Raw genomic sequence first — 288,358 nt, forward strand, 5'->3', positions numbered from 1 at the left:
GTACTTCCTGTCTAAACACCCACCTCATTTACATAATTAAATATCCCGCTGCACCTGTGGTATTATTCTTTATCACCTCACATAATAAACTTTTAACCCCTTTGTTACCAAATTATATGGTCCCAAATAAAACCCCACTGACACCACACTTACCCCATGTGACACATTTAGTTTGTCAACATTTTAAGATAGGCTATGTCTCATAGTAAATAAATAATCTTCCCATGATCCCATCTGGTCCCTAACCTCTCTAGTTAACACCACGCTAAGCAAGAAAGGTAAGCTTCAAGACTAATTAGCTCATGAATAATTTGCGCTAATTCAACTGGCGACTGCAAACAAAGTTTACTCCAAAACTACCCAGCGAGACAAAAAAAAAAGAAAATCACACCGCAAAAACAAGGCCAGCCAAATGTAGGGCAGTGCTCTTTCTTCACCTCCCTCGCCTCCTCGGGTGACTGAGACAGGACTACAAGAAGCAGACATATGCGTCCTGCTACAGGGCCAAGCTTAAGGGAACATGCTGTGTAATGTACACCACCTGTGTGCGTCCCCGGCTGCGGTATTACTGTGGCTACAGTCACTGCGACAGGCTCAGCAGAGGTCATTTGCATACTTTATGACTCTAGGTAAAAGGAGATAGCAACCATAAGAGGGAGGCAGGGACTGTTTGTGTGTGTGTGTGTGTGTGTGTGTGCACGTGTGCGTGACAGAGAGAGAGAGAGAGAGAGAGAGAGGAGGAAGAGATTGTTAAAGCTCACTGTTTTGCCTGACTCATAAAGGCTGCGAGTTAAAACTGTCCCAATCCATCTTTAGGCCTGACGATGTGCTGATGGGTGAGGAGCAAACATCTCAGAGGTAGGTTGTTTTTTGACAGTCATCGGTAGTTTCCTCCGAAAGGACATGTGTTTTTGTAGCCAGGCCTGCTGTGATGCTGTCTTTCTTCTTCTTCTGTTGTTGTTGTTGTTATTGTTGTAGCTTGCTCCATACTCCCAGGGCTAACTCAGGCCCTGGACCTGCCTTGGGTATCCACACACTAGTCTCTTGTTTTCCTCTGTCTAGTCAGACGGATTTAAAAAAATAAAAAAAGAGCAGCCTAAAAACGGCTTCTCTTATTTGGAAGTGTTTAATGAATTAGTCTCTGGAAATAAAATAGCTGATAAGGAAAAATACGACTTTAATGGACACCTTTTTTTTTTACATAATAACAGAGGAAAATTAAAAACTTGTTTGTTTGGTTTCTGTCTATAGTTATTGATCAGGAAGTTTGAACGCTCATATTCTCCCGGCTTGTTTGTTGAGTCAGAGTGGAAAGGCTGAACTTTAGCCTCTGTGCAGCAACATTTTCCCCAAAGCTAATGATTACCTTTTTACAAGTCTGTGTCTCACGTGGCTTCCCTCTGTACTGTATACTGTATGTGAGAAGAAAAAAAAAAGTTTCTTCTTGAATGACATGTCTTAATGACTGATTAAGTGCGAGCAATTTGGCCTATCTTTTTTTTTTTTTTTTTACTATCATTTTCATTTGTTTCTAATGAATGAGTAATTAGCTGCTAAAAAAGATTGACAGGTTGCCCCAGGAAGCACTGAAACAAGAGGCTGAGAAATATCGCTTCTCTAAAACTAATTACCTGTAATGACCGACTTAATATATGTGATATCTCTCTGACAGGTGCCAATATCACAGGTTTAAAGCCTCTGAGATGTAAAGAAGTATTTAAAACTCTCACACAGTAGAAACACAGATTTTTAAGAACATAAAGTACCCATGAAATCTCCTTTTTTATTTCCATTTTTGTTTTATATGCCTTGCACTTGCTGTCTTTTATTTGCTTGTTTCTTACCTAGTGAAGATATAAATGTTTTTTTTTTTTAAAGGTGTTTAAAAGAATATTTTAGAATTGACTTCCTGACACACTTTGGTAACAAATATTATGCCACCCTAAATGTCAAACAGGCCCAGCCTCCCAGCAGCTATGGTCACTGTATTGGTTTTTAAATGTTCTCACATCGTGCTGGTGGCTGCGTTAAACGGCAAACATTATTTCTTTGCTTTCTTTTAAATTTGACGTATTCATTTTTGCTGGATTAAATAGCACAGCCGTTTCAAGAGAAATTCAAATGCTTGCCTTGCTAATTTAGGACTATCTGACTTTAATCAGGTTTTAGGTCTGTGCTACAGTATATGGCCTTTATTGCATAAACACTCTCATACTAAGTGCACATTTAAGGCTTTAAATCACACAAGTAACTTCCATTTGTGATAAAGCTTTTGGGACCAATCAACCTGATGAATCTTCATGTTATAGACTCATTATTATTCAAATGATATTCTATCATAAAGCAACACAGATTCTGAACGCAAACTGCCTAAATTGAATCCTTCATTGTTATCCATAAAACTGACACCACTGCAACAAGTGCAGGTGCCGCTGACACCGCAGTGATGCAGCATAATCTAGTTGAACAGCCAAATAAGTACCTTTAGTTGTACTGCGCTGTCAGGGTAGCAGGTAAATAAGTCTGAGCAAACGAGAAACAAGAAAACAAGAAGAAAGTCTGAAGAAGGCTGAGGTATGAAATGAACTTCCTCTTAAGACTCAGGAGTGTAGTCCAGAGAAACTTAATGTACTTAAATTGCCGAGAATTCAGTGTGAGAGGGTCTAAAAAGATAATCAAGATCCGTCTTTGGGTCAATAAACTCTTTCCTATCAGCTTGGCAGAGCTGGCACAGGGACAGGCCAGAAAGGGGGCCCCAGGGAGAGCAGGGTGCTGATAGCCAGAATAAGTCAGCTGTACGCCACAGTACCAATGGCTGTAGATAGTGCAGTGGATGCTGTAGAAAGCCTGCAGATGTTGTGACTATGAAACCCAGCAGATTGTGGCTGGAACTTGCGAAAAAGCTGCAACTGAATTTGTGGCTGCATTGCTTCAACTGTAGCAGCCAATGGAAATGTAAGCAATGCAAAAAAAAAAAAAAACAATGCAGTGGCAATGCACTGATACAGGTGTGCTAAACAAAACTGTAGATCACCAGTCTTGAATTGAAGAAACAGATGCACAGATTTGCATGTTCAGAGCCAGTGCGCTGTGATTCACTCGCTCACATTAGCAGAAGCTGTGCATTGAGCTACATTTCAGAAATGTTTTTTTTTGTGGTGGAACATATCAAGTGAACACACAGAGGAATTGGATTATTGAGGGGTCTGAAAAGTTTCTATGGCTGTTTACATATTTTCTTCAGCCATGAAAGTAGGTCAGCATTTGTAACCTCCTTAAATGTAACCTCCAGTCCTCTGTAAAGAGGTAAGCCAGGAGCAGACAACTTTTCAAAGACAGCTTTAAAACCTGTTGGGCTGAGTTTGTCATATTTAACGCATATTTTTTGATAGGACGTGTTATTAAAAGAGAAATGCATTCTTAATCACTGTGAAAATATATTCTTTATATAGGTACAGATAAAGCGTATTATTTGACAGCATTTGTTTGAAGTTTGCATTCTTCTGATTTACTGTATTTAATTGCAGGGCCTCAAGTTCAGCACAGGATTGATGGAATTGCGCACAAAATATTCAGTTCCTGCAAGTCTGTCTCTCACAATAGTGGGAAAATCCTGCATGAATTCATACATTTACAATTCAGTTTATAGTGCATTTGTATGTCAAACAGGTTGCACAGTTGAGCACAAGACAGACTGGTCAGAAATGCCGCATCAGGCTGGATCATTTATGTACCAGCGCTCGTAAATACACAAATGCACATTGGCAGGTGTGCAGTGAATACCGGAGGCGATGGACTGCATTGTGTCTACCTCACAGACTAAAAGTCTGTCGCTCACTGTGAATCTTTTCTGTCAAAATTGTAAAATCTTAGTCTGACATTGATCCATTGGCAGTCATGACAATGATTAAAATACAAATACAGAAATAATCAACATCCGATAGTCTCGTTTGCATTTGTCGGTCACATAGAGGCATCAGTATTCATTTCAGTCTGTTTCCTCACCAGATGAAACTTATCAAAGTAAGTTTAAGTGTCAGAAAAAAAGGCAAATCTCTTAAGTTAAAACATCTCCTCCTATGTGAAGGATTAAGTGGAGGATTTCCCCCCCCGAGACAAAAATGGACCTAAGGCCCTGAAATGTATTAATACACTAACTTTGTCCTTTTGAATTCAATAGTAGAAGTGGCTGCAGCAGTGAGATAGGGAGCAGCTGTTCAACAAAGTTTGACTGATCACGGGAACTTTTCTAACTTCTATGCATGTTGCAAATTGCACAACAATTAAATAAGAAAAATGGGCATGCAGAAGATAACTAAAATTACCATCCATTGTGGATTGTGTTTAGCTTCGTCATAACGTCCTACCTGTAATTAAAACAAAGATAGCAATAGATAAGCACGGCCTTGAGCCTATATTCTCCCAGTCTGTGGTAGGAGCTCCTGCTGCAGCCAGGCTTAAGGGGAGCTCATAATAGAGATTGAGTTGGAAAGACAGATTGGATGAAGGAGCACAGGGACCATTATACCCTTCAGAGGGCTGTAGTGCCCCCCCCTCCTCTTAACAGATATCGCCAGCATTCTCTGTCGTCCTGTGCTCCCATGCTCCATGACAAATATCTGTTTACTCTTTCGATCATCCAAGCGGCCGAAATAATGCACTCTGCTCTCACTGGTCCCTGAGTCCACAGCATGCATCAACTCTTATATTCTCTCAATACTTTCCTTTTTTCTACATTTTCTCCCTTCCTCTGTGCTCTCATGGGACTTTCATTGCAACTAATGACACAATGAAATGCTGATGCCAGTGCCTAGTGGCCACAGTCTTGAGAAAAACAATCCCAAAAAGTTGCAAAAAAAAAAAAAAACAACAACCAAAAAAACCGATTTGAATTATTCTCTGTGCTTCTACTAGTCATAGATTAAAATGATGATCTGGAAAACAGTCTTCACACTGCATGTTTGTTTTTTTTTTCTCTCTGGAGGACTGCGGCTGCAATGCAAATCACAATCATACCCTCTCTCTTGTTACTTGTTATCACTTCTTTTGATGTTGAATTGAAAAAGAGTCCTCGAGATGGGCTTTTCCACAAAACTCGCCCACACACACATACACACACACACTATCTTTAAGCATACACATCTCTTTTGTACGCACAACTTCTCGCGTACATTTCAGACGTATGGCTTGAGCACTTTCTAGGAGATGTTGTTTACCCTTCATGCTTGATGGGATTTCAGAGTGGAGGTGGTACCAAGCTGTCCTTCTTTTTTTTTACGCATTACATTTTTCAAAAGACGAGACTTGAGAGCCGTGCAAGTGAATGAAGTACATACTCAATTATACAAGCACTGATGGAGCCGAGTGGTCATGCGTACACAAGGCCTCTATTTGTGCTCTGCCCGGGTCATTTTACGATTGTACACTCCCATAACCACCATCTCCTCCCAAGTTTTTACTAAGAAAGTCAGGGGATGAAAGCTAGAGTAAGTAATGAGTGAAGTACCCTTCAGGCAGTAGCTCAGTCTGTAGGGACTTGGGTTGGGAACCAGAGGGTCGCATGTTCAAGTCCTGGCACAGACCAAGTCTGGAAATTGGCCTGGTAGCTGCAGAGGTGCCTGACCACTGCCGAGACGCCCTTGAGCATGGCACTGAACACCAAAACTGCTCTGGAGCGCTCGCTGTTGGCAGCCCACTCACTCTGACATCTCTCCATTAATGTGTTTCTGCATGTATGTGTATTTCAGCCTATGTGTGTTTTTATGTTCATTAAACAGAGTATAAAACCGATTAATAAAGTATAAATTATTATTAAGAAAGACCATTGGAGAGTAGGTCCAGGAGTAGGTGAGGTATAGGGATTGCATTGCTCAAAAGTAAAATAACTAAGATAGCTGTATAGAGTGTGATTTGACTGTTCATATTAGCTATAACTCAGTTTCTGTGCCTATATGCTCTTCTTCATGTTTTACACAATGAAGGGCAACGTATCCCTCCTGAATCCAAAACAAATTCAAGAACATTTTTATGTTCTTCACCAGTAAGTTGGTACCAATAAATCCGAGGGTAACACAACGCTAGCTTGAGCTTCATCTGACGCCATTAAAACGGTTTTAAAAAGTTTGGCCATCATGCCCAGGCCTACAGCCAAAGGTTAAAATTACACATTCATTCGACACATTGGGATGCGTGTAAAGTGAATTTAATGTATTGTGATCATGATGAAATTGCAATTTATTGTGAACCTCAATCAACGAGGAGATGAGATGATTGTACGCCTCACATCCTGTGCCAACCTGTGTTCTATTTAACAAAACATAGTACATTTTGATTATTTTGACAACAGCAGTTGTTGCATTATTCAATATTATTGGTATTGCAAAAAAAACAAACCAGTGGTCTTATTCATCCAAACCAATATAGTGCTATAGATTAGAGTGCTTATTTAGCCATTTGTTAGCATGGGAGACTCAACTTTCCCATGGCAGTAAATAAAACATCCATGAAGTAAGCAGTAAATAATGTAAACACACAGAGGGAAGATGGAACCAGTACAGAAAGAGGAAATGGAGCGTTAATAGGTGGCACATTTGTCAGGACTAGCCTTGGGCTAAAAAGCCCATCTCTATCCTCACCTGCCCCGCCTTGTTCACCTCCTGTAATCTCTGGATTCTCTGCAGAATATCAGTGGGCATGCTTTACAACATGTTTTAAACACAGCTAGGTTACACTGCTTGTTGCATTCCTGTATTGACAGCTAGTTTATTTTTTGAATGCTTTGTAGCCTTTAAAAGCCCTTAAAGTATTTAATTAACATTTCTAACTTTGTTGTAGTAATGAATAGAGGCATGGAATGAACTATCATCAAAAGAGAGACTGTCAGTTGTGCAGTCTTTAATAAAGGTCACACTTGTAGCAGGGTAAGAATGCCATTCAGAGCCACTTCTTTATCATCTGTGTAATCAGTGTTCAGTGGTTGATAGAACTTCCGATAAATATTTTACAGCAATCTTTGGTGCATAAAAAGGTGAAGCAGTTGCCTGTTAAGTTTTTGTCTTTGGCATTACCCTGCTCCAAAAAAAAAGGGATTCATTAATTGGTGGAGAATTTGTAGCACAGTGGTGGTTAATGAGACAAGGAGCACAGTTTACATTGCCTCATCCCCCTTTCAGAGGAAAGAAAAGAGATTTTGGCTTGTGCTAATAGCTTTATATGCAGTACATTAAGTAAAACAACCACATGAATAAAGATTCTACCTCTGGATCCGAGCTGCGTAACCTCCCCGTGCTCACACATTGCCCCATCCTGAGATGTGCTGAGTGCAGGTGATAATAATTCTTAGAACAGGTGCTGCACCATAAGCCCCAAGGCCGGGGGAAGTGAATGATTAGTGGCACTCCCCCAAGATGCATTGCTCCTCTGTATTAAAACCAAACTCTGCCTTTTATTCCCTCCAGGGTTTATTAAGTGGGCCAGTTGCCATAGCTACGCTTTGGCAGGATATTGCCAGGATAAGCTGTAATGGGTCTCCTGACGCAGTTCACTCTGCTCCTGTGGAAGAACTTCACTCTCCGGAAGAGACAAAAGGTACACTTGTGCTCACGAACCCCTCCTCTCACAAATCAGCGTAGATCTGCCCAAATTGGTCAGCAAAGGAGAGAAAACGAGGATATGGTCCCAGGGTTGTTTTATCAAGGGCAAGTAAGTTATTCATGGTGTGGGGGGGGGGTGTAGATAATAGGAGGGATTTACAATGAAAACCGTCTCCTATAGAAATACCGGTGAGCTGCTCTCAACTCTCCCACTAGAGAACAAGAACAATCTTAGCTTAATGCTGACCAATTTGAAGTGTCACCTTCAATTTTTAGAGATCTATCTCTTGTGCACTTTTTGTCACATTGCCTGTATTTTACTTCTAACAAAGGCAGTCTGCGGCCTAATAGAAGGGGATAGGGAGTGACGAATGTTGAATGCTTTGTCTGAAGGGCAAACGCTCTTTCTGGCTCTTCTTACAAACTTGCTATCACTTCCTGTCCTCGGCAGTGCTTCACAAAACTTTGAGTGCAGTCCACAAAAGTTAGAAATTCTTAACCATCCAACTTAAACAACAAATACATCAATTTACGTCAAACTTTTTTTTTAAGTGCGCTTAAGCGATCTTTGCCCCTAGACTACTGTCAAGAGTTAGACTTAAGCTGATGCTCCACCTGCTTTCAAACAGTTGGACTGCGTTCAGTGCTTACACTTATGATGTTATTCAAGTGACACTACCTTCACACAAACTTACAATTCAATTCATTTAAAAAAAAAAAAAAAAAAAAAAAATGCTTTGAGAAGTTAGTTTCCTGACATATCTGAATTGTTTGTTACCTGTAGAAATAAACACAAATTATCTCAATGGGAAACTCTTCATTTGTGCACATGAAGACATTGGAAATCCCGTTGGCAACCTACATGTGACGGATATATCCCCATAGTATGTGACATTAGTCGAAGGCAAAAAAAGCCCAAATTTAAATCTTTTTATATTTCAAAATTTAGTGTGTGCAAACCACATAAAACAACATCGATTTAGAAAACCTGTTTTAACATTTTAACTGCTGTGGAGGCTAAAGTCCCTCAGCCAGTGGCCCTTTGCTCTCATTACGTTCTCATTCTTATAACAGACAAAAGCCTGAACATGATTGGCCAATGACATATATGATGGAATTTATAACTTGTTGTGGCCATGAGGTCACGTGCCGCAGGGAAGATAACAGTTCCACCCTGTGTTGCGACGGCATCTCAAGGGTCAGAACGAACTGTCATGGAATCTAGTTAGCCATATGAGTCATTTCAGAGACAGATATAGATGTAACAAAGGACTGCAGTGTGTTTCCTCTGATGTATACCCTCACAGTGATAATAGCAGCCACATCCACCCACTTGTTTTTTTTAGGGGTTCCAGAAACAGCAGTGTCTCTGTTGCGTGAGTAGAACAAAAGAGATCCTTGCAAAAAAAAAAAAAAACAGCTTTCATCAAAGTTCATACTTCCCTGGAATAACTCAAGGCAAAGTAATTTGCAGTTGTTCAAATTTGAATCTTAGAAACATTCCCGTTCTTAATTTGATCAACCAGCAGAAGGATCAGAGTGGTATCTGTTTGTGTGAGGAAAAAATATTGGCCCCGCTTGTTCCCTGGAATATGCAAGTGGACAGTGGCAGTTTTGTGCGTGGAATGTGTGATATTTGGTGAAAGTCAACATGAAATATCGTTATTAGACAAAACCGGTGGGAGTTAGCAAGGACAATGGTGCTTCTGGAGGGCTTGTGGAGGTTAATGACCAATTATACGAATGCCTCACCAAGCATTTTAAGGTTTTATAACAGGCATGAAACTGATTTTATGGTCCAGTATTTCACATAATTTCATAGGAGGAGATTATCTGTTCACAAAGACGGCAGTGTCCGATGGCGAACGCCTGGGGAGCCAGACATCGAGAAAGTCCCCGTGATCTCTGTGTTCCACTCTCTATGCCTTTTTTTCTGTGGAATACATTATGATAATTCATCCTCTCAGCAGAGCTACATCCTCACTGACGCGCACACTGGAGGGAATTAAGGAACAGAATTCTAAATTCTATCTGGTTTCTTTGAAATAAATGCAATGGGATTTTTTTTGAAAAAATTATAAAACTAAAAAACCAGTCTCTGCATATATACCCAACTGAATCAAATAAGATGTGCTTTACCCTTGTGACATATTTTTTCTTGCTATTATTGTATTAACTTCGCCTCTGCCTGCCCTCTAGGTTAATTATGAAGACAACGACTTCAGTATTAATGTCTTCTCTTATTATTTCAGTTAATATGAGCCATAAGATACTCTGTCTGAACATATCTGTGGCTGCTCTAAACAGGGCGCTCCCCCACACATGTTTGGAGGGATGAGTGTGCAGGCGGACGGGGTCAGCTGAGGTTAGCAGAGAGGGCTCGTGGGGTTGTTGAGCGATGGTGTGCCAAGGGATGCGTAAAATCCTACATGGCATAAAGTGTGGGGTTGGAAGAGTCAAAGGAGAATGAGCTGCAGCATTGTAATATCTCACTGTAAGCTACCGTTGGTGGATAAAACTTCCTCCACTTCAAGGATGATGAAGTCTCCTGTTGAACAAATGTTACTAGTCCTTCTGCTTTCAGAGGTGCACTTTCCTGTGAATTATACATAACGACACTGCACATATGTTGAAAGCAGTAGTAAAAATAAGCTTGTAGGTGTGTTTCTTGAACCTGCTGTAACCTTAGGTGATTCAGAAATAACCTCCAAACCCCAAGGTCCTGATACTTTGTCTCTAGAACATCCCTCACGGCACACTGACAGGGGAAGAATATGAGAACATTCCTTGTGAACAAGGAAAGCCTTGAGGTGATCCATTTGTGCTCCGTACGTTTCTCTCTGCACCCATTCCCTGAGGTTAAAATAAAAGGCAGGCATGTCACAAGGGGTGCTTCTTGCTGTCAGGTAATAAAGTAGTTGTATATTAAAGCGAAGAAGGTGGTTGGTGCTCTTCATCCAGAAGGGGATTAAACGTGGTGAGAAGGGATAAGGAGTATGTGATGGCTTTGGCTAGGAAGTCTCAAATAGAGGTTGATATTCCACTCCTGTGAGAGCCAGACTAGTAGTAAGTCTAAAAAGAAAATGTGGACTATTGCATGATCTACACACACACACACACACACACACACAGAGAAACACAGATCTATTAGGTTCTTTAGTCCATCATAAACAGTATCACAACAGGAACACCTCAGAGGTTTCTGTTTGAGATGGTGATAAATCTACCTACAAGTCAGATCTTTGACTAGATATACATTTCATACGTGAAACACCATGCAAATTATGAAAGTAATACACATGTATTCCACAAACAAATTATTAAAATAAACCTGATTTATCCCCTGTGCAGGTGCGTCTGGTCGTTGAAGTGATATGGCCTCTGTTTCTCTTCTTCATTCTGGTGTGGGTGCGCACCACCAACAACCCAATTTACAAAGGCCAATGTAAGTACAAGCTAGGGTTGTCAGGATTTTAAACCTAAATATCATACTTGTCAAAATCAAATAATATTAAGACCTGTTTTGATACACATTTAAAAGTCCTGGGTAATACTGGGTCATTTCTTGTTTTTAATGAATAGAAATGGCCTGCAGAGTCCTGCACAATGTCTAAATGGCAATAATACATGAGCAACGTTTCAGTACAGAAAAGTTGCCAATGTATTTTTGCAGTTTGGACAGTGCTCTCTCTAAAATATGACTTAAGAGCGGTAGGTTTTTTTTTTAAAGCTTCATTGCTTTTTGATACCTTTTAAAAAAGTATTCAGTAGCATTTGGCAGAAAGTATGGATGCATCAAAACATTTTGACAACCTTTTTGGAATTCATTTCAAACACCTGTAGAACAACTGCTAAGGTGTAATGTGTTCTGTCATTCCTCAAGGCTTATCTTTCTGTCAAAATGTTGAGGAAGTGTAACGATTCGGCAAGTTGCTAACCTCTGCTGTGCATCTATACCTCCAAACAACAATGTGTTAGCACTGCAGCCAAGTAAAAACAAACTGTATGCGCTCATCCCTATTCCTTCAGGCCACTACCCAAATAAAGCCATGCCATCGGCTGGCGTGCTGCCCTGGCTTCAAGGGATGATATGTAACATCAACAATCCCTGTTTGAACTATCCAACGCCCGGGGAGACACCGGGCCAAGTCAACAACTTCCACAACTCCATGTGAGTACTGGGATGTTTCCTCCACTGTCTTCTAAGGTTATACATGGGAATGTAACTGAATATCTTCATGGAATTTACATTTTAAAAGGAATAATGAGCTTCTTTTTTTTTTTGTCTTTTTGGTGAACCAGAGTTGCAGGGATGTTAATAGAGCTGCAAACCCTCGTGGTGAACGGGTCGATTCTCAGTAAGGCTCAGCTGCTGGCGGATGACATTGAACAGTGGTCTTCAGTCCTGTCACAGTCCGACCCTGGCAATGGTTAGAGAATACAAACACCTCAATTTTGAGACACTTACCTCAAACAGCCCTTTATTTTCCATGTCATTTTCACACACAATCCCTGTAAAGCAACAAGGTCAAACTACAGATCTGTCTTTTTTGAAGGAAATGTGTGACTGCTTCTGAGTAATGGCTCCAGATATAATTGGTATATGCAATAGTGATCCTCAACAACAATCCCTCTGCTATGTCTTTATTAAGTACTCTCCATCAAGGAAAGTATCCCCTTCATGTGGATGACAACTTGGAGGATTTGTTATTCCCCTTTATCCCTCAAAAACAATGGCGCCATTATTTATGATGCAATTTGCCATGCAGTGTGACAGATCGTTTGTCTTGATAACTTGCTGCTTTGCATTAGGCTCATTTAGCCTGATGATATTCAGATTTTCATACGCCACCTAATTTGCAAAAAGACAAAGGGGGAAGAGGAGGGGGGGGGTTCTTCATGTTGGTCCATTTGCATTTTGGGGTCGCTGGCTTGTAAAGTACAAGATTAAATCCATCAATGATCTAAGCCCGGGCATAATTAACGGCATTCTCTGTCAGAGAAGAGAACGCGAAAGGTCATTGACAAGAATGGGGAATGGAGTGGTATCAAAAGACTGGGATGGCAAAGGCGATTGTGTTGTCCCTTTTTTGTTATTACCCAGAGTTGATTAAAAGACTCCGATGGTCACTTCAATCAGAAAGGCGAAAGTGTTCTACAAGCAACATGTTCTACACCCCTGTAATATGACCACATCCGACCCCCTTGATCGTCCTGCAAAAGAGAGGAATAAAAACATGTTTTTAGGAGGAATCAGTGTTTGAGCTCTGCATCAAGTTGCACATTTGACTCAAAGACCAGGAATACATGATGCATGTATTCGTTAAGATGCAAGATAAAAAAATTTGCGATCCATATCTGCTTTTGGCCTCTCTTGTCTGACTTCATCAAGTCCCTTACGTCAGCAGCTAAATAGACGTACGAACACGGCAGCCCATTCATTGTGTATTGCAAGCTGATTGCCCAACATTGCGAAATAATCATGAAGAGCCCACGGTGTTTATATCACATCGTTTTGTATAGGATCGCATTGTGTTCGCGAGTTGGATGTATTGTTACATCCCTTAGGAATAATTCATAATTACCAAACATTTATCTTAAGTGATTCTTGGTTAACTCAGCATATGTCATTCCATCCTCTCATCCCCTTAATCGACCTACTTGCATGTATTGCATTCATTGAAGGCCTAAATGCTCTAATTAAATTGCATAACCCCCTTCATCTTCTCACAAGCACACGACACAGTATGTGAGGATCCAGCGATGTCAATTGGTTTTTAAAGATGTCCCTTTTAAAAAGCAGACTGACTGTGGGCAGCTAAATATGTGAATATGGTTGTTTAATAATCTGCTACATGTTTAGCAAACAAATATTCCCCTCTCACGCACACACACACACACACACACATGCAACTCAAGTGTTCAACCCTCATTTGCATCATTAAAGGATTTAATTGCGGCTGTCATCTAAAAGGGATAATTTACACTCACATTAAAAACCGAATCAACAAGTCTGCATTTCATGTTTCTGGTTGAAAAGTGAAAAAAACAAGGAAGGAAAGGGTTTATTTTGACATCAGCAGCTGCACAACAGTGATCTTGAAGACAGGGACTTCATCTTTAACGTTGTCCTTTCAACAACAGAATAAATTCTCTGGTGCTTCGTTAGACCAACAGCAGAAGAGCTGCTGTCCTATTAGTTACACGACAGGCTCTCTCCGTGGTCGGCGTAGGTGTCCACTAGGCCAAACGACCCTACTTCTCACATGTTTTTCTCCATGCACCCATTCCTCATTTGTGAACAGGAGGGTAGAAATGCAGGAGGATAGACAAAGAATGGGGACAGGGAAAGAAAGGCTTGAGATTTGGCTGCAAAATGTGAAATGCATGCATAGAGCAAGTAAGGAAGCTTAAACTTAACTCAAGTTAAGACTTGAGTTTTCTGTTTGCAGGAGAAAACTGCTATACACTGCATTTCATGTTGTCAGGTTGGCTGTCTTTGCTTTGCACTAATTTCCGATCTTTATGTTTAAGCTCAACCAATGATCCTGAGGACTATCCTCAGAGACAAGGAGACTTTCTCCAATCACCTGGACGAGAATTTGTCCGTGCCGCCAGAAGTGGTCAGAAGCCTCATGAATGCACAGATAAAACTAAACCAAGTGAGTATCATTTCTCAACACCGCTTGCATTTTAAAAGCTGCAAAAACAGTCTCTGCCTGCTTTGCCACCTTCTCCTATAAATGAATGGAATTGAAATGTTTAATTTAATTTCAAAGAGTGTTGTCCTTGAACATTTAAGAATAAAATGTCCTGGCCAAGACGTGCCTGTGGGACTCTTTGTCTTGACAGTGTTAATCAAAGCAAACCAAAGTATTTGAGCTGTTTGAAGCTGTCTTCAGCAGGTAATTTGGAAGTAAATGAACTTGCAATAAGGCTGTCTTGTCTCTGAATGTTTCCCCACTGATACTGCTGTATGTACCGAGTGATATCAGATGAGCTGCGAGATGATAATTATGCTTCACTGACATTGACAAGGATGCTTAAATACAATGTGCACTGATTAAAAGATCCCCACAGTGTCTGAGGCGTTCTAATGGTTGCACACTCAGCTCTGTGCCCTGAAAGTAAGTTTCCTAAAAAAAAGGAAGTTATGAGCCATTCTACTGCCTCTGCTACTGCTACTGCCATTCATACCGCACGGTATTACTGCTGAGACAAGTGACACTGTCAGTGTTTTTGCATATTAACAGCACTGTGTGTCAGAAAAATAATTTTGATGAAAACTTCTGATTTTGAAATGTGATTTTTGCATAACATCTGCCTGCACGACAACACAGACGACACAGTACATGAATAAATCAATGCAAAGTTCTCTTGTTCGTCTACTTCTACCAGAGTTGTTGTTGTTTTTTTTTTTTTTTTCTTTTTTCAGATGACGGGAATCCCACGGCCAGGCAGCCTGAGGAGCATCCTGTGTGAGGGGACAGATCTGGATCAGTATGTCCAATTTAGCAGCCAAGCTGAAAAGGAGGCATTTCAAAATGTCAGCTGCTCCCTCACTCCACAGCAGCTGATTAACACCCAGCAAGTTCTCCTTTGGAACCTGGACGAGAGGAAAGTGCTTTCAGAGGTGAGCTTTCCCCGCAGCCGCCCAATGACGATCACAGCTTCTCTGATTTGAGTTTAATGACAGCTGAAGGAAATAAGCATCATGAAGATGATGAGGACACAATCGGACTAATTTGATGCAAAATAAAGAGAGCATGCATTTGGAAACTGTGTTTTCACTAATTGTCCTAATGAGGACACTGCGCTGTTAATACAGGACATAATGTCTGAGTCTGATAAAGCCCAAATTCCTACACAGCAAGGTCACCTCATCCAGCATCCTTACAAATCACACAGTCCGGGCTAAGAGAGCATGCATTAAACATGACAGTTTGAAACTCTTGAGATGCCTCTGCTTCGGCTGATGCAACAGGAGAATATCTCACGGTGCATTTTCACTAGGTCTTTCAAATGATTCATATTTTTTTTTTACATTTATAATGTTTGGGGCATTTTTTTTTTAAGAACATCTCAGATTCAGGTTTCTTTGTGGGCCTTTCCAATGACTAGTGCTTGGATAATGGCAAGTTTGTTTGAGTAGGGCGCACTGCCTTTCTCCATTTTGAATTAACTCCAGAGACCGCTATGGCTATATACATGAACATCAATATTTCCCACAATAACATAGATAGTTATTTTGCTCTGCTGAACACTTGTTATTTCCTGTTTGCTGACCCAAAATGGTTTCTTAAAGATCTTTTAAGGCTCGTTAGTGAGGGGGTTAGATGTGTGCTTCTGTCAAGCTCAGTGAACCATTGAGGGAGAACTTTCAGCTGCCCTGTTTTAAGTGAAGTTGATGCAAAAGTTGTTAATATTCTGGTGCCATATTGTGAAATTTACTCCCGAGAAAAAATACATTTCTAAGGTATTGCAGGGGTTTTGTGGCGTTCCAAAAAGCCAAGTTGTATCTAGAATCTTCTGTGTTAGAGTCATGAAAGGTAATCACCTAAAATTGAGTCATGTGGAATAAACAGCGCTCTTAAAGCTCCTGTGAGGAACTTTCACTTTGTTTCGATTGCGGCGCCCCTTGTGGACATTTGTCCTGTTTATGTCTAAGATGTTGGGTTTTTTTTTCGGCTTTAAGCCTTTTATCGATAGGACAGTGGATTGAGTCGGAAACTGGGGGAGAGAGTGGGCAACAGCAGACTGGAAATGAGCCACAGGCTGGACTTAAACCCGGGTTGCCCGCCTGGAGACAAGCCTCTGTACGCTGGATGCAACCTAACAGCTAGGCCATCTGCGCCCCAATCATCCTGTTTTTTCTGTTTTTGACTATGTATGCCTTTTATTCAGAGATAGGACAGTGGGTATATATATAGGTCGGCTCCTAACCTGGGCTGCTCGCTCGCTAAGACTTAAGCCTCAGTACATGGTGTGCACACTAACTCTAGCCCCTCTGCTCACCAATCCTCTTGTTTTTTAACAGTGTATCACTCATCGAGAATCTTTGTTATGGTAAATTAAATGATAAGGATGCAGTGTGCAGTTAATCACTTGTAATGACCCCTACGCTGTGATGTCAGACATTAAAACAACTTCATGAAATAATTTTCTTCAGCTTCATACTGATGGTCTCGGAGGCGTCACTATTCATTTCAGTTTTATTACCAGATAAAATCTCCTTAGATGAGCTTGATTACAGCTTAAAAGGTATTGTAGGTGCACGCTCTGTTACCTAACTTTAAATCCTTCATGGCTTGTAGTGAATTGAATTCAAAAACACAGTTAACCTCAATTGGCTCTGCTAGAAAATTGAGGTTAACCATTTAAAAATTAAATTTTCTGCTTGTCTGGCTCCTTGACGTACAGAGAAGAAGAAGTATCTTTGAAAGTAAAAAAAAAAAAATGCTAACCACTTTAAGGCCGAACCTTACCACAATACTTCATTCCTTCCCCATTATCTCAATGTGTTTTTGTTTCATCCATTTGAAGTGAGAAGTCATTTTCTCTCCCACACTGTCTGAGCTTTTAAAAATTGTCACGCTCATGTGCACCTCCGTGTCTTCAAGTGATTTTACTCGAATGCACGCAATCAGGTGGGAATTATTTATTAGAACCAATGTTTTCCTGAATTCTTTTAAATCTCTGAGTTTCCTTTGGGATGATGAAAGCCCGCACTTCTCTTCCAGTTTATCTTTGAGGGGAAATATACGGGACAGCAAATCCAATAAATAAGTGATAAGGCAGGAAGTTCGTCGGCGGGAGCATTTGAACAATTAAAGCCCACAGGCATTTTCAGACAGAGGGGGGGGGGGGAAGAAAAGAGAAGCCAGACAAGATAGGAGGGAGAAACTCTTGAGTGCCGTGAGCAAATGGATGGAAGACAACATCAAGCCTTCACACTTACAGCTTGACGAAGCTGAATGATCGTGATAAGAACAACAACATAAAGACAGGGACAAGGGAGGACGTCAGGGTTTATCACTGAGTAACATTTAGACATCGACTCCGAAAAACATCGTGTTTGTGTTCCTGGATATGATTTGAGAATCCATAGAAAGGCAGTTCATTTAAACCGATGTGGAGCTCAACAAGTCATTCCAAAGTAACGCTGTCTGCTCAGTCTTTTACAGAAACATCTTAATTGCAGTTCACACTTTTACATCATTAGAGCTGCAGTACGCTAATGTAATTATGAACGACTACTTTTCTCAATCAGCTTACCTTGTTAGAGAAGAAGAAACACAAACAGCACTTTGAGGCCTCAGTTACAAAGAGCTGTGTGATTTGAGTTAAGCGAACAGATCTAAGGGAAACTGCTTTGGTTCTTACTTGTCCCTTTGCATTCCTCTCTTAGCCTTCTTTTCTCCCTCATTATTGTCTTTCTGCACCTGTAACTCCCATACATTTTTCAACTTTGTCGTTCGTCAGGCACTCCTTATAAAGCCTCTGCTTGACACTCGATGCAAGTTTACACAATGTATTTCTTATGTTATTATTATGTTATGTTTTGGTCATTCATGTTAAAGCTGAAACCCCCTTTTTTCATGCTCTTCTTCAGCTTCCGGCATCATTGGATCTTAATGCAATAGACACAGCAGCACTGTTGAGGAAAACTACACAAGATGCACAACCAGTGTTTGAGGAGGTACATTTACCTATTTGTCTTTTACAGTAATTGAGGTTTTGGTTGTTTTTCTGTTCTTTCTGTTTCTCTCCCAATACTTGACGTATACTTTCCTTCCTCTAGGTGGCCAGGCTGCAGAACTCTATGATATTTAAGGCTGCTAGTTCATTGGATTTCCAAAATAACATGATGGGCAGTATGAATATGCTTCTGTGTGAGAAGCAGTCCGATTTCAATTCCACCAACATGTACGTCAGTTCACGCTCATCTGGCCTGATGGAAAACATCAATTTACTGTCCACAATGGGCAACAGTTCAGGTCAGTGCAACAGTATTTGTCAATTGAGTTCTGTTTGTAGTTATGACTAGGAAATGGACAAAATGAATGATATGTTTGGAAACCAGTGAGCATTACTTGGTAATGTTGCAGACATGTTGCAGGTTTGATCGCTATGTGATGCAGATGATGGCATTTATGATAACTCATCAAATCAGAATTGTGTTATTTTGACGAATATATATAGAGAACAGTGTGAAACCTATGAACCTCTTGCTAGTGTGGCATAAAGAAAAAGTCCAGAAAAGCTCAGGGAACATATTTCTAGGTTAGATGTGTTGCAATTGTTCAAAAATTACGAGTAAATATGTTCCTGCAAAGACACATTTAATGCAAAACCCAGTTTTTCTCAACAAGCATTGAGATGAGAAAAATAGAACAATTATCCCCAATTTCACAAATTAATGGTGCATGGTACACAGTGTAGGGAACAGTGCAGGGTTCACAGGATGTGCCTACGTGTGCACATGCAGGAAACCTGCACCTGTGGCACAGTTGGCAACGCTGCCTGAGCTGGAAACTGGGTTTGATTAGGAATTCATTATCGGCGGCTGTGTTTGGGGCTGGCATCAATCGAATCAAATCAGCCAATCAAATCAGCTTTTCTCTCTGTGCACTCCCCACCCCAACATAATATTGTTTTCTTAATGGAGAATAAAAGTCCAGAACAACTTCTCCCAAGTGGGAAGCTGATGCTGTTGTCTGGATTTTGCAGAGTCACAAGGCGAGAATGTATTACATCCTAAATATGAACATATGGCAGCCCAAACTTCTCACAGAGGACAGATGGTGTCACTGAAACACTTTTTTTTTGTCTTCTAAACTGGTATTTTGTGCTAATCAGTTCGAGAATACCACCCGGGCAGCCATATTGTCAGCATTTGTAGCCAAATTCCCCAATGTGGTATTGATTTCAAAGAACCAGGCACAGATTTTTGAGAAAAGGCAGCACTGATGGTGTTCAGTCTTGCATTTAAAACTTTCTAAAGCTGTCTAAATCGCTAGGTCAAATAAATCCCAGGATGTCATTGTCTCCTGTGCTTCTAATGATATGCAGGGAACATCCACAGTGACCTGATACAGTGTCCTGCAGAGTGGTATGCTCTGTTGTATCCTTGTTGAACTAATGAAAGATGTATTCCAGGTGGCTTAATTAAAAGAAAGCGTGGTATATTCACACTGCACTGAAATTATGAACAGAACCACCCACATTCAGTATGGTTGTAGGTGAAAAAGCCTCCTCATTGCTTCAAGGATTAAACTGATAAAAGAGGAAATATAAATTCTAAAAGATTTGTGGATAAAAGAAATAAAGGATCGCCGATATGAATCTTTGATCCTACCCAGTGCACTCTGCTTTTCTTGCATTACTGCATCAAAGTGTGATTCAAACGAATATGAGTCTGTCTCATGGGCGAGGACTTTATATCAAAGTAAAGTACGCACTTTGTACATACATAAAACATGGTTGTAATTTAAATCAGTCAGTTCTAAGAACAGAGGAAAGATTACTCATGGCCCTGTAACTTTATGGGGTCAGGAACAGTACATCCATGCTTAAGACTGCTTATTCTTGAGCAATCTTTTGTCGCCTTTCCACCAAATGTTCCTGGGGATTTTAGTGCTAGGTCCTAAAGTGTTCCTCCAGCCCCCTAATGTCTGTATATTCAACAAGGTCACAAGACCCATGAAGAATTGGAAAATGAGCTTGTTGATGTTTTACAAAGCCAAACCTGTACACCATCAATCAGCAATGTTCAGCAATGCAAGGCCCAATCCAAGTCCAGGTACTTTTTCAGAAGTTCTGCCTATGCACAGGAGACTCAAAAAGTATTTTAAGTTTTGTTTTACGTTTTATTATCAGAATGATCAATCGTGCGATTAGAAATCAAGTGCAATGAAAAGAAAAATTGAAAGTAGGCACATTAGCTATAACTCGTAGAGTCAATGTTTTTTCTTATTGTGTTACAATAAGAAAAAACATAGACTCAGACTTTTTCGATGTCTTTATTTGGAATATTCCTGTTGTGTCAATGAGGAAATTGGATTGTTTTGCATACCTATAGTTCTACCCCAGATCAGGTACATTTTTTGCGTTTAAAACTAAGCCCCTGGAACTTTTTTAAAATCCTGGTTCCAGCAGAAAAGTGCTAAGTTCCACCAAAAGTTCATGTGCTGTTAATAGTGTCCTGGTAAGGCCAAAAGCGGTAGTGTGAAATATAGTATGATGCTTTTACAACGGTGAAGTCTGACATTCTCAAAGGAAATATTTCGCTACCTAACATGGTCCAGAATGCACTGCTGTACTGGTGTTATTCTTCACCCAAGTGTTGTCCTGTGAAGTGTTCCTCGCTGTCGTTCAGGTGATATTTGAGTTACACTTGACTCATGCTTTCACAGTATCATTTCAGAGAGCCGACTCTGAATCATTTCGTTCTACCCTGGACTTGCTGGAAGAACCTTTTCGAGCGTTTTGAAGTAAATCGATGAAAGACGATGACCTTATCCTAACAGAATGGCAGCAGTCTGAAAGTCTCTTCACTTGTAGAATGTCAGTTTTTTATATTTTCATCTAAGGGACTTGAGGAGACCACAGGGGGAAAACTGGTTATGGATTACTATCAAGCACCTGAATGTTTAGACCTGATCTTGTGAATGGTTTTGATGAATGGGTTTGACCCTCAAAAGTTAAACGTTTTATCATTTGCACCTGTTACCGTATACTTAGTTTTATATTAAATCAATAAAGGTGGGGTAGCTTTCCACACATGGGGAAAAACTTTTGTTATAACTGATTTTTAAAGTTTGTGGCTGAATATTTTTTTACACATTTAGTTTTCACAAGATTCCTTAAATGTGTCTGCTGAAATGGATATAAATGAAACCCTAACACACATATAGAATTATAAATATATTTATCTTATGTACAGTTTTATTTATAAATGTACCTGCATTTTTTTATTTGGTTTTTACACTGTAAAACATCCCGACACTGTACTGGACTATTAATGAAATGTACAGAAATCATACTTGGGGAACATAAAGACACGCAACAATAATTCAGGGAAGAATACATTACGATACAATGCACATGAACATTTGAACATCGCTCAATATGTTTGTGCCAAGAAATCCTCGTGAATGATCTCTTCAGCTTCACTTCATGCAGGCTGATGCTCGTAAGAGACCTCACACTCCGGTTTCATTAAATGTCTTTTCTTCAGAGACAACCGCACAGAATTAGATTTTAATAAGAAGACCTCAATTCCCTGGAAATAAAGTTGCACTGCAAAGTGGAATTGCATGCAAGTGCCAGAGCAAATGAGCTTAAACATTGTATCATCCATAAAAAAAATAAAAAGCACCAACATCTCCGTTAGCATGCTAATGGCTTTTTTGGATTCGCCTTGGCATTTCAATGGATCGCTCTATGTACACTTAAGTGAATGTGGAAGATGCAGAGTGTCTGCGTAATGGCCAATTACAACTGTTTTGTAAATGAGAAAGAACACTCAAAGGAATAGTGGAATAACACTAATAAAGGCTAACGCTGATGTTTTCTTTAACGGCTCTGAAACATTCCCTTCCTAATTAATCATTGACTGAAAAAGGAAAATTTCCGAGTCACCACACGGAATAGCTTGAGTGGTAACTGTTCTTCCATGATGGTAAATTAACTTGTTACCGCTAAATTTGCCCAAGCAGATTGGCAGAAATGGGAAGTGATTACATCACGCAGCATGTCAGTTATACTCTGTTGGATAAATGTGGTTAAAGATATTTTATAATTGATTTTGGAACCCTTTCTAGTCAGCTTATTGTACTGAGTTTCCCTCATTGTCGCTATTCTGTACCATATGGAGGATTTAAGAGAGTTGGCTCTCTTTTCCCTGCAGATAGAACAGTCGAAGTGCCATGAGCCAAAGCTGAAAAGCTGCTGATTATACTTGACCTAAAGCCATACCAAAAAATCTGTACTCAAATCAACCCTTCCAATAATCACATCTCGTGGTCATTTAAAAACAACCTTCCCTGTTTTATTTAGAATGTCTCGTTTGCTTTGCTGTGATTTTCTCTGACATTGCTCCCAATGTTTCTTGGGACAATTTTCTCAAGACCCATTTTATTCTCTCCTGAGTAATTGGGTTATCTAAACTGATATATGCTAGAGCTGTATTGGTCAGAATATGTGTCCGTCTTCACTCTCCTCCAACTATTGAATGTCAGCGCAGCCTCTTTCTCTTTCTTACGAGAGACTTCAGTGATGTTTATTCACGCTTATTTGACTCTGTTGGATTTCTGTAAGACGGCACTTAATTTATCCTGCTTGCTCGATATAAATGTTGCTTTTTCGATGCATGGGGTAGTCCACTTCAGCCTGGTGTGTCAAATTAGGTGAATAAACATGAGGTATGTGTGCATCTGTCTGTCTGAGTGCATTGCATGAATTGGTATGAAACATGGATAATAAGAATCTCGAGTAATATCCTTCTCAGTGTGCAAGTCTGCACATGTAGTTGCGAGACACTGTGTGTGTGTGTGTGTGTGTGTGTGTGTGTGTGTGTGTGTGTGTGTGTGTGTGTGTGTGTGTGTGTGTGTGTGTGTGTGTGTGTGTGTGTGTGTGTGTGTGTGTGTGTGTGTGTGTGTGTGTGTGTGTGTGTGTGTGTGTGTGTGTGTGTGTGTAGAACCAGCATGTGCTGTGTGTTGACTGCACTGTCCCACTGTATAGACCAAATTGAGCCCATCTCCAGGGTGCAACTCAAATTGATTAAATTTGCCAGGTAAGTTGAGGGGCCAACTTGAGGCTCCAAGCAATTATTTGACTGTGGCTAAACCTGTTGTAGAGAACAGATTCTCTTGTTCTTTCATATCGCTGCTTTGTAATAAAGTAAAGATCTGTTGTCGGAGAGAACCGCACAGCTCACACCTCTCGAGAATGTGCAACCCCTGTAATCTGATGCTCTCTTTAGCACACAGAACATCAAAATCAGATCTATCTTCCCCTTGATACACAGATACCCGGTGTGTAAGTGGTATCCATTTGACCCCGCCATTTCTATTCATACTCTATAGTTGACTAGTTGACTAGAATTCTTGATTCTTTGTGTTTGTAATTGGCACCAGCATGCAAGTTTTTTTTTTTTTGCTGTCTATTTTCATAATCTCCTCAACATGTGGAAGGATTCAATGTGACGGAAACACAAAAGTATATATAATGCCCAGGTTCACCGAAACCAGGTTTACAGTGGCTGCTCAATCAAGATTACTGTATTATAATAGAAAGCATGCCTGCAACAGGTTTTAGCATGAAGGAAATACAATAAACAGAGGCTGCTTTATGCACAGAATCCACAACCACACCGCTGAAAAGGTCCTTTATCACAGCGCCCTCATATTGCTGTCCCAGTGTGATATTTGTCAAAGTGCAGAAACGGCGTTTCTTGTAAAAAAAAAATAAAACAAGTAAAAATAGAAAAAGCAAAAGTTTCACATACACAACACAAGGGCTGTACCATCCTGTCTCTGTTACACCGTTGTTACTTCCCTAACACCATTCTGTCGTTTTACTTTTTTTTTTTTTTTACACAGACAGTGAGGTTTAAAACTCATGCTTTAAACAGCCTGTGTTAGGAAAAAAAAAAAAGGCTTTGATGTTCTTACGTGTGTGAACATTTCACCTGTGGTCAAAAAGCAACGGTCAAACAAAAGAGTAACTTTTCCTTTTCATTTCTTTTAGAATGATTTTAGGACGCCTAGAAAGTTGAGAAAGTCTAGTATTTTACACAAAAACTCAATAACGTTTAATAGAAATATTCAGATACTTAATACAGATCATTTGCATTTGTAATACATAATAGAAAAGTTTCTGTTTTTTTTGTCAGATATTAGAAATCGCTTTTCTAACTGACCCTTAATTAATTTCCACAATTTCCCAGTTTGGGATCAATGAAGTAATTCTATTCTATTCTGTTCTATAATCGCAGAGAACTACTGAACCATTGCGCGCACACATCCTGTCTTTTAAGCGTTATATTTGCAGGAAGTGGCATCTGTGCAGTCTGTGGAGGGAACAGCTGGTCAGACTCAGACTAAGGAGTAGCCATTAGCTGCCCCGCTCACACACCTCCCAGGAGCACCTGGGAAAGATGGCCAGCAGGCAGAAAGGCTAACATTTAATTGCACTGAAAATGGCCGCTAAAATCTCCCTGATGGGAGAAAGGGTCGCCCTGGTGAGATGAGAGGGAGAGCTGGACGGAGGGAGGTTTTCTTGCTTGTCTTGACAGAGGAGACGTAAAGGAAAGGACAGGAGACGGCACTAATGCAATGACACGTGTCCAATAAAGGGGCCGTTATCTCCAAATCAAAAAGGCAGACGGTCATATTGACTCGCAGGAGACACACTGGACTGATCAATTGTCTGATTAACTGCCACACAGCAGGAATCACATATTTTCAGTCATAACAAAGCCAGAACAATCCAAGCATGAGGTTGCATGCAGCGCGGGTCCTCACGTAACCTATTCATCACTCTCCCAACCTGGCAATATCCACGTTGGCAGATACGTTAAATTAGTAATGATCGTACCGCCGCTGAGCATCTTGACTTTTTTTTTTTTCTCCTCTGCTCCACACAAACTTGTCCTTATGTACTCAGGTCTGAACTCTTGGCTTGTGTTTTTCTTCTGCTTGTGCATTTTTACTTTCAAACTTTTTATAGATACATTCACTCTGAAACTCTCTTGGTTGGTTATGCATAATAATGTCCCAGTAACTGGCCATGATTTGCTTCCTCATAAATAAGAAAATCTTTGAGTTTTCTTTTAATGAACTCAGGTAGGATATTCTCAGGAACATTACTTCTTTGTTAAGGAACAAGCAGCTTTGATATGTGTCAATAGATACATTAGAAAGCAAGCTCTCGTAACAACGGCAAACTGAAAGAAGAAAAATCATTCTTACAAAAAAGTAATTGCAATTTTCGACCCTTTTAGTTGGGCTTTTTGAATTCTTTTGTGTTCAAACTACTTTGCTCAATACTGACAGTTACTGAATAGAGTGGAACTTAACCTTGTAACTATGATTTATACTTCTGTGTGGAATCTAGGCTGTAGTTTCCAGAGCCCTGTACCTTATCAGAAGACAACGTGCGTAGCCTGTCCAGCACATCTAAACGTTGTTCTTTGTATGATGAACCTCTGTGTGCTTACTGTGGGCTGACTAGTCGTCTGACCTAACGATGCTTTCCAGTTGAACATTCCATCCATTCCATTCCAATCCCGTACATTCCATCTCCTCATCTCCTCTGAGTTCTCCTTTCTTTCCTTTTCCTCTTTGAAATAACTGCAGTGTAACCAACTTGCTGCTCAATGTGTTTCATCTCTAACTCCAACATGATATGCTCGGTTTCAGTCGCCATGGTTTCCTGTATACAAACAAAGTGGAGAATGTGGCGGAGGCAGAAAATTGCAATACAACTAGCATGGAAAATGGCAGTGCCATCTACTGTTTGTAGGCGGAGTAGTACAGAGCTACAGAAAACACACCAGTTTGTAGTTTGTAGTCCTCCTCACTTCAAAAAATGAATCCCTAAACAGGACACTACAACAGGGATGGGGCAACTTTGGTCACAGCAAGGGCCACATTGATTTAACTCTCACTGCCAGAGGGCCAAATTGTAGTATACAAAAATGGTTACAGTCAATTATGTCTCAAATTTAACTCAACATATACCAGTGATGAAATATTATTATGGACATGTTTCTAGTTTTCATGATTTCATGGCAGATTTTGTCATGTTTTCTTCATGTTTCCAATTAATTGATATATCAAAATTGACCTGAGGGCCACGTTGAGTGCCACCAGTTGACCCCCCCCCCACAATATGAGTGGTTGCAGTAGCGGAGCGAGTGTTGGGGCAGAAGGTGCAGCCGCCCCGGGCCCACTGTTGTCTCAAGGGGCCCACTTTGAGCCAAATTCAACATGCATTTTGTTATTTAGTTGAATTTTCAAATAAAGTTAGTTTGACGAGGTCTGAGTCTCTCTTTTCTTTTGCCGCAATCAAGACACACAATGTATTTTGTAGAGCAGAGAGGGGCGCCCCCTCCACTGCCAAGGGGGTTCTCAACTTCGGCAGCAAACAGCACCAGCGGGGTGCTTGTGTGGCCTGTTTGTAATGTCATTGATTCCACCTCTTAGCACCCCCTTTGCTGGGCCCCCCACTGCTGTCTGGAGTTTAAAAAACCTAGTCGTCTGTCTGCTTTATTTCTGTTTACCTCGCAGTTTTTCGTAACATTAAAAGTGTAAAAAAAACTAAATAAAAAATGTTTTCTCATTGACAACTCGACCTGACAAGTCTCCTTCCGTTGCTCGCTCCACTAACGTAAACACTACTAACCAAGCAAATAAACATGTTAGAGAGGAGCACCCAGCTGGCTGCAGGAAAGCAACAGTGCTGATGAAAACTTCATTGCTAAATTGTTTCATCATTATTTGTGATTACGCTTAGATGCTGGTCTTTTGTTTGTGGGTGTGTTGTAGACCGCCGTGTGTCTGCTTGGTTATCGTACTGTATGAACGGCAGGCCATCGCTGTCACGCTGTTTACAAAGTTTGTTGTCGTGCGTGGGTTGATAATGTGTGGTTTTATTGTATTGTCTGTTTGGCTGGATGAGCGTCCAACTTCACTGAATGTCAAACTGTAGTTGCCTTCTATCTTTGGTTTCCCGTCCGGATAATGAAGTCTGCTTTACTTGTTTAATCGGTGGAATATGCACACAGACATATCAGCACTTGTTCTGCTTAAACATCAGCAGGTCACTCACTGATAAGTCCCTGTCACTGTAATAGCACCCTTTGTAATCTGCAGCGGCATTTCTCTTCGTCCCGCCCCGTCTTGTATCTCCATACAGCTGATACTAAACCATAAATACTACACTATATTACTATTTAGGCTACAGCATATGCTATATAGCCTATAGACAGTTTAAGGGCCCCGCCCCCTCTGCAATGACCCATAGGCTCCACGCCTGAGTGGTTGGATTCGTCTATAAATACTAGCTCTAAATTCTGAAGTGTAGTGTTTACATCAATATTTTTTCGGGGTCTAAACTGGATGAGCTATGTTCTAATCAGCACCTTTATTCCTTTTTTTCTTGCCTTATATTTGCAACATGCATGATAAACGTTTTATCCTGCAGCTTTTGGGATCATTGTTGCTTGTGACTTGAGCTGGATTCAGACACTTCAATTTGTATTCCGTTTATTGCCTGACTGTGCCATTTAGGCCCGTGGTTTCTCTTATATGTTAGATGTTTCTGTAAAGTGAAGTTATGAATATAATTTCACAGGTAATAATGTATGCTTTGTGCTCCTACTATCTTTATATTTTCTCATACCGGCCTGACATTGATTTCTATGGTAGCCGCATATAAATTTCAAGCTCATGTGCAATATTTATCATGTTTTCTTCTTCCCTGTTGGAAATTCAATGATTTCTTACAGGTATTACCACGCTTTACTCCACTTTAACTTTCCTGTGAAAGAGCATACGTAAAGGAAAGACCCACAACATGCAGAATTCCAGTGCTGTTCTCTTGCTCCTGCCTTGACATTTCCCGTCTTCTCCCCTCTGTTCGTCTCTCCTACAGATGATTTTTGTCAGACTCTGGTCGACACCCTGGAGGGCACACCTGGTCTGCGCGTGATTTGGAGCACCTTCAGGCCGTTATTGCAGGGGAAGGTCCTCTACGCTCCCGATACACCTGCTGCTCGCCTCATTGTGAAGGAGGCAAGTCTAGGTTGAAAAAATGCAATATATTTGGCGTGCACACAAGGACTTCTCTTGTTCCTGAGATGTAGCAGATATGGCTAAGTCTTAACTGATATCTCCTCTTGTTGGAGTAATGTTTGAATATCCTGTATGCTCAGGGTCATGCCTGTAACAGTAATTGAATCAGTAACTGTGTGAAATGGGAAGAAGCCCTCAGTGGAGGAAAGAAAAACAACTGATGTCACACAGAATTACCACCTGGGGAAGAAAATGAAAATAATACAATCGTTTGTCAGGAGGCTGCAGCGAGTCTGATCTATTTTCATGACAAGACATTTCTCCAAGATATTAGCATCATTTGGATAACTCCATAAACAAAGCAAACATCAGGCAGGCAGGGAGGTTTTTGCAACGCGAATACATAATGAGTTCACAGCAAGAGGCCCGGTGCTGGCGGAGGAGTACCCCTGTTTCACTCCAGACATCGTCGGATTGTTTACAAGTCAGTGTTCGGGGGTAAATAACCCCATTTACATTAGTCACCACAGGGGGGGTGGCGGTGTTGCAATGTGATGAGTCCCTCCAGGGATTAGCTGAAATGTGCAGATGTGAAGTGCTTTCATGTCTGGATTTGCTCAGAGCGAAACAGAAGCTGCTCAGTGAATATTCTCTCAGTCAGGGGAAGGTAAAGTAACTGTTTAAAGCTCCTGTGAGGAACTTTCTGTTTGTTTTGTTTTTGGCGCCCCCTGTGGACAGAGCAGTATCTCTTATAATTCATACTGAACTTGTCCTGTAAATGCAGTAGAAGTATTCCTCAACAAAAAAAAAAAAAAAGTCATTCTTGCATTCTTTATACGGTCACGTTTGTCTCTCATTGAGATCATTTGCAGTGGAAAATGTAGAATCAAGCAGTGTCTGCAGTGTGCACTGACCCTTCAGTGGTGTTTTCAGGCATTTCAAATAAAAAAAAATATAGAAATTGTCCCTCTTCATGCTGATGGTCTCCTTTGCTTTTGTAGTTCATAAAAACAACACCGAAAATAATTTCAGCCTGTTTCCTAACAGTTACATGAAACTCCCACGCAAGCTTTCAATGTTTGTTGTTGTTGTTGTTGTTTTTTTTTTCCAGGCGAACAGCACATTCAACGCCTTGGCCATGCTAAAAGAACTGGCAGATTCCTGGGATGAGCTCGGGCCACGTGTCTGGGACTTCCTTCAAAACAGCACTCAAGTCAATGCAGTGCGGGTAAGGCTGAGACAAACAACTTTTGAATTGGATAAAAAAAAAACTAAAAATCCTTCAATCCAATCCAGTTCTGAAGAGAAAATCAGTAAAAAGAGAATGATGAGACTTATATTTAGTGCAAGTAAGAATATATGCTACGTGTACATCAATTTGTTGCACCGTCTGTTAGAAATGGAAACCGAGGGAGGTAAGTAATTATGGATAAGTGCAGGATAATTTTCATCCTGGCAGAAAGGATTATCTATAGAAGGTAGAGGACAGAGACTCTTCCCTCCCTCTCTCCTTCCCTTCCTCTTTGCCTCTCGCTGTATTTCCTTGACACTGACATTACTCCAGTGTCACTCCAAATGAGCTTATAGGCAGCTGGAGGGAAGCAGACATCGGGAGCTCCATATAGCCAGGGTATTCATTACCCTAGCCCTAACCTTTACACAAATGGGCCGGCAATCCTCCTTTGTCTTCATTTTCTCCCAGCCCGCCGCTTTCCCTCTCCGCCCCACACTACGAAGCTGGTGGCTGCGGAGGTTTGTCATCTTCAGAGGTCCTTCAAGGTCGCAGACACATTTTACACTCATGGACCAATTACCGTCACCACCACGGCTACATCTGAGATAGCTCCCAATGTGGAGCTGAAAAGATGTACACACTGTTAACGAAATGTCTTTAAAGATACAGCTTTTTTTTTCTTTTTCTTTTTTTTTTTTTTTACATATTTTAGATGTCAAATCTAAATATTTCAGTCCTGGTCAAATCTGCGACAGCCTCGGTTGCCATGGTAACAGCAACAGCAGTTTAATACTACATGACCCAGAATTCTGGAGCTGCTTGTTTCTTCATAACTACAAGAGAAACGGATGTGGCGTATCCACTTCTAATCGGCGTTATTCAATCGTTTAAGGTTGCTGTCAGATTTCAAGCTGGACAGTTTTGCAGGGGAACGCTACCTTTCTGAGAGACATCACTTCAATGTTACTCTACTAATGTTGAGCAGAATATCATCGCAAGTGTTGACACTGAAATCCCAATTGAGTACACTGGCCTCTACTTCCCCAACATTGTGCATTCAATTACTGGTATGATTGGTTTTCCACATTTAGAGGATATGTTTTCATTTGTCCCTTTTCTGGTTAGGACGTGATGAGTTAATTAACTTCTCTTAGCGGGTTAAGTTTCCTTTTCAGCATTCCTTTGTGTACTCAACAGGCTTTTAATCAGTTCATTTTAAGTTTATGGAGTTGCACTGTCATTACAGGAACATTCAGTGTTATGTTAATAATTGGGGGTGAATTTCCCAGCAGCTTAAAATGATAGAATTTCTGGGTGGGAGTGAGGGGAACAATTAAATAAAGGGCAACACATTTAATCAAACAGGTGGGAGTAAAATAACCTTATTATGCAAGCGCTACTGTGTTAAGAGCTCAGAACTATTTATTCCACTCCACAATAATACATATACATATTCATGTAATGCTTATTCAATATGGACTATGGGGATTCAGCCGGGTTATATTTGCTCCCACATCAGCATATTGATTTCATTTAGCGCATGATTAGAGAAATTGCAGTTTGATTCATGACCTGAGGTGATTGACCGAGGCCTGAGTATGTTTCAAACGTTTGTCATATAAACAAAAGAAATCAGATAAAGAAATTAGCATTTGTTTTTGTTCCCCTTGGTTTTGTGTGTTTGTTTTGTTCCGTGTATTTACATGAATGTTTTTGTAGAGGCAGGATTTTGTGTTGTATTTACTTTCATACTTCACTTCTACTTCAACCAACAACAACAACATCAATAAATAAAACAGATTCATATTACGAAACCAGTAATTATGGGGAAAATACATGTAGTATTATCAGTAACAATGATCAGTCTCCTCATCAGTCAATTCTGGTACCATGATAAGCCTCGTAATCAGGGATGTTACCTGCCCGTTTCCTGACCCTGGACTTGTATAAGTCCTGCATGGAGGGCAGGTTGATACAGATTTTTTTCTGCAGACATGTCTGTTCTGTTTGGTGGCATATCCAAACCACTCCTGTAGTCCACGGTCATCTCCACAGTCTTGAGAGGTTCAGCTCCAGATGGTTTTAAATACACCAGAGGGCTTGGTGTCTGCATGTGGATTCATCACCTTCCCGGCTGAGGCGGATGACAGTGACGCTGTCTGCAAACTACAGGAGTTAAACAGAAGGCTCTCCGGAGGTGGGTGCACACCTCTGGGGGGTGCTAATGCTGATTTGTCAGGGTGCTGGATGTGATACTCCCCAGCCTCACCTGCTTCCTCCTCTCAGTCTTTACATAGATCCCTGATGAGTCAAGGTGATGCCGGCTTTATTGCAGCCCCATGTTGACGTCATCATTCACCAACCTGTTTGTCCGATAGGCAAATTGCAGGGGTCCATCAGGGGGCTTGAGATGTCCATGTGGTGGCTCAACACCAGCCTCTCAATGGACTTCATGGCCAAATATATGATTCTGTCCTGTGATTGAGGAATCAGAATCAGTAATACTTTATTTTTCCTTCAAGGGAAAATGTGTGCTTTGCAATAGCTTTTATGCAGAGTAAAATCATGAGGAAATATAGGAAATAATAAAAGAAGTATACAACCCAATATACAGACATTATATAGGGATACAATAAGAATTATAAGCAATACATTTAAGTTGATTTAAAATAGTATTAATAAAAGTTATTTGAATCTGACCACCCATACTTCCTAGATAATACAATCTTTTTGCGTTTTCTGTTGTATTCAGGCTTTGCTGGCCAATCCAGTGTTTGCCATTGCCCTCAACCAGGGTCTAGGCGGCACAGCATGGACTGCTGAGCAATTGGAAAACTTCCTGTACAACGGGCCCCCAGAGGACCGTCCACCCGGCATGCCGCCCCAAGACTGGCGGGATTTGTACAACACCACAACCGAAATGCTGAAGCTTCTCTCCAAGTTCCTCGGTGTAAGTAACTCTTTTGTTTTCTGCGTTTGCAAAGCACCTTGTGAACCTGGCTTCTTGCCCACTCATGCACCGTAGTGTTCTGTGACCTCTTCAACATAGTGAGAAATTGGATTACTTAAAAAACAACAACTGGCTGTTCTTTGACATTTGAGATTTTCTAAAGCAAAACTCTCTCTGCTGAGGAAATTGGTAATTCATTATTTTCTCTGCCCTCCCGCCTCTGTTCTCTTTTAGCTTCTCACTTCTTTGTTATTTGTCTGATTCACCTGATAATACCCATGTGCTTTCTTTGGTTAGAGATGGCGTTAGAACAAGAACTGCATGACCTTTAAAATACTCAAAGAAAGCTATCTATCTTTGAAAATAAGTTGAGCAATTCTGATATTATTAGATATATTTTCATAGTTTTGGGCTTTTTTTTTAAGGCTCCTGCGACAATGTTTTCACTGCTCATGAAACAGACCGAAATTAAAAAAAAGATGCCTACGACCTTCAAAAGCAAACGAGACCATCAGAAAAAGATTGATTACTTCTTTAATGTTACTGGTAATGCCTGTAACCACTGCTGGGTGTAAGTGTCAAACAAGAAGATTGATGACAAGCTAAGAAACAGGCCTTTATTTATGTTTTTTTTAATTTAAAAAATGTTCCATGGCCACAGTGAGTGATACTGCTAAGTGAAAACAGGAGGAGTCTTTTTTTTTTTGTCAGTACGAGACCAGCAAGAGGTAGGAGGTACCACTTTCTCCACAGGGGGCGCCAAAAAATTACACTAAACCAAAAGTTCCTAACCGGAGCTGTAAGAAATGATCCTCATGAGTCAACTTGATCCATTCTGAAAAACTCCAGTAGCATGTTATACATAAAAACAAGAGATTACCATTTATTTTTCAGAGCGACTGAAATAGTAGTTTCTGTCTGTAAAAAAACAGCAATTGAAGTGTTCAGTTACCACACATACTTGAACGTAAAGATTGAAGAAAGCCATTCAGCAGACGATTTGTATCCTTTGCATAATTGCTGCTCCTTCATTTGTTCCTTTATCTTTGTGATCGGGACTTTGACACAACTCACAACAGGGTGCTGCAGCATGTAAGCATGGTGCTTTGCTTCTAACGCACACTGTATCCAATGTTAGGCACAGCGCTTTTTTGTTGCTGTATCTGTGCTTTACTGATGTTTAAACCAAAATCAAGACTTCTCCCCATGTCATCTATATATTTTTTTGTACCTCGCTCACTCTGTCAGCCGTTATCCTTTTTTACAGAACAAGCAAGAAACAGCTCTGCTCTTTATTCATTAAACTTTAATATCCTTGACTTTGCAAACTGTCAAACACACAGGGAGATCTGTCACTGCATTGCTTCCACGATAATCATACAAAAAAAAAACAACCCAAAAACATTGTTACAGGCTTGACAACAGTGGATGTGTGCAGGCATCAAACACAGTGGTGTCTCTAAGTAGGAAACACACCGTTGACATTGATATATTGATCTGTGGCACAGTTTGCAGCGAAAACCCTCTTTCTCTGTGCGGTGTGATCAAACACATGTACAAAGCCCACCCACTGCCCCTGCCATGCTTTCATACACACAAACCCAAACACACACGTACACATACCATCAATCCACAGGCAGGTAAGATGGCAGGTGGACCCTTGGGGTTAGCCCTACACGGCCAATGAAATTCCAACGTAATGTAATCTATTTTCAGCCCTAATGGAAATTGCTATGCTCGGGATGGATACCAAGAAAGGGACGGTCATAGACAACCTTTATGATGGAGCCATTTTATATAGTTGTATGCGTCTGTAGGATAATAGTGAGTCTCTATATGTCAAGGCCTGAAGAGTGAATGCTTTCACCATGAACTTAGAGCAGATATGTGAGCAGACACGTTACCTCAAAGGCAAAGAAATGCAATGAAATAACAAACCAGGCTTATTTTTTATACATTTAATTATCTTCTTTTTTGACTCAGAAGAAAATAATAATTAGAGCGTACTATTATTAGGAGAATTTGTTTATTTAATCTTTACTGACTAGGAAAGGTTCGTTGAGATTAGAAATATCTTCAGCATCATGTCCTGGCCAGCTCAGATGGCAGAACAGTCAAAAAACATTTTTTTTTACGACCAACAATGATCAGCTATTTATGCGGATGTTAACAAGTCGCTCAAAACAAGCTTTTTTTTTTCTCTCCTGTTTATTTCCCGAAGTTGTCCCAACTTTTGAATGAACTTACCAGTCCCCTGCCGCGATACCCTCACTGCACTGAACTTAAGTCGTTACTGTGATAGCTCGGTTTCCAAACCGTAGCCCGATATAGACTAAAGACCAGACGATCCTGTGGGGAGAAATGAGAAAACCACTGCGGCGCCGAGATGTGTGGACAGCTGTCAGGTGTGACTGCCTCCCAGGATGGCTAGCTCATTATCGTCTCATGAAACAGGGGGACAAAGCCACAGAACAGGGAGTGCTAGCAATACTGAATCTCATTTACTTGTCTTAAGCCCAAAATATTTCGCCAACCCCTGACAGCTCCACATCATTTGGAACCAGACTCTACATAGTTGGTTTATAGCTGGGTGTCACTTTTTTCTCTCTAAATATTCATCTGCCATTTGCCAGTGAGTTCATGCCCTCCCTTGTTTTATTCCCATTATGTGGATACTATAGATCTAAATAAAACAGTAACACATTATGGTTATATCCTCTGTGTTTGTCGACAGTGTTTGGACCTGAATAAGTTTGAGGCAGCCTCAGATGAAGGTCTTCTGGTGACCAAAGCCCTGGAGCTCCTGGAGAATGACACCTTCTGGGCTGGCATCGTCTTTGAAAACCTCCAACCGGATTCCAGCCAGCCCCCTCCTTATGTCAAATACAAAATCCGCATGGACGTCGACGAGGTGGAGCAGACCGTCATACTGAAAGAGATGTAGGTGACATAGCTAGTTGCCATGTGTAGAAAGAGAAGATTGATACCAGAGCAAACAAAAAAAAAAAAGTCTTAGTTAGCTGATGTGATATTGACTTAGTGTGCAGGCTGGTCTTCTTTTTCTTGCTGATGTTTTTAATTTTACTCCTCATAAGTGATGTACATAATCATCATCCTCCATCAAGATTGATAACACACTCCTATGTGTGGGATCATTTTGAAGCTAGAAAAAAAAAAAAAAGCCAAATGGTTAGCTTTGCATGAAGACAGAAAAATGGAGGAAACCGCGGTCTTTGTCCGAATGTTTCAATTAACAAAGAAACCAAATAAATAAGACATTTTCATTTGTAAGATGTTAAAGGTGTGTGTAGGTCGTGTTAAATTGGCAGTGTCTGCCTCTGAGGTCAGAAACACTGAAAAATACAGTGAATAAATAGATCCCAAAAATAGAAAAGGTAGCAACAGGTGTGTGCCGCCCAGCTGGAACTAGATCTGCAAGCGAACTGTGATGAGTTTTAAGTTTTTGTGGCACACGAGTACTAAAGGGGTGAGGGCTCGTATAAACACAGATCAGACACACATTTATTAAAGGGCTTTTTCATTTCATATTGTTCATGACACGCAATGGTAAAAAAATGTATTTCAACAAAATTTAAACCAAATAAAGTTGCTTACATTGCTTTAAGCTCCACTAACCTGCTAGGCTTTATCTAGTATGAAACATAATGCATTAGAGTGATGTCAGACTTGACTTCAAACTTACAGCAAAGGGAGTTGATGAGCATATTTTCCCAAAATGTCAACGTGTTCCTTAAAGTTTTTTAAGATTCTAGAAGATGCTGAATTGTACTGTCCTGGGTGTTAAACAGATCAGATCTCTTTTTTTTTTTTTTTTTTTTTTTACAGTTTACTGTCAAACATATAAACCTCGGAGAACAGTCGTGATGTTGTGACAGTATTTCTCAACATTCTGGTTATAGCTTACTTGCCCTTCGCTAAGACAAATCATTGTGTGTCTGCTTTTAATAAGGTCTTGGTCTCCCGGGGCCCGAGACAACTCCTTTAATGACCTGCGCTATATATGGGGAGGCTTCGCTTACCTGCAGGACATGATGGACCACGGCATTATACGAGCGCAGACGTCAAAGACCCAACCCCTCGGTGTTTTCGCACAGCAAATGCCGTATCCTTGCTATGTGGATGACGGGTAAGTACAAATGCCTTTATCTGTCAGCCTTGTGATTAGTGGAAGAGAAAGGAGGTATTACAGCAATAAAAGTATACTCACTCTGGGGAGTTGCCACACACTGACGCCACACAGTTAAGTTATGGTCTTATCAGTCACTCCGACTCTTAAGATTTCTCTGTGGAAGCTTCACTATGCTTTCAGTATGTTCCCTCGTATTTGTCTTGCTTAGCCTTTCTGTGATGTCTCTGTCTCTTCTGAAAGTGTCTTATGCGGAACACAAATCACCTGATTATAGGACTAAGACGTGGAACTCCTCTAATGATGTCTCAGGGGTAAAAAGTGGGACGCTCTTTGGAATAAATTGAACCAACCGTCCAGGGTCAGCAACAAGAAAAGACATAAATGAAGACAACAAGAGGGAAAGAGTGGGCAAAAAGTATCGATTTTAGGGAAACCACAGGAAATTCCTGAATAGTTGATGAACACTGAATTATTTAAGCAACCACCATGAGTCCCCCCCCCCGCCCCCCCCATCCTTGTGTTTCCAAAGCTTTTTATTCTTAACATACCCGACCCCAGCTCTCATATAGCTTAATCATGTGCTAAAGATTGACATCAGGCACCATGTGTGTTGTGTATGTATCCACTGATAGCACCTAATGTAGCTCATTCACCAAGGGACAGAAATGATGCGCTACCACTCTTAATCTTCCACATCCAAGATTTCCTCGGAGTCTGGGAAAATGACTCCCATCCACACAACATTATGATCTCCATTATTAAAGGGAAAAGCCCAGCGATGCCATCAAGAGAGAAGATAATTACCAGGGAGATTTAAGTCCAACAACACAATACGCCCAGTATGTACACCACCAGTAGGCGCAAAAGTATTTGCACCCTGTGGAAAAAGCACAGTGCCAGAGATTAGTGGATCCAATTTAGAAATACTGTGTGCTTCAGATGGCGCAGAATTTACAGTAAGGCATCCTTCAGCAGGCGTTTGGATCAACATATTTAAAGAGGCTAAAGAAGAAGAAGCATGGCAATTACAACTTCATACTGAAGATGCATTGGGTACAATACATAATTGGAAACATGGTGCTGTGTTTTATTGCTGTGTGCAATAAATGTATCATGAAGACGTGGAATTAGAGGACATCAGCTAAGCATTCTTCATCTGTTTTTACTTCTTACTTGGTTCTTTATCAACTGCCTGTTTCCTTTTGTTTTTATATTCACATTCTGGCTTCATGACTAAACGTAGCTTCGCTTATATGCACTTTATTTTCTAGCTGCTGCATTAAAACAGGTTTAAGACACACATTTTATATTTTTATTTTACTAGCTTAACGGGTGAACTTGGTTTTGCGTGCAAAAGGGTAATAGTTTGAGAAGTCCTTCTTGGATAAATGCACTGCTGAACTGAATATTGTGCCCAGAGGAGAGATTCATCTGAGAGGAATTTTGGCATTTTCCACTAACTAAAGCATAGAATCATCCACCTTGTTTACTGTACATTCGTAGGTAGATACACTGCACGCTAAAGAAGACTGACATCCGATCTGCAGCCTTTTATTCGTTTTTGTACGTTATACTGTATGTTATTTTTCTTAACAGCAACATGTTAAACTTAGCACCAGATTATTTTATTTCCCTCTAATGCACAGCACTTTAAAAGGCAATTGGTTCCATTTTCAATTCACCGCAGTGACGTTGTAGCTTATTTGCCATCGCCAGCCCCATTGCCTCTGTTTCATCATCCAAAAATAAAAGATTAATAATTACAGAAGATAAATGGAAGCCATAAAGTGCAGCAGCATCCTCGGTCCCTCCACCATTTACTCGTTCGCCTGCCTCGCCATTTGGGCATTTCTATAAATTATTAAAACATGAAAACTGCTATTTCATCCATAAATAATTGAGAGTGAAATCACACAAAGGAAGACACTCTAGGAGACACAGAGAGAGGCCTGATGGGGACGGACCTCTGTGGGAATCATTTTAATTTTCCACATTGTGCTGTTACCTTCTTAAGGAAGGAAAGAACATTGTGCAGTCAGATGGACATGTTGGTCTAATGTGACTTCAAGATGCCATTAAAGACCCCGCACTTTAAATCTCCTAGATGTCCTCTTCAGAATAGTAAAAAGCTCTTCACTGGGTTAGTTTGAGTAAAACAGAAAACATGTTTACATTGTTCAATAGAAGCTTTTACTAAAGTGCTACAGTACGAGGGTACAGTTGTAGTTTTACTTGAAAATGAAAAAAGGTTTATCAAAAAAAAGAATTCTCATGGAAATTGGAGTGTAATCCATCCATACCTTTGAGATGATTTATTTTTTGGCTTTCTTTTTGTTCCTCTTCGTTTGGCTGTAACACGCCCGTTAACAATCTGCCCCCGCTTCAGCCAAAGCTCACCCTGTTGGCATTTCCAAATTGAGATAACCAAACTGTTTTAGCTCCCACTGTTTTCCTTCACATTGTGCGCAGACCTGCGGTGACGGTGTGGGATAAAGCTTGACCCTTGCAGGTCCCGGTAGCTCATAAACTGGTTCTTTTATCAGCGGTGCCTGCACCACGGCATGCTTCTGGATCAGAGGCATCTCTTGTTGTAATACAAAGGCTGCGCTCCCTATCAAAAGGGCTCTCACTCTCACACAGGCTTGACATTAGATCTAAAGCGGCTTTTAGTGTAACAGAACATGGTGATGCTTTGGATGTGAGGAATATTCAAATCAAGGATGTGTGAAATATGCTTTTGTCCATCTTCAGTGGTTTATTAACCTAATGTGCTCGCTTAGTACTTAAAGTGGACAGATAGTTCAGCATATTAAGGACATCTGAAGCTCATTGAAGAATAATTCAGCTTTTAGTTTTTTTCACATTTCTAGTGCCTCTTAGTCATGCAAAAGTGACGTACAATATTAACACCATTAGAAAAATCACATCTTTTATCCAACATTGCAGATGATCTCCATGAAGCCACTGCTAAAAAAAAAAAAAACATCTATCAGTTAATACAGGGTTAGGGTTGCACCAGAGGAGTAAATCAGGGCCGATACTGATTCTGATGTAATAAAAAAAAAAACAATGCTGCCGATAACTGATCCCAATACTAATGTTTTTCATGAATTAATTGTTGTTACACTGAACATTGTGAGTCATTTATTGAGGGGGGGGGCGGTGGGCTGTGGCTCAGTGGCACAGTAGGTTGTCTCTCAACCGGATGGTCGAGGGGTTCCCCAGTTCCTGCAGCCACATATCGATACTGTTGCTCCCGCTGCTTGGTCAGTGGCGTATAAACGCGTGTGAATGTAATTACTTCTGATGGTCACTGTACGTAGCAGCCTCTGCCATCATTGTGAGAGTAGTTGTGAATGGGTAGGTGTGACCTTCAGTGTTTTGGCACTTTGAGTAGTGAGAAGACTAGAAACACACTATGCATGCTCAACTCCATTCACCATTCAGGCCTTAACACTTTTTGGATGAGCACAAATCATTTGTACATATTTACAAACAAACTGTAATCGCTTTCAAATGAAAGTGTTCTTTAAAAAGTAGTACAAAGTCTTAATCTAGACACTGTGATGTTAGTTATATTGAATGCTGAAATTGATTCTAAAGGCCAAAATAAAACCGTTATATTAGGCTACATCATGATACATACTAGCTTTTCATCATTACACTGACATGACTCAGCAGGTATCAACAACAGAAGTGGGTGAATGCCAAATTTGTTGCTGATATGCCAATATCCGTCAACAGAGCAAGTACCGACAGCTTACAATATTCAGCCGCTATATCTGTGAACCCCGAATGATGGTTAGAGTACGACAAATATTTTTTCACAATACTGACATAAGAAAACTGATGGTACAGTGTTGGCCGCTTAGTTATTTAATTTACAATGTATAGATCCAGATACATCACTGATGTATATATATTATGAAATATAAGTGGATGCTAAATGGTCACAATGCAAAGCCTGAGTGTTCCCGATCCATAATCTAATTAATGTTGAAGCCAAATGCATCAGAAGAGACGTGCATTGAAGCGATCCTTTGTATCAAATGTTTGTTTGATTCACAGCGACTTTTTCAAGAGCTGGCATGTAAAAGCATTCGATAGTTTCCCAGTGGCCGATGCTGCAGTGTTGATTAAGTCCAAGCAGATAAAGTTCCTTCTGCAGAATAAAGTCTCCATTTAGATAATGTCTCATTTGCCTCCTAACTGCTGGATTGACATTTTCAAGGCTGTGATAGTGTTGCTGAAAATCAAAGACATTCTGTTCAAATCGATAGACAGTATATTCTGAACATTACCGCAAACACAAGACCATGTTGCCTTGATTGCTTAAACGTTGTTAACACAATCACTTTAAAATGTCAGACAGATTATTTATACATTTCAACACTACACAGTTTAAGTTGTGAAGTTGTTTGTATTAAAAATTAATTACCTTTTTGTCACATTTAATTTAACTGCACCAAAGAAAAAAAAACTTTTAATGTACAAGGTAATTAGAAATAGTTCTTAAAAAAACACAGAAAAACCTTGAACTTTAACAAGTATCTAAATGAAACATTAGCCCATCCATTTCTGTAATTGCTTATATTAAAAGCATTCATCTGAACGTCATCATCACTCAATTTAATACAGTATAAGCTTTCAACAAGAGGTTAGTTGACTGTACTCCAAAACGCAGCATGCAAAGTTAAAGCACATTCATTTAGCACTTCTAAGAAATTAGTTTTTATTTCAAGCTGGATTCAATTATTGGTTTTGACTTGTTTGTAAAATCTCATCAATCCTTTTGTAATGTTTTTCTGTATATGTCAGATACTATTAAGTTCAAAGACTCTTATATATGCAGTGCCCATAAACAAGACAATTTAACGGCATGAAGATACACTTGTGTACCTCCGTTCAAAACGTGTGGAAGAGTTAAAGTTAACTTTGAAAATATACAGAAGAACCAAGACACTGCAGCAGCAACAACAAGTTGACTTCATTTCACGACGTGGTTGCAAACCCATTACAGTTATAAAATGGATGTAAAATGATCCCTGCTAAGTATCTGACTATCACAGCTCTTTACCCCACGATTAAAACAAACTGCAATATATCGTCAGGAGTGAAAGAAACACTTTTGAATATTGATTGAGGAACAATAGATGGTAGCAAGTATACCTTCTCTTCAATTTTATGTTCACATATTTTTCTTTTACTTTTAGGCCTGAAATGGCAAATTTATTATCAAATGTTTCTTTGCTTTCACAAGCCTTCATTTTTGAATATCAGTGATTAATATTCAGAAATGATTTCATAGAATTCAGCAAGACTAGTGATATCAGTGAATCACTATAAAGTGGCAACGTCAACAGAGCATACAGACGCCCCTCGGAGCCCATTTATGATGTAAAGTTTGATTCATACCCTTTCATTCATGCGTGGTTCAGATTTGAAATTTAAAACTGTATAATAAGCTTTAAACTCTTTGCTGTTTACCAATCTGTGCTACAATATTAGTAAATGGATTTCACACTACACCAGCGATGAAATATCCACTTTGAATTAAATCTTTTCCTTTTTAATAAATAGCTCATTTCCAACCAGCCATTGATCTCATCTGTGTATTTGCTCGAAATGAGTCAAGTAGCTTTTTTCTTCTTTAAGCGTAGCACGCCAACCTCCTGAGAGGTTGTGCTCTACTATCTCTCAGTTTACTGAGAAATCAGTTTTCCAGCATCCCTAAATTTAGGTCAGGCTGCCAACGTAACTGGAGCTCTGCAACACAAACCCGCCCGGAGTTCTATTACTTAAGCACCTTTGATCGATCAGCGAATGTATAATTCAGGAGCATCTGGTGGCAAGGTTGTCAGTGTCAGACATGGTGTGCATGACTGATCCCTCTCCCCCTCCAGTGCTAGAAGTCGCAGAAGGAGTTAACTCACACAGTCTGTCAAGTGTTACAGAGATGTTAGGCAAGAATCAGGCATGGATAATAACAGAATTAGGATTCATACTGACACATTTGTGACTTGGGGCTGCTCGCCTCCCAAGAAAAAGATAGCAAAGTGTGAGCTAGCTTCATTTGTTGAAGTGTATCTATTTCATGAGTATGCTTGAATCTTCGGGGTTCAAAAAGGGAATTCTGTTTATGTAATCCTATCAGAGATTTTGGTTTTATATGCGCTGGGTTTCAACTTTTAGAAACTCCATGTCAACCAATCCCTTCTTGCTGCTTTCAAGGCCTCGTTTGAAATGGATCCATCCCGCGAGGGCAGGGGGGGAAGTGTCCTCGAAAACAAGTCTGTCTCGCTACCGTTCGAGTTCTACTATGTCACTGAACTTCCTCTGAAGTCTCAGTGGGGCTAACTGAATCTCTTTGTTGTGTTTGCACAACCATACCATACTTTAATCATCAGTTGTTCTATTGACAAAAATGCCTTCACTAAATGGTATTTTTAAAGTCTTAAATTGCTGTTCCGCCTGAACCCTGTTTCAAAGGTACAAAGAGTAACATTATCCCATCAATTCAAAGTATAAAACATGACTTTTTCCACAAAGACAAAACTGAAATTAATCACCTTCTAAAAAGTCATCTATACATGGCTACCTAGCAATTATTGAATGTAGTTTTGTGAGTGAACTTGCACTCACTTTGCAGAGCTTTAACAAGGCCTTTGAAAATATCTTGACCACAATCAAACAGAATACACTTCATGCAAATTGGACTGCACTTATGGTCATTATTATGATCAATAGTTTTAGTTCAATTGCTTCAAAAAAAAGGCCGCCATTCTGCCAATTACTGCACCTTCATTTTGTGCCTCATCTTCACGTCCGTGCTCCACTGTGCTTCGCTTGCATTACATTCTCAGTATTTATGGAATGCAAGCGTAAGTGAAACGTGAAATCCATACTTTGTCAAAATCTATTTGATATCCCTCCTTCACTGTCTAATAAAGCAGAGGAAGCACTTTGTTTTATTGGCGGAGAGAGAAGATATTGACATGGCATTTTGGTGGCATTATGAATCCGGTTTAATATCACCTCATTGTGCTGTAACAGCATCAAATCATACATCATCTCTGGCATGAAGTGCAGCTCTAAATGGGTTGATTGAGCCGATGCACCAAGTTTATGAAGGTTAGCTGAGTACAAAAATAAATAAATGCTTCATTGGTGTTGAACCTGTGTATGGGGCTCTGAATGACATTATTTTCCCATGGTTTCTTCAGTGTCTGCAAAATCCTCTTCTTTTTTTTTCACTTAGTGCAAAAAGAAACCTGTAAAAGTCAATATATAATATTCAGTGACCTACCTGTTAGCTTTTGACATTATTTACATTCCCAGTTAGTTTAAGTTTTGTACCAAATATCATCAAATAGTGGGAAGAAAAATATCTGATGACACTCCCTGAAAGTCAAATGTGATATATGCTGTAGGGGTGGGAATCACATGGTAACTTGTTTAAGATGTTTTAAGATGTGTCATGATGCGTTATGATGTGTTACGATGTGTAAATATACGTTATGATACGATACATGGCCCAGGATAACATCATGATACAGTCATTCTGTTACATTTACAACATGTGAAGACAATCATATAATGATACATCAGGATATCTGAGGGATATAGGATGCTCCTAATAATGTAAAGCACAGGATAGATGTATTTATTCAGTATGACCTTTTTATCATGTTTCATCTCTAGTTTCCACCGCTGTTCAACATGCCTGTCTTTTAACGTCTTCTTCCTTTTCTTCTTCTACTACCCCTACTTCTTTAACGTCACATTCAGTTTCTTCTTTGGCCAATTAACCTCCGTTCACATTTCCCTCATTCATGACATGAGAACGACTATGAGAAGATGAGTCGGGACACGTTGAGGAAAATGTGTCTCCATTTTTTTATTTATTTAAATGATATATATTTGTGACAACTATACAATACATGTATTACAGAAGTCAGAATGATTATATGCAGTGTAACCAATACTTTGTCGTTGTTCCTTTAAGCCTCTCACTGAGTACCTACGTTCACACAGCAGATTTTAAACCTACAAAAAAAAAAAACTCTTGTGGTGTCGCTTCATAGGCCACTACACTCTCGTTGTCAAAGTGAGATTTCTGATTGCTTCCCTTCTCACACCCAGCTTCATCCAGAATATCGGAGGCATCCTCCCCATGTTCTTGGTGCTGAGCTTCATGTACACCGTTTGCATGACCATCAAAGGCCTGGTGCTGGAGAAGGAGCTCCGGCTCAAGGAAGTGCTGCGTGCCGTTGGCATTCAAAACGGAGCCCTTTGGTCCGCCAGGTTCATAGAAAACATAGTCCTGCTCACAGTTCCCTGTGCGCTCATAAGTGTCATGGTTAAGGTCAGTAGAAAAGAGTCCCTCAGAGGAAAGTATCAAAACACAAAGCATACAATAGAAACAGCAATCTAATATTTTATGTTTTTACACTCCCTAAATGGGGACAATCACTCAAATAATTGTAGCTGTTTTCCTTTTTTAATATATAAATATAATACTAATCGTATGGTTAAAAGATAATTGGAGGTTAAGTTAATAAAGAATTTGATTTCACAATCAAGAAAAAGAGCAACTGAATACATCCAAACAGATCATCTGTATTGGTCCTCAGCTTGTGTTGCTCTTTGTGTGAAGTCATTGAGGTTAGAATATTGTTAATGCCTTGTGTTTTGGTATAATTAAAGTATCTAATCAAGTAAATGAATACAAAATAATTGAATACACACGCAAGCTTAAAATCAGTTCTCCTCAAATGATTATCCATGATTTATTTCAATCATGCATGCCTCAAAGTTTCACTTTAATTCAAATCCAATCACAGCAGTATCACTTCACATTTCCTCTTATTGCATCACCGTTATGGCTGCATCTCGAACATGAAAAAGGCTTCTGTTATGTAATTTGATAAGTGACTGATTTGCACTTTATCGTTCTTCAATTGCAATGAAAGTGTATTGTGTTTCTGCAATGCCGTGCACGGTTTTACATTATTGCCTTCGCAGGGTAATAACAGTAAGTGGGAAACCAAAGGCCTCCTGTTCAGACAGGTGCCCCAGTTTGTGCACTAAATTACTACTTGCAGTCTTGAAGTTTATAATGTCTAATAACGCTGCCCAGATTGGTACGAGAAAGTATGATAGATGAAATGTTGGGTTGTGTGAAACAAGTACAAACAACATTAATATTTGGCCCGTTCCTTGTGCTGACTTAAGCAAAAGTCAGAACTAATATGAACTTGAAACAACTCATCAAAGCGCTGCGCTTACTTTTACTGTTATTGGGAGATTTCACCAGCCTTTTTAGCTCATGCATAATGTACACAGGTTGGAACAGAATGAAAGAACAAACCCTCTGACTACCAAAGCCTATCTCAGCATCATACTGCTCATGATGTATAATGCAGCCTAAGTACAATCTTCTAATGGTTCTAACATCATCAATCATCAGAATAACTTTGGAGCAAAATGCAAAATGGAGTTGGTGTTATTCCCAGGACAGAGGCTAAAGAAAGTGTGACCAACATAAGTAATGTGCACTAAGTTTGTTAACATTTGTCTTATTCAGCAAATGTCTTAATTCTAGGAACATCTTCTAGGAGGTGGATGTTTTTTTTTTCCCCCCACAGTTGTTTCTCTGTTAATCCATGTGTTGAATCAATGATTGTGTAGGATATAATGAACATGTTTATGTGCTGTAATGATCCTCTTTGCAAGAATTGATTAGGAAAGCAACAGTGAGCTCAGTTATCACAGAAGGATGGCCCTCGTGCCTGAGGTGACATACGCTGCAGCAGCATTGTTATTGTTCTCGTTTAGATCGAGCACATCCTTCAACGGCTCCTTCTTTTGTGGGCGTCGTTAATGAAATAAAAAAGGATGCTTATTTTAAATCAGCCTAATCAATTTTTGTAGTTTAATTGGAAAATGTGGCTGCTAAATAAAAACTGATATTTGAACAGCTGGGTGAAATGTAATTTCCCACAAGCCTAATGTGTTTGCAAGCCATCAACAATTTGTAAACATTAATAACAATAAATTGAGTTAGTCGAGTGCCTTGGAGGAGCGGCTGCATGCGCGATGTGTATTCCGATCACAGGCCCATTCTAAATGATAATTTCACAGCCATTTTTAGCACATTAATAATAATAGCAAATCAAATGGCAATTATCTAAAGGCTGTGTCTGGATTAGGTGTGACAACAATCGGTTTTGCCACCTGCACCTGATGCCTCTGTCATTTTACACTTGTGTTCTCCTCCATCATAGAGGAGCAAATGCTCAAATTATCTGGCATCCACACAGATGTATTTACACTGTTCTCTGTCTCCCCCCCCCCCCCCTTTACTTATGAAAACGAACACTAAACTGCAGCGATCAATACGTGTGTGTGTCCTTGTTTTGACAACCTCAAACCACCTTCCAAAAATGTTTTTGTCATGTTTGCGCTCAGTCATTAAAATGTGATTAATATGTTGTCCAAAACAACACTGACGCGACACGGCGAGAAAAGAATGCAAATGACAGAGACCACCTTCACAGTTGGAAGACAGCTATTGACATGCCATCAATCACTCATGGGTGAGGGACAAAAAGATCATAAAATGAGGATTTATTGAGCTGAACATGGATGGTGGTGGAACATGACATTAACCTCTGTACTTTCATCCAGTTTGGAGGTACTTTAACTTCACTTTAAAACTTGAATACTGCTTTTTTTTATTTCAAGTAAACTACATATCGGAGGAAAATAAGCACCTTTTATTCAAATGATTGATTCAACAGCTGAAGTTGACATCTATAGAGCAATGTCCACTGTTACATATTCAAATACCTGGTCCAATGAAGCCAGACTCCCAAAGCAACAACATCTGAGAGCTGTTACATGTACACATTAACCTGTCCATATGACACCATATTAAGTTCTTTACCAGCTGATAGAGTACATACAATAAACTTTAACAGGAAATCTGCATCTGAATATCTCTGAAAAAGAAGCAAGAGTGTGTAAATGTAAGGTGTTAATGGAAGCAGAACCCATAGTTATGAGAATGCTTTCGATTTGATCAAATCAAATCCCAGCCAGGTGTTAATACAGGACACTTTGCCCACGTTCCTAAAGCTCCTGTGAGGAACTTTTGGTTTATGTTGCCCCTGATTGACAAATAATAAATAATAAGTAATGATAACGACTTGAGAAAATCTCATCCTGGTGTTTTTAAAAGTCAAAATAGTGAATATTTGCTGGGGAAAACTTAAAAAAAAAAAAGACTTGAACCTGATGACATCGCTAACCGCCATAAAAAATAAATATATTGGAAAAGCTCAGAGGTGCTTTGAAATAAGAATTAATGTCTTTATTTCCATTATGGATTGATTGACTGGTTGCATGTGAAAGGGATTGCTCATAGTGATGAACACATTTTTATTATCACCCTGCCCTCAGCTAAAGAGCATTTAAACATCTTTCAGCTCATTATTTGGGTTAACTGCCTGCACCTTTACTGTTTTGGCTCAGCTGCACTTCTCTAATCAACTCTGTGTACAGCAGCAGGCTGCACCTTTCAGCATCAAAGATCTCAGAACCTTTTTGTATGCTGCCTGTCGAGCGCCAAGCAGCAGCCAAATTTCTCGTTCATAGTGCCGCTGAAATGACAGATATTTCCCTCAGGCTTTAATGGAGAACCAAAGCAGATGAAAATAAGAAAGAGGGTTGTACCCGTGCTTAAATTTACAAGATTGCCAAGGACACAACTGTAAATGAATGTGTGATATTGATGGATTATTATTTCGGTTTATTATATCTAGGTTTAAGGGAGAGAGCGAGACACAACAGAGGTGTCCTGGGATGCTGATTTAATTGATAATAAATGGAAAGGTTTGGGACCAGAGGTAATGCTACATATAAGGTATCCAGAAAACAGACCATGTGTCAGAACCAAATGTAAAAAGGGTTGTTGTCCTCTCCGATCTGGCTCCTCCATACTTCAGGTTCCTCCGGTCTCTGGCACGCTCCCTCCCATTATACATGACTCTAGCCTGGATCTACTCGGTGGCTATGATCGTGAAGGGTATCGTCGCAGAGAAAGAGGCGAGGCTTAAGGAGACCGTGAGGATCATGGGCCTGAGAAGCTCCATCTATTGGCTTAGCTGGGCAGTGTCCAGTGCGCTGCCACTGGCTGTCAGCGCTGTCCTCCTTGCACTAATACTGAAGGTGATCCAGCATGATTTAACCATGATTCAAGGAGGGTCCGACACTACTTTTGAAGAGGTTTTTCCCCTCCAATCCTCCATGGACAAATGAGACTTTAACTTAGAATAGTGAAAGTGATAATATAAAGAAGAACACAGTCGTTCTTGAGGGAACCTTTAGCTTTTGTATATTTCCAAAAGTTCCTAAATTAGCCATCATACATCTTCTTGTAACAGTGTCTTCTACTTGGTTTCATTGAAATGGCACCATTATGCTAACGATTCAAGTGTCTTTTTGAATTCGGCTCAAAGGGGACCGCAGGAGAATGTATGGATGTAAAAATCTGGACAATAAAACCCAACAAAAGTAGAGAAGGATCCTCCTTTACAACCAGCAGAGCAAAAGGGTGACACATTTCATGAGAATTTGATCGCAGTATAAATCAGTCAACTGAGGAAAAAAACAGACAAATGTGCAAAAATCTCAAATTTAAAACCCTTTGAAACTCATTTACTCTGCCTGCGTTGTTGTACAAATGAGCCATTATAATCACAGTTTCTAACGCTCTTTCCTTAGTACAACATTTGACCTCCGATCCTTTTTTTGAGTTGTGTTGACATTAAATTCTAAATTTCTTTTTTTTTTGTTCTCCCGTCTTCCATTTGCTTCTTTTCGTCACAGTACGGCAAAGTGCTGCAGTACAGCGACCCGTCTGTAATCTTTGTCTTCCTGCTGGTCTTCTGCCTGGCCACCATCAGTCAGTGCTTCTTCATCAGCGTCTTCTTCTCCAAGGCTAACTTAGCAGCGGCGTGCGGCGGCCTCATCTACTTTGTCCTCTACCTGCCGCACGTCCTCTGCTACGCCTGGAGGGACGTCATGGGTTTGGGGGCCAAGGTTGCTGTGGTAAGTTCATCTTTAGCTCTGGAACTGTTTTTAGTACGTCCTCCCTGCTGCTAGGAGACAGAAGAACTGACTGAATTCTGAGTTGTATTCCTCTGTTATGTTTCACTATGATCACACTTTTGACAGTTGCAGCAGTTTGTTCCTTCTCCTTTTACTTTTTTTTTTTTTTATGTCAAAACAGGTACATGTCTGACTTGATTTGTGCTGCTTGTTATGAAAGGAAGAAAAATTCTCTCATTGTGTCGAAAATATCTTAAGGGTTTTTCCCTTTGTCGTACCTGCACAATCCTCTTGATAATAAGGTGCGAAGTGTCGCTGCAAGATGAATTTAGAGGTCTAGAAAAATTCAAATCGTGACACAAAAGCTTTTAGGAAGTGCATTAAATATTTATGCCATCACCGCCGATTTCTTTCCACTTGTTTGGACACATTTTGGCACCAACCTGAAGTTTTTAACTCGATGTGGACATACTCAAGTGACACAAACAAGAAACATTTACATAGAAGAAGAGATTATACAGGCACACAGCGAGGAAGTCTGGGGTTTTTCTTCCTTCCCTTTAAGGGATAAAGATAAATCGTGCACCATTGCTCAACTTTCACTGTAGTCTGTCTGCGTGACCTTTATGACAGTGCTGCTATCATTTGTCCACAAGCTGTCCTTTCTGCAGACAGAGACACACAAGCTTCAGAATCTTCACTGCTGTGTGTGCGCGAGTGCATCGTCACAGAATTCCAATAAGGTTGTGTTTTTTCCTGTTTGTCAATTGCAACAATGTGACCTCGGGTGCTGGTGGCCAAGGTAAACAGTTTAATGTGTTCTTTATGTATACAATTGAAATAGAAGCAGTCAATAACAACTAACACAGACACCTGATAAAAGTCACTTCTGATTTAACTTCTTTCATCCTCCTACACATTGTTATTTAAGTATTTTACATATAAAGCACAGCAAACCTTATTTAATCTCTACACAAAGTGCCGGTGCGAGGTGCTCCCCTGGCGCAGAGATTTTTCTCCCCTGTTCCAGCTAGATGGATAGCCCTCCAGCCCTCTAATTAGCATGAGCAATGTTCCTCTGACCAAACCACTATCCAGTTCATCCTTACACTTTATCACAGATGTGTGTGTGTGTGTGTCTGCAGAGGTTTTTCTCTCTCTCAGCTCGGATGAAACTAAGCCATGCCAAGGCATACGAATTCTCCCCCCCTGCGCTGTCCTTGATAATGAAGTCTTTAATTGGAGCAGAATTTCGAAAGATCATCTGAATTTTGTCCAGCAGTTCTTGATTGCAGACGAGTGTCAAAGGAGAATCAAAGGCCGTGTTTCAGAGGGTCACAATAAGACAGCGCATAGTCATTTTCCAACCATCTATTATCTACTGTACTTTCACTATTCCTCAACTTTTTTACCTTCAGTTTTTAATGAGACAAAACAAGACAGAGCCCCGAGTTCTTCTGTGTTATGGAATACCAGAAATACATTCAATCATTCCTTCAGTCCTCGAGAAATCCTGAGGAAAACCGTCCTGCATTATAATTTTAGAACTGGTTGTCTTTGAAATCAGTGAATAGATCTGTACTACTGCAACATCTGGCAGCGGACTTATGCATATGGCTTTAGTTGAGACTGTTAACTGTAATAAAACTGCAATATAACTCTTCTTACAGTTGTAATTTACAATATCATTATTATGTTAAGATAAAGGACTTTCTTATTATTTAAAATCACATCACACTGTGGAATTGAGGATACAGAGAAAGGGGAAGACATGAGAACAAAGGTCCCATGTGGAAATTGAACTTGTGGTACTACCAGTAGATATGAGCATTACATGTCCAGCTAAATGCATTGCTGATTATTCTAACACTTACTAGACAACATTTTTGGTACATAGCAAGTCAGAAAATTTACTGAGAGTTTCCTTCAACCAGAAATGAAATGGCTTCATATGGCTTGTCTTGTCTGACCAAGCGCCAAATCACAAATATATAACAGCTACTGTTTTTCACATTTTAGAAGCTTGGAGACGACAAGAAGAGATTCATTTTTTACTTTCTTGAGAGATGACTCGACACAATTCCTCAATCATCACGACAGTTGCCAATTTTGGAGCAATCGACTGGTTTATGGGCTAATTATGGCACTTTCAACCAGAATCCAATTCAGGAGAAATGGTTTTCAGACAGAGATACTTTGTTCTCCCAGTTTTTCATGCAAGCCTTCTGCAGCCAGACACACATTTCTCTGCTGCGAGTCTGCCCGTCACTCCAGCTCTCTTTTTCAAAAATGGCTTCTCGGAAAGCGCTGGAACCGTTATTAAAGTTCCTCTTAACAATGCTCTTTCTCAGCAGCCAGCTGAACAGTAGCTGTGTGTGCAGTGTTGACATCAGTTCAATAGAGGGGGCTTGTTTTGTCTGTCTCCCACTCCATGCCCTTTTCTCAAAAGCCAAAGGAGTGGTTCCTGTCGTTTTGTCAGCCTTTCATACAGAGGTCAAGGATGGGTGCCCGGTAGCCCTGCTGTCAACCCTCGTCTACTGACTCATTGCTGATTGCTTGGCAGTAGACAGACAGTGGAGGACAAAACAGGAAGAGCCCAGCAGTGTTTGCAGCCAGGCTAGATATTTGGCGTCACTGCAGAGCTTTTCAGTTTCTCTGCTTGGAAATGAAACCATCAGTTTCGAACGGTATTCATGATGTTTGTCTCTGAAGCTCAAGAAAATGCTTCCGCCGCAGTGAAAATGCTGCGAGCAAATGAGGCGTAATAAAACAGCTGGCAGGCAACATGGCAACGCAGAGTGATAGGCCATGGCAGATGATGTCTCGCGGGCAAAGCATCATTTGCAATTTCCTACTGTATGAAAGAGCCAACAAATCTTAGTTTGCTGCACACACACATTGCCGACTCCATCTTCATTCTGGTCTGAAGTCCTTTGAGATGTTCACAAAGGCAACACGGCAATTACGCCAGCTGATGCGCGTGTAGATAATGTCCCTGTGTCTGCAGCAATAGTTTATTGATCAGTTATGGATATGACCTTGGCTGGTAACCATATATCGCCCCCACAATAATGGCATCACTAAAATGCACTTACCACAGGCTGCATATAAGAAGTTGATGTAGCCTCTTGTTTCAAAAGTGAAGCCCAACCAAAGGGGATATGAACCTGCATTAATGGCTGCGCTGATCGATCGCGCCGCACAGTGAGTATGTGGAAATTGGGAGCTAAGGCGTGGCTACCTGTGATTGACAAGTCACTGACACAGCAACACATCAACCAAGATCGATCATCCCATTGTCCCAACATGGTCACATCTGGATCCAAAAAACATCACGACCACTGAAAAGGAAGCTTCCAAAAGATAGAATAGATAGAAGAAGTCTTGCGTAAGACACACAAGCATACATCTAATTTTCTCCTTGAACTACTCACCTGCATGTCTTTTATTCCCAGAGTTTATTGTCATGCGTCGCCTTCGGCTATGGCTGCGAGAATTTCGCCAAGTACGAAGTGCAAGGCATCGGCATTCAGTGGAGCAACATTAACACGAGTCCAGAAGAGGGGGATCACTACACCTTCATCGTGTCCATCCTCATGATGCTCTGTGATGCTGCTCTTTACTGGATGCTCACCTGGTACATCGAGAATGTCTTTCCAGGTATTTTTTTATTTATTTTTTTTGTGCACAACATACCGCTAAAAAAAAAAAAGGAAGGTAAACATGCTCAAATTTAGTGATCTAATTACTCCTCTCTTGCATGAGATCCCCTCCTCTCAATTTAATTGAATGCCAATGCAGCACTCCTAACAGGATAGTCTTAATGCTTTTCTCATCGACTCTAATTAGATGAAGACAGGATTGGTGCCAAGCTGTCAAGAGGAAACATACATTGTAAAGCAACATATTCCCTGCAGCCATGCTGTTATTAAAATGTGTATAACGTTCACTGCTCTTGATCCCAGGCCAATATGGAATCCCTAAGCTGTGGTACTTCCCTTTCACTTCATCTTATTGGTGTGGGACGGCCTCAGTGACTCGCTCTGACCCCGACCTGCTGAAAGACTCTACACACAACGGTAAGCAGCCGTTAAAATCTCACTCGCGGTGTGCAGCAGCAGTGTTACTTACCCAGTCGTCGTGTATTTGTCTTGATTCTCGAGTTAATTGGAATGGGTCGCAAACAAACATTAGCGCCTTATTTGTCACGTCGGGTGATAATAGAGCTCTGTGCTATTGTGGAGGGAAGAAAAAAAGAGTTTCAAGCCAGAAGTATGCTACACAAACTATTTCCAATTAAAAAGTGAGAGCAAGCAATTCTTAATTTTTGTCTTTTACTGCTCTGCTGTCTTGTGGTTTTACGTTAAGGAGGCCAAATATGAATTTAGATAGAATAAATAAAAGGAGTAGTAAAAAGGAAGCGCAGTAATTTGCCTGTTTGTAAGCTGCATTATTTAAATACTGTTAAGTGTTATTCCAGTGTGTGAAAATGGTGCTTATGTCAACAAAGTTTTATTTTAGCATCAATAACGTTATTAAGTGTAAATTTGTTTTACTCTTTTATGAGTGTTTTCCTGCCTTTCTAAAGCGTATCTGGAGAAATCACAGCCAAATATGAAACCCGGAGTCTCAATACGCAATCTTGTTAAAATCTACAAGACGGGAAAGAAACTGGCTGTGGACGGACTGAGCGTGGACTTCTACGAGAATCAGATCACATCTTTCCTCGGCCACAATGGAGCTGGAAAAACAACCACAATGTGAGCTGCAATCTCTTTTTTCCTCTCATTTTTTTGGCACTCGGCTGTACATGTTATGTCATTGGCAGCAACTAATCTAAGTCCAAACTGCAGACTGTTCTGTTGCTCCATTAATTCAGTAGACACTGCTGTCAGAGTGACATCCTCTGAGAGGACATTTATCACACACAGTCAGCTGTTGTGTTGATATTGGGACTCATCTAATTGCAGTTTAGAAAAGAGTTGAAAGGTTGGAAGGGCTTTGGGATGGCAGAAATAACCGAAACCCAGTGGCCCAGAAAGAACGAGCGAGAGAGAGCAAGTGATGCAAGACTAAAGGCTGAAGGGAAGACATCCGCTCAGAGCAACTGTAAGCAAACAGAACAGAGCACAATAACAGAGAAGGACAGAGGAAGGACTCTGTCACACACTGAAGCTCTGTGGAGGCTTTTTGAAAGGACAGTGTCTCTCTGTCCGTGAAAAGCAGCGTTACATTTGAGATTTTGCACACTTAAAAACCACTACACAGTTTGGCTTTTCTTTGGATATAGACATTTAGTCAATTCCAACAAACTTTATACAAATGAAATAGTATACATTATAAGTTCAGTTTGATTTGTATTCATTTAAAAAAAAAAAAGAAAAAAAGAAGATTTTTAAGGATCATATCGTCTTATGTTTGGTGTTTTGACACTTTTCTACCCAAGCTAGTGAGTGAGTGAAAAGAGACTAACAGTTAAATATGGACAGTCATTGAAGGGGCATGTCCATTTTTTTTTTTTTTTTTTTTTTTAAAGATTTATTTTTGGGCTTTTTGTGCCTTTAACGGAGAGATAGGACAGTGGATAAATCTACTTATACTAATCGTTATGTGGGGCCCTGTTCTCTCTATCTGTTTCTCCTTCCCCTGCTGCACACCTGTTCTTCCTCTTTGAGTCTCATTCACCTGCTGCACACCTCAGTGCAAACTGTGCTCAGGCAGGAGGACGGGTATTTAGAGGAGCCAGGTGGGAGAGACTCAGGCACGCACACTCTGGGCAGCGATGTGCTGACGAGCTTTTCTTCCCCATTTTTTTTTACAGTTTTTCCCCACACAAGTCAAGAATGTATTAATGGTTTGGGCTGGAGATCACAGGGAGTCCTTTTTTTCTTTGGGTTAGTCTTTTCTTCTTAGGAGGAGGTGCCGGGAGCGATGGCCGATTACGTGCTTGGCTCAGCACCTTCCCCTTTTCTCTTTTTGTTCGGGTCTCCAGCCCCTTTTCTTTCTTTGGTTTCATATTTAACTTTGATTGCTTTGGGTAAGGGAGGGATATTTATATTGAATAAAGCCCTGAGTTGAACCCCAACAACTGTTTCCAGCCTTACATGTTTTCGGTCTCCATATTCAATTATTATTATAAAAGATTATTTCGGTCTTTTCAGCCTTGAGTTAATATTTTTGGTTAAGGAGGCCGTTAAACTTGCCACCCCTCTAGACACACCCCTAATGTTATAATTCATGAAAACATCCTTCTCCTACTTTTAGTCTATTTAATTAAAATATGGTGATCCACTAGGACACAATATCTTTTGAGAAATGTGTTTAAACAGAGCAGGGAATAAATCTTAATTCACCATTATGTTCAAACAGCTGTTCCCGAGTTGCAGGTTCTGCTTTTGAGTGCCTTGGCAGATATATTCTTCTTCTTTACGTTTTTAATTATGATCTGAAAAAAACCCCAAAAAGGAAACAGCCAGACTTCTTTTTAAAGCTGTGCCTGTTATTTTCTTTTCCCCTGCAGGTCAATTCTAACTGGACTCTTCCCGCCCACATCTGGAACAGCTCTCATCAACGGCTATGACATCCACACTGACATGGACAGCATCCGGAAGTACCTGGGCATGTGCCCGCAGCACAACGTCTTGTTCAATGAGTGAGCAAATTGAGCTTCTCTGTCTTTGCACTCAGCTGGTCATTGGTCTAATCAGGTTTTGCCTGCGGGGTTGGGGGAAAAAAAAAAAAGAAGAAGAATTTTACAGTCTAATTTAATCATATACATAACAAGGTCTCAGTCTCGGCTTATGTTTCACATCAACACATCATTATCACTTTCCCTTTTGTGTAAAAAAAAAAAAGAATGAACTCTGCTCACTGTGTCCACTAAATGTTCTCCTAATAGCATCACTCTTAACCATTCTTCTTTTTTTATTTTTTTTATTTCACCTTTTGAGTCCCCTCTATTTCTCTGTCTGCACAAACTGATTACCTGCAACTCCACTAAAGTCCTACATCATAATTACAGCTAAGCTCTTGCAAATTACTTTCATTAATATTAATCCCAGACAGTCAAAGCGTCTATATTAAGTAGGGTTCAAATATTCATGCAAACAGGGAGGCAGACTTTATGACAAGTTGTGTTCTCACCTGGATGCTGAATTCAAGACTTTTCGTTTGGCCAGTGCTCAAAAGAAGGAAGCTGGATCATCTCTAATAAAGCATAGATATGACTGAATATATATCTTACATTTAAATATGTATAAGTGGAAGTTGACGCCCTCTTTGGACACTTTGCTCAGATGGGTGTTAAAAGGTTTTTTTTTTCTTCCTAGGCTGACAGTAGAGGAGCATATCTACTTCTACTCCAGGCTGAAAGGACGCAGCCGCGACGAGGTGAAAATCGAGATGGACCAGATGATTAAGGACGTTGGTTTACCACATAAGCGGCATGATCTTGTAAAAAACCTGTCAGGTGTGTCTTAAACAAGCGTACGATGACATGTTTTAGTTGTATCTGTTTCAGCATCTCTTTGAAATTATGCAGAAATGCAAATGTATTCTTTTTTTGTGTGTGTGTCTGTTTAATCACATCCCCTGGGAAGAAACATCATCTGTAGATTATCCTTTTTATCCAGGATAAAGCTGCCCTGTCAAGTTGCTTCTCTGCCTGCACATGTGCATGCGCCTGTCTCAGCGTACACATGCACCGTACCTGTGTGTCACAGGTTGTAATTCATTCTAAGGTGGGGGGGGCCGAGCAAGTCATTTTTGATAAATTGTCCCCAGTCACGGATTGCTTGTGAGCAAAATCACTGAAATATGACTTTCAGGGTTGATCTATGCTGACATTTCCACTACATTAGCACTACATTGGATGCATTTTGAAGAGCCTGCTCTGAGAGCCGAGCCCCGAATAACCCGGAGCAGGGTGTATCTACTTCCCTGCGATCAATCATTGTACATCATGCAAAAGACAATAAAATCCAGGGCGGTACATCTCAACACATTTATTTCGCGATCAGTTCCCAATATTGTGTCCACTTTACATCTGAAAACCTAATGCTGAGGGATGGGTGTGTGGGATTTTTCCGCGACTACTGCCAGAATTTCCGCTGCACAGGACAAAGATGAGTCTCCATTTGGTGTCAGATGCAATTTTGGGCATTTTCCGTCATACCAGCACATGTCCAAGACACACTATATCACTTAGATCAATCTGATTTAGGTTGTTCTCTCTTGTAGGTGGCATGCAGAGGAAGCTGTCTGTGGCTATAGCGTTTGTGGGCGGCTCGAAAATCGTCATCTTGGATGAACCTACCGCAGGAGTGGACCCCTATGCCCGCAGGGGTATCTGGGAACTGCTGTTAAAGTACAAACAAGGTATGAGATCAGTGGTAAGAACCAAAGCTCAGCTAAAGACTTTGAAGTCGCATGTGTTTGCAGAATTGACTGGAATGCACAGAGCTCACGTTTGATCTTTTTTTTTTTTTCGAAAAGGAGAAAGTTTCCAAAACCGAGCCAAGCTCAAGGTGAACTTTTTACTGACAAGACTGTAATGTATCCAGCCAAAGTAGCCGAGGGAGAAACATTTTTTGTCTTTCTCTCTGTGACACCCTGCCGTGGGTGGAGAGAATTAGAAATTTGTGCTGGAACAGATTGAAATGGAAGTTAAGACAAGTGAATCTTCGACGCCTTAATTGACGCTGCTATTTAACAGAGTCTCTAATTGTCTGCCATATCAGTCAGCTCGTCGCTCTTGTGGCCTTATATACTCTGCGATTACTTGTGGCTGTAAGCAGGGCATCGACATTATAGTAACACATTCCCTCAACAGATGTCTAAATGTTTAATGTGCATTGAGTGACATTCCGCCCTCGCTGTGTCATTAGCTTCTCTCTCTCTAATCAAGCTCTTTCACTCCAATTGGGAGGCGGAGATAACTGTGTTATAATGAGAACACCCACATTCTGGCTGCTTGAGTGACTCATGTTTTTTGCCTCTCCAGTCTTATTTGCACCAGTGTTACTAAGGTTTGTCATTAAGCGGGGAAAAAAGGCCACGGGCAGCCTTAATTGTATGAAAAAAACAACTAATGGCTGAAAGAGTGGTTCTTGGTGTCTAATTAAGTGTGCAGGTTTTTTCACACAGACATGTTGACCATATTGCCTGGAGTGGAGACTGTTTTGATTTAGTTTAGCCGGAGCTTATGTGGTCTTAAAATTGCTCTCAAGGTACAGAGGAGCGTGATGATAAAGTCCTCGTGTTTATAGTTCTAAATGAAACCCTCAGTGTACATTTAATATGAGGAAGCAAAGTGCATCAAGTCATAAACAGGAAATGTTCTCTTTTGTCATGTGTCATTAGAAAATTGCCGCAGAAGGTGAAGATTTAAAGTGGAAATTAGCAAATTATGAATTTTTAATTATCATCCATTACTGGAAGTTGATTACGATGAAATTACCCCACTCATTATGTTATAAAATGGGCCTTGAGGACGGCAATCATTGAATAGATTTTATACATTCAGCCTTGTGTGTTTTTGCTGCGACAGCATCATTTTATAGAACCTGATTTATTGATTGCAATGAGCAGTTTAACTGATTAACAAGCGTTTTTAGCCCGCAAAGGCTTGGTTTTCTGTTCTCTTATGTGTACACCACACGGGCTTTACTGCCACATTACTATGACACTTTACATGGATCCTCATGATATACAAGTGTAACTCACTGACTTTATCATTTAAACAGCTCGTATCAGCAGCCCTGCAGTACATCAGCATCCCTCAAGTTAGTTGTTATAATTTAATTAGCGGTTATCCAGTGAAACAACACAAACCTTGCACATCTGAAATGCCAACAACAGTAATAGTATTGTGTTGTAGGACTGAACTTAAATCACACGTTGAATGTTTACACTCTTAATGTTCCATATATGCTAGAATAAGACATGTTGTAGTCACAGGTGCGGAGAAGATGTATGTAGCAGTACGTATTTGTAGGCACTCAATATCAATATAGTTGTTTTTCATTCCTATGCACTTTTCACACCTCTGAATTAAACTCAAAACTACAGCTCACAAACTCTTACAAGTCTTCATCCCAGACTTACCTGGAAAATACATACACAATATATTTAAACTGAAGTTTGTTGCAACTGCACTTATTGTAGACTCTGATTGCTGTTGCATGCATTTTTAGAGTTTCTGAGGCAGTCGTGAAAAATTGAACCCCCATGCATAATACATTCTTTCCAGGACTACAAATTAATGTAGGGTTGAAGCCAATGTTGCAGTACAAATGGCATAAAAATGCGTCAGCCTTTGTTTCTTTTATGCGATCTTCTGTAAGTTCTTTTTCATAACATGGAGGGCCGACCGTCATGAAGATTGTCTGGGTTGTCTGGCAAAATTTAACACAATAATCACACGGGAAACATATTATTTCAGCCTGTGTAATCTTTAGCAGACACCTTTCCATTCCTTGCAATAACCATGTCTGAGTTGAGTCAAGTTCTCATCCTTGGCTTTGGCCTGACATGAGAGTTTTATAATCCCTTTTTTCTTTCCTATTGGTCTTAACACTTCTTAGTATTGAATGTCCTGTAGTTTCTGATTTGGTCTTAGTGCTTTTTTGTTGTTTTGATTTTTCGATGATGTGTGATTGAACAGCACTTTGGTCAACTTTTAATACGTTCAGATTGGACTTAATTTGGACATTTTTCCTACCCTGTATTTGTTTTTCAATAACTGAAGCACAAAACAGTGTAAGTAGTAGAAGAAAAATAAATTAAAAGAATGAAAAGCATGTTAAAAATCTTTCCTCTACTTTATAGCTACTCAAAGAGTTTCTTAAGTACAACAGAATTAAGTTGAGAAGCGACTGCAATTTAATTAGTCTTCTTTTGTATTGCTTGTGTTGCTTTACATCAAAACAAAAGTCTCAAATGTTTCTTAAAACCCAATGGACAGGCTGTACCGCGGCAATTCAGAATATATTAAAATGTATGGTTGTATGGATGGCATATTTTTCCCAGTATGGTGCCTCCAGGTGCTGTAGTTTCTCGAAAAGGCAAAAAACCCAGCTGTCAGCTGGGATCAATTCCAGCCCAGCTTACACTCTTCAAAGCATAAGCAGGTATCACTAATGATGAATATACTGCCACAAACTCCAGGTAATACTGCTCAGTCCAATAATTTATCTCATAGCCGTTATACATAATATCTGGGCGGCTTAACTCAACCACTGCGAAATCCATTTCTATCAATTTGATTTAGAGGGAAGGAAGCGAAATAACAAAAACCAGATTTCCAGCCGTGCCTTGCTGTGCATATTGCGAGTACTACCAATTTACCTGAACACACCCAACATCCATTTGATATATCACTTTGTGCTGTAATGCACCACAACACACAATAAATCAGAATACCTTTGTGGGCCATCTGCAGTCCAAACACATTTCTTTTGCTCCCAACTCACAGATGATGCAGTGCGATTTGATTTTTTTTTTCTTCTTCTTGTAAACCACAACGAATAACCTGAAAAAAAAAAAAAATCTCCGAGTTTGAGCATCTCATATGAAGGAGTTGGCTCAGTCAAACTAAACCTCAAGCAATCTCCGCAGCCCACCCCCTTCATAAGCAGAGCTTTTATTACTCCATATGTTAAATTGACCGAGCTGTGGGCATTCATTCAACTCGAGCGTTTTGTTGGAGTTTGTATATAGAGGGATCCAGACTTGCTTGGCATAGCATAAGGCAGCAATACTTAACTAAGAAGGGATGGATTTAGCGGCTCAGCTGGTGGCAGGCTACGAAAAAGAGGGGGTTGATGGGAGTGGGAAGAAGGGGGACTGAGCAGAAATACTTGGCCAGGCGAAATGGTTGCATTGGTCTGCGGTTAATGACCTCTGAGTGCGTCCTTGTCCTGGGGATAAAGTGACCTGCGAGGATACAAATTTAACTAACTCAGCCGCCAAGCTCAGCAGAGCACCTGACCTTTGTGCAATAAAAAGCAGCAAATTCAGAACAGAAACGGTCGAAACTGCAGCCAGTCAGCTACTTACTGAGAGGACATCCACTCGCCGTGTTTGGGGATTAATATGCTATAATAGCACACCTGTCATCTCTGTTGAGGTACTTGATGTGAGCTAGGGTCTCAAAATGATGCCCCCCGATGGCTATTGGTACTGTCTCTAAAATGTATAAACCAAATCTTACAGGTGTCACTAGAGGATATGTCAAGGCATCATTTAAGATGGATTCCTTCTACATAAAACCTGTAAAAATGTCTGAACCAAATATCATAGCAACCCATTAAAAAGTCGCTTTACTGTAATCTGGGCTAAAGGGCTGAACCAACCAGCTGATCAGCAAACTACACTTCCATCCATAAATCTTTGACAACATTCCAGGTTGTTCTTTTTTTGTCTCTTTTTGTCTTCCTTACTTTAAAAAAAAAAAAAAAAGGTTATCCTCCTGAGAAACCAGACTAATTAGAGAGTAAGTCATTTCATAGCAGGTTACGTCTTTGTCGTTTGAATGTTTTAGGTATGAGGTCAAACATTTTCTGCTTTTAGACATAACAGGATGAAAAGTTACCCGGTACTTGTGTGATACTGCCTTCATGCTGACTGCAGAGACATGACCATGCTGTGACTTCATTACACGTCTAGTCCTTTTCCTCTGATTTCTGGGGTATGTGATAATTAGTATGTGTTATCTGATGCAGCATGATGTGAGAGGATTGGAACACCTGTGAATGACCTTGCAAAGCATGCTGTAGTTGTTTTTGTAATTGCGCTCAGTTTGATGCTCCTGGAATCAAAAAAATAAATCACAGCACAAAAAAAAAGAAAAAAAAAAAAAAGAGAGCTGAAAAGAAATGTGCTCTCATAGAAGAACTGAAAAGTAGGCTTAGGGTGGCCTTTATCGTGATTTAAAATGTGTCCCAGATTCACGCCCACACTCTCCTCCGGAGTTTGCTTTGTTACCGTGCGGAGGAGCTTGGGTAAAGAAACGCAGCAGAATCGGCAATAAGGAGATAAGAGCAGAGGCAGATTGTGATATTGGCTTGATTTGAACACGTTTGATCTGTGGCTTCTTTTCTTGTCAAGCTTCTATTTCCGGACCTTGTTTGTGTAAGACCGCTGTCAACACAAACAAGGTCCAAAGAGAAGAACGCTCCAGAAGTGCTACTTAGATTTCCAGTCAGTGCTTTTACTATTTTTTTTTAAAATTTGCAGTCCAGTGTTTTTTATTGTTTGCTTCAGACACACTGTCCAACTCCCGCTGCACTTGGGACAAAAGGTACACTATCTTATTGTAGTCTTTCAGGTGTCATCCATTGATTCTCTCTTTCTGTTTCCTCTTCAGGCAGGACCATCATTTTGTCTACACACCACATGGACGAGGCGGACATCTTGGGTGATCGCATTGCGATCATTTCCCACGGCAAGATGCGTTGCTGTGGCTCCTCACTCTTCCTTAAGAAATGTTTCGGCAGCGGTTACTACCTCACTCTGGTCCGAGATGGGACGGGGAAGATGACATCTCAGCGTGATGGAATCATACAGAGTCAGGCCAAAGAGGTGCGAACAATAGCACATGTAGTTTGTGGCAACTGCTCAGCCGTTTCACCTCAGGGTTTAATAAGAAATCTTCTAGAAGCAGCGGCCGGGGGGGGGAGTGGAGGTGGCACTCAAGTGGCAAGACACGACTTAAAAAGAAAATGATTTTTGCCTTTATATCAGTGCTAGCTGTAGTTTGATGGAATTACAATATCATCCAAAAAACAGAGAAGAACTTGAGTGCGTCAACTCGCTCTTGCTCGCTTGTGGTGAATTTTCCTGAGGACTTCCTGCTGACCTCTCAAATCAACTCGCCCCAACTTCATAAGGAAAATTGAACAGGGGGCTGACAGAGAAAAGTGCGGGTAAAGTTAGAGGGAAAAATGTGTCCGCTTGCGTTCACACAAGCAGCTCATATTATTGAGAAAAAAAAATAGCTCTGTAATTAAAAAAGTTTAAAAAAAATCTATCAAAGTAAGCTATCAAAAAAATATTGTTTTGGTTTCTTTAAGGTTATTTGATCAGTGCTTATGGATATTACGATGCCAAAATTGGCTGTGTGATGTCATAATCTTGAACGATAATTTCAAAAGTCAGAGAAAGTTTAATTACAGGGCGCTGGAAACGCAAACCAGAAGATGCTCCAATTAAATTAAATTGAATGGAAAAATCACATGGCCTGGAACGATACACAATATAAGCTAAACATTCATGTTAAAGGTCCACTGGAATCTTGAACACCCTAACATTGAAAGGGGAACATTCTCTTTGTCTGCTTGGATCAAGAAATGAAATTCAGCTGCGAGCCCCTTTGACACAACCTCCCTGCAGTCTATTATTGAGCAGGCCCTCCTCTGACTCTCCTAAACGCTCCCTTTCTCTATTGCCACCCTCCCCCTATAATGATCTGTGTTTAGTCTCTCCCAGCATGAGAATTGGCAAACGCCTACGTGCTGGATGATACTAATTGTCACCAGGGAGAGGGGTGATTCTCGCATTTGCTCGCCAACGGTTCCTCGCACACTTAGTTTTAATCAATAGGAGCAAATGAACAAGATGCACTGATGCCAGCAGGGCCGGAGCAATTATCATTAGTCTGCGAGCTCTTTGAGGTGAGCAGAGTCATTTGTTGGAAATAAATATATAAACATCCAAACACCTTTGTGGGCTCGGCAGAACGGGTACCTCTCCAAGATGACGACTTTGTAATTCAGTGGAAGATTTTGCAATTACACAGGCAATATAACTCTGAAACAGAGCTAGACAAAGTTTGATCATCCTCATCTCATTCAAAGTGATTAAACTTTGCTTCATAAATGAGAATGCGGCGAGGGTTTATTCAGCCCTTCGTGAAATTAGAATATAATCTTCATTTGTGTGCTTACTTTTAGACTGAAGAGATTGTGACTTCATGTTACATTATAAGGTCGACCCCATTACCTGATGACTCATGCATTCAATTTAATAAAAATGTGTGGACGGCATCCATTATTCCATTAATGTTAGACGGGAGTTGTTCTAAGTGATGAGGCATATTAAAAGCCTTTCTAATCCCATTCTGATTAACAGGAGAAAGTCTTTACTTCAAGGGGAAGCAGCCCGGATGACGGGATCGGCAGCCAGAGTTGGGACAACTCCGATCCCTCAGGTAACCCTTTCTCTCTTCCTACCAGTCCTGTCTGAGGATGAACACCTTACTCAATCTTTTTCAACCTCTGCTGAATGCAAAAAAAAAGTTTGTTCGAAAATCTACAAATCTAAAAAGTACAATTTGTAAGTCACCATTGGAAAAAGTACGGTACCTCAATGTAGCACCATGAGAGCCTTTCTCATTATAACACAAGAATCTGGGACCAGCTCCAAAACAGGAAAACAACTTCCATTACACTTCTCGAAAAAGCATAATCCATGCATAGAGGGATCCATGAGCTCATACAGTCAGCGTTTTGCACAAATTCCTCCTAAAGGGAGCCTTGTGATACTTTTACGAGCATCAAACCTTTGGTAAAGTGAGCCTGAGCGTAAAAGTGAAACGATTGGTACGATTGGGATCTCATCGTGATGTGATCTGCCAAAAACCTGCTCGACAAACGTCGGCAGAAAGACGAGTACGGTTACTAGCTGATCAAAAAAACAACCAATATTGACCTATCAAAAAAAGTATCTTATCATATCTGGAGCCTTTATACCAGGCGTTAGATGTCGAACAAAACTCACTGTCTGATCAACGCATGTGCAATGTTTAGTCCACATTTTCGGCAACTCTCTAATACACACTTGTCTTAAAACTCCTCTCACCTCTTATTGATTAGAACTCAAACAGGATATCAACTGCCTACTTGAACAAAAGCAGAAACAGACCAGAAAGTGCCAAACCGACACATAATGCAGCTTTAGATTTGATCATTCTATAGACGTCATCGATCCTATAGACAGAAGACCTGATCTGAGGAAAAGGCTACACGAGGCTACAGATCGTTCTGCATTCCTTCAAGATGAATACACACATCAGTGTTAAATACAAGACACCATAATATCGTAAAAAATAATCACATTTCTGCTGGCGACAGCACATTCCTCTTTATTACCACGCACGCACACACTTTCACAAATAATTCAGTGTGAGGTGTGAAGCCGATCCCTTTGCTTCTTCATAAAGCAGCAGGCCGCTGGTTGTTAAGCTGCAGTAATTATGTATGAGAGGTTCTGGATCAATAATGGATGCGGTGTGTTCTGCAACACTGTCCTGATTGATTCTCACAAAGACTTGGGAATGGATGAGGCTGGAGAGTTATGTCCACTGATCAGTTTCAGTGTGCTTAAAGGTCACACTTTATTGGGAATGTTGTGATGTCAATTCTCCGAACAGCTGGTTTTAATGGTAAACGCCACAAGAATGTAGTCCAGTTTCATCAACGTCAGGTTTGGATTAGGGATGTCACAATAGACTTCCATTTGATAAGTATGTAGAAAAAAACCACCATTGTCCATTCCCTTTAAAAAACAAACCAAATCCAACACCTTGCATGTTCCTTTATCACTTCCTTTAAGCATTAAATCTGTGACAGCATCAGAAAACAACATTTGTCTGCTTGTGTATCTCTCTGGACCCCTGCTGCTCCCTCTCTCTTGAGCTGATTGTAGATCTGTTTTTGAAAAGCTCCTCTGCTTTTCAAACCTGATGGAAAAAATGAACAGAGGTTGTATTATTGTGAAGCACGCTGTATTGAAAAATAAGTATTGATTATTATGGCATCACTTTTAGAGAAACCTTGAAGCAGTTGCTGTTATATAGAAACTGTATTCATTCCAGTTATCGGCGTTGGTTGCTGTAGAATTTGCTGTCAGCTCTTTCATCGTGAAAGAACAACTTTACTAAAATGTTGGACTTAAAGGAACAATAGTGTGATGTTTTAAAGGTCAGACATTTCTGTGTTTGTTTTGTAAGTAATGTTTTGCTTCTCTCTGCTTGGCAGGCTTGACAGCTGTAGGTCAACTCGTGCGGCGCCTTGTCCCCGAGGCCGTCTTTTTGGAGAGCATCGGTCAGGAGATCACCTACATCCTGCCTTATGGTGGAGCCAGAGACGGGACCTTTGCTCTGCTCTTCCAAGAGCTCGACCTAGCCATGGCTGACCTGGGCCTGACCAGCTACGGCATCTCTGACACCACACTGGAGGAGGTACGCCCAAGCGTGGGATTGACAAGCTAGCCAGAGCTACAAGCATGCACTCATATAGAGAGACGGCCTGCATACACAGAGGATCATCAAAGTACAAAGACACACATCCATACCCTTGTTTTTCTCCTCTTTCTTTTCCTTTCTGTTTTGATTCTACTGTTTCTTCATTTTCTTCTCTTCCTTTGACTACTTTCTTCCTTTTTCTGCTTCTCAAAGGCACCAAGTAAACATTCAAAACTTGGTTTGCAGTTTTCTAATCCTTCTCACAACTCATGAAAACTCATTTGGCAGATCGTTCGGCAGATTTGGAAAACAGCAACACTTTTACAAGAGCACTATTTCATCCAATTACTTTAAAAAAAAAAGTATGATGATTAGCTTTTCCTTCTAATATTCAGCCTCAGTGACAAGTGTAGGAAATTTTCCTTTTTATTTGTGATGTTAAACTCATTCTCTGACGTTGAGCACAACTCATACTGAAACTTAAAGCAGCTTTATCCAAATCAACGAAACAAAACAAAACAAAAGTTTTCTTAGTGATGAATTTGAGATGAAAAGCAAATCAGTAAAAAACAACGAGTGGTCATGTTGAAAATCAGAGCAGCTTGTAGCAACAACAATACAATTTATAAATAATCTCTACTGGATGTTCGACTCTTGTATTTCAAACTCTTTCATCATCTTTATGTCAAAGAGTCTTTCGTTGTTGTTGTTGTTGAACAACCAACACTTAATTCCTGCATTCTGGTGAATATTAATGCAACACTTTGTGATGACGTATTTGAATAGGTAAAAGGAAAACACAAAAACGATTAAATTATTATCAAATTGTTAACAACAAAAATCAATACATCCTGCATGAAGCTCACGCTGTTGCATGATTCCATCTGTTGTTTTTCACCTGGTCATTTTTAAAACTCAGTAGTTTCATGTAAAGCACAAAAGTCACGAGAGAGTTCTGGATGAAATAAAGACTCTCAGAGTTTAAAACTTCAGTCACAAACGTAACATAACAGCCACATGCCACATATGTGAGATTTCACCACACGAAGGCGATGACTTCAGTGTTTGTATTGCAGGAAAAACAGGACAACGTTCATGTACAGTGCAGGCGTCACGTCGCTGCCACCAGTGTTCTCCAGTGTTTTCTGAAGCAGCCCCTAATTTGGTTCCTATAATATCCATCTATGTGCAGTAAAATGATACTCTTCTTCTTCTTCTCAATAATTCTGCTCATATTTATCCAACGCTGACATCTCCTCTCAGCTGAGCGCCCCCCCTCTCTTCCTCACACTCACACACTGAGGGGCGAGGTTGTCACAGACAGACAGACATCTTTCTCGTGATGATTTTAGCGATGGCTCGTGCTTTTTAAATAATCGCGGAAGCCGTTTGCGACCTGTGAGTCAAACTTATTTATCAGAATGAACACTGGGAAAAAAAGTAGCCGACTGTTATTAACGGAGTGGTCGGCTGTTTGTGTGAAGCCCTGTTGCATGATAACCTTTTTTTTTTAAACATTTCTCTTACTGTTGGAGGATAGTCATCAAGCTATCTATTTAAAAATGTTCTCATAAGGATGAATTCAGTTAGAAGTATTAGTAATATCGTGTCATTGATATCATACACACAGCTCACAGTCTTATTCCTCCTGAATAAATGACTCCCACAGTATGTTTGGCATGCAAACTCGTCTTGGCTCATAAAGTTGAGCGACTGTTGGTTAATGCTCTGCTTGTAACTCCGACATGAATCACACACTCGTGGCCTGCAGGCAAAGTAAATAATTCCTTTTGAATTCCTAAATATTCAGACACAACAAGGTCATTTCATCCGTCCGTGTTTTCTTTTGAAGTCCGACTTCACCAACGTGCACTACATGATGGGATTTTTCTTCAAGGGCTGATAGAAGGTTTTTTTTTTTTTTTCTTTAATAGAAATTAGTCATCCGTTAAAAATGTACTGTTGAGATGTTATGAAAAGCCTGTTAGTCATGATCGTATTGTTGAGTGTTTTATGATAGCAGTACATCAACTTTGTTTGCTTTTGTTGGATATAAAATCACTTTCAGTAACATGATACTTTTTCATAGAGGGCAAAAAAACCCACTTACTTGGGAGGTTACTTGGAAATGTATCACAAGGAGGAAGAGTTTATTGATTTTGACTTATGGCCTGGTTTAATAAATAAAGTCAGATGGGGAAGTTCTCCTTAAGAGGTTATTTGGCAGGTCCTCAGAAAGCAGGTTAGGGGGGGGTCTGTGGAGGCCACAGCCCTGATCTGATCCTCAGAAACTAGACAGTGATCACTTTGTAAAAATGAAATCTGTCTCCACTTGTTGAGTTAAAGTGAGCTTGTTCAGTGCAACAGAAAAACTTCAACAACAACATCCAACCACTACAGTATCAATAGTTTGAAGTCTTACTGTGTGCATAGCGTGCTAATAACAGAAACAGTACACAAGCTCTCCTTAGACACTGTGTTAATACTCAATGTGTTTATTTCACAGATATTTCTCAAAGTGGCTGAAGACACTGAAGTGGACTCAGACAAATCGAGTAACGTTCACTGCCCTCAATCCGACCATGACGCTGGTAAATCACAGTTCTTTATCTTTTTGATTCTTTAACAGGGATCATAACATTACGCCACTTCCCGACGAAGCTTTTCAGTCCATTATTGCAATGCCTCAATCTTTCCTTCACCCTGCGGTCAAGCATGCCCTGTGCTGTTAAAGACAATATGAGTCCCTTCTGTGGAATAGTTTGCAGTCTTGTCTTTATTTTGACACTTTTCAACACTAATCTAACATCGAAAACATGTAACAATTATATTATATCTTAATACAGTTTTGAATAATTACATGCGTATATACACATCAACATTTCCAAAGATACATTGAATATAATAAAACCAGTTACAATTAAATTATTACTAAAATAACAAAAAAAAAAGTGAAATAATTATCAGTCTGTTTCTATATATTTATAAAACGCTTTAAAAGACTACATTGACCTGCGGCATTGACCCGTGACCATCTGGTGGCGTATACTGTATAGTTTCAGAAAATAACAAGTATTACACCTTATTGCATTAGAATAAATGAGGATCACTAAAGAAAGCAAAGACCTCTAACTGAAGTAAATCAAACTCATTTGTTCTGTTGTTTTGTCAAGTCATCAGTTTTGCCTCTTCAGCACAAAACAAACAGAAACAGCTCCTTACACTGTTTTGATGGACTTCACTTCAACAGAACGATATTGCTTATTCCAACCACCTCTCGTCCCTCATTCGTCGACCTCATAGGAATTATCTCCCGCCCGCCTTTAATGCATGAATTGCCTTTGGAACACAACTCCACCTTCCACTTTAATCTTAACTCAGGATTCCTCACCCCGATAAAACACCTGGCTTTTGTGCTTTTACAGGGAATAACGCAGCCTCTTGCAGGGCGTCTGGCTATTCTTATTGTTATTTATAACCCTAAATTGGGTCAGGCCACAACAAGGTATCTTATTTGTATTCCCGCAGCAACAAAGGAGGTGCCGGGGAGAGACTGCAAGAGAAGCTCCCGCGAATCCAAGCGGAACAGCATCGCCAGCGTCCACTCGAAAACAGGACAAGCCTCTGGAATGACGGGCAAGTCTGTCCAGATTTATAACGCTGTTTCTCACGAAAGGCAGCTCCACTTAACATGTTTCATCGACAAAGCAAGAGGCTGATGACTGGTTTGATTTCAAAAAAAGGAACTTTCTGTCCTGATTGTTTCTTTTTGTCTCTCACAGAACTAAAGGAAAAGCTCACAAGGAAAGTGGAAGGTAGGTACTGTGTTGTCTTCACAGTTTTATTGTTCCAGCAAATCACCCCCCCCCCCCCCCCCCCCTCCACACACACACACACACACACACACACACACACACACACACCTTTTATTCTACAGTTAATAACTCCATTTAGTGTGCCTTCCAATCCACTGTTTCACCTCAGTGGGTGATTTGAAAGGAGGGCATAAACAAGAGCTCCCTTTTTAGAATTTCATGCCAATCCTTACAATATTATCTTAACTGTCTATTCACCTTTTTCAGTGTTGCTCCTGTGAAAGCAGCACAATGTTTTGCAGCATGAAAATGGTTTTCAATCAAAATACGCTTATTATTTTTAATGACTGCTGTGAAGAAGGAGTGTTTTCTTTGATTCTAACCATATTCTTAGAGAGTGCGAGACTCTCAACCCAATTCTCTTCTAAGCTCCTTGTTTATCATCTTTTTTCTTCCTCCTGAGTCACTTCATATTACCATTTCCAAATTCACGATGTATTCAAAATAAATGTGGCTACACTGAGAAATGAGCGAGCGCAGCTGACAGGTCTTAACGTTTATTTGATCAGCCCGTTAGCTGGGCTGGAAAAGCATGCTCAGCAGGCTCTTTTACACATGCACCGATGATGAATAACACCCGGCCTTGATGTCCAGACTCCAACAGGAACGTCAGCGTCGGTGGGAGGGGATCCACGGTCATCACCGGGTGGAGGCTGATCAGGAGGCAGTTCCTGGCGCTCTTTATCAAGCGCTTCCACAACGCCCGGAGGAGCCGCAAGGGACTCATTGCCCAGGTAATGGCCTCAGTCCGTCATATTGAAGAATTGAAGGCTTATGCTAGGAGGGGTGCATGGGAGGATCAAGGTAGGATTTAAGAAATACATGTTGGCTTTCAATATCACTTAATGACATATATGATAGAGGGAGCTAGTTTAGAATCAGGAGGGAAACGTCCGGACATTCATTATGATGGAGTCAATAATGGAGGGAAGAAGTCAGCACAGAAAGGATATATCAGGAAAAAGAGGTTAGAAAAATGAGAAAGGATGTCGGTGAACTTCACACACAATGATTAGCGTTAGCTCCCAAAGAACACCATGATGAAAAACAAACACTCGAGGGACAACAGACGGCTAAAAGACGGCATAAATAGAGATTTTAAAGCAATGTTTAACACTAATAGATGTACAGACATAACATGCTACTGATTATATATGAGTTAAGGAGTGGGCCATATGTAAAAAAATAAATAAATAACAAACAATATTCCTTGCAAAACAATGTAAAAAATATCAATATAGAATCTGATGAAGAGGTCAAATAAATGATTAACGAAGACAAACCAAAAAAAAGAAAGAAAAAAAAAAACATTGAGAAGTAAAAAAGAAGAATTCATCTGTTTGTTCGTTTCTTAGCTCTAACAGGGTTGAAGTATGCTGTCTCTTTTTTTTTTTTTTTTGAATATACAGCATCAAGTCAACATGAAAGTGTGTTTTTCTGGTTTGTTTTTGGCTTCAGTAAGTGGACCATCAGTTCCACCTGATCGGCGTGATTGGCGCCCTAACGACCAAAGTGACACCCCTGATTTGTTTCCCCTTCATTTAGCTGCGTGCAAATCATGCGCTTTTGTTAGCGGCGTGTTAAAAAGTGACCACGCGGGGGGGGGGGGGGGGAATGAAGAGGTGACACGCAGCTATCAGCTCATTAAGTGGACGTCTGTATTATTTTGTCTCTCATAAACGTGATTTAAAAAGTCAAAAGCAATAAACACACGCAAGTTAAACGAGTCAAAAGCAATTTAGGAGAAAGAGCGGTTTTGAAGGCACGCATTATGTTTCCCAGCCAATTTCTCAAAGTGTATTCAGACTCAAATTTATGTTGACACATGCGTTGACATCTTTTGGTATGTGTGTGTAGATATCAGGTAATGCCATCAGTTATGACAGCTGCCATGACGCTGAAAAGAATCGGAACTGAAGAGGTCACGTTTGATAGACCAAAAACAAAAGAGAGAGAGAGAGAGAGAGAGAGAGAGAGAGAGAAAAGTGTGTGTGTTAGAGAGAGAGAGAGAGAGAGAGAGAGAGAGAGTACAATGTTTCACCTTTGTTAGGTGTACGGGCTCTTCTTGTAATTTGCTGCAGCACCAATCCCCATTAGTCATTGTCAGTCCTGGACGTCCCTCTTTAGCTGGGGGACAGGATGGTGGGATGAGTGCGGAGTGTGTACGTACAAGGGTGCTCATTGTCTGCAAGGGTGCACCTCCTACCTCCCCTCCCCCCCCCACCCCCCCATTCATTTGGCTGGAGTTTTTTTTTTTTTTTTTTTCTCCCCCCATCATGTCAACAGCTCCCATTGTCAGCAGATATGATTGTGCGGTGAGGTAATCTTCTCCAATACAAGCGGTTAGGGGAATATAAAGGAGATTATGGCATGTTGTACAAAAGGAGTGATTTATGGGAATGAAAGTTGGGGACAGGCGAGTCTTGGCAGTGTCACAATCAGGGAGAAGAGCTGATTGGTTGTGTTGGAGGCGCTCAATAGACACTAAGACGATCCTCCTTCCGAGCTGCATAGGATGTACAGTTTAGATTACTTCAGTCGTCTTTCTTTCTGATTATCTCTAGCTTCCGTTTTATTTTTGCTCACTGCTGTGGATTGAATTTGTCTGCTGGAATCAACACCACATTTACTCTGTATTTGTTTCCTTTGATGCAATTGCTTTGAAAAACAAAAAGGCCACATAAACATCCAAATGATCCTAGGTGAGGCTATTATCTGCTGTAATGCAAGGTGCGGAAATAAAGCTATTATTCACAAATGAAACCGGGTTGACTTAATGTCGTCTGAGGAAACAAACGTAATCTAATGAGCCATTTGACTTTGCAGGAAATAAAACACATCTTAATAGCGTTCTGTTGTTTACACTTAGTTTGCATATAATCCTATCGGCTTCTTTAAATCCCCCAAACTCTGGATAAACTCATGCATTGTTCACGGCAGTGCTTCGGCTTTGTGAGCGTAATGACTTCTCCACTTTGTGTGTGCTTATTCTCCCTCAATGGAAGAAGAACCAGCTGTCACCTGCAATTATTTTGGATGGAAAGAGAAAAAAGTGGAAGAGTTCTGTCTTTTGCACTCCGCCATTAGGCTTTTCAGTCTCATTGTTGCTCTTTTATCTTTCTCCCGAGCACATTTCCAAGCCGCAGCTCCATGCAGTAAATTCTGCTTTTTCAATTGTAGCGTCTTCAATTGGCCGAGCAAATTGCACGCTCTGCAATTAATCAAGTGTACGCAAACGTCCCCCTCTCGCGCCGAGCGCCCCAACCTACAAGTGATTAAACATTAAAGATATGGAGTGGGGTTTTTTTTATTTTTTTTTATTCTTCCCGCTGACCTTTTTGTCAGCTCTAGCAATGAAATGAAAAGAGAATTACGTGACGGCGAAAAGAGGATTGGATTTGGTGGGGGTTAAAGAGGATAAGGGGAAGCTTGGCGGCGTCTGGGTTTGAAAAAAAAAAACACACACACACAAAAAAAAAGAGCAGAATGGCGAGAAACTAATTATATCTGAGTGGCCACATGATGATGGCGATGTAGGAAGTGTTTAATCAAACTCGTAAAGCGTGCAGAAGAGCCCAAACAAGTCGGTGTGGAGCATATTAATGTGCGCGTGTTATTACAGCAGCCCGGCCTTGTTGTTGATTGCATCAGTCATTATGTAGCGCGTAATGACAGTGAGGGGGTAGCTCAGGGAGGGGCTGATGAAATTGATCTTGCTTTGATTCTTGTGCTGTCATGCTTAAACACATTAATATGCATAAATATCACCCATACAGCCTACAGAACGTATTTTCTCTTACTCCTTTAAAGGAGACCAGCTACAATTGAATCACTCTGTATCCTTTTATTGAAACACCACATTCTGTATACAGTGAACACGGCCCGTTTCTACAGTTACAACAAGAATACTGCTCTTGCTCTCTTTTCACAGATATGTAGAATGGTTTGGTTTAGATTTTCGGACTTGCTGGAGTTCAACAGAAGTGATGAAATGACAAACAGACATTTCAGTTGTGTTCTTCTCCTCTTGTGGACAGGCCTGGCAGAGCTTGCATTTGACTTTTCACAAATCTGCATGCCGGAGCTGTGATTTCTGCAAACTTAAAACTTGTTAGTTGCTAGTAAATTATGAAGAAACGCCGTCCCCCCCCCCCCCCCCCCCTTAGGATATTCTGGTGAAGTACAAAGAGTGAAACCTCTGTGTGACTATTTACCCTTAGACTCACGAGAAACAGATGAAAACGAGCGCTCCTACGTTAAATGTAATGAACAAGAAATGACTGAGTTTTCGATGCGGACATTTGCGGAAGGGTGAATTTAACTCCACTTCGGATCTGGACAAACAATCGCTTCTCCAGCTAGCCTATTCTAAAATCTGGCAACAGATGAGACTACAGATTGAAAAAGGGATGGGTCTTTGTTGGATAGGGCGGCTGAAGAGAGACGGAACATGTTAGGAGGATAGAGTAGGGGATGACATGGTGGGCCAAGGTGGGATTTGAAATCCACAGACTGGATCCAGAATCCATGAGGACTGTAGTCTCTGTGCATGGGGCGTGCAACATAACTGCTTAGCTATCAGTAACAATGCAGTGTGTGGGAAAGGGAACTCTTGACTGGAAGACCTTTAAATGATACAAAATGTGTCCATCATTTTCAGAGTCACATATCACGGTGAGACGTTTGCCGATTGGGTTTTCGTCATTTAAATTGATTTAACACAATTCAGACAGACGATTTGATTGGGACATTCTCAGCACTGAAGTCTTAAGCAGGGCCGCTACAATGAGCTGACTGTCTTCAAATGTGTCCCCTGTTTTCTTAGGTGGTTTTGCCTGCTGTTTTTGTGTGCCTGTCACTGATCTTCTCGCTCATTGTCCCACCATTCACGGAGTATCCGAGCCTGGAGATGCAGCCCTGGATGTATGGTCTGCCTCAAACCACCTTCTACAGGTAACCACATTTTGATATCGTATAGAAGCACTTCTGTGTAGTTCCTCATACAGCACAGATGTTTAACCTTTACACATTTTAATCGACAATTACAGATGTGATATAATCTAACTGCTGTTGCTGATTTAAAAGTATCAATAATAAGATATATTTCCCTCAGGCAACACTCTCTTCAAAAGCTGTTCTTAGAGGGGCAGTTTATTTGTAATAGTTAAATTAATGAGCAACAAAAGCCAACAATAGTCTGTGAGGAACTTCAAGTCAAAGACAGAAAATCCAAGGAACAAGACGTTACAGTACTTCTGCTGTTGTTTGATGGCTGAGAGTTTTTTTTTTAGTTTTGTTTTTTTTGCCTCTGCTGCTGAGGTCATCGATCTGGGCGCTGTCCCCTTCTTGGCGGCAGCTCGCTTTTCTGTCATTGAGAATCTGCAGACGTACTAGGTGACAAGCCACAGCCTTGGTGGACTTCAACACCCACTGAGATCAAACGTGACTTATGGCGGGGGGGGGGGGGGGGTGTGGACACAGAGCATCAAAACAACACACAGACATGTATCACACTGTATGGCTTGTTAAATAATATCTCCCCTATCAAGTAGAAGATTTTAAAAAAAGAAAACGAGATTTACTGTATATAACACTTGCTGAACACTTGTTTCTTTTATAAGATCTTATTGTTACAATTCATCCACTCTCAGGAGTGAGAACAACATTGCTGCAACATCGATTCCTCTCTGTTGTAACAAAAGAGATGAGTCACTTTTTTTCACACATTTGTATTTTTTGGATGTTGTGCCTTTATTGTAGAGAGAGGACAGCGGATAGAGTTGGAAATCAGGGAGAGAGAGTGACACGCAGGAAAGGAGCCACAGGTCGGACTTGAACCCAGGGCCGCCTGCTTGGAGGACTATAGCCTCCAAACATGGGGCATGTGTAGTAACCATCAGGCTACATATTTCATCTTCTGTCTTAACCTCATCTGGTCTCAGTATTCACCGAGTAAAATGTCCTTCTGACACAAAGCTGTCAGTGCTTATTCACCCTGCAGGTATTCCATTCCCCACGGCAGCACTTTGTAATAGTTCTCTTTAAAGATGTTCCTACAGCTTGAAGTAGATCTGTTTGTTAAATCGTATATCTATCAAACAGCTTGTCAGCAAATGGAGACAAAAATAACATTAATGGAAGAGAAAATATTAAATCTAAGGTGCTGTGAATGCTGCAGGATAAAAACTGAGACATCAACAAGACAAAATGAAGTTTGTCTCTTTACATGATCCCATCTAGTTTTGAACGTGTTTGCGTTTGTTCAAAAAGGAAGAAACTGTGTCTTGTGTTATAACATGAATCAAGCTGATTGTGTTTACACAAGCACAGCAAGCAATGATCATGTCTTACTTACTCTGTTGAGCCTTTTTGATTAACACTATGGTGAAGACTTGAACTGATGCAGTGAAATACATTCAAAGAAAATATCATATCCTCTGCTACTCAGACAGAGAGCTGCATTTAGCAACATCTGAATGCTCTATAACCCTTACAACTGTGGTGTCATGAGACCTTTTCTGTACAGCCATTCTCAAGGTGAAGATGTAAAAGCCCATTCCCTCCCGATCTATCATGGAAGACACTTGTCCTTAAAAGAGATTCATTCAAGCAAAAAAAAAAAAAATCACAAAGATTTCAACAAACTGGGAGGGTTTTTTTTTTCAGGGCTGAAGTGTAAAACTTGAAATGATCCTCTGTGTTTTTGTACTGCATTGAAAACGCTTTACAGGACTTGGGACAAATATTTTTAAGGACTCAGAAAGAACAATTTTACTTTTCTTCTAAACTTTTTCCTTTCCTGTTTACAGTTTGCAAACAATTAAGCTCAAAACAGCTCAATATTGTTCCCTGTCTTTATGTACTCAAATTCATTCAGCCTGTTTCCCCGTCCACTGTGCTAACACATGGAATAAGGTGTGTCTCTCTCCATGGTGCTGAAATAGTCAAAGACAGTCTTTTTGCTGTTACGTATTGTACATTTATTACATGAGGTGTACATGGATTTACCATGAGCACTAACAGCCGTATTGAAGTGCAACAGCATAAAACCCAGAGAACAACAACTATTAAGGACCTCAAAACCTACAAAGACACAGAGATATTATCTTGCAACACCCACTCCCAACATGGCTACCCAAAAATTGTTACTGATCCAAACTTGAAATTAAATCTGGGCTCCCAAAGCAAAAGGTTTCCAGATTCATTCAGGGCATTTAAGAGGCTGCTCCCTGACATACTTTTTTAAAATGATCTCAGCGAAAGTGGAATGATTTTACATTCAGTTTTTCCCTGGAATCCCTGGAAACTTCTCTCACATTCCCTCTGGCCAACTATATAAAAAAAGAAAAATTCCCTCTCACTCTCTCTAACAAATCCTGCTTGAGTCATTAAAAGTAGATTCCCATCTTATCTTAAAGTTTATTCAGAAGAGAGTTATAGCTCTATTTATATCATTAATGATCCATTGCAAAGTTCAAGAGTCTCTGAACCCTGCTTTCTAGTGACTATATTATCGACAGTTATTTACACCCAAAATACGATATCAGAGATGCTCCTCCCCAAAGGTTTTATTCTTAGTGTGTCAAAGTGCGGCCTTCATTTGACTTTCTCCTAATGTCGTCTCAGTTCTTACCTCTATGATGTTTCATTTTGTCTGAATGAGCCATTCATTAGTTCCACTGCCTCTGTGTATATGCACAAGTCTTCATTTTGGAACTGTCCAATAGTTTTTATTACCTTAAATAACGTGCTAACCCAGCCATTGTTAATTGCAAAACAGATGGCTGCACATAATCCATTTTTACAATCGGACCACTTGAATTGCACTCGCTGGTGGTCAAGGAAATGACCGCGTGACCTTCATGGAGACGCCTCTAAATGAGACAATGAGCACTGTATTAATCCACATGGTTGGCTGGGCTGTGGCTACAGCTGGCAGGAAGCCATCATGATGGTCTTTATGAAACACTGTGTTTTAACTCCCCCGGTACCCTTAAGATAAAGGGCAGAGTGTGTGTGGTTAGTAATGAGAATGGAATTGGAGTGGGAAGATTGTTTAACTGAGACACAGGGCTTGTATCTGTACAGGACACTCTGATAATAATGAAAGGCTGTGAAGAGTCTGTACTGTACACTGAATCTTCAACAGGCTACTACAGGTTCATGCTTGGATTTATATTTTGACTCGTCAGCCAAAGAAAAGTTAAAGTAGACAATCATTTCCCTTCCACTCTTGGTTAAGATAATCCAAGGAGCATTGCTATCAAGCACACACTTGACACCACCTTGTCCCATCCCCAGATATTCTTGCAACATTACTTGACGGGCCATTTTAGATGTCAAGATACATTTAAGAGTAATGAGCATCAAAACTCCTGTGCATCGCCCGTATGAAACACATAAAGGGTCTTGTAAAATCTTAAAAAATAGTGACAAGAGACGGATTGTTAAAATCATATCCAATTTTGAACGAAGAGAAATGAGAAGACTTGAAAAGCCTTAACCAGTTGTGCCGTATCACTGTGAGTCAACATAATGACACATTTCATGTTTTTGTCAATCAGGCTTGTGCACATACAAGAACTTCTCACATGTCAGCAGATATCTTCTCCGACTCAAAGTATATATCTGTCTGACTGTAGTGATTTCAGGACCTCGAGTATCAAAATGTCTTTGCTTTTCAAACCACAGATAAATGTTAAAAGTCAAACTCGGCATGCTTTGCTTCTCCTTGGTGTAAATCAGCTCATATCGACTCTTGACTGACTCATCTCTTTTGAGGATCTGTGATCTTGACTCAGCGAAGAAACTCAAAGAAGTCTGGTTGCAAATATCAAATATTTTAGATCATAAGGGGCGCACAGGTTAAGGTTTTACATCGATTCAGCTGTTGGGAGGAAAGTTGCATCATGGCTTCACCGAATGGAGACATGGTCCAAGCTTCCTCTATAACTTCTGTTTGTAACTGAAAAACATACTGCAGCGTATTTTTCTTCCATTGACTTTGTCATAGATTGATTGATGCTCTTGGATTAAAGTGATGTGTGTACTAGTTTAACCTTATTGCACCTATGTTTCATATTCCCAATATCTACAGCAAAGATCTGCCAGATAATGCTGAGGTGTCTCGGGTGGTGGAAAACTTGGTGAACACGCCTGGCTTTGGGACTCGCTGCATGAATGGAAACCCAATACCGTGAGTGCTTCTCCAAGAATGACATAATAATGTTAAAAAGTTGTGTTTTTGCCCATGCAGTCATGCTAATTGGAAATCTGCAAGCTGTAACTATGAGGCTAGTAGTCATAATGTGTTTGTGCAAGAGGTTTAAAAAAAGCTGTTGAAGAGTGATGTAACCGGGGACATTGAAAATGATTGCTGTGAAGTTTTTAAAAACCAAACTATCATCATTGTCAGACTTTCATAAATAAGGAACAAACCTCTTTAAATTTAAAGTTAAATTGGAAATACTGCTGAGAATATAGTTTGAAAGAGTTTTTTCATCACCGGCTGGCAAGGGCTTATTGTTCTCGAGTTCATCTTTTATTTAGCTTTCTTTGAAAGAAATATGTGACTCGTTTAATTTTTACATAATTTGTTAAATAAAAACCTGTCCAATGGAATTAGATGTTCTTTTAATATACCTAATCAAATCTCTGCTTTAATTTGACATGAGATAACATGTTAATTGGGAGGAAGGGGAAATTATCAGGAATCAAGCACTCATATTTCCTTAATTTCTTTTCTTCTCAGGAAATTACCATGCTCCTCAAGTGGCTCTGATTGGTTCACTCCATCGGTGGACCAGTCCATCACTGACATCTTCCTGAACGGAAACTGGAGCATGTCGAACCCTTCCCCCTCCTGTCAGTGCAGCACGCCTAAGCGGACCATCATGTTACCCGACTGTCCACTTGGTGCGGGGGGGCTCCCTCCACCTCAGGTTAGTCCTTTACTCTCAAGCTTTTGAGCCTTTTTTTTTAATAGGAGCGAGGTAAAGGTAGTGTGAGCGACAATTATGTGACATTCAAGGTCAAAGTTTTGATGCCCTGGAACAGACGCTTTGTCCGACTGTCTGGGGTCCTTCATAGAGACGGTTAAAAACTGCTAGAGCCACCTGCGGTTCTGCTTGTGGCTACCTTAGCATCCTGGACCACCTACTGTATGTGTGTCACAGTTCTATATACTGCATCAAAGAGAGACATTTTCTAAATGTAAGAAATACAAAAATAAGTCAGTGACACATCTGTGCACAGGAAAATGCTAGTCATGGAAGCTTTTGGCTCGGAGTGTGAAAGACCCAGTCAGCATCATTTTGATTTGAAACCGTTAAGGTACTTACTAACAAGGAATTTGCATTGCATTGCAGAATGTAAATCAGCCTTTTGTGCTGCCTCCCTTTTTATGAGCTGGGGGCCTGAAAGTCGGTCCAAAATTGATTCGACTGAAAGTCCACTGAATTTGCCGTTGAGAATGATTCAGCTTGTTCCCCATACTAAAAATTCATTGAAAATATCCCCACAGTGTTTCCTTTCCCAACCTTCATCCTCGCAGCCCCTTTTAGGACATTTTATGACATGCACTGCCCGCAAAGACTCTGAAAAGAACCTTACTTTTTGCTGCTCACAACGGGAGTCCTGGGAAGAGGTTTAGGTATTGCCCCCTCTACCAAGAAGCCAATACCAATCTTTTACAGTCCATTACTTGAACGGAATACATGGCCAATTTCAGCGTGGGCCAAAGGTGCACGGTCTGACCTGCAGAGGCTTGATCAAGGCTAGGATCGATGAGCAAGTTAGAGACCCTGTGTTCCTGCCTACCAGCCCCACCTGCTGACTGAACCAATCACTATAACGAGACAAAGTAGTGTCTCAGTTGGAGCTAACTGGTTCACAGCGCTGTGTCCAAATGATAATGAGAAATCTAAGCTTGAGAGGGAATAGACGGAGAAGCTGCCACCTCCACTCCACTGTCATTTTTATCAGAGATGGCTGTTGTCTGTTTGCTCAGGCCGAGTGGCATGCACCTGCCTTTTAAGAGATCTAAATTTCTCATTCTAGCCCCTCCTGAATCTGCCAGTTTTTTTTCCCTCTCTGGGTCCTCTAATGGTGAAGTGTTTATTTGTGGTACTATAACTCAAATGGAGGGTGGAAAGGAGCAGGGGGAGCTCTGGTGTCTGATACCTGAGATTTGGCTGCAGAGTTATGATTTCACACTCTCAGCCTGGTTTTCATTCAGACGAGCAGTCTCTGCTGATTGGTGCTTTGGGTGAGCCTTGGCACTCCTGTGATAATGCACAGTCATGGTGCAGATTGGATAGATTTTTGTTCAAATGCGACAGCATGCCAGACAAACTGTTATTTGGCAAACAATCTGTAAGCCATAACAGATGTCTTTGTCAGACTAAAGCAGAGTTTATGCAAATGACTTCAAGAACTTTCAATCAGAATAATTTGTAGACATTGGAACCCAGACAGACTGAACTGTTGGTGTTAATGAAATGCAGAAGGGGATGCAGCAAATAGTGTGTGATCAGGTAGGATATATGAACAACGAAATAAAGAAATAAAATGCCGATTATTGTCTTCTATTTATAAATTGCTAAATCTTAAGTAACATAACATACCCTCCTTTGTGCCCAAGTCGATCCCTAAAGATGCCCACATCTTCTAAAGTAAGCCTACACCCTCACCCTGGTGGCAGATAGGGACTGAATATGATGTACACTCACAAACAGCTCTTTCAACAATGCAATTACACTGAAAAAGGGGACAGCAGACATCATGTGTCATACAGTATGTTACACAATCATTAATGTCATTAAAAAAGCTAATCATAACGGTAGATATTTCTAAAGCGTTGCCATTTAATTTCATAAACATGTAACGCTCCTGTGAGTAGTTTATCCAGTGACCGTTATGTGTTGACTATGAATTGTTTTACACTGAATTAAGTTTTAAAAAAAAAGCTTTTTGTATCCACAATACTTAATACTTGATCAAACCTGACGTTCGGAATCTGAGTTATGCCTTGCTGCAGTTAAATATCACTAATAAGTGTGTTATATGTCTATGAGGAAATGCTCAAACTGTCCGTTTAAGGAAATTCAGCAAAGTGGTTGTGACGTAGTCAAGCTTCATTCTCTGGAGATATGTGCTTTAGAAGGACGAACGAGACACCCATTAAAAAAGAAACACTGGAAAGTTAAAATTACACCGTGTGAAACAGCAGGGCTCATTTGCCACTCTTTTCTTTTTCCTCCGATCACCTATACATCCCTTATACAATATTCCACAGCATGTAACATGCCATTTCACAACCTCCACAGATCTGTAATGCCTCGTTGAACTTGTGCAGGCCTGGCTGTGAGCTCCTTCCTGTGACAAGGCCATCCGGGGCCACATTAAAGTAGAAACTGTCCAGGTATCGTGTTATGGCATGATTGTGGAGACAGTCAAACAAGAAAGGCGCCCTTTTTGTAACCTTTTCCTTTCCCTTGACATACAGCTCTATCTTCTGACAGCCCTGTCAGGGACTTCTCCATTAGTTCAGCTGCTAGTTGTATCTAAGTGTCTTCCTGGTGCAATGCTACGCCATTAAGGTCTAACACATTCTTCATGTTATTATTTTTCTCCTTTTTTCTGCTTCTTGAATTCAAAAAGCATCTTTCTTTTAATCCAAGTATTGCTCAACCTGAATCTCATAAATGTTATTTCATAGGGCTGTCAAACGATTTTTTTTTTTATGGAGAATAATCGCTTCATTTCAAGAGTTGATCGCGATCAATCACATTTTTAATCACATTTGAAATTCTATAATTTTGCATTTAAAAATAAAAAGCTTATCCACGGTGCACCTAAAGGGACAAAACAGCGTGGGATTAATCTCGATATAAACTTAATATAAGACCTTAATTAATTGCGATCAATAAATTAATGCTGACAGCCGCTATAGTTTTATAATGTTCTTGTACTTTGCTACGTCACTTCTTTGGGACTTTATCTTATATTTCTTTAAGGAAGTTGGGCCTTCTTTTCGAAAAAAAAAAAAAAAAAACCTGCCTCCTTGTTTCATTTTCTTGCATCATTTCCCCTTTATTTACAACAACAGATTGTGTCCCCATCTAAATCCTGTAAACGGATGTTTAATGGACTCTGTTTTTTTTTTTCAAACAACCTTGAGGACATTGAGTTATTATCATGCAACAATAATAATGCAAGTTTTCCACAATGGCTGACATGATTTAAAATGTAGAATAAGAAGCCAAGAATACAAAAGGAGAAAATAGAAAAAGCCAGCAAGAGGAGGAGAGCCTTTATTTCATATACATATGCAGTTTACAGTCACAATTCTCCGTGCATCACCTTCCTTTTTCAGAGTGCAACACTATTTATTTGGCAAGGGACTTCTTTTGTAACGCAGATAGCCAGCAAGCCTTTCTGCCCCTTTATTTCATCATCTGAAACCTTGAAAGATTTAAACCAGGCGGGTAGTCTCAGAGGTCACATAGTTGAAAGATGAATTGACTTGATTTGCTTGATCATAGCACTTTTTTTTCAACATGAAAGGATAGATGTGAGTTTACAGATCACTACTGCAGTACTTCTTCATAAATGACAGTGAATAACTGTATTTAACTCCAACCAATAACCCTACATACCTCCGTAACCCTTTTCAACCCTCAGCTGAAAAATGTAATCCACCAGTGGGCCATAAGCAATAACTTAGAGTGAAATATAGTGCAGTGTATAAGGTCAAGAAAAGCGACATATATAGTGTTATATAGTTTGGCTGTCATGCTCATATATAGTAAGCAATCTTTAGATTGAGAGCATTGTTGCTTGGTGAGGGGTTTGATAAATATTGTAACAAGCATGAATAAATTAAGATGACAAGCACTTTTGAGAAGGCAGGTGCATGGGGAAATGTGCATTGATCAACATTGCTGCATGCTCACCTGCAGACTTTGGCCCATTGCGTTGGGTGGGTGTAGAAATTAATTCAAGTGCAAAGCAGAGACCACCCACAGTGGCGGCGCACACAGTGAGGATGTATTCCCTTTGACCTGAAAGCTTCGCCCCTTTTGAATAAATCATGACAAAGTGTACCAGCCTCCCCACTACTTTTTCTTTTGTATCTTTCATGCTGCCCATCCTTGGAATATGCCCTTGAGAAGCCACAGAAAGAAGAAAAAAAAGACAAGCGAGAGAAAAACACGGACGCCAAACCTGCGGGAGCTTGTGCGAGATCATTGTTTCCATGGAAATGGCAGGCAACAGCCAGCCCATTATCAATTCTAAGGTATTGACTCTCGTTCACTGGTCATATTTAACCTTCATAGATGAATCGGCTGTCATGCGTGCCGAGGAATTGATAAAGCCGCCACGTTCACCGAATTACGATTGATGTCTTTATCATTTGGAGACTGGCCTAACTACGGCTTGCTTGCAAATTACTCTCCTTGGGCTCATCTATCAGGCAATTGAAGGGTCAGCATTGGTTTATAATTTGCTTTGAAAAAAAAGGCATAGCGTCCTATGACTAGCATTTCCAGTTTAGTTTGTTAGTTGGAGAGTATTTGTTGTTGGAAGAAAAAGTGATGATTAAATGATGAGGCACGAGATATTGTGTTTCTATGGTCTAATTTCATCATGCATGTCAATGAAACCACAAAGAATCCGTAATATGAAGTTGTTTTTTTATTTTTTATAATCCAACATCTGTCAGCAAGGAACCATTCCAACACATCAGCTCCCAAAACCACTCCAGTCCAACATGGCAAAAAAAACAAGAGGCTGACACATCCTTTCTCTGCCGGGCCCTTTTGATTTGTCACTTTCACTCCCAAACACCCGCAGATCCATTTTAGTGTAAAACCACCTGTCCAGAGGGCATCCTCTCAGCAGAAGGCGGGAGATGCTCAAAAAACAAAGGCATGGAGGTCAGTGAATTGCGAGGTGAAGCAAATGGGCGAATGCTTTCTCTTTGTTCTGGCTAAAACGAACAGAAGGGGACTGGATGAAAAATCTGTCGCCGAGGTGGATGTTTGCAGAACTGCCAGAGCAGAATTGTTCCTCGCGGATGGTAATGGGAGTGATTGTAACCCAGCGTGCAATTGAGTATGATTGTTGTGATGTGATCGTATTGGACGTTATCACACAACACAATGAAAAGGTGCTAAAATGAAGAGCAGCTCCTGAAATACTCGTGTGACAATTACACAATAAAGCATCTGCCACGTCTACTCAAAACACATCAAGTTGTAATGAGTGGAATGATTTCACAACCACTTCAAGCACACAGAAACATGTTGATACGCCATGAAACAAAAAGAAAAAAAACGGATCAACACCTTGTGAAGTCAGAGGGCGAGTGATGGTAAGATGTGTAATGGAAGAAGATTCTGTTTTCTGCAGATTGCTTTTCGTTGTGCATACTAGATTCAATTTGAATTGTACCTTTGAGGTACAGCGTGATATCAACTCAGCCAAGATTAATATGAACGCGGCACAGTCTCGTATCTCTCCAGAGCTCAAGTGTGCCAGCTCATTCAACAGATTTGATTACTCCTTAGTTTACATTTCCCTCACCCCTGTTTGCTTCCCCAGCTATCAAACTACAACTGTGTGGCAGAAAGAACTGACGTTATGTACCAGCATGCCAAAGCACACTGAAGCCGTTCAGGTGTCGCAAAACCACGTCATGTTCCCATTTCAGTCTTTTTGATAGGGGGATGTGGACCAAGGCCAAAATAATTAGACCCACACTGACAGTATTCTTGGGGTATAAAGTCATTGTACACACAGCAGAGAGTAGAAGCTCTTATTTCCGGTTCTGTTTGTTTCCAAGTTTCTGTGGCTTTTTCGAAAAGGGAAGCATGTTTGTTCAGAGATAAGCCAAGGTTGCTGCGCCGTTCGTCCTCCTTATCTTTGATTCATAAGCCAGATGGGTTCTCGTCTTCCTCTGCTTTCTCTTTCTGTTTCTTCTGTGCTTTGTGATTCCAGTTCTCCTCCTCTTCTTCGTCTTTTTTTTTTCACTTTTTAAATTATGTTCCTATCCTCTACCCACTCTTTTTCTCACATCTCCTTCTATTTATTTTGTATCAACTTCTTTGATCTTCATTCTAATCTGCCTTTATTCCTCTCCTCCTTTTTATGTTAGCTCAGCTTCTCCTCATCTCATTTTCTGCAACTTCTTTTACCCATGGAACAGCACTACCATGTGGTGAAAGATCCAAACAGAGTGACTTTCAGTAAAAGGAGTTTTGTACGGATGTGTTATGCTGCCACTCTGGCAATAAAGTGTAATTATTATTGTCCTAAGATATATTCATGTTATAACGTATAACTTCTATTCTAAGAACTATCACATTATAACATCATCAGTTTCATATTCCAACAGTACAGGTTATCACTTTGTTACGTTAAAATATCTTGTTATTACAATATACTTTGAACGTGAAAATAACTTATAACAATAAAAATAGCACGTTATTATTTGATGCTGATCCTTATTTTTATATCCCACAGTGGCAGCATTACTCTACCTTGACATCAGCTGTTCTATAGACTTCCACTGGATTGTTCGATTTAAGTAAAAGAGAAGGTATACACTCAAAAGTAACAGACTCGGTGCGCTGGTGGCACAGTGGTTAGTGTGCGCGCTCCAAGCGATTGTCATTCCCGACTCTGTCTCCCTGATTTCCGACTCTATCCACTGTCCTATCTCTCAATTAAAGGCACAAAAATAAATCTAATAAAAAAAGTAATAGATTCAACAACACGCCATGTAGAGTTAGGATATGATACAATAAGATTAGATGAGATATGAGATCATTTAATGCCATACAATGTCGATACAATGTCCCCTGTCAACCATTATATCAAATCAAGATGGAACTGTTGATTTTAACGATCCATCCCATCGCTGATTAACTGAAGAATATAAAATGCACTTAAACAGGTAAAGTGCAGGATTCATGCATTCATCCACTGCAAAGGTGTGTTGGTTTCACCTCTTATCATGCTTCATCTCTTTACTTCTTTTTCATTACTTTTCACTGCCTTCTTCTTCTTCTTCTTTTAGCCCACTTTCAACCCATTTCTTTGCCAACAGACTTCCATTCATGTTGCCCTCATTCATGTTATAAGTGCCACTGTAACGAGTCATGAAGTACTGACACGATGAGTGAAATTGGCAGAAAGATAAGTTGGCTCTGCCTTTTTTTTTTTTTTTTTTTTTTACATTTTTATTAAATTATCTATATTTGGTACCAGCAGATCGAAAAATTGTCTTCCACGAGTCAGGATGCAATATATCAAATATGTCCCATGTTGATCTGTAACGCCGTGTGTAGCCAAAGCATGCACATCAAACTGTTTTACTGAAGGTTATATAACCAGTATAATTATGCTGAACATTCAGAACTGTTTTGGAGTCAGAGGTCTTCACTTTATTAAGAATCACTCCCCTAATTAGCATAGTGTTACCTCTCTAAATAAGCAGGGTGAAAACAGCTTGGTGTCGAGCGAGTGTGCGCTGGAAAGTATCAGTCCACACATGGTGGAGTGTATTCACTGCCGTGTGTCGTACCCTCCCCTTAATTGGATGTTTGAATGTACCCATTTATCCACAGAAGGGCATCTAATTAGGGTCCTTTGACATTAGACACAGCTTTCGTAGCTTTGTCGGGGGGCTACATTTCCAGCAGACTTCCTGCAGCCGGCCTTAATTGACTATTATGATAAGGGTTGAGAGAACGTGTTCCATGGTCCTGTGAACACATACCACCTGCAAAACCCTTTTTCATCTTTTGCTCTTCAGTTTTGTTGATTTGTATCTAGTGGATGAGTTTTTATGGCTGGCTGAGCAGTAACGGCTGCAGCGGTCAGCCTCCCTGCTCGTGACGCTTCGCTACACACAGGAAAAGTCAAGTGCTTGGTCTAAAAGTTTTACCTCCTCACTTTAGTTAAAGAAAGGTCATGCAACACATTGCATTAGAAGTCATGTATCTAAACATTTGGATTCTTTTTTTCATTTTTAGGACCACTGGAAGTAACAATTTCTTGTGTTAAATCTTAAATCTGCTCTAAGTTTGAGTGGAAAGTGTACCAAGCATATATGAAGACACCCAATTAAAAACCTAAAGAAGTCTTTTAGGTGATAATATTTCGACCCCTCAGCTCCCTGACCAAGTTGTTCAATAGCCGGATAAGAATGATCCGGATTTGGGAATCAATGTTTTTGGTATCAATGATCAGGTAATCCAGTTCACTTGTGTTGTGGTTTTGCATGAAGTAGATTTGTTTCACCTCTCGTCTGAATGGTGTCTTCAGTTCTAAACTATCGGGTGGACGGCGCTAACATCCAAGCCCCTGTGGATCATTAGCATGTGTGTCAGCCTCGAGCATCAGCAGAGGCTTCAATTTCTAGCTCCGTCCACCAATTAATATAGAGCTGAAGGAGCATTTTGGAGGATCGGTGAAACGTCTTCAAGATCTTCAACCAGTCCTGTTGCCTTTGGATCAGGTTTCAAATTTACCATCATTTGGATGACTGACATCCTACATAGGTTTGATCAACATTTACCTGTTGCAGAATTTAATTAATTACCAAACCCAGATAATCAGTGCTGTATTAACGACTTGATACTGTATTCTTTGTCCACAGAGTGCGCCAGAAGGAAAAATCCTTACAAATGTTGCCATTGATTTGATTTTCAGGCTATTAAATGAAAGATTTAACGAGGATGAAATCCTTTTTTTTTTTCATAACCCTCCGAGAGCTTGAGAAATGTTGTGAGTAGCAACATCCTTGCAATTATTTCTTTGTTTGACACACTTGAACGTTGTTCTCACATTTTGTTCAGCCTTGTCCTTGGACCAGGATCATCCAGATAAATCAAAGTTATTCCAATCTTACTCAACTGTTTGAACAACCCAAAATTGTTTGGAATCTTTTAGAACTTGTTTTTTTGGTTTCCTGTTCTGCACCGTTAATGTTTTTGATTCTCTTTGGACACCCTCTGCGACCTCATTTTCAGCAGAGAGAGAGAATTAAGGATGAGAAAATATGTGGTGATTTGGGATGAACAATTGTGGCATCGAAGGGTTAGGGTTAGAGACCATTTTATTTTATTTTGAGAGACTTACAAATGAAAACAGAGCTGAAAGGGGCCCACAATCTTGGGTTTCAATCATCAGGTTGTAAGATAATTCACAAGCAATGTCGCCACATGTCGCTGGATGTGTACAAAGACAACCGCTGGGTAAAAGGTTCAAACCCTCGATGTTGTAAGCGAATAATGTGGCTGTTATACATCATAACTTATAATAATGGCCCCAAGTTGCAAAAGGAAAAAAAACTGTTATGAAGGAATAAGCTCAATGTCACTTAAACAAAGATCAGAAGGTCAACACATTTTTCTCTTCTCTTTTGATCAGAGGGTTCAGAACACGACCGACACACTGCTGGATTTAACTGGGCGGAACGCGACAGACTTACTGGTCAAGACTTTTGAACGCTCCGGTAAAACAAGGTAAAGTGTGAGTGTTGTGAATATTTCCACCACCACTCCAAGTTTCTCTGAGTGCAGCATGTGAAGGGCTCTTTGTTTGCGCGTGTCACAGTGCATTCACGTATCTGGTTGCATTTTAGAGACCAGTGACTCTGCTCAGGCACTTTAGATTTGGTTACATGTCTATTTATTTGATTTTTTTTGGACACAAAGAGAGGCAAATTACTACCTGGGCTGCTGTTGTGATGCTGTTGCATCCTCTTTTAGAAGGTCACTTAAGTGTTTTATGAACAAAAAGGACACAATCCAGCACACTGTGATGACATTTTCTATCCGTGCATGTTTTTGCAGGAGTCATGCTTTGACAATATCCTGCTGGGCCTCCATTTGATGTGCTTCATTTTAAACTATGAAACTATGACACATGATTAATCGTAGGTATTTGTTCAACCCAATGATTGACTGCTCCCAAACAAATCAAACTGTTTCTACTCTGCCTTTGCTTTATGTCTGTCTCTCATGGTGTTGCTTTCCAGGGAAAGTGTGTCAATGTGTGGGCGAGTTAGTACATTCTTGATGTTATTCGTTCGCTCTTACCTCCACTTGAACCTCCCTCTCTTTCTTCTTTTTTTTTTTGCTGCCTCTTCAGGTACGGAGGGATCTCTGTCGGAGCAGTCAACTCCCAGGTCCGTCTGACCGAGGCAGCAATCGAAGCTTCATTCAAGGATCTCAAAGACCTATTCAGTTCATTTCAAGTACGTTATAAACATTGACACGCTCTGAGCCTACCCTGTTGATACTCTGCACTATGTGATTATCCCCGACAGTAATGCTGAAAATCCTCGATTGGTTCATAAAACCAAGGACACAAACACCTGCCTGAAATCATTACAGTCCTAAGCCCTAATATGAGCTTTGTTCATATCAGGGTCTTATTTTCAGAAACTCTGAACAAACCTGATTGAGTATTATGTTAGAAAAAAATCTCCTTTTTAAATATTCCTCCATAAAATGTCAACTTTTCAGTCATGCTAGCAGCACTGGGCTTGGTATGGAAGCTCACTCTTTATCAACATGTATTGACATTGTTGATACTCGCTGCACATCACCATGATGCCCTGTTGCCATGGTGAAATTAAGTATCGGGCCTCCGTTAATGGTGGCTTTTATAGTTGTGGTAAACACGCTGAACTCAAAGCAGCCGTTCTGAAACGTAAACCTCAGAGTTACCCAGCTCAGACTCAATAAACTCCGAAGTTGGGATTCGGATTTGGAGTTTGTTGAGCCTGCTTTCTGAAATAGGGCAGTGATCTTCAGGGGTTGAATCAAACAGACTTTTGTGTTTTTGATCCTTTTTTCTCGGGTGCCATAAATCTGTTAAACCGCCTCGGCAGTAGTGCTGCACGATTCTTGCTGAAGTGTTTCTTTACAACGTGATCTTGCACAACGTGATCACGTCTCAATCAGCTGATCTCGACCGGTTAAAGGAATTTTTGGCCTATTTCATATTTTGGCGGGCTGACTCTGGCACGGTTAAAAAGCAGAGCCTCAAGCTGGTTCTCAAGCTTCAGGGCTTTTTTTTTTTACCTGATTGCGTCTCTGCAAAATGGCAGACAGCATCTTAAATCACCATGGCAACAGCAGGTGTTCCTGTTTAATATGTCTTCCCCCTCTACTCTACACTCGGGATATGAACAAGAGAAAAGTTGGAAGGAAAAAGCTGCAGACTTGGAGCATGCCGGGGAATATTTTGTATTCTTTAGCCGTCTTGTTAGCTTGTATAAATTGTAGATGCTGAGTATGCGTGTGAGAGAGCGACAGCGTTTTTACCACTGATTGCAGTTGAGCTGTGAATATGAGAAATACACATAGATCTGTCTTTAACATCCGTCCGTGGGACTTTTCAAAAGGAACTTTATTGACAATTGACCATGCTCACTCCTGATTTAGCAGTACAGTGTGAACACTCTGATCGTTCCTGACAATCTTCTTCAAATTGAAGATGGTGAATTCTCCTAACACTACTTAAAAGTTACCCCGACGCTCATTTTGTCTCCTATATTACATGTTCTTAAATATGCTCATCTTCTAATGATGCGAAGCGTCCACGCTAACGGTGAATCCATGCAGAGAGTCTTTACTCTTCCGAATATTCCAACAGGCCAGGTATTGCTTGGACACACATTGTCATTGATTCATCATCAGTTGTTTGATGTAGTCACTTCAGGGGTGCATTAAATGTTTGGATGGGTTTTGTGGCTGCAGACGACATTGTTACGGACTGATTTTCTCCTGTCATGGCTGCAGCCATCTTTTAAATGAGCTTCTGCTAATTTCAGCCCATCATTTCGGTGTTCTTTGTTCGGTTCCCTTTTTGTATCTCATGCCCAGGTGATGCTTTTGTTGTGGACTTTTGGACCCTGCTGAATTCTTAAATGCTTGAGAAAGAAATATAAAAGGAAAGAAAAGAGGAGTTTTAGATTCCTCCTGACTATTTTGTGGGGTGTCCATGGAAACTAGCCATGATTGTCTGCGTGTCTTTGAATGAATCGAGAAATCTGGGTCTCGACTGCACTAGAACACACACATCCACACACACACACCTTTACTCCTTTTCATTCTCACAATCATTTGACTTTATCTTCTTCAATTCAATTCAAATGTACACAGCAATACGCTTTCACTCAAGCAGGGCTTCCTGAACTTCATACCATCTGACATCTTGCCCCCTTCTTGAATCTCTCTCTCTCTCTCGGCTTCTTTTTCACACACACACACACACACACACACACACACACACACACAGTCGCTCATTAACATTTCAAATTTGGGATGTTCAAACTACTCTGAGATCAGCACATTGCTTCGCCCTCAGGCGTCTCCGGTCTCATCCCTACCCGGGCTCCCTTCCCTTGTCTCCTGGATCTGGACGCTAATGTGACTTTAATTCGTGCAGCAGCGGTGATGTAACCCTAATGGCCAGACATTAGCTCTGCATTCCCTGTTATTAAAGTGCTACGCTGTCATTGGGAAACGTCTTAGACGCCGCTGCTCGGCAGGCATTAAGACGTGATACGTTAGCGGGAAGTAGCATGCTTTTGTACTTTGAGCCACCTGTGCAGACGCCTAAGAAGGCTTTGAAATTTCATTGTAATTGCGTTTCCTGTCTTAAGCAGATAGAAATAGAGTTCGCTGCGGCAAGAGGTGATGGGAATGACGAGAAAAATGGAGTCATGGTGCTGAAATGTATTTATTCAAGCCAGAATCGTATCTAAAATATCAAAATGTCTCACACAGATGCTCTTATTCTTACTAGAAAGATCTGACACAAGATCTTCTTCTTCTTATTATTATTATTATGCTGAAGGATAGGTGTAACAACTTTAAGTTTTGAGCGTTACATTCAACTTGTACTCCCAGACATGTGCTCTTTCGGATGTGGCAGAAAAAGTGACCAATAAAAATCACAACAGCTCTGCTTCACACGTCTTCTAGTCAACTCTCTTAAAGGGGCGGCACATATCATCGCCAGTCAACAATCTGCCAACTCTCTTAAAGGGGCGGCACGGTTCTCAAGTCCAAGATTTACAGACTCAGGACTCCCCTGACTCGACTTTGACTCAAGCATTGATGATTCCAACTTGTACTTGGACTTGAGCATTGAATGCATTTGGATCGGAGCATAGAGAGAATTTGGACTTAATAACTGATAGATTTTTTTATTTTTTGTATGGACCTTTTAATTGAGAATCTTGGCCAAGGATCCAGGCACATAAAAATACTTTGACTCCGTAACACTTTAATGTGGAGACAAACATTTTGACATACTTCACTTTAAACAAGGACAAAGACAAATGTAGCACAAACCTTTGAACGCTTATAATATCTAATATTTAAAAAAAAAACCTGTGCCATCTTGTTCAGCAACAGTTCCTGCTCACGATGCCTGATGAGGAAACACCAGTTTTTAAGATCTCAGAGAGAATGCAAACACAAGCTGTGCGACCTGTTAGATGTGCAAAAGAAGTATCAAGGAGCAGACAGGAGCTGCCTCAACCACCCAGACAAGGCGGTGAGATGCTAAAGGAATGTGACTGTTGATAACATTACTGACTCTGACTCCGGTAATGGGGACTGGATTCAAACTCAGACTCGACCGGGAGTCTGTTTTGGTGACTCAGACTTGAACTCTGTGGACTCGATGCGTGAAGAGGACTCGAGGTTTGGTGACTCAACTAGAAAAATAGCCGAACCAGTCTCCATCTTTGTGTTTGAACGTGGAGGAGTTTTGTCAGGAATTAAACCCCAGCAGCTGCTTTCCCACTTCTCATCGTGTCTCACTCTCATCCACCGCTAATCCTCAAGAAAGCCGTCTATTGGCGCTGCCCGCTGCTATATGCGTGATGCGAATCACTGTGTAGTAAAGACACAAAGAAATGGGAAGATTTGCTTCGTTTTGCTGGAAGAAGCATCACGGACACCAGCAGGAGTCTTGTTCTTTGCCCCGGTGTATGAACAGGTAATGACTTGGAACAGAGGGCTTGTTATTTAACACAAACACTCCTGTCAGCGTAGATGGGGGTGTTACTTTTTTTTTTTTTTCTTCCTCCTTTTTCAAACTGCAATATGGAAAGAGATGAAGAATTCATGCTGCGTGACTGAAATTATGTGTGAACACTTTGTTTTGCCAAAGGAGCAGACTTGATGTATGGCAGGACAAAAAAAACAAAAAAACTCGCTCTGAATATGTTCTTGAAATATCTCCAATTTTCTGAGAATGTCACAATGTGGCGTAGGATTGGCTGAGTAAAGGATTGTGGGATGGAAATAATAACACAAGTGGTGTAATCTCCTGATCCCCTTGTCCTTAGGTAACTGTCTTTGTGGGCTGGAAATATCTTTTGTGTCTAATCCTTTCCACTCTCCCTCTTTCCGAGTGGACAGGCACTTGCACCTGAGCGCACACTTGCATTCTTGGGACGTCTCACTTGATTTCTCTCCTCGTATTTCCCCCCCCCCCATCCCCCAACTCTCTCCCCAGTTGTCACCTGCACTTTTCCTCAGCAGACCTCTTCCTTACTCCCGCTTTCCCCTCCCTTCCTCTCCCCCATGATGAAGGCAGGGTCCAACAGGAGGTCCATTTGCATTTATATCACACATGTAATGTGCTCAGCGCCTCTCTGGCTGGCCTGACCAGCATGGTATCAACATGACACTTTGGAAATCGCATGCCTGTCATACTCAGCCCCCCATCCCAAGGCTCATTTCATGAAATACATGAGTGAGGATGAGCTGATTTTAAATGCAACCTGTCCACTTCCCCCTCTCTTTCTCTCTCCCCACATCAAAACAAGATGCAGGAAACACTCTGTACTCGCTGGAAAATCCTTCTTTTTCCTTTAGGCTTTACAGTCAACTTCTCATATGATTAGTGCGTTAGGCAATAAGGCGATTTCTGTTACTTGTGATTTTTATTTTTTTCATGTTCTGTCCCTCCTCTGGATATTTTAATTTTCCACCCTATTTAATAAAACAGAAACGTCAGAGGAGCAAGCAAAAAAAAAACTTCCAAGTAGCCAAAATAACAAGGGACACCATTTTTCGCCCAAGTCTGTGGGAAATAAGTGGCTCAACACAGCCCAACGCTCTCTGGAAGTCTTAATTCTCGTCTCCCTCTGCCGCATATTTTGCATTTCAAAGAGCAGAAATGATTTTCCAAGTGCATCCAATTAAGTAATATTTCCCCCCCCCCCCCCCCCCCATCTTGTTTTTCCTCATTTCCATTAGGATAATGTGACTGATCAGATCTTCCCGAAGGCTGAGACGCTGCTGAAGAAGCTGGGGACCAGGGACAACGTAAAGGTATTAGATTAATTGCCTTGTTCTCCTTTGCGCTCTGCTGCTTGATTTGATGCAATGAGATGAAAGTTTGAGGAGGAAACGAGGCAGGTGCTGTTAGAATCTTTTGGGTAAGAAGTGTAATGATGAAGAGTTTAACATGGACAGAGGCTAACTCACCTACACATCTGATCTACTCTGGTTTATTCAGGATTGCTGCGAAGTTGATAAACACAATTGTTCCGCATATTTCAGTCTCATAAGTCAAATCGCTGCCATGTTATGAGTGACTACAGCACAGTCACTCAGAGCCATTTGTATTCAGTCAATTTGTTTTATCAACAGTTTTAAGCAAAGCACGGTCAAATTAGTTAAAATCATTATGTTAAGCGGCGCACACGGCCAAGCGGTTAGGTCGTGCCTATTGTCCTGTACGGCCCCAGGTTCAAATCCGACCTGTGGCTCCGTTTCCGCATGTCATTCCCCACTCTCTCACTGATTTCCTACTCTGTTTAATCGAACATTGGATAAAGTCATATAGGCCCAAAAATAGAACTTAATAATTATGTTATAGTCAAGAAGGACAAAACACTTGTAATATATTTCTCAAGCACTCTAAACTGTTAAGATGATTCTTAGACGTTATTTTATTATGTCACAATAGACATGATATTGTATTGAGTAGACAATAGAGAGTGTTACTACCACTCACTTTATCTAATATTACATAATAATAATTACCTCTTAGCTGACGCTTTTTACAAGGAGGATGATGAAAGAGTCACCAAAAACCTCAATCTGAAAAGAGACTGTAGTCTGAAAGTCAATGTAGTGCCGTGTAAGGTACCACTGGGACATAATGAAGTACAAGAGCTGAAAAAAACTCCTCAAGTCAGCACAGTACTTGTGGTACTTTACATAAATGAAGTACGCTTGCATTTTCAGTAGTGGTAGAATTTGATATCTCAAACAAAGAACTCGCTCTGAGGTGTTGGCGCTGTGTGGGTACGAGAGTTATTTTTCCTCCTCCGAAAACAAAAAACGTCAAATGTTGTGGAGTTGAAATGCAAACGTGGCTTGTCATCATATATTTGTATTTCCTCTGTCCCTTACAGCGTGTGTTTAGCAGACCCCTCACGTTTTCTTTGTCATCTGTTCTCCTGAAGACTCGAAATGGTTTTGAAGGCTGAAGCCGTTTGAGAAACATCTCAATGCGGAACTTTAACAGTTCAAATAATATCATTCATGGTTGATCTGTGTCTCTTTAGATGCAGCTACGAGAGAGCTATAAAGAGAGCCGCAAACATGCAGACAGAGACTTGAGTATGAGTGTGTGTGTGTGTGTGCACATACTGTACAGTATGTATGTGTACTGCATATCCTCCTGCGTGAGGCCGACACTCAAACACCATCCACTCTTAATTAGCTCGGCACTATCAGCAGGGAGTCCTCTCTCACTCCCGCTCTCTTTCATCCATTCTTTTTTTTTTTCTCTCCGCCACCCCAGCAGCCACCGACTCTGAGAATCACTTACATTAAAAAGAGAGTGTTCAGAAATTTTTCTTTTACCCAGCGCGCCATGCCGCATCGAGACCGGCCGTCACTGCGGGCTTTTATCTTCGATTAAATGAAAAAGTAGTGTTTGTCACACTCATCGCTTCTTCTTTAAGAAAAAAGAGAAATGTTCTGAAGATTATTTGACCCCTCCCCTCAGAGATCCTTTGTAGCAATAAGTGGCCTAAAATCTATTTTTTCTTCTTCGTTCCCTCCTCATAAAAACTCTCACACAGAGATAAACACACCAATATACGGGATAGAAAATGTCGATAGACTCACAGCAGTCGTGTACTCTCTAAATCTCTCGCTGTAAGTTGCACAAAAGAGTTAGTACAAATAGCAGCATATTTTCGCTGCAATGTTTTCGTCAATATCCAGAGAAACATACATGATTTGAAATATTTTAATACAGAAGTGACAATGTTCCCGATCCAACAATAACAGGACGATAACAACAACAAGAACAGAGTCAAACTGATCTCACATGTGGTGATTTTCCTCAGTTCTCTGCTTCTTTACTGACTGGTCTCAGCAATGCCAGATGGGATTTATTTCATAATGAAGCTGGAGGCATCATTTAAAACAGCGGTTCTCAGCTGATGGGTCGGGACCCAAAAGTGTGTCGCAAATGTGATCCTGGAAAATATATTGAGTCTAAAAAGGTCAATTAAAAGTTTTTAACCATGGTATTTTTTTTTTTTTCCATTACTTTGTTCTGTCACATTTTTTGTACAGTTTTAGGTTCAAACTCCACCATGTTTCATCGTGAATTGAACAAAAATTGGGTCACGATTTTTCATGGCGTTTCATGAAATTGACTGGGTTTCATGATGCTGTGTGAAAATAAACAGAGATTGAAATGAAGTATATAAAGAGAAAAGAAACACAGAGCATAAACATTTCTTTTTTCTCTGTCGTGTATTGAAGCTTCTAACCTGCCTATGACCTGAACCACATTTAATACAGAAAGTCTTTTCTTTCTAATCAAAGAAGAAATGCAATTCTAACAGTGAAATCTGTGGTACACAATCATGGGGTTCTATGATTTGTGTACCTTTCAGTCAAACATTTCTCATACTCAGGATTTATGCTCAATGCAACTTTCTCAGCTTTCAAGTATCGATCTCAAACGGCCTGCCTATCTTGCTGTTTCATTTATAACATTCATTACATCATTGATGTGTTTATTAAGGAACTTGTGGGGCGCAGTGGTTAGTGCGCACGCCCCATGTATGGAGGCTATAGTCTTCCAACTGGGCGGCCCAGATTCAAATCCAGCCTGTGGCTTCTTTCTCGCATGTCATTCCCCACTCTCTCTCTCCCTGATTGCTGACTCTATCCACTGTCCTATCTCTACATTAAAGGCACAAAAAAGCCAAAAAAAAAAAGGAACTTGTGTCTTTTTCTCATTTCCTGCTACTTACCTTTACCCTTGAAGGAGCAAAGTAAGGTTTTTCTGGCACCACTTCACCAACTGTGGAGGTGTATGGAGAGTGAAAGGCTTGAAGGTTAAGAAAGCTCCAGTAACACTTGTAGTAAGAAGATGGACTTCACTAACTTTAGTAGACAGACACCTTTCACCATGACCCTGATGAAGGCCACAAGCTGAAACTCGACGGTCTAATAAAGTTGATCGTTTTTGTGTGTCGCTGGAGCTTTTTGACCTCGACTTCCCTTTATGCATAACATAACCCTGAAAATAGATTGGTCTGCCAAATAATGATCCAATAATGATTATTTTCTCAGGTAAAATACATTCAATGGAAGTGGACACTAAGTCCTAGACATTTTACGCCAATCCTTTCTTCAGAATGAGTAGCAGCTGGAAACAGAATTAATAATTTTCACTGCTCCTCACTCATGACTTTTTGAAATGTCCTTTTCTCATAACCTGCATGTTAAAATCTCTCTATTATTTGACCATCAGAAAATGTTCCAACCTTCCCTATACCGTGTGCAGTTGCTAGGAGACATCTAAAGCAACCACAAAGGCTCTCCATGCTGCTATTAGCCCTAATGCTTGTCTCCACCTCTGCAGGTGTGGTTCTATAACCAGGCTTGGCATAGCGTGCCATCCTTCCTCAGTGTGGCCAACAACGCCATCCTGAGGGGGAATCTGCCGGCAGGAAAGGACCCCCGTCAGTATGGCATCTCCGTGTCCAATCACCCTCTGAACCTCACCAAGGCACAGCTCTCCTACGTCGCTATGTGAGTCATCAGAACAAAAAAATCATTCAGGTTAAAGGGTAGATGGTAGGTGCTGCATGAAAATCACTTTTTTTTAAAAATTTAAACACAAGTGCAGAAATATAGTGTTCTGTTGGCTTCAGAGTTTATACTACATCTGCAATTTTTTGTCTGCAGCTTCCACCTCCAAATCTTAATGTGAAGGGTAGCGACTTAACATTTTGTTCTTGTCGGAGGACATGATTTTTGATTTTCTGGAGAGGGTAACTAACGGCTACCGGGGGAACCGAGAGAAACCACGCAGAGTGAGAAGGGCAGGAGTGAATGAGTGTCAGAAAGAGAAGCAGAGACAGCCACAGACAAAGGGAGAACAGATGAGTTAAAGATGACTCAATAGAAAGTGTAAGACAAATGGATCGAGGGATAGATGGATGGATAGATAGATAGATAGATAGATGGATGGATGGATAGATAGATAGATAGATAGAGGGATAGATCGTGGATTTGTTTGAGTATGCACAGATTTGGAGTCCCATGGGAGCCCCCTTTGCGAGGATATAAAAAATGTTTTTTCTCCGGCCTTATCCCAGCACCCGTAAGAGATCAGCTCCCCATGAGAGCGGGAGATGAATGACCTGCTAAATCCCAACATATGGATCTGACTGCTCTCTGTGTACTCTGCTCTGTTTTGTTTTGTGATTATGAGCTGCTACGTGATCCTCAACATTATCTGTCGTTGATTTTTATTTTTTATTTTTTATTTTTGCTCTAAGACGTCATCGTGATCAACACTTTTAATGCAAAGTAGCTGGAACTGTTCCCACTGAAGGAAATTACCATGCAGGGCCATAACCACAACTCCTGACATTATACAGGCAATTCAGTGGCTGCCACCAATCACCGCAAAGAAGCAGTTTTATTCTGTCCTCCGCCGCTGCTCCTACCTGATCCTCAGTCAGGTATTTATGTAGTGATCAGGTGCGGACGACAGCCCTGAGTTAGAGAGCGAGGCTGCACCGGGTTTGGGAGATAATTACGATCGCCTGCCGACGGTAGATTCAGGATTAGCCTCTTTTCCCTCTCCGCCTCTCTGTGTACACTGTGGCCACTACAATTTATAAAGTGCGATTCCCAGATTAGCTTGGACACTCTGTCATTGTTGAAAAAGTGTGCAGGTCACGGAACAGGATGGGGTAAGTAGAAGACTTCTATAGAAGAACTAAACACTAACTTTTAAGCCTTTTTTTACTTCTATATATATATATTTTTTAAAGTTTTTGGACCCACATTGATAATCTTCAGCAGCCAAAAGGTCCGATCAAAGAACCCAACAATATGTTACCTGCACCAACTCATCAGCAGACAAAGTTAGTTTAACAACAGCAAGAGACGAAGGTATTTTGTAAGTCGTTAATGTTAAAGTGCCTCCTTTTTGTTGTGTTATTTTTGGGTTTTAAAGTCTCTCTGCTATGCGGAGGAGTCAGAATTGTAAAGTAGTGCGTAATGTATATGTCTGTTTACACTCTGAATCCCTACCACTGCTGCCCTAATGAAAACTGCTTCTATGGAATTTAAGTGATACTCACCCTTAAAAATGACTTATTGCTTCTCATTGACACCTCCTTCATTTTAAGGAGAGACCATTGCTGAAGCTGTTCCATTGATGATAATTCATCTCTAATTACATCGCCAGGGTTTGGACACCAAAAATTTGCACCGCACCGGCTAATTTCAATTAACACTCCCCTCTAGTACACTTCATGGCCAATTCCAAATGCAAGTTTGGACATGAGCCAACAACTTGTAAGAAACAATATGCAGGTGAAGAGTGAAGTGATGTTTCCTCCCGTTTTAAATTACAACTTAACTCAAGCCAAAAAAAAAAAAAAAACAGTGCACTGCTCTGATTTCCTCTCTTGTCTTTACAAATGTCACACTCAATAACAGAGATCAATACATCACATCTTTACTGCTTCAAAAGTATCAACGTGGCAACTGACAGTAATGTCACTTCTTATGCTTTGGATTTGGATAATGTGAATAATTAGTGCTTGTAAATTCTGTGCATTATGTGCAGAACATCCCATATTTAAATCATGTGCAGTTCAGTTTTTCCTTTGACATGGTTTCTACTTTATTACATAATACTACATAATACAAACATCATCCTGCATGTCGTGCCTGCAGCCTTACACTTGATAATTATCTGGTGCTTTCAGCCCCTCTCCTCTATCACATTTCAGGCTTTGCCCTGCAGCCCTCCTCATTAAAAAAAAAAAAAAAAACCCAAAGCAAAGCAACACATTCTGTAAGGCTTTGCTCCCACTGCTCATCTTTCTTGCTCTTGCATTATTAGTTAATTAGCAGATTGCTTGTCCTCTTCTTCACAGCAATTACACAGCTTCAAAAATTCAGGGTTAGATCAGACTCTCCCACCCACCCGGAGCACCCGGCCCTATGAAACCTGTAGGAATGATGTTCAGGCACCCACTGCAGTGTATTATTTTATTTATGAGCTCTAATTGTGTCTGGTTGGCCATGATAAATACAGCCATGTAGCCACACAGGGTGACTCATTTAATATGCTAATTACACAACAGGAAGTCTTGTGAGAGCTAATCGCAGGGCGGGGCGGAGGGTTGAGGATGACGACGGGGGTTAAGAAAGGACAGCACATTTTTATACAACGCTAATGGAGCGTTCACAACGAAGGACGTTTTCATAGCTTTGACCGCAGGAATAAGAGTCTTTGAAATGAAGGTTAAAATCGTGGAGGAGAAACAAACATACATAAAAAATGCCGGCTTTTACCTTTTGAGGTTCTGGCTACCAACCAACCAACCAACCAACCAACCAACCAACCAACCAAGACACCAACAAGAGCTACGATTACTGAACCGGGCATAATGGCACATCATGGTTTTTGAAGGCTAATGAGCTTTCCGTTAAAGTAGGCGACACTTGTCTCATGAAGTCATCGATGCTAAAAAAAAAAAAAAGCAGAATATTCTGTCAAATGTAAGATGTTTTGTAACTGAATGTGTTGAAATTCACCCAAACATTGCAGAATAATAACAATACAGAAAATTAGTTAAACATTGCTTCTCCATTTTTGCTTGACCTCGTATCCTTTGCAACAAGAGAACCATTGATCTTCTTTTTAACTAAAACTCAACTTTTAGTTTTCTATAATGAAAAGGCAAAGGATGAGTCACCCTATTAAAAAAATGTATGAATTCTGCAAATATAATACTTCAATCACTGACTTCAGTCAGTTTCATAGGCGGCATGAAACACTTTAATTTAGATTTTAATTTAGTTACAGTTTTGTATTCCATAAAGATGTGTGATGTACAGAAGTTAGTGCTTACATATTTTAGCACATGTACACCCACTGGAAACAGTTTCATCATTAACAGAGGAAACGTGTGGACTCATTTCCATTTTGACACTGTTTTGCTCACACCAAAAAGGATATTTCACATCATCCAAAAACTCCTGTGTTCACAAGTTTTACTCACTAAGTTTCATCGCCACTCGTTTTTTTTTTTGGCTCTTTTTTTTTCAGTCTCGCTAATGACTTCCTGTTTTGCTGTTCTCCCTTTTGAATCACAGAGCCACGTCCTCCACCGACGTCGTGGTGTCCATCTGCGTTATCTTTGCCATGTCCTTCATCCCAGCCAGCTTCGTCCTCTTCCTCATCCAGGAGAGGGTGAACAAAGCCAAGCATCTGCAGTTTGTGAGCGGAGTAAACCCCACTGTGTACTGGTTGGCAAACTTTGCCTGGGATATGGTAAGAACATACTCCATCACGCTGCCATGTCACCCCCTTTCTTGATAAATAAAAAAAACACCTGTTGGTACATTTTAGCATCATCCCTTTTTTTTTTTTTTAGCATGCACAAAGCAATCTCACCAAACATGCTCAAATGTAGTTTATTTATGCCAAAGGCCTCATTTTACCTCAGTGAAGTCTCCTTGTATCCTGGAGTTTTTTTTTCCATCCTGAGGTTATGTATGGTAATCATCTCCGTCCCGTATAATTGATAATATAGCTTTCACACCGATGCTTCTGGGAGATGCTCTGCCCGAGCAGCAGTTATTGACTGAGGCGTCATCATCGACACAGAATGCTGCAGCTGGTTACGCTCAACAGGCTCACCGGCAGTCTCCCCAAGGCACAGTTGAAGTAAACATTTTATCAGGTGTCTTTGGTAAAGAAATGGCATTAGGATGCTCATCATTATGGTGGATAAATACTGTCTGACCGGGAGACAAGTACCCAAGGAGCTGCTCTAACGATTGTGGCCTGAAGCTGTCTGCATTGTCATGCATGCTCTGTCCACAATAAGAATATGGCAGAAATCCACAGTGAAAGCTCCTTAATATTCTTGTGTAATTTTTCATGTTTCCTTGTTTCTCGATACACCCGGTGGAAAACACTGCGTTTGTTCTACAAAAAAGCCCCGCAGCTGCATGGAATATCAAAAACACAATAAAATCATTTTTATACTGAATCAACTATTAACTGTTTATCAGTCTTAGCAAAAAAAAAATATAGATTCTATAATCACACGTCCTTTCTGATAGTCTGTAAAAATGAGAAAAAAAAAGTCGGCAAGGATTAAGAAGCTAACCTTGGAGACATTAATGACGACATTAAAGGTAGATTTCTTGTATTGTTTCCTCAGTGCTTTGTGTCCCTGTGTTTGTTCTGACAGTGTAACTACGTCGTACCCTGCCTGATTGTGATCGTGATCTTCCTCTGCTTCCAACAAAAAGCCTACGTTTCTCCTGCTAACCTGCCGGCTTTGATCCTGCTGCTTGTTTTGTATGGGTGAGTAGAAAAGATGACTTGAAATGTTGTTATATAACACTGACAGTAAGTTCTAAATCTGGCTAATTCTACACTGTTCCTCAACATCCAGTGTATACTGTGTACTGTATGGTGTACTTCCTGTCTACTCATTGAAGCTGCCAGCTCTTTTGACATTTTGCCCAATCAGTATTTTATCATTAAAAACCAATCGTATGTCCCCATGATGTCATCGGTATGTGACCACACCTATCAGAAACCTTGAATATCTTTTGTCTGGCAAAAGTCAAATTACAGACTCGGCTAAATACATCTGGCCAAATCCAGTTCTTGCTGCCAAGGGCGCTCGCCCAGAGAAGGGGAGACTTCCTGATGGCCCATCACATTTCCTGCAGCTGTGTTTTTTCTGATTCTTTTCATGCTTATATGTTCGTTTGACACACATACTCCGTGGATTATCAAAGTTTAAGTCACAGAGCATTTAATCCAACGTGTGATATGAACATGTAGCATCGTTTCTGATTCAAATACATTCAGACTTGTTTTGTAACTTCCACAGACCGCGCCGTGGAGGCCACGTTCTTTGGCCCTTTGATCTGTTTTGACTGCTTTAGTGCATGCCTCACTATATCATGCTGAATATCTGAGATCTTGAACTATTATTTCACCATACTATGAATACTGAGCTACTGCAGGCCAAGAGTGGTTGGCATTTACTGTTCAGCTGTGTTTTTGTGGGTCACTCAGGGTGCATGCAAATGATCAGAAGAGGCTTGTGATGCCATGAAACGGCAGCCCCTGGCCTATTAATCTTCTATTATGAATTTGAGGTGGTATATTTTCTGCTACTTAGCTGTCACATAAACACTGGCGGTGAGATAATCAGGTTGAGTTCTTTGAGATCTCCTTCATTTTCAAATCAAATTTCTCAGAAGTATTAATGTTAGATCAGGTCAGGAGTTTCCTTATTTGTCATCGGTGTCTTGTTTGTGTGACATTGTCTTTTTTATTTGTTCTTGCAGGTGGTCTATCACCCCCATGATGTACCCCGCCTCCTTCATCTTCAGTGTTCCCAGCACTGCCTACGTGGTGCTCACCTGTATCAACCTCTTCATCGGCATTAATGGCAGCGTGGCCACTTTTGTAATGGAGCTCTTTGATGATGATGTAAGTGGCAGTCACACACATAGACTTACACACACACATATATACTGTATAAAATCCAGAGAGACTCACATACAGTACATGCATAATTGGACTACACAGTCCCTGTCAAACAGCAGAGGCAGGCATTCAGGCTCCCCAAGCAGCATAAAAAATGGATTTTGAAGCTATACCGGTGAATGACTAATTGACATGAATCATACATAAACACTGTGTTCTCCAAGCAGAAACTTCCATACGCTTGTGGGTGGAGTGTGTGTACCCACCTGTTCTAACTTTTAATATATTTCCTTTATCCTCTCAAGGATTTTTCAAAGGATTTATTTTCCCTATTCTCTTTAATGCTTAATCGTTTGGTGAGAATAGGGTCTTCGGAGAACTTTCCTCATCCATCTTTCAGCAAGTGTTCATTTTAACTGCAAGCTGCTTTCAGTCTCCGGGGAATCAAAAGACAAAGACACCAGAAAAGAAATGCATAAGAAATGGAGAGCTTTGGAGGAGAGTGAGGGGCGGATGTTGACTGTCAGTCATTTTACTTTTGGATTATTATTTAAATCATATTTTAAGAAGAAAAGGAGAAACTGGCCCATTCTGAGTATTCAGCTCTCGATAGAAGGACTTCAGCAGCTTAAAGGTACTGTTGATACAAAAACTCCTCTTGATCTACTTTGGTTTGTTCCCTGAACTAAATATGTCTAATTTGATTGGTAGACATAATTGTTGTTTGCACGATTAGCATACCATCATCCACACTTTCTTTTTCACTTCACGCTTTGTAGCCTCCTGCTGATCACTCGTTCCTTGTCAACAGACAAAACTGTGTCTCTGTTTCTGACGAGCTGCTTATACATGGGATGCTTCAACAGAATGTCTCCCACGGCTCCAGGTCGGCACTACAGACAGAGCGTTATGACTCTCTCTGCATACTCAGTCCCCTCCGACGCGCCTTGCCTCCGTCTCGATGTTTCCTCCGGCGACACACCGGCGATGGCATGGGATGTTTTCCATCTCCAAACGAAGCTGCCTCATTTGCATTTTGATTTCATTATCATGCATTCATTAACAATTTGTACTTTTCGTCTGGCACGTCTCACCTCCAAGAATGTCATTGTTGCCATTTTGTTGCCTCCACATTCTCTTTATTTATTGATACACTCTTAGTTGAGTGTGCTACTCATAAAAGGTGCCATTGGTGATAATTTAATGGCCACTGCGATGCCAATTGCCGCACAATGAGACGGATTTATTGTGCTCTTCTCTTGTTCAAGGCATTAGGGACATAGATAGTGTCTCTGAGACTTGACAGGGACAGAGGTACGTATATGATAATTCTGCTAATCTGACTTGATTTCACAACCGATAACAGAGCCTGACAGGCTGACATCAATCACCAAATGTTACAACTCTCCAGGTTTCCACATGTGCCCTGTTCAAAGGAGATATCTCCATGGAACAGACTCTTTACAGGAAAAGATAGAACGTAGATACGACAGTGCCCCGGTGTGCCCCAGTTAGAAAAAAAAAGGGCAGATCCTACACATGACAGCTCAATCCAGTCGTCTCCTTTTCACGATCCTGCCGTTTCAAAGCTTCCTCTTATCATTTTGAGACTCCTCAGCGGCGGCATTAGTTAAACAACGTCGCTCAAAAGTAAAGCTACAGGCTTTCGATCTGTTCTCCGTTTTTCAGCCAAGGCTTGAATCTAGATCCCTCGTGGGCACGGCACCATTTTTTTATTTCTCTCCTGGAGAAAAAAGTAAAAATAAAAGGTGCAAGAGAAGAGCTGCTGTGTTACAGACTCTGCGCCCCAGTTTTTGTCTCGACACCGATGGGAGATTTTCATCCCTTCAGGAACTGCCCAACTCCCTGTGGATTGCATCAATCCCAGCCTGCCTTGTAGGCTTGGAGCAGTGCCTGAGTCGATACCTCCACCACGTGCCGCTCACAGATGACCACATATAGACTTTTCAAGATGAGCGTCAACGTGCAGCAACGTGGCCAGGTACGAGCTAACTTCTATCGTGTAACTGGAAGCATTGTACAAAATCAAGCAGCCCTTACTGTCGATTAGATATTTATATTAGGAATCAAAGGCTTAGGTTTTTATGTTGTCCTTTTCATCACAAAAGCTAGAGGTTCTGATATTTTCATTTCCTCTACACTCCTTTTATTAAATCTGCTAGTATAGTCCGACAAGAGAGTGACTTTTTTTTATATAGAACCTTAAAAAACAAGCCGACGCAAAGGAACCCAAACACCATACCGACCGCCGCAAACAGAAGAACCCAAACGACGATACTCAAACAACATAAGAACTCAAAAAATTAGAACTCAAACAACAAAAGAACACAAAAATAAAAGAACCCCATCAACATAAAAACACCAAAAACTTAAAAACCCAACAACATAAGAATCCAAACAATAAAATGATCCGACGACATGGCACACAATGTCCCCAATGTCCCCAAAATGTGTCTGTCAGCTGCTTGGTAGAGCTTCAGTCTTCCCACAAGAACTGCACCAGCTTGAAAAAAACCATGAATATCACCTCCAGAAAGTATCTAACAGGAGTCTTTGAGCCCTATATTGTGTGTGTCTCTCATTGTGATTCCAGGCATTATGAATGAAGCTGTGCTGCGGGAATAAGCATAAGTAGCGATATGGGTCAGATAAGCGCCTCGCAGGCTACACCACCTTCAAAACCATTTGAAAAAGATTTATGGGCACATGAGCAGGAACGTAAGGAGGGAAATTGTCCAGCATTTCATCATCCCCCCCGACTTGGAGCCTCCTAGATCTCTTTTGATGAACACCCAGTCAGAAGAATATGTTATTTCATGTATCGATCTCAAATGAAGTCTCGCTTTCACCGAATCTCTCTCCAGCAGACAGGTGGGCCGCATTCAGCCAAGGTTGTAGCTGTTGTTTGCTTACTTAACTGTCTTTATTTCTGTATACGTATACGTTGCATTGAATATAAAAAACAGAGAGGCCTCGAGTGAATCACATGCCAAGTGCCTGTGTGTACTGGATCATTACATTGTTTGCCAACATCTAGAGTATCAATGTTTGTTGGACATTAAATACTTACTGACAGCTATTTCAAAATGGTATAAACATCCTTCTCCTTAGATAGAAGTTTATTTTATGCAACGGACTGGAGCGCATAAATGGTCCTTATTTCCGTTTTTTTTAAATCCAGCTTACTTTTATTAAGTATGAATTCATAAAGTAGAAAAAAAGTTAGCATAAGGAGTCATAAACACACTTTAATGTACCCTCGGCTCACATGTCCTCCTAGTGTAAGCAGTTTATTATTCATTGCATCACTTTAAAACAATAGTTAAAAGTCTGATCTGTAACTTTATCATGAATGTAATGGACACTGATGTATGGATTGATGAAAGGGGTACATCTTTCTATATTTAGAGCTGCTTTCACTCCTTATAATTTGTTTCTTTTGTACCCTTTTAGTCTCCAGGCAAATGTGTAAATGTAGATAAAAGCCGTGATGAATTATTGTCGAACACATTGCCGGACATCTGAAGGTTTGCTTTGACATCATGATCAATGACGCCCTTTCATCACGTTCTCAAATCTGCCTGAGAGAAACTAGGCCAGTGACCACCTACCCGTGCAAAAAAAAAAAAATCATCTCAGAATGTGTGTGTGTGTGTGTGTGTGTGTGGGCGCCCTTTTGATCTGAAACATTACTGTGTGTTTTGCCACAAGGGGAGAAGATAGTATTGGTTTCTTCTTTTTGCTATGTGATGTGTACAACAGTGAGATGTAAATACAAATACTTAAAGAAAGGCAAGATTCTTCCGCATAACTGTCACTGCTTTGTTTATTTACATTTTCATATGAAGATGGCCTCGAGTCAAATGGATAGAAATCTGCGAAGAGGCTGCTTACACTCCACAGTGAATCAGGGGTGAATTTTCCATCACGTTAGGTTGTGTGCAGTGGGTGCTAGTGGCAGCTGCGCCTGCGGTCATGGCTCATGTCCATGTCATAGCTTTGGATGGGTGATAGTGCCCTAAAATTACCTTCAGCATTCAACACTGATATATTGGCTGAACCGGCTAATAGGACAGACTACTTTTTAAATGGAAAAAAAGGTATTAAAAGGGAGCGCCCAGAGCCTAGTGGTTATATCGTGCGTCCCATGCACAGAGGCTAAAGTCCTCATCGCAGCGGCTGTGGGTTTGAATCCAACCTCTTTGCCCTTTGCTGCATTTCATCCCCTACTCTTTCTTCCCAACGTTCCCTGTCTCTCTTCAGCTGTCCCATCCAACAAAAGACAAAGTCCCCCAAAAAATAACTGGAGAAATAAGAAAAGTGCGTCTGTACACCGGATGGCTTATTTGTTTTCTTACAGAGAGGTAGCGTCACCTAGCATGAAAACTGGAAACAGCTAATCTGTCTCCGTCTAAAAAGGGAGCGAAACTGCTTTTTTCTTCAGGTGTACAAACAGCAATTAGTTGTTTCATGTGGGTCCATGCTATTGACTATTTCTTGGCTGGAATCAGTTGCTGGGGGACTGTTGCCGAGGGAAACAGCTAAGGTTCCAGGAAGTGACTTATACATGTCAATTAGTGAGCGTTAGAGGTGCTGTTTGATGGATTTTATTACCTTCAGATGGAGCTGTGCTGCTTTTCCTTGTTTGCTCTCTAAATACAAAGCTAACTGGTAGTAACTTACATGTAGTGGTATAAATCCTCCAGTTTAACTTTACCAGACCAACAAAAAGCCTCTTAAAAAGTTTTTTTTTTTTTTTTTAACTTCTTCCTTTGAAATATAAGCGGACATCTGGCTAACTTATGTGAGGAATTTGTATGTATTTAAGTCCCGACGACTTACAATGTGCATACACTTTTCCTCTACCGCAGACTGAGAGCATATTCAATGAAACTCGTACATTACACAGCAGTTACAAACTCAGTGAATACATGCTGTGACAATAATCACCATCATTTAGTAACCATGCGCACAGCTTTAACAAAATGCACTGCCTCTCCTTTTCCACCTACTCTTTGCTCGGGCATGACAAAAAAAAAAACAGAAATGATGAATTTATATCCTCCCTCCATGTATGCAAGAGCTTTGAAGACTTTGCTGCAATGAAGCAGTATGCATAATGCATGATCTGTCTTTTGAGCGTTGAGCAGCGCCAAACATAGAAATATTTTGTCTTCGCTCTCTCTGCCTCTCCCCTTCGCTCCCCCCTTCCCTCCGTTTCTGACTTAGTGTGCTTCCCCCTTCGTTTGAGCCCGTTCATCACAGCTCTGTCCATTGTGTCTTCACCTAATGAATTATTTCCTTTTCACCTTTTTTCGCTGGGGCTTCCAGTGATTTGTAGCCTCAGGAAAAAAAAGGAGAAAGAGACAATTTGGTCGAGAAGTTGTGCTCAAGAATGCCCCGTAAAGATAAGACTAGCTCTGAATGTATGCCATATGAAGCAATGTGCTTTAGCTTTGTGTTTGTTTGTATCAGTCTCTTTCTTCTTGATGCACCATTAGAAAGAAGAAAAGCACGCAGACACATGCAGAGTGCCTGTAGGTGTTTTTCTTTAGCTTTGTCTTTTGCGTCCCCGGGTGCTCCTTCTACCCCTCAGTTGCGATTTTAAGAACATCTGCTTACCTGAGCGCCACCTCTTCACTTCTGTGTTTACACACACTGTATGCGTGCACTCTTCCACAGATCACACGGTGTGCTCCCTAACGGTTGCTAAATTTCCGACATCAAAAGGCGAGGTGAACTCAGACGCCCCGCGCTCCCCTCAGCTTGCCGTTCGCCGCCCCACAACACAACAGCGCAGCATGCAAATGATGCACAGGATGTTTGTTAATTATCCACGCTTGCGTCAAGGGTGATTCCAAAGCTCTTGCCCCGCCGGCCCCGCTGAGTCAAGTTGCAGAGTCGACACATTGGGCTTGTGCTGGCTAATTCCCAAGCAGGGCTTAAAGAGTCAAAGCTTTTACATGCCACCAATTTGTATGTTGTGTGTTTTTTTTTCTTCTTTTGTTGGTGCGATATCCTGAACAGAATGTGTCCCGCATCAACGACATCGTGAAGCAGGTGCTGCTGATATTCCCTCACTTCTGTCTGGGCAGAGGGCTAATCGACATGGCCAAGAACCAGGCCATGGGCACACTCTTCAGTAGTTTTGGTAAGAGTCCACCGACACTATCAGCAACACTAATCCTCTTGGGGGGGGGGGGGGGGGGGAATCTTCTCTCTTAATGATTCATTTTGTGAGATTATATTTTCCTCAAACAAGGATAAGGTCTGCCAAACTGAGGAGGTACAATGTGGCCTGCATTTGTGGTAACACTTCAAATTACGAGTATTCTGCTACCTTTTAAGATATTCATGGTCCAAATATTATTATCCAAAAAGTCTAACTCAATCGATGTGCTTCATTGTTATGAGGAGACAAGAAGTCTGTTATATTAACATGATTTTAACAAGCTTTAATGTTTCTTTTTAAACACACTTCTCCTACATTCAGTGTTACCTGGAAGATCTCATTGGTGAATATATTTCCTTGGCTCACTCTGACGCACACAGGATTAGCAGTATAATGGTAGAACACTGGATAAAGTAACATATTTGAATGTGCATATGCATGCTTATTTGCATTCCCTTTGCCCATCTGTGAGACCTTTAAAAACACTTAAAGAACATGCCTTTTTTATTCAAAGTAACACTATACAGTTCTGTTTAAAATGCTGGTTTCTTTATCCCACAAGCATGTTCTGCCAGTAATTCAAAGCCCCAAAACTCTAGAGCTCTAGAGCTCTTCACTCTACGTGGGTTGAATTCAGTCAGGAGAAAGGGGGCGGCCGGGTTGCAGACGTGGAGTCGGGGGGGTGGGGGGGTGGGGGGGGGTTGAGAGGTCCGTCAAGAGGCAAAAGAGCCACATGAAAGAGGAAGAAGAGTCTTACCCGTGGAGAGATGGAGCAGGAAATAGCGTTTTTGAGGAATCATTTGCGGTGGCGTCGGAGAGCAGGAAGAGAAAAGCAATCACAAGCTAAAAGGGCCAGCGTGGAGAGGGGGCTATTTACCAGAGAATGAGAATAAAAGCGCTCTTCTTCTTTTTTTTTTTTTTTAGAGGGGGGGGGGGGGGGTTCTTACTCTGCCCCCTCGGGCTCGAGGGTTGTAGAAGCTGAAAGAGGCGCGTTGACGATGATTAAAGTGCGGTGGGGCTGTCACCAGTTCACTTGCGTGTTAATTAGCCGCGACAGGCTTTTACATAGACAGTACAGGACACCGGTGATTTTCTCACGACATTTGTGACAGCAATTTATTTTCTTCTTTTTCTTTTTTTTTACACTTTGCATTTGAAGGCTAAGTGGCATCTTAACTGCTTGCTCTCACCAATGAGTATGTCTCCAAAAACACTTCAAAGTGCCGACAAATACCAGCTCAAACTTTTGACAAAGACGTATTTGGCTGGCAATGAAAGAGAACGCACATCTGCTAATTCCTTTTTGTTTTGACAAAGATTCTGCTAAATCGTCTTCTGAGCTCGTAGATAAGGACTTGAAATTAACAGGAAATGACACACAGTAATGATGTGTTTAATGACTTACCTTTCTCTGTGTGTATTGACTTTAATGCCAGATCTTTTTTAATTATTTTTCTATCTTCTTTTCAGGAGAAGACCGTTTCAAGGACCCACTCAGTTGGGATATGGTCGGAAAGAACCTTTTGGCCATGTCCATCCAGGGAGTCATCATGTTCACCCTCACAATCCTCATCCAGTACAAGTTCTTCTGCAAACCCAGGTGAAACTGACAGTTCGCAACTGTTTTATTATTATTATCATTATTGGAAGAAGTGAGTGCTGTACAGGAATGATTAATAAAAAAGATGACTAATGGGAGCGCTGGTGGCGCAGTGGTTGTAGTCCTCCAAGCGGGCAGCCCAGGTTCGAATCCAATCTGTGACTCCTTTCCTGCTCTCTCTCCCTCCCTGATTTCAGACTCTATCCACTGTTCTGTCTCTCCAATGAGGGCAGAAAAAGCCCCAAATATCTTCAATCTTTAAAAAAAAAAAAAAGATTGCTTATATCCAATCTTCAACAAAATCCTTTGCAAAGACAACAGCAAAATGCATAAAGACACAATATTTAAGACCACAATAATTAGAGAAAAATGTATATACCAGATTTATATAGTGCAAGTGAATGAGTTATCAACAGCAGGTAATTTTGTTTTAAAGAGTTAAAGAATTGGGGGGGAAATGAAGTAAGCAGTATGTCATGAATAATTGTTGTGAGCATATTTTTTAAATGAGAAAAGGAAATGGTATTTATGAATTGAGGGGAGAGTAAAGTGTGTGTGTGTGTGGGGGGGGGGCGATAAGACAACAAATAATAAAAAGTGCATGAATGATCAATTAAAAAGCAAATGGAAAGGCACTCAGGGTATGACATCATCAACAGCTCTTTATCCATTGTGAATGAACTCATAAGTGTTAGTTGAAAAAATGGAAAATCCCATTATGTTTGTAAATGTGAAAGTGGCCTGGCAACGCTTGCTCACGCTGTTGTAACTCTTGTCCATGTTCTCAATAAAGGTAAGTATTTTCCCTCCTAGTTCCTCCATTTGAGTCAGTAATGTCCTGCATGTTTAGTTAATGTAAAACATCTGTTGCATCTTGAATCTGTTCAGCAAACACTGCCCGCTCCAGTGTTTACTTACTTTAAAAGCTTGGTTGCTGTGGTTACTAATGCCCGCAGCTTCTACTATTTATGAAAATTGCAGAGATAGTTTCACCGTGCTTAAACTTTGACCGAGATAATTTGTCAGGCGAGTTCATGTTAATTTTAATGAGGGGTGTTGTGTTAACTGTGGTTGACTTCTCGTTGCCAGGCTCATTACAGCGAAGTCATTATCCGAAGAGGAAGAGGACATCGATGTAGCCCGGGAACGTGAGCGGGTGTATGATGGGCGGGCCCAGAACGACCTCCTGCAGATCTGTGACCTCACTAAGGTGCCGTGTCCGTTATATGAAACGCTTTCTACTACTTTGTGAGTCTCTTCTTTCATGTCTGGGCATGTCTGAGACTCAAACAGCTTCTCCTTTGTTCATCAGTCTACTTAACTGTATCTTCTGACCTCTAAAAGTCCCTGACATCTTGCCCTTTGTGAATCATCTGCCCTGAATATGACATTTGAACTTTATTTTGTAAATTTTACACTTTTGCCTCTTGTAAAAAAGCACACAACACCTATACACCAGGTGACAATGCCATGAATGATTATAATTTGAATGTATTTTATTTAACGTGCAATCAAAATGTGTTCCAATACAGAGCATGTAACACTTAACTGCACAGAGAGTGTATAGCCGTCACTAATGTTCAACTCCTCATTCAGGCCTTTATAAGTACAATGTTATAGATTATACCGGAATATCCTGAATATAAATCTCACCTCAGACTCAAACAGACGCAGTCATGTTTTTTAGGGTCTCCCAGAGGAAAAGAGTTTTAAACTCTCCTCCTGCCTGTTGGTTTCCGTTGTGTTCAGCAAAGTCCACAGCTCTGCGTCTGGTCAAAGCCGTGATAGCGGGTCAAGTCAGTATTATTAAGCGCATCATGTGGACAAAGTAGTAGGGAAAGCATTGAGCATAAAGCATTGAGCATAAAGCACTGTCATAGTGAAGGGGAAAAAAACAACCTCAAATATAAAACATGTCGTAAAATGCAACGGAGCTGTGTCGGTCATACAGCGGCCGTTTTTTGAGAGACTGTTGTCATAGAGACAAGACGCAGGTGTAGCAGGTGTGTAGTTTGTGTCGGGTTGCGGTTCTCAAATGTTCAGGTCCAGGAGGGTACAGAATTGACATTAGGATATTTGCAGGTAACTGGCTGGGTTTCAGTAGTGAACTTTCCAGGTACAGTAAGGAAATTGGAAAATTGGACTCATGCAGGACTCTGGTCCAGATTTCATAAGAGAGGTAAACACAGTTTATCCACGTTAACCTCTCTGACGTTATACAGTGACAACCTACACCATGACCTTTTTTTTTTAATAGCATGCATCTACTCTACATGCATGTTAATGTGAATGTGTGTGGGTTGCAGGAATGCTTGAATATTAGTTGCAGGAATGCTTGAATATAATATATATTGAATATTTTCCGCTTGCACCTGCGTTTTTCAGTTTGCAGGGCAAATGGAAAAGGCAGATTGCTCTGCTGCAGCTGTGGACGCTCACCACCATCATAAGTGGGCATGAGAGGCAAAAAGCATTGCATCTTGGGGGGTGTAAAGGTCTAGGCTCCTATACTGCTCTCGACCGAATTTCCCCCAGGGATTAATAAAGTATTTCTGATTCTGATTCTGACCTCGCCTCCTTGCAGCAGGTGAAGTCGAGCGTGCTGCACCGGTGCGTACCTCGACACCACAGAGATTAACGCTCCATCCCTCGGCAGATGTTCCCTCCCTGCGGGCAGTGCGGCAGCAGGAAGTGTCGCCACAGCAGCTTCGGTTGCCGACAGCTGGACGATCTAGCATCTTTCTTTAGCAGCCTTCTTTGCTCCTTTACTCCCGCGGCTTCTCAGTTTCACTACATTTAATCTTTCACTCATTGTGACGCAGCCGTCGCCACACTCCCGAGGGTAATTACCGAACAAGTGCAAGGTAAAAACATCTGGGTGGTTAATGTATCGCAAATCAACCTGCAAGGTGGAGAGGTTTTTTTTGGGGGGGGGGGGTTTTAGGCAAAACTTGAAGATAACTTCTTATATGTCTGTTTGCCTTTGATAACGATTAACCTCTACTGCGAAGCTTACTTTATCCAGTTCAAATAATTCAAACATTCAGTTTTGGCAAGCAGTCACTGTTCAAAAACTCCTTCCTGGTTGATTTTTTTTTTTTCTCTGAGATGAAAACACAGTGGCCCATCACAGCAGCGCAGTGGCAGAAGACATCGGGATTCATCCTGCATTGACTCCCACCACAGCTGTGCCCCATCCATTTGGGGGTGTAGATAACAAATTGATCAATGAGCGCGCGTAGCTTCGGTGGCCATGCGCCACAGGCTGAGCCCCTGTCATAAATCCAAGCACGCCTCTGAAGCGATCGACAGGCCATCAATCATGTGTCAGATCCCTGCTCCGCCCCCTTCCTTTTCCTGATGCTCTAAACAAGTTGCCATGCACCCCACCTGCTCGCCTCCACTTAGCTGCTGCGTTATCGTCTGCGCTGTAATCGATGGAGACTGTAATGGAAGTGTGTCCGTCTGTGAGAGTTCTGCCGGCACAGCGCTGTCAGTTTAACCTTCCTGTTGCTCGATAAGTTGACAGAGAAAGTTTAAATGAACCTTGTGGCAGCTGTTTGACGTTAGTACAGTAATGAATGATGAATGGCACCTTGAAATACTAAGAGTATGCCCATGTGATAGTGTGTTAAAGCAGGTTCAGATGAGACAGGTTCAGCTGATGTCGGCCCTGCGGTGATCTTTAACGCCTACCGGAGGGGAGGAGTTTGAACAGATTGTGTCCGGGGTGTGAGGAGTCTGCAGTGATGCTACCTGACCATGGACCGGTATAAGTCCTGGACGGGTGGCAGGTCGGCAATGATGATTTCTTTCTTCAGATGAGCACCTTAGCATAGCACCTTAAAACTGAAATAATATGTGGAAAGGATGGACACCTATTGGCAGAACCACATGTTAACAAGACCTTCTTAACAGAGCAGTGTCTGTATGATTGTTTACGACCAGAGCTATTATTCAGAGTTTGAAGCGGGTTTTGTTTTGCAATGCAAATCTATATTTTAGGTTTGCAAAACTGCCGCCATCACATCCTCGGGAGCTGTCTCGTCTGATTAGACGTCGGCCTGCTTATCATGACAGCTGCTGTGGTGCTCCAGTCGGAGGGGAATTATCCTTTAATTGCCTTCCTCCTTACATGTATCGCCTGCTTTGATGTAGCTTCAGCGCTGCAAAATATCACTAAAAAGTAGTATGTGTAATCCAGGTTGATAAGTACTGAGTGCTGCTGCCAGATGGCACCGGAGAATGGCGGATCTATGCAGCTCCTGCTTTTATCACGAGCTTTTGATGTGCCAACTGCGAAATAAATGCAGTGTCATTGTTTGTCAGGCTTGAAGTGCAGTTATAAATTTACATTTGCCTGCTAGCCTTCTGAATACAGAGGGGGGATAGATGACTGTTTTTAATGGTGGAGGATCTGTAATGGAAACGCGTCCTTCATACATTCTTTGCTGTCACTTTTCTGGGTTTTTTTTAATGATCGTTCACTGTTTCAGACCCCTGACAGTCACACAAAAACACTTGCAGCATTCATGGAGAACTGTGTTTTCAACTTTTTTAAACACAGAAATATAGCCAAGAGTTGTCTCTTCTTCATAACTCAATGGGGCACAGCAGTGTCCTTGATTTTGAATGCTGAGTGTCTTCACTGTCACACTCAGCAACAACAACAAAAGGCCTTGTCGTGTCTGTCTTGCTTGAGCAAGACAACGCTTCTTTTTAACAACTTTGAAAAAACATATCAAACTCTCACATAGTCTCGGGTGTGGAATAGCGCCGCAATCGCTAAACACCTCATTTTGTCGAATTTGTACTTTCTGTATCGGGTGTTTTTTTTTGTTTGTTTTTTTTTCTCAGTAAGTAACAAATCAGGAACACCTCAAGTGTGTGTTTCTTTACCGCCTCTGGGGAGATTTTCAGACGACACACCTTAAATTCAAATAGGAATGCATCAGTCCGGTCAGCGGGGGAGCGTTTGGATTCAGCATGGAGAGCTTTCAAAGAAAATGTGAAAAAAACACCAACAACCGGCTTGTCATTTCCAGTGACACAGCAAGATCTTAGCCGGATACTGACTCACAATCAGAACGTGAGAGCTATTTGTCCTGAGAAAAGATTATTCACCTCGAGTGAATTTCATGTTGTTCACTTTCAGGCAATAGTAGGAGCTTTAGGGTTTTTAACAGCGCCCTGACGATGTCATAAAATAAACTATCCAATGGAACGTAGGACTGCAAAATGATGCGCTTCTTTGTCCAGATCACTCCTGTTTTCTCCTTGTGTGTGTGTGTGTGTGTGTGTGTGTGTGTGTGTGTGTGTGTGTGAGAGAGGGCTACCTTTGAAATGATGGTAGGTAGGATTGTTGCTGAGGATGCAGAGAGAATAGACGTAAAAACGTGGGTCAGCATTGCTGTCTACCGTTACCCCTCTTTATATCCACCCTGCAGTCTCTGCATCCTTCACCTCATTTTACCATCCAGCTCTGGTCCTATTGTTTGAAACCACGTCTGATTTGCCCAACAGTGACCAAAGGTTATAATAGTTTTTTGGTTTGGTTTTTTAAAGATATTTTTGGGGTCTTTTCTTGCCTTTATTAGATAGGAGAGCTGAAGAGAGAGAGAGGAAATGTTGGAAGGAGAGAGAGAAGGGGATGAGGTGCAGTTTTGAGGACGAGGACTACAACCTCCACACATGGGGCGCACGACAAACCCACTGGGCTATCAGGCGCCCCAGGTGATGATGGTTTGAGTCTTTTATTTATAGTTTCTATTTCATTCTGGCTTTGTGTTTTCAACTTCAGTTTAGTCTTATTACATTTGTAATGCTGGTTTGTGGATTTTGTTGTTTTGGTTGGACTCTAGATGCATCTTTTTTCGACTGCTCTTCCCTGATGATACAAGTCGATTCCAAAGATTGTCCTGTATCTGATAATACATCAGCAGCATGTCATTTTAAAGTGCTAACAGTGAGCATGTTAGAATTACAAACATTATGATATAATTCAGCTCAAAGCACAGCTGAACCGAGGAGCCCTATAGTCGTCAGAATCCAAGTAGGTCTCCTGGTTTGTGATGAACATAACACTGTCCTTTGTGTTCTGCAGATGTCTAGACTTCTACCTGGTTTACTTGATTATTGGCCGTCTTGTACTGAGGTGGCACTCAGATTGGGGGAAGATTTCCTCATGAATGCCTTCACTGCACCCACAAATACTAATGTTCCTGCCTCTTCTACCCCCTGTGCAAATGTATTTTTATTACCTTTTCCCCATCTGGCTGCTCTAAATGTTGCAAATGATGCCTTCTTGTTAAAATTTCACTTCTTCTTTCCCCCTCCTTTTTCCCCCCGCCTGCTTCTTCTATCTTTTCTTCCTCCCTGCTGCTCTGGTCGAGCGCTCCATATTTTCTCCAGCTATCCTCTCTTCCATCTTTCCTCCCCCCCCCCCCCCCACCTCGCTCTCTTTCTCTTTCTCTCGTTCTCCGGCTGGCTGCTTGATTCATTTTTATCGTCTGCTCTCTGCAGGTGTACCCCCGGAAGAGCACCCCTGCTGTGGACAGGCTATGTGTAGGCGTACCTGCCGCAGAGGTGAGCCAAATGTTGCTGCATCACACGAGAACCTTTTCAAGCCTGTGGTGTGTTTGCTTCCGCTGCTACCAGAGGACTTTCTCACTATTTGCATGTTGAATACTTTTTCAGAAATAACCAGGAACACCAACATTGGAAAACATCTTTGTGTTGTTTGTGATAATTATAACTTGGCTTAATAATACACATCATACTCGTATTTGAATATTAATGACAATATTTACAAAATATTGATGTTTTAAAGCGGGGACATTTGCTGAGATTCTCCCTCTCTGGGTTTTTTTCGATTTGCAGTTTACAGTTATTTCTCGAAGATTTGATTTGGCTGTGTCCTGCTTTTTTTTCCAAGTGAAATCAAAGTATCTTCCAAAGGCTGCTTAGAGAAGGCGTTGGGAGGAACACTAATCTGCTTATCGGGGCTTGTTTTCTGCCATTATGCTACTGCCAAGCATGTGTGTGTGTGTGTGTGTGTGTGTGGAAAATACACACAGGCACACTGGTGGAAGACCAATGATGTTTAAAGCAGGGATTATCAGTGGGAGACCGAATTGGCTATATACAGCAGAGGAAACTTTCACACAGTTTTGGACTAATGGACCTTTGTGAAAAAGTGATGCACTGTCCGTGTAAAGCATCCATGCTCATCGCACAAACCTATACACTCACACCGCTGAAAGCCTGATTTCAACATAATCTCAAATGCTGACAGTCGTCCGTGCTCGCTGGGCTTTGCGTTAGTATCCATCCTCCCTGCCGCTGTTTACTCAAAGCCCAATGTAAATGCCACCCAAATATATTGTCATTCATGGGGGCTCTGCTGATCACACACTGCATTTCCATGCATTATTTACATCCGGCTTTGCCCCTCCTCTATGCATTCACAAGCGCAGGTCACAAACAAGCAAGGGATCAATGAATGACAGAAATCAAATATTTATGCCGGAGCCGGAGCACCTAAGGCGGGTCACATGACCACGGGGCTCTGCAGAGATGACTTCCTCTTCCTGATGCACATGCCCTCGGGAGGCAAGTAAAAAATCAGCAGCATCAGGGAGAAACTGCGGCGAGAGGATGGTGTTTGCTGTAGAAATTTTACAGACGCAAGAAAGAAATGCTTTTGGGAATGGTCTTGTTTTTACAGTGTTTATTCCTGCGTGCCTGCCATGTTGATTTAGTGTTTTGTTGTTTTGTTTGTGCACAGAAATATATCAATTTTAATTTACAGCACTGGGCTAGTCATGCATAAACACTTGCTTCAATGTTTGTTTGTACGTCACTGCCCATATATGTACACTTTGTATAGATTAGCTTCATTTAAGAGGTTAATGGTTTCTATCATATGCATAAAGATGATTTGAAATGTCAAGCATCATGTCTCCTGTCTGTTTTTGTCAGTAAGGCTTGCATATACAAATCATTGTTTTCTAAATGGAGCCCCCCCCCCCCCCCCCCCCCTCCCTTCTTAAATTCTCTTTCAGTGTTTCGGCTTGCTGGGTATCAACGGGGCTGGAAAAACCACCACGTTTAAGATGCTGACAGGAGACATCCCAGTCTCCAGTGGAGAGGCCTTCCTAAATGGATACAGGTGAGGCGCTAACTCCCACTAGAGCCCCGGGTAACTTGTCATAATTAGCCACCCAACATGGCTGCTCAGATGGGGATCAAGCTGAGGGGTTGTGTTTTTTTTTTTTGATTTTTTTTTATAGCTCACTCTCTTTCTCTTCTTCTTTGTAACACAGCTTTCTATTTCTCCATCCTGTGAACTCTCAGGCTTTCGTTTTTTTTTTTTTTTTTCTTGGCTAGGTAGTTTCGATATCTCTTATACATTCTCTGCCTTTTTCAACTCCTGCTTCTCTCATGTCTCCTCTCTGCGATATTCTCAGAAACGCTGGAGACTCTGCTCTCGCTGTCTTTCTGCCTCTTTCACATATTCCATTCCCTTTTCCACATCCTCAGCCCCTGTACCTTGCTCTGTTTTGTGTCTCTGCCTCACAGAATCAGTCAGAGGAAATCTTTGTACATGCCAGAAAAAAAATGCATTGACACCAACAAGAAGAGACTCAGGCACCTGAGCGAGAATGCTTTTCCCTCCTTTATTTTTAGGCACAAACTACAAGGCAACACGTCTGAGCCTGGTCGAGTGAAAGCTGTGGTTGGTTTCACACTGCAGCGGATGCTATTAGGTGTCCATTTGTACATCTGCTAATTGACTTTGTGTTCGACAAAGAACAAGAGCTGTATAGAGCGAGGCCTAACACAGCAGTGATAATGTTGATTAATGCAAGTAAAAGAGATCAAAGGAAGATCCGAGAGACCTTTAGGGGAAACAATAAAACTGAAAAGAGAGAGAAACAGATGTGAGAACACCCACGCTTCTGTTTTCAGCTCATTATCATCTCTGTGCATTGGCATAAAAAAAAGATCGGCAGAAGAGAGGAAGCAGCAGCTCTTAAAAAGAAGTTATCTCCAAACAATTACGTCTCTTTTCTGTGATTGTGTGCTCACAACACACTGTAGCTGTAGCTTGCATTAGCTTGCACGGCTAACAACCGACAGCCAGCAGTGGTTTATCAGAAGACTCTTGTTGTGGAAGAAGAAAGAACAAACTGACAGTATCAGTCAACCTCATCAGATGTAATCGTATAAATGTTAAAAAAAAAAAGATTTGTGGGGGGCGCTGGTGGCGTAATTGGTTGTGTGCATTAGGCTTAACTCCTCCAAGCGGGCGGCCCAGGTTCGAATCCAACATGTGGCTCCTTTCCCGCATGTCATTCCCCACTCTCTCTTTCCCTGATTTCCATCTCTACCCACTGTCCTTTCTCGCTAAAAACGGCACAAAAGCCCAAAAATAAATCTTTAAAAATTAAAAATAAAAAAGATTTGCGTGCGTATGGGGCCTCCCTGCTTCTGTTACAAGTTTACCACAAATTATTTCCAACATGAACTTGAGAAGTTTAGCAGTTTAGAAAAGACACATCCCTTGTCTTTATTACCATTGTTGTCTTTCTACACTTGGTATGGGGCCAAACCTAGCTGGCAATAAGCTTAACGTAGCTTAAGGAAAACAAGCCTTGTCAAAAAATAAGACCAATCCGCCCACCAGCACCATAAAACCTCCCTAATTAACATATCACAGCACATAAACCCTCATTAAAGCCACTCCTAATAAAGTCAATACTGTCGTTTTTACTCTTTGGTTTTTGTTTGTATTCAATACATTTGTAAGTTAATTAGTTCTATTAATTAGCTTTTAAAGTGCTGCCACCGTTTGCTTTTCTGTTGGACAGAGCAAGTCTAGCTCTCTACGGAGCTCCTACCTCTTGTTCATGCGGCTGCCATCAAGAAAGGAAATGAGAAAAGCCCAAATCTTCCTTTTAAAGAATCATTTCTGTTCAGAGTTTATGTAAAGCCTAATAACACGACCGTGTGTTCTAAATCTATGCTCGTAACATACGGTAGTGTCATGTTTTTGTTAACCTCAAGAGTACCTGTAGCTCCTCAGTTCCAGGCTTTACTTTGAGGCGATGAATACCAGTCAATCACTGAACAACAGTTCTAGCCAATCAAGTAGCAGTACAGTACAGCTGGATTAGTGGCTACTACATTGAATACTTTAAAAACTGATGTTATCACCAATCTTATCTTAGCTGAAAAAGAAAACAGAATGTAAAACTTTCAGCTCACTGTTTCTGTTTTCAGATCCAGCAGCCTCTCGACACATCAAATCACATTTAGCTTCCCCTGGGCTTACCATTGCTTGTGGAAAATAACAGGAAATAAATGGGCTCGAGATTATCTGTAAAGAAAACAAAGCAGCTGTGAAAAGAAGAAGAAAAAACTGTAATGTCTAGTTGCCTGCTGGTGGTGAAAGTATTACTGTTGTGGACTATGGAATGGCATGACTGCAAATAAACTACTGCTGTCATTCTAGTGGATACATGTTGTTGTGTCTGGAAGTATATGTATGGCATATTTTTTTTTTTTTGATTGTTTTTCGCTTGTTTCCTTTCTTGGTTTAAATGGAGAAGAGATTGTGGGGACACTTGCTTTAGTCCATGAGTAAAGAATGAGAAATGAACCTCTCTGCTGCTCTTCATCAGCTTGGCAGTGTTTCAAAAAGAGACACAGGCCTTTGCTCTCTCGGCTCTGATTTTCTCTCTCTAATCAAGATTGTGTCGATACGTGATTCATCTTTCCAAGCAAATCAATGTTAAACTCAGATCCCTTTGGAAAGTATTTTGCAACACAAGTGTCTGCTTTATGGACTTCAAACTGTTCTCATTGTTCATTTGATATTATCTGCCTTTAAAGGAATTACATGACATCTTTAGATCTGCATCATGAAACATGAACGACGTCCGTTTGCCAATCTTTGTCATCTTCTCTTTTCCAAGCATACGAACAGCAATGAGGGACGTGCACCAGAACTTGGGCTATTGTCCCCAGTTTGATGCCATTGACGAGCTGCTGACTGGGCGAGAGCATCTGGAGTTTTACGCCAGGTTACGAGGGGTACCGGAGAAAGAAGTCACTATGGTAACCACTGCATCCATTCACACTGTTTGTCCTTGTGCAAAAAAGAAATTGTCACTTGTTGTCATGCAAAGCTAATGTTGGAAAGCACAATGGATAGCTGGCGTAGATTATTTGTCAGGCTTTTACATTTGGAATTTGCAATATTGCGAGACAAATGTATGTCCTGTTGGCTGGTTTCCCATTTTATTTTTACCATCAATATACTGTTCAACTAGAATGCATGCAGGGCGAGTTTCACATCGCACTCACAGTGATAGATTCCCTCGATTGTCAAAGCCATACATTATAAAAAATGGCCGGTGGTAGAAAAAGCAGCAGCTGTGGGTTATGGCACTACATTATTCACCATGCCCGGTGGTGTGGCTGGCCCTGTGCGGCCTCCCTGCACTCCTCTTGCACCTCCCTCTCCTCCAACAGTGAGATCAAAAGAGGACGAGGGGCTGGTGGGGACCATAGGCCCTCAAACCTGGCGCCAGGACTTTGATCTCTTAGCTCCAGTGTATGGGGACTCAGTACTGTGCTGCAAGCATAACTTTCATTTTCCTCTGGCCCATTGTGATGTGGCTTACTGCGGCCATTCTCCATCCAAACTGACCTGTTGTGATTGTAAATATGTTGTATTTGTCAAACACAACATCCTTTATTCTGACACCTTAACATGTAATTTGCGATTTGGAGATATTGTGCGCCAAATTGTGACTAGATGTTGTTTATGAAAACAAGGAGAATGGTGAAGTGCTTCTGCAGTTAGTGATTAGGGTCTTAACAGTGATGCCAGCTGTCATGTCTCGTCCTTGAAAACCACAGAGCATAAATACATTACAGATCCAAGCCAAAATATCATCCATCATGAAGAGTGTGATGACAGGGTGTTTGAACACTTCTCTTGATGCCGTAAATGCTTTGGTCACTTTGATTTCTTACTTCAAAAAGGTTGCCGAATGGGGGATCCAGAAACTGGGACTTGTCAAATATTCCAACAAGTCAGCAGGAACATACAGCGGCGGGAACAAACGCAAGCTTTCCACAGCGATGGCTCTGATCGGATGTCCCCAAGTGATTTTCCTGGTAAGCTACATCGTTGCAGCTCCTTTGTACATTGTGTGTGAATGTGATACGCTGCTGTTTTATTAAGCCTTAAGAGTGTAACACTTTAGATCAATATTGATGCTGAGCTGATGTTTGGATTACATCCATTTTTCTCTGTTTACAGGCACACTGAGTCTTGACTGTAGTGAGAAGATGATATCATGTAGGAGTTTAGGGTCATGTATTTTGAAAAAAAAGAGAGAGGACTTGGAAAAAAGGCGATCAATCTTGTGATGCTTTACTGAATTTTCTAACGGGATTATAAGTACATTAGTCATAGATGAGAAAGGAGTTTTATCTGTGGTCCCTCACCGGTCATACTCGAGTTAATTTTTATGCAGGAAGGACCAATTCCTTTAGAAGAACCTAGAGCACACTGGACTGTGTTTGCACGCATTAAAAACCCATTCATCAGGACTTAAAACTGAGCGCAAATGCATTTTCTCTCTGATGGAAGATTAATGAAGGTATGACTCAGAATACGCCGCTTCTCATTCTTTCAGTTCAGCTGCTTTAATATGCATTAGGAATTCATGTCCCTCTTACCGTGAGGGACAAACTTCATTCACCTTTAATTGGACTTTGAGGCTCCTTAAGGGTGGGGGTGGGGGGGCTAAACAAAGCATAAATGTCCATTCAAATAATTGCAAATCATGCTTGTTTTCCTATATCCCACCCACTACGTCATTTATGGCCTAATAAATGAGAAATAATGGCTTATATAGATACATTTCAATTTCAGTTCATGCAATTTAATTAGCTGTAGTAAATGCATTACTTTGCATGATTTGAAGCCATCAGTCAGATTATGCTGCTAATTCATTGTAATGACGAATCAGCCAGGTAATGATAATCCATAATAAATTACATTTACAGAATAAGCTTTCTGTTTACTGGATCAGTGAGGAGCCCACCGAGCTAACATGTTCCAAACCTCCTTATTTACTTGCCTTAGCCAGGCTAGCCCTCACTCCGAGGCAGAGGGATAATGTGTTGTCAGTGTGTGTGTGTGTCAGTTTCAGTATTGTGTACTAGCCTGGGGAGCTCAGGCAGCCTTGAGGCAGTGCCACATAGGGTCTGCACAGGGACACATTGGGCACGGTGATGGAAATAGCCCTTGGGATTTGTAAGACTCTGCAAGCAAGGGGGAAACAGGCCTGGAACGAAACCAGCCAGTGGACTGAGTACTGTCACTCTCTAATCATGCATTGACAGAATAGCCCCGAGGAAAAGAAACAGCAGGTCACTGAGACCGAGTGTGTGTTGTGCTGTTTTGGAGAATGCTACAGTATGTGTCGACGTTATGTAGAAATGTTTATACACAGAATTTACCCAGACTTAACCCATGTCTGTCTGGGTTTTCTAAATGTCCTACTTTTGCCAGACATGTCTGTGTCTCATTTACTTATATGTGTTACATCAACACACATGCATTTTGTCTGTTGAATCTTTGCACTTTATTTTTGCTGCCCCGTGATTGTACACAGAGCAGATTAAATCACACACAAATACTTTACCATAGAGATGAAATATTCACAAAAGCCCCTTCTCTCCAAAAGAAACAGACCTGATTATTAGAACTTGTAAAAGAAAACACTCATTGAAGCAGTTTAATGTTGAAATCACTGTCTCTCCATCGGTCTCCAGAGAAATGAGCTGAGCTGGTGCTAGCTTGTGTCTTAGCGTTTCATTTGTTTACATTAGCATATCTCCTTTTTTTTTTTTTTTGTTTTACCAAGGTTTTCATTGTGAGCCGCATCAACGACAGGGTTCTTGTTCCCTCTAAAACTAACAGATCAAATGATTAGTCAGTGATACTCCTTATTGGGACTTTTGCAGCTGTGAGACTAGCTGAAGCTAACTTTAGATTGCTACCTGACCATAGCCTGTTGTCTGGTTAAATGGTATAGAGAGAAAAAAATCAGTGATGTGGCTTTAAAACACTCAGAAATTGCTCAAAATCATCTAATGAAAGCACATTTTTGCCACGATTTGTTTGTGTTCTTTGCCCTTTATCTATTTCCTTTTGAGATGCCGAGGTGAGGTGAGGAGGAATATAATGGGAACTGTTTTAAAGCGCCTGTGTTTATTTTCAGGATGAGCCCACCACTGGGATGGACCCCAAAGCCCGGCGCTTCCTTTGGGACTGCATCCTGAGTATCATCAAAGAGGGACGCTCAGTTGTTCTCACATCCCACAGGTGCAACAAACAGTCTTTACCTATTCATTTCCTCTGACGGATTCACTCGCTAAGATCAAGCCCAAATATTTTGACTCTTCAGCTGAGAAAGCACATCAGCCAAATTGTCCATAAAATGAACATGAGCGCTAAGTATTGTAATTATAATTGATTGGGCTTGCACTTTATTTGGGAGGTATTGTTTCCTGCACTGCAGTTAATATCGGCTGCCAGAAAAACACCGGGGCTGCTCTAAAGCTTTCATGAAGCGCGAGGGCAAATTGACTGCCTGGCACTTGTTTTTTTTTCTTCCATGAAAAGAGAAACTGTCAATAACAGCGCTGGAGTCTTTTCATTATCCAACACTTCCTGAAGCAGAGTTAGCTTTCCCAACTTTTTCTTCTGTAGTGTTAGCTAGTTTTGGACATGGTTTGAAGTGAGAAGAAAATAAAATAGAGCCAAACTTTTTGTGAGAAAATAAACTTGATGGTGCAAGTTGTGGAGCGTTTTACAATCACATGCCTTTTTCATTTTACCCTTTCTCAAATTGCCCGTTTTTTTTGGGGGGGGGGTTTCAATTGTTTGAGCTCCTGGCAGTGCCTGTGAATAATCTCATTCATTTGGACTAGATAATTCTCATAACATGTGTTCCCTTCATGGAGAAATAAAAGCATTTGTTGTTGTCCCAGGCAATGTGGCTGAGCTGCATCCAATCGTCCATGGCCTGACCAGGTGGTTGTGTTTTGTTAAGTGGCAGATTCACCAGGTTTTACAAAGTCATAATCCTAATTGCACCATTCCTCAGAAAGGCTTCACAGGTTTTGCCTCAACTACAAATGACTCCTGCTACAGGCCTGCACCGAAAGACGAAAAAATGAGCTGATAAGAGCTACAGATGGTCCCTTCCTCCCCCTCTAATTACCAGATTTGTCGTCCTTTTAATGTGTCAAAGTGGACATTTAAAAAATTCTCTAAACCAAACTTTAACTGTAAATGTGAAGAGACGGTCTCAGGAAATCATTTTGTTATGAAAAACTATTTGCCTGACGTGAACATTTTCATATTTGGGGAAGAATTCAGGAGGACAAACGTCAAAACATACCTGAATTAGACCAAATAGACCAAGGGTTCTGGTTTTTATTGCTTCTCTTTCTTTCAACAGCATGGAGGAGTGTGAGGCACTGTGCACACGCATGGCCATCATGGTGAACGGACGCTTCAAATGTTTCGGAAGCATTCAGCATCTTAAGAACAGGTGAGGGTCTTTCTTTCTCCCATCGAGTGCGTTAGACCAAGTGTACAATGAAACGCATCTTTGAAGCTCCTTGAATTGAGATGAAAGAACTCCCTGGCTCCCACTGATGTGCTGGGTTATTTATACACCCTATATAAATAACGTAAGACCACATCATGAATAAAAATAAGATTTAGTTTTAATAAAGTTTCAGAAGTTTTTTCAAGGAAAACTGGAAAGTCTAGTTCTTTTATCATTTATTGTCGCAGCTCAGAAGGACTCTTTGGAGATGCTTTAAAGAAGTGGGAAGCTACCAGTGGGACCTAGCATACACACAACCACTTTGATCAATATCGTTATAGAGCCGTTTTCACGTATGCACTCTTCTAAAAATTCTAGAGAATATAAGGAGGACTGCTCCTAAAATCCTCCTGATCTGGTTGTTCACATATGCACCTCACAGTGGGAGACTATACAGGTCAGACGGGAATGGGAGCCGGGGGGGGGGGGGGTCTCCTGTGGCAAGACATGTTGTAAAAAGACCAACTGAAGAGGATTTATAGATATGACGCCACAATGAGAATATTTTCCTTTATACCAAAGTGTAGTCCTGACAGAATCACAATATCAACAAATGAACAGAGAGGAACATACTGGCAAACTGAAAACAATTTAATTACATACTCAGAGATCGTCCAGGTTGCACCTGACTAGATGTCCCCACCCCCTCCCACTCAGGTGAATTCTCCTGACTACTGTATATCCTTTATTTTAGGACATCGGGTAGTTGCGTTGCCCCATTTCCAGTCCCAAGGCTAAGCTAACTAGTAGCCTGCTGTAGCTTCAGATTTAGCATCACGTAGAGAACCTTTAAAACAATGTAGATAATTCACTAAGCTAGGTACAAAAGCGAATTAGCTTAGCTTAGCATAAAGGCCTTAAAAATGGAACATGGCTTTTCATGGCCTTCAGGCTAACTAGTAGCTTGTTCTAGCTTTAAATTTAGCATTCAGACATGCGAGGGATATTCATTAAATGTGTTTAAAGGAAGACAAGTTAGTGTTTACTCCTACATGTAAATGCATCTTTACATTCCTTCAATATCACTCCCACATACTTTATATGCTTTGAAACTTGTTTGTCTGCCTGCCTCGCTAAACCCACATACATTATAGTCTACTTAGTTAAAAATGTTACTTTAGCTTAGCATCATTAACATTACTGTATTGATTTTACATGAAACGACCCTTATATAAGGCATATGTGAAGGAAGTAAGGTCTGTGGGTGTCAGATTAGTATCCAGGGTCTTTCACCATTATCTCAAGCTCAAATTAGTTTCTCTACCGACCCATAAATTCTCTTTTCACTATCCGTGTCTTTATGCACAGCTGTAGCAGCCTTTGTCCATGTCGCTTGATTTGTTTTGTCACATCTCCATCACATATATCCTCTGCCCTTAACTCTTAGTACTTGGGTCCGCTCTCTGGTGTTCATTTGACATTTCCCTAAGCCGGCGCTCACGCCCCCGAGCCCTGCATGTAACATTTAGGCCCATCCATTAGCTTAGGTACAGTCTGCTGACATTATTACCTCTCTTTTGTGAGTTCTTCTGAGTGAAAAGGACGTTCCAGCGGCACACGAGAGCCACACACACTCGACAGGAATATGTGGTGGCAATCGTTGGGAGAGAAAGATCAATACACCTGGGACAAGGGGTGGAGCGGACTATTTTTAAAGTTGTGCCGGGATTAGGGAGCAGCATAGAGGGGGCAACCGTGTCAAGGGTATTTCACATCAAGAGCGTTAATGTCATGTCATTGGCTACTGTCTCTTTGTAGATAGAGCAGAAGAAAAAAAAAAAAAGGGGGGAAGAGCGAGGGAGAGTTGAGAGGAGAAGGGCTAGAGCGATGTAGCAATCAGTCCCTCCCAGATGTTAGGGTAATTGACAGATCCTCTGTGTCAATTACATCCTGTCTGTAGGGGGACGAGTAGAGTGGTGTAAATTATTTATGAACCTCAGAGGAGGTGTTGGATAGGTACGAGCCGTTGGAGAGAGGGCGGGGTGGGGGGGGGGAAGGGACAAAGCACTAAACAGGAGGAGGAGAACAGAGGGTTAACACATGTCCCACTTCACTCACTGTACTATCAGGTAAAAAGGGAATCTCACTTCACAAGACAGACAAGTGAGAGGAGGCCAGATAAGCGTGACGACTACGCTGATTTTTGTTCTTATTTTAGACCTCACACGTACAATTTATACACTGCTGAAATGCTGCCGCTCGGTTCTCGCCACGCGGTGAATAATTTCTAATTAAGCGTCCCTATCTCCGCAGCGCTCTGTGTAATTAATGTTTCATGAGGTGTGGGACCCTGTTAATGACTGAAAAGGCAATTAAGGACTGTCTTCTCTGTTTTCTTTTCTCGTCACTATCCCACCACATGTTTGTCCCCCCCCCCCCACACACACACACACCGATCCTGGTGTAGCATGTGATCCTGCATCATTTAAGTTGAGCCTCATCAATCCAGCTTTGCAGGGCCGAAGCACAGAGGCCGTTTTCTGTGCTCGCCTCCACATCCTAGTCCATAATGTGGGCTGATTTTCACAAATGCACAAGCTGTTGCCGGTTTTGAAAATGGGAAGAGTTCCATCAGACAGCAGGGGGTTGGGAATAGGACGGGGGCAGGCGTGGTGATAGAGGCAGGTGGTGTACGCCGTTGTCACACGGCATGGGCGCGTGACCCGCAAAGCTCGGGGTGTCTCCTCTTTCCTCTTCCCCCCCCCCCCCCCACATCCCATATTCTCCATCTTTTTCTCATCACAAGCTCCTGAAAGGAGAGTAGATTCTCACCACAGGGGCAGCTCTCACATTTTGACCCCCTATTGCTCACCCTCAGACACTCCCAGCCCCTCACTCCCCCTCCAATCGCCTCTCCTCGTTCATAACCCTCTCTCCATATTACCCTTATTTATTCCTCCTTCTGCTACTCTCAGGTGGCCGGGCTTCCAACGCAGCCATCCAAGTGCTTGTTAGTGCTGCCCCCTTTAGTTCAGTGATGACCCTGTCTTTATCACCAAGATGCCCTTCTGCTGCTCTAACAACCCCGCCTCCGTCTATCAATCAAACCCCAAATGAGCCAAAATAGCTCGTTTAAACTGCCCGAGAGGTGGTCAGCATGTGAGAGAGGGGCTCAAGATTTGATTTAGACGGCTGATTCCAAACAGCAGGGCGGCCATTGTAAGAAGCCCCTTCATTATGTTCCTCGGTGGCCGTTAAAAACATCCTCCTTACCTGTCCTGAACCTCAGACCATCAAATCAATCACACATCCAGGAATATAGGAATGGCTGACGGGGAAGGGGGGAAATAAATAAGTATTAAAAAAAAAAAAAGTGCATGAGGCTGTAAATAGTGCTTTAGCACAGCAGTGTGCTGGTATGAAAGCTCCCATGTGTTAAGTAAACCCAAATGAAGTGGAGGAACCAATAAAAGCAGCTTCAAAGCTCCTCTATAATCTTGTCAGTGAGGAAGGACACCCTCTAGCTGATGCAGGGTATTTCTCTGATTGATATCATTCATATCCCTTCTTCATACCCGCAGTAAGTACACACCACAGCCCGTGCTCTTATTTTCTCCTTCGCTTAAAGCACGTCATGATATAAAAGTAGGGGCTAAAGTGCCTTTAATGCATTAAGGTAATGCAGTGGAGAGTTTTTACAAGAGTGGTTTCTAAAAGTTTGGATCAATCTCCTGAAGTTGATGTTGAGAAGTCCAATAAACTCTGTCCCACTCAGTCCACGTCAGCTCTGCAGGTGGGCTGTTAACTGAATAGTTTATGGCTTTTAAGTGCATGTCACCAACAGAGATGGATGGCAAAATAATACTCTTACGGTTTACAATGCACATCAACGTAGGTGTAATTAAGACTGCCAGAACATTGACACACAGGCGGGTGTGCTGTACATGCTCTGGACGCATGTGAGAGTGTAAAGTCATCATTTATTTTGGATTGTGGTTCCTGTGCAGACATTAGTTATCGTAGCTTATTCTCAAGGCAAGCATCTGCATCTATATTTGATCCCTCAAGGTCTGCAGAAATTGCTACATAGCTCAGGGTATTTTTTTTTATTATGTCTGGCTTGAACTCTGCATGTTTGAAAATACTGCAGTAATAACTTTTACAGGCCAGATGATGGCCTTCGTGCCAGATTACTTTTGAAACGCAATATTGCATGTAAACACCTTGTAAATATGTCTTTAGATGGAGGCAAACTGTCAGTACTGTTCAATCAAAACTAGCATTAAGGACAGATCTATTATTAAGACTATCTTAGCTCAAGGTCCGACCACTTCCATTTATCCCTTTTGATGCTTGAAACTGCATCTCATGGTTTTGTTACAATCTGTAAGTCAAAATGCTTCTTTCAATGTTAAGATTGGCTAACTGTTCAAATTACCACTTCTTATTCCTGTCAGCACTACAAAGCCAAACTGTGACAGCTTAAAAGCACAGAAAGTATTACCTTGATACTGGATCATGACCATCATTATCCAGTATATTTTTTTTTATTCATTTTACATTAAATCACACATTACTAAAGTCATTTTCTGTAAGTGTTACAGCCAGGAGCAGTGTTTTTGTTATCTGCTCCCTGTTTTGTTTCTATCTTCTACTGACAAATAACATGGATGACACACTTTCTCCAAGTGTTTCATGTTATTCCACCGACTGTCATTCTTTGGCTCTTATTGTCAAACTCGACTTTTTAATTCCCTGAGGGAGAAAAATGTGGAGAACAGATTCCACATAGACCTAAGCACACAGACCTACATATAGAAACGTTGTGTCAATCAACCATGTGAGACACATCAGATCGTTTAAGATACATTATATCATCTCACTGGCCACTTAAACTATATGCAGCAAGTTTTTTTTTTGCAATGAATTAGTCAGGAAGGCGAAGCAGCCATAAATAATTGTGAGTTTAAACCACAACCTAAACTGTTTGAGCTTAAAAAGAAAGTGGTGCCACGAAAAGACACGGCCACGGCACTGTCATTGAACATTTTGTTATTGGTTTGTCAGCTTTTTGCCAAAATGTGTTAAAAAAAAAATGTCCCTCACTGATGAGCAAGAAAGAAAAATGTGCAAGAATGATACAGGCAAGAAGAGGACAGCTGGTAAAAACAGATTTTTGTTTTAAAACATGAAGGAAATGTTTTTCACAATACATTATTTTGCAGCACATGTTCCATTTCCACTGCATAACCGTCTCCTTTTAGGCGATGTGTCAAGATCGTATTATCCTTCTATCCATCCCTCCCTTATCCTCAAACTGCCTGGAGCTCCCCCTCCAGGTACTAAAGATGTATTTTGGATGAGTTCCCACCTGATCAAAGCATCAGACCACCCAAGCCACTCTGTGACCTCTTGCCCCACATCCGCACTCCCCCCACCCCCCCCTTCTGCAGACCCAAATACAAGGTTTGGCAGTGGTGAGGGGTGACCTTTCTAGACTCCCTCAGATGAAGGAAGGCAGCAGAATTATTTTCTGCCTGTCATGCCCTTATCTGTGTCTGGCTGTTGTTTGTTTTAAATTACATGGAAGAACGACTTCTCAGCCGATCAGGGCGGAGGAGCGGATTGAGGTAGAATAATGAAAATGAAGAAGGGAGAACTGCAGCGCAGTGCTTTACAGTGTCCCCGCCATGCTGTGTTGAGCTGCCGTATCATCTCCCTTGTAAAATATTATGAAAGGATTAGTTGTGACAATGTGGGGCAGTCGTGACTTTAAACAATATCCATTCATTTTTTTTCCCCCTCTCGGGCAGCCTTTAACCCCAAATTGCAAACATCTCTCTGCTGTCTTTTTAGTCATTGGTCAAAAGATAAGGAATTGTTTTGATGATAACTATGATGCATGCTTTTGTGATGAACCTGCAGTGTTCAGTAGGCTCTCTTCTAGCTTATCCAAACAACCTTTCCCTACACAGTCAGAGTTTATTTGAGGAGAGTCAAGACAGTGAATCAAAGATGAAAGAACTTGTTTTGTTGTGACTACAGAGGCAGAGTGACAATGATGAATATGAAAGAAAGATATTTTTTTCCCAAAGTGCTGCCTGAAGCCTCTGTGTAGCTGCAGAAAGGAAGGAAATAAAAGTAAGGTAGGAAGGGAGAGAGAATGAAAAGCTAATTGATAAGCCCTTTAACTGTCACTGACAAGCAGCATTTCATTACCCACACTCGCCCCAAACCATTTTGGCAAACCCTTACATCACAATGCATCCTGGCCTTATTGGATTTCTGCAGAAATGTTTTTGCATCTTGGCTCAGCTTGGCAGTGTTTGGATAAAGCGCATTTCCTGAGCCGGCAGCTATAATAAACACAAAGAGATTATGGTCATAGTCTTGATTGGATGATGAATTAAGCTCGATGCTTTGAGAAAGCTGTGATATTGTTCTGGTGGTGTCTGATCACAGACTGCAGAGTCGAGTGCATCCTGTAAAATCATCAAAAACGTCATGGCTTTCTGCGACAGGAGAAATGTATTGGATGCAAGTGCTGCGCATGCAAACCAAACGCTATGCATCATCAGTGGGAGATGGGAGTACATAGGCATAACGTATGTTTCCATATTTAATGGAAAAATGTAAACAAAAGCTCATTCGTAGCACGTCTGTAATGAAGCATGTCCTTTGGTGAAGAGCCTTTTCACACATGCCAAACTCCTGAAACATTCCCCAAACGTTGGATCTATCAGGCTGAGCTGCATTTGTGAATGAAAACAGTAAACTTTTCCCACTGACTTCATCTTAACTTTTCCTCCCAGCCTTCTGGTGAGTTGATGTGTGAATGCAGCAGCAAAAAATTCAACTTGAGTGAGTAGGCAGGCTGAAGGGATTTAGGTCCTGCAATTGCTGTGCAACCAATGGGATTATTGTTTGCGTAAAAAGGCTGCCTCGTACTTTTCTCCGTATACCAGTATGCTACTTCTGTATTTGTACTCAGAACATGTATGTAAAATGACACGAAACATTGATGTGAAGTCCAAAAGGTCATCATAGAGTCAGACACAGTTGATTTGTGTGCCATCTTGGATATGTTGTTAGCAGTACAGTGGAACTTTCACAGCGTCCTTTTTATGTCAAGTCTTATTACAAGAGATGACCCCCCCCCCCCGCCAGATTGCGACATAACATTTATTCTTATTGGTGTCATGGTTTGCTCATGATTAGCAGATTTACGTGGTGCAAAGTCATGTAATCCAACATATGTCTCAGGTTTGCATACACATAAATATATAAATCCGTCTTCCGCCAAAAAGTTGTCTCTGTCCTTGTCGATCTTCAAGTTAGATTTCAACCTTTCAAACCTCTCAATACATTTGCAAACAGTGGGCTGTAGATGGTAGCGGCGTCATGCCCTTTTTGCACGATTACTGTACGTTGTCACTTGACATGGTTCTTTTGTGTCCTTACAAGGTCTTTGTCACCTTGGCCCCCTCTGCTTGTCAACAAACGCGTGTTGTTGATGAACGAGAGGCGTTAACACCATTGTGTTTTACTGCAGTGCAGTTGAACTCAGAGACCTTTGGTAGGCACCAAAGCACACAGGACTATTCTCTACAGTACATAATTGTTAACCTACTGTGAAACCCTGTTACTAATAATAGTAATCTTGTGCTTTATTTAATAGTCAAAATAAGGAAATGGTACAAAAATAAGCGCAAGAGTCTAAACCAACTTTAAGGAGTTCTGAGTGTTTTGATTTGATGAAGTTATTGTTGTGCCTTGTTCCTCTGATCATAACTATAACCCTGCTTTTCCTTTGCACTATAAGCTAATGAAGTCCTATGTACTCCATAAACTCCCTGCAAAAAAGAAACAGCATTCCTCAGCGAAGCCGAGCAGGTCAGTGTGGAGTGTAATTTGAAACGGTTGAAGGGCCGTTAAAGGGCAGTTGCTTAATTAAGCACTAACATGCTGATACTTTAGGGGCACTCGTAGCTGCACTATCAACATGATGTGTACTACATAATATGTCTCCGAGTTTCATGGGGGATGCTTTTGATCGCCTGCAGTGTACACCCCCTGAGGAGATCAGAGTGCAAGCAGAATCCTCAGATCCTCCCTTTACAGTAGGCTTGACGTAGAAGGATGGCACGCAACTCGCTGTATTGCATCATCAAATAGGAAATATTCTGTTTCATTGCTTCACATTTGGAACATTCTTATGTCATTTTGAGATGTTGAATTTGACTCTAACATCATTGCCAAATTCAAAGCATCCATATTTAAACAGAGATTTTAGTTTGAACAGTCCCCTTTACTAGTTTTCCTAAGCACAGTGCTGAGAAAACACTAATCTTGGTAAGAGATACATTATTTTACGACATTTTTTTTCAGTTTTAGATTGTTTGATGGGAGAAACAGGTCATATGTTTGTAGGGGTTGATTTGTTCATATGTAGGGTTAGATGCATGTAATATATGAAGTAAGAACATTTAATTGGAGGAGTTTTGGAAACCTTCACATTGTTGTCTTGTTTTTATCCAAGTTTAAAAATGTAATCATGTTCTAAATGTAGCATTAAAATTCACTAATGCATTCTTAATGACAGTCAGTATTAATAAGCAGTCAGTTCATGCAAAGTAATATTATTCACACACTGCAGCTGTTCAACTTTGAGCACTCATGTTGCGACTGAAAGGACTACGCTGCATATGGAGTCCATTCACAGTGCTTCTTTACTTCATCAACAGAGCGCTTCACTTCCTCTCTCGCTCCCTTTGGGATTGTGTAGGCATGCAGTTTATTCACCATATCTCTAATTGTCACTAAGGGAGCCTCTGACTCTTGTTGCATGTAGCGCTGTACCAGCCCACAATGGACGGTTCCACCAGTGAATCCAACATTAGGGAATTAATTAGGCAGAAAACAATGGGTCATAAGAGTGCTAACGACAGAATAACAAGGCACATTCTTATTTGGTGCTCACCAGACGTAGCATACAATTGGAAAGATGCAGAATGCTAATTAGCTTTAGAGCTTAGCTGTGGCTCATTTGAGTCTGTGACAACATATCCAGGATATTGTTCATGTTGTCAAGTTATACCAGTAGCACATGTTGAAACCCTGGTTATTCCAGCAAATATTCAACACTTGGCATAAATTGCACTTTGCAAATACATTTAAAAAAAAGGTGGTTTAGTAAAATGTTACTTAAAACAAGTTTTGCACAGCATCATAAAAAAATGACCGATGTAGTGTTTTTACCAGTGAAGAGCATTGATTACATCTTAATAACTTATCACTGCAATGAAAGAGTATATTTACCCCTGTAGTGCATATTAAGCATTCAAACATTAACATTGAGTGTTCTCCCCCCCCACATCCTCAAATGAAAATCCAATATTCAGTCTTCCTTTAGCTCTGTTGTGTGCTCTGTTCAACTTCTGAGGGATATATTTAGGTATTTAGCTGCCAATTGATACAATCTGTTCACCAGCTAGTAGCCAACTATGTCCATCTGCAAGTATTTTATATAGTTATTCTTTTTTCATTTATTGGTATTTGTGCAATGGCTTCCTGTTTCTTGAAACAAAGTTGATGAGTGCAGTGGGGCTCAACCAAAGAAAATGTGCCTCTAAAGCTAGTTCAACCCAAATCTAATGAACCACAACTCAATCTTAGAACCAATTGGATATTGTCTCACGATGCGATAGCCTCTGAAAGCAAGTGAGCGGTTAGCAATAAAGGACTTTAAGATAAGGTATTTAAAGATATTATTCTTATTATTAGATTAGCTTCTCTGTACCCTGCCTTTGTTTAGAGTTGGAAGTGAGATGGGGTTAGTGTTGAACCAAAGTGTCGAAGAGCAGATTATTAGCTTTAATAGCAGGCTGATATCTGTAGAGATAAATAATAGTTCAATTGTGCAACCCTCCCAATGCCAAAATCTAGGTTGACACTTATGGATTTTACCTTTTTAATGTTCATTTTATGGGAGAATTTAAAATAAATCTATTTGTGCAGCATTAAATTGGAAATCCATGTTGTTTTCATATGTTGGCAGCCCTCTCTGGCAAGAAGCCCTGGAAATTCAATTCCAAACAAAAAAACAAAAACAAATAACATACAGGATGTTTTTTTTGGGGACGTGGTCTTTTAGGATACTTCTGATCAATCTTATTTTACTGATGCATTTACCCAGCTTACACATCTTAAAGTACATTTAATTTCCACAAAATGTTCCAACAAATCTCATGTAATTATCCATTTTTATTTAACCAGATGCTATAGTGCCTAAATTATCTTTTACATCACACATCAAAAAAAAGGAAATGGACTGTGTTTGAGTCCTGGCCTTTTGTTGTTCCCGACCATAAAATGAGCTCCTTCAGAATTAATCCACCATTATATAAAGGCAATTTCCATTTCGTCTCCTCTGGCTTTTCTATTTGAATGAAATTGATGCTTTCTCTAGCATTTGATGCAGAAGACTGTGTTGAAACCTACCATTACTTGAAAGGGTTGAAAGTTTATCCATCTGCTAGAAACTTTGTTGCGCTCCTGATATCAAGCTGCTTTTTCAGTCAGCTGCTGTGACTCACCTGCACTTTCACATATCAGGAGCTCGACATGGTGGGAAATATGAGACCAATTTTACTTTTTCATCTCTTCTACTCCTGGCTTTGTCTCTTTCCTCCAGCTGTTTATCCATCTCACCACCGGAGAATAGAAAGGTTCATTATTTAGAGCAGTGGTTCCATAAGTGAGGGTTGGGACGCCCTGGGGGGTCGTTATACACCGAAACTAAAAACAGCATTTTTTTATCTATTATTGTGAAATTATATGAGAAAACAAATGTAAGTGTCCACAAGACTGCAAGCTGCTGTGGTCTTAAGTGTAATTCTAATGCTAGTGTTTGGATAGGCCTATTAGTGCGTGCTGCATGTAACGTAAAATGCGTTAACCATTTTAAGTGACAGTGGGGGTCCCCAGCCTCTGGCACCACTTTTTTATTTATTTTTTATTTTTTTTTGGGGGGGGGGGGGGGGGGGGTAATGGGCTGAAAGGGCTTAAAGTATGGGAACCCCTGATTAAGAGGACCAGTTGTGAGAAATTTTGTGTTGACGTCTATGATTGAACTTCGTTGTACTGAAATCTCAATCGTAATCTTCTTCTTTTTCAGATTTGGTGATGGCTACACAGTCATTGTTAGGGTTGGAGGATCTCCTCCTGAGCTTAAGCCAGTGGAGGATTTCGTCCTGCAGACCTTCCCGGGCAGCATCCTGAAAGAGAAGCATCACAACACACTGCAGTATCAGCTCCCATACGCACAGGGAGCGTTAGCCAACATGTTCAGCCAGTTCACCAACAACCAGGAGAGGCTGGGTTTGGAGGACTACTCAGTGTCCCAGACCACTCTGGATCAGGTAAGACCAAAGATATTAGGACTATTTCTCAGTCTTTGACTATTCTCTCAAGTTTGTATCATTTCAGTTTATTTGCTCACATTGCTCACGCTCTCATTCTTGCACGGTAAAGCCTGAATTTGATGTAATTTGTTTTTTTGCTTTTACTTCAAAGAAGCATCTCCAATTTTCAAAAACCTTTTCTGGAAAGCCCTCATAATAATATACTAATCCTCTTTTTTTTCTTTAGTACCTCATATAAATAGATTACCGTTGGGCTCAATAGAGAGTGCATCAGTCCAGATAGAGGGCTTCAATTTTCTTTAGCAGAATCTACAATTTTGAAATGATTACCCTCAATGTAGGTTTGCTATTAATAGGACAACAGAGATGACAGATGTGAGGCATGTGAATATCGAGGATAGAATGAGATATATTTCAGGTTATTTTGTTAAAAAAAATAAAAATGCTGCTGCAGCCTTAAGGCTTAGATGTATCAGGGTAATTATAGGAACATTTCATTCTGTTCCCCACTTGTTTTTCATCCTCTGCCTTTTTAGGCATTATAGTTCTGCAGACCTATTTTACACAGACATTCACAACAATTCCAACATTCACCGTCTCTCTATAGCTCCCCTACAGGATCCAATACAGGAAAATGGCACACACACAAATTATTATTATTTTGTTTTAAATTAGGTGAATTTCCTGAAGTTCGTCTCTCTCTCTCTGCATTAATGCATCTTTAATATTTATGTGAAAATAATTCAATTAGACAGATAAATAGTAAAAAAAAGAACAAACAGTAAAAAATATATATATATATTATCAGATTGTTAAAATACTAAAAGTGCTTCTTATTATGGCACAAACCCCAGGGTGCAAAACAAATTATCCATTTATTTTTTGTCTTAAAGAAAAGAACAAATACAAACATCTCAAACATGCACAGTTCATTCATCGGGTAAACCTTTCTAATTATTATTTTTTTAGACAAGAAGGTTAGTTTTACATGGTTTTGCGCTTTTACAGCAACAAGGGCGGCACAGTCTGCCTCCAAATGCCTTCTTCTGACACTATCAACATTAAGGCCAACTGGGCTGTGTTCTATTGTCCCACTGTAATTCAGTGGAGTGCCAGCTCCCTTTAACAGATTGTTGGGTCATCAGTCAATGAATTCAGCATTGTAAGTGCTCGTCTTTAATGCAGGTCTGCTCAGTCTGGGAAAAGATTTAAACATCTCTCTTTGCCTACACGTTGTCTTCTCCTATTAAGGCTGTCAGAGTGACCAATGAGGACTACACTCACTTTCTGTAGCCAAGATAGATCAGCTGCCAGGTCCTGGTATCAATCCAGAATCTGAAAAGAGATTTTCTTTTGACACAGAAATATATATAAAGCCCCCCCTCCCCCCATCTGGTGCCTTTTATAATTCCAGCCCAAAGGTACTGGCTGGCCACCTGATTGGTGAGATAAACTGAGCCCTGTATGTTACAGTCTGGCTTCACCTTGTGTTTTCCAAATAGCCCCCAGGACCTGATGCAATCAGGCACTCAGAGGAGAGTGCGAGTGTGTCTGGTCTTACACGCCCGCCATTAGCTCAGCAGCAGATGAGAATGACCTCTGAGTGGTCCAGAAAGGTCATCGGTCCACTCCACCGTGGGGTGAAACACAGCCTATTGTTTGACTTAAAAAAAAAAAAAAAGGATCCAGAAAGACATATGTGAGAGTGAGTTTTCTGTGCATTCCCTTTTACTGTGGCACTGTTTTATTAAAATCAAATGATGTGTCTTAAAGAATACTACAGGGATGTGAGGCATTTCATTATCAACATGATCCCCTTGTGGATAATCTCTAATTCAAGATGAAACCATCTTTTGGAGCATTATTTAAATAAAACATGCCCTTTAGGGGGCAATTATCCTACAACTATGACAGGATAGGAATTCATGAGGAGCTAAATGCTTTAACTAGATGTGGTTACTGTCAGATTTGGTTTTGTCTCAAGGATTTTCAGCAGAATCCTGATTTCCCCCTAAAGAACAGAGAAATGCTATTCCTTTCTAAATTATGTAATTTCTCTTTTAACTTTTTTCATCAACTGGCCCTACATTGTGCTCTGGTCAATATTTACAAGATCAGAGGCAGTAAATAAATCATACCAGGTGTAGGAGGTCACGGCATTAAAGCACAGAGCAGAGGAGTGGAGAACCTGTGGAGACCCAGACTGTCACCTTTCAGCCAGTGATTTATAGAGAAGAGCCCTGACCTATAGTATAACACCAGACTTGCACTACAATTAATATTGATCCACGCAGCCTTGAGCCTGGCCGTTAATGCTGATGGCCGAGACAGTGCAGAGCAGATGGAGCATTGGAAAGGAAAATGTGACGTTGTGAACGGTCTTTTAGAAGCAGAGGGTGAGGTCAAGGCTTCTCTTCTTTGTGTTCAAACATTTAGCCCACACTACCAAAAGCAAATAACCTCTTATTTTAATTATTTAACTGTTTTATTTTAGTTTCATTTCCTATGAGAAAAATGATGTCATGTTATCTAACCTCTCAAGTAAAGCCATAAAAGGAACAACACAAACCATTATTATTATTTTACTCCAGCTTACCACCATATCAAATAATAAACAAATAATAATGCTGTATGTCAGGAACTATCATGCTATCCTTCTTTATCTGAAGCTAGCATGTTCACACACACTGACTGTTGTAAAGACAATTTAAGATTAATCAAAATACTTTGATCACATAACTACATCTTGTAAAACATGCTTTAGTCAAGAGGGAAGGTTAAAGCTTTTAATAAGTATTCATCAATAAGTATGTGTAATTGTGTCTGAAAGTCAGTTTTTCGTGCTGGTATACATTTCTAATGCTTATCATCTGCCATATGCAGTAATGATCCCTTTTTAAATTGAAAAGATAGATTGTGAATTATTTAGTAATTTACTCTGAATTAATGTTCAAAGCTGCAGTGTGTAATACTTTTATACCAGCAAAGGGTCAGATGATAATATTGCATTTCGACAGCGTTCTACACACCAAACTTGAAATTCCCTGTAGCTCTACTGTCTGTACTACAGCTTTCAGATTGTTTGGGTCAGGGGTCAAACCTTGGTCAGGGGTCAAACCTTCTCTGTTTTGGTTCATCCCTATAAACAAAGAGCCAAAAATTTGTCTTTTTTAAATTGTTGTGTCTTGTGGAGACCCAACAAGTTCATTTTTAATATTTGCTGGAAGTATTGACTTGCATGTCTTTATTTTACTTGGACACAATGCTAAGTATTTGCACTTGTTAATATGTCAGAGTTGGACAGCCACCAAATAATCAAACAGAAAACAACTACAAGTGTCACATTTTTATTATTACAACTTACATTCCTTAGTACTCATATATTTTGAGGCTAAGGGAATGTACGCATGCCTCATAATTCCAACTCTACGTTCAGTATATGGTATAAGTCCAGTTGTTTTGTCCGTCCTTGACTAACAGACTGAAGAAAGACAGGACCTTTCAAAGTCGCTGTAGCTCCATGAACGTGTGGTCGACATGTTGTATATAAAAATAGCCGTTTTACATCCAGCATTCACTCCTTTGACATACACGGGAGGTTAATTGGGTCATTTATTTCTTTCCCCTCCTCTGTTCTGCCTCAACGGGCATCAAATAAACACCCAAACGTACCCTCTGTAATGTGATTAATGCCTGTATCCATCTGTTATTAAGAAAATGCCACTCAACAGCACTGGTGCATGACGTTCATGTCATGAATGGATGGCTGGCTAAATACAGAAAGAGTGCATCATGAAGAAAGTCACATCACCATGCAGGGGAGGTATCGCCGTGGTCATCTCGCTCGCAAATTCAGCCAGGACTTCTTTTTTAAATGACTCTGGGGTCCTTACATAAGTTAAATGAAAAGACTCGTTAGAAATTCTTTTGCAAAACTGCACAGCCTTGACAATGAATATCCAATTCAGTGCATGCCTCAGCACATCAAGCCAACATCAGCCCCTGGCAGGGTCAGAGGCCGAGAAAGATGGGCAGAGGGTGTATTTGTTGATACTGTCATTCTTATCCTGTTACTCATTCTGCTCTGAAAAGATGCCTTGACAACTGTGACCTTGAAACACACTGCTGATGGTCTGGCATCACACACGCTGACGCTTTAGCCTTAGGGGTTCTGAAGGCCTCGCTTGGTCCTCACTTCCAAGGCAGACTGCTGTTCTGCTTTTTCTACACCCAATAGCCACCAGCTCCCTGAACATTGAGGTCAGGACGCTTTACATATACAGTGGGAAGGTACCCAATTTCAATAACAAGATTCTTGAACATATAGTGGTTTGTGGAGAGAATAGCAAATGTTCATGATGCTTGAAAATGCAATTCATGAAGTGGGAAAGCCTGTTTTACCTTGAAATGAACAAAGGGCCATAATCCGCTTTTGTAGAATTACAATTACTTACTGGAAGCATAACATTTGATACCATGAAATCCCAAGTAAAAACAGCTTGACTCCTTACTTTAAACCTGGTTTGAATACAGAAAGAGCTGAACCCCCCTCAATTCTACATACAGACTCCCCTTGAGCAAGGCATTTAACTCCTGATTGCTGAAGTGGATTTGCCTATTTCATCTAACTAATACAATGAGGCTGTGTTCGCACTGGGGTGCTTCTCAGTGGGGCTGAAGCATCAACCGAACAGAGAAAAAAATAAAGAAAAATCTGCTGTAATAACTATAATTTTCTAAGGGAACTGGAACCACTAGATTCAAGCGATTAGCATACCTGGTGATCAGTCCCTAACAGAGGTCAAACTGAAGATGTATTTTCGAACGGCATTAAAGTTCAGATTAAATAACATGCTGTTTAAAACTGAAATAACATTCATAATAATATGTTTATTCCCTCTCTAGCAGAGATATAAATGATGTATCAATGTGAAAAAAGTGGAGCTAGAGACAGACGCTTAACATAAAAAACCTGAAGCATTGATAAAAAGAGATAGCTCTGATTCTGTTGAAGCAAAAGTGGGAGACAGTTAGCCTATCTTAGCAAAAAGACTGCAAGGTAGCTAGACGGGGGGAGACATTTAGCCTAGCTTAGCAAAAAGACTGTAAGGTAGCTAGACGGGGGGGAGACAGTTAGCCTATCTTAGCAAAAAGACTGTAAGGTAGCTAGACGGGGGGAGACATTTAGCCTAGCTTAACCTAAAGACCAGATACAAACATATGAAAAAGAATTGTCTTGGGTTGAATAAGTCCTGGGCTTGATGTGAGAGGCAGCCTAAACAAGCATAAAGATAGTAATATGTGATAAAAACATCTAGCCCTGATTCTGCTAAGCATGGTGCTAAAGTAAGGCTAAAGCTAAAGTAAGTAGCCTTGCTTTGCGTTTAGACTGTAGGTCATGATAAAAACAATAAGCCCTGGTTCTTTTTTTAAAGTTTAAAGATCTGCCATCCAGCACTTTTTACATTTTGATTCTTGTTGTTTTATTTAAGAGAAAGAAAAACTCAAAAAAGTAAACTCAACCATTTGAGGTTTCAGAGCGAGCCCAGCTAAGCTAATTGTGTCAAAACTTAAGATGAGTATAGATTGGATTAATTTCATCTTTATTGTCATTGCACAAGTACTGAACAATGAAATGCCGAGATGCACACTTTATGCACAGATATGAGAGTATGATTGGCCTTCTATGACATTTCTTAAGGTTTGATTTTATACATATTTTACCCTTTTATATAAGAATATAAAATGTTTGTTTTTTTTTGGTTCCGAAAACTTCATTCATTGATGTTAACATGAAGACACAAGACTACTGATTTTATAAACCGACTGAAAACAGCTGCGGACAGGATGGATCTTTTTCACCTCGTCTTTTTTATAATCCTCTCTAAAAACAAACGTCCAAAGGACACTTTTGTTTGCGTCTCCTCATTTATGATCTGTCCCATGTATTTACTCTCTGCGCCCATTTATTTATTGGCAGGCTTGTATCTGAGGGGACGGATTTAATTCATGGGGAGTCTGAGTACTTTTTGATAGAATTGGTCTGACTTTTTTTCTCCGTCCCCATTGAAGTTTTAAATACAATCTAGTAATTCATATAGCCTTTTATGTTCACACAGCGACTGAAAATCTTTTAATGAAATAGCAATGCTCTTATCATTTTATGAGATCCTCTTTGCTGCCTTTTTTATTTTTTTGTCACGCTGTATAAAAATGTTTGTGTAGCTTAACCACCGCAGACGGCTAATGTGAAAAAAATAAAAAAAGCCTGGACTACAAGCATGTTTACAGCACAATGAAATACACACAGCTTTTTATGAACACCATAGGATTGATTCCTTCTGACTTTAAATGGGCATCACAGAGAGAAGAGTGATTGTTTTATTCTCTCTCTCAGCTGGTCAAAGATGTCAAACTGACATTCACTATGTGAGCCTCGACGCTTACTTGATGCCTCACAGCCCTTGTCTGGCAACTCATTCACATGCACCCCGTGGTCCCTGCCACTATTTCTGTTTGCTTTAGAGGCAGAGGGCGGGGAGGAGAGCATAAACACGATGGCAAGAGGAATGTCCACAGGCTCTACAGTATAGTGTGCGTGTTTATCTTTCCTTTAAGTACCTTCTTTTCCTCATTGCTTTTTTAGGTCTTTGTGAATTTTGCAAGGCACCAGCACGATGAGAACGAATCTGCGGCCTATGACAACCCAGTGGACGTTTCAGACGAGCTGCCATTGAAGACTGTGAAGACCGTCCATGAAGAGAAGGTTTAACTTGCATGGGAACAGCTTAACAGCAATTAAGCAATCAACTTTAAACATGTCTGTATGGGGATGATTTGACAGGAGGGAGAAAAAAAACAACCACACAGAGTTGAAGTTTTTCTTTTAATCACCATTTTGTGCCTACACTCTCACTCACACACCTTTTTATACTTTTGATTATAAAAACAGTCCATGCATTGCAAAACCTCCCATCTTCTGGCGTTATTTATGGGAATCAAATCCTAAAAACGTATATAACCAGTTGGAATATTTTCAATTTGCTCTTTGAATCATTTTTTTCTTCTGAATGTTTACATGTCAGAAACAATGAGAGGATCACTCCACATGATACAAATATAACTGTTTTTGTTAAAGAGTTTAAACGATATAAATCAATGTGCATGTGAAAAAAAGCTTTAAAAAAATCTTGCTGCTCTGACAGAATTGTCATGCACTGAGAAAAATCATCGTTAGGACTAAATCATAGATTAAAACGACTTTATAAGAAGAATACAATCAACACTAATGTACAAAGATTGAACAGCTAAAATCTTTGAGTTAGTCTGCTCACAACATTTGTCTCGGGAGGTGGAAAGGACGGATTGCTGGACTTAAAAGCGTTTTACATGGTACATAATTTTGTTTACTGTTTGTAATAATGATGATATGTTTGACTGTTTAACTGTAAAAGAAGAAGGCTTGCACTGATTTATTTAAACAGGGGGAATCAGGTCACATATATGGCTTCATACTGCTGGTAAGTTGGGAAGTAGGAGGTTAGATCAGTCAAAGTGTGTTGATATTAAAGATGAAAGAGAAGTTATAACTCTGCATTAAGACAGGATGCTGAAATTGGTTCCATTTAATGTTTTTTTTTTTATCTTGAGCACCTGAATCACTGTAACTGAGAGAAAATAACTATAAAATGTGAAAAAACACCAAACATTTACAATACAGAGTTTATCAGTTTATCACCAATTACTAATTTAAGTGATGTCACATCTTTCCAGAGTTACAAATCATCGGAAATCAGGAGATTAACGTTTTATATTTTGTATGCCTCGTCTTTTTTTTTTATGGATCACTTTTTGCCTTGATATAATTGAAACAGACCCTTTTATTGTAATCAGACATTCTGATACAGTCTGAGTGTGAATGTCACAGAATAAAGCACTCTGAGAACTGTGCAGTTCAAGAGAATGCATTTTCTCTCTGTGCCATTTAAACACACAATGAGAGCTCTGAGAACCATTTTGCAATAAAAAAATAATCAGTGTGGATGGCGTATATTATTTAAATCTTTCATTTGTGACAGCTTTGTTGTATTATTCAAGTATGTAGACCATTTTATCGGAATTGACCATTTGCTAAGGCCTGCCCCATTTACTTCCTCTTTTTAAAAGAAGAATGTGCGACTTTTTTGTATCGCTCTTGAGCACCAACATGAAAACCAAAACAAACTGCTGTTTGGCGACACCTCGGCTATTCTGAAGCATCCGCTCAGAACAAACATTAGCTTCTTTTCTTAAATCTTTAATTCTTCAAACATTCATTTATAACATTGAGCATCAATGATTAGTTTCAAGACTAATGTTAGCATGAACCCTGAACACTACTCTGACCAGCTGCCAATCATAAAAATAGAGAAATATTAGCTCACAGGATGGAAGTACTAAAAAGGTTTTTTTTTTTTATTGACCCATAAACTCCAAAGGTGTTCAGTGATATTCTCCCTGTGCAGTTCTGTCTCTTACAAACTCTGTTTACACAGATTTACAACAGCAGTACTTGGGAAACAGTGCAGAAAGAATATTGATTTCTAAAAAAAAACATAATGAGGACATGTTGGTAATTAACAGATGTTGCAAATCGCAAAAATTACTTGCTGGAAAAAATCTCACAATACATCGAACTAGTTGTTTTTCATCACAGCCTCCCCAGCAGAAATATTGTGTTTTGTAAAAAAATCCAAGATGAATGACCTTGTAAGCAAAGTTGCTAACGAAGATGTTAACCAGTGTGAGTGACATCAGAGCCGATAAACTCACATTCTGTTTAACCCATTCCTCACACTTTGCTTTCCATCTATTGGTGTTTAACAGCAAAGAGCTTGAAAGTGAGAGCTGTCCTTGCAGTACATGTAGTTACTAAGCAACCTTTGGACAACCTCTGAAAAAGGGGAGGGGTTAGCAAATGGTCAATAAGATACCATGGAAACAGCCATTAGTGTCTCTTGTTTACTATGACAAAATACTTTTCAGAGGGAAAGAAATGCCTTTCTAGAATAATATTAAAGATAAATCACATTGACTATGTATTGAATGAATGATATTATTGTATACCTCAGGAATGTCATTTTACCTCAGGAATATCCTCATGTAGATGTGAAGAGTGCTTCAAAGCTATATTCTTATTCCGTGTACTGAACTGTATAGCTTCGGCTGAATATACGTGTCCTGAATATTAAAAATCCAAATTGTTTTTTCCTTCCTGTGTTGAAATGACTTTGCACTTTCTTCAGAATGTAAATACCTCCTCAGTCTGCCTCTCACAGACGCTCTGGTTTACATTAAGAGCCTGACATCATTTGTTCGCCTCACATTACTATCACGCCCGCTTGGAAAAGAAAAATGAAAAACTATTTGTACTGTAATACTGCTTCATGCCAAGACAAACGATTAAACATTTGCACACATTGTAATGCGACTCTGGCTTGAATGTTTGCACATTTCTGTATTTGTCCGCTGATTCGTTGGGTCCCCGTTTGAAAAGTCTCTTCAGCTCAACTTGCCATGGGCTCCGTGTCTCTCACTTTGAGTGCAGCATTCAGTCACAGGCTCTCTTTTGTTGAGTTTCCAACGCGTCCAGCCTTTCAGTGAGACCATGGGATGCCAGAATAGAGACAGCACCAGAGTGGGTAAGGCATTTTTATTTAATTTTTTTACAATAAGTGGAGTCGCTCCTTCTCCAAGGGGAGGGGATGTTTTGTCTGCCTGAGAATACATTCATTTTCTTGTCAAACCATCACACAGGCGCCTTGAGTGTATTTGCTCTCTTTCTATTTATTTCACTTTTGCATCATCTGGAAATCCAAAGTGTGTGTGCTTTAAGGTCAGAGCAGATTGTCAACTCAGTTTCATTTTAGCAACACAAAATACGTAGCTCTAGTTTTGCCTACTGCCTCCCGTTCAATATTTTATGAAGACCTGCCAGTTTTGCCTACTTCTAAATGTTTCTGTCTTCCTGTTTTTCTCTTTCAGGTGCAACATGTTTGTTTTTGCTTTTGAGAAACATTAAACCAGGACAGAGAAAGCTGCTGTCAGCTGCAAGTCTGTGTTTTCTTTCAAAGTGTTAACTACATTTGCTCTTAACCCACAGACAAGCGATACACCGGGAATCTGAAAGACTTCTTTTCACCTTAAATCTTTTAACCTGCACCAGTTTAAGAAAATGTGTTAGTTGTCATTTATTCCATCAGAATGCCCTTTATCTCCAGGTAGAATATTCAAATACGATAAATTACTGTTAACTTTATGACATCTTAGAATTAAAATAGATTTATTTCGGCTAACTAGTTAGACAAAAAAAAGAGATGAAACCTTTGATGGTGTTTTGCAATTTTTTTTGCATCCAATAAAGCACACCAAAGTTACAGAAGGGTAAAATGAAAAATGTTAACCTATAAATGTGAATGCTGGCTTTGCATAGCTGTTCTGTGGGTTTGGATTAGATGGAAAAAAAAACAAAGATTGGACACTATTGACTAAAATAGTGGACAGATGAAATATCTGTTCAAGGCTTCATTTATCGTACAAAGAATATTTTGTGTGTGTGTGTTTAAGTTGTATTGCCTTCTAGAGCTGTTTGAAGAAATGGCAGGTGTTTTTTTTTCTCCCTTTGTGAATAGAACAAATAATAGTGTGATATTAAAAGATCTATTTAAAAATAAGATTAGCATTTCTACTGTTTAAGTGTGTTTAAAAATGATCTCACTCCTCAGCCCTGCTAACTTGAGCTTGTGTAACTGGAGCTGATGTTTATCCTTTCTTCGAGCCTCACACCTCTCGTCTGTCTTCAGTGATTAGAAGCCAGAGCTGTAGGCCTCATTGCCAGAGGTGATGATTCAGGTGGGAGTTTCACAGAGGCGCAAACACACTGGCGTCTTCAGGTAAGATTACCTGTCACACTCTGCCGTTATTCTTCAACACTTCTTTAATTCCCAGTTCAACACTTAGCAGGTTTTTGAGCAGAGGTAAAATTTACACATCAGCTGAGTTTGAATGAGGCCGACTGTTTTGTTCGAGCTATTTCTCCTTCTATATATCTTTAATGAAACTTTAAAGCCAAACATTATTGAGGCTCATACACCTGCTGTTCTGAATAACTAAACTTTCCTTAAATCCTACAAACAAACATTTGTTCTTAGGTAAGCACAGAAGTCAAGAACACTCAAGAGCACGCTTATGCACATTTTATTTTTTTCCTTTTTTCCCTCTTATGCACATTTGAGTTCTGACTGGATCGGGCACAATGACAGTTATTGCTTTTTATTTAGATCTACATTTTTTGTACAATATCATAGGGTTTACATTACACTGTTGTTTGATGTTTAATGCATCATTTTATGATCATACAAATCAGAGTGGTCTTTTAAAATAGATAACATACACATAACACATTAATTATGTTCATTTCATCCCATGCGTCTTTTATTTGTGTTCCTGTGTAACCGTTTCTCACCCTGCTGAATCAAACAGCTCGTTCGCTGCTGACTTCCTGCAGAAGTACCTCCACTTCACAACTGAGTTTCTTCTCTGTTAGGAGTCCGGTGCTCTGCCGGCTCCATCGTCGGCGCTCCGTCAAGCATCTCCACAACCTCATTTTCTGCTACCAGCAAGTGTGTCTGCAGGGCCCTGCACTCATGCCCTTTTATGGGCATTGATGAGCGGTCACTTATGCTAATTAGCAACAACAGGCAAGCGTTTTCAACCGATGAACACGAGGAGATTCGAACACAGCTGCGATCAGTTCAGTCATTTCAGAACACGTTGGTGAATCTGATGGAGAGTCTTTTTAGAAAACATCTCAATAAGTTAAGAAAAAACTTCAGAATATATCGATGAATGAGTCCCAATCGTTACCCAGAGGCCTTTGTTTTACTGTTTGTTTGTTTTTAGTTTACTTGTTTGTCCTCCTATATCGTGACCACTTAAAATTAAATATAAACAAGGTAAGATCTCATTCATGGTATTTTCCATCTCAAGGAACTGGTTGTTTCATATAATATTTGCATACTTTTAAAGTTTGTCATCGCTTCTAAATGACCAAAACCTCATCGATGTTTCTCCATTTTGACAACAAATACTTAAAATGAATGTATTTTATGAAATTATAAAATGTGTGCATTTTACATGAAGTTCAAAATATAACTGTGACAATACATCTCATACAGTGTGATCCATTATACGTTATAATACTTGACTACGCCTTGAAATTTGCCAATCTCTGTGTCAAGTACAAGAACCAGATAGAAAGCGTTTTCAGTGTGAATGGGAAGATTACAGGAGTTGGAGGAGACTGGATGATGGGCTCGACAGGTGAGCGCTACAGAAAGCTCCCGCTGCTCTCTCACACTGTAATCACCCTTTGTACTCTGAGTTTGCTGTTCCTGCTTCTGCCTTCTTCTTATAAGCTGTCTGGAATGGCTAGTAATTGGTACAATGTCTCTTTTCCTCTCGCTGCAGTCAGACTTCGATTGACACTGCAGACACACTCACTTTGTGTCCTTCAGTGCAGATTGCTCTGATGATCTTTTTGTGATTTTTGATGTTCAGCTTTTAATGACTGTGTTCAATGCTGTGCTCAGTACTTCTCTTTGTAGCAGAGTGTGTTGATGGTTCAGGTTCAGGTGACTTTATTTGTACCCGTAGGTAGATTTGTTTGCAGCCAATCGAGATGGACGTCCATCATGACACGCTGATTACAAGACAAATGTAACAATGAACAAACACATAAGAGAGAAGGAGATCTAAACCAACTAGAACGTGATAAAAACCTTAAAAATGATGAGTATCTAAAAAAGATAAGAAGTGATAGAAGCGCTCAAGGTTCCACCAATCAGGGCAGAGGGGAGAGAGAGAATTCTCCGCCGATAAGATCGATTAAAAACACAAATCAAAATAAATGCTGGTGAAGTCAACAAAACTTGTGTCCTTTTTGACATGATTTTTCAATCAGTGAATATAATGTAGAGGCAAGGAAAACTGTATAAGTAGATACCAATGAAATGATAAACATTCTTATGTAGGGACTAAATAACCATCTTCAGTTATTATGTTTCAGTACAGATCATTATGCCACTTTGATTATCACATCCTGTTGTATTATTTTCAAAATAAAGACGTGACATGCATTCGATGATATTTTTTTGCACTGGCTGATGTTTCCTGCATCACCAAACCAAATAGACATCCTGCATGTGAAGTTATGTTGCACATATTGAAAGCCATGCAGGCATTTAGGCAGTTAAGTTAAAACTGTAAAGGTAAATAGATTATTGACCAACAAAAGCTTTTTATCGCCCTGCCTGAAGTAGTTATTATGTATTTCTCCCATAGAAGACCCCTTTGTTTGACCTTGTTCACTGCTAGTTTAAATGATTGCATGTTTGCGTGTGTGTTGTGTAGTGTTGTGGGAAGGCTTCTTCCCTCCTCCAGTTAATTACCTTTGTTGACGTTTTTATGCACACATGCGACGATGAACTCTCCATCTCGTCTCCTAGATTGATTGAGAGCACAGAAAACATCATCTCTTTCTTCTTCTGGACCTTTTCTCCGGATCAAGCTATGACACATCAGCTTCCAAAAATACTTCCTCACATTAATCGCCGCCTTTACAGCATGGATATTTCTGCTTTTATGAAGTTTGGGGTTATTTCTATAATCCCCAGCCTCCCCTCTGACGTGTGATAGACGCAGCATCGGTGTGTTGGGTATTCATTCATTTGTATTCAGCTCTGCTTTGGACTATTCTGAGAAGGTTCAGTGCGTCAAGCAGCACTTTATGTGACCGACAAACCCCTTTGAAAGCTGCTGTTGCGTTACCATGAGGCTGCGGTGACACATCCTGAGACAGGGCTCGGTTTAATCGAAGCTTTGAAAGGGCGAGTTTGCGTCAGAAACAGCTATGATGAACGAGTAATGTCGCACTCTTAGTCCAAGGCTATTTAAGTAGCCTGTTTTTATGAACATCCACCCACCTTCTCCAGGGGCGTCACACTGGGGGATGATGTGGGTTCAAGCTAGCTGTGTGGGCCTCCAATCCCTTTTGATTGGTGTTCATTTAGAGCAGGGGTGACAGACTTGTACTGGGTCGGTGTTGTTGAAATGACACCTCTTGTGTACTGGTCTGTTTTTTGCCAACATCCCAGTTAACATTTACAAATCTAAAAAAGTCAGACATAAATCTTCATGTCAGCCCTACAGTCCTACCAGCAGACCTCTGTGTGATCAGCCTGTGAGCTCGTTTTTTTGGATTTGATTGAAATGCTCAGTTATTACATTTTTACAGTCTGATGAGAGCTGGTGGTGAAAGCCCAACAGCATTAGCATCTCACGCTGAAACTTTCTAGTGATCACTGCAACAATTTCACCTTTGGGTGACCTAAAAATGAACCACCTGTAAATAAAATCCATTGATATTGATTTGGTGTAACTGATTTGACTATATTCAGGGGTTAAATCTCTTCTGCATGTGGAGGGATGGTCTTGGCCGTTAAGGATGGCGGAGAAAAGAGTTTTTTTATAAGGACAAGCTGCTCTTTGTGGCTCACTCTATAGGAAGGAAGCATTGTTGTTGTCAGCCAAACTTTTGTTTCAGACAGGAGAAACTGATGCGAGAAGTGTGGACACATGAAACCTGCTGTCCGACAGGATTACGGTCTCCTGCAGCGATGGTCTGCTAAGTCTGAGACAACTTCCCTGCAACTTCCAGCAGTTCTTTCCTTTACCACTCCTAAGTATCACTTGTCTTGTCTTGATGGTGGGTGGGATGGGTTGTCACAGCACTGTCGGGCATGAACTGCCGGGTTAGCTGACTGATTACGGCCATTTTAATAATTTAGCTTTCTTTAAGTCACCTTTGCAATCAGCGGTGAATTACTTTGCTTCCCTATTCATTAAATTATGTCTCCTCTGGAGTCTCTCGGCATATAAAAATTGCAATTGTCTTCTTAGGGGGTGGAGGTGTGGAGGGGTTGATTATTACACTTCCTCAATTATATCAGTGAAAAATGATCGTCCAAAGACTCCTTGAGGACAAACCGGTTCGGCGGTATAATCAGATCGCCGGATACAAATTTCTTCTTTGAAACATTTTTACAACAACCAATGCTGAGAAAATAGGATGTAGTGATAGTTTCCCCCAGCCTTTCGTCTTCTAAAATAGTGTTTGGACGACACATTGTAACACATAATGTGTGAGTGGATGTCAGGGCCAGTCTCCTCTACAAGCTTGTTTCCTGTACTTTTATCAGATTTTTCTTACAAGATTTGTCGGCAAAGTTTTTTACCGTTACTTCAAATTTGTATGTTATATAATACTTAGCTTAAAGCATTTGTGAAGGGTTTTAAACTGGTGCTAACAGAAGACTGACATTATTATTGATGCCTATAAAAAAGCAATCAATACAAACAGCTTGAAGCTTGATTATTTCTATTAAGTTATTTTTCATGCCTGTCATCACTGCCAAGGGGTGTGTACACGCTGAAGATACAGCCAATAGACATTTAAAAGAACGCAGGATGAGATTTTCCTTTAAAAGCAAGACTTACACATGCACAGAGCAAGGTTAGCAAAGGCATAAATCAGCTGCCGCAGTCCACAGGAGTCGCCAAAATTAATACAACCTGAAAGTTCCCGTCCCCGGCAGGAGCTTTGATTCAGTTGTTCATTCAGCTGGCTGGCCATTTTGAATGTTATGGACACTTGCATAACTCTGCTAGCAAGACCATGTGAAATTGTTCTGCTCCTTCATTTTTTGGCTGAGTGTTTTTATGTGTAAGTGTAAATTCACAATGCCCCAAGTGAACCAGGGCTTAACAACACGACTCAACATGGACTCATGATACATTCATCTGTCAGGCAGAGTTTGTGTGGCTTGTTGTCCAGAAACATTTGGCAGTTTTCAGTGGGGCGGCTCAAAACTAATCTGGGTCCCTTTCACATCAGAAATGTGTGTTATACGTTTATACTTGGACATCTAAAGACCTTTCTATTTCAACTGATTCATCTAGAAATAAAAGAGAATTCATTACGTCCTTCCGCTTTTGTGGGAGGGGGGGTTTGTCACTGTTTTATGCATGAAAATGAGCTTGGTAGAGTCTTCTGACAACTGTGCCTGCCTCCTGTTTGGATAGGCATTTTATATAGAAGTAAAAAAAAACAACCTTATCCTTTCAATCTGGCAGGTTTGTGAATTTGCAGGCAGCGTTTTAAACATGCAAACATGTGCTTTGAAGAGTCTCCTGACAGCTTTTCTTTTTTCCTCCCAGTTACTTGTCTATCATCTGGTTTGTCTTATATCATCGCGTTGTCTTGTCGGTTAAAGAGTTGCCTTGAAGTCCCAGCACTGGTCTCGACTTTGTATGTAATCTTTTTCTCGAAAGCGATGTGCCCACTCGAAAGGGCACCACTGATCTCGTTGACAATAGAAGCAAAAATAACGAGCAGGCTCTCGCTGCCTCTTGCCACTTCAAAACCTCCTGTCTAATGGGTCGGTGGAGAGGCTCCGTTTGCCAACAAGGTTTGCTGGAGGAGAAGGAAGGAGAGTAAAAAAGACAGGGGGAAAAGAAAACTGAAGGAGAGTTCACGGCCCAGACGATCTCATGCCCGGCTGATTCTATTTTCTCTCTCTCTTCCTAAAGCCTCCCAGAGTTTTCCAATCTGTTTTGAAGCCAGGCATGCTATTCCGCTCCTGGTGTTTATCTGACATCATTAAGGGGTTCGCCTTTCTCCCGATCCACTGACAGCCCAAACCTCTTCAGAGTGCAAACACACAAGCCAACTCGGCAGATGACAAAGTGCTGCTGAGCCTGTCGGCAGAACCACGTGGCTCCCAGCGTGCTTTGCCCCCAGCACGTCACCTACCTGGTCTGGCACCGTCTCAGCTTCGTAGACCACCTCATTATTCACTTTGACAGGGTTTTATGACCCAGCAGCTATGCCCGGACTTGTTCCTGGAGCAGGAGCAGATGCTTAAATCTGTAGCTGTGGCACTGCTTTCGAACTGCAACTCGGTTGTGATCCTTGTTTATAAGAACTTGTGCTTAAGGTGGGCCGACAAGTCAGGATTTTAAAAAAGCTAGACAACAAAAGGGGAAAAAAAAGTTGGATTGCAATGCAGTACATGGTTAGGGGTTAAAAAGAAAGCCAGGAAAGAACCTATTAATGCACCACACACATCTGCCTGCAGGTGCATACTGATCAGCACAGCTTCATCGAGCCCAGGATGATTCACCCAGGCTTTTATTTTGATGGAGCGATTCAGGGCCGCACTTGAAGAGCCACCTTGCCGTCCCTTTGGCCAGCGAGTCTCCTAATGAAACACCGTGAAGGGGCTTGTTCCTAAGGCCTGTGGCAAAACAAGCCCTAAATTTAAGCACAGGCAGGGTGTGGGGACTTTTTCTGTATATTTTCACCCCCCCCCCCTTTAAATCAAACGAGGTTTGACCTTACCGTCTTTGGAATACAAAGTAGGCGAGACAGAGGAGCCCTGTTTAAAGTCAGATCTGAATGGGGTTGCCACAGCTTGCAAACTAACCGTATCAGCACCCTGCACCCTCGCAGATAAGCGCAGTCGGCTAAAAAAGAAAGAGATACATATGTTTACCATCCCCATACTTCGCTGCATCAGGGGAAAAATAATGTTAAGGATACAAAAAATGTCTGACCTTCAAAATGCTGCAGCTGTGAGACAAAATAATCCCTATTCTTTATGTGTTATCACTGAAGGCAACATCTGACCGAAGGCATCGTCACATTCTTGTAAAACTAATCAACACATTTGAGTGCAGGTTGTCAGAAAGAAATCACTGACATATGCTGATGTAACCAAACTTGTATGTAACACCGATTGTTAGTGGATGGCTTAAGCGAGGTCTACATGGTGACATTTTCTACCAATTTGGACCAGAATTTTGAGTCCCAAAACAGATTTTGAAGTAAGGGCCAGGTTTCAGCCTGATTGCACGTCATTAGTTGGCCAGTGTACAGAAGGGGGAATCATGAATGAAACACGGAAACCGAAACGTGTGAACGTTTTTGTCCATTTCCCTGACTGGAAGTGTGTGTGAGATAGTAAACGGGATAATGATGGTGTTTGTATATGAGGCAATTGAAATACACAGAGATCTGACTTTTACTTTCATCTGCGGAAGTTTTCAAAGGAAACTTTACAGACAGTTGTTGGTGCTTCTTTCCATTTCAACTCGTACCCCACAATCAGGTTGTGCAGTGTGAGCACATAAATCCTGAGCTATGGTCACGGGTCATAAATGCAGTGTGAGCTGACAATTCCACCGCGACTTTGATTCAGTGGTACGCCTGACTCCAAGAGGATACACAGTTTTTCTAACATTTTTTTCTGGCAATTAGATATCCCAAAAATGTGTCCTTCCAGTTTTTTTTCTGTTACACCTCTGGCTTAGATTGAAATATGTTGAATCACAAGGCTGAACAAGAAAGGTTTTTCTCATTCAGTCATTTAAACGAGGCTAATGTATTGGCTAAACCTCTGAAGCTTTGGTTTCTAACAGAGGACGTGGTTTGACTTAAAGTCACCCATCAGGCATAGGGCTTGCTGTTGTCCCATGCTGCTCTTTTTTTGCTCTCATTTTTCATACAGAGGCCTTTGTGTCCATATTAATTTAGACCTTAGAAAACCGGGTTTCCATTCTGACAAAGTGAAATATGTATAATTGAAACTTTCCTTTCTCTTGAAAGAGGAAGTGATCAAGCTGTGTGAGACTTCAGTTCCTCGCACAGTTCTTCCACAAAGCATCCTACTTCGGGAATCTGTTGAGTAGCACCATATGTAAGAAATGTGTTGAGTCAGCCATTTGGGTGACATACTTATACTCATAAGACTCATCATTCTAATATACTGTACATCCTATTTCAAGAGGTCCTCATGAGACTTGGACTGAGGGAAATTCATTTTAGAACAGGCATTATATATTTTGTATGGTATCCATAGCAACAGGTGTTATTGGGTTGGCTCCCTGAGAATAAAAGATATTGAAAAAAGGTGAAGGGCTTATTAGCTGATTGTAGTTTCTAACATGATTTGTTTTTTATGTGGCTGTGGCTGCAGTCTGAACATTTTTGATCTCCGTGTGTTTGCATCTGGGTTTGTTCATGCATGTATGATTGAGAGAAAACAATAACCTGCTGTGTGTGTGTGTGTGTGTGTGTGTGTGTGTGTGTACAGTGCCAGTAAAAGGCCAGGCCAATCGATTGGCAGAGGCTTAACAGCTTTAGTCAAAGAGCACATTTCTGCTTGTAGCTCGACGCTCTGCGGGCTTCCTGTAGCGTGGTTGTTCTGTCAGGGAATTAAAATGTTCGGACACACAGACTGAGCCATGGTGGACAAGGATTTTAGGGGGTCTGACAGTGACTGAAGTGCTCATTGTGAATACCTGAGTTTGTGGAGATGCCAGGCTGCTCTGAAAGGCAGAGTTGGACAAACATAGCACAAATAAATGTCAAGTTTTTGGAGGAGTATGAAAGGATTGTCTCTCCTCTTTGTGATGTTAACATTTCAGAATTCCAAGTCCACACATTTTTAAATTCACTGAAAACCCAAATAGACATAAGCCTATTTGTCCTTAGGTCGGTATTTTTTTTTTACAGTATTGTGAGCATTTATAGGGAGTGATGGTAAACCTTTTTCAGGGCTTCCAGTGTAGCTGGTGGTTATTGATTCAGGCCTTCCTTGTTTTCCCTTTGCCATAGTTACAGTTCCAACTAGCAACTTGAGGAGAAAGAACAGGTTTTTTTGTTTTGAAATTATCCTTGAGAGAGGACACAAGCGGGTGTCGGTTAATAGATTATTAGTAAAGCTCATTGCCATAAGTCACATGCTGATGAGTTTGGGTATTGTGTTCTACAGTATCTTTGGGATTTCTATAGAAACTTTTGTCCTGCACTCACCTTAAGCTTGCTGAAATGTTCGAGTAAAAATCTGTTAAAAAGAGATTAACTGATATCATTTCTAGTATATTCATACGGTCATTTCATTTTCTAAAGGCATCGTGATATTTATTTTGAATGTGACGTGCTTTAGCATGGATACCTGTAGAGAAAGCTATGTACAGTTTGCGTAAACCAATAACACGTGTCGTCACATTACAGTAGCAATTGTTAAAACCAAGGTCATTTCTGTGCAGCAGCTTTTGAGCAATGCTGGACGGGGTTGAGTGTTGCTTTTAAATCTTTGAAAACAAAAAAGGGTGTCTAAGCTAGCGATACAGCTGTGTGATAAGTGCTGACTCTGATGTAAGGAGTGGTTCATTTTTCAACTCAACACTAAAGTTAAATTGAACTTTTTCACATGGCGGTGCTCCTGTCTCCTCTGAATCTTCCTCGGACAATTCAAACAGTGCGCAGGCTGGAAAATGTCTGTCAAAGTATGATTGGCATACGCCCATGCAGTCTTGAGGAATAGTTAAACTGCAATATTAGCTTTCTTTCAACCTGGTTTTCTGATCATTTTGAAATTTTACCGAAAATGATTGAGTAGATAAATTAACATTTCACACAGGAACGCTGGTTAAAAAACCTCCCCCTACCGACAATAAGCCAGTTACCACCTTAACGGGCAAATTTCCTGTGGGAAACACTGAATACCTAAAAGATCATTTGATGGTCAACTCAACAGACATGCATGAGAGAAGTTTTTAGCTCACTGCTATTATCACCAGTAACTGAAATCCTGGCACCAGACCCTTTTCCAAAGACAAGCACAAGCCTCTGCTACCTGATGTCTGTTATGATCACATCAGACAAGCAGTGAACTGTGAGGAATACTCTCAAGTACCGTCTACAGTCAGGCAGCCTCAGCCGAAGTCCACACAGAGCCACACACCAAATATCCGCATGAGAGCCCTTTCAGACTAGATGAATTTTGGCAAAAGGCCTGCTGTAACCCCTCTGTACAGCCCGCCAGTCAGCAAGTCTGGGCGAGCGTGGACTATTGGATTCAGCACGTCTTCTCTCTTTACGCCCTCGAGATGTCTGACTGCATCTGAAGCCCGTGAGGCAGCGCGAGGCCTGGACGGAGACGCGCAGCTTGAGTGAGAGACTTAAATTTTGTGCCATGAATCCCGTTAGCTGGAGTGACAGGCTTTGTGTTTTGTTCTTGACAGCTTATGCTTGAGTGACATATTTATTTAGTTGAAATTACCATTTTTTTTCCCTATATGCCTGGAGGTAAAAGAAAATGAATTGTATTTTTAATTAGCCTTTGAGCTTACTCGTAGTAGAACATGTCCTCATCTTTATTCTTTTCTCTGTTGTAACGAGTGTAAATCACTCTGCCACCTGGTTATGTTGCATTTTTATAGTACCAGCTTACTTTTTGAATGGAAATAATTCAAGAGAATTCTCTCTTGTCACGCTTTCAGTGTTTTCAGTGTCTAATTCTTAAAAATAACTTGGCAACAAATTGCTGAAATTGCTTGTCAGAGTCAGGTAAATTGTTATCAACCAAGACCACATTTGCAGTCGATCATCGTGCGTTGCAACATGTTTATGTGTCTTATCTGAACCTCGCTACTAGACGGTTAATCAAACCTCTCTACCCATCAAATTGATCGCCTCAAACTCAGCACAATGGCTCTCTGGGCTGTGAGGGGGGGAAAAAAAGAGCTCTCCTACATGCGCGAGTGTTCTGTCCCAGCCTCACAGCTCTATGTTTGTGTTTCCAGCAGCTTTGATTACTGCGCTCCAGCCCACTTGGCGTCCCACATCACTGGAATACATTGACAGTAGAGAGGGGGGGAGGAGATGCTCCTCTGCACGCTGTCGTCTCTGAGGATAAGGCCGACTGAAGAGGGGGAGACGGAGAAATATGTAGCCGTTCACGCTGTGGTCTAAAAATAAACATGCTGGTTGGCGTCATAAGGTGCAAGTCTACAGCAACGGCAACCTGACTTCTCATTAATTGGTTCACCCGATCCGCATCCCCGAAGAAAAAGCTCTGTGTAAATGTTAGTGTCTATTATTTATGTCAATCTCAACATGTTTTAGCAGATGATATTTTGCAGATGATTACCAGTTATTCTCGTTGTTAAGGAAAAGGAAGCCAAATGAAGGACTTGGATCAACTAAATATTCCATCCTATTTATAAAAGCAGCACCAGGTAGATAAGAAGAGACAAAAACTGCAAGAGAGAGACGGAGAGAGAGAGAGAATGATACATAGGAAAGTAAAATTCTCTTGAGAGCTGGAAGTCAGTCAACGTGGGTCGATCCGACCAGCACGGTCTTAACGTTAGTTTATTATGATTGTAGAAGGAAACAGAAATCCTGCAAAAAGCAAAACATTACAGGGAAATCATGTTCCAGGACATTTCCTGAGCATCCCCAACAGCCTTGAGGTTGTACCACAGTCAGGAAGCACAATGTTTCTCTCTGAATTTTCTCTCAAAATGATAACACACTTTTTTAGACGTTGTAATGTAACAGGAAGCAACTACTGACATTGCTTTGACATTGTAAATACAAATCTGGTCAGTGCTTGAAATATATATATTAAACAGCTTCCGCTCTGCTGCATAACTTATGTGATGTCAGCAGAGGTGAGCATAGTTCATCAAAAATTGAACTATTTGATATTTATCAGTTTAATGGAAGTTCAATTTAAGTAACAGGTATCAAAAAAGCGACAGCCAACCAACACAGCCACAATCTACGCATCTGTCAGACCAAACTTTAATTTTTCCTACAGTCCTAATATTGAAAACCAAAAACTATCCTGCTGCATTGGCAACGGTCCCCACCATCCAAATCCAGAAAAAGATTTAACCCAAACACATTACATCCATTAACATATTCACAGATTGATTCAAAATTTCCTCCGCTGTTCAACTGTTTTCTCTGTACAAAAATTCATGTAAACTGTGGCCTTTCGAGTGACTTCTTATTTGACCAATCAGGAACTTCCATTGACTAATCCTAGGCTACTATAGCCAATGAGAGCCTAGGTAGAAACGGGACTCTTTGTCTTCCCACAGTTGCCGGCATTAAACATGATACAGATGTGTCAGCTGAAAAAAAGTGTCGGGGGCAAATGAGGTCAGCTGACTTGAGTTGTCGACGGTGACTTCAAGTAGCAAAAGTGAGTTTTTTTCTTCCTTTTGACATGTAACAACTGTAACTTTAGAATTAATGTAATAATTGTGACTCTTACTGTGCAACACCTGCTTTTCCCTCTATAAGCGTGCAGTTCCCTTTTTCTGTTGCTGTAGTTTCGTCTGTGCTGCCACTGCCACGGAGCTGCTTTACTGCCTTCCGTTGTTTTTATTACAAACATAAAGCTATATCTGAAAATGGAGCACGAACCTGAAGAAAATTATCCTAGCTTAGTTCAAAGACTTCAGGGCACAGTGGTTTCCCAGAGTCGTGTTATCACAGCAGGTTATCGGACAACCAGCTGAGATGTTACACAGAAACATTGGGTGCAGGGATCACTGCTGTTTGTCAAGAAGCTACCCGACTTCCCATAAATGAATCAAGCCTTAAAGATACTGGTTGACCAAATGTCAAGCTTTTGACATGCTTATAGTGCTCTACTCTTAGTGCTCCTATGTCCTCACCTTCCAGCTATGGCTTCATCCTCAACACATCGATGAGAGTGCTATTGATCCTTTCTAGTAACTCTATTGACTAGAAAAATAAATGTTTTCCCCAAGTTGCACTTTGTAGAAGGGTTCATTGCCGTTTGTGTTACAAATAAGAAATGTGTGGGATACCGCCCCCCCCCCCCCCTTTTTGTGTGACTTCCACAGAGATTGCAAGAAGCAAGCTGGGTTGCAGAGCAGACGAGGGCTGTAATTGCTTGTTTACCCAAATGATACGGGGGTCTCCTTGTTGTTGACCTAATACCTGCTTTTCAATCTTCTCTGGAGGCGTTTGTGATATTGGAAGTTAATTTTTGTGCCATTTTCATTGACTTCTTGGATATATTTTCTGATTGCAGAACCCTTTCACCCCCCCCAATCCATAAATGATTGTCACAAAGACGAACCCTTTCAATATTTAAAGGGTTGAGAAGTTCACCGTGACTTGCACTCTCTGTATCACTCAGAGGCTCCCGGTCACCCCTGGGTGGCCTCACACGGCGATTATCAGGCTCTGCCCCGCTGTTCATTCTCCCGCTCGTACCGGACAGAAGGGGACATCTGGGATGACGCTATGAAGCAGATGCCTAGAGTCCATTAAGTTTGTCGCCTCCACCCCGCCTCCACCCTGGCTGCACAGCCATATTTTTCTCTGTCAGCGGTGCGATTCTAAGGGAGTGCGACCGAGAGCGTGGCCTAGTCTCTGCACCAATCTGCTTCAGGACCTCGAAGAAACATTACCCCACACACACACACACACACACATGGAGCGGCGGGCCATATGGACATGCCACTTAATATGGGTCATTAATGTGTTGGAGAAACGCGTGATTGACAGGTGGCGGGGTTAGCTGAGTGGCAGGTCCATCCACATTCCAAAAAGATGGTGGTGTCACGGCCACACACCTCATCTTGGTTTTCATTATGATGCGTCGTGACAATGTCAAAGCTTTTACCTGGTGTAACCCATCCAACCAAACGAGACTCCTTCTGAAACTGTTTGGCTTTAAATGTTTAAGAAGCTTCCCTGTCTCCCGTGCACTGGAATATTATTGATGCCTTTTCAGTCCTGTCTGTTCTGCTTGGTTTGAAGTTCTTTCATGGCTCGATATGATTATATTAGGCCCCCCCCCCCCCGTTTTTTCCCAGGCAGAGGCAGAGAGCCCTTTCTGAAGGCAGATACCTGGAAATAAAGCAGACTTTCTTTGGACTGTTCTGCATCCAAACTGTTCTGACTGAGAACAATCATGAAGATGAATGGCAGACTTAGCCTCCTTCTGAACCTCAGCGTTTAATAATTGGTGTTCTTTGACAGCAGCTCATACATTATAAAGGACTTGTTGTTGCATTTGGTAAACAGGTGGAGTAAGCAGCGTAAATGTATTGACTTTTCGAATCAACCTCCAAGCAAATGTATTCGGAGTGGCAAAAACATTTTTGTTTGTTTGTTTGTTTTTGGTACCAATGCAGTAAATCTGATCTTTTTTTTTTAGATTTTCATCAGTCCAGACAAACTGTAAGGCTTATTGTTTTTAAATTGAAATCCATTAATTGAGCATTTTTATCTCTCTGATTCACGTTCGTAATGTGGCAAACTTTTCTTTGTTTTTAAAAACACGAATCCATTTTTGATGAACAAAAACCATGTATTTATTTTAGTGTTTTTCCCTTTATCAGTTACAATAAAGCGGCACCTCTTTTGATTTCTCAATGTCAGCTCAAACTTTTGATGGAGCTGTTAGTACCTCGTTCCTTGTCCAGTCCTTGGTCATGACCTGAAAACCATTTTTATTACATACAGAACATTTCCCTGGTTAATCCTCCAATATTACAATTTCATTTCTAATATTGAATGCTTGTAAATCCAGCTTTCAGCACACCAAGCAATAATAACGTTTGCACAAACATTTAGCCCTGCTCTTTATGAGAACTGCAAATCAATGTCTAAGGGAATGTTTGGCTGCTCCACCTGAACTTATTAGGCGTATCTGTTATGACAAGTGGCAGGCTGATATTTTAAAATGTGTGCGGTCGTAGATAAAATGATTGAGCTGTAATAAATCATGTTACTTTAGGCCGTATTAGGGAGAAAAAGAAATGCTTGCTTCAGAGATTACACACAGCTGAATTAATGTTTCTTCTTGTCAGCGTGCAGGAAAATGGAAAAGCTTATAAAAAATAAACAGCAGGGCGAAATCAATATGACAACAAAATATTGAACTGCATTAGGATTTGGATCATTGGACCATTTCAACATAGCAGCCACTTCTCATAAGTTTTACTGTGTTTTCAAGTGGAGTTTATGACAGAGATACTCTTCGCAGGCTTTCACTTCTAACTTTAAAATGTGTGGTGTTTGAAGAGAGGGCGTTGTAGAAATCCCTTTGAGTTTTTCAGGAGCTTACTTTTTTACAGTTCTTTTAAAAAATCCACTCGCCTTTTGTGCACAGTGTATGAAACCAAAAAAAATCCCTTGATTGATATTTTTTTGAGTGTTCACTTTTATGACGGACAGATTATTTTTCTATAGCAATATCATGCTTTACGACACTTCTTGGTCAAAGCAGAGTATCTGGAATTGAACACGTGTGGAAATGTATTTATTTACAACAGCACATTTCTCCTGATATGTCAAATTATATGATTGTCTGAAGGAAAATGTTCAAAGTATTCATGTTCAGTAGACGCGCTGTTCGATTACTGAGACTCAATAAACACTGCCCCTGTAGTTTTAATTATTACCTAAAAAATACTCGCTATCAAATGATTTTGAAAAATAATTTGTAATTTTTCCCGATCTATGCTTTATCGTTGGTTTATATTTAAAAAAAAGCGCTACTACTTTGATTATTGCGCACACTGCCTTTCCTAGAGTTAAAGAAGAAGGTCAAAACCTCCCTCCAATATTTCCCTGTGATACATTGGAATCTTAAATTAGCAGAAAGTTAGCCTAGCTTAGCTTAAAGAACTGTGGGGATCAAATCAATAGTTTGGCATCTTTTGTCTTTCGTTAAGATTAAACAAAGGCTATAAATCCAAGAGCATGATGTAGTATCAGGGATGTCAGCCATTGGTTACTGAAGATGTGTTATTAGGTCCAAGATGGCTGGCCCCACATTGGAAATGTCTTTTTAAACTAACACTCGACCAAAGTAACATCAATATACTGTAGTAGCTAGCGAATATCTGGAATTGAGGTGGGCCTTTTTACACCACATGTCACACCCACCCACCAACTGATGGCAGAGGCTGCTATGTAAAGTGACCATCAGTATTTATTTATCCATTCATACTCATTCAAACTCCTCTGATGCTGCATTAGGAGCAATTTGAGGTTAAGCATCTTGCCCAAGCACACATCAACATGCAGCTGCAGGAGCCGGGGATCGAACCCCCGACCAAGAGCCTTTGTGGAGCCAGTGTGTTTTGTTACTCTTTGACTGAACACGGCTACCTGTCACATGCTGTATGCCAAGTTAAGCTGACAGTCTTTCCTATCTAGCTTCATTATGACGAGCATCAGGATCAGCGCTGTCTTTGTCCAGATAAATTAATTTCAAACTACAACATCACGGTCACTTTATCCAGAGTCCAAGTTATCATCAGTGTTGTCATCAGCTCCATGAGGCCTATTATGGTAGTTCTGATTTTTTTTTAAAACACAGCTCAGAGTTCAGTTGTAAAGTCGAAATGTCCCAGCGTGCGACTCAGAGGGCATGATTTACATTTCAAAAGACCTTTGGAGCCACAGTCAGAGCCTAAAAGCTGCCGGATTTCCAGCTGTGTGAGCGACCCCATCGGACGCCCATCAATGCCGAGACTGTGTGTGTTCCACCCACACCGGGCATCACCTGCTGTCATGAAGACATTAACAAGACGGGTTGTGCCCTCTCCTCTGCACTCAAACTCCTCTTCATTCACCTTCTTCAAAAAGGTGACAGATTTGACATTATTTTTTCTTCCTTTGTGCTTAAAAGTTAACAAACAATAACAAACACCTGTTGACAGAAAGTTAGGCCCCTGAATTGATCCAAAACAGTTACTCCACTGTGATTGGTTCCCACTGTGACAGTCATTTAGCAGATTAAACATCGAGGAGAAGGAGCAGACCTTTACCTGATGCCCTGGGTTTTTTTTTTTTTTGTATCTTTCTTTGTCAGACAGCCTTTGGGGAAATTAACTGATGAGTCCAGGCCAGCAACAGGGTTGCTATAGAAACTTCAAATATAAGAGAGGAGTTTGTCACCAGAGAGAAAACAGCAGACAGAGAGAGAGAGAGAGAGATGAGACAAAGAGGTGGCTGTGTTGAATAGTCACTGGAGAGGCATCAAAGGTGGAGTCATTTGCGACACAACATTAGTGCCATGCTTTATTTCCTGTCTTCTTTACCGCGCCCTTGCTTCAACATCTCCTAAAGTCTTCAGACCCTGTCCTGGACTCCCAAGAGGAATATATCTCATTTATGTCTTAAATATGAGGGTGGACACTGTTGTTTTTCAAAACGATTGTAACAGATGTAAACAACATATTAGACTTATTACCAATCAGTCTGTGTGCTTTTTTTTCTTCTTCATATAATCACTTTTGAAAGAAATCTGATTTCCAGCTGAAAGCAAGCAGTGTCAGGTTACATGCTGTATCGTTGAAATGCTGAGCCCATATTGATCAGATGTTCTGTTACTGGCCCCTAGTGGCTCAGGTCAGAATTTAGATTGCAGTATCACATGAGTGGATTTACTGCAGGACACCTATCTACTCTACAGGAAGCTATATGCAGTACGAAGGAAGTATTAGTTCAAGTCAAAAGTATTACCATAGCACATTTAAAACAGTAGGAGGACATCTCAGTGATTCACGAATATGGACAAATTAAACACTGCAAAAAGACAGAATGATAGCAGAACTGTGTCAAGATATTAACATTAATGATTCAAGAATTCAAATGTGTTCTTCAAAGCCAAAGAAAGTGGTTGTCTTTGAACTGCGCTTTGAATGACTGAGTTAAGGGGGCAGCTCTGATGTTGGAGCCAGTTTTTTTTTTTTTTTTCTTCCCACAAATGGGGGCTAATAAAAGCTCAGAGTCCCTGTTACGGACAACATCTTTTAAATTAATTCATGTCAACTTTTTAAAAGCTGAATAAAAGTTGGGAGGGAAACCTATCTGACGATTACTTCATTAACTAATACATAAAGTTTTATGTGACACTGATTCATCAAGTATTTATTGCAGATGATTTAGCAGGAAATATCTCACTAAAGTCATGTACTTACAAAGTAAAAAAAAAAAAAAAGAAAAGTGTGACAAACTGTTCCTGCCCTTAGCATTTAAATACCTCATTACTGTGATAGAAAACAAATGGATAACCGTTCTACTAATGGAAAGAGGAAATGGCATTATTCTTTAACAGCCTTCCTTTAAAGAAATTACTTACATTCCTTAAAAAAAATCTATTTTCAGTGAGGGTAAGATGTACCTGCAGAGAAAGGAGATTAAAAGTGATTAAACGGTGAAATTCATTTATAGCCGCAACAGTTGCAAAGGCTCCTCTTCCCTGATTTATGGCCGTCCAAGCCCGTCCTAATTTCAGTCTGGGTGACACATGAGATGAGCGTCTGCGCTATAGTCAGGCTTCAGGCTCTGACAGGAGAGTTGCAGCGCTGTCTCCCATCTCTCACTCTTTTTTTTCCTCCCACCGCTCTTCATCCTCCTCTGTCTCCCCGCACCGCGCCGTGGTCTGTCTGTGTGACTTTCAGACGAGAGGAGTGAACATTGTCATGCCGAGCTCGGCTTAGCACGTCTCTTTCAAGTGTTTGTGCCCTCTGGAGAAGTGTTTTGGGGGAGGAACAGTTTATTTTGAACATCTCTTTGCCCATCTTCATCTCCCTCTGCACACAATGCCAATGGGTACGGTCGAGCGTGTGCAGGGGAGGCAGTGCATGCGAGCAGAAACACAGTGAGGCGTTCAAAGTCAGATGCTGCAGATTTGAGACTCATGCAGACGCACTCTCCCCTGTGTAACATTGTAAACAAAGTAAACAAACACCAAGCTCTCTCCACGTCCTGTTTGTAGACAGAGTTGGCGGTGCGATCCGCGCTTTCTCAGAATAAACTGGAGCTATGGTGTTGGAGTTGAGCGAGAAAGGGAGAGACAGAAAGTTGGAATGTCACCTTCTGCTCCTTGGCACCTCGACTGGGAGGGCCACGCGGAGTGCAATGGGGCACAGCGGGGGCCCCTCTGAACCTTAGCCTTGGGACAGATGGCTGGTTTGGACCCTCAGACCTGCTAATGAGCGGGTCGTGCCAACTGGTGTAGGACACGGGGACATAGGTCAGGTAGTTCCATCAAAGCCGTGATCTGCCATGTCAATGGGGTTGGGCCACGCCCAGCTGCTTAGCTGGTGGTGACATGCAGTACTGTTGCCAACGATGAGTTCTTGGCCGAGGCTTGAGCTCATTAGAAGAAGAAAAAATCTGGCACCCCCTTCCTATCCTAAAAGAGCCATATTCATACAAACCTATAACATCCAAGAGACACTTTAAATAGTCATATTAGATTTATTACGGTATGTGATCAGCATTTTTCTTAATCTAAAAAATCCAAACACAGTCCATGTTTAAAACAGTCCTTGAAACTAGCGACTGATACCAAGAGGTACAAAATCAACTCTTTCTTATCTTGTACTCATCAAGCAGACTCATCAAGCATTCACTCTTGAAACCTGATGCTAAGTCAGATTCTCTTTAGTCTGTAATTTTTATCCAAGCATATATTACTCGAATGAAGGGGCCGCAGTAAAGAGCTTAACTCATAAACAGCTTGAGCGGTTGAAATCAGATGAACTTTTTTTTCATACGGCATTCACTTTTTGTTTAACCAGCCTTCCACTGCAACTCAGCCAACAAACACTGTCCGAGGACACGGAAGGGTCGTTCTGTATATTTACTGCGCAGTTTGGTTGAACACGAATTGAAAATGACAAAATCTGACACACCAAGTATTTTTAACCCAGGATTGGGTCGAGAAATCACATTGGGTTGGTACAGTGAAAGAAGTAAGTAAAGAAGAATGAAAACAATGGTAGAAAAGTGAGTCAAGATATCTAAATGTTTTTTTTTTTGTTCTACAGTGAAAATGTGCATGATTGTGATCTGTAGATTGTCTCCCAATTTCAAGCTGAGAGGTACTTAATGAGGCTGGAAAACTAAATCTTCTCAAAATGTAATGTACTTCACCCAACGACTTTAACGGTTGTGACACGAGAGTTCATCCAGTGTGTGAGATGAATGAGAATCGTTGTGGAGTTGTGTGAGGAGACATTGATAATAAGTAAAAGACTTCACTCAGATTAGAGCTGATTATTTTATAGACAGTATAATCCAACCAACAAGTTTTGATTGAACACATACAAAACCAACTTTTTAGTTCTTCTGTAAACTCATACAGATTTGACATAATGGAGGAACATCTGAATAGATTCGGCTGAATTTCCTTTCAATCTCTCAATTGAATAAAACAGCTGATATTGTCAAGGGTAGTGTGTGTGTGTATGTGGTAGCTCTACGCTTGGACACAATGGCATGTTTAAGTTTGTGCGTATTTTTTTGTGGCGCCAGTGGACGAGTGGTTAGTTTGCGTGCCCCATGAACAGAGCCTGAAGTCCTTGAAGTGGGCGGCCAGGGTTCGATTCTGACCTGTGGCTCCTTTCCCCACCCTCTCTAAAGCTGATTTCCGACTCTATCCACTAACCAGTCACCAATAAACTCAAAAAAAAGGGTTTAGCTTGGGTGAAGTTTGACATGCTAATTGTCATCATAGTATAAAAGCAAGTTGAGGGTACAGAAAGCCAGAGAGCCCACATTTTCACTCACATTGACCAATATGCATCAAATAATGCTTAGCATGAGAGTGTTGTATTAGCTGAAAATCTGAACCTCTTCAGATAAGCAAATAAGAGCTGTAACCAAAGCAATACATGTTTGTTTTTTTAAATCAATAAAAGCATTAAAGTATGAAATTCCTATATGGACATATACAATGAACTGTGCAGTCCAGATATGGCAGCAGCAGTTCACACCTCAGAACTTCAGGGTTTTACCATCTCTCTGATTTGAATATGTGTACTCGATTTTGCGAAATTGGCACCATTTCTGTGTGAAAAAGAGAAACGTGTGCGTAACACCAAACCCCACAGGGAGAATCCCTGCCAGGAAGCACTTTCACACCTCAGACATCTGCATTTTACACCTTAGTGGCAGACGGATGGGAATCCAAATTGGTCACTTCAATAGATACATACTCTGATTTGGCTACATGTGGGCACAGAAGCATATTAAGTCACATATTGAAATATTATCTAAATGACCCTCTGCTCGACCCAAATGCGGAATAAATTTGTGACTCATAATATGTTTTTCTCTCCTGATTTGATTTCTAATTTGCAATTCTGATCTGAAAACAGCTATTACAGGTCCAGCTGCAGCCAACAATGCTCTTTATTTTTCCTTGGACAGCCATGTAAGAATATTTGTATTTTTACAGCGAAGCACAATTCATGATCTGCATTCATATCCATCCTGGTTATCGATCTGACCGGCGGGCTCAGATATAGAGCTGTTTTATCTGAGCAAACACTTCAGCTGCACTGTGAAGAATAGTGTGAAACGGCTGATATAGGTGGGAGAGACAGGCTGCATCCTGGGAGCTCATTTGTAAAGAGTACAGGTGTAAGGAGAAAGAGAGGAGACAGGTTGGAACTTGTGATGGATGACGAGGGTACACAGTGGACCGGTGACAGGAGCACATCAATAGTTAAAGCATCAGTGATGTAGTGCATTTTGTAGTTTTTGCAGTTGAAGTTGAAAGTAGTTTGGGGATTGCAGCAGCCCACACCCACTGCTTTACTTTGTCATATTTAGGAGGCGTGAAGCGTTTGAAACGTTATTGTCAGGCATAATCAGTCATCAGCCCGCTCACTGGAGGCTTTTTTGTTCCTCCAACCAAAGAGCTGAAGGACGTTTGATTGACAGCGCATGACAGCCCCTCACATAGGCCGCCAAAGTCGCAGGTCCAGCCTATTTGATAATGTGTGTGTGTTCAAAACCTTAATATAGCCTTGTTAAGTTTTGCTCACTATGCAGTTTTGGTCATCACCAATGCCCTGATTTACCTTCACACATTTACAGTCTTTAAACGTTCAGATTAAACAAAACTCCAAGCTCGAAAGGAACAGTTAGTCTATGGATTCCTTTCTCAAGGACACCTTACAGCCAAGGTCAAGTGTCAGGCTAAAGTCAATGTCCTTTTCAATTTATTTGACATTTAAGCATTGTATAGTTAATCTCTTTTGAGCATCAAGGCAGACACATTTCCATATTATTTTACCTTTCTTCACCAACTGAAATCAGGCTTTTTATGACGAGCGGCCTTGAATTCAACACAACAATCGCACTTCTGCCAGTTCTATCCCACGAGGGCCTTGGTATTTTTTTCTACAACCCAACTCAATTATCATAAACAATAATAAATGATACACGTTTAAAAAAGAAAATAGTCAAGGCCATCTTTAAAAACTGCCATATACCGTCCAAAGTGGTTAATATTAGGTTTCTCATTTGTACTTATTGTGAGGTTTTCAGGGGTTTGGGTTTGGGTCACCAACTACAGTACAGTGAAGGATGACTCTGTGGGATTGCAGATATAATGACTGAATTGAGTCATTTAAGTGTCAGCACATGTTATTAATAAGGGACAAGTGTTGTAACTGTCGGCACTCGATATAGCATCTGGAATAACGAGACAATGGGCAGCCATGCAAACAGCTTCCTGAGACAGGCCTCACTAGCTCTGCTCTAATGTCAACATGCTAACATGGTCCCATTGACAATGATAGCATCTTGTACAATGTTTACTGTGTCACCCAGCCTTGGTTTGAGTTACAGTCTGAGCTATGTGGGGGGTCTCTAAAACCACCAACATTAATAGTGGTGATAAAAAAACAGAGAGAAAGTATACGATTTGGAATGCAATCCGAGACTAAACTGCTCATTAATCTAAAGAGACCCCCCACAGATGTAAGGTTTTACTGCTTCTATGGAAACTGAGCTCCCATTGGCTCCCACGTTATTCTAGCCCTGTATCCAGCTTAGTTTAGGGTGTTAGCATGCTAACATTAGCTGCTCAGTATAACTAAGGTAAAGCTGCTGGATATCAAAACCAATGAGGCAAACTAAATGATGGCACAAATTAATAATTGCTTTTGTTAAGAAAAAATAGTTGGGTTTGTAAAACAAGGAGCCAAAGTATTTTCCACATGTTTCAGTTTTGTAAGTTTTGGAGTTTAGCCAGTGTTTTCAGCCAGCCTTGAGGTTAATCCTTCAGTGACTCAGTCACATCCAAACATTAAATAAATCAATTACACCATAATTAAAATGGTTATACAACCATTCTGTGCAATCAAAATTAAAATGAGAATAATATGCTGAGCATAAGGAGGCTTTAATACACACTTGAGACTCACAAAAGACATTTTAGTCAGACACTCTCCAGACTCATGAGTAGTTACTCCCACTTCTTCCCTTTACAGAGCCTCACGAGACAATAACACATTTTTATCTTCCATCTTCAGACTCTTAAGCAGGAACCATGTTGTATGTTAAAAAGGTTTACTGTTCATGTTAGTCACAACGATGATAAAATGCAGTATTTACATCCTTAGGTGGAACAAACTAAATAAGGCAGATCTGCACTTTTATATACACCTCACCTCATGCTTGTCACAGCATGACATCATACTCATGGTGAACTCAAATCTGCTTTTGCATCATTGTTTCTGGGCAGCAAAGAGCCTGTCTGTCTCTTCTGCAATGAAACAGTGCCATCTATGGAAATATTCAATGTAGGCCTATATTTAATTAAGACAAATCAGTGACAGTCTTCTTAGAATTAAAAGCATCTAATTCATATCCTCCTCTTTGGAAATGCAAGCAGGATGTATACTGTGTGCATCTATTCATTTCTAAATGTTAAAAATTGTGGCTCCACGCCACAGCAGCCTGCTATATATTTTTATCTGACCTGATTTAGATTTCCTCTCAGAAAGCCTTAAAGAGATAGACTGAGAGAGGGAGAAATTGCTCTAAAATTAGTCATGGATAAATCCAGGGCTTATGTGACTGTAAATATCCCTCTGACAGTTGGAAATGGCACTAATATGTCAGGCTTGGCTGCTGTCAATCATACTTAGAGGTTTCTGCAAAGGCTTGTCCCTTCAAAGCTACCTTGGGATATATCAAACTTTTATTTTCCTGCATTTCTGCCACCAAATTTTTTGGGGGTATGCTTTAGGTTATTATATATATTTCATTTTATGTGGTGAATCCTGATAACATGACGTTGATTGCTGTTATTGCCAAGCAGATGTAAAGCAAAAGGTGGTTCTTAGTAGTATGAATTCATACCGTTTATCTTGACAGCAAAGGATTTACAGACATTTGATTTGCTACTTTTTTTACTTGGGGAGTTTCAAAGTAAAAGACACATGAGACTAAAAAACTGCTTGACTTGCCATTTTAAGGCTTTATACAGAAAAAAAAACATTTAAAAACTAGTTAAATGTAGCCTGTTTTTATATTGTTTTAACATCATCTTTTCACTGTGTATTTAATCATATAAGGTAATAGTTACAGCTTCACTTTGCATTTAGCAACCATAAGCAAATGTTAGCATGCTAAAATGTACCTAAATGTTGTTACAGCTGTACTTTTTTCTTAGCACTGATTAGCTAATGTTAGCATGCTAAGATGGACGGTGGTTGAAATTAGCTTTTGAACGTCAGTATGCTGGAGTTGTCATTTGATTGTAATAATTTTACCATTCAGTTTAAGTTCACAGAGCAGTTAGTGTGACTGTTTACTCTTGTTAATGTTTAAAACACACCTCCTTATTAAAAACCTTTGTTGCATTGAAATCACTGTGCATAATGAAAATACAACAACACTGCCAAATAAAGAAGACATTCGACTAACCATGTTGAAATGTTCCCAGGTTCGTTGGATGTGATACATTTTTAATATGTGGCTGATGTTTAAAGGTGTTGAAATGTTTTGAAGAGCAAGAATTTGTTGCTGTCTCTTTTCTCAAACAAGTTTTGTTCTTTACTTCAGGTAACCTTTCTGCCTGGAACACTCTTCACAGAGTTCATGCAAGGTTGCTCTGACTTTGCCTGAAGAAGACAGCCAGGTGGTAAGCATAGTCCCTGACAATCCCCAAGCAAGCAGATAACAATGAACTCATCTTTCACCATTTCTGTTCTCTATTAAATGCGAGATGTATGGGCCCAACCTTGGCTGAGCGCTCTGGGAATGAACCAGTGCCCGAGGATTCTGCAAGGCTAAGGGTTGGCTCTTGAGGGCCAAAAACCTGTCAGTTTTCCTTCCAATCTTAGCCCTCAATTACTGAATCAAAGGCGAGAGGAAAACCAAATCCCATCCTTTGCCTGGTCGGAGAGGCTATCTCTCCCTGCTTGTTCACTCTCTCTAACTCAAACGCACACGGAGCACAGCTCTTGGGAAACCTTGCAAGTGAGCTGCTGGTTGTGCTCCAAAGAAGCTTCAAAGTTCATTGCTCTTTCTCGGCAGAAGCACAAATAGGGTGACTTACAGATATCTCCTGACCTTTCCCCCCCACACACACACACACACACACTTCTTTACATGTTGCTTAAACTCATCTCACGAGTGTACGCAGATGAAACATGCCAGTGTGGTTTTCATCCCACTTCCACTATGTTATCTCACTGCCTGTCCTAAGAAGAAATGCACTTTTTTTATATCTTGTTATGTACTAAACACAAAGCCTCACAGCATAAGTAGTCAAAGGCTTATGCCTATTGAAAAATTGCTGCGGTGACAGTTGGAAAATGATTATGACTGACATCACTCGGCAGGTTTATGCGAAATACACACCGGCTGTGGAAAAAAAGCCTCTTTTTATTTTCCTTGGTTACACTTCAGATTTAAGACAGATATTCTCCAGATGATTTCTGCTGCGGGTGGAGGAATAAAGCGAGAATTTACTCCAACTCTCATGAGAGAAGTCTCCATAAAAAACTGTTGTAGTCAAAGTAATGCATTACTGTGTGACAAATTTTCTGAGGGTAAAGCAAGCACATTATGGTATGTTGTGTGCATACAAAGTCCAACAAGCTGCAGCACACAGCATCGTGGTCTGTGGCCTTAAGCTTCAAAATATGATCTACGTTCAACTCCAGTGTTTTCCAGTTCCAGTTTAATTAGTGCTGAGTTCCACAGACGAGTATGAAATAATTAGTGCACCACATCTGATTAAACTTCCAAATGAAAGCAGTCAGGTTCAGTAGATGAGCAACATCTGGTTTAGTGGAAAAAAAGGTTTGCCAGTATTTCACCTTTTGACTTTTAGCAATGCAACAATCACCTACACATGGTAGATGTATTGCAGCAGCAGGAAATAGTGTTTGGCATAAGCTCCAACCTCATCACTCCTCACAGTTGAGGAGTGATGGGATGATATCTTAAACCCCCCCAGTGGGAGCCTACAGTACAGGTGGATGTTGGGGCTGAGCAAGAGTGAAGTACTGGTGCAGGTCAGAGCTGGCAATGAAAGAGCCGAGGGAGTGAACGAAGGCTTGCAGCTTAAATAGGCCACTAATTGGCAGGAGGTGTTGTCAGGTGATTGTGGATAATGACGCATGTCAAGTGTGTAGCTGGAGTCGTCTGCCTGAACTAGCTCTCAGACGTCGCCAAGGTTTTAAAGAAGTGCTAAAATTTACACACTGGTATAACATAGTAAACATAAGTTATGTAAGTAAAGCACCTTTTTCAACACACCTTAGATTTACAAGAGAAGCATTAAACAATGCACAGGTTGAAAGTTAACTTTTTGTGGCAGTTGAACAAGCTCAGTTTACTGATGAAGAACATGTTATGCCTTTGAAAGCGCCAAATAGTTAGTAGTTGGTGAAGTTGGGCCAGAAAATCTCACTCTGCTTCTTTAAAGCTCCAAACAGAGAACGTACATGGACCTGAAGTAGAGGCGGTATTGTCAGTTCATTTATCTTTGTTACAGCCTTCTCTCTTTTTTTCTTCTTCTTGCTGCCATGGCGGGCAGCGTTGAAGTAACGTCTACAACTTTGAAACTTCCCTATTGTTCTTTAGACAACACTGTCTCACAAAATCTGAATCGTGCTCATCCCTTGAAGCTGCTGCTCATTTGTCTTTCTCAAACAAGGCATCACACTTGGAGCACTTAAACATGTCTAATTCAAACCTCACAGGGCTGATGAATATTTTAAATATGCCTCTGCTTGAGTGTTAACTGACAACACTCTTTTCCTATGTTGCCTGTTTCGAATACCCCCTCCCCACCCCTTTGGAAACACCTTCACTCAGCACTGACTGTTGTTCTTGATGAGCCACAGTTCTCTTAGAAAGCTGTGTGAGGCAATGAATAGATTTTTAATAGACGTCTTTGGCTTTCATTACTCAAGGCAGCAACTGTGTACACACCGGCTTGTTTTTGCAGTCCTCTAACAAGCTGCCGAGCTGCACCGTGGAGAAAAGCTGCTGCTTAAGTGGGAACAATTGATATTTAAGTTAACAACATGCTGAATGAGGGGAAGCAGGAGAGCTGTTGTGTGAGAATCCTGTGCCAAACAGAGTGATTAGTTCTTTGGTGCTTTAGTGCCATTATTCAGTGTTTTTATGTGGTACTATTAGTTACTTTAAGACTATAACTTGAAACACTTTAATGTGGATATCTGTAGTGTTAAAGGTTATTGCTAACCATTATATCTATTAAATGCAAAACAGGCCTCCTGGTTATCCCTGTGTTTTCATTGATCATACTCCTATGGGGGCCATTTCCTTCAAATGTCATGATCAGGGCAGGAAGGTCAAATGCTTTTATAATGTCACACTGCTCCGTTGCGGATGTAAGTCATATGAAAGTAGAGATTCTGACAGTAATGTTCACAGGAGCGGCAACTGTAACAAAACTGAAAATCTAGGGGGACATGGTGACGTATGCAAGCAAAATAAATCTTAAGCTATTTTAGCGTTTACCGCTTTATCGTTAGAAATGGATGAATGCTTTTCTCCTCATCTGATAGTTACACATTACATTAGAAGAGTAAATAATTCCTACCTAACTATAATGTGCTAGAAAGAACTGCTCACTGTAATGTTAGCGAAGAATCAGTCAATGCTAACATTAGCTGTAGGCTAACAGTAGTTAATGGGTTTTGAAGCATTAAGCCACTTCTTAGCTCTTACAAACATAATGAGTCAAGGTCTATCTTTTTACCGTGCTACACTTTACATTTGAAAGAAGTCTTTCTTAGCTAACATGAGTTTGCTAAAAATGGCCGCTTACTTTACTGTAACTGCTCACTGTGTTTTTGCACAGAATTGAAAGATCGCAATCACTGGTGTCTAATTAAAATGGATTATAACCTTAAATTTAGCAAATTTCTTCGTGGAGTTTTTTGTCTTTTCAGTGAGCAGTGAAATAATAGCAATTGTCATAGTCTTGGAAAGCAAATCTAGAACAAACTGTTTGGTGTAAGATTTGTTTTCTCCTGTTACATAAAGCACTCACTTTAAAAACAAAATGAAGATACATATTTTCTCAGACATCGAGAATGACACTGAAACAAGCAGGATGCTGCCATAAAAGATATGGTTATTGTATCATAAGATGGAGATGTTTTCATGCATTAAATATTTGCCACAACACCAAACAAAAGCTATAGAATTCCAGTGTATTAAAACCACATGGTTTGTTGTGTTAACCTGATCACCTTCACAAACGTACACAAAATGCTCTAACCTGGCAGAGATTTTAAAAAGTCATATTTTTAACATTTCAGGGGAGTAATTGGCTCACAAAAAGTCTTTGAAGCTGACTCTCAGGTGTGTGTCTGACGTGCTAAAAAGGTTCTATCGCAGCTGGCACAGAAGTTGTTTTTCTTCACTGAAAAACTCCCATTGTCAATAAGTTTGGATTTGTCAAGGACGGGTGTTGATTGAAGAGTTCACACACAATTTAATATGCCTTCGAAATATGTGTTTCAAAACTTCCAGAAGTGCTGAAATAAGTAACTCTGCGTAACTCTGAGTATGGCTTATATGTGTGCTCCATATCAAATCTGATGCAGTCTTCTGTCCCAATTAATAGTTGTCTTGTGAGGCTTGTTAAAAAGATGTCACACTGTTTCTGAAAGTCCTCGTCCTCGTGCACCAAAACTGGCACCTTGAGCTACTATCTCTTTCTCTCTCTATCTCTCTCTCAGTTACTAACCACATCTTTTCCTGGGAGCTCCTGAGCTCTCTTAGGTTCCTCGGTATCGTTGGTGGACGGCCTGAACAACCAACCCCAGCTTTGGCTTCATACAACTTCGCCTTTTATTCTGCAGACACTTTTAAAGACTGAGCAGCGTATAACAGCATTTATGTTAGCGCTGTCTAATTCAATAATGCAATAATATGTTGCTGTGAAAAGATAAATCATACTTTTTTTCTGGAGCTGGCTGTAGTCCTCACACTTAACACACTCTCATTTACAGAGTGTTGTTGTTTTTCCTTTTCATGGCTTCAAAATGCAACTTTGCCAGCTTCGTCGTTGCCCTTTTTTAACGAGGCGATATCCCGACACATGGGAGCAGATGTTGCAAAGAAAACACATTGTGACGGGACTGTGATCGATGCCCACCCTCCACCATATCCCCTGCATAATTTGGCGGATGGCATCAGGATAACAACCTGCATTATGTGGAGACAGCTGTCGCCATGGCGCCCGGGCAGTCATCATATTGGCCCCCAACTTATTTCAGGGAGAGGCGGGGAAGCCAATTAGAGTGATTTACAACTTGTTTGTGTCGTCACCACCTTGAAACCCATGTCCCTGGTCCAGCTAAAGAAAATGCATGGCTACCTGGGTGGTAATAAGAAGGGCAGCAGAGTTGTTTATAGACGAAATGTAATTTAATGTGCTCCGGATGGGATGTTTTTGTTGTGAATCTCGTCTTGCACGTAAACTTAATGAGTGTTAGGTAGGATATATATATATCTTTGTATTGTGCTGCATGGTAATATATATCTAAACATGTTTCATTGATCCCCTTTTAAGCTTTAGTTGTAATGATAAGGGAATTTTTAATAATCTATTTGTTCTTTCTGTGATGCCAGCCAAACTATTTAGGTACATTTTTTTTTTTTATTGTTCTTTATTTCTGAGATTTCCACAGATGTCCATTGATCAAATAATTAAATGTGCTTACAATACATTTTCATACTTAAATTTTGCATTCTTATTATGTAGCCTTCCAAATATACCTAACCTATGATTCATTTTTATGCAAAACCAAACTCTGTTGTAAATTCCTTTGAAACAGTTTGAATGTGAAACCTGAACGATGTGAATAAGCAGCCGCTGTAGGTTTGAAGGTTGCTGCAGTAATGAATCCGATACAGCTGTATTTGATGAAATGGCAAGGCAGATGGAAACTGGGAGATGGCAAGACTGTGTGAGATACAGGAAGAGGACTTGTGATTGACTGTCACTGGTAATCCCAGCTAGCTTTGAAGTGTAAAATCATAATGGTATACAGTTTGAACGTATTTGCACTTCCATCAACAGCTTGAGAGGTCACAGGAACGACAGCTCTCAGCATGAGCGAAAGGTGCAGAAGAAAACCTGGGAGTTATGCAGCAAGAAGATTCCCAGACAGTGACCTAACACGAGAATGAAAGTCTGTTGCTGTGTCTGTAAAATGAGATTGTGTTAATTTAGAGGCTAAATTTACAAATTCTGGACTATTTTTTATTTTAGCTTAGCAATGAAATACCCATTTAATAAGTCAGGCAATCAATTTAGAACATTTTGAATGCAGCCTTAACAATAGGCAATTCAAAATAAATGTTGTGCATTTGAAAATTAATAAGGTTAAATGACACTGATTAACCTATGGGGCAAATAAAGAAACAGCATGTTGACTTATAGTATCTGTTGAAGAAATTACTAAGACTTGACTCCACGCAATAAGACTCAGTTGACTCAGATGGCTTACGTTGATGAAAGTTTATACATCAGATGAATCCTCGAGGAGACATGATTCAACATCACACTTCTGTACTCGTGTCTTGCTCAATCACATCTGCAGAACTTCTCGAAAGGCATCGCAGATATCCCCAAAAGACATTACCATTATCAGGGTCACATTGACCCACCTAGACTAAACTGTGACGTCTGCAACACTGGAGCAGACAACAAGGCTACCAAACATCCTTGCAGATATCAGGAAGAACAGTTGACAAGCTGTCAAGCAAAGCTAAGCTGTAATTGGTGTTCTAAGCTCTGAACTCTGTCAGGTCTGACTGACATTAGAGAACAGTGAATAAACCTAATGACATCTTTACATTATAATCTAAATAACTACAGTATCAGTTTACAGTATGGTAGATTTTGCTTCAAATGAGTGACTTTTATTCCTTCCCATTGATGTTTAAAAAAAAAAAAAAAAAAAAAAGAAATTCAGTACCACCCCCGTGCAGTTGATGGCAGTAACCAAGAAATCAGAAAGAACTACAAAATGCGTCGCTTCCCTATGACGCAATTTCCGCGCGACTTTCAGCTTCATCTCCACAGCTCACGAACGCCTTTTTTTTTAAAGAAGAAGACGAAGCTCTTGTTATTTTAAAAATGCTCAAAAAGAAGTCAAGTAGCTCTGACAAGAAAAGGAAACACTCACAAAGTGAAGAACGACATGACAACACTAAACGCAGAAGTACGGAAGCAAACGCGGAGGTGAGTAGTTCAATCTAACGAGGCTTTGTTATGATAAATAACATAAAGGTCCCCCATGTGTTACCAAATCCAGAAGGTGTACTTGTTTACTTTTTTTTTCCTGTTAAGAAGAAGAGTTATGTTAAAGGAAAGGTACATTTATTTATATAGCACATTGTAGCAACAAGGTAATTCAAATAGCTTTCACACAAGACATGAAAACATCATGACAGAGGGTGGGAAAAAAAAACACATTAAAAAAAACATTTAAAATCACAGAGAAAATAAATGTCAAAATGTGTTTAAATATACAATCCGAAATTAAAATAAGAACAATTCAAAATACACATTAAACAGAATAGACAAGATAAATACAAATAAAACTACAAATAAAAACGGGGTATATACAAGTACAGAATGAATGATGAAGTTAACTGGGGGGAATTGAAACAGTATTTGCAGAGAATGACAAGATAAAGTGACAAGTGATGATTAAAGTGACTTGGTATGATAAATAAATAGCAGCAAGTGATGTAAACAGCAGAGAAGAGAGGCAGGTTTGTACCACAGTAATGCAGAGTGCAGTTATACAATATAATGTAGTATAATATAATGTAGTATGATATAATATAATGTAGTATAATATAGTATAATACAGTGCAATATGAACAATATAGTGTAATATAATTAAATGTTATATAATATAGACTAGTATAATAAAAATATATAGAATTTACAGTATATATATTGATGCTAAATAATAATGATAATAATAATAGTAAAATATATAACTTTATAACCTCAAAGTTGGGATGTATTGATGCTCTGTGCACCTTTCAATGTTAAATTGCTCTGATGTCCTGACTACAGTCTTCTCATCCAAATGGACTCAGTATAACAATCATAACAATCCTGTGTATTTAGGCTCACAGTGTGTTCTGTCTGTGTCTGGCACCCAGGGGTGCTGTGATGATAAAAACTACACCTACACACTGATTTGTAATTTGTAGGTACCCAATGAACAGAAATGACATCAGACTAAGAATAATAAGCAGAATTAATGTGGTTAACGGAGATATGTGTACATTTTTGGAATGTCTTTACACCTGTTTTTATTATCTTACATGTCAAAGGGAACACGTTCTAAATTGGCTGCCCTACAAAGGCAAAAGACCTTAACTCGAGTGGAGAACTGAGAAAAATGACTTTAAAGTCTTTTTTGTTGTCCAGCCATATGATTTGCAGAATATTGGAAATGTCGCAGTTCTTTGTCTTTTTAATGAGGTTGTTAATGTTCATAAAAATCTTTAGCTCAAACATGACCTTTGACCCTTATTTGGAAGTTAAGGTACTCTGCCGTTGCATTGCCTGTACAATAATAAGGGGTCATGCCAAGGACAAAGGCATTCACTTCCATTTGATACTGTATTTAGTACTGTATTTAGTACTGTATTTGATACTGTATTTAGTACTTTATTTAGTCCTGTATTTCGTACTGTATTTCACCTGGTTGCATGGTTAAAATAACACAACCAACACTATTTCTTTGCTACACTTAAGTCAAGCTACTGTGTGTGTCAGAAGTGCTTGATGACAGATATTAAAACAAAGGCATAACACCTTTAACTCCACTGCAGTAAAACAAAGACAGAAGACCTTAACTCAGTTTGAGCATTCCTGAATGCTGCAGTACAAAGACAAAGACCCTTATAAGACTCTGCCTTGGTTTCTCAAGGGCTTTTGGTTAAGGCAAATACAACCTACTATTTTCTCAAAAAAACCAACACAATTGACTCAAGATATTTGTCCACATAATAAAGCACATCTGTAATGATCCAAAAATGACAAAAACTCAAGTTACTGCCTTTTGCCTTTGTTGGGCAGTAGGAGTTGCTGTGTTTTTGTTAAGTGCAATCACTAAGCCTGTCATTTTAATGCATGTTTAAGATATCTTTCACTTACAGTACCACAGTCTAACTCTTATTATGCTGCAAAACATTTATTATGACACAAAACTTAAGCCTGTTAAGCTTAACATAGTTGATGTTGCAGGGTTTCATCCTTTATCCTCTTCATAAAAGCAACGCACATAGACTTTTTTTCCAAGACTTTTCTCTGTTTCACACAATGTGCCATTTTCCTCCAGCGGGAACCAAAGGATGAGCTTGCCGACCCGGAGCTGGACAGGATTGGCAGCGACATCGAGGACGGGGGACTTGACCTCAGCCTGCAGTTCAAGCCCATCACTGCCTTTGCCGGCGACAGAAAGGAGATGCTGGAGCAGTGTTTCCGCGTGCTGGGCGACAAGAAACTTCGAAAAATGCTGCCAGATGAACTAAAGGTAAATGTGTACAATTGAACACACTAAATCTTGGTCTGAAAGTTTTAACTCTTCAAACATATGTGTCCGTTCCATTTTGTCCGTCGTGTTTTTTTTAATCAAAGGAGAAAGTCTTACCGAGTGTCATTTCACAACATTTGTGATGCGACTTTAGACTTCCATAAATGTTTCTTCAAGATGAGAGTCCATAAATGACTAAAAGGAGTTTCCTCTGTGTTGTCACACTGTTGTTTTAACTACAGTTTGTGGATTTAAGGAGCAAATATTTTGCTTTGCCAAGTGTTGTCTTCCAACATGTGTGGCCATATTTTGTTCTGTCGGCTATATCACAAACATCACCGGCTCTGGATGACAAAGCACTTTGAGTTATTGTGATCGTTTCATGAGCAGGTTTGTTCCTTCATTTTTCAAAACCATATTCGTTCTTAATCATGGTGCATATATTAAAGGTGTTTGATTTCATTTCATTATTAAAACGTCACCTTGTTCACCTTTTTACTTTTCCGAATCAAACATTTCTTTGAGTGTGATACAAAATAGTTTTTGTCTCTGTTCCACACTGGGTGTTCTTCTTCTCTATAGCCGTGACTAAGCTATGGACCTGTGCAGTAAAAATGTCAAGAATGTAAAACCTGTTTATGTTCTTGGCAACTAGAGAGCAAGTGTTTTTTTTTTGTTGTTGTGACAAAACATATCAAACTACATATATTTGACCAATCTGCTGTTTTCTCCAGAGGCGATTTAAGTACCTCACAGTCCAAGAACCCATTTCAACAAATTATCATTCACAGGACTGTAGTTTAGACGAAATGAAAAAGCTGTGCTGGGAGCAACTGGAGCTGATCACAGACACAAATCTGATCCAGATCTTATCAGGTAAGACCTTTTCACAGATACATATTTCACTCTCTGTACTCAGAACATTCGAACACAAGGAAAATAATGAATTCACTAAAAACTGTTATTTGTGTCCAGGGGAAGAAATTACATCTGGAAATGGAGACAGAAATCCAGAAGAGACCGTGGAAAGCCAGTGAGTAAATAGCGCTGTGATTCATCTTGGATGTCATTTTAGGATCAAAGCAAAGGACATGTTGTCATCCCACACATTTTTATTTGTTAATTAAATTTTTTCCCCCAACAAGGCAAGACAATATTGTTGACTCTACATCGTGCGTCAAAGAAACTGCAAAAACTGAGGACATTAAGCAAGGTAATGAATATGTAATTCACACAAATAACATCCCTTAGGCTGTGTATCACAGACTTCAAAGACAGACAGAATGTTTAATGTGTATTTTACATTTAAAAGGTCTTTGTGTAATTGTCTTCACAGAGGGTGTGTCAGGCGAGGAGAGTGACGTCCTGAGTATAAACGCAGACACTTACGACAGCGACATCGAGGGACATAAAGAGGAGCAGGCTGTGAAAGCCGTGGACGGAGGGGTTAAAGCAGCGGACAGCAACCAGGAAGATGCTGACCAGGCTGTAAATGCTGACCCAGCGGTTAAACCTGACCCGGCAAATCCCGAACCCCCCAAAGGCGGTAAACCAACAGAAGCAAAGAAAGACATTCAGAGCGACATAGACAAAAGTGTTAGCGAGATTTTGGCATTTTCTTCGACATCCAATAAAGAGGCCGTAGAAGTGACTGCACCTCCGCCGCCTCCAGATGTAAGCTCACCTGTTCAAAGTGGATCTGTTACAAGTCGTGGGGCGGCAGCGAGTCAGCCGTCAATTCAGCAGCTGGAGCTTCTGGAGTTGGAAATGAGGGCGAGGGCCATTAAGGCGCTGATGAAAGCGAGCGACGGGAAAAAACCTGTCGTAACAAAAACTGTGTAGAGCATTTTGTTGTTTTATTTATGGTTTAATCATTCATACTGATACAAAAATGAAACTCCCACATATGGTTATTTTTAGTTTTTGTTTGAAATGGCAACTTATGACTGTTTTTTTTTGTGTGTGTGATATGTATTGTTCTACGAGTGTGCCATTCAAACTATGTCATGTTCCTGCTCCATATTGGAATGATTGTGCTGAATGTTTAGTGAAGATTAAACATTAAAAGGCTTGTCCTCTACCCTCTGAATGAATCCCATCTGAGCTCAAAAGCATACTGATATTTAAAGATGTATTTCTCTCTCTGGTCACTAGATGGCAGTGTTTACCTGCCAAATTACATCCGTGATGCTGCACCGTGATGTTTCTAATGAACGCAGAGGACAGAGTGTGATTATTTATATCAGTCATAAAAGTCAAGACAGCAGAAAAGTAAACATTTTCAGGATGATGTTTGTTGAAAGGTTTCAGCACGTGAGAGAAACGGAGGGCCCTGTTGCTTCGATGTAAGCTGAGCAGGTCCCAGCTCCGTTTTGCTGTCATCTACAGGAGATACGCCTGCAGTGCTGCTCTCCAGAACACATGTTTGACTTGTGAGGCTTAATGCCTGGAAATATCACATTTAGCTAAATTAAAACTGGGTTCAGAATGGATATCTTGAAAGAAAGGAAAATAATTAATTTCCATTATATACAGAAAAAAAAAAGAGAACATCAAAATATGTAATAAATGTAGAATACAGTCATGAGACTACAAGTAAAAAGAAAAGAAGCCCATTTGAATCCACTAAAGTAATTAAAATAAAAAGCGTTGCCTTCTGCACGTGTTTCACGTTTAATAGCGTCTGCTTTATATTGTAGGATATATTTTCTATAATTCATTCTGGTCAGGCTTTGTTCCTCGATAAGCGGCACAGGTTCTCTGTGTATGTCATTACATTCAGATGCAGAACAAAACAGCCATCTCTCCCATTACCTTAAAGTAGACAATGACATGTAGGATGAAAAGCCCGTCTCCTCCTGTGTATTTCCATTGAAAAGGTTTATTTCATGGGAGGAAAGAGGCCGGGGAGGGTGAACTGCATCATTCTCTATGTATTTATGTACAGGTGTCTTTGCACTCATTGATGACTTGAAGAAGAAAATATCCACTTTAGTTTAAAAGGATACGAGGATTGTGAAGTGCTCTTGGCAGCTATAATTGGTGAGTATTCATCAGTGTCATTTTAGTGCTGTTAGAACACCGATTATGATTTGGTGTGAGCAGATAAAAGGCTTTTAAAAGCAGACTTCAAAAAAGAGTGGGCTGAACATGGAGCGACAGAGATGAGATGATACTTACATTAAGATCTTTAGGTTTGCCGCTCCACGAATGGCAAAGCTATTACCGTCACAAACAAAGGTGTAGCTGAAAGTTCTAGTACCTGACACTTTATGTGAGTAGTAGCCACACCTAGCATTATTCCCAGAGTTGTGACCAGGCGTCTGGTAAATCATTCTCATAACACTTGGTCAAAAAAGTTGATTTGAAGGCTGAGTTTGTTTTAATGTTATGTAATAAAGATTGAGGGGTCTGCCAAAAAGAATACAACCAATATGATCAAATCCCTTGATCTTCATGTTATTAAAATCGATCCCAGGTGCTTAAGTCATGAACTTGAACGTTCTGGAAGACTTTATAGACTACCTAGGTTGGCCCGTTGGATATGAAAATAGATGGATTTTGGCACTTTTCGATGAATACTTCACAGGAGTCAAGAAAGGCCAAAGGTCTCCAACCACTTTCTCGCAATGTAAGACTACCTACACTTTTGTACTGTGATGCGATGTTCTCTAATTAAGACGCCCAAAAGTGTGAAGAGCCAAGTCCAGTTTAGAAGAAATAAGTAGTGATGGGAATGTTAGTGAAAATGAGTAACTAGTTTGAGTTACTGGTACCTACTATGAAGAAGTAACTTAAGTCACTTTTTTAATCTTCAATACTCAGATTAAAGGTGCACTGTGGAGTTTTGGTGGTGAAAGTTGGAGAAGTGAAACAATTCTATGCTATATTTTCTGAACTGAATATTCAAACTTTACTCAAAAAAAAAAAAAAAAAAAAGGTTCCTGGAGCTCTGTTTAGAGCTTAAAAGCGACCAGGAGAGTTACAGTTTCACTGTTTCACTGTGGGCCCACCACCATAATGTCCCACGTAGCATTTTATCTTCAAACAGTGTTACAGGGACCAATTTTTCCTCTGAGGCCAGTTTGTGTACAGAGTTATGAACATATACCACAGAATCTGTACACTTCTCCAACTTTCACTTTTCTCTACCAAAACTACGTAGTGCACCTTTAATGTTTACATTACTTAATGTTGCTGTGGCGTAGTGAGAGGAGACGACGCACAAATTCATATAACATTGTCATCATCATTAATGCTAATGCTAATTCGTTCTCAACAGTTGATATGGAAGCATATTGTCAACATCATACCTAGCTATCAGTCTGTTTAGTCCCGGGTTACAGGCAACTTTGTTAGTAGATGCACGTTGTTTAGCTCAGTGCTCCATGGGATTAGAATAACCTCTCGGCGGTGGGTGAAGTTTTCCGTCTAATGCATAGACTACAAGTCACCACTTTCTTCTTGTTGTTTGATTCGAGCAGGGGAGACATGTTTTTTTTTGGGGTATCTTGAAGACAGACAGCTCACGTCTGAATGATCATCAGCCATTCTGTGAGTTTACTTGTGCATGATATTCTTCCTCCCAGGATGCTCACTGTGCAGTATAAGCGGAACCTCGCCTGCCAAATCAAAGTCAGTAAACCTCAATCTACAATTCAATTCATTTATCCAAAGTGACGCTTATCAGAGAGTAATCTCCTGCAGTTGTCAGCTATTTCACCTATAGCAACAGGACATTAGTGCTTTTAAATTTGCTGTTGCTCCAAACACTGGAAATAAGAGATGGATATTTATTGTGCTGCTGTTCACTTTGTTGTGTTCTTGTTCTTGTCACAGTTTTTACTCAAATACCAAAACAAATTAAAAAAGTGGAAGCACAAACATGGCAGCACAACATGGGTATTTCTGTTTAGCAAAAAAAGCAATTTTTAGTCAATCTTGCTCCAAGACTTTAGTCTAGAATGAACAAGTTAAGCCATTACTGAATGGTTTGCAAATATAATTATTTTTACCAGCATCCAATTTCCCCAAAGAATAGTGAAACTTTCTCCAACAAGCAAGTCTTCCACTTTTCTCTCCTTTGGTTCTTGACAAAATGAATGTAGTCCTTGTTGTACAAAATGGAAGCATGCAAGTGCAAACATTGTTTAAGCTTACATGTATGTAGTAACACTGCTAGCTTTGGTTCAGCCCATTGATGTAAGCTCAACTGTACTGCATGCCTAATATTGTAGCATGCTTGAAATGCGAAAGGTCGGCAATCTACACCGTTTGGAATTATGAGCTACCAGAAGTGTCCGTCTCACGTGTGCTACAGTTTCCCTAGTCTGAGATTTGGGCTGCGTTTTCTTTAGGCTCGGGCTTTGTTCCTACTAGCTAATGGAAATGATAAGCGATGCAGTAGAAGCACAAGGAATTATGGAGAAAGATAAGCTGTCAGTCCAAAATAAAACTCCATTTTACTTTGGTACCACAGGGAATCACCATGGGGACAAAAAAACGCTGGTGAAAAATGTGGATGCCATTATTCTAAGAGCACATCCTGTTTTGCATAAATAAAGTCATTCTCCTTAAATTTCTTCTGCAGTGTCTCTGTTCCTTCTGCAGCAAGAAATTAAATTGAACTAACAGCTCACGCTGACAGGCAATAAATAACTTAGCACCTCTGTATGACTAAATGAATTGATTTCCCCAAGCAATGACTCATTGGACACACATTTCATTTTCTTCAAGTTTCAGACAGTGTTTTTCTTCACAAAGTCGAGATGTTTAATGATAGATTTAGTTTGTTTTGATTAAATGTTCTCTCCTACATTTGCAATTCTAATGAATGAATGCCATTTTGAGGATGGTGGAGAACGTGAGCACTTACACGTGTTGATTGCATTTAAAAAGAGGGATAACTTGAGAAATGGTGGCGAGATAAAAATGATTTATTCTCCGTTTTACACATCATTTAAATTGTAGTTTTACCGTACGCATTTTGGACTTGAAAAGTGGATCATTTTGTTCACTTCAATAGAAAAAGAATTACAATTGTTCTAGTCGCAGATGTGCAGTACATCTGTTCACTATTCACTTCATTCTGGCACATAAACGCTTGGCGTTTTTCTCAAAGTGGGCTAAGCTTGGCAGCATCCTTTTTGTAAAATGTGAAGTGGATGATTGTAAGTTTTTGCCTTTTTGGAAGAGAAGAGCGCCTTTCTTTTAGTCACACTACAAAATCCCCGAAAGAGATTCAAACATTTGATATTCCACTCCTGTGTAGTTTCTACATTCTGAGAAAATTCCTCCCCTTCACTGACTCCTCTGACATCTGACTTTCATATTCAATGCATGCTCTCTCCCTGCATGGGTTTCCCCCTCCCCTCGGCTCCGGGCTCTGCATTTAAATGGTGCATTAATACCATCAAACAAGCATTGAGATTCTGGCGTGTAGACCAGAGAGCCAATAAAGCAAAATGCTTTTGAAGGATATCGGAGACATCAGGCAGGGATGGATGACCTCGCACAATCAAATCAGCATAATCAAATCAAATATCACAATATTGCATCAAAGCCAACTCCTGACGGGACTGCAACTGCAACACCATCAACAAGCTCAACCATCACGGTACCGCTGCTCTCTCACACAAATATTGTGTTTGAAAGCTTGAAGTGAATATATTTGACAGCTAATGGAGTGTTGTGTGGCTTTTAAACATCCATGTAATCTCTGGTTAATCTCCAATTAGTAAACATGGAAGATTCCCACTGAAATAAATATGCAGATTGCAAAACCTAATCTGTAATAGAATGCAAAGATTGAACTGTCCTTCGAGCATTGAGGACGGTGACACCCAAGATAATTATGAGAACTTCAGATTACATTTTTCTACGTCAATAATGCACAAACACTCAAAATAATTAGAGAATAGTATCTCTAAAAGGGTCTTCGTGTCATATGACATACTCATGGTTTTATGAAAAATAATCTCACCACACCCAGTGGACAGATATCTAAGTGAGATGAAGAATATGTTCTTAGTGCAGCAGTTTAGTTCAAATATGGTGAGGTCACACGAGAAAAACAGAAAGAAACTCGTCAGTATCACTTAACTTGACAGAGTATGTACACATATTTATCTGAGAATCATCAACTGTGTTCAATAACAGTCGAATCGTGTCATTTCAAAACAAAAGCATGTAGAACAAATAGATTCAGAAATCAACTTATTTACTTGATACTCTGGTTGTAAATAAGCCAGCTTCAGCTCCATGGGCATTATTTCATTGTCTTTGTTTCAAGATTCATTTGAAACTCAGATTTTGTAAAGATGACAGTACACAACAGTTAAAGTCTTCAGCCTTACAAGTCAAACAGGTGTTCAGTGCAGAAATGCTGCAAGTGTTTCTTTTTGTTATGTTTTAACATGTACGACTTAATGTTCCAACAATATAACTCATCTTCTTTTAAAGGTCAAATATTATCCTCCCTTTTCAACAAGTTTAAATAAGTTTCAGAGCTCCCCAAAACATGTCAGTGAAGCGTCTTGCTCATAATCCGCAAGACATGCTTATAAACCCCTCTATTTCAGCCCTGCTCAGAACAGACTGTTTCTGTGTCTGTAGCTTTAAATGCAAATGAGCTGTGTTCGACCACACCTCTACTGGAAGTGCTTGTGTGGCTAAGGCTTTCTCGCTTCATGAATAATTGTTTACGCTAAGAAGGCAGACTCAGAGGGCAGAACAAACACCTAGCTGTGGGAGTGTCATCCACCTGGGGGAGGGGTTACTCCCCTTTGTGATGTCATGAAGGGAAGATCTCCAAACAGCCTGTTTGAGCACACATTTTCTGAAAAGTGGAGCAGGAAAAAGATGGACAGGATGGACTTTTCTCGGAATTGGGAAGTTTATAGACAGACTAGGGACATATATTTGTGTTTGAAAAACATGGTGAAGTGTAGTTTGCACAGTATGTGCCTTTTAAAGTGAAAAGTTAAACGTGAAAGAAAAGCACTTTACACATTGTGTCCACATTTTCACATGTTTTATTTCTGGGCTTGATGTGAATACACTGCTTGTAGTATTTCCTACAAGGCATTTATATTACTCAAATCAAGAAAAGAACATCTGCTCAATTTTACTTCAAGCTTTTTTACTTTTTTAACATAAGCTTTTTTTTCTAAAACACTGATGTAAGACCATCTAACACTAAAACGTATATTATGAACATATCTGAGTATAGTGCAGTGGAAGAAACACTGTTCCTAGAATGAAAAATAAGCTTCTAAGCCGCTCTGAACCCAGTCTCTTAAACTAATCACACTTTTCTGTGAAGCTGAGCTTGAAACAGCTGCATGGTTATAGTCCCAGCTGTCCTATGAACAGCCATGGACCACCAAAACCGTCCCCTCGATGGATGATGGATCACAGCTAACTCACACTTTTATGATGCTAGGTGAAGACTACACCATTTGTGCCGAGGTTGGAAGACATTGAACTGTCAAATCCTGCTGGGGTGCCCTTTATTTATTTTTATTTGGATGATTTATTTCCCTCAGAAGCACAGAAGGACTGAGCCGAGTAAATTACTTTTGTCAAAGTTGTGATAAAACTGTCAGATTGCTTCCCACCATCAGCTGGCAAGCAATTGTGTTACATAAGTAATTGTCAAAAGGAATGTCAAGAGAGGAGTATATTGCTTGGTGAGTTTCTGTCTTTCTTTCAGTCAGGGGTTTTACATTCCAGGCGCGTGTTTAATGGCCTTGTCTCGTGTTTTAACTACATTGCAGCATGTAGCCCTCTGAGGTGAAGCCTAGTTTAGATAAGAGTCAAAATTAGCCTCTCAACCCTTTCTGTTTTTTTATAGTGTGACAGCTTTGAATGAAGGTTTTGTATCTCTATTTTCTATTTCGTGACACCTGCTACAGTTACACCTCGTTCTCATGCTTCACAAGAACAAGTAGGACAAGTTTCATTTACAACTTTGAGGTTGGTAGCTGACAACATTAATGATTCTGTCTAAATCCTCGATAATGTTTAGACTCCTATAAGCGCCAGCGACTTGGAAGATAAGATGTTGTTGTTGAAGACGCTCAAATGATTCCACAAAAGGTATGAGTCATAGACCAATAAACAGAGCCAAACAAAAGCTTTACCCCCACATTGCCACTTCAAGTCACAGCATCCATACTCTCCTCTTCGTCATTCAGTGCTATTTTAGTTTCACTTCTTGACAGCGTAATCAAACAGCCTGTGTCGGCATGATGCTCCTCAAAACTGACTGTTTCTATACCTCGCTGTGATAACGATAGAATGTATGGAGAAAGTGCTTTTGCAATTTAAAAGCTATTTGGCTGTACAATCAGAAGTAATGGTCTTTCAAGTGCGATTTTCTCTTCCTCTCTTTATTATAACCTCCCGCAAGGAGGATATCGGCTTTCAATCCTATTGGTTGATGTATATGTTTGTCAGCAGGATTCAGGGAAAACAACAACCTACTGTAATCTTCATTGAACTCGGTTAAGGCGTCTGGCATGGGCCAAATAAAGAGCCATTGAGTATTTGACTGGATTCGATGTCTAACTAATGAATAAGCAAGAAAAGTGACTCCAACTCCCAAACAAGCAATTATAGGAGGGAGGCGGCTGTGGCTCAGTGGTAGAGTCTGTCGTTTCTCAACTGGAAGGTTGGGGGTTCAATCCCCAGCACCTGCAGCCACATGTCCGATATTTCCTTGGGCAAGAGGCTTAACCCCAAGTTGCTCCGATTGCTTCCTCAGCGGTGTATAAATTGGTATGAAAGGCATTGGCTACTACTGATGGACACTTTACATAGCAGCATCTGCCTTCAGTGTGTGAATGGGTGTGAATTGGTTGCTGTGACCTGCGGTGTAAAAGCATTTTGAGTAATCAGAAGACTAGAAAAGAACTATACAAGCTCAAGTCCAGTTACCTTTTAGCATAGGAGACCCGTCCCACAATCGACCAACTTTCTTTTGAACGTGTTCAACTGTCCTTTAGAAACATCTGCCACGGTAATGATGTCATTTAACTGTCAACACTTTTGTTGAGACATTCAACATGTTCTCATGAGCTGCTGCATGATTATATGTATTTCCTGTTTTTCACAAATGTTTAATTAGTTGTGTTATAGAACAATAAGTTTGACAACACATCCCAAATTGATCAAGCCACCAAAAGTGGAGGAAATATCTTTTAACTTCACATGCACAAGACAAAAAGCAAATCATTGCTAACATATATCTGTGTGTTTGACTTACTTCTTTACATGTACTTAACAGTGAACAAAAATTAAAGAAAAGAAACGCTTAAAGCCCTAATATCTGTACTCATAAATGGCTTTTATTCATCTTTTTCCAGACCTTCTCCACGTTACTAAATGAAAGAAGTTTCTTTTTGTGAAATAATCATTTCCCTGATTACAAATACTGTATTTTGATTTACCTCAAAAGTTTTTGACTCTTGCATAAAGTGGGTACAAAGAACAGCCAATTCCAAGCCTAACCCTTCATAGAAGTCAATGGCTGATGGTGGCTGATACTTCCTGTGTAAATCATGTTCCTCTTCATTGGCTAGTTTTTACAGTTGAATAGTGATTTCTATTTTTCTTATTTAATAAAAGATCCTCTAAAGGTTTGCCTTTGAAAGTTCAGTCGTTATATCTGTAATGTTAAAGCCAGCAGAGATTCAATAAGTGTATCTGGGACAGATGTTAAAATGTCCTTTCTGGTACGTTCCCCAGCAGGAACAGATGTTTACTGGGCCTGCTGGTTAAAGGAGTCATCATGCTGGGAGGAGAAGAGGTGGCTGTTTTCTCTTCTGGACGGGCTCCATCTCCTTCACCGCCTGACTTAGGAGGTAAATTTTTCTTTTTTAAGTTTGGCTGCTAGTTGTTTTTGCGATGCCCTTTTCAAAAATAATACACTGCTAAGGGATGTTTCTTTCATATGCTACGGTTACAAATGAGACCCCAGCTATCTGGTGCCATGTTGATGAGCAGAAATGTCAAAGTCAAATGAATCTGCGCCTCGCTGCTTGTCATGAGCACAGGAAATGAACTATTTGTTTGTCAGAGGCTAAAATAGTTCAGTGCTAATAACGATTTCTGCAGAATTAATCAAGGTGAGTCGGATGTGAGTCCAACATTAATCAACATTCCCTTGCCACTCTTTTTTTTTTAATCCGGTCCAACCCAAACTAATCAGTAGCAGGCAAACGCAGCCCCCTTAAGACTTCACAATAGAGCCATATTACCATTTTTCCAACAAAGATGAATTGACTATCACTTTGCACAATTAAAGGTCATATGGAAGTGATGAGTCACTCCAAAAATCAACACGGTAAAACCGAAAGATCCATCATGAGTCATCCGGTATTCATAGCAAAGGTCCACCTATTATAGAGCTGCTCGATATTGATAACCTCACCTCCACCTATTCCTCGGGGACTCATTAGTCACATCGGTAATGATATGTCATAATAGAGCAATCAGTGTCTCAGATGTGAGTGATGACTGTGTTAATAAACCCAAGTTATGATTGAGTACACGTCTGATCAAGGTAGGTTTGCTATTTGAAGTCTTTTTGCCTAAAAGATGTCCACCCTTGATTTGTGTTTTTTTTTTTCCCCCCACTTAGGTAAACAAACAAGATTCTGACATCAAGAGTGAGCCTCAAACCGCTGCTTTATATGTATTTAAGACTGCTTAGAAGTCATATCAGCCATGGTGGATGGTCTATCAAAGCTTTATCATCCTTACAGCAGACTCATTACCCGGGTGCAGAGATGGCATAATAAAACGTGACTTAATCAAAAGAGAGCAGGCCTCCAGAATAATGGCTCCCCACAGCTGAGCATGGGAAACAATTGGGACGGGGCTACTGTTGTACTTAACCTCATCAAGGTCCTCATTTAGGTGATGGAGGACACGGAGGCTGAGGCGATGGGCTGTCGGGGGGGTTGTTTGTTATTTTCAATCTAGGCTTGATGAAACGAGTCAGCAGTTCAGAGTTAATTACAGTTGTACCTTTATTATGTCAAGCATTTTAGAAGAAGATTCTTTTCTAATTGGTTTTCAAAATGTACTCCTTCAAGAATTGCCTAATTTTTCTTTTAATATTTAGCAAAAATTAAATGTACCGAAAACCTTTCAAAACTTCCTCTCACACCCTTACAGAGGTTACACAAAGTCCAGGTTTATTGCTGTGTTCACATTTAGGGTGAAATCTTCCCCTGAAAGCCGCCCCCCACCCCCCCAGAAATATGATGTGTAAGTGTCTGTTTCTGTAATGGGCCATGCCATGGGAAGGTTTCCATGGTAACGTGGCAAAGGCGCCAGTACAGCTCAATGCCGCTCTCTGGGGAGTTTCTGGGGAGCTTCTGCTTAGTGGGAAATGATGATAATAGTGCCGAGTGTTGGATAAAACTCAACTGGGGAAGACAAACCCCTTCATACTGCAGTGAAAGAAGATGTTCATCCGTTTTGCAGGCATTTTGTGAAACCATTTTTTCTTGTCCTTTGTCGCTTTCATTTTTGTAACTTCAAGTACCATTAATACCACAAAAAGACAGTTTTGCTCGTCAAGACTTTAGATATTTAATCAATTCAGCTAATTTAACTGTGAAATGTATCCTTTTTTAAGAACTTTAACACCTGATGAAACTCTCGCCCTGTCAGTTTCTGCATATTTTGTATAAATTGTTTGAGAATGCCCACACTATTGGAAAATATATGTGCACAATTGCTCACACGCTGGTCTTGGAAAGTATCATCCACCGCCTGAAAGAAGATTTGACCCTGTGACTCCTCTTGCAGGGAGAAATCTCTGCTCAAACCAGATACCTGTTTATTTCCCACCGGCTCTCTGTTGCTCTTTTCCCCGCGCTGATATGAGCGCCCATGTGCGTGTTTGTTCGGTGTTAGATGTCGGATTCCAGCAGCTTAGAAAAACATGGCTTTGTATTAGATCACAACTGTGAATAAATTAGACCAGCGGCGAGTATTAGGCGCAGGGAAATAACCGAAGACTGAAAGTCTTTGGAGTTGAAAATGTCACATTAATTTCAAACACATTACCCCCTGCTGAAAGACTTAATGAAGAAGCCCATTAGAATGTCATACCTGCTTACTTTTGAGTTTTAGAGAAAGTTTATTTGATATGTCGGAATCAATTACCTAAAGTCTTTGTGATAAAGAACTGCTCAGTGAACCTGAACCCTCACTTCTACTTGCTCGCAAATTTTATACCGGCTGTGCTTTGAATCATTTCCATGCAGAGTTTCTTTTTTGGCAAGCAGTCTATTTTCCTCCTGCCAGCTTAAAGGTTTTGTCCTTGACGTCACTTTGCAAAGTGTGTGCAACTGATACAAAAAGAAAGACTTGAAGATCTGTTTTAAGAGGAGCCCAGGCTGCTTTTTTTTTTCTTTTTTCCTGTGCACAAAGAGGCTGACAGGGTGAGGCGAAAAATGCAGTCGGGTAATGGTCTCATGGCTTTAAATCACAACAGAAAGCATTCTCTCCTTTTCTTCTAAGCTTCCCTTTCTGTTTAAATACTGATTGTATTCCATGGTGCCATACCGTGGAATTATTCCTCATGCTTTTAAGAGCTACTCCATTTATTTAGCATTGCATTAACTTACAATGAGTGCGTTTACATGGACTATATCCATGTATCTCGATGATGAGTCATGTCCTGGTTTGGATCATATTCAGAATATGGTGTTTACATGCAGACGGAGAAACCTGGCTATTCATATCCCCGTATACATGATAAATACGAGAAATAACTGAAGTCTCGTTTGTAACATGCAATTTCGCTAATTGTCAGAAAACCCAATCTAAAATGCAACAGCGATGTAAGCCTGCACTATATTTATATAGCTCTTGACTTTGCTGTCATGACGTCACTTTGTTTGAGCTCTACTTTGGCGGTTCCAATCTTGAACTGGGAATTTGAAGATTTGAAATCTGGACGATTATGTCAGTGCTTTGTTTGTTGGACCACGGCAGCAAATTAGAAAGAGAAACGTAGCATGCTAGCTGATCATAACGTTATCTGCTATGCTACTGGAAGTAAACAAAAGGTACCATTTCAACTCCTCTGCTGGTTGAAGAACAGGAAGTCTTATTTGACTGGGTTCCTTTGTTTCACTGCGAAGCATTTCTACTGAGTTTTTGTCAGCCTGTGCTCGTGTCCATCTTCTCGTGAACCAGGTGAGATCACAGAACCATCACGTGAGGTGGTACATATTTTTCAACTGGCACACAGGGACGTTTTTTTTCTTTAGCACTAAGCAACTTTGCTAAATGTTGCTTAGTGCTGTGCTCATGATGGGTTAACGTTGAGTCTTTGTAACATAACAATGAGTAAGGTCTTTTACCTGCTCTTCTGTGAAGTGTCTTGAGATAACGCTTGTTATGAACTGGTGCAATACAAAGAGAGATTGAATGATCGACTGACTGATGATGTTCAACTTCTTTCTATCCTTTTGTTGTGTTTTTGTGAGCAGTGGGGAAATCGTCTGTGCACTTTCTCCTTGTGTGTTTTTCGTATCAAAGACATGCGATTGTGCAGCGCTTTAAAAAGGTCTAAAGGCTCCAGCAACATTTGTATTATGAAGAGCAACTTTGTAAACTTTATTAGACTGAAGCATTTCATCTTGTGGCCTTCGTGTGTGTCATATCTGTGCTGTGCTTTACCAGCTGGACTAAAACACTTCATATATGGTGCATTTAACACATGAGGAACCTCCATTTCTGCACAGGGTTTACATTGAGGAGTTGTGACTCTTTCCCTGCCTCTTATTTGTCGGAGCGTTCTCAGGGTGGAGTTAGTCTCTCGGTGGACGTGGAGCGTTTCATGTCCTCCTCAGACACGTTGCGGGAGTGCTGGGACACACACCGGATGAGTGACTAAGAAAACAATTCCCCTGGATATGCCTGTTGTCTCGCTCTTCCTCTCCGGCACGCTCTCTCTGTGTCTCTTCAGGGCTGAATCACATTCCTCTTGCTTCCCTCCGATGTGTCTCTGTCATATATAGTAGCATGGGCACATGAGCACACACACAGAGGCAGACTTTCCCTCCTCTGACACACACACACACACACAGACACACAGTCTGACAAATCCTGGCTTCTGCCAAAAAGTCGATAAATAAATGCATTGTCTCTTCACTTTCTGCTGCTGGCATCAGCCTGTCTAAATTGTCTGAGAAGGCAGTGGGGTGTGAAATTGAGTTCAGAACTGTACGCCGTGCGAGGGGGCACAAGATGAGCGTATGTTTGCTTATTTATTCATATTGCAGCAGCATTCAGGAACGCTTTTGCACGAGAGGGTCAGTTAAGCACACTGAGGTGTTGTTGGTGGAATTTGACAAGTTTAAAAGGAGGAGTCCTGGGCAGTGGCATTTTGTCCTTGCATTAAGAGCAAAAGGTCATTCATTCTTAGTGGTAAGTGAAGCTTTAAAGTGAAAATGTTGCAGTAAAACTGAGTCCAGTAAAATTTCTAATCTCATGATCCTGGCTGCTGTGAACCAGGGTGACTTCTTTGTGACGGTCTCTGTCATTGTTCTAAATGCCATCCACACTGCTGCTCAGTAGTTGCATACAAAGCAAAAAGGTAATTTTACTTGAATCACTTGGTAGTGATTGAATAACTTCACAGTGATTTTCACTCTCCCATTTCTGAAAAGATGAGTTTCTTTCCCAAAGCCAAAGAGTTCATGCGAGAATAATAGCACCTGCCCACACTAATTTGCCAAGAACAAATGATTTTGCTTGAGAATGTAACTTTTGTGCCGCTCTCCCGAGATTTAATCAGAGGTATTACGCAAACCTTCCCTTCCTCAGCTCTTTTCTTGCCACTCAATGATGAATGTGTTGTTACCGGATGATGTATGTTTATAGATTGCCGAGGATAACTGCTGTTTTGAAGAGTTATAGCTTCCCCTCACATCACAGAAAGTGCCTCTGTGCGAAAATCATTCAGGGATTTCAGGTTCGTCTCTCAATTTCACTGAGCGCGACACATGATAAATGTGCATTTGTGAGGAAAATAAGAAAGAAACAAAAACTCATCCCTTAACTTTGTTACCAGACTTTTTGACAAGGCTGTCTGAATGTCAGTCCCTTCTGCAGAGTCTGGCAGTCTGTGGAAGAGCGATTCACATATTACATTTTTTAAGAGATTAGCCGTGGTTGAAGTGTCCTTCACTGTCACTAGAATCACTAGACTGGAGGTCATCCTCTTGAAGTTTTATCATTTTAGAGTGACAGAAATTGTAATGGCAGCGTATATCCAATCAAAGTCTTTGCATTCTCAGCATTTCATGTAAGAACTGTCCAGAGGTCGACTGACAGTAGAGGCTTCATTTCTGCAGCGCTCACATCAATCCACAACACTACGTATCACAAGTGATTGTTACACATAACTCCATAGAAAGTGCTATCGAAGGGTCTTAGGTTGGATGTACCTCGTCTGAATTTTCCAATCCACTCCAATTTTATAATCCTGAAGGGAGAATGGTCTTACATCCTGGTCACATACAATCATATAAATGGAATCTGAGAATGGACATGGAAGAGGTGGAAATGGTCACTGCAACTCAGTCTAGTCCCGGAATCTAAATAATTTTGACTCGGTCTTGTCTCCGTCTCAGACTGGGCTGATTCCGGATTTTAAATCAAGACCGGTCAAGACCCCCACTGAAAGGCTATTTCCACGTCATTACTGATTAGAAGGAAGCCGCCCCTTTATAAAAGAACAATTAACTTGATTCATTCATAATTGGATTTTTATCCCCTGGTTACAGCTTCAACCTTCTTGGTGACACACCCAGTGAACACAATATGATGACTTTTCAGAGATACTTTTGGTCTTGTTCTTGTCTTGGTCACGTCCTGCCTTGGTCTTGACTTGACCTTGATCCCTGAATGTCTTGGTCTTGTCTTGGCCTCGGAGCACTCCGGTCTCAGGTATGTCTCGGTCTCGGTTGGGGTTGTCTTGACTACAACACTAGCCCCTCGACTTGCTTGGCAAACAACATACCAACAGGTGTTGCAGCGATGGACGTGGGTAGATAAGCACACTGGTTCAGATTTAAATGATTCCTGACCTAAGCCTCAGTGATTTTCTGATAAACTCTACAACAAGAGACAGTGAAGCTCCTGTTTCTGCGACATGGCAACATGGCACATCGACTCTTGAGAGGAGGGGGGGCGGGGCGGAGGGAGACAGCTCTCTCCAATGTCTTGAATTTGGACTGCAGTACCAATTTTAAACGCTAGGTGTCAGAATTACATATTACTCCTTTAACTCCTTTAACAGGCATTTATTCCCATCATCATTGGAAATATTTCAATTTCTTATAATAATATTCAACCCAGTTTATTCAATACTCAGCGCTGTGTCAAACCTTGATAAGGAAGTGTGACCATGCCTGCCTGGAGAGAGAAAATCAAATTTTATGTTAATCACACTACCTTGAGGACATTCTGGCCTATTATCTGCTTTTAAGCATCTGCACTCATTAACTGAGTAAACACACAATTACTGTCATACTAATTAAGGGGTCATTTGGCCCTGTCTTTTCAAACAGCTACCATCTCCCATTTTCCCGTTACTATGACACAGAAACAACAAAATTGCAAATTTATCCCAGAGAAGTCGTTTGCCCTTCTCTGGAATGCAAAATGGTTTTAATGCAACTAATGATGTGATTAGTTTTACTTGAGAAAAATAAACCAACCCTCTGTGTCCAGGGCTGAAATGCCTGTTTGATTACCATACGCTGTCACAATGAACGCAGGACATATTTATCCTGACTGGCTTCAGGCTTACTCATGAGATTTAAATTTGAATAATGCAAGGCACTTAATGAACGCGAACTTAACAAATTTTCTTTAAACATGATATCATTTGGTTGATCTTATCTGATGCCACCCTGTTATTGTACCAAAATGCCGTCTCTTTGCTAGCACAACCCTGGCTGTAAATGTCACCCATTCACCAACCAGTTGTCACTTTAGTCTTTCTTTTTTGTCTTTGTCTTACATATTTAGATAAATCTGTGGCTCGAATTGATGATGGAGAGTCAACAATGTTGTCAGTGTCTTCTTTGAAGCCTTTACTTTAAGCCAACTTGCTTGGTGTTAAATAGAAGTCTGTATTCTTTCTTATTTCTTTGGGTTCCCAGAAGCCATCAGCCCAAGAGACACTGTTCCATTAAACTACTGCCAGATAGCAACAACCTTGAAGTTACTCGAATCAATATTTCAGTGCTGAATGGCAAGTTTGTCCTTAAACAAAAATAATTTTCTTTGACAGCCTGAACAACCGTTAAGCCAGTTAGAGGAGGTTTGCCCTCCTCAGAGCCCATTAAAAGGGTTTTAATGAGGGGAGAGTGGAAGGCAGCAGTAGACCCCCCACCAACTTATGATACAATGCACTGTCACCTCATTAAATCCTGATGGCGTTCAGCGGTACTCCAGGACACTTGTGAGACCTAAGTGTTACTCAGCGGACGCTCCTTGGCTGTGGGGGCACTGCCGGGGGGGGCTGCGGGTACCAGCTGGACTTGGCACCGCAGCTTGGCCCTAGACAGTGATAATGGCCTCCCTGCTTCTTGCTCATATCACATCCTTTGTCACTTAAAACTGCTCCGTAATGGCCTTTGTGGCCTGCCATGAATCGTGCAATAAAGAGAAGCTTGAAGACCAAAAATAAGAAGTAAGAAGAGTCGGGAAATGAGCTCCGAAGTTTTCAATGAAGGCCTGACCAGCGGTTGAACAGACACTAGACTGGTGTGATAGTGACGGTGGGTAATGCTACCACAACCTATGAAGAAGGCTAAAGTTTAATTCCTGGAAAATGCAAATAAACCAACCAGAAGCTAATATAATGGATCAAACTTAGCTGAAACTGCTCTGATGAAATAATATTACACTTAACTGTTATCAGAAGACCTGACTTTAATGAAAACTTTCAACACCATCAAAAGTTGTCTCCCAGCAGACAGAACTAGTGCTGTACATGTGAACTGTCACTGACGGCCACGTTTTTTTTACATGACAGAGAGGCATCAATACTCATTTAAGACTTCATATCTATCTACGAACCTGTTCACGTAAATATTGCAATAATAGAATGTCCTTGAGTGAGGACTGACCAGTTGTGGGAATGTTAACTTAACAGCCTGTTAACAGCCCCAGTTTAAAAAAAAAAAAAAAAAAACCTCCACAGTAAGCCTGAGTGAGCTGATGTGAGAACGCAGCAGGATATTATCCGGAGAATTCACCTCGAGCCAATGGGAGGGGGGAGTTACGTTTATACACTGTGACTGCTTCACGATGCATAGAATTTATACAGGCGATACGATCTCTGTGCACGTAATGAAACTGCTGCATTACTTATTTTCTTTTCGTCAGTGTGTTGTTCTCCGCTCTTTTGTTGATATTGTGTTTCCTTTTAACTACATAGAATACAATAGAATCACTTTATTGATCCCAAACTGGGAAAACATGAAGCATTGACAAGAAGGCAAATATTCTCTTAAATATCATCGTATAGCGGGCTATGTCCCTTCGTGTAATCAAGATTTATTTTTATAAAAATAAACCTTTCAGTCTTTTCAGTGGTGGGAAAGATATCTGTCAAGCGTCACTAGTAAAAAAAAAAACTCATGGAATAATAAATAGCTGATATCTTCCTAAATATGACTGATGGAGCAAAGAGATTTGATTTCCCCTTGCTTTTATCTAAAATACCTTTTTTCCACCGCACTTCTTAAAGGGTGTTTTGGAACAAACATACATTTAAGTCTCCCTGCTTTGTGTTTGGCTTTTGTCAACAATATAATGTTGTTTTTGTTTGAAATATGTAAAGTGACCCAGCGCCTCAAATTAAGAGGTTCTCAGCTCGAAGCAAAGCCTTTGCTGAAAACAAGCGTGAGCAAATCACCGGTATGAGTCTATATTGTTTTTCAATTTGAATTAGTGCCTAAATGAAGCATTATGATACATGCACACAACCTCATGCTTTATTATCCCAGGCCTTTTTCTGCCGTTGCTGTTATTTTAATCACATTGAAGAACGGTTTAAGCCGAATAATAAAACCAACGTGGAGGCTAATTTCAACAGCTTTCATTTTTGATTTGACTCAACCAGGAGGTATATTTAAATGTTCTTTGTAGTCCTGTGTGTGTTTGTGTGTCTGCATGCATGCTGAATATTATGCTATTTAATTTTGTGAGACAGCGGTGTCTTAGCAACACGATGCTATAGACATTAATGTAATCCTCCACTGTGAGTGTCTTCAATACAGGAAGAATGTATGAGTTTAGTTTTTGCTTTGTGGTATGAAAAGGCATGCAGAAATCATGATGTGATATCAAAAATGCAGCAGGTAGAACGTATGACAATATACCTTTTGAATGGGATTGACCTTGCAAAGAACGCCTACAGATCATCTTCCTCATAATGATGTACATGTGTTGAACTGCGCAGGGGGAAGCAAAAACCTCCCTCAGGAAGCGAAACCTCCAGTTCTTCGAGTGATGAGGGAGGTGGATCCTCACTTCACCCTGCCTGCGCTCCAGAAAATTCCCATGGAGGATTATTCTGGTGTGATAGGAGCTTATTTCTGCCATCTCTTCACTTCTTAACACAAGGATGGGCAACTTTGGTCACAGCAAGGAGCCACATTCAAAAAAGGGCCAAATTGTAGGATACATAAACGATTCCAATCAAATTGAACTCAACATATACCAGTGATCAAATATTATTATGGACATATTTCTGGGTTTTATGATTTCATGGCAGATTTTGTCATGTTTTCTTCACGTTTCCAATTAATTCATATCTAAAAATTGACCCGATGGCCCGCCAGTTGCCCACCCCTGGCTTAACATCACTGTGTGTGCTGCATTCTGTTTTTATCCGCACCGGTAAGTGGTCTTGATTTTGAAAAACAGAAAAAAACAAAAAGTGAAGCAGCCGAAGGTGTCCCAGTAGAAGAAGATACCCCGTTCGTGCTGTTTCTGTCAAATCTAGTTTTTCTTGCTAATTTTATGAGCTGCAGCTGGAAAAGTGGGTCTTTGTGTGGGCTTGACGGCGCCATGATTGACAGAAGCCGGGTCTTAATGAGACCACAGAGAGTTTTGGTTTCATTTCTGAGATGAAAACTCTTGATTTCCAGGTCAGCTCGCACTGCGCTCCTCAACCTGTGCATTAACATAAAAAAGCCTCAAAGCTCGCTGAAAAACAGAAAATTGTTTGCTCTATGACGGCGGTGCAACTTTCCATCAAATGGCCTCTTGATTTACAGCTGCCATGACTTGAACTAGAAGTTTTATGTTGTGAAACTGCGTTTTTAAGGACTCCAGGCTCCAGGTTTTATGTTCTGACACTGAGTTATGACTCACTCGTGATTTAATGACTCTAAATCTTTCATACCCGTTTTGTGACGCTCACAAAAAACACAATAAATATTTTTGGGGATTTTGTTGAACAGAGGTGATACATGTTCGTGAGACAAGAAAACAATCTGTACTCATTCTGAATCCATCCATCAGTTGGGAAGCCATTCTTCACTGCTCCTTCTCTTCCTCCTCCTCTCCTGAGATGACATATATGCACACTCCAAAAAAACAAACAAAAAAAAAAAGGGCAAGTCTTGCAAAGAAATGAGGCATCATAAGTAAGGGTGAGGTGCAGCACAACAGAGGGCACTGTTCCATTAAATAGCAAACATAAGTGTTGGTAATTCCCTTTTCTTGAGTTATGGTCTTAAGCTGTTCTTTTAAAGTCAGAATGGCCGTGATTCTGAGTTTTGAGTCTTTCACTGAACAGGCAGTGTACTGTGAGGGAAGAAGCTGCACACCCAGCGTTTATATGGAATAAGGTGGTCAGCACTGGGAAGGGGGAAAGGTGGGTAGTCGTCTGGGTTGTCAGCGGAGCAGAAAAGAACATATGTACTCATATGGCATCTTTTCCAGGGAGGCAATTTCAAGGGTAAAGATTATGATAAATACATGGATTTGGAATAACTTGGCAAAGCAACAACACTTAGACTTGACTGTAATTACTTATTAGTTAATGGTTAATGCTTCCTCAGACATGTTTGCCCCGTTTTAGGCAGCTTTTTGAAATTCTAAACACATTGTTTACAGCCAAAAGGCACAGAAAAAAGAACGTCTTCAAGAATACCCGCCTACTTGTGGACTAGGCCTGACTTTTCTTCTCATTGGCTTCACCTGTTTTTGCTCCCCGACAACTTTGTATCTGTTTTTTTTTGTTGTTGTTGTTGTTGCAGCTAAACTATAAAAAAAGGTGGCCTAATTTCTATTTGTTACATCAACGCTTGACAGGTGGTTCACCTTTTGGTTTCTGGAACATTTTTACCATTAAAAAAAAAAAAGAAACTACTGCTGCTGCTACTGTAAAATGGTATTTCTGCTTAGAGCATTTAGGGACGATTGTTATTGGGATAGTCACAGTAAAACTGTGGTTCCCAACCTTTTTTGGCTCGTGACCCCACTTAGCTCCACAAAACTCTGACGGCCCCAGACATCCAAAACACATGTGTATTTTTGCTACACTAAATTAACCATTAGTCAATTCAGTCATGTAATAACTTTTTCGACTGTGTTGCTCATTTTAGATGTAGCTGATTTGGTGTATGTTATTGTGGAAAGAGGAAGAAAGGCGAAGATGACATCTTTGCACAATGGATGACAGACAGACAGCCACTCTGCAAGTTTCTTGTTTTTGTCCTTGGCTTTGGCCCACAGTAGCCTGACTTCAATATATTTTAATATGCAGTATATATTTTTTTGATCAATAAATACACATTTCAGCCGACCCCATGGAATTCCATTCTACCAAAGTTGGGAAAACCTGTAATAAATGCATCATAAAAGTTGGAATTTATCACAATATTTATGTAAAGAAGCTCACTCAGTATGCATACATTTCAATGATTGGATGGCGTCCTGAGTATGTTGGACATGCTTTCACACCTTTTTCACATAGTCAGATGAAGTGAGCTATTGGTGCAAATTTAGTGATGAAAAAAACATTTTTGTATTCAATAGTGAACATTGTTATCACAGATGGCATATTCTCATATCATGCAGGCCTATTGCTGCATGAGCTCAGAGTAAAGAAAAGCTCAAAGTTAAACGCTTAAAAAAAAAAAGAGTCAGCTGTCAGACTCTAAAACAAACCGCCATGCTTAAGAGCACTAGGGAGTTTGGTACCAACTCACTGTGGTTTCCTAAGTGCCTGAAGACCACCTAGTTGTAGGATCCTTGTTTAATTTGAAGAATCAATTATTTAAATATGTTTTGGTGGTTAGAATACTCTCTTTAAAGGTAATTAGCCTCATGACTCATTTAAACATTTCCAGATAAACATTCCACTTTTCAGCGCTCTTTAAAGCTAAAACAGCCAATTTACATCGAACTAATGATTATAGTAGCCTTCAGTGTTGTCATTAACTCAAACAGAGGCGGCTATTTCCCAAAGTGTTTGATACTTTCCTCCTTCCTGTGTAAAAACAGCAGATTTGAAGTAAGGATCTTTCAATGACAACCAAACGGATGGATGAAAGTAACTTGCTGATACTTTCTCCCTCCAGTCTCTGAACTGTCTTCCTCCTAATTCCTCTCTTTACTCGTGGAAAAACTGTCTCCATTTGACAACAGCCATTTGCCAATCTGGCATTTGTTGTTGCAATTACATATGACTCCTCTTCTTTTTTTGTTTTGTTTTATTCCTCTTGCTTTTCAGTCATCTGGACAAAGACAGAAGGAGCAATTTTTCATGCCATTCTGCATGCCCACTTGCTCACTGTAAGTAATGAGGCTACCATTACTGTCTGCCAAATGAACGCTTGTTTATTCTTCTAAAGCTCCAAACCATCATATGCCTGTATGCCAGTGACAAAGCGCTTTTGTGCTAACTGGGAGAGATCCATAATTGATATTGTGAATTTCATTTGAAGTATGTAACTTGGCTGAGAAGCTGTTCCTGGCTGCTGGAGATCTGATGAGCCTGCCGCCCTTTTGTCAAGTTGAACAGACTGTAAAGGCGGAAAGATGTACCCCAGGGACCAATGAACAGCTAAACAGATGACATGAATCCGAGCAAGACTTCCAATGAACTTTCCTTGAACTAGAGAGGACTGGTGATCCATGGCTGAATCTCTCTCCTCTGTCTCCTCATTCTCTCCTTTTCTCCCCTCCACTTCTCTTCCTCCTCCTGCAACACCATTTGTCTTTTTAAATTCACTTTCCTGTCTTTCTTCCTCCCCTCTAAAGGAGCCAAATGCAGCAGTTTCCGGTAGTTCTTAAGCTAAAGTTACTAACAAGGCGCTGTCACAGTGTAGTGCCACTTGACTGCTTTCCCATAATGTCGGATTTTTGCCTTGAAAGACAGCAGTTCATTTTCCCATCGTTCCTCCCTCTTGCTCCCTCTCTCTCCCACTGCGGCTGACCAGGACTCTTCCCAGGCCATTGGTTTGATTTATCCACTGTGCTGCTCAGTCAGTACGCAACAATGGAGCAGAGAAAATGAAAACTCCCCAACGTCTGAGGACACCGTTTGTGTTTCAGAGAACATCCCAGCATTACATGATATCGTTGAAAGAATCCAAAACCTGCGACTGTTTGTATTAATCTCTAACAGGCAAGAACAACCATCGACTTTGTTGCTTCAAAATGTGAACTAAATAGTGTTGATCATGTGTACAGCCATGATAAAGACTTGTATTTGCATTGTAAAGCACAACATATCCAGCAATATGTTACCGTTTTCTCTATCCCTGCAGCCAGCCATTTTCTATAAGCACTTTACCACTTTGGGCGTTCTTCTGTGCACCAATGTGTACATCTATGTATCGCCAACAGGGGGCAGTATAGGAGTTCATATCGATGCGACTCCTGCTTTCTTTCCAAAGCCACAGCCTGTCTGTCCCTTCAGATGCTCAAAATGAGTGAGAATGCATTGATTTACATACATCAGAGGGTGTCTTTAAAATACATTTCAAACGCTAAATAATCTCTTGGCCTCTCTCTGTTTGTTTATCTGTCTATGTGCAATAAATTCAAATGATCTTCTTGTAAGCAGAGAGCGAGTAACAGTTCATTTTTCTGCTGTTTGAATGTGAAACGTACCTGTTGGTGTGATTGAGTTAGTGCACACAAATTCTGAGTAAAATACTCCAAAAATGTTCAACTGCATTGCTTTTAAAAGATGCCGCTTATACTGAAACAACACGTTGTTTGGGCATAAAGGTTACTCGATGCCTCACACATACTGAAAAAGTAGATCCTTTGGCATTTGTGCTGTTAAAATAACCCGGTTGTATTTCGCCTTGAGGCAGCTTTGATATTCTGTCAGGAAACCCGTAGAGGTGCCGAGGCCTGCTGTCAGGGTACCTCTCATCCATCTTCCATGCTTATGATCCATACTTTTAATTCATCAGCTGCAGCATGAAACATCCAACATCCAAACACAATGACACTGACACTCCTGTATTGATCTGTGATGTCAGAGGGACATTTGTCTGAGCTTCCTTCTGAACTCCCAAATCATTTCAGGGCATTTTCTTAGGTTATATTAATCCTTCAGGACAGGTTAAAATCTATATATGATTTATAACTTTCTGTGTTCACTTAATGAACTGCATTTTGAATCATGATTTTTCAAGCGTTGTCTGACTCTTGCATCGGCTACTTTCTAATATTTTCTCATCCCGTCTGTTGTTACGCGGCCACAGCTCTATTGTTCTCTGTTCATTTTCTTCCCGAGCAATATAAACAATTTACAGGGTGCATTTAGTGATTTACAACTGCCATCGACCTCCGTTGGCAGCCAAGAGATTGGCGACAGTATTGACATGCCTCTGGCTTGGCTTTATGGAGGTTAAAGATGGGCCATATTATAAAAAATGACAGTTTAACAACGGACAAAAAAAAAAAAAGACACTTGCTAATTAGCGCAGACATCAGATGGAATTATTTGTTGAACAGTATATAAAGGTTGTCATTTTAAGGAGTCTCTGATGAGTTAGGGGTGTGTTCTGATAAACAACTTGAAGCCTTGCTGATGTATTATGGTCATTTTAACCATACGATACGGTACAGTTAGTGTGATAAGAGACACCACCTACTGTAATTATCTATAACAAACCAATGTACTGATGTATATATATATATAGAGAGAGAGAGAGAGAGAGAGAGAGAGAGAGAGAGAGAGCGTTAACCTCTGTGGATTTAGTAGGTAAATATTGAAGGATGATGTATAGCCTCAAGGAAAAGCCTTGACACAGTTTTTTTTCCAGATTTTAATGTATCTTGAGCTTGAGCTTGTATAGTGATTACTCAAAGCGCTTTTACACCGCAGGTCACCTACCCATTCACACACTGAGGGCAGAGGTTGCTAAAGAGACCATCAGAAGTAACTAATCCCATATGCACATTCATACGTCGCCGCCAAAGCAGCGGGCTCAATTTAGCTTGAAATGTCTTGCCCAATGACACACTGCAGGAGCTGGCGATCGAACCTCTGACCTTACAGCTGGGAGACGACCGCCTCTGCCAACTTGAGCCACAGCCGCCTGTCCTGATTTAGAAGGACCATGAGACCTTCTGCGGTGTTCATTTCAAACTGAGTGGGATTGGTCTTGTCTCTTTCCCATGGCTAGAGAAGACTTCTGTGCTACAGACATTCCCAAGCTGATTTGTTGGCATGAGATCCCTACAAGTGTCAGTGCTTATGTTTAATGTAAGCAGTCCCGAGGGGTGAAAATGTCACACTTGTTTGGAGGTCCGCGAACGTTTCATAGTTTGCTGAATCCACGGAGAGAAAACCCCCCAAGAGAAATGGTGGACTGGTACTATATTTGCTCATAATTCCACCTACAGGCACAAACAGTGAATTAAGCGAGATACTATAAGGCTTAATGATGAGTAGATGAATGGATAATGAAGTATTAGCTCCATGTCTGGCAATGAATTCAGCCTTGCATGCAGTGGAAGCGCAGAGCAATTATTAATCTAACTTAAGTCTTAATTATATACGGAGTATTGAGTTGAGTTTTCAAGGTGCCACAACAGGCAGATTATCCATTAACTGCCCATTACGGATTTAATTGTTCTGACTTGTTGTCAAGTAATTTTAATTATCTGCAAATAAACCTTTGCACACATTAAGCTGCAACCCAAGAGGAGGTTTTGTTAAACATCTGAAGGCTTTTGCATCTCGGATATTCAAGTTTAGGAGTCGTTTTTTTTATACATAAAGTTACTTACCACACAGCAACAATAACGTGCACCTATAAAAGCACTTTGAAGGTGCTAATTTCTTCCAGTCCAATCCTGATTTATGTCACAGTAAAGGGACTGTCCTTACTAGAAAAATGTGGGCTTCAATCTTTGTCACCTTAAAGAAACTTTTTGAAGATGAAGATTTAGAAAGCTCAACTATCCAACTGTAAGAACAATGTATGCATAATGTTATATGACAGCTGCAAACCTTTCCTACACATTCCTTATAGCAGCACTAATGCTACCACTCAAAACTGAAGCCTTACATACCGTGTGCTTACTTCTCTTACCTGTAGGATGCTCCATTATAAGGTTTTTGATATCCTTCAATGACCAACATGACAATATCTACTATCAACACACTGCTGCTGTTTTTCAGATCATGACCACATGTCACTTTAACATGACATTGTCCCTCAGGAACACATTTCAGTGGCCCCTCGCATTAAATTCATTGTGTTACTACGAAACCTTTTTTTTTTTAACTATCCTATTGCATTGACATACACACTGAAACACATTTCCTGCACTTCAGGCTGTATATGAGTCATTTATGAATAAACAAAATAAAACAAAAAAAAATCAAGTGAACGTACGATGTGAGCAGAGTTGTAGTCATGACGCTGCAAAACCTCTTCTTTACAGAGACTCAAATATGTTTTCAGTTTCATAGATTCAACATAGATTTCTCATCACCAAGTTCATCAACCACAGAAGCAGCCCTTCTGTTAAAGTAGCTCTATATGCATCAGTGCTGCGTGTCTGTGGATCATTTATGACAGTTTTGTATGGCACTAAGATTTTCAAGTTGCCTGCAATCTTGCAGGATCAGGAAATCTTCGCGTCTTGGCTCGCATTAGATTCTAAAACAGGAAACAAATCATTTTTTAAACCTGTGTGTTTGAGGAGAAACAAACATGCGTAAATGTCCCCTATTTCAACTCCTACCTTGTGATAAGGTGCAAGTGATTAATTGTTCCTCTGGTCTGTGTTGTGTATTTCTAGACCTTTTGTTTTCAGCTAACAAAGTGCAATGTGACAAAGTATTAAATGTCACTGAGAATACTTGCACTGTAAATATATTCCATGAAATTAATTAGCTGGAGGCAATGGAAATAAATAATATCTTGAGGACATTTTCCTTCCAAAGAGTGTGATCCCATGGAAACTGCTGCCGAGCTCATCTTCTGGTGCTTTTTTTAAGCTTTTTTTTTCACCCCTCCAGATACAAAGGAAATCATTACTTGGCTGTTTTGCAAATACTCACCAGTAAGCAATTATATCCCTAATTGTGATTAGACCGGGAGCTTTCTCCTAGCGTTTTGTTTACAGCACTTTGTATCAGGCATTTACTGGAAAGAAGCCTCATGAAAGATTCAACTATACAGCAGAGTGATACAGTACAGACAGAGTAGTGGGTATATGGGCGCTCGTTCTAACTTCCTGAGGCAACTGGAAGCTCCATTTGGGGGATTAAGTTCACACCGTTGCTTATCTATCGTTCAGAGTCACCCCTGCAGCCAGCTGCTGCTTACAGATGAGATCTGGAGCTCACTGACAGCTAGATTGGCAGTCTATATTCCTCTATTCTATACCTCTCATCCTGAGCCTTGTCATGATAGAACAAAAAGCAACTAACTGGACAAACTGAAGATTGTCTTGTCAACTCAAACTCCTGGTTCCACACATGGCCGTTCCAAGTATATTTTTTGCAAGATTAGGACAAGTAAAAAAAGTTGCAGGACTTAAGGAAAATCAGGGTTACTCTGTAAACCAAAATACAGGCGTGGGTTTTCTTTTTACCTCTGCATTGTTTGCAGGCGTCGCCATCAATTCTCTCTGCAGCAGGATGTTTGAGCGTACATTAAAATAAGCATTATTATTATTCATTTCCCACAGCCCTGCATGTGCTGGCTCATGAAAACAGCCTTTAAACAATCTGCAATTAAAGTAGTTAATTGATTTCAGTTAATAATGCAAATGAATGCATTAGGAGCGGCACTTAAAATACACAGCAAAGGAGAACCATGGAAAACAGACTTTTCACATTTTTTTTTATAGCTACGGGATTATTTAAAAAAAAAATATATTTCTGAGAACATAAATCTTTTATGATGGGGAAACTTGTGTTTAGCTCGCCATTTCAGCTACTTCCAACTACTATTTATAATCTCCTGGCTTAGTGATTTGATGAATTCATACTGTCGAGTACAGTACTGGTTGCTCCTCTCAGCTGCTTCGGATTTACCTTTTGTGACTAAACCTCAGCTGTGCTGCCAGGACGTCTGTGGCTCCCTGTATGAACAGGTGGTGGATGTATACGCTGCCTTCCTCCTGGCAGCGTCCTCCACAGGGCCGTCCTTGGGTCTCACTGTCTCACTGCTGAGCCTCAGATGCTACTCTGTTGTATATTTATGTTGCAATTCTATGTGTGACATTTTTTTTGCCTGCTCCTTAGGTGGTGCTGACAATTTCCCAGCCTAGAGTGTACGTCTTATTCTTTATATTTGTACTTTGCTAAATGAAAACAACAACGGTTGTACCTCGTTTTAAGTCACTCAGATCACTCAGATATCCATTGTAACCACATTTTAATGCTTATCGTTCTCTTTGTGTTATATTTTTTAAATTAATACTCAAATGTATTTATGTAAAAGGCTTATTTAAAGTCAAACTCACTGGTCTTGTTTTAAATTATTTAGAAACGAGTGCTATAACACTGGTGTTTATTCATTTTTTTTCAATTATTCAGGACATTGTGGCCTTAAAATTGCATGAGCACATGACAAAAGAGTTCCACCAAGACATATAATGATGGTAAAAATTGATTATTGCACTTCCTCTCTGTGGTTTCTGTATTTAAATTGTGTGAACAAGTTCATAAATCACTTGCTTAGCTAATGTGGATCCCTTTTTTTTTTTTTTGGTGAGAAATTGACTATGGATTTGGAGGTGATGGTGATTGCAGAAGTAGAGTAAGCACATTTTTCATTGTTATCATTCAGACCGGTGCTGAGGGTGAAGGCGCTATTCAGGAAATGATGACACCCAGCGACCTAAATAGGCTGCTTGAGCTGAAGATAAATGGGAAAATGCACTTAAATTCAGCCATTACATCTGTAGACGCTTCTTTTTTAGCTCCCTTCAATGTGGCTGGATAAATGGTCATATAATTGAACATGTGAAGAAAAGGTCAGTAAATAATTTTAAGCTGTCGGTACCTGTAGTTGAAGGTTGCACAGATATCAACAAACCATTCTAAAATGACACATTTCACAGCATTTACCTCAGCTTGAGCTGTATCACCTTTCTCACGGCTGACTACATTCAAGAAGCTCTGAAATGTCCTTCTTGAAAGCAGCTGTTTGGATCCAGAGCGTTGTATGGTTTCATTTTTTGAAACTAGAAAGTGTTGGCTGCTCAAAAAAAAAACCCACTATCAGCACTTTTTAAAACTCTTAGTTCGGTTGCCCGTGGCGAGAAATTATACCACAAAGATTACCAAGTGCTCTTTTTTTTCTTTTTGTTGTATCACATTAAAACTCAATTTATCATAAAGAGGATGCATCATGCTTTACTGCAGTAATATACAAATGTTTGGATGCTGCATTAGCAAACATAGACAACACTCATCAACAACAACAAAAATCTAAGCTTGAGGTCCATTTGGTAGCTGTTTCTCTCATATATCACGACAAATATTTTGCAAATTTCTGCTAAAAACTGCACAGCTGTATCAAACATTTATGGATTTTTCCTTTATTTAAGCTGGGGCTGAATGATGTACTTATATATATTTACTGTATTACCTATTATATATTATGTCTGAGCGCCCCCTGCAATGGAAAGCTGACTAGTGTAACAGTACTGCATTGCTTCTGATGAGTTACTGTAAGTATTGCTTCTTTTTTTGTACTTAAATATGAACAATATTGATTTATTGGTACAAATATCCATGACTCAAATGTTAACTTTCTTCCCATTGGCCTTAACCAACCTTCATAAAAGTAACAAAGACTGAGATACTGATCTTTTACAAATCAATGGCAGGTACAAATCATTCCTATTTTCTGCTGCAACTACAAGTTTACCCTTTACTGCTATTCCCATGGGCCATTGGGGGAAGGAGGGAAAAAAAAGTTTTTGAGGAAATCAAATTTGATACAAATTGCATTTGCTCCCAAGGAGGAGACATTGAAACCTTTTCGCTAGAATAAGCTGACAGTGATTTCATTTGTCTAAGTAGATAAATCATACATATTGAACTTGTCTCTCACGGCGTGTCACTGCTCAGACCTGATTTAATTTGCCACTTTGTGACGGAGCAAGAAGCCATGCTTAAACCCAGAAACTCTGAAGGTTGTACTCTTTCAGCATTCTAATAAGGTGCATACTTTTCCTTCTTTTCCCCCATTTTTCCATCAGATGAGTTGGAACCAGTTTTTTTCCCCCCCCACCTTTCGGTCTAGCATCTTTCCCAAAAATGTGTTGCAGCTTCTTCAAGTGTCAACATTTTTGTCATTGAGTTTTTGAGCATAAAGAAGTCTTTGACCACTTTCTGCTTCGACTGCTCACCGTGAATGCATTCCCGAAAAAACCAAATGGGAGAGCGGCCTAGAATACCCTCCATAAATTTGGTGGGGTTGGATGGTTCAAGTGCACCTGATGGGAGATCAATTGCATTGTAGTGCGGCACTAACACTTATGTCGCTCTTTGCTGTGGCTTTGGGGGCGGCAGTGCCATGTCTGACAAGAGGACAGAAGCAGTCACAGGAAAAAAAAAAAAAAAGTGATGATGAAAGACAAACCATTTGTGCCCACGACTGAATACTGAAAGCTATATTTTACGGCTGCTATTCTACCAAATTGCTTTTGTGCGTTGGGGTGGCTTTTTAAATAATGCAATCGGTTAAAAGCTCTCTGTAAAGGCTGTGCCCGTATAGCGTGGGAAGCTGCAATGGAATTGAGTGCATTTTTAGGAAAGAGGGTTATAATTTATGCACCATTGAGATATGGCCACTTTTGTGTGTTTCTTTGGCACTTTGATTCAACAGGGTTCAACATGTACACAATCTGTTTGAAGATGAGTTCAGAGCCCTTTTGGTCCAGAGATTTTAATAACCAGGCCAGTCTGGACTGTTTTGATAGGTGGGTTTAAGAGTATTATGATATGATGATGCTAACAAGTGGCCTTTGCTTCATTTTCTTTTACTTCTAAAAATTATACAAATTCAAACTCCTTTTAGACACGTTTGCTGACGGGGTTTTGTGCTGTGCAAGTAGTGATGCTAACAGCAGGTACAGCTCCCTCACTTCTTCCTTCTCCTTTGTTGTAATTAAAAGCAGTAAGTGGCCGTTGTTAGCATGGTCATGCATTCATCAGGGAGGTGTAGCTTGTTGACCCTTCTCGCTAACATTTCTGCTTCATCTCATTGGCAAAACACACGTTTCACCCTTCGGACAATGGCTGACAAAATGATGGATCAGTTCTTCCATATCGGCTTGTTGATCCATAGTCACCCCTCCCGTCCCCTCCTGCCGACCGAGTGGATATTGGCATTTGCCACTCAAGCGGCTGCGCCCCCGAGTCCCATAACTGCTGATTAGTCAAATGAGTCCCGGCCTTTGGAATAATTAATGTTTAACACCGGGGTCTTCACTCTGCGGATGATCGAACGGCACTGAGGTGAGCATGGTCATGGAGATTGGACAGCGGGGGCCTGCACCCGTTGTGGAGGGAGGCTGCAGCCTGATCAGTGTTAATGTTAGCCAAGGTTAACCTTAGCATGACTGTGAGTGACTGCATGGTGGGAAGAGGGGAGGGATTGATGTCTGAACTATAGCATTTAATTGTCTTTTAATTATTTCTTATTTGAATCAAGCAGGGTATAAATAGCGGCAGGATAATGACTTCTTTGTTTTTGCCAGGGAATGTTTTCTGAACAGTTTAACCGCATCAATTGTTTTGCTATGCTAGCTTTGTGCTGCTAGAAATGACAATTCAGGCTTTAATGTCTCAACAACCACTAGAGGGATACCCATCTAACCTGTTTAACTTTAACAGACATTCATGGTCCCAAGAAGAGAGGGCCATATGACTTGATGTCCATATGACATATGATGTGATGTCATGTCCTCTTCCATGAGTTAATGTTCTTTGATGTCAGGAAATAATCTTTATCATCATTTGGTGACGATAAGTTACTAGATAGTCTTGTTGATTAGCATGCTGTTAGATTGCGTTTAATTTGTATCATCCGTACACATTATTTTTGCCTTTGAATCTCTTCTATCTTAAAGAGCAGTGACCTTTTCTAAAGCACTACAACCTTAAGGATTAATAAAAATGTTAGGTATGAATAAGACCCTCGAGCGTTACCAAGTGAACAGGAATGGAGATGTCATTGAGTGATCGACACCTCATTGTGTATTTGAAGTGCTTTATCCCTTCCATGTATGAACATGTGAAATGTAAAGAGGTTCATTTTTAGGTTAGACTAAAATCGATTACCAAGTTATCAAGAGCATGCAGATTCCCTTTTCAAACTTTTCTTTTCGTCCAGTAGTTAGGCTTTGAAGCAAGCATTACAACTCTACAGTTCACTTAGCAGACGCTTTTATCCAAAGCGACGTACATCAGAGAGTAAGTACAACACAAGCAAGGATCTAGAAAAGAGGAAACAACGTCGGTAAGTGCAAACCAACAGCTTTAGGTCCAAAGGACACACAGGTGCTGACAGGCAGTGCACAGAGGCAAAGCACAGAGCGTTCTTATCAGTATAGAAACCACCTTAAAAACATCGTTATCAAATAAAACCATCGTCATCATCATCATTAAGGTCGCAATAGAACCTCAGAGCTGCATAAATGTAGCTACATATTCTTTCCCTTGTCTTTTTTTGACACCATTGCCTCTAAGCATCATATGTTTAGAGTTTAATGTCAAAAAGGCACGCACATCCGAGAAAGTTAAAGTACTGGGTGCTGGACAAAAAACTTTGAACATGGGAATCATTTCAGTTTTCCCTTATAAAAGTCAATGCATTGAGAGATATATCAACATGAATAATTACCTTTTCTCCCACTATTTGATGTCATTTTGTTGATCAAACAGTGGTTACTTAATCCCAAAGAAACATTTTTGAAAATGCTTGCAGATTTTTATCCCTCTCCTACTCAAAGTAAGCTGATTCTGTATACAACCAGAAAACTTTTTTTACTAGTAACTTTAGAATGAACCCATCCTTTCAACACATTAATGATGATGAGTCACATCTCTATTTCTAAGGATTTAGAAGAGAACAAATAAACACAAAATCTAAAATGTGATACAGAAAAAGAGTCAACTCAAAGCTCAGCCCTGCTTGGAGTGTAAACAGAGCGTCTAAAAGCCTCTCAGAATGACTTGCAGGTATGTTTAAATTGGATGTACTATTTTTCATTTCAAAGTAATGAAATATTTAAGGAGCAGACAGAGGTCTGTGCGACATGCTTGACCTTGAAAGCAGAGAGTCTGCTCTGTTATTACAGTATTTATATGGCTGCCCCCCCCTCCCACGCATGCATAGATATAAAAATATTTAATCACTCAATTAACTGATGTGGAGTATAACCCCTGTAAGACACAGGTGAGGGAATAGGGCACACGTGATGAAATTAAACAATAGGGCAAAAGAGAATATTCTTTTTCATAATATCATTTTATATTGTGGAGTTAATTTGATAGAATGAGGTATCATTAAATGATAGTTCGACTTCAGTCATCATCCTGAGACAGTTCCACATTCAGGCGACATCGCTGAATGACATTGATGGAGGAATAATGGCGGTCTCAGTGGATGGATGGATACCATGGATTCCTAAATGGCTAAGAGTGCTGTATTGTTAAGAGCACATTCTTTCATTAGCTCCGTCACTGTGATTCATGTGTCATGTTATGGATTTATGGTGAGAGAACATTTATATCCAAGATGGAGGCCGTAATGTGGCCAGATTCAGTTCATCATCGATTGTTCCTCTTTGACTGCACTGGAAGCGTTCGAGGGGGAGTGTGGAGGGAAGGGTTTGCCGTCTCCAGGTTTGGGATAAAACTTTTATAGGAGCAGTTTGGCCGATTCTTAATGCTCAAAGCTATTTTGAAAGTAAAATTCTGAATTTACATTTCTCTGCGCTTCACTAAGCAGTCTCCAACTGCCCAGTCCAGTGAGTAAGAGCCTGACTGAGAAGTCACGGAGATTGAGGATATTTCATGATAAAACGGCATACATGTTTTAACATGGTGGCCGCTGCAGCGTGCAAGAACAACAAACAGGCATGTCAAGGTTTGGAAGACCTCACTACACAATAGTGTAACTCCACTGCAGGATTGTGGAAATGTACTTAATTATTCAAATGGCACATTTTGTTAGGCTTCAATGGTATTTTATATTTTATTTCCACACATGAGGTCTGACTCTAGATTACTATGTACAGTTGAATTGTGATTCAAAGTTTTATTTGACATCATGTGTGTCAAGTAATGACAATGGAACCAAAGGGATTACTGTTTTATATGGAAACCCATTTGAATCAAAAGTTACAAAACTCTGGTTTTCTCTTAAAGAGTACAGTTCTTTGGTCTGCCTTCAGCAGACTGATTAATTATCACTTAAAGAGATTGAAGGTCCATTCATAAAAATGGTGGCTCCTTTCCACTGACTTTATGGGAGCGATTAATCATGTTTTGATTTGTTTTAAGACTGCTGCCTTGAAGTTGTCATAGAAACCCATTTGATCATTGTCTAGTCTTCATTGCTTACAGTTACAAGCACACTCTTAATGAATACAGATCATCTGGTCTTAAAGAATGACGTATTATGAGTAGACATCCTGTAAGCTGCCATCTTTATTGTATACAAAATATGAAAATATTGGATATGAACATTTGATTGTACCCCTCTACAGTGTCTTACCTTTATTAAGATATACACAGTCACTTATTAACATCCAAAATGAAGAAGAAAAACCATTTCAGATATTAAATGTAGATATTGTAATTCAGTATACCAAATGTAAAATTAGCTGACTCTTGATTCTTCATATAATCAACTTTATGAAAATATCCACATTTGTTTTTTTGATTAGTAAATTTAGTCTTAGACTTACTGTCGTTTTCTACAATTGGTTTTTGACGTCAGTTCAAGTTTTCACATCATCTTGACATTTTAAAAAACACAATTTCTCCTCGTCTAAGGTCAAATGTATTTATTGAAATCCTTGCAAATGGACTGGTGATATAGTTAATATTAAACAGCTTGACTGCTTATATTTTACAGATATCTGCAAGACCACACACTCCCTCCTCTGTATCATGTAACCCTGAGCTCTGCACGGGAGGTCTGGGATGACATTACATGTTCATGGCGCCTGATATCCCAAGGAGATCCCATGACAGAGGTATGGTGAGGAATAGATTACCACCATCACGCCTAACCTCTCACTGGACGTAAGCACATAGACGACCTAAACTCATATTAGCATGTAGAGCCAACTGGGCATACTTAATGGACTTCCTGGAGTGTCAATGTAAGTCTGCACTTCGTCAGCAAGAACCACAGGCAATCAACACATTCTGACCGTTTTGTTTAAAAAAAAAGAAAAGAAAAAAAAACGACAATAATCAGATTTTATGATGAATATATACCAGTTCAAGCTTTTAGAGTCATTGTCAAATAACTTAAAAGCTAAGCAGGAAGAGAATTTGTGTAACCGTACACAATCTCCCCGCTGGTACATTTGGAAGGCAGTCTTATCCGAGCCAATTTGTTTGGGAGGACTAATGCCAGACAGCTGCGCAATTACACCTCAGCACAAAGCTAAGCCAATCTGCCATAGACAGTAATGGCTCGCATTGATATGCCTATGTCTGTCTAAACAGTATCCACACACTGAATTGTCAACATAATGTCACACTCGCATCTCAGGTTGAGCGTTGGAGCGGTTTCTTCTTTCTCTCTCTCTCTCTCTCTCTCTCTCTATCTCTGTCTCTCTCTCTCCCCCTCTCTCACTTCAGCGCTTGTTACTTGATAATGAAAGCAAGATGATGGCAGCGAAATGCACCCATATTAATCTCTCAGCATTTTTCGACCATGACAGCGCAATTTTCGGTGCCTTCCTCAAATGATCAGCCAGCCTCAGAGTATGCATGTCTCCTGGAGCAGATGCAGACTAGGCTCGCATCGCCCAGATCCAATTTGGATATAATGTTTGTCTGTCATTTTGAAAGAGAGAGGGTTACAGGAGGGTTTGATGTGGGGGGGGGGGGGAGTGACATTTAAAATGTCTGCCTTTTACTTATATAACATATTTTTCACAAGCTTCTCTCTCTACTGTTGCTGTAGTTTTATTTATTTACCTTCAATACATTTCACAAATCTGATGGATATAAACTCACCAGTGGGGAAATTGAGGCTGGCTGATTGAGGATTAAACCCGCTCAGAAAGAAACGAGCCATTTCCCGCTTGGTTCTGATTGCTTGCAGCTTCATTATTTGCCTCCACAAAATTGAACGTAGTCCAAAAATACTTCTTCTCTCTTGCTGCAATGTTTTTTTTTTTTTTTCGCAGATTGAATTCTTATGGGCTTGATAGGCGAGGTGGCTGTGTGTTTTTCTGCACTGTATACGAAATTAAATGATGAACTCGTTGCTTTTCCTCCTGCATAGAATATCAAACATCATTTCCAGGGTCCGGAGTAAGTTTGATAGTTTCATATCCTCAGTCTCGTTTCACAACATCATGGAGAGAAGCTTTTGACATATTTGAGAAAAAAAACATCTTGCTGTAAAAAGATAAATTATTATTTTTTTATTATTATTATTATTTTTTTTTTAGAATAAACTAAATCCATTAAAGTATTAAAACCAAACTGAGTGTAAACTGTTGAACACTTTTGTATAGCCTGATAGAGATGAATCCTCTGTGCAGTATGGTTCCATTGATTCACTAGAATTAGACCAGAGAGAGTAAAACTATTGTTCTAGTTGACATATTTAATTATGTTTAACATGGGCAGTGTTTTGAATCTGTAACAATTAGCAGCTGGAAACACAATGTGCAGCTCAGAATGTGTATTAATACGCACCTGAAAGTAGTTCCAAACCGATGTACCAGCTACTCATGTGTGAGTAATGTTTGCTACAAGCTGTGACACCAACCTGTTTAAGACAATAATTCAATCTTCAAAATCATTTACTAAACCCAACATGAACGTACAATATGTAGAATTGTATCATAATATTTACACTAAAATATATAAACTGATGAAAAGTGGACTTGACCAATGTTATATATGTTTTGTTGTTGAGTACTTAAATTACTTCTTATATTTTGAACAGTTATCAAAGCCACAGAAATCCGTAATTTCACAGTTGTAATGGGGCGTGTCTTGTCGTGGCTGCCGCCATGACAGAAACGACACCTTTATCATTGCCGTGGAAACTGGAAACACCGGATGCTACACCAGAGACCGATACATAAGGAAGCGTGAGCTGCTACCGAAAGCTACCGTACTGTAGCTGTATGTGCTGCTGTGATAAAAATAAAAAACGTCATGTAAATGAAACTGATGCGTCGTCGTTAAACATAATTCTCTTTCTCAGGTCTGTTTCGCCCATTAGTCTTCAGTAGGTTAAACGCGGCGTTTGTTTTCATGAGTTGTGGTGGTGAGAGAACTCCCATGATTCTCAGTAAGCCTTTAAAGTCATCTTTTGTTACTGTATTGATTGAGAGCCCCCTGGTGGTGGTGTCGCCATACTGTGCCTTTAAAAGCAACATCTATTCTTTTTAGTTGCTCAATGCTCCACTATGCTCAGAACTGTCTTTGTCTGCTTAATCATACACAGCATAGAGTGGGCATTGGTTAAGTCAGAAAGTAGTTACCTGCCACTTAAAGCTGATCAGTGTACTGAAAAATAGAGTTGCAGACCTTAAAATTAAAACTACTACTAGTGGTAGTCAGTCATTCTTCCATTCTTAATAAGTTCAGACAATAAGTGCAGATTATAGGCTCTATCTTCAGATTAAGTTTAGTTGCCCTGTGTATTTTGTTGATGTTCTTTTTTCCCCCTTTAGAGGATGCGGTGTTTCCACTAGACATTACAAAATACATTCAAATTTCCGCCAGGTGGTTTATTGTCATGCAGAGTTTTACTACCCTGCAGCACAAAACATCATTATAGCTGCTGGAGAGAGACACTCGGAGAGGCAGCAGGCACACGAGGAAGTTTGTACGCCGTGTTCGGGAAGGCAGTTTGTTTCATTATTAGGAAATGTTGCAGCTATGTTCGTGTTTGCCCGCTTGCAGTCAATCTCCGATAAGTCCTCGTCCAATTGTTGCTGTTGTGACAAGCGCCGATGCGGTGAATGCAGAAGTTCCAATGCAAGCAGAACTAATTATACAGCCTGCTTCCTCGCCACACAGGTAGCTGAAATGCGCCACAGAAAGAGATGTTTGCCTCCGCGTTCAACAGATAATATAGCAGTTTAGAGGAGACATGTGCACCCAGTCATGAGAATACAAAAAAAATCTACCAATGCACAAGATAATAATGTCTTTGTGTGCAAGCAGTTCTGGCTTTGCTTAAGCAATATATCTCTTGTAGAGATGGAAATCTGCCAAATTCATGGGATGGTTTTCATTCTTTAAATTGGAAAATGGATTTCTAGAAAGTGAAGACTGTGGCCTTAAACAAAGTCTCTCTATAACATAAGAACAACAGGCTAAGGATGCATTTAACAGCTTTGTGAGTATGGAGTGACAGGGGTGGGGAGTGCAGAGTAACAGGCGGCCATGTTGTCGTATTGAGAGACGACACATAAGCAGAAGCAGCTGAACTATGAATCTCTTTCTCTCTTCGTCTTCTGTCCCTTACCTTCAAGTTAGCCAGGGATCGATAAGAATGAGGCATTTTGATTGAACAGCTTCACAAATAATCTCACACACACACCTACAGTAAGTTCTGTGATCGGCTTTCTGTCTTACTCACAGATGACTTCAGATATTAGGAGGAGGCAGTGGAAGAAACAACAATAAAATGGCGCTGTGGTTCTGACTTTGGTGATATTTCCCATGAAGGCTTGTCTTCCTTTTTCTTTGTTATCTCCTCTTACTCACACTCTTACTCTCTCTCTCTTACACCCTATTTCCTCGGACCATTTTTTTTGACAGGAAACATTACCGCCATTACAGATCACTAGATACTGTTCGCTGGATGTCAAAAGAATCAGATTGATCACATGGAACGGCGGAAGTGTTGCACAGAGGCAGAGGGGACAGTCAAATGGGAGAAAATAATAGGGTACTTGCTAGGCCTGACAGATAACTTGGGAGAAGCCATACAATAGGCGAGCAACATGGCTGAGCTGCACAATGGAACAAGCAGGGAAATGGCTTTTGCATTTCAGCCGTCCTCTCATTTCAGCTGACATCCCAGATAGCATATGTCACACTGTAGAGAAATATCTATACGTGGATGTGGTGAATCACAGCTGCAAGCACACTGCAAAGCTCCTATTACAGCCCGACCTGCAAAATGAGAAGATATGAGACAAAAGTGGATGCTTATTCCTGCCTGCTTCCAATACAAGAGCGTTTCTTGATTTATGCTCAGTTAGCTTTTAATTAGAAATCAATCTCATTTGAATAAAAACATCAATGCTCATTCAAAATAGGCAATTTATCTGCAATTACCAAATCCATTAAAGCATAATTAGACTTTCACACTAAAAAAATCACATCAAGACAAAGCAGAGCATTTCTCTGGGTATATTTCCAATGCAGAGCAGTGTTGTTGTGCACCATAAATGGAAGGGAAAATAATCAGTCGAATCTTTGATTAGTCGTACTGCAGGCTGTAAATCAGCACCAACGGTAGTGGTTAATCGTCCAGGTCTTTTTTTTTTAGGACTGGTGTTTACTTTTTCCATATTTAGAAAAAAATGACCCAGGCAGAAGAAAACACGCTGATAATATTTTACTTGGTATCAAATGTTAATGCACACGTGTGATTCAAATATCAAAGTCGATGTAACATGTGTCCTCTGCCATCGCCCATGACTTGAATCCCCATGAATCCAAATAACAATTGAAGAACAAAAATCAAAGGTAGATAAAAAAAAAACACTTGACTCACTAGTCAAATATAAACGCTTTTGACAGTAACTCAGAGTAGAATTTGGATAATTATGAGGAAGCTTATTTTTAGCTCTTGCTGATGTTGTTTCCCTCCTCACATCACCAATTATACTGTTGCAAATCTCTGATTCAGCGTCTTCTTTGAGCGCCATGCCTGGGCCTCTGTGACGGCAGCAGCGTCACCTGTAGCCTGTACATTTCTACATGCAGGAGACCATTAGACAGACTTTTATTGTAGATTAGTCATGGAAACGAGAAAACTGTCCGTTTTGGTTTGCATCATAACGACACAATAGTGGCTGCATGGCGTGCTTCCGGTCACTTGACTGACATCCCACGTCGTGCCGTGTCAGTAACTAAGTCAGACTATTAGGCATGGCGCACATCACAATTGCAATAGTAAAACGATGCATCGTTAAGTCGTAATGTTTACTTTGTAATACAGACAAATAATCAGCGTCATTAACTCACAGATCCCCGTTACGATATGAAACGTCGGTCTGTGTTGACTCACAGGTCATATCTCTTGATTGAGTCATTCGCAGTATGTGGAGACAGTTTGTACATTATAATGGGGCAATGTGACTTCAAAAGTGTCACTTGAGAAGACAGTGAACATCTACACCAGTCGGAAAAACAGGATTCTTGTGTTGATTGTCCATATTGGTAATGGTGTGCTCACCATGATGAGCTGGATGGGCTCAGGTCATTTTTGGCTGGGATGCAGTTGCAGATCCAGGGAGGGGCCTGGGTCCTACTTGAAATCTGATGTTCCACCCTAATTGCTAATCGACTTCTCAGGCTGTGTTGCAACAGACTGCAAATGTGTGATTAACCACAGCCTCTGATGAATCTTGATTTCATTTTTAAACTGACTGACATCACTAGTTTTTATTGAATTATTAATATCTGAACATCACGTCAAGCAAAGACAAAGACACTAATGAGGCTCAACACAACCATGAATGGTATCCGGACCCAGATTTACCAGATATGTGCACTTCCTCCCTGTGACTGTGTTCCTTATAAAGATCCTTTGTATTGCACAACTCAATGACGTCTTCATAGAAAATTGATGGACTCTGTCCTCCAGTGTTGTGGCTAACAATTTAGCTAGTCACATACTCAGCTTGTTGTTTTTTTTATAAAATCAACATGACTTGGCTATATTGTAATAAAATGTTGTTGAGCCAGTTTTTTTTTTCCTAAGCATGAAAAACAACTCTGGGGACCTTATGACATTTCTCCGTAGAACCCGGTTTGCATCCAAAATCCTAATGATAGTCCCATCAAGTAGTGTTAGTACGTATTTTCATGGATTCGTTCATCTTGATAATTTTGTGGACATATCTTTAAATTTTGTCAACCATCTTAGGGTAATTCTTCTTTTGGGTCTGTGAAGCGTTAACCTTATATGGGTGAAGCACCTAAGTAGTAGCAGATCCATAAATGGATAGGAGCCGACTATATGTTGTCAGCAACTGTTTGCTAGACAGAGAGTCTACATCTGTTACGTATACAAATCAGTGTCATGTCATCTTTATTGTTTTATAGTGATGTACCCAAATGGAAAGGAATTTGTGGGCTGTACCTTCTAGCAGAATATAAGCCACACTGTGTGATGAAGACTTTGCCATTTTGCCATTTTGCCCATGATGGCCACTTTGCCAATGATTGTCAATGATTGTGAGATCTTGGTCAGCATGGGTCAGCAATGGTCCGCACTTTGTCAGCCATGTGTGTTGTGTTTCTGTGTTGTCTGACCATGGCTGAATAAATCTAAGATGATCCACAGTCTGTTTCACGATTTCATAATTGTCTAACAAGTAGACTATGAATTTTAGCAAATGTGACCATACCACCACAAAACAAAGATCTTGAAAAAGGTTGCTACACCAGCCGAGCAACGCCTTGTTAGCGTGGACTTTATTAGTATCTTAGCATATGGAAATGAACAACTAATTTAAAGCATAGCTGTTCCTCACAGAGCGGTAATCATGGCTGTAGACTCTTGGGATTGGACATGCGATGAACTGAATGCAGAGTCTCTTGTGAATACTTGTTTCTTTTGTAAGCCATCAGTCGGCTGGCGTGGATGGCACAGAAAGATTGCCTGACAAAACAAAGCATTTCAATTGTGCCAATGTAGGTTTGGAGACATTGTGAAGTGTGGAAATTTTTGGTGACACTTTTACACAAACTGTTAGATGTAGAGAGCAACGAGAGGAATCATCAACATGGACAATATTTTTTAGTTCGATCCTTACATGTGTACTTTTCCCACTGGATTCTATTGAAAAGTTGAACGTAGAAGATAATTCACAACATGATCAATGCTGAGGACAATATTGCATATACAGTTGCCAAACCAAGCAGAAAACGAAAGAAAACAAATATTGGTTGGTAAAGCTTAATGACCATTGATTTCCATTCAAAGTCAGATGGTAAAACAAATGAGCAGATTGTGAAATGCTTCATCTGGTGAGCACAGTCGATTCGGCGCTGTGTATGAAATTGATCACATTGCACGCTCTGTCTTCTAGACGTCTTAGCCATCATGTTGCGCCTGTAAAGCTCCTTGTGCCGCGTGTTTGTTGCAGCAGTATGTCCTGCAGTATAATCCACAGGCTTCTCCTTGTCCCCGTGTGTGGGCGTTGGTGTTTGCCCCCCCCCCCCCCTCCCCCCTCCTGTCATAAAAAGAACACACTGCTAGCGCTGCTTAACCTTGAGCTGCTGCGACTGGGGCACATATCACCTTTGCAGCCCCCTTGGCTACTGATATAAATCAAAATGTCCTCCTGCTGTTTTAGGATGAATCAGCAGTTTTGGGGGATTGATTGAATTTTATCTTGATTTCATAAAACATTTAGACAAACCAATTAAAGTGGTGGCTGAGTGCAGCCACCAGCACTTAATCTATCATGCTGTCAAGGGGATAAAATCAGATTGACACTAATGTAGTCGATATGTTGGTGTATTTGCAATCTGGTACACTAAAGTGGGAGTTAATTAGAGTAACCCCGAGGATAGAGTCATGATTGGTATGAAACTGCTGCACTTTGACAATGCGCTGGGACGATTTTAACGCGCAGGGTGCTAAATTACAAGCGTTAGATCATCACGCAATTCGCTGTCCCCTTTGACTCCGCTCATTTACTTTCTGATAAACTTCACCTCACAATGCAGCAAAGCTAATGCAGGCCGCCGCTGTTATACTGCAGTGCGGTCCAAATATTATAATAAGATGGATGGCTACTGCACATTTTCCTGGAGCACTGGCCTTTCTTGGTCGTGTCCACCAACTGCAGGTGAAATACAGCATGGCCATTAACATGCAGAGGTTCTCCCCGGAGTTAACGGCCTACTCCCACTGAAGTCCTTCTCCCTTTGTTTTAAGGCAGGCTTCTTAATTACTAGCTGTCCCATTCAGGTTGTAAATGGCCCTTTATTGCCATTCTGTAATCAGAATAAATCCTCCAGCCTATTCACTGGCCTGATGCCCCTCCATTGATTTACAAATGACCCATGTATTATTAATCCAACGTTTCCCCCTTTTTTATCTCATTATAAGCCCTATCTGCAGGTACAGGGCACTACAGCGTTATCGCGCATGATGCTGTTCTTTTCCCAGAATATTTTCGGAGGGTTGTTCTCCGGTATGATGCTGTGTTGTGTTGATAACAAAGAATAAGCGAATAGGGTACGGTGATATCGTTAATATTGAGCAAATCACTTTCATCTGCTGCTTTTGTGCATTTTTCTCCTTCCCTGTAATCTTTGTCTTTGTAGCGGAGACAAAAGTTCACAGTGACATGGCAAAGAAGAATGAAATCTACTTTTGGTAGGAAATTAAAGTTTATATCCATGTGCGGTGGTGGTAGGGCGTTTTGAAAGTTTGGAGTGTGAAAACAAGCAAAAACCACCTCTCCTTGTCAGGTGACAGTCAGACTTATGAATCAAACTTCTGTCATGTTAACCAGCCAAAGATGTAACTCAACAATAAAAAATAAATGGAATACAACATTTCTAAAAGTAATCTCCCGTAATATATTATATATTTACTACGTTTTATAAGCATTTGTATCATGTCCAGAGTTTAAAAAAGGGGGGGGGGGGGGGCTTCATCTGTTCCGCCTCAGATTTGCGCAGGGTATTGAAGTCACTCCAACAGTTAGAAGGTATTTAAGTTTTGTTTCATACCCCCCAATGGGCTGGAAAAAGTGAATGTCGTAGTCATAGTGACTACCCATTCTCAAAAGTAGTTTCAATTCTGATAAACAAATGTTCAAATTTTAACCCATTTGATGAAGTCCCACCCTTGACAGATCCATATATCAATTATCCTTCACAGTCAAAGCACAACCCACTGAAAAGATGCAAACAGTAACTTTCCTAAACATTATTCAGTTTGCTCCAAAGTTCAGTCCCACCCTCTACAATCTATTAATTGGTCATGGGCACACACACACACACACACACAAACCCTGACTGCAACTCATCTTGACGTGAACCAAGGTGCAAGGGCACTCTGCTTGTAGATTTATTTTTAGGTTTCACAAAGTGATGTCTTTCAAAATGCTTTTCTACTTTTACTTCATATTAAGCACTGATATGCAGCATTAACTGGGAGGCCACTACTTGTTCCCCAAACTGTGAATCCAAAGCTAAATGACGGGTCTTTGTTGTAAGACACTTTCAGCTAACAGATGTAAGGGCCAACTGATTCTACTAACAGTTGAATAGTTGCTGCTTTAGTTTTTTGTAATGGATCCAGGAAGTCATTGTGTAATTTTCATTTCAGACTCTTGAGTGTAAACAGGACATCCAAACTCAATTTAATCTTTGGAGTTTAGAAATTATAATGAGTAAAACATATATTTGGCTTTTGATTTTAAGAGTTTAAACTGTAACATTATGAAGAAGGTGCGATAAAACCCTGAAAGGAAAATGTGACCTACCAAAGGGACTAGTCATTTTTAAATAAGCATCTCCAGCACACCCTGTGATAACATCTTATGTTCCATGATGCAAATGAAACCGAAGACGCTCGTCTTAGAGATGCATTTTCAGTTTCTACATCCACCAACACCACTCGATATCCATATCAAAATGACATCTTTATTGACCCTTTAGTTTCACATTACAGCCTGAAATGAGATCATAGCAGTGATAGACGCTCTGATCAATGCCTCAGCGGAGCACTGAAATGAATAAAAGTCACGGCTGTATTGATAAAGCCTTTGGCAGATAAAGGCTGTCTGTGGAGAGGATCACAGTAAATATAGTTCATACAGTCAGAGCCTCCCATCAGCCTGTGCAAGCTTGTAACGTTTCCACAGAGCAACACGACTCCCCTTTCAAGTATTTAGCGTCTATTGAGATATTTGACAGATCGAGGGTGTAACTTGGAAAGGAGTTAAATATTGAGAAGATTACACAGCAGAAGGAGCTGCAGCACTGCCTCACTTCACTTTGAACACCATTATTAGCTTTCTTAGCCCGTTAGATAACTGTAACAAGGTGGTCCAGGACAGTTTATTCTGAAGCGGAGCTAAATCTGAAGACTGTCTCTTGAGCCTCAACAGAAAAATTCCCATAAAGCACAAGGCAACTTTTGACACAGAAAGGACAAATGTTATTAAAACGGGGTCAACAGCTGACCTTACGAGACATCAACTATTCACTTCATAGTGCGCTATATAGTGAGCAGGCTATTTTGCAGTGGTGTCCAAATTCTGAGTGAGCATAATCGCACCCTGTACAGTCCACTCATTGTATCCCACAATGCATTTGTGAAGAGATAGTTTACAACCGATTGTCACTATCCAAGAAATATGTCCCATCATACATTGCAGTTAAAAGATTTTTGCGAGCAGAAAGTGGCGTTTGACTCGACTGCTCGCAGACGGACGGAAGGATGGACCAGCATGAACACAGAAACACAAAAATCCTATTTGGAGGCGTTTTGACTGAAATCTAGAAGATGTGTTAATAAAGAGTAAAGAATTGTCAGAGGAGTAACATTAGTTTGTCCTAACTTTTTAAAAATTTTTTTTACATTAATCAATAATCCAATAGTGAAATTCTGGTTTTACCTTCTGTTATTGAGAGACATGCTTCTCAAATACGTAGGCCCAAATAACACATACTGCACAAACGGGACCTGTAGACATTCTTTAAGTGAAAAGAATCCTGCTGCTACACTCTGCTACACAGGGAGCGCGCCAGAGCTGTTGGGAGTTTCGATGCCTTGCTCAAGGGCAGCTCTGCAGTACTCATGAAGGGCCCTGGCAACTCTCTAGCAACCAGACAATCTTTCATACTTGAACCGGCGACTCTCAGGTTCCCAACCCAAGTCCCTAAAGACCGAGCTACTGCCGCCCCGATGATGATGATGATGATGACAGGCAGGAGACCAGAGTCTGTAAGCTCAAAATAAAGGAGTTTTTGAGCCGGAGATAAGCTGCATGATTTTAGCTGTGTGACAGTAATGACGTCATAGTCGAGTGGTGTTTGAAATGTTTATCTTGTTGAATGAGCGCACTTTAAATTCCACTGCATGTAACACCCTAACTAGCGAGTAGGGAATGAGACACAGCCATGACCTCTCACTTCTTCTCTTCAACATAACCAGTGATGCTTTGCTGCTGTTCCAGAAATGTACACGACACTGACATTCAGTCATCAATTCTAATCAACATGCCGCCTCAACTCCATTGTGCAGTTTCATCTCCTTCGATGACCACGGCAAATTGGCTTTGAAGCCTGAGAATCAACTGAAGCGGTTCATTTTCAAGCAGCAATATAAAGGTGGGTGTGGTCTGCACAGGTCGCATTAACCCTCTTTATTAGTCCTTATGATATTATACTTCAAATAAAAGAGAGGGGGGATGGGGGGGGGGGGGGGGTACCAGCAGATTTATCCTTAACCTGCAGCAGATTTATCCTTAAAGAGTCTCTGCATTTAAGACAGGAAGTGTTTGTTAACATTGCACACCATGTCTTGCTGTTGTTCAAACAATGAATAACAAAGAGGGCTCAAGGAATTTTCCGTACAGAGAGCAAAGAGAGCAACGACGCTTTGCATATCCACAATCTGTCAGAGAAATAAATAAATGAAACCCCGGCGCTTCTTCAAAAACAAACAGCTGTCAAAAAGTCACTCAGGGGCACCTCACACACACACACACACACACACACACACACACAGACGCTAACACACACCTCCTTCCCCCCAAGAAATCAAATCCCAGCAAAGAGGATTCTTTTATTATATCCTACAATTTTTTTTTTTTTTTTTATACTGCTCCTTGCCTTTGCATGTTTCCATCTGAGAAACAAATCAAGCAAATAACATCCTTGGAGGTGTCTGTGTTTTAATGTGATGTCTGCTGTGTGCTGTCTCACTACAGAGTAATCCTTCTGTAGCCCAAGGATGTGCCTGTGATCTCCGCTTTGAGAGAACCAAAGAGACTTAGCAATAAAAACGTCATTATTATTGTGTAGTACCGCGCGCTAAATGCAAACAACATAAATTAAAGAGGGAGGGAGCCATTTGTAAACAAAGGAAACAGTGAGGAATGAAAGCGTAACAATGTTTCCTCCTTTTGTTTCCTCTGCTTCTGAAGGGACCGACTGCATTGCAGAAAAAGGAAGCTCACTTTTTCCTGACACTTATACTCACAAGCTAACCCTTCTGCCTTTCAATTCTAGCATACCTGTCCATCCTGACGCAGGGGTTCCTTCTCTAAAGTATTTACTTACCTGTATCCACATAGTGGGGGTCATATGTTCTACAGACTGTACAGCATGTTGAATAGCAGTCCCCACTTTCATGTCGAATAACGAGAATGAATGACCGCGTTCATCAGCAATGACATCACTCTGTCCTCACAATAAAATGAACATCATGTTTTCTTTTATTAGCATTATGACCAAAGGGAAAATCTTGTAAGTATAATAATGAATAAAGTCTATCTTTTTTTTTTTTTTTTTTTTATTGAGTTTTTAACTTGAACAGTACAAATCGCTGCATGATGTACAGAATACAAAATATAAAGCCACCCATCCCTACCCAAACCCTCTTACCTCATAAAGTCTATCTTAATATTAAAAATGAAGGTAACCCTTTTTTTTTTTTTTTTTTTTTATTTAGACGCCAAACCATGATCCTCAATCCTTTTCCCTTTTGTAATGTACTTATTTCTAAGCCTGAGGGCCATGTGTCCATTAGTGGGTGTTTTAGCGCTGGCAGTGCCCTAACCATTGTTTACTGTTGCTATGGTTACATAAGTTAACTTCTGCTTCCCTCAGTAGTGACGTTAGGTCTGTTTTTAATATCTGTGTGTGCTTAATATTTTTGTGTGCTCTTGTTTTTAACTTGTCCTGCAAGTTCTGTACATATTTTACTGCATACCATAATACCAATAAGAGTGGCACAAATGAAAGAGCTTTTATCATCGGGCCTCAGGCTCTTTCTGTTTTTTTTCTTGACTCATTCGGCAAAATATAATCTTAGAATCTACAACATTAAGTTGACTTAGGGATTTATTTATAGAAAATCTTTTTTTTATTGAACCGTTCTAAAACACACGTCTCTGTTTGTGTTAGATTTAAAGTGTGTTTGGGCACTTTAACGTAACTCTGCTGTGTAAATGTGCTCATGTCTGAAAGGTCACGCACATCAGCCGGCTGTACTACAGAGTCTTGACTTCATTATTCTGCCTTGTTGTAAGGCGCTGTGTAAATATCTCAATCCATTCTGACATCATCATTTTCATATGACATCAACATGACTGCCGGGCTCCTATGAGCTTCAAACACTCCCACTTAATGAAGTCAGATGTCCAAGAGAAGCAATGTCCCTGGTGAAGTGAAATGTATTTAAACCTCCGAGAGAAGGTGGGAAAAAAAATCGATCCAGGAAAGAGAAATAATATTTAAACTTTGAATTGAATTAGCAGAATTGTCAAAATGAATGCAATGTCATTTGAATTCTGTCGTACAGCAGATCATTTAGGACACAAAGTGCAGATGTTGAACAGACTACAGGAGAATACGTTGTTCCTCTAGATACGGACATCATTTAGTGTATCTGGAGTTGCAACAGTAAAAAGAGACTATAGGAATAATTCATTTCTTTGATTTTACCTCGTTTGTGAAATCAAAGTTTATGTTGTGTTAAGATAATTAGTTCTGAGTTTCTTCTGTGGAGCTGCTGGTTCCCCCTTTTTCTCCTCTCCATGTCTGTCTCTCTTCACCCTGCTCCACCTCTCTCTCTCTCTATCTCTGAGCAAAGCTTAAAAAAAACTGTATAACAAATAACACAACTGTATGTAATTTGTTATGCAGGAAAATAACACTTTTTATTTCATTAGCTTTATTTTATTTGAGGAGAATTGTCACTTATAATATTATGATTTTTATTTTATTTTGCATGTACATGTTGACAGTCTGTGGCTGGTTTTTAATAACAGTTTCTGTGTGACATTTGGAAAGTGCCCCATGTGGATTTGACTCAGACCCGACTTTGTTTTCTGTCATTTCCTTACAGAAACAGTCTCTCCCTATGTATGTATGTATGTTGAGTTTGCCAATCAGCTAAAAGGATTTCAAGATCAGATTTTTGGTCCATATCGCCCAGCCTCACTTAAATATAATTTGAAGGTTTTGGTACATTCTGTAAAGAGCATGTTAGTGTATGGGTGCTATGTGTTTCATGTGGACCCTGCTGAACAATGGTTTCTAATTAAAAGAGACGGCTATTTCAAGGCGTCGATAATTGAAAATGTAGGGTCTTACACTGTAAGTGACTCATTCTGAATGTTGGACCACAGTCAAAGATTATTAACAGGGGGGGGTGCCAATTTAGCCCCCAGCTGATTCTCTCATTTTATTTCTCTCAATTTTAACTTCAAAATTAGACTGAATGAATTTCACAAGCTATTTTACATAAAATCCAGGTTTGATACATCCTATTACTAAAGCCTGACCTCCATAGTATGCACTTAGTTCATTTCTTCCATATTATTAGAAAATGTGGTAAGCACCAAATCCCCGTATGGCGCACATTCACTCGTTTGAGAAAGATTTTTTGAAACAGAAAAAGATACTTCTTTCCTCACCTTCAGATGCAACTCAGCATGCATTGCAAAGCAATTCTCGAGCGTCACACAGTCACGCCGTTTCCTAGCTGCATATGCCCCAACCAGACGAGGAGAGGGCAGCCTTTTTCAGTGGACTTGTGCATTGGTGTGTCCAAATTCTGGGGACTGGTGTGCTGGTTGCAGGGGAGGCATGTTGAATTATGTATTTTCCCCAAAAAAATATTTGTGCCTTTTTTATGAGTTCATGCAGCCTTGGTATGTTTGAAGATAGTTCGCATTTAATTTTTAGACATGAGCAGGTGGGAGGCGGCTGCTTTGGCAGGCTCCCTTTGGGGGTTACACACAGTTTGATTCTATGAAAGCACCTCATGCTGAGCAACAATGATTACCATGTCAACATTAAGGCTTAAAAGTGGGCAATCCATCAATCCAACTGTGTTTTCTAATACACTTTAGCATTAATTATGTTGGTTGGGTAGCAGAAATTACCATTTACCAAAAGACAATCAAATTGTCTTCTAATGTTTTTTTATTCCCAAAATGCACTTTGATTTTAATGTGTAAGACGATTGAATTTATCTTATCTTTCAGTGCACATAGGGAGTGCAACATTCTAACCTTTGCTAGCGTTGATGAACATTACATTCTCTGCCACTGCAATACTTTTGGCGTTTGGCATTTTACCTGAAACCAGTTAATTTTGTTGGGCTAATTGGTTTTGGTCTCTTTTTTTTTTTTTTTAATTTATACTTCATTGATCCCACGAGGGGAAATTCGTTTTTTTACACTCTGTCTAGTCAACATGCTACACAAACATACACACGAAATACACACACATGCACATGCACAAACAGATGGATGTCTCAGATGGATCTCTGTGTTTGTGGGCATAACGACCTATCCCACTGCAGATTTAGCCAATATAGGAGGCTGATAGTGATACTATTAAAGTGTTGCAACTGCACCTTTTTGTTTGAACACTTTTCTTTATGGGTGATGCAATCAGGATAGTAGATGTCACAGAGGGTACTTTGGTGTTGTGCTTGTTAGGACTGCTGCTTGTGTTCGATTGTTTTAGCATTATCTCGGCTTGCTGCTTACAAAACTACTGCTTTAAAGGAATGTAGCTTAAGAAACCTGTGTTACATTTGAAAACTTTAATAAGCCTCATTGTCTGACAGGTTTCCCTTTCAAAGCAGCCTTATTTATACGCTACGGTGCCAATTATGGCATGACACTCCAAGCTTGTATCCATGACATATAATAATTCTAATCCAACGCAATGAGTCAGTGTTACAAATGGGAATGGGCAAAAACTTAATTTCTTGTGTTGTGAAATGGATGAGAGGTAAAAAATCGATGGAGAAACTGTGAAGAAGAGAGTGCGGGGAAGGAAAAAAAATAAAGTGAAAAAAGTTCTCGCACATCAATCGCCTCGGCCAGCTGTCAGAGGTGACATTTCATTAGTATACTTTGTCAATAGAGAAATGGTCTGCAGAGAGAGCGGTGGGGTGCGAGTAACAAGGAGGGACAGAGGCACGCAGAGATAGAGAAAGCCTGTAAAGATGAGGAAAAGAGCACAGTCCTTTTTCATTAGACCCATCCTGATTTCAGCCAAATTAAAGACACTGTGGCTACAGGCATGATGGGAGAGAAGGTAGGTGTCCCTCTTCCATTTTAAGTCCCTATCAATCATCCGCCCATCACTTTCTTCAACCCCTGCCGATGTGGCAGCACCAGCCCACATGTCTCTCCGCCTGCTCAAGGTCCAAGAAAGTTACCGTTCATCCTTCTTCAACTGGCCAAGTGGCGGACACATTTAAGGGAAAATCACCGGCATAACGACTCCTGCCATTTCCCATAACGCCCTCATCCATCAATTAAGAGCACTCGCGTAAATGGGAGATAGATATGGCAGAATAAGGCCAGGCTTTTTGATGACTATAGCACTGGGGGGGGGGGGGGGGGACTCAAGGACCCCACTGTTACCCCTATGTGGACCCATAATCACAGCAGTGGCCGCGGGCAGTTTAAAGCTAGAGTTGTACTCTCGATCACAAAAAGTCATAGACTGTACACAACGTTGATGGTTCATTCATACCACTAAAATGAATAGAGAATGGGCTTAAGATTTAAGAGACTTTTGAATCACCATTGTGTGCAATAACTCAGTTGAAAGTGGTGCAGTAAGTCTATTAAATTTCAAGATCTATCAAAGAGGATCAATTACAGTGTCATTTTAAGAACAAACGTCTGGTTCTCGCTCCTGTTTGCAGCTTTGTCCTGGAGGCAGAGCAGGTCGTCAAGATTGTGGGTTTGATCCACTGCTCCTCCAAGTACACATGCTGAAGTATCCTTGGGCAAGATCGTGAACAATAGTGCTCAAATGATGCTTTATACGGCTCTACAGTAATATATGAATGAGTGTGTGAACACATGTTGACATGAAGCACTTTCAAAGGAAGGTTCTATATTATGTGCTCGTATGTGTATTTGGCCACATGGTCATGAAACCATTTATAATCACACCAATGACGTTGTACCATTCATCATAAAGTTGTTGCATCCAAACAACATAAGCGTTCATTTGGAGTGTTCATTTTGGCCACTCATTGAAGGAAGTCCAATATTCTCAATTCTTTAAACTCTGTTTGGTCTCCGCCAACTTCTGAGGGTTATTTCTGGCTTAGTAATAGATATTTCTTATGTTAACTAATTAATGCATGGTCTGGGTGGACTGTGGAACTGAATTGCCCTCTGGGATAAACAAAGTTTGAAGTCTAAGGACTATCAATTGTTTTGTTTTCTGACTGGTGCTGAGCAGGTACCAAAGTGCTGTAAGTCAATTAACTGTTAAGTTAATTGATAAAACAACCTCAACAAGATCATGCCCCATATGTAGACAAAGTCTCAGATGTGCTTAATACATCTTGTCAAATGAAGATTTGATTATTTTTATAGTTTTTTTCCCATTGTTAATGATTATAATTATTTTTTTTTACTGTCAGGAAAAACACAAATTAAGATTGAGTTAATACAGAGAGCATATTAATAGATGATCAGGATTATAATGCCCAGCTGCCGACTAAAAACTGCCTTGCTTTTTTAAAAAGGTGTGAAATAGAGTTGGTCCTTGATGCATTTGACTTTCTCTAGCAATCTCTGCTAATGAGTACTAAAAAGAAGTGTTGGAGCTTTTCCTGACTTTAAAAAGAGCCCTTACTGGGAATCAGAGACAAGGCTTAGCCTCATAAACTTTGATCAGCCATGCAGTTTTATAAAACTGACTGTAATACTCTGAATGACTCCATCTTTCATACATTTATAACCATCCAGATATGCAAATATCAGCGTCAACCTGCCAGATTCCACTTCCAACAGTTCCAACCCTTCACAGCCCACTTAGCCCATATTCCCGGAGCACTTCAGCACCAGTTCAACAGGGATCCATTGGGCTTCTCGTTGACTTCTCCTAAACCGCCTGTGCTTAGATGCTCGCAACACACACACACATCATAGGCAGCAAAAGGGAGAAGTCGTCAGTTTTAGGTCTTTTTAAGTGCAGAGAGGAATACCTCGAGGCTCTCGCCGTGTGAGACGGCGTTTACAGATCGAGACATTCCTCCTCCCTCCTCGTCGCCCTTTCATGTCAGCCCAAGATGTTTTGTTTTTTTTCTCTTCTTGTTTTCCCACCATGCTCTGCGGGGACTGCTTCATGCTGGGACACCCAACAAAACAGATAGGGAAAAGTCAAAATGAAATAAAACTGCTGAAAGCTTTCATGTAATTGTTTAAGGTTTGGGGCTGAGATCGGTGGGTGAGTACAGAGTCTGCAGATAATTAAAGCTATTGGGGTAAACAAACACAGCTGTTTTTGGATTCATTGGGAATATCTATTGTGTTAATTTGCATGACATGAACATTAATTAAGTGGTGATGATGTTGGTGACTGTGGGAGATTAAGGTCACCCCAGCGGGCCCTTACCCCTGAGAATGTTGTTTGAGGCTAAAGCTCTTCAAAAAAAATAAAAAATAAATAAAAAAATCAAGATGCAAACAAGCTTTGAATTTTTTGAAAAGGAAAAAAATGTCAAAAGTTCTCATTAACTTCAAACAGCAACATAGCATTGTGGTTCCCCAATAATTAATTTGACAGTTGACAGAAAAAGAGAGGAAAACTGGCTTCAATTATTAAAATTGAAATCTGTTATATTGATAAAACACCTGCGAGGAGTTTAAACTTGGTAATGAGATAGACTGAATGTTATACTGATGCCTCTTAACGACCTACGAAAGCAACCATCAGAGAGAAGATTGATTATTCCAAGATAGTTATTTTAAAGCCTGTCACGGCTGCCACAGGGTGGGTGTCAGACGAAATGATGAACAGCCTGCTACTGAAACAGCTCCTTTTTTTTTTTTTTTTTTTGCTTCTTCTTCTTCTTTTTTTCTCGATTTTCCACCCAAAATATATATTACTTGTGAGTGCAGGTTAGACTTTTAATGTTAGGAAGCTTGAGCAATATTCTTTGGTCAGAAAAAAACAACTTCCACATGTCAAAAGTTCTAAATCTCTCCGTTTTGACCACAAGGGGCGCTGAAATAGACACAAAAAGGAAGTTAATTCAGGAGAGACTGAGCCTCACCAAAATATTAAAGTGCAACAAAAAATAAAGAAAAGGCTGCCAGGTCTTCTGTAGCACTGCTTTAGTATCCTACATTTCAAGTAAATTCTAATAGATTATTGTTCTTTTTTTTCAGGAAAGGTCTTGGTATCAGAAGAATATACATCAGAAAATAAATCGGATTTTGCAGTGATTCTTAACAAGGCAGGCGAAATCTAAAGAAGCACAACTACCATCAAAAGATCTCCACTGCTCCATAAGAGAGGCTGTCTATTGGAGGTCATTGTTTCACCATTAGTTGTATGGCATACTGACTTAACAGCCTTGATGAGTGAGTCATCTTTTGAATCCTCAGAGGATGTCTTACAGCCACAGAAGGCGATCAGAAAACTCGAGAAAGACTGGGCAATGCTGTCAATCCGAAACTTCGTGTTCAGCATGTAGCGTGGGCAAAATTCCTACATTACTTTTGTTTACCAGTCACCATGGCTGACACTGCACTAAATACCTGCATTTGTCGGGTGGCAGATGCTAATTTCCAACCCTGCACCGCATTGATTTTCTTCTGTCCCTGCATTGTAGACGATTTATTTTAACACCCCTAGCCAGGACCCCATGTTGGGAACCAATGGTCTACATCTATGCAGTACATGTGTCCACTTTGATAACATGTGACACACCTAAAAAAAAAGTAATATCCAAGTGGAGCTAAACTGTTATCATTCCTACATTAAATGATTCTTAATATTTTTGCTATCAAGTTTTAGTGAACTGCCTGACTGTTTCGCTAGATCGCCATCACATCCACTGCCATGTTGTCTGATCCTTAAGACACTAATGTCATGCTTCATTATGGCTATTTAGAACAGTCTAGATGATGCATGTTTAAATTCGGCCACTCAGTTCTCAGATAAACAATTTGTGCAACAGCCTGACCTGACAAACAGATTAGGATGAATTTTTCCCCTTCGAAACTTGCTCCATTTATGCCACCGACTTCACTCCCCTGGATGAATAGGCCTGTGTCTTTGAAATAAATGTGCAACAGGATAATGGGGGAACTGTGAACATTTTTTTTTTCCAGACTTTGCACGTTGTGTAAAGCCACCATTCAAAGTCCTGTCAATACCTGTAGCTAAGTATTGATCTCCTGAGTCTTCCTGAAGCTTTGCAGCATATTGATATATTATGTAGATTCACTTTGCCCTGTTTGGACGAGCTGTCAGTGTGAAGATATAAGACCATGACAACAATCTCATCTATTTATGTGGTGAGGGCGTTATGGATTACAAAAAAGGGCCTCTCGGCTGCAAGTGAATTACACATTTGGAGAAATCGCCGCTGGTACTACTCTCCACACTATCTTTTTTGACAATTTACCGCCTTAAGTTTGCAGTCAAAAAAACAAGGTATACAATTAGACTTAAAAAGATTTCAAGTTTCAGAGAGTATGGTCTCAGTTCCCTTTTTGTAATGCAGGTGTTGACGCTGCTTTGAGGGGAAAACAGGATTAGGGAGTAAAGTAAATTGCACTGTCACTTTGTGATGGGTACTGAGGCTGTATTTCCCTGTGACACGACTGCTACATAGACTGACTTAAACACAGATGACAAGGTGTTGCTATGGAGACCTTAGCGAGCAACCTGCAGCAGCCTTTTCCATGGACAGTTTATGCAAACACAAAGATGAGTGTATCTATAGCACTGTTTTGTGGAAAACATCAAAAGGCTGCCAGGTTAAACACTCGACAACGCCGAGTATTTTAATTCAAACAAATACGCCACTGAGAGACTCTAATGTATGAAATGTATGACGATGAATTATGTACACATGAAGAATACTGCATCCTTTGACAGGGAAGTAACCAAATCCAGAATACAAAGACCTACTACACACGTCGTGTTTAGGTGCAGTATATGATAGCTTAGTGTCATGTCAGTTTGTTTCAAGAGGTCTGATCTAATGTGACATATTAAGGAAAGTATTGGTGAACAGGCTAAATGCCGGGGCTAATTCTTATTTGCACTAAAGCTTGAAGAAAATTAATTTGATATTACAATATCGCCCATGCAAATGTATGAAAATGGAAAGGGGAAACCCTGACTTCTAATCAAGAGGCGTGCAAAGAGTTGGAGATCATGGGGGCTGAATGTAGATCTTGGTTTTCGGTGGGTGAGGTTTAGCTGAGATAAAATCCAGACTCCTGGCAGCTACAACACGGGGGCGCAGGTGGCCTAGCAGTTAGCTCAGGCCCAATGTACAGAGGCCTTAGTACTCCAAGCAGATAGACCTCTGATTTCCTACTCCACTGTTCTATCCAAATAATGGGTTAAAAGGCATTAAGAAAAAAAAGAAACAACATCCTCCTTTCAGTCAAATATGCTTAATTATGCATAACTCTACCTCAAAGGTTATTAAAGAAATCACCCACATACAGTTTTTACGAATAAAGAAATGAGCTGTGGACACAATAACCATTGCTGGTGTTATTTCTGCTGTATTTAGCTTTGTGGGTAAAGCAGGCGTCCGATATACAGAGACAAAGTCCTTGTTCCCTTGTTCAGCTCTTTGGCCCTTAGGTCAACTAGATAGGTTCTTGGTTATTACCTTGCAGTAGAATTTTAAGCCGTTGTTTAAGCAAATGCAGTTGTCATGCCAGAAACACATTAAAAAGAATAATAAGGCGCAATATTTACATTTTCGAAATTGTAGAGTCTCCATTGGTTGATGGAGTTTGTGGATGGCTGATTGGTAAGCCTGAAAACATAATCTGATGTAGTGGTACAGGCATCTGATTCACAAGTGTAATGCTTGGCTACTTTCATAACATTTAAGTGACTCATTAAACATGTGATTCCCATTATTTTTTACTCGGCGATTTAAAGACGTTCTCCTGGAGTGTTCCGTGCTTTAGATGTTCGGCATCAAGTGGCAGTTTGCGACACGTCATCATGACCCACATATGAAAACGCCTTTTTCCGTCACCATTTCTCTTTGTTGGCAAAATGACCCTAAAAATTGAATAATTCTGGGAACTATGCAAATAGGCAAAGAAAATGACCATTATGATTATGCATCATTGAAATTCTGATGAAAAAAGATGAAGCCCCTATTTTGTAACATCCATCAATATGGTAATTTTAACATTTACTCTCCCTGTTCTCCGCTTCTTGCTTCTGTACTTTCTACTCTCTGAGACTTGAAAGTACACAGACACACACTTACACACACACACTGCGGCAGCAATAAAACTATTCTACTTAGGTAAAGTTACCCTTTTTCTCCTTACCTACTTATTCTGATATTAACATTCCAAAATATGAATCACCAAATTATTTTTCTCACAAATTTCATTTAATTTGCTGCAGGCACAATCCCCGATGCTCCACCAAAGTATGCAAATAGCGGAGGAGTCCTTGTAATAATTAAAGAGCTTCATAAAAAAAATTACAAAACCAGCCATATCCATTAACACCGCATCCCTTTTTTAAGCATGTTGTCTTCCAGAGAAACTGAGGAGATTAAGCAGTAACATTACCAAATACAGACAGATGTTTTGTCATTCTCCACAACATCTACTATCTACTATGAGGAATATCTTTTTTAGTTTCAATAGATTGCCATCAGTTTGAAGATTAATGTGGCCGCAATTGGGAAGATGGAACTGAGTGTCAGGTTGCTTGAATGATTCATTCAGAGAGAAAAATGTGCTCATCCAAGACAGAGAAAAACAATGTTGGATGGGTAAATTAACTAACTAAGTGAATAATGAGTAAGTCTTGTGATTTTGTATTCTGTGTTTAGACCGTTCCATGTATTGCCTCATTAGCATCCTTGATACGTTTGTGTATCTCTGTGGATAGGGGGCTCTTGCCCATGGTAGGGCCTTCATTTATAAATTGGTCCCAGGGGATGGTACAAACTAAGAGACCCCAAAGAATCAGACTAATTGTAGTTAGAAAATAGTCCATAACTTCGAAAAAGCCTATTCATTTTTGTAGGACAGTCAAGTAGACGACTATTTTTGTAGCCAATGGTACTTAAACATGATTAAAAGATAAAAGAAATACACATTTGGTTTACTACACGGTGCGATTGTATGAAAGTTGTGGTGGAACGTCAGCTCATACTGTACAATGGGATCGTGGGGCAGGACGTGAGAGCTCACACCGTACGAGTTCAATCGGGTTGGTGCATTCCAAATTGTCAATAGATTTACGCTGTGTACAATGTGCATTTCAGTTGTCCCTTACGCACGGCTTAAATCACACACTGCTGGCATAAACACTCTCACTCTCTCTCTGTCTCACACACAAACACCCAGCATCACTGATAAATACAAGCTACTCGCAGCTAAATCAGAACAAATCAGAACAAATATTCCCTGTCAACCGGAGGTCTGCAGATATGGGTTGTCTCTCTCACGATCTGGCGGGAAAGACAATTAAACAGGCATGCCTTCTGTTGCCATGGTGATTTTGGGATGCGGTCAGTCTGTACAGGTTTAATCAGGGGAAAAAAAAGTCATAAAGTTTGAGATTTGGCCCATGGCTCTGCTCTCACTGTGCAAGTTGCACGACCAAAGTTACCAACGTGCTGGAAAATGATCAGACTGGTTAGGAGGGGCTGATCGTTCAGTAATCGGCCGTCATACCTTGTGTACACTGCATGAGTTAGGACGTGCGATGGTGGTGAATTTCCCCCAATTTAGAAATTACTTGTACCAGTCACAAAACAGGTCTAAATCTGCCTAAAATCATACAGTGTCTGCCCGGCTTAACAGAAACAGTCATGATTTAGGGATGGGGTTGTGTTAAATCATGAGTTGCCCTGCGATTCCCACCCTATGACTGCAGGTATGAAGTGTATTAGTGATTAGCCTACAACCTGATGTGACTTTCTTTTGGAGCAGGGTAAACAGTTCTCTGTAAGTCCTCTATGATAAGCACTATTGTTACATTTGTTATTAAGTCTACCGCTTATATTAAAGGAAATCAATGTTCTGTGTTCTTTTCAGTCACAAAGAAAACTTAAGGTTGTGCTTCATGGAACAAAATTAGCAATCTTTCAATATCTACCAAAATGAAATCAATGGTGAGGTGGAGCAATGCTAGGAAAGTAGGTGCAGTGTTCTGTGAACCTACAACAGACGCTAAGGTTTCTCCTCCTCAGGCTGCCTAAAAATAAAACTGAATCGCAGCCAGGGAAGGTCAGTATGGATTATGGAACGCTGCGCTCCCCGCGGAAAAGAGTTGTTTGTTGTCCTTCCCAATGTCAGATCGAGAATCAGGAGGGAAAGTGCCTCACTCAGCAGGTCCAGACTTCCTGTCAATGATAATCCGATGGAATGGCTGATCTGGGCCGGATGGAGCCATGCCAGCGTGGAAGAGAGAAGCCGGAGAGTCTGGAAGAAGCTTGTATAGTGCTCAGAAACTGACAAAGCAAGCAGAAGAAATCTATTTGTACACAGATTGTATGCAGGGTATTGCTGTATTTTTAAATTATTCAATCAAAAAGGAACATTCATCAGATTCAGCCGTCTGCTTTTTTAAGGCTTTAAATCTTTAAGAATGGTTGTTAAATGTATTTATGCTCAAAAAAGTGGCTAATTCTTTTTCAAGTAGTTCAGAAAAGTAACAAGTATTCACTATAGGACAAGAGAGCATTACATGTGTACTGTAAAGTCTGTCCAAACACCTATTGGCCTCTGAATACCACCAAGGGAAGCCAAACCTTGTTACTATTTTTACAAGCCCCTTACCTTGATTCTAGGCCAACAGGAGTAGTAGGTAGGGTTATATTAAGTTGTCTGAATTGGGGAAAAGAAAAAAACTTTCCAATAGGGGACATGAGATAACATCAAAAGTAGCTTGGCAAAGATGGAGGTCACACCTGAGTTTGCTGACAGGACAGCATGTGCCTTCTTATCCAGATGGTGAGGTCTCATAGAGGTGTGAGGTAAGGCCCAATTACTGGAGCTGCAGAATCTTTTTTTTCGGCGCTGATTTGCTTTTAGACGGACTCCAAGATCTGTCTGAGTATTCTGTGGAATGAGTACAAACAACACCTGGTGGCACGAACATTTGTGCTCTGTTGAGGGTTTGGAAACCGAGCAATTTATCTTACTCGTGCTGCCAACTATAGTGGTGACTACTGGGGAGGTCGAAAGTACAACCCACACATATTTTCATCACTGATGCATCAGATAATTCATTAACCATGAAATGCTCATCAAATGCAAAACATGTTCACAAGTCCTGAGAGTCTGATGTCCTGTTTTTTTCTCTTTGACCAAAAGTTCAAATTCTAACATTTAATTTACTATTCTAATGTTTAGTAAAATGTTTTATTTATTCAGTTTGTACTTTATTGACATTTGCATACACATTAATTCAGCACCAACTTGGGAGGTTTGAACAGTGGCGGTTCTAGACCACTTTAACTGAGGGGGCCAAACTGGGGCCAGTTGTTTTGTCAGAGGGGAACATTAAACCCATGTGAAAAATAGACAAAGATGATCACTTTAAAAAAACATATATACTGTATATTATGCCAAATAGTAGCGCACATCATTAAATACGACAACATAAAATACCATGGGACAGTTGAGACCTCGAGTCAAATACTGTTCATGTGTTATTAGGGGGGCTCTTCCTTTTGGAGGGGTCACCACAGGGGGGGGTGGGGACCGAGCTCAGTGTTACAGGTGCACTGGTCCCTGTTGGCCCCCTGCCTAGAACAGCCCATGGGTTTGAAGCCTTAACAAAATACAATGTGGTTCTGTGCAGGCACAATAAAGAGATGCTCCCCCAACACAAATAACATAGAATGCATTTTAAACTTAAAGAAGAAATAAATAACTGAAGAGAAGTAAGAGAGAGAAAGAAAACGTTAATATTAATGAAAAAGGAAACTAGTTGTTTCCCCTAATACATGACATCTTTCTTCCTAAACACAGTCAGAGTGAGAGATCAGAACAGCAGTACTAACTTGGGCGTTGGTTACCACACTGTTATTGCTGTTTCAAAACGCAATTATTTTAAAAATGTTCTACTGATATAGAAGTAATGGTGGTACCGTAGATTGAACCCTTACTCTAACCAAAAGCACCTTGATTGCTTTCTCTTTTTCTTCTCTCTCTTCCTTCTTTTGAAAACATGTAAAAGCACTTAAACCTATACTTTCAAACCCAGGAAAAAGCAGTCCTGATAGCTATCAGTTAGTGCAAGCTTTGTTCCTGATAATGCATTTCAGCTTAGCGACAAATGAGCATTTTCCAGTTAGACTTAAAAAAACAACTCTGCTGAAAACATTACACCTGATAGTTTCCATTTGGTTAGGTGTAGGAACAATGCTCCAGGCTCCAGTATTTGACCCACTTCTCATGACGATTTTCCATTTATCCCTGGTTATACTGTATCTGGTTATATCTTCATACATGCATGTACTTATCAGGATTAGGTGAGGCAAAATGTGAAACCAACACGGTATCCTCTTGTAGTTTGGAGATTCTTTTACATGCATTGTGGCATTGCAATGGACCCTGTTTTTCTATTAAAAATCTCTATGTTATTTCGATGATACTTTGTGCCCATAATGACATTGACTTTGCATTCCCTTTGTGTTCCACGCTGTACCTACCGTGCAGTGAGCACAGCTCATACTGCTAATCATTTGTGGAGGGGCCTTAGTCCTGAGCTAGAATGGCAGAGCATCTGATGAAAAGCAGCTGATCTCATATTCAAAAAGCTAAGGTTCAGGTAGATGTTGCACTTGTTTTTTAGAGAGCTCTCAACCTACAATGGGCTGAATTGTGCTTTCAGTCCCGCCAGTAAACCAGGTTTATATTCACCAATTTCACCAAATGACACACAGAAAAGTCACTGTGTGGATGCTTAGAACGGAGGCTCGTATAATTATACCCAATCTGAGGAGTACAAGTGAGTCATTGAATAAATGATGTGCTGAACTCCTATCACCAAACCAAATGAACACACATATGCACTTACAAGCTCACCTCATTCTGAGGATCATTGCTCATCCTTGTCTCCATCACTTATGTTGAATTATTTGACTTCTCGGGATGACACAGCATTAATGTCCGGAGTTACTGGCAGTGACACTAAAGGTGACGCCGCCTGTTTGTGTTTAGCTCTGTTTGATTTGGCCTCTTAAGCAGCTGCAACCTATTTCCTCATGCTGGACTAAGAGTGGGTGTGATCCCGTCCTTGACTAATGTTAATGCATGATTGATTGATTCTAGTAGAAAATCAATGAGCAAGCCAGTTCAAAAAAAAAAAAAACAGAATAATGTGTTATTTTTGTTTTTTTGTCATGCATGATAGATGTTGATGTTTGTGAGCAGAATTGTAAAATAGTGTTAGCATATCCATTATAATAATAATGCAGACAGAAGGGATGATTAGCTGAAGCTATGGGCAGATTGTCCACTTTGAGTATAAGCTGCAGCTTCAATGCATTGCTTAACATTGTAAATCTGCTTAGCATGAAGGCACTGAATCTGAGCTATGTTTATTCTAAATCACTTCCCAGTTTTAATGCAGTTTGAGATCAATTAAACTTTAGGATTTAAAATTTCAGAAGTGCTTGGTACCCTCCCAATGCTGTTTCTAACATCAGATGGCAAAGACATCAAACATTATGACAGCGAGCCTAACTCTACAGGACAGCTCAAACCATATTACCTATCACCTGTGATGAGCACTGAAATTACACTGACCCATGATGACCACTCCTTTATGTCTGTCCTAATTGTTCATTCCTGTTTCCTCAGGTGGCAGCTTTAATTGTATACCGAGAGAAAAATAAAAAGCCAGCGAGAGGACAAAAGTTGAATCATTTCCTGAAAGCAGGATATTAATTATGATGTGCTGTAATTGCACATCTTTGGGGCAGGGCAATTATCAGATTGAAGCGAGAGCTGGCAGCCTCGGTCTCCTGTGTTTGGAAATAAGTGACACGACTAACTGTGAGATTGCCACTGCAGAGACTCAGTCAGATCAGATCACATCATATTTACCATAAATAGAGTCGGGGTCATCAGGAGGTATGAGGAAGGAAATGAACACATGGCATGTCAGGACATTTCAGGGAGTTATGTAAACATCATTGATAGTTTATTTCCAGAAGTTTGACTTTGCCGCCTTTCATTTTTTTGGGGGTTGATGATTGGTTCAGCTTTGACAATCGTGAAAAAAAAGTTTAGAGAGGGCGCTATATTGAAAAAAAGTGCTTTTTCAATATGATCCACTTTCATGGTGAGAAGCCGAATGAGAGCCATGGCTGCTCACAGCGAAAGCTTTTGATTCCATTCTGGGTTATTTGGTTCACTATTGTAAGAAGTGAGAATTTTAACGGCCATGCGTTAACATTTTGGATTTAAGTGACATCATGTTAACATTTATTGTTATCTAAAATATTTTTAAACACACTTTCATTTAAAAATAATACAGTAGGTTCAATTGGTGCTATTGGAGCCATCATATGCCAGAACTTTCATACACCAGTGAATTACTGTAATTCCAAACTCACTCCGCTTGAATTGAATTTCTCTTTGGGTCTTGTTATTATTTAGCTATGTTTAAGCCTCTGTGCCCACCTTTTTGACCTGACTCAGGGTCTCAGGCACACCAACCATTATGGGAACTGATTGTCTTGAATCAATCGTTATTTAGTCAACAATGATTGCCACCTACATTTGAATTGCTAGTTAAAAAAAAATGTCTTATTGGGCCAATTTGATGTTTTTCTTGAATTTCTGAAAGACTGCATTAGTTCATACAAATGGATCCATTAGTAGGATCATTACTCAATCAAATGGTGTCACTGGCTCTCCAGTCCTTAACTGATCCCAGCCAACACAAATTAGTGAAATGGTGATAAGAGGGGAGGTATGACTACCCTTGCTCTACATCTTTGTGACCTTTATCAAATTAGAAAATTGGGCTTTGGGCTTTTGGGTGCCAAAGAAGGGACAGTGGTGTTGAGGAATGAGCTGGTCTCAAAGACAGTTATACAGCTCTTAAAAGAGAGGCCTTGGTACTAAAACTGGGCGAGTAGATATAGGGTATAATAAAACCTATTGGAAATACGAACCACACTGTTATTCCAAAAAGAAATCCACTTTGTAAGCCCAAAATGAATCTTCACTTTGTTTCATTAATTTAACAACATTGTGCAAATTCTTAAATCCTCTATCTGGGCACAGCCAGTTGTGGCAGATAGATGCACACCAATGACTCTTTTATGTAAGGCCTCTGCCTTTTAAAAAGAGGGGTTTTTTTCTGCCATTGTTGCATGGTGCTTGCTTATTGAAGGATTCAGTTGAGCATCTGTAAAAACAAACAGCGTATACCAGTGTCTTGAGATTTGACGCTACAAAATCGATTGATTAAGCTTTATGCTTTGAGGTAGGATTTGAAGACAGTGGTTTACATTTAGAGCCAGGCATAGTTTGAAGGAGATGGTACTCATTTCATAAGGCTATACCACTTTTTTATGCCCACTTATCATTCATCATGTACCTTAAACTTTTGAATCTTGTATTTAAATCTTGATACCATGTTGTGTCCTGTATATGTCCCTCTACAAGATATGGGAGGCCCATTCTTGTTGAGTAGTTTGTTCTAAATTAAGATTTTGTAAGCTAGCAAGTCATTCTAAGTAGCTTCCAGCCAGAAAGAGATCAACTGAACACAATAGTTAGCTAGCGTAACATGGTTTGCTTTTCACTTGACCAGCTGCCTATCTGCAGACATTAAGCAATACAATTGACAGTGACAATTCAAGTGGCTGTTATAGTAATAAAATTGTTCTGCTTTGGAGCCAACAAAAACGATCATGACCACATAACTGTTGTTGAAGGATAGCAATGATTAGCTTAGCATTTTAGCTAGCTTGGAAACTGATTAATACTGCATAACCTATCATATTTGAAATTCTGAAAATTCGATGGTTCCAGATATTTAATGAATCAAATAGCAAAGGAATTTAAAAAAATTATTATAATTTTGACATATACATGTCATGGAATGTATTTGATTTGACGATGTGCAGTAAACACACCATCACCAGCTCATCTCAATGATGATGTTCAATTAGAGTGATGGAAACCGTGCTTTCCCTGGCGGCTCACTTAAACACACTTGCCCTTTCAGCCCCACTTACCTAATAGCTGTTGATAACATTGATCATTTCCACGCTGTCTGTCACCTCCCAGCGCTTCCCATCAGCACTGACAGTCTCGAACAGAAAGCGTATATTGTGTGGCGTTCCTTGAGGGGCACCAAAACCCATGACCTTTTGAGTTTAGGCCACAATTTACTGAAGATTAGCCGAGTCCAACACGGAAATGACTCAGACAAAGGGCAGCAGAATCTATTTGTCTTTAGTTTAGATACTGCTTTATTCTTGGGGGAAGATAGGCCTCAAAAGAAAGCAGAGATGATTTTTTATTTTGAAAAGAAAGGGTCCTTTAAGAAGTTTGTACTTACAGGGGTTCATTATCAACAACTGGTCATCTCTGCTGATAAGCAGTAGGTGTTTTACTCTTCACAGCAATGTATTCTCTTTCACTCTAATTGGTAATATTTGAAGTTTTGAACACAATAGTGTGTTTATGTTACTGTCCTGCATCATGTCGACTCATTGTTCTCCTCTCATGGGGCCTTGCTCTTTAAATCCACCATTTAGCCCTGGATACAAGGCATTGATATGCTGTCCCTGTTGGCACAATACTTTTTAAACCAATTAGGTGGCCGTGCCTCCCAAGACATCACCATTGACAAGTAGCCAATGCAATTTCCATAACAGAGCGATTGGCACCCTCAAGGGCAGTCCCGCAGCATTGTGGGAATGTGCTGCCATGCATCTTAGCGTTGTTTGGAAAGTCACATCATCAACAAGCCAAAGACTTAAATGTCTCAAAAGGTTTAAGTCAGCAAAGTTTTGAGATTAATTTCTGGGTAAGTAATAATGTCCTGGGTATAACTCATGACTGGCTTGAAGCACGTTACTCTACTGGTGGTGTTTCTCAAGGACAATTACCGGTATTCCTTCCCCTCCCAGCATCTGAGAACACTGTGACCCCATATTACAGCAACGCAGTGAATCAGCTTTATTGGATTACCTCCCAACCTTGACCCCCCCTGCCTGTCTGAGGAGGAGGAGTAGAAGACCATCTCAATGTGGGAACTCATCTCCCACTAAACTACTTCAACATGACTGCAGGCTACAGTAATGTATGAGACCCCTTGGACTCTCTGGGGGTTGTTTATGTTGACCTCTGAACCAGCTACGATGAGATAATGGATGTGAAAACCTCCAAATGGAAGGACGCAGACGAATTATGATATAGCCGATGTATATTTAGTCATTAAAGAGGATTTACCATTGATGCTAGTGACTATTTGCAGGGTATTTTAGCTGAAATGATATGGGTATATGGATTTTTTTAAGCTTGCCTGTATGCCCTAAAGCTTTGAGGATTGTTTTGCGTGCATATTGGAGATGTCTAAGGATTTGTATTCGAAAACAAACCAATGACTCTATAGTAACATTTTATCAATCTAAGACTTTACAAAAGAAAGTAAGCCTGATTTTCATTTTCATTTTTCAGACTTCCATTTGCCCTGTATGTTCCTTTTTCCTGTGCCTTTTCTTTTTGCCTTTTTAAGCTTTCAAAAATCATTCAGATAAATCACTGGCAGAAACTTCATTTCAAGGAGAGGCTAAACTATTTTATCATTATTTGTTGTGTTTTGTGAACAAGAGCCATCGTATCTATGTGATTCCTCATAGTCCAAGATGTTTCCCCAAGATGCAATTTACCCCCTAGAACATTTGTGGCAGTATGTTAATTATTTTCGGACTCTAGTTAAAAAGTAAAGTGGTCACCAAAGTTATTAAAATCTGTTCTCAAAGAGCAAATGATTTCTGCATTGATTACCATGATATTTTATGGAGACCTGGGTGGAGGAACCACCTGTGGACCATCATCCCAAACCTTAATACCATGCAGCTAGCAAGTACATTATGTAAAGCACATGAGTTTTGATTTTGGAACCAGAACTAGGAAGTTACAAAGATAGAAAAAAACAGGCCTTCTTTTGTTTCATTTTTGTAAATTCCATAACTGATAAATGTTCTGATCTCTGTCGTGGTGAATCCAGCATGCAAGTTGATTTGTTGTATTCTTTTCCAGGAGGCCTCTGACTTGCGTCCGCTCCACCTCTATGCCTGTTTTAAGGTTTACAGAATGTCAGGCTGAGAGCATTTTCAGTATGGCTTCAAAGCTACCATTCAGTAACTATTGGATGGCATCACTTAGACTACATCCATGTTTCATATAGTCTGCCAAATCTTCTTGGTTAGGTTTGAGTCATAATTTAAGCAAAAGTAATCCATCAGTTATGTTTTCAATAGAATACACCTCCAGGGTGAAAAGGAAACAGTGTTGTTGTGACGTCACTGAGCTGGTTTTAGCATACAATGCAACATAAATGCCCATCTCTGTGAATTTGATTTTTTTCTTTACTCCCATCCAAGTTCAAAGTTTTACTCAGATTTAAAAATATATTTATATATATTTGCAGTTATCAAACAGGTCCAGGTGCCTTCAGGACTGGAGTATAGGGTTGACCCTGATTTGGAAATGGCAGGAGAAACCGAATACTGACTACTGATATTGATATCAAATTTTTATGTTGGTATAAAAGAAACATAGCAAATGCAAATGGGCTTGGCTTTTACTGTTCTATTTTTTAAAAATCTATTAAATGATCCTGTACAGCAGTACTGTTGTTCTTCGCAACACAATAAAAACCATCATAGCTACTGCAACAACACATCAAAATGTTCCATGAATTGTGATGAAATTGTTATGATTGAAACCTGCCTTTGCTTCTCCATGGTCACCACTGCCCTTTAGAAAAGACTGCAACACGTTACAGTCACTGACTCAGACCACTGCATGAATAGATGTCAAGAGATGTTATCACAAACATTTCAACCTTTTTGAAGTATCAAAAGCCTGCCTAAACATGGCTGAACATGGGGCTGAATTACTTAAGCCTGCCAGGACCCCTCTGATGTCCTTGATGGGATGTGATATCCGTGTAATCAATCCCGAATGGATGCCTCATGCTCCGATCGCTCCTTGCATTGTAATTTCCATAGATATACATTCAGGGTGACTCAGAGGGGGACAAAAGGGGAGATGAATGTGCAGCATATGGAATTGAACATGCTTTGTCCTTTTCAAACATGCGCTTTGTGATAAAAGGCAGTCTTATCAGATGGTTGCTATGATAACAGGGTGCTATGTGAAACCTGTCTATTGGTAAAACATTAAAGGGACCTCTAAGGCAGACACTGATGTGAGAGAAGGATGGTTTAAAGAGGCAAGAAAAAAAATATTATTTTCACTGAGAATAATCCAAAAGCCAAAGATTGTGGAAAAGAGCAAGTCTCCTTTCAAGAAAATAAATTAGGAGTAATTTATTCAGTAATGTCAAAATGTCCTTGTTCACAGTGTCCATCATCAGAATATCCCACTTCTGAAAGCACAAAAAAACCTTGGCATGCACATTTTGAACTGATCTTAAAACAAGCACCTAAAAGCGATCAAAACAGACATTTTATCGTCACATAATCGCTGGAAAAGAGCCTCACTTTAACACTGATCAGGGTCTGTCGCTCTGCAGCTGTCAGAACACCGAAAAAACCTCAATTGAAAATCATTTCAGAACAGCGGGAGGCCGGTGTTGCAGCATCGAAAGAGCTGCTGCTGCTGCTGCTGCTGCATCCACAGTCTCGGGCTCTCCAATTGAGTCTCTCTAGTCACGTAAGGTGCGTGGGCGAGCGAAAAGGCTCTGGTTTCTGTGTCTTTGCCGGCCTGTCGGTTTCATCAGCGGGTGCACCGCTCTGTTACTCGACATCCTCCTCCAGAGAAGACACCTGCTGTTTTCATCTTGAAATCTCATGTCGGCCTGTGATCAATCAGTTTCTGTCAAGAGAAAGCAATATTGATCCATCCGTTGCTGTAGTGTTTGGCAGCTCTGAGTGTGTTGGTTGCACCGCGAGCATAGGCTTCTTGAGTTATTCATCGTTTCCATGGGTCTTTCCTGTATCAAGACCAGCACAAATATATGGGCTTTGGCCTGTTCAGGAGCAGAAGCACCTATCAGAGCTGCCCCCTTTAGCCTCTTTTGCCTTTGACACTTAGACAGAAAAAGGTTTGATTGCAGCTAAACTAGAGCCCCTTATGTGCCACGAGAAAGTAAGTGTGGACTGCTCTTAAAGCGGGTGACTTTCCTAGCTAATGGTGCTGTCAGTGGCTAATCACACTGTCAGCTTCCATTACGCTTAAGGTGTCCATCTTGTCTGTGTGTTTTTGCTTTAGCTTGAACTTTAAAGCGCTTCACTTCTAAGATGGACACAATTACACAAACTTCAGTGCCCCCGGCCTTTTTAAGACATCTCCTTTGAAAAGACTTTACTCCCTTTTTAGTTTAATTTTCTTTCTCTTTCTTTTGATTTAAAGTTTTTTTTTTTTTCTGTTTCTTTGTCTCTGCATTTCTTAGCAAGCAAGCTGCGTCAGTCAACGCTCAAGATAACTTCGGCGTCAAGGTATACGGCGTTTTCGCGCCTGTAGGGAAATGTGTCACGCGCTCATGACCCTTCCTAGTTAAGTAGCAGCAGGGTGCAGCTAGAGTGCAGCGCCAAGGGGAGGATCAAGGGCCGGCATCTTGGTCAAGGGTGAAGACATAACGTGTATGTCTTTAGGGTGAACACGTGAGGAACATGAGAAGTCCATACGCAGAGGGCCCAGTCGACCTTACCGAAGGTTTGAAACCAAAGACTGTCTCCCTGTGAGGCAACTAGCCGCCCTGCTGCCTGTCATGTACACACATATAAATGAGCGTAAGGAGGTTGTAGTAACGGCACCCGTGGGCGGTTATGGTGTCATCTCGGTTGACAATCAGGGTTTTCATTGCAGATCTGTGTACATGTGTTAAAGAGAGTGTAATGTAATGTAATGTTTTTTCTCATGTCAGAATTCACAGGTATATTTTTTCCAATGATTGCAATTGTTTTAGTCTGAAAAGTGTAGCAGTATTCCTTCCCCTCCCAGCGTCTGAGAACACTGTGAACCCATTTACTGAAAAGTGGAAAAAAAAAAACTCAAAGCGGCGCCTTTTTATCACTCAGCTTGTGTAAGCGATTGTCCAAACTTACTTTTTAAATCAGATATCCTGACATTTGAGGAACAGGAACAACGACATGTTTGGTATTTTTGGCACAGCTGGTTGTCTGACTGTAATGAGAACAATGTTGGGCACCAACCATGGTCCAGTCTGAGTAGCTCAACGATTGCTGGATTAAAAAGTGTGGAATTTGGTACAAAGTAACAAATGTTCATATCAAAGTTTAACATGACGTTTTAATAACTTTAATATTCACAAGAATCAGATCTAAAAATGTATTTGTCGAATACAAATACAAAAATACAAATTACATGCTAAACTATCTGTCTCTGCTTAGAACTAGCATGCTAGCAGGTTAGCAAACAGCTATGCCTTATACAAGCTCAAAGAGCAATTAGCATGGCACCAAGCTAATTGATTGATCAATTATTCTATCGTTTATGTGTGTATGCGTGTTATTTGGATTATGAATATAGATGCAAACAATTTGCTGTTTGAATTGCAAAACACTCCTCAATGTGTTTTGGAGGTTTATTGCATTATATATGGTGATGCATTCAATTTGTACCACATTCAATGCATGAATGCATTTTGTTGTAGCAGCTGAATTAGTAATTCAGCATTATCATCACAGCATTAACCAGAGCCGGATACCTTTACTGGCTCCGCCTTACCTCGTCTTCATCGTTTCTAAAAGAAACAATGCACAGTTATTCTAAATTACAGTTTCCTCAATGAGAGAAATCAGATCAACCAAACTGTCTTTTCAAAGGGTCCATGTTTCAGGTTTCTCTTCCCCTCATATGCAGCATCAAAGCACTCGTGAATAGGTTCATCCCCCAAACACATGCAAATCAACCCCGGCGGTTGTTGTTTGTCGCTGTGCCGACGTTTGTGTGCTCTTATTAATCTCTGTAATTTCAACAGACATAAGTGGGGATGCTATCGTTTTTATGTCACAGGCCAAGCGCTGGCGCATTGGCTTATTGGTTATGGTTGAATAATTCATTTGAAGCATGGGATTGCTGCTTGGCTATGTGGTCCATGTCAATGACTGTCTGTCAGCCGACGTGCCGAGTGCCGGGAATCGCTACAATGACGGGAGAGGGAAAATGATCCATGCGCTCTCTGCTAACTTTTCTCCATCAGCAGAAATGCTACACTTGTTTTTCACCAACATGGAACTTGGCCTTGATCCAGTATTGCTTTTTTCATCACCGACCATATTGCACAATAAAACATTTTCAACACGCTCCGATATCTGCTGATGAATTGATCGCTTCCACCGCAGCATCATATAGCGGTGTGTCACAATGATGCATGTTTTGGTGGAATTGATCTTCTCAAAGCGCTAAAGCTGAGGCAATTTATGCCAACTCTTTTGACAGTAGCATAGATCCAGCGGTCTTCTTTGCACAGGGAAAGTTCCTGACAAGGAGAAACTGTCATTTTCTTTGAGATGAAATTTTGTTTGTGCTGGTTCCTTTTCATACTTTCCCACATTTGACAGCAGAAATGATAATAAGGACTCTTGAGATTAAAGGCAAAATCTACTTTTTAGTCACAGTAACCTTTAAAGTTGTAACGACTCTAATAAGAATCCCTTTTAAACGGTTTAAATTGCATAAAGATAAGTTCAGTTTTTATAAGCTGTTTTTAAGGGCTTTTAATGGCTAATAAACAATGTCACAATGCCTTGTTGATGAGTAATAACCCACCAATAAGACCAATAATTCATGTTGTAGGTTTTTGAGATATCTCAGGTGAAGTCATCCATTCTTCACACTTTAATAAACCACTATCTGCATTTATGATGAAAGCAGGTTGTCCATCGAGTCTCCCTCTTTTTTTAAAGATTTATTTTCAGGCTTTTTGTGCCTTTAATAGAGAGATAGGACAGTGGATAGAGTTGGAAATCAGGGAGAGAGAGTAGGGAATGACATGCAATAATTTAGGGATGATGTGTTTTTTCTTTTTTTTGTCGCAAAAGTGTGAAAATAAATCCTTAGTTTCAGCCTTTAAAACATGTAGATTCCCCGTTTGTGAATATTCTATTTAAAATGAAATGGACATCTTTGAATAGTTGTGGGGTTTTTTTTGTTGAAATGTTTATTTTAATGCAATTTGAAGACAAAAAAACCCCAAAAGACCAGTTTTAACAGGGTTTTTTTAAATTGTATGGCCCAAAATAATTATCTAGGAAAAATAATTCCCAAGTCATTGATAATGAAAAAAAAAGCACTAATAAGTGGTTTACATTTCCCAAATCCAAAAGTTGTTGTAACAGCTTAAACAGTCCTCTGTTTTAAAGGTTAATCTTTGATTACAGATAAAATACCCTGAAGAAATAGAGTTGCTTAAAAAAATGTTCCACCTGCTCTGTTCTCATGTATTTAGCCATTTCTTCTGTTCATTGGTGCTGTGATGGACGTTCACATTGGTGCCAGGTTTGTTTGGCACCATCATGAGAGTTAAAACGGAACTTTAATTCCATATGTTTACTCAAGCAAAGGATGGCTGGGCCCTTAAGCCCACCAATGATAACGCCAGATAAAACCCAATAGCCCTGGAGCCTATGATTCATGTCCTAACCCTGCAGCCACATTAAATAAGCATTGATCGTCCCCCAACGCCCACCCTAATCCTAATGCAAAAAATAAATACTGTGTAAATTCCCCCAGCAGATATTCCTCGGTGTTCAAGAGGAGAGCGTGCCGAGTGTGTGCGATCAATATACGCTTTTGGGTGTAAAATAACCTTTTGATGACCAGCGAGGAAATGCAAGCCATTCAGAGGGTTTCTCACCCACCCTTATTGATTTCCCCATCTGTGTTTTTTCACTCCCCCCTCTCTCTGCTCACTCCAACAAGCTGCCACGGTCTCCTCTTTATGAGCGGGAATCCTCTGACTTTACAGCACATGTGGAAGCTGAGAGTTTAATTGCACACGTTGTTGTGAGTTGAGGCGTTTGGCGGTTTCAAAGGTTAGTTTGGTCAGTCATTTCCCCGCTTTGGTGTGGGTAAAATCTTGCTGTGCTCACTCGGTCTTTTCCTTTTCAACAGTTTCTTGCAGAGAATTGGCTCTGTTTAGGGAAGAATGTGCATAGGGATATTCAGCTGTGGCTCTTCTCTTTGTTAAAAAGATCTCACACTAGGATAATGGTGAAAGCACTGTTTGAAAGAGGGGAGCTGGATAAAAGAAACTCACTCAAAGTAAAAAAAGAAAAAAGAAAAGGGGGATTGCACCTGTGAGAAAATGAAGTCAAATGAGGTTTTTGTTTTAGAAACAATATATGGCATTGAGATGGCATCTCTCTGTGCTTTAAAGCATACCAGAAAGCATATTCCTTCTGTATCTGACTCTAAGACTTTGCTACTGCGTTCTTTATTTCCCATTATTCTCGGCAATATTCCACTTATTGCCTTTTAGGGATAATGATGGTTTACATTCTCTAAACAAATCTGGACTCTCTCTTTGAAATTTCCTTAAAGAGACCTCCTGCATGCAAATAGCTGCAACCTCGCTCCCTGCTTTTCAATATATTTAATAGAATATGTAAATAAATCTCCCTGTTTCCACCAGAGTAAGCAGCACGGCTGCAGACTCAGCTTTCTCGTTGGACTTTGGCGCCGGCCAAATAAGATTTGTGCCCTACACGGCGGGCATTTACTTTGTCTGACGGCTTATTACCGTGCCCGTGTTGCAGCATAATCTACAATGGGATGGAAGGCTAAGACTAATTTGGTAGGCCGTTAGGTTAAGGATGAATTTATCACAGGGGAGGAGAGTCTATTGCTGATAAGCGGGTGAAAAATACATTTGATATAGAGTGAGAGGGAGAATTAAGTAAGCAGCAGAGGAGAGGGGACGAGAAGCCGTTTTCTTTTGCAATTTCATCCATTTGGACAAGTTTTATAAGCGATGCTCCCGGGACATAAAAATATATGTTTAACATTTTTTATCAAGGAATTCAAGGCAGTTTGTCTTGTCACTTCACTACATGCTTGTTCAGAGAAGGAAACAAAATAGGTACTTAGGTCACATTTAAAAAGAAAGCAGTGAAAGAAAAGAAAAAATCAACTGTTGAAAAACGTAAAAAAAAACAACAACATTGTGTTGTAAAACGCACAGTATGTAAATCCGGCCACCAGGGGGCTCTCAGTCAAAACAGTAACAAAAGATAACGCCGAGGCTGGTGGGGAATCATGGGAGTGAAGTCCGAGTTGACCGTAGTCAAGGCGACCGGCGAAAACCGACCTGAGGAAGAGAATATGTTGACGGACGATGTATCCAAGTATGATTTACATGACACTGTACACAGACAGCTTTCAGAAGCAATTACAGCGATCTTTGACATAACATGCGCTGTTTCCATAGCAACGATAAACGAGTCATGTCGCCACGACAAGACACGTCCTGTTAAAACGATATAATTACGACTTTCTCTGGCTTACATAACTGTTGGAAACATTTGAGGTAATTGATCCATTGAATTAGTTATACAACAACAGGTAAAGTCAAAGTCAGCAGTTAACATGCTCCCTTTTGAAACAGTAACACCGATAATTATCAAAAAAACGCCAAAACATTAGCTTTTGAAAAGATGTATAGATTTGAGTTCTTCAGAGGCCATGATGACTTCAAAATCTCAAAAGGAAGATTTGGATGCAAACACAAACCTATTTACAGGAAGTGAAAGGCTTTGATAATTGTTTTTCAAATTAAAATCCATGTTAAAACTATATATTTTTTAATAAATGTCAATAATTATGATTAATGAATTTTTGAGATTAACGGGCGTGTACCCATTTCTGTTTATTGGATTGGATTATGACAAACTGTTTTTGTATTTTTGCACCATTGGTTGCCAATTTTGTGCATCAAAATAAAAGTACAAAATAAAGCTGTATGTAAAAAAAAAAAAAAAAGAATGCAACTAATCCCTTTGATGTGTTTGTGTTTACACGTCAGGGCCTTGTTGTTCATGTCAGAGTCAATCATTGATTGTACATGTGTGCCGTGCATAAAGCTTTGTTTGAGGTAGTCAATGACAAGCTTTAGTGGTTTCAGGTAAAAGCAGGGGTCAAAAGGTTTGTTAGCTAGCTCCGATCATTCTGAGGTTTTACTTGTGACACAGCATATTATTTCTGCACCGTCGTGGCCACGTGTCTCACGCTCGCTGGCGGGGTGGGATCTTTGGCGCCCTGTCTCTTGGCAGAGCCGTCCCCGCAGCAGCTGTTCCAAGACACCGTCATCACTCTCCCCGTAACGAGCGCAGGGTGAGATGGGAAGGTTGGGCGGTGCGGGTGGGGAGAGCCGCTCCGCGTTGAGGGGAAAAACCCTGCAGTGACACAAGCTGTCTGCGTGGACCTGTGTGTGTGTGTGTGTGTGTGTGTGTGTGTGTGTGTGTGTGTGTGTGTGTGTGTGTGTGTGTGTGTGTGTGTGTGTGTGTGTGTGTGTGTGTGTGTGTGTGTGTGTGTGTGTGTGTGTGTGTGTGTGTGTGTCAGACCCTCTGAGACTCCTCAGGTGAGCTGACGAAATGTCCTCATTGATGGAGTTTCATGGAGTCTCTACTTTTCATATGAGTTAATGTCATACAATTTCTGGCAAAATATGATGATCTCATCGTGGGAAAATACGAGAGCAATTAATAAACCTTTTAGAGTGTTTGACTATTTTGCCACGGCACATCATAATTTCACGCCCTCTCTTTTTGATTCACTCCGAAGCAAGAGAAGACACTTAATCGGCCGCAATTGTTGTTAATCAGTGTAAAAAATCCCCCCGTTTTCTGAAACGCTAACGCATACTGTTCTCCCGCTCTTCTTCTCTTACTCAGGGCCGAGGAACCTGTGCAGAGAAAAGGCAATTAAGCTAATGCAGAACGGGTGTCATAAGGTTGTAGATATTTCAAGAGCGGAGCAATTTGCCACTTGGAAAAAGAGGAGAGGGCTTGCATAAAACCTTCCACTCTCTCCCAGATTTATTATGCTTTTAGTTGTGTTATATGTGATATAATTAGCGGGAGGTGCCAATAAGGCTCGCGGCTCAAGGACGTGGTCATCGCCTGGCCATCTGTCATTAATTGCGTTCTCTTGTTATGCGGCAGGCAGGCCAGTGGGCGGGCCCGAGGGGAAGAGTTGAGCTGTGTGTCACAGGACCCATCACACCACAGGTGTGGATTGAACATTCATGTCACTGTGGATTTGTGGATCAGAAATAGGACAGTGGACTTGTCCTAGATAGTGAGAACTGACCCTGGATGTTCTTACTGCTGTGCAAGTTTTTTTGAGGAATCAGATTGAGGAGACAAAAAGTCGTTATACTTGCAAAGACCGTGCGCGGTTTATTTTATTTATTGGTACAATAAAGGTCTGTGTAGAAAGAAAAAGAGAAAGAAAAGAAAAAGTGAAGCCATAAAAAAAAAAAAAAAAAAACTTCACCATGGGATGTTAAAAAGCAGATTTAGAAAGGGGAGCATTGACATAGAGGAGCCCGTTGTTGCACCCGTCAGGCTGTGGCAGCAAATGGGTGAAGAACTGCAGAGGGCAGCAATGATATGTACAAGAAAGACCCCGGAGTGCCATGTTAAACCTGAGAAGGGAGGGGGGGAAACTGAGGGCGTATTTACCCATAGTGCTCACACAAAGCGACACAAGGATGACTTATGTGTACAGAGCAGCAACGCAGGCTCTTAATCTACTATTTTTAATCAAGAAACCGGGGCTAGCTTTCTTTATGGGTTGAGTTTTATGGCCTTTACATTAGCGTGCAGTCTGATCACCACACGCAGAGAATACAAAGTACCTGATCTTGTTTTTTTTTTCTCTTTCTGCCGCTGCAGTAATGGACATGTTTCCTTTTGGTTTCTGGAGAACGCGGCTGATATTGGTGTTGCTAGTGCTTTTTAACAGCTTGTTTCTATGCCCCAGCGGCATGACAGTAACACCCTTTATCAAGAGCTGTTAAGGTGCGCTGTGAAAATTTAAAAGCAGGTGTGAAAAGCTTCTTATAGGTCAAATAAACCCAGTGTCAGGCTGATGTTTCTACTCTGCAGTCTTTTAATGCAGACATGAGTAGAGTGGGCCAACCCACATTCAAACAGCACGTTAGGTGCATTAAATCCCTTTAGAAAAAATAAAATCCCTTTGTTATGACTTAACCACTAACATTTCCATTGAATACAATATAGGTGTGTACTCTGATTTGTAGAACAACATTATGTTGAACATCCTCCTCATTTTGCCTGTTTGTGGCTGTAGATTGTATATCAGTTTGTATGTGTTCAGTGTCTCTTTCTGTACCAGCAGTATGTGCAGGTTGGTTATTAATTTTTTTTTTTTTTACCTCAGAATGTTGACTGTGAAGAAACACAATCACTATTTGACTCTTTTTGTTTGTATATAGATGAATAGAAAGAAAGAGTCAGATAGAGGGAGCAACAACAGGGAAAGAAAATGTTAAGTGCAAAGTTAATAGGTCATATAAACCCCGTGCCCGGCTGTTCCGCTCATCTCTCTGAGCCATTCCATGCAGAAATGAGGACAGCAGGATACTTCACATTCAAACAGTTCTAACATGCATTCAGTTCAACATAAATAATGTAAAGTAATACAAATATATCAAGGGCATTTTGTGCATATTTTTGCACATAAACATAAACTTGCTTATAACAGTAAAATAAATCTTTCATCCTAAAGAAAAAAAAAATATATGTATCTTAAAACCTTTCATCTAAATCCAGATCAATAATACTGTATAATGTACTCTACTGCACGGTTCTGTTAATGCAGAAATGAGTACAGTAGGCGTACCCACATTTTTACAGATCCATACTTGTATTAAATTCAACATTAAAAAGGGAAATCATGTTCTCCAGAAAAAATGAAGTCCCCTTTCTAGTAATGTTTTTTTTTTGTTGCACGAAACACACTTGTTTACAATTTAATAACTACACTAAAAATGATTCATCTTAAAGAAAATCCAAGTCATATCTGTATCTTTAAATCTTTCATCTAAAACCGGATACAAAAATGAGAAAAGCAAGTATAACGGACCATGCCTGGAAATAAATTTAGAGATGTCCTACTGTCATCGATTGCAAAATGATTACAGTACAGTACAGTATAAACATTTAGACGGTACATTTCTTGCACAACTTTCAAACTTAACCCTGTAAACTTAAGTATGTTAGAGTAAAAAAATGTCTTTTCATTTTTTTATTTTTTTTAACAGAAACATACTACATTTTCCATTTAAAATCATACTAGAAATTATAGACATGAAGGAAAATTTAATGCAAACCTGTTTCTTGACACCTCACAGCTCTATCCAAATCAACATATCTGCAAACAACATGTACCATGGACGACCAATGTAGCAGAAAACCCCCAAAAAGAAGAAGTAGCTGCTGAAGATTGCAGTGCATGAACATCTTGTACAACACTTGCATGAGTCCACGCCCTCCAACAGTGTGTCACTGATGTTTGCAAGCTTAATGGGATTTGATCTAAATTTAGAGGGATCATGTCTCGCTTGTATTTAAAATTTGGATGGCAGATACCTGGGAAAATTGCTACTTTGCGTAGCGTTCTGACAATGTGTCATGACAAGGAAGTCTCACTGCTGCCGAAAAGGACACGAGGCTCGGGGGTCTATTTTGGTGAGGGGTAACAGCAACCATGCCCCCACTCCTCTCATCAGCTAGCACGAGTAAAAAAATAAAAATAAAAAAAAAAGCAAGATGGCTCCCCACCGTGTTGTTGAAGGACAGGTGGGAAGATGAGTTCCTGACACACTTTGGCATGTGTGCACAGAATCGCCCGTCATGTCAGGGCTTGACAGCGTTCATTTTGTCGGCGAGGGTTTGACGTGACAGGTTGGCAGAGATGCAAATGATCATTTCCTGCGCCTTCTTTTTCTTTTTTTTTTTGGTTCCATAAAAGGCAAAGGTTGGCAGGAGAAAGTTGCTTAAGCATTCAGGGCTGTAAGATGGAGAGTCTTGCCCGTTTTTTTTGGGGCGGGTTGATGGACTTGTAACTGACAGATTTTTATGACTGAACTGTCAGAGTAGAAGCAACCAAACAGACAAGGTCAAAGTTGTTTGAAGTGTTGGAGGTGTGTGAAGATGGGAATCCTACTGTTTTCACCATCCATTAACACTGGGGAATAAAGACTTTTTCATAATGAACAAGTCAAACAACACATTATTTCCTCATGATTTTAATTCAATAATTGTGCAGATTGGTTCATCAGAGACTCTTGATTTGTTAATTCTTTGAAAGTAGTTGTGTAAAGGGGTTGAAGATTAGGCAGAGAAAGGGCTCGCTGATGGGCTGGGGAATAACAGCCTGGGAAACACCATCTGGTCCACTCTGCATATTCTTTCCATTTGAATTGCAGATTGGAGGTAGACATAAATATTGGAATCGGAGCTGTGGCAGACTTCACAGGGGAACAACCAAAGCAGACACAACAAAATGTTAAAAGCCGACCGTTTAGGTGAACAATAACCACAGCAAGGACTAAATTAAGAAAGTGACTTTTGTCTCATTTGGAACCACAGGTACTTGTCGTTTTGATTTTCAGCAGCAAGTAAAAAGAGTTGTCTGTGTTGAACATCTTTGCTGCTAGGTCATGAACATGGGATTAGGAATTTCAGCTTCTTAATTGAAACAAAATGAGATATAGGAAAGGCCAAAGACAAAGCCATTCCCTCTTAAAAGAGTGGACACATAAAAAAAAAATGACACTTTGTATCTCACTGAGTTGTATAAGACATTTAATACACTTCCATCATTCTTTGAATCACAGGGATTTACAGTACAAAGTTGTTGACCCTCATTTTGGGGGAGGGGTCAAACCCCCAACCCTGTGATCACTGTCTAATAGTGAATCGATACACTTGAGTATAACCATTCTGTTCTTTTTCAATCCTATATGGATCCTCAGATAATTCATGGTTTACATATACAGGTTTTTTTCATCACTGATATTTCCTTCATCAGATTTCACAAAAAGTAGTGCTTTGATGCTGGATGTTACCAGGAGTGTATTATATTCCGACACAGATCCCATTCCACTGGATGCAGACAAATAAAAAACAGCTTCATAAGGTGTTTCGCTCTTTATAGAATTATGTTTTTTTTTAAGGTTAAAAAATAATTGCAGAAAGGGCGAATTCATAGCCCTTACTTTTGGATTCCACATTCATCACCTGGATGACAGTGTCGATATCGTCTTCATGTCTGTAATCAAAGTACAGTATAGATCCCAAAGTCGAGTAGCTTAGCCTTGCTTTAGATACAGACTGGATGCAAAGGGAACGGCTTGCTTGCTTTCTCCAAAGTTAAAGAATACACCTTCAGTAGGTAGCAAACGGCACAGTAATGTGCGTTGCTGATTGCCCGTGTCGCGCACCAACAATGTGGAAATTGGCAGTTTCTGTTTACCATAGCTACTCTGGCTCAAGGGGCATATGGATATGGAAGGAAGTCTAATCTAAGTTTAGCTAATCTCCTCATTGGCACTGTCTGGATTCGAAATAATTACTTTAAAATAAGCAAACTTGTAAGCTTTGCTCCTGTCCTTTAACCACTTCTTTATATCTTGAAGGGGAATCTGAGTTAGTTGTAAAAACAGTACCTTGTTATGAAGCATTGGCCATTTAATGAAGGTGGTCATGTATCAGCCTAGGGAAGATATAATATTTCTATTCTAAAATTGCTTTGGCACACAATATCAACGTTTTGAAATCATGCTAGTTTTCTAGTACAGCTCATTGTGATGTGCTAATTCACTTTCGGTTGACCTATTGTCGATGCTTTTAAAGTCGTTCACTGCATTTTTACAGTTCAAGAACTCTGTTTTTATCATTGCATTTACTTATTACGGCCAAGGATTTTAGTTTCACATTCCTGAGAGATGTGTGCAGACCCGAACCAGCCCATCATAAACAAGCTCAAGGACTTTGTTTTACTTAACACCTTAAAAAGTCGGCCATAATGTGCAACTGTGGTCAATGTTTATGAACAACCATAAAGGCAAACTTAGTGTAGCGTCAAAGCCCTGCCATTATACAGTAAAAGTTAACGTCCATGAAGAGAGGAGAGGAGAGGAGAGGACAATGCAGTCATTAAAAAGGAAATTACTGCTGTGTCACTCAAATGTATGCCGTGCATGATAAGCGCATTGTACTGTTAAAGCCAACACAAAAACAGATCCGACACAATGGTAAAAAATGCTGTTTTCATACATCCAGACAAGGATGACAATAAAAGAATTTTGTACAAAAGAAAAACCTTACTGTGATTTCCCAAAAGTAAAACACTTAATAACACCCCAAGGCATCAAAGCATTGGAAGAAAAAAAAAAAAAAAGTATGTCGAGTAGTTTTGAGAAGGAGCCAGAATATATGAATCTCGCAAAACTTGGCCACTGACTCAGAACAGACATAGGAAAAATCGATAGCAGCAGATGCCCCATATTCCCTTTGTCTAAAACAGATATATAGTGTGTGTTTATATAGAAATAGAAATAGAAATAGAAATAGAAATCCCTACCCTCAAAGGTTAATGCCTGTTCTTTCAGGCCCATGTTAGAGCACTTGAGCCTGGGGACATGCGGTCTGTTTGAAACAGGGAACTGGCTGAGAGTGCACATGATCAGGAACATCTCTGGCATTTTATCCTCCTCTGGAAGTGATGCAACCTTGCCCTGACATTACTCTGCCCTGAGAAGATGAATCAGATGCAGGCAGAGCATTTGAGGCCATAAAAGTTCCAGTATACAAAAGATTTTGAGAGGATTTAGGAAAGGGACTGGAACAGCAGGGTAAGAGATTATACTGTACAATACAATGAAAAGATGTGATATGCTACTTTACTATACGATGGGAAACGATACGATATGCCCATGATATCGATAAAGTCAGGATACAGCAATTCCAAAGTAATTGATCTATTGCATGAATGGTAAATGGACTTTTACACCGCAGGTCATACTTACTCAACCATTCACACATGGCAGAGGATGCTATGTACCATCAAAATAAACGTATTCCATTCATACAAATTCACACTCACCCCTAATTAAGAATATATCCACAGATCTTTATTTTTTGATGAAAAAACAACACAAATATCATTAACAAGAATTTAAATCACGTCAATTAAGTGAATTAGTATCAAATGTATTTCCTGATTTTATAATTAGTGGCCAACAGGTTCTTTTACAAGCCGTTTTAAGTCTTATTCAGCACTTCAAGCCATACAATAGACTGTATTTAGAAAATAGAAAACTCCTGTTTGCTGGCAGAATGAAAATCTTTTCTTACCCCTGACCTGCTAGCCCTGGCGTATTTAAAGTTCCACAGTTTAAGAGGTTGAAGTAATAAGAGTCACCTGAATGAGTATCATTGGGTTCCAAGTGGGTTGTGACCACTTGATGTGGGTGGCTTTCAAGAGGCAGCACTGTGAGAATGCAGTGCTGCTGTACGCATCAGGTACAGGCGTTAACTGTTTCTTTGCCTCGGTTCAAGGTCCCAGCCACTGTACGCCTTCGAGTTAACAGTAACTTCATCAAAAGAGCTTTGCATAACATATTTGTTGGCCGATTACATAAAGCAATACAACCCACGCTTCCCAATGGCAGCTCCAGACCACCTACTTGCTAACAACTGCTTTGGGGGAACTACGCTTTTAAAAGAACAATTGTAAAGCACCTTCAGTATGCAAGAAATTATTATATCCTCTGTTGTTCAGGCAACCAAGACTTCTTATTGTGGACTTTGACACTGTAAGCATTCAGTACAGAAGCAAACACTTACTGCACACAAAAGCAAAGGAGCAGGCTGACCTCAGAAAGGACACACGGCGAGCTGCCATAGACAGCAGATTACACTTTATCGCATTTAAAGGACTGGGACCTTGAAATAATGCACCTTTAATATAATTACCTGCCAATAGCGCAAGAAGGAGGGGGAAAAAAAAACCTCACACACATCTTTTGAGTGTCACTTCATATCTGGCCTGACCCTCGCTGAGCCACTTAGAATTTTTGCTGGTGTAAAATCTTTTTGTCCGGCTAAATTTGATTCTCCTCTGAATTGGTGACCTCAGGTGATGTGAAGGTTTTTAAATCCAAGAGCGAACGGTTTAATTAAGTTTTCCTTATCAGTGTTTTTAGATAAGGTGGGCTGAATTGGTTCAAAAGATATATTGATTATGTTAAGTATAGAGAACTGATAATGTAACTTATTTTCCTTCATGACCTTTCTTTTATGAATTTTGAAAATAGTTGAAAATTGAGGACATTAAAAAAAAAGCCCTGCTCAGTGAAAGTTAAAAATGTGCTTTACAGACGATACTGACTTTATTGGCACAAATCAGTGCTGGTAAGAACACAAGTCTGTTGTCTGATGTTAAAGAAATGAGATGGAGATGGAGCCCATTATCAGAAGTTAATTTACAATGCACTTCTCAAGCCTTCACATGTGTTTGAAAATGGTTGTTACAAGTGCAGTTGATTTTAGGTTAAAAAAAACCTTGTTTGATATTTAAATGTAGACACAGTCTTTATTTCAATACTATCAATAGAGAGTATTCCTAACAGTATAAGTCAGTGTTGAGTGAGGCATTGGGCCAGACATGAAGTCCATTATATAGAATTAACTGACAATATGCCAAAACTGTGTGACGCGCAGCAGAGGGTGGTAGCCTTTGCAGACTCCATTAATTCCTAATAATTGACACCTCAAATCGCAGTATCCTGATCACAACATTTTAACTTGCATTATTGACCAACAATTTGTGACCAAAGTATTTGTCGAACCAACAACATTGTTTTTCTTGTAATATCTGAGGATGTGACAATTCTCTGACTCAATCAAAACAATGGTTTAAACGTCACATATTGTGCAAAACACATAACACTAAGATGTCGGTCTAAAACCCCCGAATTGTGAGAAAAGTCAATTTTCTCCATCTTTTACCTGCTCCACTTTTCAGAAAATGTGTGCTCAAACAGGCTGTTTGGAGATTTTCCCTTCATGACATCACAAAGGGCAGTAACCCCTCCCAAAGATCGGTGACACTCCTACAGCTAGGTGTTTGTTCTGCCCTTTGAGTCTGCCTTTACACCATAAACAATTAGGTGTGGTGCAAGAATGCCCGAGCCACATCCCCTTCCAGAGGGGCGTGGTCAGATACAGCTCATTTGCATTTAAAGCTACAGACACAGAAACAACCTGTTCTGAGCAGGGCTGAAATAGAGAGGTTTATAGGCATGATCAAATACAGGATTGGAGGGGGGACCTCTGAGACTTATTTTAACTTTTTGAAAAGGAGTTTAATATGTGACCTTCAAGATTCTCAAGCAATAAAAGCCTTTACACCACTTCAGGGAATTTTTTTTTTTGCCTTGAGGAGATAATTCTAGTTTGCTCAAGTCATAGGTCGCCTTCACTCAACTGTAAACCAGAAAGCTAACAAGATGCTTGTGACACTTAAAGTCAGTAGCAATGCTTACAGTTGACGTTGGGTTTTGACAATTTAATTTTAACAAGACTGACTAGCTAACTAGCCATGTCAATGTCCCAAATGTCGATGACCATCTCCTTTGATCTCGATTTCTGTGTTATAATACATTCTTAAAGCCCATATGTTGTTGCTGTGCTCTAGCTTTGATGATACGTTGATTTGTAGTTCCCCTTCTTTGATTTAATTCGTTGCTCCCCCTGTTGCACATGCTGTGGCTACATGTGTCATTTACAGTGAAACCTGTGTTATTTTAAAGCAGTTGTCATTAACAACAAGGACAACACATGTTGCTTAATCAACCAGGAATTAAATCTGATCCTAAAATCTTATATTAACATTACAATTTGCCTTTTGGAATAACCTCATACAACCACACTTGAAACATCCTTATCCTAATGCATGTCAGGAAAGATTCTTTTCAAAGAACAGTCTGTACAAGGTGAATCCTCCACCATTAATGTAAGACCTGAGGAACATTAGCTTGCTGTTGCCAAGCCCAATGTACAAGCTATTGCTGTTCTTGTTGGGGTCAGCTGGATGTGATTGCCCGGCCAGATTATAACTTGATTGGCTCCCTCTGTAATGATCTGCATTAGCTCCATTATTGGAAACTATAAAACTCAGCAGAGAATGGACTGAATCTTGTTAATATCAATTTCCTTAATGGTAAAAGCACTGAGGTAGATATCTAAAGGGGGAGATGGAGCGGTGAGATGGAGAGAGAGAGAGGGGAAAGAGATGTTCTGATGCACTGCAGCAAAGTGAATGCGTATCTAATCTGACACCTAGCACTCCTGGCTAATGCCTCGATAGGGCATAAGTGGATCATTTCTGCCCTTTGGAAAAATTTCCCTGGTGCAGTTGAAAAGAAAGGAAAATCTTTGTGCCTTTATGCTGAACCGTGCCCTCTTTTTTTTTTCTACAGTCCGTGTAATATTTTCTGTTTCCAGCTTCATTGATTTTGGATTACCGTCGCTTTATGTTTCCTTGTATCCCACGCTTACAGTGACACTCCACGCTTTGCTTCCTAGTGTAGCGTTCCAGCTCATCAAGCCCATGGGCTTTTTATAGTCCTCTATGACATCAGCTCTAATGTCAACACACATTTCTGCAATGTTCCACAATGTATCCAGAGTGGGTTTTTATGAGCATTGCATGACCAATATGATTGAAAAGGGGTTTGGGAGGAGCATCGCATCTTTGCTTTGTCATGGCTGTAAGTACAGTACGTTGCTTGGGTGGAGCTTGTTGAAGCCGTAGGTTACCTTTCTTGCCAGACAAACATCACAAACTATCTCTTTAATGCCCTAGAAGGTTGAGATGAATGAATCATAATCATTAACTATTTTTATCCCTGCTTTTACATTTATACAGAATACTTGCCAACTTTTTCTCTGTTTTAAACTGTATTCTCTCTGGTGTATTATCAAGAGTGACTCACCCCTTAATGTATGCTCTCAGATGTAAAAGTTTCACCAATAAAACCTTTAGAAAACTATAACCATTCTTTTTGGTATTTACCAGACTTATTACAAATATGAGGCAATAGTCGACAATGTAACAAAGATGCTAGTCCCCAATTACACAACTGATGGTGGAAATGACTGGGTAGTCCTCAGCCTTTTACCGTGTCCCTGCTCGCCAGGATTGATGAGTTCATTTCTCTCTCCCTGGCCCCGTCTTCTGCCTTTTTGCCCCTCTGTTGCTACGAAAATGAATAGCCCTCCAGTAAAATGGAGAAATCATGCCCTGGAAAAAAAACCCTGTCTTTACAATACCACAGAGGCATATTTATTTCATCTTAAAGGGGAGATTTGAGGTCACCCTCCAGTCCTTCCCCAGTGACATTTTCTAACTTGACATTCTGTGACATTTCCAGTTAAATATTGCTGATATTCCTGCAGAGGAATTAAAAGCATGTCTAAAAGGGACACCAGCATTAAAGCTCCCTCTCTATCTTCCTCCCTCACTCCCTCACTTCCTCTCTTCATCCTGAACACTCTGTTTCCCTCCTCTTCATGCGGCAACACAGGCTTACATGCTCTACCTACTAAGTGTGGTTGACTTGCCTCTCCAGGTATTAGGAGAAGTCATTTTAATCCAAAAGGATTACCAAACATTCTATCACCCAGAATATACCGTAGACAGACACCAAGTGTGACTGGAGACAGCTTATGGTGCTATTTTCAGCAAAAATTCTGAGATTAAAATGGAGTAACAAACCTAGAAGCACACATGTTATAAGAGAAGAAAATAGCCTCAACAAGTGCCCTACATGGCTGCATGTTAACATGGGTCAAAAGAATATGAGGTTTCTGAATATATATACCAGTGCTAAATGCAGTTATGTCATGTAAACCTACCAGATGTTGAGGACACAAATTTAAAGGAATAAATGTGGACAGTTTGTACTGTTTTGCCACTTAGCCACTTGAGGAACATGGGCAGGCTATCATTGATTAGCTTAACAAGCTTGTTTAATCATTTAGTGTTAGCTTGCTATCTTATGAAGCATTGAGATTTACATAAGAAGATGGACGACATAGCTAACCTGACACACCACTAATTTGTTTACTTTAACTAGGACATGGAACTGATAACTTTTAAGTACATAAAAAAATACACAACATCTTTTAGAGTAAAAAAATATAAATATTATGTCACTAAACTCCATTGCTGATGTAAGCTAGCTGAATTTAGCCTGGTATTGATCTGATGCTACTACAAATAAAACACAATTCTATGTACACTAACAAAAAATAATTACATTTTCAAAGGTTAACCATTATAACACTAGTTATAATGTGTCCAAAAATGTAATTTCTCTGAAGTGATGCTAAATTGACATCTTTATTGTTCATTGCTAAACCTGTTTCCTTGCGATGACATTCAATTTTTTTAAAGGTCTAGGATAGATCAAGGGATTTCTTAACATGGAGTTGGCAACCCAGGTATTTACCCAGGCAAGTTACTACTAAATAAAAGATTAGAAACAAAGACTTGATGAACAAACTGCTGTACAACCCAACTAAGAGCAAAATACAGTGACTGTAAAATAAAGTGCAACCCTTCTAAATGTTAACATCCACCCTTAACATCAAAAAGTATTTTTTCTTTAAGTTCCTCTTCGGGTTGCATGATGTAGCCTGCCACTCACGGAGAGATAAATCAGTCTTTAGCTCTTAGCGGCAATGTTTTGTGCATACAAGGACGTTTTAGTGTTTCTTATTGATTCATTAGCCCATTAGCTCTGACACACCACAGAGTTCCTAAAAGCCATTACTGACACACTATCAACTGTCATTCATTTAGTTTAACTAAGCACCTTTTGAGCCGTCTTGGTTGACATATTTTCCCACGCTAATGTGATGTGAGCGTAGACTACTGCTCCCATTTTAAGAGAGTGAAGTTTGTATGTCACAACAGGTTTTTTATGAATCTAAAGTATCCCTTTCGACTTTCTTTGGAGTGTGCCTAGAGATGCGCCACTCCTCTCCAATGCACACTAGTAGTCTTGAATTGAGAAGTTGTTTGAATCACAAAACTGCACTGTGTAAAGTTTATTTACCAAGCAGTATATCCCAATGTCTTTGTACGGATGATTTTGACACATTGAGGAAGCTGTTAAGCTGTTAGAATGTGGCGCTGCCTGGCATGCTCATGGTACAGACCAGGCTGGCAATACCATTTCATTTTACAAGGCTTTGTCACTATGAGGTAGTGTTGTAGTATTTAATATCAGTCTTGGTCTCAACACCACTTTTTGAGGGTATCAGAGGGTAACATGTCTTGGTCTTGTCCTGGTCTCGGGGCACTTTGGTCAGGGGTATGTCTTGATCTCTTTTAGTGTGGTCCTGACTACAACACTACTAAGAGGAATTGTTTTCATACTCTACACAGTAAGCTGAGCCCTTGTTAATATAAAATATTGATAGAAGCAGCTTTAATCCTTTATATTAGTGTATTTAAAAGTATAGTTAATTCTACCTTTTGATGGCGGTTGCTCTTGTCTGCATTAAAACTTGACTTTTACCTCTGTTTTGTGTCATTATGCTTCTTTTGTCCTTGGTGGCAGAGCCTGGTTCTCTTTCCTGCTCAGACTGATTCATGTGCCACGTCTCCACTCCCCACACATCATCCACCCTCAACACAGAGAATCTCTGCAAATAATCCATGATAAATATGGCACTACACCCACCTATATATCTTTGTCATTAGAGGCCTTGGGATTTCATTTTCTGCGTCCACGGCCAAGAAGATAGTGATCAGCGCCTCGGGTCGCTGAGAAAAAGCATAAATGCACAGAATTTCAAGGCTCTTAAATAGCAACTGGGAGTGTTTTATTGCTGTAAACTTGCTTCTTAAGTCTGCACAGTCAAGCATTTTAACATTTGGATCGAACCACAGAATCAGATCTGCGGCAGGAGATAGTAATTGATTGTAATCAAAATGTAAAGTAAGCCTGAGCTGTCTCGCTAATGGATTTAAAAGTTTATTTGACTGGAGAGGTGAATCAATCTTACAATATTGAACCACAGGATCGTGAAGGATTAAGGACAGGCGAGGGGTCGCAGGGCAGACCAGTTGTGTTTGCTGCGTGAGGGCTAGTGCTTGGATAAAGTCCCGGGTTCGGAGCAGTTTAGCATATTGAATGGAAATTAACCTTCCTCTAAGGGGGAATCCAAGACAAGCAGATCCTCTTTCATTTGTTAATTCACTTATTATCCGGAGATGACAGGACTACTGAAGACGCTGAGATGCTCAGTTTGCAAAAAACTTTGCCTGAAGACGAAACTCTTCACATCTTACAGGACCTAGCTGTTTACCACCAAGAGTCAGAAGGACATTATTAATATTGGATGGATTCATTTTAAAATGCAAACACGGAAAAATGAAAGCGTTTGTAGCCTCAGTGTTGCTGAATAAAGGGCCTGCTATTGGATTTATGTTAGCTTTCTCCTTCACCAGTTCCAGGTGCTCATGGTACTACCATTGGCGTGGCATTGATGGAGGGTCTCAGCAGTTTGTAGCAACAATAACTCCTCTTTCAGTCAGAACCAATCAATGACACAATTAAAGAAAAAAAAAACCTCTGGTGGAATAAAGATATGGATTATGAGCACTCTTCGCATCCGTGGATATGTATGCATGTGGCATATTTTCTCCGCAAATGGAGATAAAGCAACAACCTATTTACGTGCTGTTGACGCTGGCGCCCGACCATGCAATCAACACAGAGCCCTCGCTTCAGTCTGCAAAAATTAGAAGTGAAATTTTTGATTGTGCCATTAAAGAGGGCGCTCATTATGACTTGGCAAGGACAATTTGCATGCTCTATTCCACAGAATCTGAATGAGGCTCCAATCAATTATACTCATTATCCCAGCAACTGATTGGTATGTGGTCAGACACGCAATCCCCGCCGAGGTATTGCCGTGGTTACCGGGCAGGCAAACAACAAGCACACCCACAAAGGCTAATAGAGGGGGGAAAAAAAGAGAAAATCCATAACTTCAGCAGCTGGCATTTCTCTTACATGTGTGCAAACATGCTCCTTACAGCACACACTCACAGAGGACAAAGAAACAATGCGTGATGATGCCTCCGTGCAAAGTTAATTAGCTGTTTAAAGCATTTAAATTAGGGTGTCTTTGTTTCGTTGTTTCTTACCCCCAAAAATGTGTCTTTGTTATAATGTTGTTGATCCACCCAGGGCTCATTTGCAAGAACAAATGTGCACCCTTCATTAAATCATCTGTTGCCTATTAGATACAGAATTGAGACAAGAAGGAGCAGGACAGTGTAGTGTAACTATTGTCACTCATATTCACCCACAGCCATGTAACCTATGCAAGGATCTAGAAAATGTATGAAAACATGATATGGTATATAATCTGACACCACCTTTGACATTTTGCAACCATAATAGTGTGATTGTTTTTTTTTAATCATTTTATGATGTACTGCTTAGAATTTAGTTCATTAACTCATAAGTTAAACATCCAGCCTCAAATTTAGTAGTAGCATCTATCATAAACTTAACAGATCCATTGTGTCCATATCTGCACTTCAACCTTTTTATATTAAAGGAGCAATATGTAACTCTGCAACCTAGTGTTAAAAATGGGTACTGCAGTCCAAATCCTAAACATCAAAGAGAGCTGTCCCCGCCTCCCTAGAGTTGATGTTGCCATGTCGCGGACATTTATCATATTTTTACCACGTTTCTTTGCTTAGGAGCTTAGGATTTCTAGATTGGGCAGAATAAGTTACATCTGAACCACTTTCTTTTCCCCGCTTTCGTCGCTGCAACACTATTCGCTGTTTGCTATTTGCTTGAGAAACCTTGAGGGTCTTCCAATGGCTGTGTGTGTGTGGGGGGGGGGGGGGCTTAAAACCGCCTCCCTTCTCTGGTCAAAACACAAACAAACCATTCCGCACCAAAGCCGATACAGAGGAGCCAGCAATTCAACATAGCATGTGTCCTTAATGCCTGATGATATAGTAAGGTAATTTAATGATTTAATTCAATAGATGTCTTACATATTGGACCTTCCATAAAGGTTAGTTACAGTGAACAACACAAACATGTAGCAAGCTAATGAAGTAATAGGATGTGCCTATATTTTCTGAGTGATGTTGCATAAGTCGGCATTATTTTTAACAGGGAATCTCTGAGCAGCGATGTACTTAAACTGCTGGCTGACATTAAAGTATGCTTCCACCCACACTCTGCATCTGTATTGTAGATAAGAGAAAGTTTGAATGCTTAAAACAACATAAGCGACCTGTGTTTGTCTGAGTTTTTGCAGATACATCCCCCCATGAGCTTCCCCTAACAGCCAGGAGAAGTGTTTATGATGGTGCCTACCGACTCTTTGCCAACTTGAGGAATTATTTGGCAGTCACTGCTTGTGGTTTCCTTCGCCTTGTCTTAGCCTAACCAGGCTGATTCACTGCCACCGGCTCAGCTAAGCTGCAGGGCGATATTTCCTCGCATGAGCATCTCGAAGATCATGCTGCTATTGGCAGGTTAAATGACTGGACAACAGCCAAAAAACGCACAATTGCCCCACCACAAATCAGCTCAACCCTCCGGCAAATATGCTTCTTCAAACAGGCAGAGTTGAGTTCTGAGGTTTGTCTGTTTGTTTGTTTGTTTTTTGGTGAAAAAAAAAAAACAAGGCTAATCAATGCTGCATTAACCTCTCTCATCAGAAAAGAAATCTGCATCCTCGATTTAAGATACAGACGGCCATGTTTTGTGCATTGTGCAACCACAAATAGCGCGATTGCCTCGCCTATGTGCTGCTCCTCTGCAGAGAGTTGTTCTTGTTGACAGAGCTATTAGTCTGAGAGATACCACAAAATTCATCATAGTCACCCTGCGGTTGTTTCACAAATTCATCATTTCATTACTTTTTCCAGGGAGGGAGACACCATGCTTGTGATAACATCAAAGTCCTTGCAGAAAACAAAACAACCTGGTGGAGCTGTTAGGGTGTGATGTTTAAATAGAAGATCTCTGAAACAAAGGGCAGACATTCTTCTGTAATTTCTTAAGTGATTGGTTGGAGGACTCAAAAAAAAAAAAAAAAAGGTTTTCATTATATCTTGATCAGATAGCCATTTATCTCGAGGCTCTCAATAAGTCCAAGCTGTCGGACAGATAATTAATATCTGCATATTGAGTAAATGAAAGTCATTATCTTGATTTCCTTTGGATAATTTGGCTGTCTGTGCTTCACATCAAGGACACTTTACGGTGCGGGCCACTTTAACTCAGCAGGTATTAATTACACTTTTAATTTGGTGCTTTTCTGAAACGTAATCAGCTGTAAGATCATGGAAAGTCTCTGTCAATAAAGGTAGATTACACAAAACCCTCCAAAACAATGACAAAGAAACTTATATATATCCAACAAAGCCTCGCAGTCTGAAGCTATTTCTTCCTGAGAAAAAGCATCACGACTAAAAGTCTTCTCTTTTCTTCGCATTACAATGCCCTTTCATCCCCACAAAAGCCCACTCTCACTCTCAAAATCTAGATCCCAAACATCACATCAGCGCCAGAAACCATGGCAACGTATGTACATCAGACATACGTTGATTGTCACCGGCCACATATGGGCGGCTCATACATGATTCGCTGCGTTAATGCAGACACAAAAGAGAAGGAAAAAAAAAAAAAGAGGATGTCATTTTGGGAGATGTGTTTTTTAATAATGTTATAATTACTGATTTCCACAGCGCACATTTGCATAATAAATGCAGCAGCGGCCGACTGGTATTTCCAAGCTCACACTCTAAATGCCACACAATGGTGTGCATGAATGGTCACTGATTCAAGATTCAAGGCATAGCAATTTCAGAATCTGGGTGGGAAAATACTGGTGTGACAGAATGCTTGTGTGTGTGTGTGTGTGTGTGTGTGTGTGTGTGTGTGTGTGTGTGTGTGTGTGTGTGTGTGTGTGTGTGTGTGTGTGTGTGTGTGTTTCTTCTTCCTTTTTGGTCATTCTGTAGGGGTGTTGTGAAAAACAAGGACTATGACGATACAAAGGTTCTCAGAAAAGAGCTCTCTTGAAGTATTGACTTCATAAATCACAGTCAACACTTTTAAAGATTGTCTGCCAAGGTTATTTTTTTATCAACAAGAACTAAAATGTAAAAACATACGTTTGCGTTATCTGAAACTGAAATAAAAACGACTTTACTTCCTGACTTTCTGAAACTATATTGTACGTTTACATTCTTAACTCAAATAAAGTTATAGAGAAAATGTCCTTAGTGTTTGTCTTTGACACAGGCACACTGAGTGACACACAGCAGATCCTTGCACGTTGTCTGAGGCTCGTGTCAGTTCGATTTTCTTCAGCTTGCTAAATGCAGAAGTTCAAACTTTTTTCCCTTTCTTGTACAATATTTTACGGGGTATTTTGAAGAAGTTTCTCCGAACCATCAATGATAGAGACACAAAAAGACTGAAACTGATAAAATACTAAACTAACACTAACAAACCGAAATTAAAAACTCAATCAAACTAAACTGAAATTTGAAACAAAGAGTCAAACCAAAATAAAGAACGAATGAGAAACCCTTATTTATTATAACCTTGTTGTTAACCTCAGACGGCACTGAGGATTTGAGACATTGCAGTCATATACTGTGTGGTCATTTTTTCATTTCAACAAATATGAGAATATATAATGGCTGATAAACATATATCATCTCTGGTGGTCTATATCAGCCCAGTTATGTCAGCCAAAACATATACAGATACTTCTGATTTGACCCCCCTCTTCTTCTTTGTGGGTTTCGGCTCTGCTGAGACGAGCAGCAGCAGCAGCTCTGTATCTGTGTCCTGCTGTGAGCCCTCGGGGGTGAGTGGAGTCCGCGGTGCTTATCGCCTAGGTGGACATCCAGCCAGAGAGGCCGCTTTGCCGGGGCCAGGCACCCCCGCTGACAAGCCTCCAGCCAGGTGCCTTGGCTCGGCTGCTCCTTGTCGTCTGGCCCAGCGGGAGGCCTCGCTGAAAGGGGTTGTCCCTCTGCCCAGCGGACGCAGGGGTGGAAATAAAAGCAGTGTGACTTCTCGTCTAATGGGCCGAGGCATTACTGTGCGAGCGTGGTGTTGCTCACACTTGATGTGCAAAGCCAAGCAAACATACAGTTGGTGGCTGGCAGTGTTGCGTGGGTTTTTCACGCCTTGAGCTTAAATTCAAGCTCAGTGGACAGTAGTGGCCATTGTAGCTGCTCTTCTTTACCCTTCATCTGCCCTACATAAATACTGCTGTTCTACAAATCTGTCAGGATGTTTGAGGCAAATCAGTGCACTGTGATCCAACACTAGAGTTTAATTAATAACTAAACCTCACTTTGTATCTTCTAAATAAATGATCAGAAACTAGCAGCATAAGAAGAAGAAGAAGCCCTTTGATTACGGTTACATGTTGAGAGTGAAGCTTAATTTACAAGCACTCATATAGTGATGACGCATTTTATTTATTTATTCTTTTTTAAATAGTTTGATATGTGAAGAGATTAGCACTTTTATAAAATCCCATTCCCACAAGAACATAGAAGTCCGTGTTCTCATCTCACTCTGAGGTATAAAAACTAAAAAGCTTGTTTTCTCAAAAAAAAGATAAAATTCAAATGTATTTGAAAGTTAGCCTTAGTAACTTCTCGTAATCCAGTCCTAATATGAATACTATCAGCCCAAAGGGGGTGGGGGGGGGGCGTGTCTCTGAGCATTTTCTACCAGTCACCCATCTCTGTTGTGTCGGCAGAATTGAAAACCTCGGAGATAACACACACTCCTTATAATCAATCAATCAATTTTTATTTGTATAGCGTCAACTCATAACAAGTGTTATCTCGAGATAAAATAACAATAACATAACATTATAATTCTGCCCTGTTTTTGAATCTAAGGATTGGAGTTCTCCCCTCTCTTCCAGAGTTTAGAATTTGATTTTGAACAACTTTGTTTCAAATTGTAACTGTTTAAATTGATCTCAGTGGTTTTTGTCACTGATTCTGTGTTTGTTGTGTTTTTGCTTGTTTTACTGTGCTTGTAATCTCAAGCATTGGAAATGAGGGAAACCTCAGTGTCTTTTGGAGAATAAATAAAGGTTTGAATTGAATCGTAGCGGTCAGGTTGTGTTAGCAAAATGGCTGAAATGGATTTTTTAAAAAAGGGGCAAAGATGTCTGTTTTTCTTTTCAGATTTTTTAGCTTGTCTCATGTCAAGGAGCTGATATTTAGGATCTCCTCAGTCCTGTCTGCCAGGCCCCTCAGGGATGACGGCTGGTGGGGGTTGGGAGCATTGGTGGGCAGCACTTTGCGGCAGACTGACAGGAAGCTTTATCTCCACATCTCTGTCACTCACCCACATTAGACCTTCCCTTTACGTTTCTCAGAGCTGTCATGCCACAGTTTGCCGCTCAACTCCTCTTCGCCCCACTGCCACGTCCCAGCCCCCCTATCCCCCCCCCCCCCCCCCCCCCACCCACCCGTGTTGCGTAACCTGCCACCCCTATCACAAAGACCCATCACACACCCAAGGCCTTACACACACAAACACACACTTTCAAAGCACATGAGAATGAGATCTGCTTGCAGTGGCTGCTATAGAATATGTGGGAGAATGAGGTCCATAGCGGTGATAATACTGATCATACAGTGCTGGAGTCCAAAGCAATTTCCTCTCTTCTCCCCAGCACCTCCGCCTCTGTATCGGACATAACATCCTGAGACGGCGGAGATTGGTAGCCAGGATGCTGAATTTTTCATGAGGCAGGAAAGGTTAGATAAGATCCTCCCACGTATTGGAGATAGTGCACTTACAGATCTGTCTTTGGAGCCGAATGGTGGAAAATAAATTTGAATGGCTCACAGTTTGAATGTGACCCTTAAAGAATATCTGGGAGATGAGATGTTTCTGAGTTTCAAAGTGGTGAGGTAGGCATAGAAGTCGGAACGTCAAACAGACATGATGGCTGAAGGGACTTTTTCTTCGTTCAAGTTCCACATATGTTACACCTTCAATGTGTTCATACTGTGCACAAATAAATTGCAGTTTTTTAAAAGTAAAATAATCAAGTTTAGACAAATTAGTCACTTCCTATTTTCATCAAATTAAGCTTAAAAGTGTCTGTTTTTCATCAACCTCTCATTACAAAAGGTTTCTACACAATACCAATGATTGTAAAGCAAGTAAATCATTTAGAGAGAAAAAATGGGATATAATTTGTATTGTTGTGATTTGCTGTTACAGCTTTTCTCTCTCTTAATTATCAAAGACGCCATACAAAAATGGCAACAAAAGAATCAAAAAAGGCTTCACCGACATTTGATTGTTTGAGTAATACCATTGTTCAAGCAATAATAGATTCTTAAGCCTTGATAAAGGAACTGGAAATATATGCTGTCAAAATTCTAATGGTTTATTTCCTTAGAGTCTGTCATTTAATACGAAATATTTAACATTATGAGGACTTTATCATAAAGTGCTCAAACCAGTGTTTAATAGTTGGCACATGGTAAATGGCGCTTTTCTAGTCTTCTGACCATTTAAAGTTAATTTACACCGCAGGTCACATCTACCCATTCACACCTGTTCACACACTGATGGCAGAGGCTGCTATGTAAAGTGTCAATCAGTATTAACAAATCCATTCATACACATTAGCACGTCGCTGAAAAAGCAGTAGGAGCAACCTGGGGTCACCTTAAAGGCCACATCAGACATGTGGCTGCAGGAGCTGGGTATTGAACCCCCTAAGACGTTAAAAGGCAATCGACTCTACCGCTGAGTTCTGTGTGCAAAGGTTTTTGTTTTTCATGATGTTTGATGACAGATAAACGTCTTACTTTAAAACAGACGAGACCCCGTGGTGATCCTTGTTTTACCCAAGATTCTTTGTGGCGGAGAAGATTACAGGCTGAGAAACAACCACAAAGCCGTGCTCAGAGGGAATCCAGCACAGAGATGGGAGTTTGATGGAGGGGAAGGCTTGATGGTAGGCCTGGTAAACGCTCCCCTGGGCTTTCTCCAGGGAGAGACATCTACAAATATTTCCATAATCACTGAAAAGCTCAGTGACTGCCAGGCCCAGAGCCCCGATGTAGCAGACAACATGTTTGAGCTCTTAGCCGTAAAGGTCACTAGCTGCTCCTCAAACATGGATAAAAAGGCACGCTGCCATTTCCAGGCGCATTCTCAACCACAGGTTGCACGCTTTGCTTGACAGGGAAGAGTTTCTTTCGTCTGCCACAGCCAAGACGAGATTAGATTAGAGGAGAGTAAATCGTGTTTTTCTCTTAATCTTCAAAGCGGCGTGTAGATCTGTTTTTAATTGGTGGTAATTTCATGCTTTTCAGTGAGTTTGTTTTGGCTTTAATCAATTCCAGCCTGTGGAAATGTGGCTTGAAATGGTTCAAAAGGCACAAGTGATATCAAAGTGGTATCATCGACCTCCTCAAGCAGAGCCCATTTTGCCGTTGAAACCATCTCTAAAGTCTGGGTGGGCGTGGCTGTCCGTGAGGTTGGGTTGACATCTGTCTCGCTCTAAACACAACAGTGGAGCATTCAGAAATTAGCTCAGTGAAAACTCTTAACATTTAGTTTGAGTCAGAATCAAATTCAGAAGAACCCCTACAAACTGAAAATGATTAGTCTTCTTGCCAACCATCAGTATGTGCATGCAGCTTTAAATGGGACGCCTCTACTTGTTTTTCAAAGATTTAAATGAACTACTAGCTGTTAGCTTCCTTTGCGTGCAGCCAAGATGAGATGGGGTTGGCCCTGTAACGTTTTACCTGTAGCGTTAGCTTGTGCTAAATCATTGCAACGCTGAACTCTGCCGCCAAAGCTCAACGACAGCCACCAAAAATAGATCTTTGACACGAGCAGCTGAAAATAGACAACCGCCGTCCACAGTCAACAACTGTAGCAGCCAGTGATGCTAAAGCTACGCTAAAAATAGTTAAAATAGCTGTTGTGTGACTTTTCCTTGTCATTTTTTAAAATATTTTGTTTATGTTGTAATATAGATTTAATTGAATTTAAATGTTAATTGAATGAGCAATTGACTCATCTTTGCTAGCAAACATCTCAAAAGGTGAACAACCAGCTCATCCGCTGTGCCACAAGTGTCCCCTCATGTGCGTAACTGTTTGAAGCCAACAACAGAGATGCTAACCGAAACTTTAATGACATATTTTGGTAATTTATAATACTTATAAAGGCATACTATTCTGAATTCAAACTGCCAGTATTCAGAAGGCCAGTGGGGTTTGGGTTTGTATTCATCTGACATCATTATTTTCTATATGAATATCCCGAGTCATAGTCAACCACCTCTCTACTTTGCTAGCTCACAATAGCCCACCTAATCTCGGCTCAACCTCTTTCTTTGGCCCCTTCAACAGAGGACATGTTTTGACTTCAGGTCAGGACTAAATTAAGCGTACTTGTCACCAGCAATAATCAAGAGATGGCGTTCCATTTGTGCTCACTGACCATTAGCCGACTATGACTCACCACTTGTTTGGCGGCTACAGTGACGTGTGCCAATTCTGTTGCAAATAATGATTAAATGACTTTTTTATTGGAGTGCACTTTTCATGTTGAGGGATAAAAATGACCTTTGAGTGCTTTCCAGAGCTGAGGAGTTGTCAAAGCATAATGTGGGAGGCTTGAGTTGATGGGTATGTAATTTATTGGGGAGCTGTGAGATTGTTTTATTTTTAAATGCTGGAAGAAATAGAAACTTTATGAAAAGAAGTTAGTTTCCTTAGAAGGCATTAAAGTGTTGCATTTTTCATCAGTCAGTTGAACAATTCAGTATTATGTTTCAAAAAAAAAAAATTCTTCATGTCAGTGCCGTGCACAGAGCCTGAAGCCTGTGCTCATTTGACCGTATTAGGGATCTCTTTGATAATGGTGTGATCTGCCAAAGCAAGGTGCGGCTAAATATTCCAGCAGTGCAGGTATTCACCTCCTCTGACACTCAAGGACAGAGCACACGCAGGCGAGGGAGCCCCACACGACTCGTTAGATGACTCTATACCAAACGTGCTTTGATAAATATGCATGTGTTAGTAATGTTTTGAGCAGCCGGGCAAGGTGACTGTACAAAGGTGAGCGTTTGTAAATTCAGGACGGACACAGGTCGTGTTGTTATACGTGGTGTTTGGACAATTCCTCTCAACTTCTCCGTGCTGAAGAAAGTGACCTCTCAGAAGGTGAAATCCTTTCTCCTTTGTCACAACCAAATCAGCCTGAGGGTGTGTGTAGTTTATACATTCAAAGGAAACATCCATGTCTGCGTTAGTGAAACAAAGTAGCTGTGCATGTTGGTTTAAACAACACTATGATGTTATACATCTGAAAGTATTTCTGTTGAGCCGTAGTGGATCTGAAATTCTAAGAAAAATATACCTTTTAAAAGAAATATATGAATTATTATAATACTGGGTGTATTCCACACTATTGCATCCAAATTCCAGGTTTGCAAAAACACTCAAACAGATATTTATTTAGGGCTCAGATATCACTTTCACAATCTGTCTGCAGTTTTATTCCCTTTTCTGTTTTTACCAAATAACAATGACTGGTACAAACACTTAGTACCAGGCTGTCCTTCCCTTTCTCCAGTTTCAATGAAAAGCATTGCCAGTGGCAGATTATATCATTATAACAGCTGTTGCCCAAAAAAAATAAAAAATCAATATTCTGAAGAAACGTGTCCAAAAATGAAACGGATTCCTGTCTACTTAATGTTTTCTGCAAGTCATCTTAACTCCACCTGAACATCAGTGTATATCAACTCTCTACAACCCGACTGTTGTGTTTTCTGCTGTTAGAAAACGTTATAACAGTGGTTGCTTTTATGCTTTTATTTTAGAGATAGGATAGAGGATATAGTCAGACATTGAACATAGAGAGAGTGGGGAATGACATGGAAAGGAGCCACTGGCCAGAATCGAACTTGGCCGCCCGCTTGGAGCACTGCAGCCTCCACATACTGTATGAGGCACGCACAGCTATTAGCACCTCGGTCGTTGCACTACATTTTGATAGAACTTATGGCAATATCCCTGTGCGACTCGAGTGTGAATTAGTCACCATCACTGGAG

General features: G+C 40.4%; 2 protein-coding genes across 2 annotated transcripts; both read left to right on the plus strand.

Moving 5' to 3' along the window:
* The first annotated feature begins 730 nt into the window (after positions 1–730).
* On the plus strand, positions 731–150,357 carry LOC109993387 (phospholipid-transporting ATPase ABCA1). The gene is made up of 50 exons (XM_065950220.1): positions 731–858; positions 7,458–7,587; positions 10,944–11,037; positions 11,622–11,763; positions 11,895–12,022; positions 14,127–14,254; positions 15,028–15,225; positions 18,205–18,291; positions 18,394–18,589; positions 28,254–28,393; positions 29,505–29,621; positions 32,380–32,577; positions 35,312–35,517; positions 36,548–36,724; positions 44,870–45,092; positions 49,619–49,840; positions 53,296–53,500; positions 53,806–53,919; positions 54,429–54,600; positions 56,361–56,492; positions 57,169–57,308; positions 58,079–58,216; positions 63,207–63,421; positions 64,970–65,048; positions 66,877–67,079; positions 69,589–69,673; positions 70,611–70,718; positions 70,865–70,897; positions 71,552–71,691; positions 75,783–75,910; positions 80,055–80,153; positions 80,709–80,898; positions 90,398–90,492; positions 91,121–91,226; positions 96,259–96,333; positions 99,905–100,074; positions 103,669–103,846; positions 104,775–104,890; positions 105,892–106,036; positions 112,082–112,205; positions 113,697–113,826; positions 114,916–115,036; positions 120,349–120,411; positions 121,890–121,996; positions 124,806–124,947; positions 125,881–126,015; positions 128,133–128,236; positions 129,378–129,470; positions 140,647–140,890; positions 147,540–150,357. Exons 2-50 carry the CDS (start codon positions 7,522–7,524, stop codon positions 147,663–147,665), a joined length of 6,777 nt encoding a protein of 2,258 aa, XP_065806292.1. The 5' UTR covers positions 731–858; positions 7,458–7,521; the 3' UTR covers positions 147,666–150,357.
* Positions 150,358–183,205: 32,848 nt separating this feature from the next.
* Positions 183,206–187,796, plus strand: LOC109993393 (caspase activity and apoptosis inhibitor 1). Its single transcript, XM_020646347.3, has 6 exons — positions 183,206–183,396; positions 185,522–185,716; positions 186,508–186,592; positions 186,692–186,749; positions 186,862–186,929; positions 187,053–187,796. The coding sequence occupies exons 1-6, from the start codon at positions 183,292–183,294 to the stop codon at positions 187,556–187,558; spliced, it is 1,017 nt and encodes a 338-aa protein (XP_020502003.2). The 5' UTR covers positions 183,206–183,291; the 3' UTR covers positions 187,559–187,796.
* The last annotated feature ends 100,562 nt before the right edge of the window (positions 187,797–288,358 follow it).

Source organism: Labrus bergylta, chromosome 22 (genome assembly GCF_963930695.1).
Source record: "Labrus bergylta chromosome 22, fLabBer1.1, whole genome shotgun sequence".
Classification (NCBI taxonomy): domain Eukaryota; kingdom Metazoa; phylum Chordata; class Actinopteri; order Labriformes; family Labridae; genus Labrus; species Labrus bergylta.

What these genes read in the sequence shown, in the direction of transcription:
- LOC109993387 (XM_065950220.1), top strand. Translation starts at nt 7,522, where the DNA reads ATGGGTCTCCTGACGCAGTTCACTCTGCTCCTGTGGAAGAACTTCACT. An exon ending in AACAACTTCCACAACTCCAT is followed by an intron (nt 11,764 to 11,894) that starts GTGAGTACTGGG and finishes TTGGTGAACCAG; the next exon opens with AGTTGCAGGGATGTTAATAG. An exon ending in GGACCAGGGACAACGTAAAG is followed by an intron (nt 96,334 to 99,904) that starts GTATTAGATTAA and finishes CCACCTCTGCAG; the next exon opens with GTGTGGTTCTATAACCAGGC.
- LOC109993393 (XM_020646347.3), top strand. Translation starts at nt 183,292, where the DNA reads ATGCTCAAAAAGAAGTCAAGTAGCTCTGACAAGAAAAGGAAACACTCA. An exon ending in TCTGATCCAGATCTTATCAG is followed by an intron (nt 186,593 to 186,691) that starts GTAAGACCTTTT and finishes ATTTGTGTCCAG; the next exon opens with GGGAAGAAATTACATCTGGA. An exon ending in GAAGAGACCGTGGAAAGCCA is followed by an intron (nt 186,750 to 186,861) that starts GTGAGTAAATAG and finishes TCCCCCAACAAG; the next exon opens with GCAAGACAATATTGTTGACT.